Source organism: Thamnophis elegans, chromosome 2 (genome assembly GCF_009769535.1).
Source record: "Thamnophis elegans isolate rThaEle1 chromosome 2, rThaEle1.pri, whole genome shotgun sequence".
NCBI classification, from domain to species: Eukaryota; Metazoa; Chordata; class Lepidosauria; order Squamata; family Colubridae; genus Thamnophis; species Thamnophis elegans.
In genome coordinates, this window is record NC_045542.1 from 81,091,713 (window position 1) to 81,380,070 (window position 288,358).

The 288,358-nt window shown below is 39.0% G+C and overlaps 2 protein-coding genes across 2 annotated transcripts; one reads left to right on the forward strand and one right to left on the reverse strand.

Moving 5' to 3' along the window:
* Window positions 1-4,067: 4,067 nt before the first annotated feature.
* On the reverse strand, window positions 4,068-203,680 carry KCTD16 (potassium channel tetramerization domain containing 16). The gene is made up of 2 exons (XM_032211487.1): window positions 202,849-203,680; window positions 4,068-4,519 (listed from the first exon to the last, which is right to left on the reverse strand). Exons 1-2 carry the CDS (start codon window positions 203,678-203,680, stop codon window positions 4,068-4,070), a joined length of 1,284 nt encoding a protein of 427 aa, XP_032067378.1.
* Window positions 203,681-219,420: 15,740 nt separating this feature from the next.
* On the forward strand, window positions 219,421-226,130 carry YIPF5 (Yip1 domain family member 5). The gene is made up of 6 exons (XM_032212041.1): window positions 219,421-219,563; window positions 220,917-221,032; window positions 222,200-222,372; window positions 223,017-223,162; window positions 224,308-224,489; window positions 225,530-226,130. The coding sequence occupies exons 2-6, from the start codon at window positions 220,923-220,925 to the stop codon at window positions 225,690-225,692; spliced, it is 774 nt and encodes a 257-aa protein (XP_032067932.1). The 5' UTR covers window positions 219,421-219,563; window positions 220,917-220,922; the 3' UTR covers window positions 225,693-226,130.
* Window positions 226,131-288,358: the final 62,228 nt, after the last annotated feature.

A 288,358-nucleotide genomic window follows, 5' to 3' on the forward strand; every position in this document is an offset into this window, starting at 1 on the left:
TGATATAATAACATATAAACTGCATTCTTAAAAAATGAGACCAGGCATGATGTGATCAGTAGTGGGATTATTATTTTTTTTACTACTGATTCTGTGGGCGTGGCTTGATGGGTGTGGTGTGGCTTGGTGGGCGTGGCAGGGGAAAGATACTGCCACTCCAAGGGAAGGTTGCTACAAAATCCCCATTTCCTCCTGATCAGCTGGGACTCGAAAGGCAGAGAATAGATGGATAGAGGGGATATTTACCAGTTCTCTGAACTACTTACAATTTCCACTACTGGTTCTCTAGAACTGGTCAGAACTTGCTGAATACCACCTCTGGTTGTAATGCATTTAGTTTTCCCTATCATATGGATATCATGATAAACATTCCTGGCAAGCCTTTTATTCTAATGTTACTCTATTAGACATGGCCAAAAATTGCTAAACGTTAGTTTAGCTTAACTCCTTCCTTTATTGGGCAGATTCATATAACAGAGTCTCCCAATGGTGCAGATCCCTGAAGCTTGCAGATATCCATGTAAGGACCTTCAATCAAAATTGCACTGATGAAAACAATAAAAACAATAATGAGAACATCATTTCAACAATGGTGAGTGATCCCATGTAGATGGTATAATTTACTGTTGAAGAAGTAGCAATATTGTAGAACTACAGCCCTCAATAGCCCTATCCAGGATAGCTAACAACAGAGAATCCTGAAAACTTTAAATCAGCAACATCTGAGATCAGCAATGTGGCCATCTTTGGATAACAATGTTAGATGATGAGACCCAGATTCAAATCTCCCTTTGCGTGGCCAGTCCTCACCTCCTAACTTACCAAAGGATATAGGGAAATGGAAGAATCATGGATGTTACAAATGATGGGAAATATAGCCTTTACTATAATATTTAGATGTAACTTGGTGGTATTGAATTGTGGTAAGATGTTTCCACTTTGAAACCTTTGTAGGCTCCCAGGAAAAAGCTGTTCAATTTAGCTGCTCTTAAAATCTCTGTCTTTTAGAATTTTACTTGGACAAACATACCACTGAACTCAATGTGATTTAATTTCCAGTAGGTTTGCCACAGTTCATGTATCAACTATAGGAACATAACTGTGTTCTATATGCAGAAAAGCTACTATATTTGAGTGAAAGGCAGGTTTGACCTAGCTAATTATCCTTTCAGACTCTCTCACAATTTTCCCTTCATCAATAATTTACTTGCCAAACTGTGGAAGAAAAATTGTACTTATAAAACGAGGAGACATGGCTTAAGCCCTGCTCAAAATAATTTATAAACCTATATACCGTAATTTAATTTACATTGTAGACATTCCATAGAAAATATTTCTATATGATGGAAGCTGTTGTCCAAAGTATAGATGGTAAATACCTTATAGCTTCCAGACAGATTTGCAGCGAGAAAGAGAGAAAGAGAGGGAGGGAGGGAAGGAGGGAGGGAAAGAGATTTCCAACTAGCCTGGATTTAATTTAATCAAATATCCTCCAGTTAATTAAATCAATATAAATCCAATGTCTCTGGTATGAATAGCTTTGTTAACATGTTGTTAAAGATGCTACTAATGCTAAATATTGTTTAATATGAGTGCTTCCACAAAATTACAAGGAAGGAGAGAGAGGGGGGAGGGAGGGAGTGGGAAGGAAGGAGGGAGGGAGAGAGACTTAGTTTGTGACAGAGCTCAAGAACGGGTTTCCCCAGAATGTGGAAAGTAAATTCAGATTCTCATTAGCCATGAAACTCATTGGTTTACCGCAGAGATAGGGGATTATCATATTTTTACCTCATAGTGTCAGTTTTTTGACAAATGTGGGATAAAATAGCTAATAACAACAATTACCACAACAAACTGAATCTTAAAAATAAATCTATTAAAATCCATGGGAAAATTTGATTGATTTCATTGGTGTAAGCAAAGAATGACTACATATGCATCTAATCCTATCAGTATTATTATTCTAAACTGTATTTGTGTCATAAAATTATAAGCAGACAAAATAACAGTTATCTGCATTCATTTGATATCCTTTAAATTTTCTTGAAAAAGTTGCTACTCTGTGTGGTACTTAGATGAGAGTCAGCTATGTAATATTTGAGCTTTCAACTCTGTTCTCACAGGGGAGTTCCTTCCTAAAATCACACCCACTTCCACAAAAGAAACATAATTACTATCTTCGCCTTCTTCATTAAATGCTCTGGATGCAAAAGATGCTCATTAATGAACTTCGTCCCTTCAAGGGAATTTCTAGAGTGCCAAGCAGGCTGTTTCCATTAGCTGAGTGCATGTGGACTCTTTTCAATTTTTAATTTCATCTTCAGATGCAGGCAGCCAGAGTGCTATGTTGCCTGTCACTGGGACAATCAATTTCCTGCAAACCACAATGCAAAATGCATCTTGTAATGTTAGGCATGTGATTTCTTCTAATGGCATCTATTTTGAAGGGAACTGAGAGCCTGCATTTCCCAGTTTATGGTTGGGGGTTTTTTTCACTGCAAGGCCTGACAAATTTATATAAATCAAAACTTAGCTATTTGATTCTTTCTTTAGAAAGAGAAGCAAACAATCCACACCCTCCTATTCAGTAGTCTGCCTTCTTTTTCATTTTTTAAAAAAATCACCTTTATATATAGAATATATGGGAAGCCTATGTTGAAAGGAAACATAGCTAGCCAAAAGAGCCTAGAGTTTATAGAAATGCTAGCCACTGAAACAAAGCAATAAAGTACAATTATTGGGCACAAGGGTCTTTTATCTTTACCTGACACGCAGATGGGTAGGAGATAAAAGGTCTCCTGCTTAATTTCTGTATGCATATTCACTTTCTGTTATAAATAGGACCACGGCTACCAAAAACCAGTTGGCAAGTCAGAAAACGCACAGATCACATCTATATATATTCTAGAATTCCCACCAATTTCTTTTCAGCCATTGCGCTCCAATGAATCCCGACTGAGTTTTAAACTTCTCTGAATTTTTCAATTTTGATCTGAGCTTGTAGAAAAACAGCTAAAGGCAAAACAGAGAAAAACTCATTACGGTTGCACAAAAATATCCCCTTTCTGCATGCAGGTTTCAACTGAGTGCAGCGGCATCCAGCAGAAGGGCCATAGGGTGGTCTCTTTAAACTTTAATGTTAATTCTGAATGTGAGAAAAAGGGAAATTAGTAAATACTTGAGAAAGGGGACATCATATTAACTAAACATGATTTTACTTAAATATAAAGAAATCCAATTTGGTCTGGTTCTCCCCCTTGCTATTCCAAAAGACCAAAGGCTGAGCATGACCTTCAACAAGGAAATGTAATTGTGATCACCTGCCTGCAGCTGGTTTGCACCTGTGGATTTTCAGATGTTTCTAAGCTGACAGACGCCTGTGCCCAGAGATGTTCATGGTATGCAGACAAAGCAAATTCAGATGTATCCCCAGGTAGCAACAACAGACTGCTCTCAATACAAAAATTAAAATATCCAAAAGAACAATTCAGCCATCACGAAGAAGAAGAGACCAAGATAAATTGGCCACCAAAAGATTGTAGTCAATATTTTTCAGAGAAAGTACAGTAAGAAGGTAAAAACAGTGGTAGAGAGACAGACAAGTATACATAGCCTCTCCTATTGTAAACTGGAACAACAATTTCTTAATTTCAGAATTCTTGGCCTCTGCCTATCCTGGCCATAGATAAATAATGTTTTAAAATGATTTCAGGAATGCATGCAGCTTAAAAAAAAATCACCACCTGCCAGGATTCTGCCTTATTTTACCTCTCTAATAGATTGGTGCTGCCATAAATCATAGTGTAAATGATCTCTAGCATTTGATTTCAATGTGCAGGTGGCACTGCAAGCATTTGATGTATGTTAACAGCCTAACAAATGAATGCATTGTTATTCCTCCCTATTTCATTGTTTACATGGAACTAGAATTGCTTTGGTGAAATAGGCAAATTAGGCAGGACATAGCAATGGGTTCTTTATGTGTGATTTAAGTTATTATTATTATTCTTTCTCCTCATCCTATTTCTAAAGATGCACAGGTGATTTTCCTTGGCAAAACCCCATTCCTATAGATGATATTTTCGTAAAAGTTCAGATTGCCAGGGATGTTTTCGTTCTGGAAACCTGTCTGGGATTTTGATTTTGAGAAAATCCTGGATGCATTTTTCTAATTCTTCCTCAATTGAGAGCTTTTCTTTTGCTGCTTTTTTTTTGCTAGAGTTGGATTCTCTAGAGCCAGAAGTTAGAGTTCGGAGCAAGTCACTTTTTCTCCGGATTTCAGACTGCTGAAGGAGCTGCACAGGACCTTTCTTGATTGGTCGATCCAGAGTCTGTATATTGGATTGGCGAGTGACTGGGCCACAGATGACAGTCTCTTGAGGGGAGCTGGCTTCTGATTGGCTGTCACAGCTAGAGGTGGAGAGTTCATTGCAGGATGTGCCACTTTCGCCTTCTTTATCACCTTTGCCATTTTTGCAACAGCAGTCACAGTGTGATGATGACCATCGTGATGGTTCACCTGGGAGAACAAACAAAGGGAACTTAGACTTGCCAAGAAGCAGGCATGAAATGCACCTTTTCTTCTTTTTTAACCTATTAACATATTTGGATTATATAGCATTGAATTCACCTAGGATTTTGGAAGCAAGATAAATATAAGCAGTGAAATAAATAGTGGGCAATGAAAGTTTAGAAGTGTTGGAAACATGAATAAAGAATTATCTGGAGGGCTAGAGAAATTGGCTCATCCATCTTATTCTGCAATACGGCAGATGGTTTTCAAATTTTACACATGTTAGTATCAGATTAGTACAGGAAGTCAGAAACTTTGGACAATAATCAACCAAAGGTCTTTTTTTTTTCACTGATATCATCCATTGATAACATTTCACTTCATACTAATACTTTCACTAGTAATATTTCTTAATACCTTTGGCGGTGTGTCAGATTTAAGATAAAGACTGCAATACTGCAAGGGAAGTTCTTGGTGTTTTACAAAAAAACTATGTATGCACAAGTTCCATTTCATTTAACAGAGCTTGCACATACGGTAGATAATTGTCTACAGAATCACAGTCAGAAGCCCCAAACAGAACTGTGAGGTTTTGTTAGCAGTGTTAAAAGCAAAGTATAAATAAAAACATCCATTTCCTGAAAAGTCCATAGATTAACAGCATAACTATATTTCCTTCTGGATGAAACGTTAAATTAATTGTGTATTTAAATATCATCAATTGTTAAACAACAAAAATTTGATTTCTCAACATGTGAGGGTCATAAAGTTCACACAGATTAAGCCAAAATTAATTCCAGCTGTTGAATATTGAGGACAATTAGGGCACAGGTTTGATAAATGAAAATGGATGAAGATGCATACATTTTGCATACAAAGGCCATTTCAATCCTTCTGTAATATTCAGTGTGATTTCACCAACAAACAAACTGGAATCAGATATTATGGGAAAAGTGCCTCTTTAACTACTAAAAAGCGAAAAAATGGGTTCAATCTACTCCTTAATATCAATTTTTAATTTTTACATGTAATTTTTTTTACACGGAGGAGAAATATGCTCAGGCTTTATTTGGTAAAGGAACAAATATACTTTTGGTGTTAGAGTTGTATCCATTGTTGCATGTAGTCACAAAAGCTTTGTGTCGGCTCCCAGAGGCCATAAAAAGTTGTTATCAAAATTCAATACATACATACAAACATGCACAGGTATACAATTTTACCCAACCTTTCTAACCATTGGACATTTTTAAACAGCTGAGAGTTAAAAAAAGAAAACATAAGCAATTAAAAACAAATATCATTAGTACAAGTCAAAAGACCTGATCGTTCTGTTTAACCTGAATAACTAATTTATCTCGTCACAGCAATGCAAAATGTAAGCTTAATTTGTATGGATAAGGAACCATCACCATGGTTGTATTATAGAACAGCTTCTATACACCCACAGTGTACGTCCAAAAGGTCCCCCAAGACTTCACAGCAGATGGTAAGAACTTGTAGAAGAAGAAAGTTTGATGATGTAAGTCGAATTTCACTTTTGTGGTATCAAATTCAACTTCGGCCTCTTAAATTAAGAGTGTTAAAAACTTGTCAACACTTAAGAGTTTATCTCTATCTTTTCTAGAGTAAATGCCTTTCATTCGATGAATTTTATTCCATAGTAAGGGAAGTAATACAGGAATGTTCTCCTACAGTGAGATTTTTTGGGGTGGTGATGGTGGATATGCTCAGGGATGTAAAATGTTCCCTTGTTGTCTCTGTATCTGTTTGTATACATTGGATGGAGAAATTTAAAAAGGAAGAATAACTTCATCACTTTCTGTGCTCTGGATGCCATGCTATCTTCCTACTGGTTCCACTCTCTGCTTTTTGCTTAGCTATAAAGTGAGGCATCTATTGACCCAAAGTTTTATGTGGGTGGTTGCATGGAATTGCAAGTAGATGTAAAACACTTTAATCCAGATGACCCATTTTAAATCACTGTGCTTCAATGAGCCAACAGCGTGGTCCTGTTACCATTTTTTTCTCATGCATATATTGTAAATCTGAAGAGGATTTACAATAATTATTTTGAATTATTTAAAAGCGCATGTAAAGCCTTGGCATACAATCAATTCTAAGTATCTTGTTCTACAGAATGAATTAATTATTTCAAGTATCCATATCATTTTCATATTTTGAAGAGATTTTACAGTAGACGCTACTTGCAGGTATTAAGTATATACATTATTTTAAAAAATCAAGTCAGGTTTGTCATTATTCTTTGTCTCTTGATCATGCTTATCCCATCCCTTCTCTTAAAAAGCCAACCATACAGAAGAAAAAGCTGTCTCTTCAACTTTGTGGTCATTTATTTATTAAACTTGCAAACAAACAATCACTCCCTTCCCACTAATACTTTTTCTGGTTCTCTGTGACTGTGACACCTGTTAACAAAATATCCATCATTTACAAAAACAGTTGGAAAACAACTTCTCTTGCTATTCATTTTTTCTTATTTACAATGAAGGAAACTGTCAGTCTGTGAATTGCATTGGTAATTTCATTGATAGACTTGAAACTCCTTCACTATATGGTCTAGGAGAAAAGTCAATAATAGTTAAATTAGATTTTTAATTTTTTAAAAAATAAATCTTCCACCACTGGAAGAGATATTACATAGAGAAGTGTAGTTAAATGTAGACCACAGAAATTTTTGAAAAACATATTTATCAGCCTTATTGATTCACAGACTCTTAGTTCAAAGATGACATTTTTACTTAGTTACAGCAGGAGAAACCTGCCATTATCTAGTTTTTATTTGCAAAAAAGGAACTGATTTAGAACATCAGGTAAGATTTGTTCCAGAAAGCAACCAATAAGAAAGACTTTATTATTTCAGGAGAAAATAATATGAGCTGGATGTGATCAGGTTTTTGGCAGATAAAAAAGATTAAAAAATCTCTGTCTTATGTCCCTGATGCCAGCTTGCCACCTAACCTTGGTTCTTAGATTCCTTGACTACTGTCATCTTTCTTGGCTACTGGATTTTTTGTTGTGGATCAGTGGTGGAATTCAATTTTTTTTACTACTGGTTCAGTGAGTGTGGCTTGGTGGGCATGGCATAGTTTGGTGGACATGGTAGGGGAAGGATACTGTAAAATCTCCATTCCTCCCCACTCCCAGGGAAGGTTACTGCAAAATCCTCATTTCCTGGGACTCGGGAGGCAGAGAGTAGATGGGACAGGGCCAGTCAGAGGTAGTATTTACTGGTTCTCCGAACTACACAAAATTTCTTCTACCGGTTCTCCAGAACTGGTGAGAACCTGCTGAATACCACCTCTGCTGTGGGTACATTTATACTTCTGATCCTGTGCTCTGTTTTGGACTAAACTAACTGAACAGCTCTCCCACAAGGCTTACTGCTTTGTAAGTTTTAAAAAAAGAGCCAAACATTCAAACTGTTTTTGTCCTGTAGCTTGAAATAGTTTGTTGTTCCACCACTCAGTCTCTTCCAACTTTTTATGGCCATAATGGACATAATTTTAACCAGATTATGGCCTAAACCTTTTATAGTATGGAGCCAGATTATCTGAGGAATCATCTCCCTCCAATGTGGTCAGCCCATCTCAACAGTCTGGCAGAAGGGGCATGCTGCAGATCTCATCTCAAAGAATTTCAGTCAGCAGGTCTAGAAGGAGACTCTACCCTTCCATGGCCCCTACTCTATGGCCCCTACTCTATGAAATATTGCCATGACTATGGAATGTTCTGCCACCACCCTTTTGGCCTTCCAAAAGGGCATTAAAACTTGACTCTGCCAATTAGCCTCGGTTAGCTCAGTATGGGAGGTGGTTGGTGAATTAACTGAAAAGGGACTAGCCATTTACTGATCTTGCCTTTTATCTTGCTTTTGTAGTTCAAAGAAAGACTTATATACCACTTCACAGTGCTTTACAGCCCTCTCTAAATGGTTTACAGAGTCAGCATATTGGTCCCAACAATTTGGATCCTCATTTTACCCAACTCGGAAGGATGGAAGGCTGAGTCAACTTTGAGAGAGGATTGAACTACCGAACTGGTGGAAATTGGAGTAAGCCTGCTGCATTCTAACCACTGCGTCACCACGGCTTTTTGATGCTTTTAAATATTTTTTACATTTATGATTTTAATTGGAAGCCACCCAGAGTTGCTTTTCAAAGTGAGATGGGCAGCATTTGTTTGTTTGTTTGTTTGTTTGTTTGTTTGTTTGTTTATCAAATTTTGAAATTTCCCATCTGCCTCACAGTGGATGAAAAATTTAATTAATGAATAATAGATAACCTTTTAATAGAGTAACAAAAATAATGCTAATCTGATATAATTATCTGTTAATATATGTTTATTTGTGTAATTGTATAGTGCTTATGTCATCTGGGATAGTATCTTGCTACATTGCCTTTTGCAAGCCTTTTTTTTAATGGCATACAGTTTTTTTTCTAAGCTTCGCTGTCTTGCCATGCATCTTTAGCTTCATTATTGGTGTTTCAGTGAGAAGTCTGATTTTATTTCACCTAGTATCAAATGATTACCTTCTGATTCTGCTGAATGCAGGGTCTGATTTTGTTCCCAATGATTGTAGCTGTGGTGCAGATAACCATCCTCCTTCCCCAGCACTTCAGTAACTGCTGATTGGCAGTTCTGAGAAAGCATTAGTGCACTTGGAAGTTACTTTCAGCAGAAGAAAAGGAGGTGCTATCCAGCTGATTGGGAGGATGCCAGAGAGCACTATCTTGCTGGAGAAAGAGATCTTTCTCAGCAAGGCAGCACAAATTCCCCAAAGCCTCCAATTAGCTCTCAGGGATGTGAGATTAAGGTACACTCCTCAATAGGAAGCTGCTCCCCAGTGGTGAAGATGCCCAGCAGAAGCAAGGCTGACAGTGTGTCACACTCTTCCAATGTTTTGAGAAAGGGAGTCATGTAAACTTTGCAACAGGGAGGCCTATTAATAAAGACAGCCAATGGTACGAAGGTCTGAATATATGGCAAAATTCACAGGGAGCCAAAGTCTCACAAAACCTCATTGTGCAAGTAGTTTATTCTGGCATTTCTGACATTTGTTTCATTGTTCAGTTTTGTTCTGTTTCTTTTTGGCGAGATAAGCATAATGGTGAAACAGTCTTTTCCTCTTTCACTATCAAATATTTTAGCTGCGTATCATAGATTATAGATTCAACATTGCAGCACATGATTTCCATGTATGTTCTTGTATCACTTCCTTTATCCGACTAGATTCCCACATGCTAAGTTCCATATTTTTATTTAGTTCTCTTTACCAAGCATTGTCAAAGTAGACAAAGACAGTCACATATACAGTAACAGCTTTTTCTATTCAGTGACTAAATCCTTTTAGCTCAAAGATAAACAAAACAATTTGACTAAGATTCTTTTTTGTTTGGGCCAGTGTTGCTGTAGATCTATGAAACTTTCAGATTTCATAAATAATATAAAGAGGGAGCTACACACATCACTGCTTATGTAGGCCAAGTAAGTGATCTATGTATAATCAGAGCATAAGCTCCCACATCACCCAAAAGTGGGAGGGAGGGAAATGATTTCCTACAGCACAACTTTGTGTATAGACTATATAGCAACAGAGCTACGAACACTTGAAAGGGAGCCTTTGATTTGACTAAGCTTTGATCAAATCACCCCATTGATTCATGAACTGAAAGTGGGGGATAGCAAGTTGAATCAGAGCTTTGCAGATTTGATGGCACTCCAACTGCTTCTGGGTTTGTCACTAACACTACAGGATGCTGGTGAATCACCTAGGGGACTGGAGGTGTGGCCGGGTGCTCTGATGCAGACATGAGTAGCCAGCCAATACATTTTAGCACCTCATTAAACTGGCTATCAGGGCAATTTTGGGGTCGCAAGGCTAACACTGTGTTGGGCTTCATTTATTTTCCCAGCTGTCAAAATCTTTAATAGAGCCAGCTATAAAACTCTACATTTGATGTCTTTTGTGCTAATGGAATCTTACACTTCTGAGCTGGTCTTGCAAATAGAACTCAACAGTGCAACTCAACTCTGAACATGGGCTCAAGGTTTCTGCACAATCGAGCAGTTTTCGATCTCTTGACAATCAATGAATGGGTGCCAAACTAATGCTCATCAGCACTGACCTGAATGTGTACTTTTTTTCTGCCAGCTTGTTTCTTTGTGGCTTTGTGTAAGTTTACGCCACCATTTTTCTTCTGCATAATGAGCCACAAACCATGACAAAACTAGAACCTACCCTTCACGTGGGATCATTTCTAGAAGAAGCCAAGTTTTGCCAACCAGCCTGGAAAAAGCCAAAGGATCAGATGCAGGAAAACTAAAATACCACACAAATACAAGCCAATCAACTTCATCAGAAGGGACTGGCTTTTACCAGTGTGTCTTGTTTATTTTTCAGTAAAATCTTCCACTGAATTCAACAGATTTACTCTAAGGTAAATGGGCATTCTATAACTTCCCCTTTTAATTGATTATGGAATTTTTGGGGTTTAAATAGCTACACATCTCAACCTATAGGTGGCTCACAATACCAAAAGCATAAAAATATAGGCTATTACAGAAACAGGTCCTTGAAATCTACTTTCCTGGCAGAGAACTAAGACCAAGATCCCTCACCATTAAAAGTTTCCTGAAGGACTTTCGACCAGTCACCTTTGGTTTAACTTACTTTATAGGCTAAGTGTTGGGGGGGGGCGTGAATGGAGGAATAACAGAGTTGGAAGGAACCTTGGAGGTCTTCTAATCCAATCCCTTGCACTATCAGGAGACTCTATTTTTAGAGAGGGCGAATGGAAGAGTTTCAGCACCAAACAGCTCTTTATTCAACAACTATGTACAATCCAGCAACTTGCCTGTCTGACAGCTTGCGTTTATATAGGGAGTTGTCAGACGGCTCGATCAATAAGCTTAAATGATTTTCCCGCCAGAACAGTGGACCTGAGTGAAGCCTACTTGCTTCACTCTGAATACTTAACACCTATACCATTCCAGACAAGTGGCTTTTGAATCCCAGGAAAATAATGCTACATATATTGCTTCTTGAACCTTTCAAAGAAAGGCAGGATATAAAACATATTACTGAACTAAGCAAACAGGCTTTGATCCACATCGGGATCACTGAACACAGGAAAGGAAAGTTTAATATTTCTCAGTATAGGTGTTTGCCACTTGTAATGCCTCCATAGTTCCATCAGTTCAAAAAGGAGAAAAGAAATCCAAATGAAAGTTAATGGAGGCTTTCCCCCCTCAACAAAACCAAATAAAACTACTGTATCAGGAGTGAAAAGGCCAAGAAGAAGTTTTAATCCAAACTGAAGCCCCTGGATGGACTGCATACATTTGATACATCCTTGATTCTGGCAAAGTGGCTTGATCCTTCAAGTACACAATGAAGAAGGTGCAGAAAGGTTGGGAATAGACTTGGAGAGTGAGCGTTTAAATTCCTGATCAACTAGAGATACTCTAAATTGGCAGCCTTCAAGCTTTTGGGCACCAGGGACTGGTTCTGTAGTTTTCCACAGACTGGAATGGGTGCAGTTTTGTGTGCTGCCTGCATCCCATGGATGGGGCTTTGCTTATTTGCATGGCACAGTTTCTGGCCTGCCATGGACCCGTACCAGTCTACAGACCAGTGTTGGGGACCCCTGCTCTAAATATTAGCTCAATACATAGCTTCCAAAGTTAAGTGGCACCACCTCCATCTGCATGCATTGTCCTCATCACATCTTTAAAATCACATTGAACATCATTCTAAGCAAAAAGCTTTCATAGGCAGAACAAGACAGCCACATATAGTTCATGAGAAGTAAAATAATAACAGAAAAGATAACAAAGAAAGTTTTACGGAACAATGACAATGCAAGCTTTTGGGTTTTTTTTAAAGGTATGTAAAATTCTGAAAATCTGTGATGATCTTGAAAAAGCTGCAACTCTCCACATACTTATTTGAGAGGATAGGAGGGGAAAATCCAACAAACTCAAAGAATACTTTGAGATAAATTTGTATATTTTAGCCCCTTGTTTCTAGATGACTGAATTTTATGTGAGTGATAATTTTTTTCCCTTTCTTGCTACTGTTGCTATGTGAAATTCATCACTTATGCCATGACAACCTCATTATAAGATAACTAAGTGAGTTAACTAGGATCACATATTAAGGAAACTTCAAGGAAGGGAATAAAACAAAAGAAATAATGAATGATAATGTATGAAAAGGGTCAGTTTAACTGCAAATCCCAGAAATTGGAAGTGCAAACAGTAGTTAAGTGAGTAGCACTCTCCCCATTTATCAAAAATTTCCATGATAAAATGTTTCCATGTTAGTAACATGCTGTCAGACCTATTTTTAAATAGCATTCATGCTCTCTACCTCTGTTTTGTCAAATACCTTATTACCATACTGAAAATATAAAAGCAACTATATTCTTTGAAAAAGCCAAACAATAACCTGAAGGGAAATATTTCCACTATAGGCTTCTTTTCATGTGCAAAAACATGAAAACCAGATCATGCTTACAAGGTCTTAATTGGCTTATTATTTATTTAAAGCACTTATGTCCTATTTTTCATTAGGAAGAGCAAGTTACAGGTTAATAGGAACAAACAAAGTGGCAACCTATAACTTAGGCCACACTCAGAAACCATGTCATAGAGGCTGGGCCTGCTTTTATTATAACAGCTTTTATTATAGCAAGTCTTTGTGTGCTTTCCCTGTCCCTCACTATGAACTAGGGAGAGCTTGTTTAAGAAGTTTTCTCAAACTAGTTTCTTGGATCAGGCTCAAGCTTTGCTTATCTGACTTGATAATGATTCTTCCTTCTGTCTGTGAATACCATTTCCCTCTCTGTGTTCTACACAAAACATGCCATTGGACATACAACACTATTTACTGGATAAGGTAAAGGTTTCCCTCACACATTTGTGCTAGTCATTCCTGATTCTAGGGGACGGTGCTCATCTCTGTTTCAAAACTGAAGAGCCAGCGTTGTAGGAAGATGTCTCCATGGTCATGTGGCTGGCATGACTAAATGCTGAAGACACATAGAACACTGTCACCTTCCCACCAAAGGTGGTTCCTATTTTTCTACTTGCATTTTTATATGCTTTCGAACTGCTAGGTTGGCAGAAGCTGGGACAAGTAACGGGACCTCACTCCGTTATGTGGCGCTAGGGCTTCGAACTGCCAAACTGCTGACTTTGCTGGTCGACAAGCTCAGCATCTTAGCCACTGAGCCACTGCATCACTTTTATTTACTGGATATTAGAGTCAAATAAGTAAGAATTCCTAAAATGGGAAAAATTTACTATGAGTAAATGTCTATGAAGATTCTCAGTCATCCAGGTCTTGGTTCCCCAAAATGTGCTTTTTGGATGAGAAGTGAAACATCTTCAAAGAAAAAACAGAAAGTCCAGTTGCCTCTTGAAAAAAGCAGCTTTGGGTTTACTATGGGTAGCTAAAAAAACCAGCTGTTGAAGCAGTTTAATACTGGGGTGAGCTGCTAGTCCCTGAACAATACTTTCAAGAGAAAGAGATAATCTTTCCATATTCAATTGTTACTACCAGTCAAGCTAGGAGAAGGCAATAACTTCATTAACCTTATGTAGATTAGATTTGACGATCAATCAACAGGAATCTCATTGTCCATTAAAGTTGATGATCCAGTAACAAGAGTGGTAAAACAAAACAAAAATTTGATATATTTTAATAGATTTTACTAGTAAAATAGATATCATTTTACTAACTTTCATATACTGAAAAATATCAATTTATCTTCACAGTTCAAAATATTAAATGATACTTTGGGAAAAGCCATATACAAAGTTTAGGTTCATTTCATGTTCCCCTCAAGACTTGAATCAATGAGGATGAAAGAGAGTTCATCCATATCCATACCTCAAATAATCAGTCAGTCTGATATTTAGATTAACATATTGTATTGACGTTTGAAACCCAGTGACCCAGGGCTTTTAGTCTTAAAAGCCTGCAAAAGGACAATAACTGAATCTATTTTTCCACATAATTCATGTTTAGAAAAGAGCATCTTATCTTGACCACACTAAAAGCATGTGAAAATTTATTGTGGTTTTCTGAATTTAATAGGACTTACTTCTTGAAATAAGCTTGAACAGAGTTACAATTATTATTCTAACCTAAAAGGAACCCAAACAGTTTAAGTTTCCCTTAGTTCATTTGCTCTGTATCTTAACCAGTTGCTACGAAGAGATGGGGTGATTGAACTATAATGTACTCAATGTGATTGTATTCACTGTGATTTGTGTAAAGACATTATGACACTGGAAGCTCTCACTACTTTTTCTTATAAACCATAGAATGGGCATTTCCGTCTTCATTGCCATGGCACATTGAATAGTTGTTTTCTTTTCATTATCCACTACAAGTGTATGTTTTCTTGTCTGGGCAGTCACTCTCAGACAGACCCAATTAGCATATATATGAAGTTATTCTGCTATTGTAGTTGCTCTTGTTTCTCATTCAGTCAGTTTCAAGATACCATTCTCAAGGTTTTTGTGTCCTCTTTTATGTTTCTCCATTATGAAAAAAAAAGTATCAGTCCTTGCCTTTGTTCCTTCGATAATCTGATCTTCAGATCATTCAGGGTTAAGTTAACCAAGTTAAAATGTTTAGGTGACCTTTGTATTTATGTAGCTTTCGTCATTTACAGAATGAATGGCCAACCAACAGCAGCAGCAGCAACAAAAGCAATAAAAAATAGCTTTAACCATAAATGAATTGTGATCATTTTTATTAACAAATGTTTAACAAGATTAAAAGACAATACAATTTTTAGAGAAAAAAATTAAGAAAAATGGTGAATAAAGATAAAAATGCAACTTACAAATTTAAAACACACTTTCCAGAAGTTTTAAGTTGGCTCATAAGTATTAATTATATCTACTTGGCACATTGCTACTAGATCATTGTACAATAAAAGAATGGGTATTCATCGCTGCTTCGTTAATTATCTCATCTTCTCCATCAATGAAGTGCTGATCACTGGACTGAAAAGCTGTCATTTGTGCCTTAGCCACGGTGGCACAGTAGTTAGAATGCAGTACTGCAGACTACTTCTGCTGACTGCTGGCTGACTGCAATTTGGCAGATCAAATCTCACCATCTCAGAGTTGACTCAGCCTTCCATCTTTCTGAGGTGGATAAAATGAGGACACAGATGGTTGGGGGCAAGAGGCTGAGTCTGTAAACCATTTAGAGAGGGCTGTAAAAGCACTGTAAAGCGGTATATAAGTCTAAGTGCTATTGCTTAGGTTGACAATAAGCCTATCACTGGCTGATTCCTAATATTTAGGGACAGAATTGTGGAAAAGTCCCTTGAAGATAAAGAGCTGGGCAGCTGACTCATGAGTAACAACTAACCCTGGATTTCAAAGTTGTACTTTATCTGAGAATGCAGAGTCTTTGAAACAAGACATGGAGAATTTTGCAAGTGTGTTCCTTCGGACCCGCAAAGGGCTAAGAAAATCTTTTCCCACACATTATTGCACACTACCCCATGCAACCATCATAAGAGACTGCAAAGAGCAATCCTTCTCCTTCATGAATAAATAACTTCCTCGCTTCATAACACTCTGTACTGCAAAAGGAGCAGTTTTCATTGGGCAATGAACATCAATTAGCAAATGCACTCTGCCCTTCAAGAACATGGAAAGCTATGCTCTCTTAGAGCAAACCTGCACTTTCTGCATGGCCCATCGTCAGGACAGGCCACTCACTAACTTCTGAGGGCAGGAGTGGATGACATTCCTAGCACATTGCAAATGTATCACATTCTTGTGTTTTCTAGCTTCAATTCATACTGTTTTGTTTTGGCCCCATCCATCTTAAGACCTTCAGAATTGTTGGTGTCCAACATTTTATTATATTCCAGCAGCAATTCCATCTACAATGGCTGAACTGCCTGGTACACCTTCTCCCCTCTAGCGCAACCATTTCACACTAGGCTGCTCTCTCTTTTATATTTTTTTAATAATGTTATGGTTGAGCCACTGCTGGGAAAGATTGAGGGCAAAAGAAGTATGGGACGACAGGAAATGAGGTGGCTGGATGGAGTCACCGAAGCAGTAGGTGTGAGCTTAAAGGGACTCCAGAGGATGGAAGAGAACAGGACGGTCTGGAGGAATGTTGTCCATGGGGTTTCGATGGGTTGGACACAACTTCACAACTAGCAACAAACATGGTTGACCCAGCAAAAAATCCTTAAGTCTATGGCTTGTCCTAAACCGATAATCACTGAATTCTTACATCACCCATTTTTCCATAGATTGAATAAAGTACATTCCTCTTACTTTTCAGTTACCTGCCCACAATACTACAAATGTTGCCTTCATTTTAGTAAACACTTTTAAGTTGCAATGCAGACACATTGTTATTCTATTTCTATAAAGCTGAAAAATTCTTCCTCATTTAAAAGCTCCTCCAGATGAACAATAGCAATAGTTAGACTTATATACCGCTTCATAGGGCTTTCAGCCCTCTCTAAGCGGTTTACAGAGTCAGCATATTGCCCCCAACAACAATCCGGGTCCTCATTTTACCCACCTCGGAAGGATGGAAGGCTGAGTCAACCCTGAGCCGGTGATATTTGAACTGCAGAACTGCAGTCAGCTGAAGTAGCCTGCAGTGCTGCACTTAACCACTGCGCCACCTCGGCGCAATGAACAAGAGAACAATCTGTGGGGTCCTTGATACTCTCTGAGTTTGGTTGTCTTCTTGTATACATTTCATTACTAAACTAGGCAACATCATCAGTGCAATATGTTCCCTTTGGTTTGATTATTTGATTATTGAGCTTTGATTATTGTAGCATTGGAACTGTGATGTTTCCACGAGGAAAACAAAGATTAAATCTTCCTTGGTGCCAAGAGAGATAATGTGGGAGGGGGATGAATGCATCCATGTATGCAAACATCTGAAAAAGCATAAAACCTGAAAACATGAGTAAATCTATATGGCATTTGAGCCTACATATAATTGTGGCCGCAAGAATAACCTATGCACAATTTTGGAAATCTACTACCATACCATCGGAAGATGCCATAATTAAAAAGATTTATGAATGTGCAGAAATGGACAGAATGACGGGTTGGCTGAGGGACAAAGGAGAAACAGAACATTATCTTAGCTGGAACCTATGGTGTATGTGGGCGACAAGGAAAACAGCAGGGACTTAAAACAGGGAAAGTTAAATAGCAGTTGTTAACAATGGGAACTAAAATTGAACATGGGTATTGTATTAGATCCCTTAATTTTGTAACAAGAAGATGCTGATTAGAGACTAAACAATGGGGAAGAAAAGAATGTTGGGCTGTGAATGACTGTCACGGGGGGGGGGGTTGTATGTTTAAAGCTGTATTTGTATGTCTTACTAAAAAAAATTTATAACCAATAAAGATTATTTTTTTTAAAAAAGCAAGGGCAAGACTAATGAGGAAGAAGCAACCCTTAGAGAGAAAAAGGCATGGATGGGAAGGTCAAGAAGCAGAAGACTAATCAATAAGGTATTGTAGTAGTTGTAGTCTGAGCACCAGGCCGGTTCCATTTCACCCTCCTAAAATGAACTAGTTCTGAAGTTGACTTAAGAAACACATAGGAATAGCAAAAGAGACAAGCCACTTAAATTGTGGCATGGAATTGTCCTAATTCTCTGTGAAGAGAGAGAAAATGTCCATTTTTGATGGCAGAGAGCAAAGCCAGTTGCTTTAGAAAGAGAGCAGACTAGCAAAGCAGATCTTTCTCTTCCTACCATCTCTCTAAGAGCCCATGAACTGACGCTTCAGGAAGAGTGTTACAATGGGAGAGAATAAAGATTGTTAGCCTGAACTTTGGAAATATTAAATTTGATTTTAGCAACCATGCAAATTCATAACCTGATTCCCTAGCTCAAAGTTTTGGTAACTACAGGTAGTTTCTTGACTTACAACCACAATTGAGCCCAGCATTTCTCTTCCTAGTGAGACCATTGTTAAGTGAGTTTTGACCCATTTTGTAAAGTGAATCTGGCTTCCCCATTGACTTTGCTTGTCAGAAGATTGCAAAAGGTGATCACAGGACCCTGGAACACCACAACTGTCATATATACAAGTCAGTTGCCAAGCATTTGAATTTTGATCACATGACCATGGAGATGCTACAATGGTCATAAGTGTGAAAAATATTCACAAGTCACTTTTTTCAGTATTATTGTAACTTTGAACAGTCCATAAATGGAATGTGAGCCTAGGACTACCTGTTCTGTACTACTTTTATTTCATTTTGGTAGATTTAAGTCAGAGTGGTCCTTTTGTTGGTGCTAGTAGAAATAAGTATGGGTTTCATCTGGCCTTTAAGTGGTGTGCCAGGATCCATACTCCAAAGAACATATGCAGCCAGGACCAAGTAATGGATGGAAACAACTAGGATTAAATTTATTTAATTTAAATGTAATTCATATTTAATTTAATGCAATTTGATATGATTACTCTCTGGGCCTTTCGAAATTTTGTCCTTTTGTTACCTTAAAAGTTGAGTATTAGGCTGGACACATCTGACTTAAGTTCATAGCTATCAAAGAAGTAAGGATGCTGTTTACTGAAATGATTTTAGTTGCTACTTAATGTCGCCTGCGATTAAGGTTAAGGCATTTTGGATAAAAATATGGTGGATTATACAAAATATTCTTTAAAAAAGGATAAAATTTTTGTTAGGTATAATTACTGATTGTACAGTGGTAGAGGTTAATCTGATCTTGCATTTAATAACGGCAGCAAGACGTGTGGTGGCACAATACTGGAAGAAGGAAGATTTGCCTACAATCCAAGAATGGACACTGAAAGTCACAAATTTAGCTGAGATGGCGAAAATATCTGCATATCTTAAAGACCATTCAAATGAGAGATACAAACGAGACTGGAAAAAATGGATCGATTATATACAAAATAAATATGGAACTAAGAAATTCCAGATAGCCTATGCTTAAGACTAGGAATGATTTGAACTGTTTATAGTTAATTTAGCAAGGAGGAGCTAAGTTCAATGTAAAGAGGTTATTAATTTCTTACTTTTATTTTTTATCAATATATCTTAGACTGTGGTTGTTAAATATCTATACCGTGTACGGGTTCTGGGAAGTCGGGGGGGTAGGTTGTGGGGGCTCGGGGGCTCGGGGGGAACTATTCCAGGTTTGATTTTAAAGTAGTATGATTGCACATGTATATTGTCCTCTCTTACAACATGATATTGTCTATGTAATAATATCCATGTGGTTATATGTTATGGAAATGAAAATAAATATTTTAAATCCTTAAAAAAAAAAAAGTCGCCTGTGGATGGGCAACTGGACCAGGCCCACTGAAAGAAAAACAACCCAATGATAATGGGTTGGCATCTCCCCAATTCACTAGGCTATAAGAAAGAGGTGCAATACAGACTTGTAACATTCAGTTATTATAGCCACTTTAAAAGCAAGTACTTTAAGCCTTCCTGCAGAGTTGGTTTCTTGGTTTGGTCCATCCAGTGGGGCTGACATTTTCCCTCAGAGATTTCCCATCCATTTTTCTGTTTAGCTTTTACAAATATATAATCATCCATCCATCCTATATTGGAAAGTGATGGTAGCACAATTTTCAGAAGTCTCAGCTAGCAAGGCCAGTAATGAGTTGTTGGAAATTGTACCTCAGTCACTTGGGGAAAGTTATACCCTCCACCCCCTGCTGTAAAACATGAGCAGTAAAATCTTAATAGCAGCTGAAATAGCTCACCAACATATTTTTCTACCACAATAATCACTGTAGTATGAGTGGTGTATTTATTCTGGCTTTATAGATTGACCAAGTTGCCAGTAGAAAAAAATATCAACTCAAAACAATGGCAAACAAATCACAAGTGTTCATGTTTCCCCCCCCCTCTGGAAAGCACCTAAGGTGAGATGGGTGTCTATATAAATGAAAAAGGAAGTGAGTGAGTGAGTGAGTGAGTGAGTGAGTGAGTGAGTGAGTGAGTGAGGCAGGCAGGCAGGCAGGCAGGCAGGCAGGCAGGCAGGCAGGCAGGCAGGCAGGCTAATAACACACCTGGGTGAAAAAAATCTACAAAGTGGTAATAAGCAGGGTTTTTCCTCTTTATAAATCAAGGTCCCAATTATTTCATCTGCTGTGAAATTATTCATTTGTTAAGTTATTACATTTACATTTATAGATTTCAGTATGGTTGTATACAAGTCATCTATTAGTCTCAGGGTGACCTTGTTTTTTCATCTCACTTTCATCTTTAAGTGCTGCCCATCCTGAGCAGTAAATATACCCTTCTTATTTTTTGTGCAACGTTGTATTTTCCTTTCCCCTTTTATGTTCCACTTTGCAGTTCAGAATTGCTGTACTGTTGGAGTGGAAAGACACATAAGTTATCTGAAAGAAAAAAAATGCAGATGTCCTCAAATGAACTCTTATTCTGTTAGAAAATGCAGACTTCTTTTTTCTCTCATGAGGAGAATAAGACCATTCTGTGGCTCGCTAAGTGTATGGCGCTAACATTTGTTGTTGCCACTGGAGTGAGTTACAAATGTTTATCACTCAGTCAGAGCTTGAGGGTTTGAGATTAAAAAGTGCCAGAATAGCCATTTGTTAAAAGCCATAGAAAGTCGACATTTGGCAAATCGGCTCATAAGACAAGGTGTAGGCATCATAGTAGGGAAATTCTTCCTCACTTTTCAAATCTCTTGATACCTGCCTCCGTTCCTCACAGGTCTATTACTAGATTTGTGATATACAGCACAAAATTCAGGTCAGCCATTTCATCTTGCTAGCATAATGGCAGAGAAAATAAGGCAATTGCCAATTGATATATGGAGACCATCCTGCCTAAGGGTATCTTGGCTGCTGAACATGTCTTTCAGAGTGTTTGGCAATGTCTTGGAAATGTATTAGAGCTGCCAAGGTTGTATAATTACTTAAATACTAGAATCTCCAGTTGGATGGCATGCAGGAATGACTATGTCAGAAGCGGCCTATATCTGTATTTCTAAAGGTAGTTTGTGAAAGAATAATGGGTAGACACAAATGGAAAATAGTAGGTTTAAAGGTTTATCCTGCCTCCCTTTTCCCCAAAAAGGGGGTGCTTTGAATAAACAAAAAATAATCCAGATAAGATGGAGGAATTTAGGATTTGCTGGATATATAATTGGGCTGTGATTTTAAAAACAAAAAGAAAGAGAACATGTGAGTGTCTAGAGAATAAGCTGTAAATTTAGAACAATATGTACATACAAATGTTTACTGATTGTGTATTACTGATATGAAACCCACATATTTTTAATTTGCTATTTTGATGCTTCTGACGCTCCAGTGAATTTATAATTAGGCACTCTTAATCTCCTCATAATTGTCTAGTGTGGAAAAAGAAAAAAACAGCCATTAATATTTCTCTCATATTAGTCAATAGGAGGCATATTATTGACTTCGTGGAAACCTCTGAATCACAACAGTTCCAGTTCAAATTGAAGTGGGTTGTTTTTTTTCAAAACAACAGCCTGAATTTTATTCAATACTCAGATCAGTATTCAGTACTCATATCTACATGTATATCTTTTGGCCACTTATAAATGGATGTAGGATAATGGCAAATTGGGAAAGCATTTAAACTGAAAATACCAAATTTGGTCCTCTATATAAGGTTAGAATATAAAAATTAATATATTAAAGTCAATATAATGGTGATTATATGTGAGTTGTTATGGGGAATGAATTTTTGCCTAAAAAAGCGAAATACCTCTTCCCATTTTGCTTTAAATATAAAAGTGAATGATCCCTAGGACAGAAAGTGATTTGCTAATAAAAATGGAGAATAAACGAAGACTCACCAGAAAAGGTGATATATAAAGAAGGAGTGAATGGATTAGAGGAAGCAGAAATCATTTTTGGATGGTGTTGATGGGTTCCTTAAAACAAGAGCAAAAGAACTCAGAATAGATCTGTTGAACCAAAAATGACTTGCAATGCTAAACAATTATGGAAAATACGGTGATGTTGAGGGACAATGCAGTGGTTCAGTTAAGATGCTTGGCTTGTTGACTGGAAAATTGACAGCTCAGGTTCGAGTCCTAAGCGCCACGTTACTGGGTGAGCTCCCATCCTTGCCCCAGCTACTGCCAATCTAGCAGTTTGAAAGTATGTAAATGCAAGTAGAAAAATATGTACCACTTCAGTAGGGAATAATACGTTTTCTGTGATGCCATGCTAGCCACATGACTGCAGAAATGCCTTCAGACAGAACTGGCTCAATAGATTTGAAAGGGAGATGAGCACTTCTCCCCATAGTTGGCTATGACTAGCAGAGTAAAATCCACTCCCTGACCTTTACCCTTACAGTGATTTTGAAGCAAACTGGATTTAGTTAATTCCCTACCCCCCCCCCCCCAATCTCCTACTTTAATTCCTGTTGCTTATTATTCCTTAGGGTTTTTTCCTTAGCTTTACATGATATCATTTACCCTGAAAAGAAATACTGCGGTGTGTGTGTGTTCTTGAAAATTCCCCATATGATTGTTTATATCCCATCATTAAATGGCAACAAGGACACCTGTTGCAATTGTGAAATAGTTGTATTAAACCAAGCAATGCAGTTTGGTTACCTAATGCAGCTAACTACTCCTCCAGTAGAAAATAAAATATACCATAAAAGGCCCTTAGAACTAATCTAAGTAAAATAATGTTCTGAAATAGCCAAAGCACTAATTATGCCCATTTTGTACAAGATAAATTATGAGGTCTCATAGATAATTTGTAAGAAAAAAGGAAGAAAATTAAAGTTCTTCAATACTGCCCTCACAAGGCCTGTACAGCTTTTATTCTCTTTGTTTTCATCTGATTAAAGATCCATTGTTATTTTAAATTATGCAGGAACTTCTGCCACCACAGCTTTGAGATATTATTTGAGTGTCAAGATTTTCCCACAAAAGTTTTAGTGCAGCAAGAACTCGTTTATTCCAAATACTTTGCACCAATTTCTGAGCCTCCAATTGCTCTTTTAAGAGTGAATATTTTTCAGAATCATCAATAACTTAAGTTCCCTGCAGTGTTGATTTTTTTCAATGGAAGAGAAAGTGAAAGGAACAAAGGAACTGACTAAAGAAAAACACCCATGTTGCATTTGAGTGAAAGCAAGGCGGGTATACATTAAGGCTCACGTTACACATATTGATTTTAACCCAAATCAGAATACTTAATATGGAATTTAAGACTTGGTGATATTTCCATCTGGTTTTGAGTTTTAAAAATTCCAGTCTCTGAAATACAGAGATAGAATTGAAATTTTTGCCTCCAGCCCATCTTACAATCTCACTATATCACAACTATATGTCTGTCCCTGTAGAAGACCTAGGGGAAAAAAGATATACACCCCAAATATATACATATAGAAAGAAATTGCTTTTTTTTGCTATACATAATAAATCAGAGTAGCCAGTATGGATTAATGAATCCAAAGTATGAAAGTATGCCATTATTTTTCATTTTACTATTAAGTCTCAAAGAATAAATGAGAAATATTAGCATGCTTTCAAATAAGCAAATAATAGTATGTCTCTGCTTGGGAACATTCCATTAAAAATTTGACTCAAAGAGAGAGAGAGAACCTCTATCGATGCCCTAGTTTATAATGAGAAAATATTCATATTAGACTACCCATAAATTAGGTTCTGGTCTATGGCATGTCCAAAACAGTTGTTCAAATTTGCATTGCAATACACAGGCCATAATTAAGTTCTTCTCAGCAATAGTTAAGCAACACTTTGCTCCTTCAGTTAAGAAGCAGAGATATTCTGTACTTTACCATATTATTAGAGTTAGTGCAATATTTCAATGGTAAGGATACACTCTAGGGCAGGGGTGTCAAACTCATCTCGTCACGTGGCATATTGTGACTTTATTTCCCCTTTGCTAAGCTGGGCATGGCCAGCGCATGATGCGTCTGGCCTGCGGGCCATAAGTTTAACAGCCCTGCTCTAGGGCAGTGTTTTTCAACCTTTTTTGTGCAAAGGCACACTTTTTTCATGAAAAAAATCACGAGGCACACCACCATTAAAAAATGTTTAAAAAATTTAACTCTGTGCCTATATTGACTATATCTAAAGTGTTTTTCCCACGGCACACCTTACACTATGTCACGGCACACTAGTGTGCCGCGGCACAGTGGTTGAAAAACACTGCTCTAGGGTAATTTTTCTCTGAGCTTTTTCACAATTTCTTGAAAAAACTTTTGGTTATTTCCATACTTTCTTACTTGCGAAGATTTAAAAAAAAGTAGGAAGAAGACTTTTCTTTGAGATAGGAGAGGAAGGACATTAGAAATTAACTTCTTCAGCATATTTTTCCCTGATGAGAGCATGGGATTATAATTTTCATTATGGCCATTCCCACCAGCTTTGTCTCTTTTTCCAGCTTGGTGTTAAAACACCAGTCACTGATGGCTGAGAAACAAATGGCTTTCAAATTTAACATATTGTAGGACTAACAATAGGCAAGGTGGAATATCTATGATTGTAGCCTCCTCCAATGTACTGTTTTCTGCTGTTTTAGCAGAAGGTGCTTAATTCTCTCCTCCTTTATCTTTCCCACATTTCCCACATTCTACTTTTTCTCCCAAAACTGTGTGAGGTAAATAAGAAATATTACATAAGTATTTATAAGTAATTAATAAGTAATCTTCAAGTGTAAAAGCTGAGTGCTTTTATTTAGCGTCAAAACCTGGTACTGTACTGTCAGAGTGACAGTTCACATGATCTTTGCTGCATTATTATCATGTTGATGCTTGGGTGAATCCAATTTTCAGAACGAAGGACTTCCAGGATTAACCATATTTCAGTCTCAAGAGGCTCAGTTTATTTTCAGGCAGAAAACAGCATGCTACATGTTTAATACTCCATAGAAATTGCTGTTTTTGTTTTCCTCATTATGAAGTTTTAACCATATGAGAAGAGGCACAGAGAATTCTCTTCTAAAAGAGAATAGAATGCACCATACCTTAAAATAAAACATAAATAGCAACCTGTTATCTGTGCAAACTCTACAAAGAGAATCAGAAATTCTGCCAGACTCTGAGGGTTTGTTCTCATGGCCCATGAATGTTAGGGGAGACATAATTAAAAAGTGAATTAATTGTCTAAACAAAATAGAAAAGGAGCATGTTGAATGAGCAGATGAAGAAGATATATACTAGAATGACTGCATCATAGAAAGCTTTTACACCCTATTTAAACTTTTGAAAGGTGTTGTCTTGGGAGAAGTAATGATCCTTTACAATCATCTACATGAATTTTGCCTATATTTGTTGTGATAGACTATGATTTTAGAGACAGATTTTATTAATTTAGGTCAGTGAACAATTTAAATGTTGAAAGAAAAATATGGATATTCTCAAAATCATATTAACAGAGATTTGGTAGAAATATCATAGGAATTAATGAAAAACTCAAGTGATGAACACTTTTATGAATTCTTTTTAGTGCACCTATAGCAGTTCAACCCTGGAAAGTAGAAAAAAAATCATCACAAGCATAGCAATGTTGCAAAGAAGCAAAGAAAATGTACTTTATTTATGAATTCTTCATTGATATAAAATAAGGTACCTTTCTGGCTTCCTTGAAAGAGGAAAAAAGAGAGAGAGACTTCATTGAAATCTATAAAAAGTGGCCATTTTCAAAGGTAAAAATAAAAGTTTGCTTAGAGTTCTTTCTCTGTCCAAGGAAGAGCAGGGGGTTGAGATGAGGCTTCTGTGTGGTGGCCTCAAATAATGAAATATGTTACCCTAGATGGCATCTTCCTTCTTGTATTGAGAAAGATCACAAAAAAGCTTCCCATTTCAAAAAGCTTTGACTCTAGCTGATTGGCACAGAGGTGTGCTGTTATGAATGTATAATTTTCTGAAAATTTTGTCTCTTATTTTCTTCATGTGTTACAATATTTTAGGTTTCACTTTGTTGTACACTTCCAGATTTCATAGATTTGAGTGGTTATACTCAGAGCCATAAAACTAGAGTGCTTAACAAATGTAATAAAGAGAAGGAGGAGCCAAGATACTCTGAGACTGCCATTGACACTTTTGCCACTGGACGGTCCATTGAGACCTAAACTGTCCTGCAGAGATGGTGATCAGGAAGACAAAGTCTTGCTGGTCTCAGGGATATCACAAAATCCCTGATAGACCCAAGGGAAGTGCTTCAAGCTGGCGGTAAACAGGCAGCCCCCAGGCTGATGAAATCGGGACGTTCCCAAAGGAAGAAAGTGAAAAGAGAAAGTAACTCCATCTGGTGAGGTATTTTTTCTATTCTGCTAAAGACTGCCCAAAGAAATGTTTCTTTAAAGCCAAATTAGATCCCTAAGTAAAAGAACTGAGTGGCGAAAATAATCCTAATTGGATCACTGTGGAAAGTTTTTTTTTCTCTCTTTAATTATTTTTTGTGGATTGAAGTGTTCGTAATGTTTTTTTTTTCATCTCTCCTCTTAAAGTGAATGGACTGATTTTTTTTCTTCTGCTTTTTGTTGCTTTATTTTTTGGCTTCTAGATTAAAACTTTCCTTCATATTTTAACAATTCTTCCTACTAACTTTGTAGCTGAAGGGTTTGCAACTTGTTTACAGAAACTGATAAGGAACCAAGGGCATGAAATGTTTTTACAGGTGCATCTGAGAATTATTTTGGCAGGGGAAAGAAAGAAAGAAAGAAAGAAAGGGGGAAAAACAGAACCCTTCTCCTTTGAAGAGCATAAAAGAAATTGTGTTCAAGTCAATCTAAAATAAAAAAAGAGGCCTGCAAGGCTAGAGTGGCGGTCGCTATTAGTTTTTTCTTCTTTCTTTCTTTCTTTCTTTTTTTCTTTCTTTCTTCTGTTTTGGAAACAAGGATCAATACTTAGATGAGGAAATCTTAAAATTCCAAAATATATCTGCTGGAATTCAAAATCTATTGGAAGGATATGGGAGAATTGAGAAGAAGTTGGAAAGACTAGTTTTCCTCACAGCAAAAGATGATGGGGTTGGAGTCCCAAAACTTAAAGGGGAGAATGAAGATATAGAAGATAAAGATAAGATAATAGATGAATTTATTAATGGAGCAAATGTGGGTGAAAGTGGAAAGAAGGGAATATGGAAAAGGGAATTTGACGAATTGGAACTCTACCCCGGTCCAGGACACAGAAGAAGAAAAAATACTAATGATGATAGACATAAGAAGAGAATTTTTTTTTTCAGAAGCAATATTGACAACCAAAAACAAACTAATTTTAGTAGCAACTGGTGGGCAACGAGATTATCTGAGAGACCTTCAAGCAACCAAGTGCGGAGATAAGTCTATAAAAACCTTATAAAGGAGATAAAAAGAAGACTGACACCACAATTGGCAAGAGAGATAAGACTGTTTTGTTACTGGAAAGATACAGGTTGACAATGAAAGTTGATAATAAAAAAATGGTTGATTTTGGTGATTAATAAGTAGGCATTTTGTAACTCTTAGATCATTTTAGATTGTTATCAAATGTTTATTTGCTAACAATTAATTAACTATAATAACAATAAGGAAATGATAATGGATACAGCTTAATGATATATACATGTATGGTAATCTAGCAAAAGAAATTTGGATATAAATTGCAAATTGTGACTTGGGAAAAAGACCTATAAAATTGTATTAACAAATTTTTATTTAGATCTTGTTATAAAGATGTAAGGTTTTTCTTTTTCGGGGGGGGGGAGATGGGACATAAATAGTAAATGATTTTTAGCCAATTATAATAATAACAAGGAAATGTTAATGGTCATTGTTTAACAATATATACATGCTTATACTATACTTTTGTATTGGCAAAAGTAACTTGGATATAAATTTTAATCAGTGAGTTGGGGGGCAAAGGGAAGGTAAAGGTTTAGAAACTTTATTAATTGACTTTTACTTAAAAGATGCTGTAAAGGTGTAATGTTATTGGAGGATTTTTTGAAATAGCTAATGAATGCCATTATGTGGTTGTGCATTTAAGTATGAATGATTTGAGGTAAAAGCATGTTCAAATAATTGTAGTCAAATGAGAATTGTGGTACATTGATAGTAAGATATACAAATTTTTGACTTAAAGTGTATAATCTAATATGAACTATACGTAATGACTGTGGAAGAAATGCACGAAAGTTATCTGTAACCAATTGACATGCTTTCTACAAGATGTAATGAAGGATGATTCTTTTTTTGTGTTTTTGTTTAATTAAAATAAAAAAATTCAAAAAAACCCCACAAATGTAGTAAATATATTTAACCTTTTTGATTTGTTGTGTTGCAGAATGATGGTTCTCAACCTGTGGTCTCTGTATCCCTGTGGAGGGAGGGCCTGCAACATCATCACAGGGGTTCCACGAAGGCCTAAATAAATGTTATGATTTAAATCTTAAGTTAAGTGTTGGTATCCATGGACCATGGCCACAAATGGTATTTAAAAGGATCCATGGTGAAGAAAAGATTGAGAACCACTGGTGTAGAATTTTAGGAAGAAAAATGCAGTAGAACACTTAAACTGATTCAAGGGACTTGACTGAAAGATTCACAAAGATTGCCATAAAGTCACAGATTCCCATGTTTGTCACTCTTTCACAATGAACTCTCCTCCTTAATTATGATACTAAATACTAATTATGGTACTAAGTATTTAGTAAATCACTCTAGATTTCAGAAAAAGGTTTAACAGAACTTAGTGGTGAGCTACCTATCTTTTTCTGTCAGATATATTAACATCTGGTTTAGGTTTCACTTTGTCCCTCAGAAAGCTAAGACCCTTCTTCCATCTATCTTCTGCCACATCTGCTGTATGCATAGGTTACCAATTTGTCCTCCAGTTCATTTCCCCTTTGATGAACTCATTCTCAAACATTTTACAGACTCAGTTTCTCTCAGGAACCCATAGGCCAACCTTTCTGGCAACTGGTTTCATGGAAAATATTTTTTCCACAGATCTGGGTGGGAAGTGTTTGTCACACCCTACCTAGATCCTTCGCATGTGTAGATGAAGCTTCACTCACTTGCAGGCTGCTTACAAGGCCCAGTTCCTAACAGGCCACAGACTGTAACTGGTCTGTGGCCCAAGTGCTGGAGACTCCTGCCATAAGCCTTTAGCAGTAGAGAAGCTGCACAATCCACTTTAGGAGTACCAGGTGTCATCTTTCTCTGGATCAGCTGGCCAGGCTTAACAGGTGCTACAGCACTCTACTCATTCGGGTTATATTAGCCCCTTTAGCTCTCTGCTAACCCTTCCATTACTAAGCTGCTTCTTTCAGAATTCCTTCTGTTGTTAACAATGTCATTTGGGGTGTTAAAGCCTCCTTCCTTTCTCCTTGTCCTCCCTCCCTTCTCCTTTTAGTGAGATCCTAATGGTGCAAATCTCTTTTCCCGGGTCTTTAGAAGCAACACAGAGCTCAGAAAGCTTATTTGTGCATCCTCATGAATGCAGGGATATGTGAAGAGCCAGAAAGAAACTATGATGGGGAGCAGTCTCATCAAGGAGAGTGTTGGCTACAGATGAATGCTCTCCCTGAGTCCAGAGCCGGATTAGTGACAATTTCGTTTTTGTGGTTGAAAGCGATTAACTTTCACTGTGCTGGAATGTAGAAAACAATTTCACACATTAGCGGAGCTAGATTGCCCACTGATGATGTTAGCAAAGCAAACCGTAAATCAAGACATAAACATTTGTCCCAGTTTTCAGAGTCTTTAAAATTCAGGGCCAATCATTGCATGAAACAGTGTAGTAGTTACATTGGGGGCAGAAAACATTTAAAACAGAAGCTACACTTAGATGGCCGACTTCATTAATTCTGGACCAGCCTCTGTATAACTCATGGAACTAAACCATGATAAAGACCTTATTAAAAGATTGTATAACAAGTGGTAAAAGTTGTGCAATGAAACAAGGGGAGAATGTTATTTACTGTAGATATGGATTTACATCCATGGGTTTTGTCAAATATAGTTTCAAATGTTACTAAGTCGGCCTTTCAGAGGTCTGTTAAAGAAGCAGGTAACTTTCTGGATGTAAACTCTACCTATGAAAACAAATTTGGCAGGTTGTTGCAACAGAGGGCAATTTGGGGTAGTTGGAAGCTGTTTTATCTATGACTCTCCTCTTGACCAGAACGTATGTGACTATTAAGGAAAAGTTATTTGTAGATTTCATGAAAGTTGCTCTTCTAATTAATAAGATTACGGGTTTACCTTGATCTTTAAATTGTTTTGATAAGAACATAACAGTGGGTTTTTTTTTGTAAATGTAAAAACTCATTGTGAAATTCATGCATCTGTGAGCCAGCTACCCTTTGCCCGAAATAAAACAAAACAAAACAAACTTTTCTCATTGAACCATACAGCCTCATGGGTACTGCTGCTGTCATTGTAGCTGTTATTTTAAAGCTTGTTAGCTCAATTCTTTTTGGATTTCTGAGATACATATTTCCTGTATGTTCTGTATTGCATTAAGAACCAAATAAATATTTATGAAGCATTAAATTTCCATCCATATAAATAAAAAGCTCATTGCACGTTATTGCTGTTATTCCCTCTCTTGCGAGACAATCACAGATGTATGCTGAGAAGAAATATGTATATATTAACCCCAAATCTTGACAGGGTAGAAAATCATTTCGGTTGCAGTATACACATTAAAAACCCTCAAAGATCACCTGATGCTCTTGACTGCAAAAACAGAAGAAGTATTTCCATTTAGAAATAGAGGTACACATTCTGTATTTCCTATGCCTGCCTGAGTGATTTGGCAATTAGGTTGCTGTTGGGTGGTGTGGAGGCAGGGTGGTTAGATGTTACATCTCAGACAGTGTCAATTGGGTAGTGTAAGAATTCAATCTGACAGCTTTGTACACACATTAATGTCACAGAACTTTTTCTGTTCATTTGTATGCTTAGAGATGTTGGAAGAAGCCTTTAAGTCCATTGATCCATCTAGTCCAGTTTTACTAAGTCTGACTGGCAACAATTTTTCAGCCCTCCAAATGATGCCATCTGAGAAATGCTGCACAGAAACCTACGTGTTCCACGACTCTACTGTTTATTTTATGGTGATATGCTAAGCAGCTGATTTTCAGCTAGGCCACCCTAAAACATAGAATTCAGAACTGACAAAATCTTTGAATCAGCCCTAGATCAAGCTGGCTGTATGGAATTTATGGAACATATTCTTTTAATATAGGTTTGGCTATTTAACCTTAACAAAACATCAGCAATTTAGTTTCGAGGATAAGTGCACACTCAAATAAATGCTAGCATCTTAATGAATACTATGAATTCAGCTGTTAAAAAAAACTATTGAAGAAGAATGGAGAATTAAGCCTACTAGTGAGAATAAAACCTTCCAGTCATAATCCTTTTTTCCCCCTTTGTCAGAGCAAGCCACCATTTTTTTCTGGCCTTCTATAATGGCTACTACATAAGATTCATACATTGTACTAACATGTGGTTATTATGGTTTAAACTTAGCTTGTTGTATGGACCCAGCCAATTGTGGATTTAAGCAGCAAAACATGGATAAACAGCCATGTGAGAACCCATCCATAAAAATATGCATGAGAAGTTATACTTTCAAAACTATTCTTCACTTCACTGTATTTGTAAACGATATTCAACTAACATGGTTTTAGCATATTGTCATCAAAAGCATCAATTAACCTCATACTTCTTATATTATTTTAAAACATAGAGATGTTCCTCCCATCTCAAGCTCCTTCACTGGAAGAAAGGCCTTTGGCATTTTCATAGAGAGCAAAAATAGAAATGCAGTAATTTTCAGCCTCTCACTTTCTCTATTCCCTTCCCAGAAGCAATCTACTGAAATTTGATTGGTTGGCTGTCTGGGATCATACAGGGATGGGTAGGATTTATACAGGGCTATACTGGTAGCTTCATTTCTGTCTCACCAATTCCTCAAGAACATTCAAAAAATGATCCATCCTCATATCCATTTCTGCTGGCTTAGAAATACTGAGAACAAGGACTTAATATCATCACCCAGCCCTGAACAAGACCACCAAAAAACCTTTATAAATCTTCTATCTATAAATTACTTAAACCTCCTCATGCAGATGAATGAGAATAAGATTTTACATCTGAGTCAGTGTTATGATTGTGTTTGCAAATATGGTGCAAATATATATTTTTCTTTAAGATCTCCCCTGTTGAATTTTTAATGCTGATTTTTTTTATTGCATTGCCAATTCATACCTTTTAGTAACTAGCTGACAGTAGAGTCCAAAACTTGGAGAAACGAGAATTTATATTACTTTAGCCCCTTGTCTTTCCTGTCTGTGAAATGTAGGGTCAATCTGTTAAAATAACAGATAGGGGCCAACTCAAGTAGCTCAAATCAAAGTTGCTGTGATTCCTTTCTAGAAATGTATCTGTAATAACTTCATACCATGAAGAAGACATCATGCGTATGGTTATTTTCTTTCCCCATTAAAATAATTCTGGAAATGATACTTGCATATTCAGCGATAAGTTCCACAATTGGTAGGTATTGAAAAATCATTCTTTCCTTGGTGCAACAAAATCCCCATTTCAAGGAGCTTCTCTAACAAATAGTTATCCCTCAAAGGAGGCAAAAAGAAGATCTCTACCAGAGAAGAAGCCTTCCATTGAACCAATAGATATGTGAAATTACAAAACCATACTGGGTTTCACATCAACATGATTCAGAGTTATAAATATTATATATTTGGGCAATACAGCTATGTGGGTATATTTCAATTAGAGCAATGTTTCTCCCCCTCAGCAACTTTACAATGGGTGGGCTTCAACATACTGGCTGGTAGAGTTCTTGGAGTTGAACTCCACCCATGTTCAAACTAATGAAGCTGTCAAACATTAAACTAGAATATGAAACTGTACAAGAATAGCTAGTGACAAAAATGGATGTGGGAAGGATCTCTATTGGATCTCTTTAGCATGGAATCCTTCAGGATCATCTGGAAGTACAAGGTTAAAGACAATGTATTTCTGTCATCATCAGACAGATGATTTTTATTTATATTAAACTCAGGAGTGGGTTCTGGCAGGCACTACTACCGCTTCGCTTGTGGGCATGCAGGCACAGTGTAATAAAAATTGTTCTATGCATGCGGTGCAGAAGTGAAAAACAAGATGGTGGTGCCTACAACGCTGCCCGGAGAACCAGTTTGGGGGTGGCATGCCTGGATCACTGCCGGTTCCAGTGACTCAGGCCAACAAACCACTATTGGTTCTGCCGAACTGGTAGGAAGCCACCACTGATTAAACTTTAAAAAGGTACTAAAGTGGCTAAGGCACCAGACTAGAAACCAGGAGATGTTGTAGTTCTAATCCTAGACATGAAAGCTGGCTGGGTCATTTGAGCCAGTCACTCTTTCTTAGTCCAATCTACCTCGCAGAAGTATTATGAAGAAAATAGGAGGAGGAAGGAACATTATGTATGCTTGCCATCTTGAGTTATTTATTAAAAAAACCAATCAAGGTGAGATAAAATAATATTTTAAAAAACTTACAATGTTGTTTTAAGAAGCATTGTTTCCCCCTGCACCTCCCCCCCAGGAAACTTTCTATAATAAACCTGCCAATCTTTAGGGAGGCTGAGCAAAATAAATTGTGCACAATATTCTAAATATAAACATACCAAACATCTTATGACAGCAAGGTTTTATTTTCTGTTGGGTAGTTTGATATCTTTATATGTAAAACATTATATATAATGTAACATTTGGGAAAATGTTAAATGCATTTTCATTTTCAAGTCTATTCTGTTCTGGCATGACATATTATATTGTTTAGCCGTTGATAGGTCCCAGAGTTGCTGAAGACATAATGAAAAAGAAATAGGAGTATTTGCAAAAATGTAAGAGTCATTTTTTTCCTGTATGAGGAAGATGTAAAGCTCTGCCAAAAAAGAGCAAGGCACATAACCAAAAGAGGACAAAAGGACAAACAGATTCATATTTATAGCTACAGATGTCTATAAATAATTATTTGGGTGGTTTTTTTTTTCCAAAGGCAAGAGAGGAACTACGATCAAGTTACATTCTGTGTATTTGTGAAATATAGATGGGCGTCTATTATGTTTTTTTTTACATCTGGATTTTAATAGAACACAACAGTGAATAAAGGACTGTCCTCTGGAAATGGTAACCCTCTTTCCCTATCTAGGAAGGATATTTTCAAAGAGTATGATAAAATGATTATATTCTTACCAAAATCTTTATCAGGATTAAGCAGTATCAAGTCTCCATCCCTTTAGAAGCCATGCTGGCATTACAGGAATTCTTAGGGCCAATTTTCCCCCCATTTTTTTTTAAAATGTTGAGGAGGATTAAGTCCTCTGAGAGGAGTACTTGTCCTCTGTGAGGACTTCACTTAACAAAGCACACAAACACATATGCAATGCGCTCTACATGGGGCAGCCCTTGAAGAGCATTCGGAGACTTCAGCTTGTCCAGAATGCAGCCGTGCGAGCGATTGTGGGTACACCCCGGTACACCCATGTCACACCTATCCTCCGCGAGCGGCACTGGCTGCCTATTGGTCTTCGGATACGCTTCAAGGTGCTAGTCGTCACTTATAAAGCCCTTCATGGTATTGGACCTGGGTACTTGAGAGACCGCCTGCTGCCAATTACCTCCAACAGACCTATTAGATCCCACAGATTAGGCCTCCTCCAAATTCCATCTACTGGCCAATGCCGATTGGCCACCACCCGGAGGAGGGCCTTCTCTGTGGCTGCTCCGGCCCTCTGGAACGAGCTCCCCATGGAGATTCAGACCCTCACCACCCTTCAGGCTTTCCGCAAAGCCCTTAAAACCTGGTTGTTCCGACAGGCCTGGGGCTGACGGATTCCCCACCCCCGCTCAAATTGTGTGGTTGTTGAGTGTTTTTAAATTGTTTGTAGTTGTTTGTCCGTTGTTCCTCTTGTTTGTATCCCCCCCCCCTATTTTGGTTTGTGAGCCACCCTGAGTCCCTCTGGGAATAGGGCAGCATAGAAATCCAATAAATCAAATCAAATCAAATCAAGGGTCACAGGGCCAAAATGGTCAAATTTCATCAGTATTATTTCAAACCATGGGATAGATCGGGGATTAAAATGTTAGCTTCCTAAAAGCACCCTACTTCATTTCTATTATTTTTACAAAGGAACAATATCCATTGGTTTCAAAATATTAAAAATAGTAGATCCAATGCAGCTTAGGATCATGGGTTATATTTCCTGTTCCATATCCATAACTAAAAGCAATGAGCAAAAATCCATTCAACAGTGAAGTACAATAAATCAGAAATAAAGTGGCTAAATGTTCACTTCATATCATTGAAATATTATGCAGTCAGAAAGCCAAAGATTAAAAAAAATAATCTAAATCAGCATTGTAAGTACCTTCAAATTTGCATTTGCTGGATTTTCTGCCAATGTTATATTTTTGTAGGAATCTGCTATGTGTCTTCAGATCTCCAGATGGGAGGAGAAAACAGTGCCTTGGAATGCCAGCAACCAAGTACAACCTGTCATTAACCTTTAAACTAAACATGTCTTTTGCCAAGGCCATCCTGGAATTGTAAAAAGCAGCTGTATGAATGATGCAGCCATTTTAAGCAGTTGAGCAGCAGTCCTGAGCATTCTGAAGTATCTTTTTCCCTTGAATCCAGAGTATTGCATAGCTTAGATATGTATATATTCTCATTTGAATCTAATAACAGAACATGTCTGCTATAAGTGCATATGCTACTCTGCCTTTCTCTTAGATCCCCATAGCAATAGCATTTAGACCACGGGTCGGTTCCCGGCAGTCAGTACTGCTGGTTCGCTAGTGGGTGTGCTGTGCACACAGGCGCTTGATGTGTGCTGCGCGCACATGCACAATACAATAAAAATTGTTCTGTGCATGCACAGAAGCAAAGCCCAAGATGGTGGTGCCTATGGCACCGCCCAGAGAACCAGTTCAGGGGCATGGCAGGCCAAGGTCGCTGCTGGTTCCAAGTCCGAATCGGTAGGAACCCACCACTGATTTAGACATATATACCGATTTGCAGTCTCTCTCTAAGCAGTTTACAGTTTACACAGTCAGCATATTGTCCCCAATTTATCTCCTCATTTTATTCACCTCTGAAGGATGGAAGTCTGAGTCAACCTTGATGAGATTTGAACTGCCAAATTGCAGGCAGCTGGCAAGCAACAGAAGTAGCCTGCAGTACTGCACTCTAACCACTGCACCACCACAGCTCATAACCTGCATGCGTGCTACAGATCCAATCAGTCAAGGAATTTTGGCTGGTGGAGTCCAGCAGAAGAATATTTTCTGCCATGGCTCCTCCTCTTTGGAACATTATGTGCCCAAGATGAGATCCACACCTACCCTTCTGACCTTCCATAAGGATCTGAAGACCTAGTTCTGCCAGTTGGCCTGGGATTCCATGGGGGCGAATCACACTGGAAGTGGTTTATGGATTAAGACAAGACCCTACTTCCTCTCCCAAGTGCATTCTACTCCCTTCCTCCCCATCTTTTAGCAGTAGCACTTAGACTTATATACTGCTTCATAGTGCTTTACAGCCCTCTCTAAGCAATTTACAGCATATTGCCTGCAACAATCTGGATCCCCATTTTACCGACCTCAGAGGAATGGAAGGCTGGAGCCAGTGAGGATCGAACTCCTGGTTATGGGTAGAATTAGCTTGCAATAATGCATTCTAATTACTGTGGCACACAGCTTTTTGTGTATATTATTATTTGTGTATATTATTCTTATTATGATTATTTATTGCTTCAATGTTTCATTGTCTTTTAATGTTTGTTAGCTGTCTAGAATTACCTCTTGTTAAAATGTGCAGCAAACAAGACAAACAAATAAATAAATAAACAAAATCTACCTTAGTAGGGGAGGTTTTTTTTCTTCCAGGTTTGAAAGCTGAAAGACTAAGTCACTTAATAGGATGACAGATTCATATAGTAAATAAAAAATGGATTGCCATTAGGCCTGAAGGTTAGGTAATGCCAGTTTGGTGGCAATTTGATTTAGATCAGTCACTCATGCATACACAATGCTTCAATAGCTTCTTATTTCCACACATGAATTAAACAGCATATGATTGATGGTGGAAGAAGAACTAATTGGTGGTTTAATAAATATACTCTAACTTGATAATATAGCCAGATTTATCAGCAGAAAATGCCCCTGTCTAAGAAAAATTATTAAGGTAAAGCACAGGCACAATGACAAATGCCAAGGAAGTAATTGGCTATAGTATCAGCACTAGCAGTAAATGGGCAGAGAGTAGATTTATTTGCTTCTCAGTACAGGAAACCTGAGTAAAATCTAGAAGACAAATGAAACCAAGAGAGAAAGGACAGACTGTTTTCAATTCTTAAAGGCTGATGCTACAATTGTATTCGTGTATATTTTGCACCTTTTATTGCAGTTCATCTTCCAAGTCTGTACAGCCTTATCTAACTCCACCACATTTTCCTCATTCCAAACCAAAGGATGAACTCTGTTAGTAGTTTCATGTAGATGTTAAAAAGGAGAGGAGAGAGGACCCTTGCAATGGTCCCACTGTACAAATTTCTCAAATCATTGACTGGAACCACATACTAGTACTTAAAGTTGGAAGGGACTTTGGAGGTCTTCTAGTCCAACCCCCCTGCTCAAGCAGGAGGCCCTATACCATTTCAGACAAATGGTTGTCCAGTCTCTTTTTGAAAGCCCCCAGTGATGAAGCACCCACAACTCCTGAAGGCAAGCTAATCATTGGTTTATTGCTCTCACCATTAGGAAATTTCTCCTTAGTTCTAGGTTGCTTCTCTCCTTGGTTAATTTCCAGCCATTGGTTTCTTTATCTTAAATACCTTCTGGTGTTTTGGTACTAATGGAGAATCCATGGTAATATCTGAGCCTGGAGTCCAAAGAACACCAAGAATCCCCCATTTCCACCCTGAACTACAAATATTCTCCTCTATCAGTACCAATTAGTAAACTGAACCACTGCAAAATGGTGCTGTCAAATCCCCACTTTTACAGGCCACCATGATTGATGATACTTAATAGTGCAGAGATGTCTAAAAGGATCTAAATAGCTACTAGATCCCAAATAAAAACCATCTAGGAATCGTCAAGGTATATCAGACCAGGAAACAAGGACTACTGGAATTCTACTGTATTGTTGTATGGGATAATAAGGGAATATTATTGTCAGAATTTCTCTTTGTCCTCTCTTATACCTAGAGAATCAAGGTGGGGTTCTTTTGAGCCTCTTTGTCCTATTCCCTCCTTTCCCAAGGCTAAGATGTCATTTACTATCTGTTGTCTGCTAACAGGTTTTGTATCTTTCCCAACTTTATTCTTATTTCACCAAAGGAACAATGTAGGTCAGTGATGGCTTTTCTGGACTGAGTGCCCAAAGGACCCCCCCCCCAAATGCAATGCATGCATGGCACCTGTGTGCGCGGCCCACCTACAAGTGCCCCACCCCCATGCATGTGCGGCAGAGACCCGAAGACCAGCTGGCCAGTGGGTGGTACACATGCATGTGCAGCAGAGCTGTACTGGGGCAATGGCTTCCGTGCCATCAGAGAGGGTGCTGTATGCCGTGACATAGGTTTGCCATCATGGCTGTTGGTCTTTCCTGGTCTTTCCCAGGAAAGTTTGGATCATTCAAACTGAGCATTAGGTAATGTTTTATCAATGAAATAAGGGTGAAAAATATTTATGCTTTCTACTTATCAGAGTAGGTTTGAATATGATTTCCTGCCTGTGCTCAGTCAGATTCACATTCAATGAATCACATCCTTTCTATCATTTTATTTTCCAGACATCCTCAGGATAATGGCCAGTCAGGGAAAATTGAAGTCCAGTGCTCTGTTGCTTCACATTCCAAAGTTTGACCAGGCTGTCAGAGTAATAATCTGACAGGTTTCTTGGGGAAATCCTTAGGTATTTGCCAGAATTCATGCAGATCTGTAAGATCAAGGGCAGATCATCTTAATTGGCCCTACCCCATTATATCTCTATACATGATGTATCAGGAAATGATGCAAAAGATTAATAACAATGTCCTTTATCTTTTGATCACAAGCTAGCCTCTAGGAGGAAAAAATATATAATGTAAAACTTCCTATATGGATCCACTCAGACATTAGCTAGAACAAGCTATGGATTCCATGAGTTCATGAGTTTCTTTATCCCACTTCACTCTGTGTTACAGAGATTAAAATGCCCAACTCCAGGAGTTGGCAGGATTCCATCACTGGCCGCATAATAAAATCCAGGAGATCAGGAAGGACAAAGCAAGATCTTCAATGTATCTTTCAAGTATAGACACTCACACCCTGTCCCTAATCTCACCTGAGATACTTCATGGTATTATCACCCCACTGCCTCCCCAGCTATGCTGCTGAGACTTAAAACCAAAGAGGGAAATTAACAGAAAAGGAACATGTCCCCATCTTTATGCAGATAGATTTTTTTCCAATACTCTTTATATTAAAAATTAATAAATATTTGAAAACAGTGTAATTTCCTTAGGTCTTGCTGATGCATGCTTTTACATCTTTAACATCAGTTCCTAAGTGCAGACTGTGGGACCTTCCATATATGCCCAGCTATATTGTATTCCCATTATATTGTCCTTCCTGGGCGGCTGAGCCAATTGGAAAAGATGACTTTAATGTGCGACTTCTGTTTTTCTTCTATGTATTTGACATTATGTTTCCCAAATGAAATTCAATCCTTTTCATTCCTTCTCAGAAATTATGTTTTCATCTTTCAACTTTCTCCTTAAAATTACTTTTTCTTTCCCTCCATCTCATATTATTAATTTTCTTAGGGGTTGCCTGTACAGTCTCATTTCCATTGACAGCTGTCACTCAAAATGCCATCGGATATCAGTGGAGAGTGAGACTCCTCAATCTGCCACTTTCTTTCTGCCACTGATTCTCTCTGATTAGCATTCCAGCCTACAATTTTTTTGCTCCACCTTTTTTTCCCATCAATGTTCACTATTTTTTGAGAAAAACAAATGCAGTGAGATATATTATAATCCAACTCTTCTTTTCCATCACTACAAATTTCTGTTTATTTTCTTCTTATCTTTCAGTAACTTCTTTTAGCAGGAAAATGTTAGAGGCAGTTTGAACTTTGCACAAACTAAGGTATTCTATAGCCTGAGGAATAGATTTCATTTTTTTCCCTATAAGATCCACAACATCAAAGTAATTTGGGTATGCAGAATATAAATGCCAAAAAACACAGGCTAAATTATGCACTATCTTGAAAAGTCAAAACATGTACTATGCACACGTGTGCATTTTGATTACATATGGATGCATGCGTACATGCACCCACAAACATGAACATAGGCAAGTATGAGGTGGCATGAGATTAAATCCACACATTTATTCATCAATTTTGAAAATATCTAGTTCTGGTTAATGAGAAGATGAAAAGAGTTCAGTAGAGGATACCATTTCAGGCATCATCTTTATTCATGTTTGCAATTCCAAACACCATTATTGTAAATTATAACTGCAATTTGGAAAGGAAGAATTGGGATTTTATTCCTGTAATTGCACTTACAGTGCAATCCTTTTCAGTTAGAGCAGCATTTGTTTAACTCGGTAGCAGAATGTCAGTTCTTTGGCTTTACCTATAGAGCAGGGGTGTCAAACTCACGATGACACATTGTCATCACGTAACGTATCCCAACTTTCCCCCCCCTTCATTAAATCAGGGGTGGGCGTGGCCAGCGTATGAAGCATCTGGTCCATAGGCTGAGAGTTTGACACCCCTGCTATAGAGTAGTTACTACAACTGCTGTTCTTGCAAATAAAGAAGGGACTCTGTGCTTTTGCTGGGCATTTAGGATCTGCCCCACTGGAACTTCATGGTTTTTAAAAATCAAACAGTAAAATCAAACTGTTTTCCTATAGGGAATTATGTTTCACACTTCTTATGAGGATGACATTACTCTAGAAGTGTTTATACTTCAATAAATCTCTTAGCCTAAAAAATATTGCATGGTTCAAGGTTGCTATATATTTGGACACTCACTTTTCATTTATATAGCATGTGTTGCAGTAAAATTAAAGACAGTTCCATTTTGAGCACAACACTTTTTGACTGACAACAGAATGGAGACAGTTTTCCCATGTCTTTTGGGGAAAAAAAGGTTTATCCAATTTCCTACTTCACAATCTACCCCACAACTCTTGGATTTATTGGTGGTCTCCTTTTCAAGGGCAAACTCAAGTCTAAATTACAACTGCAAACAAATGTTAATGTCAGAGAAGCAAATTTCAATGGAACATTGGAGGACAGACATATTTTAAAAATGGCCAGAGGAGATGGTAAATTCTCTACTGAAATTGTTTAAGTAGTGATTGGATGGCCATTTGTCAGAGAACTAAAGCAGTAGTCCAATATTACTACTACTACTACTAATAATAATAATAATAATAATAATAATAATAATAATAATAATTATTATTATTATTATTATTATTATTATTATTATTATTATTATTTCCTGTTGTAGTCACTAATAGGTTTGGGGGTATATCTTAAGGTGCTAGTTTAATCTAAAAGATCTATAAGTTTTAACCTTATAAGCCACCAAGCATATCTGAATTGTGATGGCATAAAATGCAGAAATTTACAGTGGATTAGAAAGGCAGAAAATAATTAAATAGACAAATGGCATCTCTGTCTAACCCTTACATTCTTTCATTCTGAGTCTACTGAAAATAATAATAAATTTAAATTTATTTCATATACATACTCTCCCACTAAGCATTACCCATTTGAATTAGCCAGTTGTGGCAAATATCTCTTGACTGCTAGAGGAGAAATTAGCTGCATTTGGCAGACCTGAGAAGGCAGGTGTGTCCTTGATCTTCCACAGTAATATGATGTATGTTGCTGTTACCAAAGGAGATGAATTATCCCTTGCACATCTGGAGCATGCTATAGTTTCAGTAGAGAAACTCTAAATAAAACAGAATCTGGTAATAAAAGTCTTCTAAAAATAAATAGAAGAAAAATTCATGATTGGTTTTTCCAGAAGTCTGGTATAAAGTTAAATATGTCTCTAACTTCATATAAACCAGTGATAAATCTATAGGCTGTTTTAGAAATTTTTGTAATAATCTCAGAGCATAGGTCATACTGTACCCACAAGGCAACCAAGTGAAGATCACACATTCTCCTTGGCCCATCATCAAGAATTTCCTGGGTGGAAGAATGGATAGCTTCCTTCTTTTCCTTCACCTTCTCCTAACCCTTTAAAAATGAAGTCCACACCTGTGTTTTCAACTTAAAACTGCTTCTATTTCACCTAAACCATTTCATGCCCTTCAGATCTGATTGTCTCCAGTGTTTCATTCCATTCTAATAGCATTCTTAGCTTTAGTTGGTTGTGGTGTCTGATTAAGGGCCTGGAGACAAGAACATATGAAGAACAGTTGCAGGAATTGGGTAAGGCCAGTCTAGAGAAAAGAAGGACTAGGGGTGACATGATATCAGTATTCCAGAGTTTGAGGGACTGCCACAAAGAAGATGGGTTAACTTATTTTCCAAAGCAACAGAAAGCAAGACAAGAAACAATGGATGGAAACTCTGGAATTAAGGAGAAATTTCCTAACAGTGAGAACAATTAACCAAAGAAGCAGCTTGACTTCAGAAGTTGTGGGTGCTTCATTACTGGAGATTTTTAACAAAAAACTGGACAGCTACCTATCTGAAATGGTATAGGGTCTCCTGCTTCATCAGGGGGTTGGACTAGAAAATCTTCAAGGTCCCTTCCAGCTCTATTCTGATTGATTGATATGTTCTCTCCCCTCTAGTACAAACATTTTATCTGAGGCCATTTCTTTTCTCTATAGTTTTAAACAGGTTTTTTTTGTTAATCCGGCAAGGACCCATGAAGTCAATGAACTCTCCTCAACCCTAAATGCTCATTATCTATTCAACAACTCACATCTTCCACTCGGCATCCTTTCAAGGTCTAATTAGGCTGGGTAAAGCAAGCTTCCTTTTGTTTTTCCCCTTTTCCATAGTGCTGCAAAGGTTCCCTTTCTTTCTCTTTATGTTTAAAATAGCTTTCAGTCATAAGTTAAGGACACTGCTTCTTTGCTAGGCAAGGTTTCCATGGAACTGTAGAGGAAGGCAGGAACCGAACAACAGCCTGTTTTTCTGTTATTTTAATTATTATGGTATCAGAGCTCCAAGAAGGGGAAAGAATTAAATAGAAAAGGTCTGTATTAGTATCAGAGAAGATAACATGGGAAGGACATGTGAAGGCATCCATGGGAAAGCAAAGGAAAGATGTGGAAGATTAGTGAGGAATGAGAAAGACCCTAGAAGGAAAATACAGCTATTGCTAAATTGGTCGACATAGAAGCCATAGTGGGAATCATAGCCATAAACACATTAAAAGAGTACATATAAATGGGACAGTAGGACAGGGATGGTAGGCACGCTGGTGCGCTTATGCATGCCCCCTTAGGGATATCTTAAGAAATGCATACGTTCTTCGATAGACAGTTTAAGGTAAATGGTATAGGGATTAAAGGAACTAACAACAGGATCAGGTAGGATGATTGTGGAATCACATTTACTACTTCTATTGCTGAAATCATTTTTCCTGCAATCAAGATTAGACTGGAATTTCTGACAATGGTTTAAAAACCATTGGAAACAAGCCAGGAGAGAAGTGGCTTAGACTGCAAGGCAAAAATAAAGTTAGTTCCTACTCTAGAGTTACTAGTGTATAGATGAGAAGATGAGTTTATTGTTTCAATTGGGTATTATAGAGCAAAGAACTTTCCAATTCCACTCCCCGCCCCTCCCCAGCCATTCTACACTTCAAAACTCTATCTTTATAATAAAAGGAAATACGGCTTGATGCTCTATTTTAGAAAAAGATGTATATGGGTATTTCTTGGCTTATGACCACAATTGAGCCCAAGCTTTCTGTTGCTAAGTGAGACATTTGTTAAGTGACCTTTGCCCCCATTTTACAATGTTTCTTGCCACAGTTGTTCAGTGAATCACTGCAGCTCTTAAATTACTAATTTGGTTGTTAACTAAATCTGGCTTCCCAATTGACTTTGCTTGTCAGAAGGGTTTTTTTTAAATTGATTTTCTATTAAATACCTTTCTTAGTGCTTAATAAACATCATGTTCTCTGGGTATTTAATTTGCTTAACAATACAAAGTCATAAGGTTTTATGGTGGTTGCAGTATCCCAGGGCCATGGCGAAAAAGGATCACATGACCCCATGACACTGCAACCATCATAAATATGAGTCAGTTATCAAACATCTAAATTTTGATCACACACCCATGAGGATGCTGCAATGGTTGTAAGTGTGGAAAAAAGGTCATAAGTCAATTTCTTCAGTGCCACTGTAACTTCACACAAGCCACTAAATGTACTGTTGAGGACTACCTTTATTTTCAAATTGATAAATAAAATATAAAATGTAATGGCAGTACTAGCATCAGACTATGTAACTGTTTATTTCATTGCCTTTGCCATACTGCATGCAATATGAGAAAAATCACACTAAAACCCCACAATAATAATGATAGTCTCATAAATAGAATCAATTATATAAAACGTTTGTAACATCTTGACTGAACCACAGATGATTTGGGCCGTTTGTGTCTCTCCTTTTTCAATCTCAAATGCTCCTTGAAAGAGCCAAGGACTTACTAAGTTGCCAAATGTCAAGTTCCCAACCTCTTGATCAGGAACTAGAAGCATTAGAGAATAAAATCACAGAGGTTGTTAATGATAAAAATGATAGACTGCTAAAGATCAAGAAAGAAAAGAAAGCATATTGGATGTCAGAACAAGTCATTTCTAAAAAGAAAAGGCAAAGGCAAAAAAAAAAGACAAATATCTAAGAAAGAAGTTCAACAATGAATTTCAGAGAAATGCTAGAAGAGACAAGAACAATGTTATTACACTAATAACCTATAAAAACATTGAAGAAAAACATGGAAAGTCTTCTAAAAGATCTCTGAAATCAGAAGGAGATTCCAAACTTGAAATTGTATGCCAAATGATGCCAATAAATTGATTTAAAAATTCTATACGATAGAGATGTCAGCATCCAAGATAGTTGGGAAGATATTCCCTGCTTGTAACAATCTTTAGTACTAAAAGATAGAGTAGCATTCTGGTCATTAAAAAACCAGAAAGCTACAGGAATTAATGGACTATCTCTATAGAATTATGGCAAGCAGCAGAATAAAAATAAGAAAAGCTTCTAACCAAGCTATAGCAGCAAATCTGGAGAACCACACAATCACCGACAGAGTAAAAGAGTGCATACAAATATGAAAATATGAGTCTTAAGAGAATGTGCATATAATAACCTAAATTTCATATGCCAGAAAATTAATGCTGACAGTCATCCAATGCAGATTAGAGTCCTCCATGGAAAGTGAAATGCCAGATGTTCATGCTGCCTTTAGAAAAGGCTGAGAAATATGAAACATTATTGCTGAAGCATGCTGAATAATTGAGAAAGCCAAAGTATACCAAAAAGAAATCAGCATATGTTTCATTGATTATAAAAAGGCCTTCAGTTATGTTGATCATATCAAGCTTAATGAATGTCCTTAGAGAAATGGGAATTCCAGAACATTTCACTATCCTCAGGGTAAAACCTATATACAAGTCAAGAAATCACAAATGGACAAAACATGGAGAAACAGACCAGCACTAGAGTGGAGAAAGGAGCGATACAAGGTTTACATGCTCCCCTTAATAATTGAGTATATATATATGGAATATGTATTAAGGGAAGATAGATTGAAAGAAGGTGGTTTTAATATAAGAAGAAAAAACATCAATAACCTTTCCTGTGCTGATAACACTACTGGGATAGCTGAAAAATGCAAAGGAACTGCAGGCTCTAGTAATGAAAGTCAAAGAGCATAATGAAAAATTTATAGTAAGATTAAATATTTAAAAAACCAAATTAAAGACAACAGATACAGCAACCAGCCTTAGAACTGACCACAAGGGTATTGAAGTGGCAGATAGTTTCTGCCTTTTAGAATCAACTATCAACAGTAACGGAATCAACAGAGCAGCACTTCATAGATCCACCCATGAAGTCCTAAGAGAGATATTCAGATGTTGGAATGTGTCTATACCTACAAAGATCAGAATTGTGGAGGCAATGGTTCATCCTATGATAATTTATGGAAACAAAATACCTGTCAAGGGTGAAAATTTGACAGCTACTCTACGTGCCTTGTTGTTTTTATTTGATATTAGAGGTAGTGGGGGAGGCTATCTTGGTTATGAATGAGTTAACTAGAGAAGCAAAATTTCTACAGTTTCACTGATGCCTGTGAGAGTCTGGAAACTTTTCAATGACATCTTAGGATGTGTGCAGTTGAGGCAGATGGTTCCTATAACAAAGGAAACTTGTTTACTTGGTCTATGTGGCCTGGGGATTTGGCTGGGAAAATCATGGTTTAATACTATGAATTGGAGCTTAAGGATCTCAGAGTTAGTTTTACCTCAAAATTACTATGCCATGTAGTCAATAAACAGTAAGCTTTTCAGAAACGAAATGGTCCTGGAGGCTGGATGTTTACAATACCACTCTATGGATGGTGGGAAAAACTCATAAGAGTGTAATGGATAGCCAAGAAAATAAACAAACAAATTCAACTCACAATTCTCACTCAAGGCACAAATGACCAGATTCGATTTTGTAAAAATCTAGCTCTCCAAAAAAAGGCTCTAATGCTAGGAAAGGTGAAAAGAAAAAAGGAAAAGAATGACGAGTAGCAAGATGGATGGATTTAATTATAATGGGAATGGGTGGATAGACAGAAAACTAAGCTAAAACAACCTATCTTGCTGGAGAAATTCTATGTGGTCACTACAAGTCAAACTGACCTGAATGCACACAATCATTCAGTCAAAATAACAGGCCCGAGTATGCCTGGCTTATATCTGGAGTTAGAGAATTTTATAGGAGAGAAATCCCCAAAGAAAATGTCCCTCCTGCAAGTAACAACTATTAGGATATATCTTGTGGAGGAAAGCCTAGTGAGGAGAGATTCTAGTTGGAGTAAATGGTCTTGCAAATACTACAGGACACAAGGTATGTCACAAGCACAAGGTTATCACCTGTATCTAGGTGATAACCTGTGCTTGAATTGCCACTGCAAGAAATTGGCAATCAAAGCATTTCCCACAATACAGTATTGAAGTTATATACTTGGTACTACTAGTTAGTAGTTGGCCAGCTAGATTTTGTACCAGCTGCAATTCTGGGTGATCTTCAAGGGCAGTCCCACATATAGCATATTGTCATAGCTAACAAGCAGGGCTAGGTTCCAACTTCTACTACTGCCGGTTCGCTCAGGAACGCACTTCAGGCGTGTGCATGCTTGATGTCATGCTACGTGTGCATGCACAGTAGTGCAAAATGCTTTTGCGCATGCGCAGAAGCAAAAAACAAGAAGGCAGTGCCTATGGTGCCACTGATAGAACCAGCAGGCCGAGTTATTATCTACTCAGCCGAACCGGTCCAAACTGGTAGGAATCCATCTCTACATAGGGCTGACTGCTACTGGTGCTTCCCATCCCAGGAATGATTATAATTGCTGGAACTGCCATTTTGTCTTATGACACGTTGGAAACATGCTTACATTTTTTTGATACAGAAATGACAGTTTGCATTGATATTGACAAAAGTACAACATAAGTAGTCCTGGTTAGTAGGGTTGAGTTAATAGAGTTGTTTTCTTTAAGCTATGATAAGAATGTTTTGCATACATCACTGCATAGCCTCTTCATCAAATTTCACTGCCTTAATGTTTTTTCCTATTCAGGTTTATCTCCCTCACTTCCTATAACATCTCCATGGGCTGCCCTTTCCAAATTTAGAATAGAAAAGAAAAGGAAATATGCATATGCATCTTTCTCACCTTTTACTTTTATATGAACCACTATTTGCAAACTTATGTCCCAGAATGCATATCTTTATTCCACTTTTCAACCTTAATTTGCATTTGGCTAAATTGGCATACAGTTTCTTACTGAGCTACATTACAATATTCTCCCAGGCCATGAACTAGACTCTTGATAGAGCCCTTGAGTCCCTGTAGGATATTATGTTGAGGGAAGATAAATAGACAGACATCTTCTAAACACCTATTATTAATCTCTTTTTTATGTAAGCCACTTAGAGTTTTCAGGAGATGGGCTGCCTTTAAATTGCCTCAAACCTTTTTTAAAAATAGACATACTGTGTGTGTGTGTGTGTGTGTGAGAGAGAGAGAGAGAGAGAGAGAGAGAGAGAGAGAAAGAGAGAGAGAGAGAGAGAGAGAGAGAGAAGACAGAGACAGAGAGACAGAGAGGAGAGAGAGACAGAGAGGAGAGAGAGACAGAGACAGAGAGAGACAGAGAGAGTGGGAGAGTGGGAGAGTGGGAGAGAGAGACGGAGAGAGAGAGAAGTGTGTGAAAACTGTATCCCACTATGAATGTTATATCAAAAAAGGAAAATTAGAATAGTGTATGTTAAAATATTGCTTTAAAAAGTTTGCCTTACTCTTAGCTATACACTTTTTGCTACAAAGACTGCTAGAAGATACCTCACAACATTTAGGACTTGCCATGGATAATTATATATAATTATATATAATGTTGTTTCTCAGTGTAAATTATTGACATGTTATTTCATCTTCATATGTCATAGTATCTATGTGCTGATTAAATATTCTTGTCAAGTAATTATTAGCTAAACATCTTTATGTGATATTTTCGAGTAATTCACATGTTTCCAACCACTCTGAGCTTTACTTACAATGCAAAAGAAGCATCCCTATTCTTCAATTAAAACATTTAAAAAACCACTTTTTGCTTCAATAATTGACTTAAGTTATTTATAAAAACAATAAAGGCAGAATAAATAAATAAATAAATAAATAAATAAATGTGCAAATCAAAGAGAAATATGAACCTACCATTTTGCTAGTTGTAAATCTTTTAGTGTCAATCCACCCCTCTCTCTTTTTGTATAGATTTCCCCTTATAGTACAGTGTACCTTGGTACTCACCATTAACTGATTCCAGGAGGACTACCAAAAATGATGAGTACCAAACATTTTTTCCCCATAAGGAATAAAGTACTGAGTCAAAAGTCAACAAGTTGACAAGTTCCAGCTTATGCATTGTGTACCCAAAAAAAAGAAAAGAAAAGAAAAAAGAAATACCAGAACGAAACTTTTTCATCAAATGAGTTGAGTACCAAATTCAATGAGTTTCAAAGGAGTTGACTACTAAGTTGAGCACTGTAAATATATACATATATATTTACTGTAAATATACATACATATATGCTCACTCACCATCTTCAGGCTGGGTTTTGGGCTTAAAGTGTGATCGGAGCTGCCATCTTTCTATAAATCTTGATGGGGGTGTGTGGAGTGCTGGCTTTGTTTCAGTAAGTGGAATGATTGGTTGTATGGTTGTATCATGATTGGTAGATTGGTGCTGATTGGTACTGGCTGTGTGTCTATTGTTGTTTCGTGTTGTAATGGCCTGGGTGGTGGGTGGGGCTCGTTATTCATGTTGTGGGGATGTTTCTCTATTTCGATAGCTTCCATAATTATTCTCTTGTTGAAGTATTCTGTTTTGGAGATGAACCTGGTTCCTTCAAAATTAATTTTATGTCCTATAGCTTTAAGGTGCTGGAAAAGGGAGGAAGTTTTTTCTTTTTTTCTTACTGTGTTCTTGTGTTCTGTGATGCATGCACTTATTCTCCTGTTCGTTTGTCCTTTGTATGTTGCAGGGCAGATTTTGCATGGTGTTTTGTAGACTCCTTGGTTTTCTAGCTGGATTTTGTCTTTGGGGTTTCTTAAGATGTTGACTATTTTTTGGTCAGTGTTGAAGGCTGTCTTGATATTATGTTTGTGGAGAATTTTGCTGATTTTATCTGTGGTGCCTTTAATGTAAGGGAGGAGGGCGATGCCGTTGTCCTGTTCTGTGTCTTGGTTTTTTGGGGGGGAGTCTCCCTTTGGATTAGGTTGGCAATTATGATGCCAACCTAATGGCATCTTTTTTTGCCATTAGGTTGGCAATTATGATGCCAACCTAATGGCAAAAACAATTAAATTGTTTTTCTTTGGAATCCGTTGGAGATTAATACATTTGTAAGAGTGTGTAATTCAGTTTTCAGGTGGTCTTTGTCGGCTAGGCATTTGGTTCTGGAGATGAGGGTCTTGACTACAGAGTTGATCTATGCAGAGTGGTGATGGGATTGTGCGTTTAAGTAAGCAGTTGGTCTATAGTTGTTTCTTTGGTGTTTTTTTTTGGGGGGGGTATATGGTGTGTCCTAGGGAGCAATAGGGGTTTTTGTAGATTAGGACATCCAGAAAGGGAAGTTGGTTGTTTGCTTCTATTTCCATAGTGAATTATATTTTGGGGTGTAGACTGTTGAGATGTGTGAGGAAGTTATCCAGTTTTTCTTTCCCATGTGACCAGATTACGAAAGGGTCATCTACATATCTAACCCAGAGTTTGTGTTCAGATTTATCTAAAGTACTAGTTTCAAAATGTTCCATGAATAAGTTTGTGATGACGGGTGAGAGGGGTGATCCCATGGCTGCTCCTTCTATCTGTTTGTATCTTTGTCCATTATGGATGAAGTATGTGTCAGTTAGGCAGTGGTTGGTCAGGTCCAGGATGTGCTTAGGGGGGTTGTATTTGTTCTGGATAGCTGTCAAGGCTTTTTTTATAGGCACTTGGGTGAAGAGGGATATGGCATCGAAGCTCGTGAGTAGGTCGCTTAGTTGTAGGTTTTGTTTCTTTATTGTTTCTATGAAGTGAAGTGAGTTTTATATGTGTGAGGTGATGGATTCTGTGTAGGGTTGAAGTTGTTTGGTGAGGAATTTGGCAAGATTCTGTAGAGATGAGCCTAGGGAGCTGACTATGGGTCTGAATGGTGTTTCTTCTTTGTGTATCTTGGGGAGGCCATAGAGCTTGGGGCATCTGGATGATTTCTCTCTGGGGATGATCCTTTGCTGAATCTCTTCACTGATGGGAGAGGCTTTTATTTTGGATTTTGTGGTTTTTTTCCAGGTAGGTGATGGGATCTGTGTTTGGGGGTTTCTAAGCAGGGTCTTGGAATAGGTTGGATAGTTTGGCTTGGTAATCAGACGTGTTCATCACCACTGTGGCGTTACCTTTGTCTGCTGGGAGAATGATTATGTTGTTGTCTTTCCTCAAGTTGGTTACTGCTTTTTGCTCTTCTGTCTGTAAGTTGCTTCTGGGTGGATTGCTGGAGCAGAGGACGTTGGTGTCTTCAAGTCTGATTTTATTGGCTTCATCTGGGTTGATTTTGGTGAGGGTGGCTTCAACCCTACATATGATGTTTTCAGTAGCCAACACCTTAAGAAACCTCAAAGACAAAATCCAGCTAGAAAACCAAGGAGTCATGAAATGCCACGAAATGCCATGCAAAATCTGCCCTGCCACATACATTGGACAAACTAATAGGAGAATAAATGCACACATCGCAGAACACAAGAACGCAGTCTGAAAAAAGAAAAAAACTTCCTCCCTTTTCCAGCACCTTAAAGCAACAGGACATGAAATTGATTTTGAAGGAACCAAATTAATCTCCAAAACTGAACACTTCAAAAAGAAAATAATTATGGAAGCCACTGAAATACAAAAACACCCCCGCAACATGAATAAATGTGATGATATCTCCCACCTACTGGACATCTGGAAACCAGCCCTAGTCAACAAATGAGCCCCACCCACCATCCAGGTCGTTACAACACAAAAGAACAACGGACACACAGCCAGCACCTCAGCCACACAGGATGATACGAAACAGCTGACCAATCTACAAACATTAACTCCATCTACCAATAAGGATGCAAGTACACAGCGAATCAACTGACTTACAGCAACAAAGCCAGCACTCCACACACCCCACCAAGATTTATAGAAAGATGGCAGCTCCAACCACGCTTTACTTGCATAAGCATGAAGCCGAAAACATCAGCCTGAAGATGACGAGTGGGACCTCGCCGAAATGTTACCAAGACAATCTCAATCTTACATGGGAAAAGACCCGACAACAACAAGACCAGCATACCTACACCCGTGAAAATCTACAAACAAACACACACACACACACACACACACACACACACATATATATATATATAAAACATAGGTTGGACTAGATGACCTCAGAGGTACCTTCCAATGCTATTATTCTGTAAAGGTCTCTTGCTTGAGCAGGGGTTGGACTAGATGACCTTCAAGGTGCCTTCCAATGCTATTGTTCTATGATTCTGAATAAAGAAATGTGTATTTTTAGGATGTATTCTTGAACCTTTTTGCCTGAGAGTTATCCCTATGGAATTTAGAAGGATTTATTTCTAAGACGGCAGCTATAAATGTAAGCCACGTTCATTTTTCAAGCATGGGAAAATGGATGCTTTGAGACAACTCGAGTAAGTTAAATGTTAGAGTAAAATAATAAATATATTGGCATTTTTCCTTTATTGCAACCCAAATCAGCAAATCTGAAGGTGCTAGGATTTTTTTTTTATCAGTGAGGTTTGGATAATTAGTCCTATGAGATAGCAATTAAACACAATGTCGAAAAATGCTTAAATGTATCATTCATAAATGTGTTAGATTTATACCAACTTTCCTTTAGAAGCAAAGGGCATACGTAACACTTCGTGTCTAAGTTTCTTCCCAGCAATAACTCAGATTGGCCTCAGAATTCGTCAATAACTGCTCAAGGTCACCCTGTGAGTTTCCATGGCTGAGAGTGGACTTCAAATTTGGATCTCTCCATCCAACATCTTAACCTGGAGACATAAAAATAACTGATCTCAGTGATGGGATTCAATTTCTTTTTGCTACCGGTTTTGTGGGTGTGGCTTGGTGGGCGTGGCATGGCTTGGTGGACATAACATGGTGGGCATGGCAGGGGAAGAATACTGTAAAATCTTCATTCCCACCCCACTCTGGGGGAAGGATACTGCAAAATCCCCATTTCCTCACAATCAGCTGGGACTTGGGAGGCAGAGAATAGATGGGGATGGGGACAGTCAGAGGTGGTATTTACCGGTTCCCTGAAATTTTTTGCTATCGGTTCTCCAGAACTGGTCATAACCTGCTGAATACCACCTCTGGCTGATCTGTATATGGGCAGCAGCATCCCATTTCTAGACCTGCCACCAGCTTAGCAGTATCCCATTATTGCTTGCAACACACACACACACACACACACACACACACACACACACACACACACACACACACAAACTAGGTGCTCCATTGTGTTGATATTAATAACTTACATAGTTTATGGACTAAAGAATTGGAAGATCCAATACTGGGAAATTAACGGTTGCTGATCTTTTTAAAAATGTCCTATTGGCTTCATTGGATTTAAGATGAAAATTGATTTATCACAATATTACATTTTGAACCTACTAAACATCCCCAAGAATGAATTTGAATGGATAGAATCAGATTTTCTTTGTTGGTGATATAAAAATCACCAAATGTCAAGATATTTTACAACCACACTACTACCATTTATTTAGAAACTTTAAAGTATGATTTAATATTGTATGGATGTCATATATGTAATTTGTAAGCCCTTATTATTATTATTATTTCATTTTTTGTTTACTTGTTTTTTTTCTTATTTGTGTGTTTTTCTTTTTTCCATTTTCCTGGTCATTTTTGAAATGTGTTGAAATAAATAAATAAGCAGCCAAAAATAAATAAAACCAACCCAGACACAGTTAGGTTCAACAGGGAATATCATACATTATTCTGAACATCAAATATAACATAACAACTTTGCTAATTATTCTTCAACAGATTCATCCCAATCTGTATAATTCTTAATCACAAAGAAGTGAAAAATTAATACACAAGGGCTAGAAAGACTTCTACATATTTGTGTGCTGATAAAATATTTGAAAAATCCAAAGATTTTAAATTTTTTATTTAGATAGGATAATATCCACAGGGTTTCTTAAACAGTATAGAAGTTTAACTGATTTCTAAAATGTATTGGGTTGGTTGCAAAAGGAAAAAAAAAGTTTCTGTTTAACATATTTGTACTCTGACTTTTTCTATTTAATTACCTGCAAAATGATATACACCTAAACACCCAAACAATGCTATCTTGAGAAAACAGCAAATAAAAACATTAGAACAATGATCCCAAATCACAATGAGTCAGCAACCCGCCTCATTTCCAAATGTGTCAACAGGAGCGTTATTACTCCCAAATAACACGGAAAGTTATAACACCATGATTTTGCCTTTTTGTGAATTCAGTTCACACCAGCCTCCATAAATGAAACATCCAGATGGTGACTCCCGTACACATCTATTCAGTCTCTCGTGCTGAAAAATATAACCGGAGCTACAAGAAATGTCCTAGGGGAGAATATATACCTGGCTTTCTTTCCACCTGTTTGTTTATCTCTTGCTTCCTGCATCAGTGTATATGTGTGGGATGTGCATTAGTGTGTATGTGTATGGAGATATCTGGATATTCTACTATCTCACTCCAGAGAGCCTCTCAGGTGATGTATTGTAAAAAAAAAAAAAAGCAACAGGTATTATTTAACACAAAACATAACAACAAACAGATTAAAGGGAGATATAGATTCAAAGACCTGCAGAGAGAGACAGACAGACAGACAGAGACACAGAGACAAAGACAAAGAGACAGAGAGAGAGACAGAGAGAGACACAGAGAGAGTCAGAGAGCAAGAGAGAGAGAGAGGGAGGGAGGGAGGGAGGGAGGGAGGGAGGGAGGGAGGGAGGGAGAGAGAGATCTTTGAAATACAATAGTCATCTGGGTGACATGTGTTTCAGTCCAACATATTTTGAGACTTCCTGAATCTTATTCTGTAATCTTGTTTAGTCTAATTTCAATTTACCTAAGACAACATCACTACTGATATCCTAAATGATATTCTAAAAGATATCCTGATACCTTTTAAAAAACTAAATACAGGTAGTACTCAACTTACCACAGTTCATTTAATGACCGTTCAAAATTTCAACGGGGCTGACAAAAGTGACTTCACACTTATAGATTTTTCAACATCCCCATGGTCATGTGATCAAAACTCAGCCGCTTGGCAACTGACTCATATTTATGACGATTGCAGTGTCCCAGGGTCATGTGATCACCCTTTGCAATCTTCTGGCAAGCAAAGTATAATGGCAGGTTCACTTAACAACCATGTTAGTAACTTAACAGCTACAGTGATTCACTTCACAACTGTGGCAAGAAACGTTGTAAAATGGGGCAAAGCTTCCTTAACAAATATCTCACGTAGCAACAGAAATTTTGGGCTCAATTGTGGTCATACGTCAAGGACTACCTGTACAAATAAACCACAGCTTTGGTTCAGGTGAACGACAGGCAGGGATATAAAAGAAAGGAATACAATTGTTGCCAAACACCTCCTCCTGAGAACACAAAAGGCGAGGGATGGGAAATACAATATCCAACTTTGCTATGGCCTCTGCTGTTTGAACCATTGTGCCAAGACATGGTGGAATATATTCAAACCATATCAGTGCTAAAAGGCTAGTAGGAGAACAATACATGTAGTCCTCAACCTTCAGCCATTCATTCAGCGGACATTTGAAATTTCAACCTCACAGAAAAAAGTCACTTACAACTGGTCCTTGTATTTACAGCATCCCAAGTGATCAAGTGATCAAAATTTGGATGCTTGGCACCCAGCATGGATTTGCAAGAGTTGCAGCATCTCAGGGTCATCTGATCACCATTGAAAACCTTCCAGCTGACTTCCAACAAGGAAAATCAATTGGGGGGAAGCTCGAGTCACTTAATGGCTGCATGATTCACCTAACGACTGCAGCAATTCACTTAACAACCATGGCAAATAAGGTCACAAAATCAAGCACGATTCACTTAACCCTCACCTGGCTTTGCAACAGGAATTGTCATAAGTTGAGGATTACTTGTATACTCCAACTGGTTGTTGCAGGAATTGCAGTTTAAATTAATAGAAACATTTGAATCTTTTTAGTAGAGATATCACAGCAAGGAAGAGAGAAGGCAGGGGTTTATACAATTCTATATAATATGGAGCATGCAGAAGATGAGAGAGACTCCGAACAGTCAAAATGGGATAGCTATAGGACATAACACATAATTAAGTCATGGACATGGCTTCCCTAAGAGCTGATGATGCCAACTAACTAGATCAGGGCTGTTAAACTTGCTGGCCATGGGCTGCATCATGCGCTGGCCACACCCATGCCTGGTTTAGCAAAGGGAGAAAAAGTCACAATATTTCACATGACAATGCTGTGACATGCGAATTTGACACCCTTGACCTAAATGGTCTTAAAAGAGATAAGAAGGAAAGGTAGAAGATCCATGGTGTTTATCTGAAGTATGTTACTGAAAACACAAGAATATTGTCATCTTGCTTGTGGGTTTGTCACAGGCTTCTGGGTGGAAGTTGTGAAAAGCATAATCTATCGATGCTTCTTATGTTCATATCCTTCCCCTAATTCAGGGATTGTCAAAAGTTCTTACTGGTGTTCCCAGAGGCTCCGCAAGCCTTCTCAAAAATTAAATAAAATGAAATTGCATAAGATATTGGCATCTTGTAAAAGCACATGTGATATTTTCCAAGTATCATAAGAGGCTGCGATCTGAATATTTTAAACCTAGACTACTATGTGGTCATGGAAAAAAAAACCCTATATGCCATTCAAAAGTATGAAAGAATTGGAACCATATTTTCTGCTTGGCTACTATTAGACTAAGCTCAGCCAGGCTCTTTATTCTTTTGTTGTTTTTTCTTCTCAGTTGATGGACAATTAATCTTCAGGGGTGGGAGAGGATAATTCCGTCAAACGTTCCAAATCACTTTTGGAAAGCATCAGAGACCTTGTAAAAGCTGGGGCTTTGCAAAGCTTTGATTCAAACTGATGCTTTAAGCTAAATAAGATACCTTTGGATCTCCATAGATTGTTGCATATGCACAATTTATCAAATTAAATCAACAAGCTGAACTCAATCAGTCTGAATTGGCCAGCTACATTGAACTGATTTGGCTCATCTCACTGAATCAGGACTTGTTAAACTGAATCGATCCTTGCAATTGAGGTTTGGATGAGTTGTGTACATGTGACACAGGTCTGTGAGATTCTTGAAAATTCACAGGTTCTGCAGATGTTCCAAGTGAAACTCTTCTGTCACCCAATCTTGGCAGCAAGCACCCTACCAGTGCAGAAAAGGTTTAATCTCTGCTTATCTTCTGATCATAGAAATCTGGCACTCAGACTTTTTTTTTTAACTTACTCTAGCATTTTACATATCATCCCTTGAAAATCTTACAACGCTCACGACAAGTCTTCAGATTTCAAAGCTGTTGAGGGCAAAATGTCTCATCCTGTATGCATATCAACCTGCCATCATGTCAGATAGAATCCTAAACAATATACAGTTTGTGAATGTTCCCATTTGGAACTCTGCATTCCTTGTGGATGCAGATAATTTGCATAACATTAGCAGTTCAAACAACACTAAAAAAACAGAGGATTCAATGGTAGCATGCCTGTCATAATCATGATACATGAATGACAGAAAAGAGACACTCTGTAAGAAGTTAAAAGTTCCATCTGGCCAAGAATGGCTGTAATCACTCGCACAGTGAAAGGACAGAAAGTTGCAGGTCAGACAGAAAATCAGTTTCCCTTGTTCAACATCTGCAAGAAAGGGCATCTGCCAATCATTCCTTCTAGAGGGAGGCTTGCCCACATTTCCAACCACATGCAAAGCCATGTTTTTGTAAGTTTTTTTTAATCAACATCAAAATGAATCAGCCTGTTATGCAGCTTTAAAAAAAATGTGAGGATGAGAAGCAAGCTGTTGCAAATTGGCACAGGTTCTGCAGAATATTAATATGAAGTGAAATGCAGCAAACTCCAGCAAAATGAAGATGTGCACTCACTCTTCCTCCATCCTAGCACTATGTGTTTGTTTAAACCATTTATGAGATGACTACCCAGTTCATTCTCACCATTCTGAGTGGCTAACGCCCGAGAAATAAACCAGTGGAGCAAAATAGTGCAATGCCCTAGAGCCCACTAAAAATAGCATTTTTTTTTCATTCAAACCACACTGGTCAGGCTCACCTAACATCCCACCCTCAATGTCTGCAGAAAGAGCCAGGTTTTAAGGTCTTCCTAAGGACTATCAGGATTGAGCCATTTGGGTCTTGTGGACAATGCTGTTCCAAAGGGCACACGCCACAACGGAAAATTCATATCCTATTAGATGACCCTGTTTCATAGATTCAACCGGAAGTTCTCCAGCTGGACAGACAAGGGGTATATGAGCTCTGAAGAGTCTCACATGAGCTCTGTCTGACAAACCAATTCTGAGATCCTTTTTGGATCAGAACCCTCCTGGGGGGTGGGTGAAGAAGGGCAGCATCTCATCAGACCCAGAGGGAGTGAAACAGGTCCCTTGTTGGTAGGATATTTGCTCTCTGAATTGGAGTCAGGGCAGTAGCATGAATTGAATTGAATTGAATTGAATTTATTGCACTTATATGCCGCCCTTTTCCCTGAAGGGGACTCAGGGCGGCTCACAGTCCAAGTCAGGGAAGGGGATACAGATAAGGGATAAAATGACGAACAAAACAATACACAATTTAAAAGCACACAACAACCATACCATTCGAGGAGGGGGGAAAAAGCTCTTTAGCCCCAGGCCTGTCAGAACAGCCAGGTTTTAAGGGCTTTGCGGAAGGCCTGGAGGGTGGTGAGGGTTCGAATCTCCACGGGGAGATCATTCCAGAGGGTCGGAGCAGCCACAGAGAAGGCTGTCCTCCGGGTAGTCGCCAGCCGGCATTGGCTGGAGGATGGAATTCAGAGGAGGCCTAATCTGTGGGATCTAATCGGTCTATTGGAGGTGGCAACATGGCTGCATAAGAAGCTGGCTTCCAGCCAAAGCTACTGAGCAGGAGCACGCAGGACGAGATGAAAACCTGGTAAGAAGATCTAATTAACCCACAGTTGTAAACCAGAACTTGGAAAAGGCAAAAAACCTTGAAAGTATAAATAATATTAATAGACAGATCTGGATTTTGGCAAAAAGAAAGAAAGAAGGGGAAAAATGGAGGGTTGAATCACTAGCCCAAAAAGAGCCATTTGCTTCAAACAATTTGGACAGAAAAGGAAAAAGTAGAGAAGCAAAAAACCCACTCAAACACAAAACCTAAATTTGGTTTTGGATTTGAAAATCCAAACAGTTTTTAAAAGAGACTATGAGGTTGAAATGGAAACCAAAACATACCAAGATTTGCTTTCTTCAAATTTCTTCTAACTAATATATCTTAAGCAACTCTAATTAATGAAAGGTGAAATGTAATAAAGCAAAAAAAAAAAAAGAACTATTTTCTCACTGATAACCTAATCTTGCCTATGCGGCAAATGGAATGCAAAACTTGAGCAGTAAGATTTAATTAACCAATTGCTATAAATCAGAACTTTGAAAAGTAGGAGGCGAAGAGAAACATACAAGAGATTTGCTGTATTTTGATTTTGTTCCAATTAATATATTTTGAGCAACTATAAGCAATGAGAGGTAGAAGGCAACAAGGGGAAAAATAATAAAATCAAGAACTGGGAAAATATGAAGATTTTTTTTCTCTGCAAAAGATTAGGATAGCTCCCTCTTCTCTTCCTTTTCACATTAGCTGAACTAGCTAAATTTAAGTGGACCAGAACTCTGAAATAAGAACTATATAACTAACTGTGACTTTGGAACTGGACATTATGGAAAGGTGGGAATTTGAAGAACCACATGAAATTATAAAAAATATGCATAAATCATTAAAATCAAGTCTAAATAGAATTTTGAACTCAGAGAAGCAGGAATTGAAGGAAGTGAAGTGAAGGAAGTGAAGGAAGAAGGGGGAGGGATAATGAAGGGGTAGAAACTGTGGAAAATAAAAAACTTCATTGGGTTTGACAGTGGTATAGGGAAAATTGAAAAGGGGGGATGTGTTCCAACAAAAGGAAATAAAAAGCAGACAAAAGGTCTTACGGAGGCTGACAGTGACATAGAGAAAACTGAAGATAGGGGTTATGCCCCAACAAAGGGAAATACAAAAGATTTCACTGGGTTTGACAGTGGCTTGGGGAAAATTGAAGAGAGTGGACATGTCAAAACAAAGAAAAGGGAGAAGACAGGAATAGAGAATTGTGGGAAAAAGGCTTACTGGGGGGGAATCAGACAATTAGAAATTGTTATAAGGGGAAATATAAAGCTGAGATAGGTGGTTTATTCCTATACATGATAATAAAATTGAGTTGCTAACTAATTGAATATGATAATGGAAAGATAATCAAATAAAGGTTAAAATATGTGGAATATGGACAAACATGAAACTGTTATGGGGAGAATGTAAAGCAGAGGTATGTGACTCACTTCTATACATGATAATTAAGCTGAGTTGCTAATCGATTAAATATGATAATGGAAGGATAATTAAGTATGGGTTAAAATATATGAAACATGGACACATATAGAACTCCTAAAATGGTGAACAAAGTTAAATGTGTACCGCTTGTTATTCTAGATATTAGATTAAGGGAATTATAATGAACATTGAACAGTAAGGATTGTTATTTAAAGACAAGAAAGGGTAATCTAAGCCAAGATATGAAAAAATGGAGAGGGAAAATGAAATATACTTACAATGGGGAATTATTGAGATTATAAAGACAGAATCACAAATTTGGGATGTGTAAGGATGCATAATTATATAAATATAATGTTGAGAATAGCTGGGAATTGTAACTAGGTCCACATCTCAGCCAAAATAGGCTTGGGTGGGAGGAGTTTAAAAATACAATTACTACATATGTATGCTTTTTTTCTCTTTTAAAAAAGAAGGACGAAGATATATGTTAAAATTAAATATGTATATTGAAAAGGAATTATAAATACCATCAACATAAAATGGAGCTCACTCAGAGGCTGAAATACACCAAGTAAATGAGATGAAGAGTATGAAGTAGAGGAGAGTGGTAAGGGAAGAAGAGAGGGATAGGAGAGAGGATGGGGGGAAGTGGAGGAAAGAAAGAAGGAGTAAAAAGAGGAGAGAGGAGAAGGAGAAAGGAAGGGGAAGTAGAAAAGAGAAGGAGGACAGAAGGAAGAAAGGAGGTAGGGAGGAAGAGGAGAGCGGAAGAAAGTGATGGATAAGGTACAAATATGGTGTATGGAGAGCAGAAAAGCTAATAATTGTTTTTGGGAGCTGATGGTAAGACGAATTGATGTAAACATTTAATAATATAATACAATGTTGGTTATGTAATAGTATACATGTGGTTATATGTTATGAAAACAAAAAAAACTTTATATATATATATATATATATATATATATATATATATATATATATATATATATATATATATATATATATATATATATATATATATATATAAGATGACATTGCTTCATAGAGGAAACTCAAGGAATACACTTTATGTAAAATCTAATGGATGAGCAGACACAATCAGGAGTAGACAGTCCCTCAAATATTCTGGTTCTGTGCCAAGGAGGGAGTGCTAACCAGTGCTCTGAATTGTACTTGGAAGCAATTCCTGGATTCCTTGAATGCATACATGGAATAGAGGCTGATTAGAAAAAATTGCATCTAACCCATTATCAATAATCCTTTTGCACATTTTATTCTGTACAGTCATGGCTTGATGATCATTTCCTTGTTTCACAATGGGAAAGTAATTACATCACTCTCATCCCCATTTTATAGAAAAAGAATTAAGAGAGTGTATATGGCTAGACCCATTAAAGCCTTGCTGAGAAGGAATTAATGGGTGAAAATTCATAATTGGTTAGAAATGATAACTGAGCAACATATTGAATTTAAACCAGAAACATGGCTTTTAGGTATATTGTCAAAAGTTATGACAAAGCAACCATATATTTAGTGTTACATGTTTAGTGTTGCAGCAAGAATCATATATGCTAAATATTGGAAAAATGTAAACACCCCATCGGATGACGATATAATTAGGAAAATTTGGGATTGTGCTGAAATGGAAAGATTAACCTTAAAAATCAAAGATAAAGAAGACTCAAAATATTATAGGACATGGAATAAATTTTATGAACGGATAGAGGCAAGAGATAGAAATGAGAGGGAAGTTGATGAATGTCAATAAGTATTAGTATGGAAAATAAAGATGTTATAGAATTATGGATATAATATGTAAAATTAATGGATATAATATGTAAAATTATAAATAGGCTAATGTAAGTAGAAATTTAGTTAAAGCTCGTTTTCTTTTCTCTTTTTTCCTCATTGGTTGTATTATTATAATTACTGTAAATATATTACTGTTATAGTTATTAGCTTATTAAGAATTGCTATTGATTTTTCTTTGGCTTTGCTTTATTTGTAATTGTTACACTGACATGGCGCTGTCTTTTCAATAAAGTATAAAACAATAAAGTCTTGCCTGAGCAGGAATTTGAACCCATCCTTAAACTATTCAAACAAGAAGCTTGACTGCAATTACATGCTTCAATTTAACATGAGATTCATAATTTATACCCAAACATCTAAGTTTGGCATGCAGAGGTTAAAAAACCATGATGTCAAAATCCATGTTAGCCATGAAAGCCAGTTGATTAATCCCAGGCCAGTCATTCCCACTCATCCCAACCCACCTCATGGGTTTGTTGTTGTGGGAAATATAGGAGGAGGAAGGTGTGTTGGATACATTCGCCATTCTGAGGTATTTGTCAAAGTTACAAAAGTGAAAAATAAATAGATAGTAAATAGATAGGTATGACTGTAGTGTTAAATGTATTAATCTATTGTGCTTTTTGCTTAAATGAAAATTAAAAGTGGTCCTTTTTGCCACAGCATGTTTTGCGGTTCTTCTTGAGAAGAGATCTTTTTAGGCTCAAGGCAGGTTCAACTCCTATACTAAGTCTCAATTATTTAGCATCTTCCACAATCATCTGATGCCTTAGTTAGATAGTAGTAGTACCTAACAAAACCTTGATTGCTTTTGGAAGCTAAGCATAGTCACCACTGCACACTGAACTTCAATGATGGTCCACCTGAAATTTACAGGGGTGTTAACTAGATTACAAAATACAAAAATATATTTGGAAAAAAGGCAATGGCAAAATCTTCTATATATATATATATATATATAAATCTCTCTCTCTCTCTCTCTCTCTCTCTCTGTCTGTGTCTCTCTCTCTCTCTCTCTCTCTCTCTGTATGTATGTATGTATGTATGTATGTATGTATGTATGTATGTATGTTCCACCAAAACTCTGGAAAGCCTCGAACAATTTCAACCAAATTTGGTATACAGATGGCTTACTCTCTGGAAACAAATACTGTGGGGTTAAGATACCCCTAGCACCCTCTGTGTGTGTGTTCTGTTACAATACAGCCTGTTGTGCCTTCAAATGGCTTCTACTGTACAGTGCAGTGGAGTTGCCATGATAACAGCTTCACAGTACTCCACAAGAGGGCTCCCTCTGGTAAAGGGTAAAATCCAACATTAGAAATTATATTTGGTCCAGACACCTATAAATAAATACCGGGTTATCAGCTGCTATTATATAATGCTGCAAAGAAAATTGTATGGAAATAATCAGGCGCTGTGCTCAATTCCCAGGAGACTTTATATCTTTCCTGATATGTCTGTGCTGTGCTGCAATATTCCCCAGTTGGGTCTTCTTTGGTTTTCAACCCATAGAATTACTGACAGTGCAGTGTTGGAGAATAATATTGCTGGATGGAATTTCTAGCAGCTGTAAGCCAGCACATCAGTACCAGATTTCGGACCAATACTCTACTCAAAATGAGGTTGCATACTTACTTTTAAGCCTTGACCTATTTCTTAATAAACGTAGATACGACTGGCTGGAAGATTGAAATATAGATAATCTTATTTTGCCTTGCTTCACTTTGTTACATTTAGTCCAATTTCCTTCTCGTCTGTCTTAGTTTTTCCCAGAGGTCTCCCGCTGCGCTTCAGTTTAAATTAGAAAGCCTTTAGAGAGTGAGAGCACTATATTAGTGAGAGAATCATACAGAAGAGAGCCCAGAATGAAGAAGGCATTCATGTATCAAGTTTCCCTTGGGATGTGTTTTGAGGGATCGAAGTCAAAGAAACAGTGGATCATGTGACAAGATGAGCATGCAAACTATCAAATCTGAAACCCTCAGAACTATGAACTCTCTTTTCATCAGCATGACAAAGCAAGTCATTTTAATTTTCATACCAAAGATAACTACGGGGAGGGGGGGGAGAAGCAGTCCAATTACATAGATACCAAAAAGATCATAGAGACATGTGTTGGGTTTCATAGGATTTCTATGACAGAAATGTTCTTTCAACTTAATAGTCATATCAGAGAGTAAAAGAATTATTCAGACTGACTACATTTACTGAGTCTAAAGCACAATGGCATATAATTATTTTAAACAATAAATGATAAAATATTACTTTCCTTGGATCTCCATTTTGTTGGAAAAGTTGGAGCTGGTTCAAATCCCTTTATTTACACATATAAATATATGTAATGAGCACATGTTTACATATATAAATATGTGTACGAAATGAATCACAAGAAGATATCATAATCTGACAAATATTCCTGAAAACAAACTGTAGCTCAGTCATCAATATCCTTTCCCACGATGGATTCTTCAAACTACAATTCCATAACTTCCTGCTGGTTCTGCCAACACAAGACTGGTATTTCTTCATGTCTGGATGATCAAATATCACAGCTAAACACTCTTATTCTTTCAGAATAAGAATCTTTCTATGAGATACGAAGTTTCTGCAAGCCCCTCTATACATATCTTCAGTTATAAGCTATCACCTTTCGAATGACAGAATGGTAACAAGTGCAATGATGCACATTCAAGCATGTATCAACTGCTTGATCTGTTATAAAGGACGTTTGATGAGAAGTCATTTCTTTATCCAGGGAGTTCTTTCAGCTTGTGATCATCTCCGTTCTGCTGTCCAGATTCTTTTCTTGTATTGTCCCAAGTATCTTTGTTGTTCTGAAAGAACCTTTATACTTTGCACCACTAGGTGCCACCAATGTTCACCAATCTATTGCTTCTCCCAGAATTCCTCTATCAAACTGGTTTAACAAATGGGTCAGCTGAATTTGGGTTGCTAAACTTTACTCTTTCCATAAAGCAATTGTAGTGATTAAGTCAAATAAGGGTTTGTTTGCTTTTACTAACTTACCACTCTCATTTCACTCCTGATGTATAATATTTTTAATAATAAGTGTTTAGTGCAACAACTCTCTTAATCTGTTATCTGTTATCTATCTACATCATTTTGCTTTCTCTAAGGAGCTTCAGAAATACATTTCGATAACATTCACAAAATTGTTATGTATGTTCTCATTTTAGGTTTTGCATTGTGAAATAATTTAAATTGATACAGATATCTAGAAACACTTCTCAAATTCCCCATTAATCTAGTCTAGGGTTGTCAAACTCGTGACCCGCAGGCCAGATGTGTCACACGCTGCTCAGGCCCAGTTTAGTGAAGGGGGAAAAGTCATCATACGCCATGTGACAATGCTGTGACAATATGAGTTTGACACCCTTAATCTAGTTTATGTTTATTTTATGGCATAATAGCAGTTAACTTGAAGAGCAGGGCAAAGAAAACCAATACCTGGGAAGAAACTGTTGCTAGCAATTTGATGTGCAATGAACCTGAATATCATTTTTAGCAAAATCAAACAAGTGCTAATAACTATACTTTTTAGTCTGCTGAAGTCTTGGTGTTTACATTTCAATCGATCATAATGTTTGTGCAGTCATGCATTAAATGTATAACTACATCTATATCCTTGAACTTCATGGAATTAAAAAAAAGACAATAGAAGATTTGCTTGAGGCTTTCTGAAGTTCCTTAAGATCCTAACAGTTAATAGATGCTCTCCTATCTCATCTTAATGTTACATCTGGGCCATGGTGAATATATAGCTTAAAAGACATAGTGGGGAGAACATGTCATGCCGTTTTTGTAGTCTTCCAGAGTAGATCTCTGTCTGTGCCTTTTTCTTTTTTTCAGAAAAAAAATATATGGGCCCATTTCCAAACAGAGCATATTGTTGCAGCCACTTTTTATTTTGTAAGAATAGGCCAGAGGCATTGTTTGAAATAAGTATAATGCTGGTAGTTGGCAAATTCCTTTGGAGAATTTGTTTAAAAAAAAATATTTTATTTTTGGCCGTCAAGTCAGTGTTGACTTCTGGCAACTGCTGGCACTAGTCCCTGCTGTTTTCTTGGCAAGATTTTGGAAATGCCTTGCCAGTCCCTTCTTCCTTTGACTTACAGAGAATCACTGGTCCAAGGTCACCTAGTTGCCTAAGATGGAACTAGAACTCACAGTCCTCTAGTTTCTAGACTGATACCCTAATCACACCACCAAACTGTCTCTCTTTGAGTACTGTATATACCAACATTTTTATTTAAAACAAAACAAAGTAAGGAAGAGTCCCTCTCTTCTTGAACCTTCCATGTACAACAAATCTGCTCAAGAAGATTTGTTTTTTTTGGGTTTTTTTTTGAACAGATTAGATGTATTGAGGACTGCATCAAGAAAGAAAAGGAGAGAATGTGAAATTGGGGAAATATGTATAAGAAAGGGATAGGTTCCGTCAGGCACTACTACTGGTTTGCTCGTGGGCATGCTGTGCAGGGCAATAAAAAAAATTATTACACAGTGCAATAAAAATTGTTCTGCGCATGTGCAGAACTCAAAAACAAGATAGTGGCAGCTACCGCACTGCCCGGAGGACTGGTTCAGGGATGTGGAAGGTCTGGGCCGCTGGTTCCAGTGACCCAGGCCGCCAAAACACTACCGGTTCGGCTGAACTGGTCCAAACTGGTAGGAACCCACCATTCGTATAACATAGAATATGACTCAGTGATGTTTTATTCAGATATTGTAAGGATGCATTGATCTGAGCCTACATCTGCTGCACACAGTAGAACTTTTTATTTCTTTCTGATTCAAAATATGGAATCCTGCTACAAATTTTCATCTTTTCCTCAAAGACAATCTGATACTTTCATATCTGAATCAGTGGTAGGATGTGTGGTTACTATTATATCTTCAGGAATGAGACAGAGGCTCGTGTCCGGTAACTCTGTAACCAATTTATTTTAACACAACTTGTAACAGTAACAGGTAACAACCAGGCAGGGTGCTGGTTTAACAATGTAGCAACAGAAGGATGATCTGTGTAGAGAGAGAGGCAGAGAAGCAGCTCCAGCTGGACTGGAGTGTTCGTCTGCTCTGGTGCTGAACAACTGACAGTTTGAACGAGTCTGCCTTTTATAGTTCCTCAGACTCGCCCGGCAACTGACAGGCGCGTCTGATTGGCTAAGACGCGCCTGGCTGCTGCCGAGCTGTCATTCGTAACAGCGAGGACTAACTTTTACTATACAACACTTCTTCCCCCCCAGCTGTGCGCATGCGTGATGTTTGCGCACGCGTAGTCTTGTAAGTATACAGGAGAACGGCGGACATGCCCCGAACGCCGCAATTGCATTGCAGGCGGATCATCGCATTGATGTCTCTGTCTGAGCTCCTCCCCTCGGGGAGTGAAGCTCCAGGTGACGTCTGATGGCAGAGGAACCCTGAATGGATGACTCCCACTGAATGGTAAGCTGGGCGAAGGGGGCGCGGCCGAGGATGTTGACGGCTTATGACTAGGCCGGTAGGCGGCCTCTGGAAGGGGAAGGCTAGGTCTATGTTGGCCTAAACGTAATGGGTTGGGGTTTTCAACTCCAGATTGAGAAGCACTGCTGGGCTGTGATACTGAGCTAGGCTGGCCTGGATTGGAGAAGGCTGGAGAGTTGTGGTTATTTAACTGCGGTTGCGGGTTCAGGTCTGGCTGAGAAACGGTTAAGGCAGGACCTTGCGTGTCGGCTTGAGAATCATTTTCTGATGACCGTCGTTGTCTCAATTGATCCAGGTGTCTTCTCCAGGTTGATCCATCTGAAACTCGAATCCTGTAGGAAACGGGCCCTGTTATTTCGGTTATAATTGCAGGCACCCATCTCGTCTCTCCTCCATAGTTTCTAGCCCAAACCAGGTCCCCAGGCTTAAAAGTGCGGGAGGGGGTTGGAGGCCCCAGGTTGCCAGACTGAATTCCTGAATAGACGGGATGCAATCTATCCAGGGTGGTCTGCAGGCGCCTGCCCATCAACATCTCCGCGGGGCTTTTCTGTGTCAGGGGGCAAGGTGTGGAGTGCTGTGCCAATAAGTAAGCATCCACCCTTGCCTGCCAGTCTCCACGGTTTAGACGGCCCAAAGCCTCCTTGGCAGATCTAACCGCCCTTTCCGCTCGGCCATTGCTAGCCAGGTGGTAAGGGGCAACCAGCGCGTGGCGGACCCCTTGCTCGGCCAGGTATGTTTGGAACGTTGTAGACGTGAATTGCGGGGCCGTTGTCGGACACTACTGTGTCCGGCAACCCGTGGGTTGCGAACAATCGTCGCAAGGCTCGCACAGTACTGTCAGATGTGGTGGAGTGCATGAGCAATACTTCCACCCATCGAGAGTACGCGTCCACAACTATAAGGAAAGTCTGGCCGTGAAAGGGGCCAGCGAAATCTATATGTATTCTAGACCAGGGACCCCGAGGCATCTCCCATTCCCGGGAGGGAGAGGAAGGAGGAGATGGTCGGGACTGCTGGCAGGTTTCGCATTTGGCGACCCAGGCTTCGATCTCTGCATCTAACCCTGGCCACCAAACGAAACTGCGAGCAAGGGCCTTCATTCTGCTTACTCCGGGGTGACTTTCATGGAGACGTTGCAGAATCTGTTGTCGGAGGACCGTTGGGATGACCACATGGTCGCCCCACAGTAGGCAGCCTGAATGTATAGAAAGCTCCCACTGTCTGTTCTTGAAGTGCTTGAACTGAGGTGGTAACTCACCCGCAGGCCAGCCTCTCAGGACCCAGTTCAATAGCTGTGACAGTGTGGGGTCAGACCGAGAGTAGGCGGCCACATCGGTAGAAGTCAATGGCAATTCTAACTGAGCAATTGCCAGAACAGAACGGCAAGGAACCGCTTGATCTTCCGTGTCCGGAAGAGGGCAGCGACTAAGGGCATCTGCATGCCCTATTTGCTTGCCCGGACGGTAGCACAGGGCATAAGAATACGCCGCTAAGAACTCCGTCCAGCGGGTCATCCTTGGGGACAGGATAGGAGGGGTCGGTCTATCACCAGCCAGTAGCCCAAGGAGTGGCTTATGGTCTGTGAATAGGGTGAAGTGCCGCCCGTATAGGTAGTCGTGAAACTTTTTGATTCCAGACACTGCAGCCAGAGCCTCCTTGTCAATCTGGCTGTAGTTCCTCTCAGCCGAGGACAGTGTTCTGGAATAAAAAGCTATGGGGGCTTCTGAGCCGTTGGGCAGGACGTGACTCAGAACAGCCCCCAAACCGACGGGGGAGGCATCACATGCTAGAGTCAGGGGCATCTTGTCGCTATATTGCACTAAGACTACCTCTGACGTCAGCAGGGATTTGACAGCCGCAAATGCATGCGCTTCGCGGCTGCCCCATTGCCAAGGCGCGGATCGGTCGAGCAACCGATGTAGCGGCTCGGCTAGTGATGCCTTGTGAGGGATGAAAGGCGCATAGAAATTTAGAAGCCCCAGGAACGATTGGAGCTGCGCCTTTGTAGTAGGAGTGGGAGCGTTCCTGATAGCTGCCAATTTAGAAGGGGTAGGATGAATTCCCTGGGCATCAATTGTGAAGCCCAGGAAATCCACTTGGGGCACAGCAAAGAAACATTTGCTGTGTTTAAATTTAAGACCCGCGCCCCTGAAACGGTCGAGGACTTTCCTCAGTACTTTGATGAGGTCTGAGCGGCTGTCAGCAGCGATCAGGACGTCATCAAAGTAAGGTACCACTCCAGGGAGCCCATGGAGCAGACGTTCCATGAGGCTCTGGAAAATCCCCGGGGCAACGGAAACGCCGAATTGAAGGCGGCGACAACGGAAAGCCCCCCGGTGGGTGACGATGGTTTGGGCAGCCGCCGCATCGTCATCCACAGGGAGTTGCTGGTAGGCCTGCGCCATATCCAGTTTAGCGAAAATACGGCCCTGCCCCAAGGAATGGAGCAGGTGCTGTACAACAGGGACTGGATAGGGGTTTGCCTGAAGGCCAAGGTTGATGGTCGACTTATAGTCGGCGCAGATCCTAATGGAGCCGTCGGCCTTCACCGCAATCACAATGGGGGTCTCCCAAGGTGAGTGGTCGACGGGCTCCAGTATGCCCTGCGCCACGAGCTTATCGAGCTCAGCTTCAACCTTTGGCCTTAATGCAAAGGGCACCCTGCGGGCCTTCAGTCTGATTGGTGCAACCTGGGGGTCCAAGCTAAGGGATATGGGGCTGCCTTTGTAATGGCCTAGCTGGCCATCAAAGATATCAGCATAGTCTGACAAGACTGCTGCTATGTCTGGGGGCGTGTCCGCAGTAGAATGAATCCCCTGAAGGGAGATACCCAAGGGAGAAAACCATTCTAACCCCAGAATTGCTGGTAAAGGTTTCTGAACAATTAAAGCAGGTAAAACAGCGCAAAACTTGCCATAAGAAACCCTCAAGGCATATGAACCTAGGATAGAGATATGGGAGCCTTGATAGTCTGTTAAAATTGCGTTAAGGGGTGACAAGTGACAACGTTTCACGTGGGGGCACAGCATAGAAAAAGTGTCCCAAGAAAGAAGGGATTTTGATGAGCCGGAGTCCACTTCCATCTGACACGGCTTCCCTTCAATCAGTATTTTAATATTGATTTTGTCCGTACCCTGTGAGGATGAGTTGATGGAGGTGTCATGCAGGGACGAAGAAGCTTGATTGATGTTAAAGCATTCGTCTTGACGCTGAGCAGGTTTCCGCTGCTGCGAGCTCTTCGGCGGGGGTGGAGGAGGACCATATGGAGGAGGTGGCTCGATTGCTGCAGAAGGAGTAGGAAGTGAAGCCTTGCAGACATGGGCTAAATGTCCTTTCTTTCCGCAGCGGCGGCAAACCGCTGCCTTGAAGGGGCAATTAGCCCGGGCGTGCGCTCCGCCACAGCCAATGCAAGCAGAGGAGTTTGAAGGGAAACGGCTGATGGCTTGACTCTGTCGAGGCTGCTGACGGCGGGGTTGTGCTCCAAGTCTATCTACCTGAAGTTGTTGTAGATAGTCAGGCAGGGGGGCTAGCTCATCAATTAGATTTGTAATGTACGTTGGCTGCTGGAGCAGAGGAGGAGTTGGAACGGTTGAGGCTTGAGTGGCAGGTAACCCTCCAGCAACCGTCATCTGCGCGAGGTAGCGTTCTATTTCGTTGGAGGATGAATCTGCCAACTCCGCAGCGCGAGCCTCGTCTATGGCATAAGCTAATGTGACCTTAGGCTTGCCCAAAAGTCTACGCCTGAGAAAAATATCCTTTAGGCCACAGACAAATTGCTCTGCGAGATTTGCCTCAAGATCTGGGAACTCACACTGCGCTGCAGCAACTCTCAAGGCTTGCAAAAATTGATTTACCGTTTCTGCAGGCTTTTGGACTCGCCTGCGGTAAGCGAAGCGTCTGGCTATTTGAGATGGAGTAGGTGCATAGTATGCCTGCAATCCGTCTGTTAGTTCTTGCCAGGTGAGGTCGTACACCGCTCTAGGGGCGGCAAAGGACCTTGCGGTGGCAAACATTTCTGGGCCACAAGCCGTAAGGAAGAACCCACATTTCCTCGCTTGAGACTGACCTTGACGGTTGTTAGCGATTAAAAAGCATTCAAACCGTTCAAGAAATGCCTCCCAGGTTTCACCTCCAACCCCAAAAGGGGCAAACATTGGCATTCCGGCCATAGCAGTTGGTTGGAGAAGTGGCAGTTGGTTCCTTTTTCTTCTGGTTACAGGTCCCCAGTCCTCGTCGCCAGTATTATAACTTCAGGAATGAGACAGAGGCTCGTGTCCGGTAACTCTGTAACCAATTTATTTTAACACAACTTGTAACAGTAACAGGTAACAACCAGGCAGGGTGCTGGTTTAACAATGTAGCAACAGAAGGATGATCTGTGTAGAGAGAGAGGCAGAGAAGCAGCTCCAGCTGGACTGGAGTGTTCGTCTGCTCTGGTGCTGAACAACTGACAGTTTGAACGAGTCTGCCTTTTATAGTTCCTCAGACTCGCCCGGCAACTGACAGGCGCGTCTGATTGGCTAAGACGCGCCTGGCTGCTGCCGAACTGTCATTCGTAACAGCGAGGACTAACTTTTACTATACAACAGTTACCAAACAGCTTGGTTTTATTCATAAGATGGAGATGGTTATAGAAGTATAAAAAAAGGTTCCCCTTGCACATATGTGCTAATTGTTCCTGGCTCTAGGCGGTGGTGTTCATCTCCGTTTTAAAGCTGAAGAGCCAGTGCTGTCCAAAGACATCTCTGTAGTCATGTGGCCAGCGTGACTAAATGCCAAAGGCGTATGGAGCACTGTTACCTTCCCACCAAAGGTGGTTTCTATTTTTCTACTTGCATTTTTACATGCTTTCGAACTGCTAGGTTGGAAGAAGCTGGGACAAATAATGGGAGCTCACTCCATTACACGGCACTAGGGATTCGAATTGCCGACCTTTCTGATTGACAAGCTCAGCATCTTAGTCACTGAGCTAAGGTGTATTATGGTTAAGGCAAACTATTGGCCCATTAAATCATGTACATAGATTTTAGGCAGAAGATTGTTCAGCCCTACTTGGAAATTTCAACTCCAAGTTCTTCTACATGAAAAGCCATATGCTCCAAAGCACAGGAAGTTAACCAAGTTAAGTTAAATGTACATGAAAAATACTGATTCCATTTTGTAGGTATGCCCTTTATGGAAGCAGCACAGAAAGCAGAGAAATTTGAAAACTTAAAATGTTTTAAAAATTAGGAATGTGGTTTTAATAAGGTTTTGCTTCAAAGACAATATAGGGGCCACATTTCCTTACTCCAGAGGAAAACTGTCTGACTTACTAGTAGTGCCAAACTCACTGATTGGGTTAATGATGCAATTCTCTAAGGAGTGCTGGATACAACAGCTTTATACAGCATGTATTCAAGTAACTGTAACTCTACGACCATTATGAAAGAAAGCTGCAATCAGCACAGATGCCCTTGGGAGAGTGTTCAAAAAAAAGTCAAGACAGTGGCTGGGATTGTACAACAGAGCCCCACCCCTTTTACCTGTGTGCATAAAAGGGCATGATTTTATCCTGATTGCTCCACCCTAACCCTCCCAATAACCAGTTAGAAAGCTATTCAGAAAGTCAGTCTTATTTTTGTATCCTTTTTGGTTCACTTACTGTTCTTAATCACTTTGTTTTTCACAAAACTTTATCTACATACCATGAACATATTAGATCATCATCATCATCATCATCATCATCATCATCATCATCATCATCATCATCATCTTTTAACCACCCCATAATCCTTTGTGGGGTGTAGTCTAGGCAACTGAATAGAGCTAGCAGAGTGTTTTAATGGCCCGATGCCCTTCCTGTTGCCAATGCAGAGTTTTGTTCAGCAGATATATTCTCAGTGTGCCCAGAGAGAGAAATATCTGCCTCTCCCTAGTTTTGAGCTCACAGCCTCCTGATTGTGAAGCAAGAGCTCCACCTCTAGGTCCCCACACCACTCCACCATGAATATATTAGATGTGGTAGAATATATTGTTCAGGAAGTCCCAATACTGGCTGCTGACCAATAATTAGGATCTTTGGAAAGGAAGTTTCATAAAACTTTCCTTAAGTGTTTCTGAAGAAGGCATGGAATAGCTAACCACAAACAATGACGCAAAAGGAGAAGAAAACCAAATGATGAACTTCGGCTGAGTTGAAAATTTTGAAAATCCTAAACTGGTTTGTAATTCTTTTTAAGTCAATGTTCTGAAAATACTAAATTGGAACTCTACACCCCAAATAGCAAATTTTGTTCAGAGCTTCCAAGATCTTTTCTTTGATAGATTAGTGTCAAAGTCAATTTTAAAAAGCAGGGAAAAAAAGGACTGAAAATGGTTCATTAATAGTTGTTTTCATTTAACAGGGCAAGGCTGGCTTTAAATATATAAATATCTCCTTTCTCAGCTCTAAACAGGGGTGGAATGCTGGGGGTTCACACAGGTTCAGGCGATCCTCTAGCTAGGATTCTGCCCGGTTCGGCGAACTGGAAATGTGCCTCTTGTGGCCTCCGGAGGGGTTCGGGGAGCCCAGGGGAAGCAGTTTTTGCCCTCTCGGAGGCTCAGAGGAAACCTCCGGAATCTGGGGAGGGCAAAAAATGCCCAACCCCCACCCTGGTACAGGAAGCTGACTAGGCCACGCCTACCATGGGCACGCCCACCCAGCAACGGGGCAGTGAACCCATTACTGGAACTTTTGAAGCCCACCCCTGGCCCTAAATGGGTGAAATTTAAGCATTTCTGAATGCACTTACAAAGTTCTGAATGGTTGGGAAGAAGAAAAGGCAGATGCAAGAGCTCTACAGCTAAATGAATGGACGGTTGCTACTTGAGTGGAGAAAAGAAAGCAAAACTCTCTTCTCAAGGGAGGAGATGCAGCCATAGCAAGCAATTTTGAAAATTTCTTCCTTAGCAATTAAGACGGTCCTTAGATGACTCTTTCCCCCTCCCCCTGGACATGGAACTTCATAAGGTTGCTAGGTATTAATGAACCTGGGAATACTATTTGCCAAGAAGCAATGCTTACTTTCTCCATTTATTAAAAAAAAAAAATCTAAAAATAACTTTTAAGAAGCTCACTAATTTCACTGTAGTATATGTTTATATTTGTGGGTTGGCAGAGAGTTGAATGGTTTTATATTCTCATTAATAACAGTTATATGGAGAAGAAAAATTCACCTCTATATATCTTTGCTAAAGCTAAAATTCATAAATAAAGCTTAATCAATCATATAAAGTCTGTTTAAATAATATTAAAATATTCCAGCAATTTATACTTTACACTTCAATATGCTGTAATATAAAAAATACAGAACAAACACAATAACCGATGCTATCTTTCTAATTGTGATTTCCTGAGCTTATGATAGTTAGGAATATCACATATCACACAATATAACCAGTTGGTAACTATGAGTTCTATAACTGCTTTCGGCCAAATGTTTCACAAATTCTCATCAAACTGTGTTGGAGTGGCTAAAACAGAGACAGCTCATATTTCTGTCTTCTTTGGATGTAGCTTTCAGCAAAAGTAGATGATACGTAAAGAGATTGAGCATGTTGTATGTTGATAATATGATTGCAACTGGAACTGGGTATCATGATTTACTGTAGAATAAATCAAATGTTTGTGTGTGTGTGTGTATGTTAATTCACCCCAACATCCCAAAGTGATTCTTCTAATCACAAGCAGCCTTCTATAAATGTTAACTTTAGAGATGACAGGAGTTAAACAGGCTGTTATCATGTGATAACACAATGTCACAATGATGGAGTTACAGTGGGAAAAAGTGATCACAGAAAATATTCCTGGAGGAAATAATGACTGGCTGTCATTAAGAACATAACAGCTGTCACCAGCTCTACTGGGTAATTGCAGACAAGCACAAGATGGGATTTCAAATTAATCTGGGCCATTCAGATGCGGATCCTCCTTAATACTTCAAAATAGCACAAAAGCAAATATCCTTGGATGAGTTGGATGAAGGTCAATTACAGCTCTGAATTTAAGATTATTTCCATTTCCAAAGCACTTATAGGAACATCTAGTAATGAATATTAACAACACTCAAGCCAAAACTGCATTATCCTGCTCTTCCGAAGGCTGAAAGAACCTGGGTAGAATTGCATTCTGAGAAATGTTGATCAATCTGTAGCACAGTCAAGGCAAGGGCTGATCATGCACCTGAAGATAAATAGGATGGGTTTGCTTTTGCAGCTGTATGTGAAGCTGAATTCAAAAATAGCAACCTGTCAGCAACATTGCCAACAATTCAGCCGAGGATAATTATTAGAATTCATAGAGAATCACCATGATTTCACACTGCCGTGAGACCAATAATTTTGTGGCAAAGGAAGGAATGGAAGTGTTGCATAAATGTTGCATGTCCTCCACCTGCACACATTAATCTACAAGTAAACTTGATTTTTCTCCTCCCCTTTAATCCCAAGTAATCATGAAGCAGTAGATTAGTTGTAGTGGGGGAAAGGGGACATTTTCCCAAAGATATCTGAGACAATATGGTCTTTTCAAAAGAAAGCATGTTCTAACATTCATTTGAGGCTGTTAAAGGGGAAAAAATAGAATTTTGAACAAACAGACATGTTATAGGAAATTCAAGCATAACTAAAATGCTTCTGTTCATTTTTAAAGCCATGCATGACTTAAGGTTGAAGGGTATGAAGGATCTGTTGCTTCTATGCCCAACCTACATGTCCATTAATATACATCTTTTACTGTCCCCTCTGGTGGTTTTCAGTCTCTCTGCAGCCTTTTCTACATTCAGTTAGATCTTCAGAGGAGATATTGTGAAGAAAATATTAAAAGTACTGTAGTCCTCAACGTATGACCACAATTGAGCCCCTAATGTATGTTGTTCTGTGAGAAATTTGTTGAGTCTTGCCCCATTTTACTTTTACTTTTTTTGCCACACTTGTTAAGTGAATCACTTGTTAATTTAGTAACACAGTTGTTAAGTGAATCTGGCTTCCCCGTTGACTTTGCTTGTCAGAAAGGTTGCAAAAAGTGATCATATGACTTTAGGACACAGCAACTGTCATAAATAGGAAGCATCCAAATGTAAATCATGTGACCATGGAGATTCCGCAATGGTCATAAGTGTGAAAAATGGTCATAAGTAACTTTTTTCAATGTTGTTGTAACTTCAAACAGTCACTAAGTGAACTGTTAATAGTAGAGGACTAAAACCAAAGTATCAATCCAGAGCTATCTGGGTGATTCGTGAGCAAGATTTGTAAGGCTATTTCTTAATCTATCCTTGAATAAAAATCTATATAGGAGGAAAATCTATGTGGTCAGTAGGAGTTGAAAAAGACTTGATGGCATACATCAATCAATTCTTGAATATATCCTCCTATTTCTTCAATAGCTCATATAGTATTATCAGATTTCTATCCCTACTCAATATAGCACACATACTGATTGCTACATCCAATTTTCTCCACAACACCAACAACCCAGTGAGGGAAGATGTTCTGAGACAGAAAGAGACTGGCCCAAAATCATCCCATGAAATACTTGAGTTATGCAATTACCTGGATTCAAAGAGGAACAGGTAAATTGGAAGGTTCATGTCCATGCACATCACACCAAGCAACACTTGCTGAAACCAAACTACCATCTCCCTTCCTCTTTGAATCTACATAGCCCTAATAGGAACCACCTTCATGACAGATGCACAAGTTATTGCTTTTTCTGATGGTTTCTTCACTGCAGCAAAGCCCCCATATCAAGTGTGGCAGTAGTGGGATTCAAAAAAATTTTCTACCGGTTCTGTGGGCGTGGCTTGGTGGGCATAGCAGGGGAAGGTTACTGCAAAATCCCCATTCCCTCCCGGTCAGCTGGGACTTGGGAGGCAGTGAAATTCAGCAGGTTCTGACAGGTTCTGGAGAACCAGTAGTGGAAATTTTGAGTAATTTGGAGAACCATCAAATACCACCTCTGGCTGGCCCCAGAGTGGGGTGGGAATGGAGATTTTGCAGTATCCTTCCCCTGCTACACCCACCAAGCCACGTCCACAGAACTGGCAGTAAAAAAATTGTGTTTCACCACTGCTCAAGGAGGCAGAGCATAAATGTTGGGGGGGGCAGTCAGAGGTGGTATTTACTGGTTCTCTGAAACTACTCAAAATTTCCACTACTGGTTCTCCAGAACTAGTCAGAACCTGCTGAATACCACCTCTGAAGTGTGGGCTTTGCCAATGCTAAAGATGCATCCCTTATCCTAATACCACCCGCCTTGAAGAATTTTTTCCAGTTTCCAGTTCTAGAAGACTCAAAAGGCATTTTACACAAAGGTCAAAGTGCATAAGCTGGACTTCTTAGATAATATCCATCAAAGAATCAATACTTTATGTCAGGTCTTCACATTTCTGGAAGGAAATCTAGTAGCCATTACAGGAGATCGGTCTCTTCACACCAAATATTTAATTAATCAACTGAAATCCCATTTCATGGATGCTTGCATTGCTGCTATGATAAGTGTTAAACTGATGGCCAATACATTATCCAAAGCTGCCTAAGACAAAGCAATCATTTGTCTCCATCGTAGTCAAGCATACTGAGTAGCTAAGAATGATTTCTGCACAGACTCATAACATTTGATGCATTGCTCTTTCCCCACCCAACCTAAATAATTTATGACCACAAGATCCATTCTTTATCCAAAAAGCCAGAAAAGTTTGGATTTGATCCAATATAACAGAATAACAGAGTTGGAAGAGATCTTGAAGGTTTTCTAGTCCAACTTCCTGCTCAAGCAGGAGATCCTATACCATTTCAGATAAATGGTTGTCCAATTTCTTCTTAAGAATCCTTCCAATATTGGAACATCCACCAACTTCTGGAGGCAAGCAATTCCGCTGATTAATTGTTCTAACTGTCCTCACTGAAATGTCCTCACTGAAATATATCACTGAAATACTGTGTCTCAAAACATAAAATCTTCACTGTGCTTTTTTTAATTTCCATTTCAAATATTGAGGCAAAAGACTCCTATTTATTGAAAGTTGTCTGAGGAATGCTTCACAAAGGAATGCTTCTATCTTCCTCTATTTAAAAAAAAGAAAAACATACCTGAATCTAAGATTTTTTTAAAAGCTGCATTTGATTCAAGATGGATTCGTAACTGGCTGACCAACCGCACTCAACATGCAGTCCTCAATGGAACTGCATCTACATGGAGGGAAGTATGCAGTGGAGTACCCCAAGGCTCTGTTTTAGGCCCAGTATTCTTCAACATCTTCATCAATGATTTGGATCAGGCAATAAATGGGTAACTCATCAAATTTGCAGGTGACACCAAGCTGGCAGGAATAGCCAATACTCCAGAAGATAGGCTTAAGATACAGAAGAATCTTGACAAACTTGAACATTGGGCACTATCTAATAAAATGAAATTCAATGGTGAAAAGAGTAAGGTTCTACATTTAGACAAGAAAAACGAAATGCACAGGTACAATATAGGTGTTACCTTGCTCAATAGTAGTAACTGTGAGAGGGATCTTGGAGTCCTAGTGGACAACCATTTAAATATGAGTCAGCAGTGTGCAGCAGCTGCCAAAAAAGCCAGCGCATTTCTAGGCTGCATAAATAGAAGGATAGAATCAAGGTCACGTGAAGTGTTAATACCACTTTATAATGCCTTGGTAAGGCCACACTTGGAATACTGCATTCAGTTTTGGTTGCCACAATGTAGAAAAGATGTGAAGACTCTAGAAAGAGTGCAGAGAAGAGCAACAAAGATGATTAGGGGACTGGAGACTAAAACATATGAAGAACGGTTGCAGGAACTGGGTATGTCTAGTTTAATGAAAAGAAGGACTAGGGGAGAGATGATAGCAGTGTTCCAATATCTCAGGGTGGGAGTCAAACTATTCTCCAAGGCACCTGAGTGTAAAACAAGAAGCAATGGATGGAAACTAATCAAGAAGAGAAGCAACTTAGAACTGAGGAGAAATTTCCTGACAGTTAGAACAATTAGTGGAACAGCTTGCCTCCAGAAGTTGTGAATGTCCCAACACTGAAAGTCTTTAAGAACTGTTGGATAGCCATTTGTCTGAAATGGTATAGGGTTTCCTTCCTAGGCAGGGGGTTGGACTAGAAGACCTCCAAGATCCCTTCCAACTCTGCTATTGTATTGTATTGTATTGTATTGTATTGTATTGCATTGCATTGCATTGCATTGCATTGCATTGCATTGCATTGCATTGCATTGCATTGCATTGCATTGCATTGCATTGCATTGCATTGTATTCCCATTTAAATTACTGGCATTGAGTTAAGAACTTTTTGCAGTGTTTCCTCCTTGATTTGATAGGATCTACTTTCAATTAACATAGTGTAGACTGAGGTCCATGTCTTGATCTCATCTTTTCTATACACTGTGGGTAATATATTTGGAGGGGGAGGAGGGGTCATATACACTTGAAATTCATTTGAACACCACTGTTTAAAATAGTTGCTGTGACCTTAGCCCAGAAACAGTAGAGCTAAAATGCATGCAATTATTTACTTCTGATCCATAAGGTTGCTGAAATTGGTAAATTAATCTGTCAAAACATTTTGAACAGTTCTACACTGCTTTATAAATGCCAAAAATCTGTATGGCTAGAAATACAATTTTATATGTGGGCTATGGCATTTGTTTCATCTGATTATGTGTATAATCATCTTTTTGTTCTTTGATTTTTATTTGATGTATGCTGTCTGGAGTGGTGATTATGCACACATAATTTTTTCTAAATGAATACTCTTCCAAGTGAGTAATTATTCAAAAATCCATGACAATATGTAATAATGATCAGTTCATTATTCCAGATCAATTCCAAGGCATTTAGTCAATCAGCATAAATTCAACCAATAATTTCCTGCATGTAAAATTGAGAAGCAGATCCCATGTATGGAAGACATGTTTTAGTGGACCACAGCATTAACTGTCTCTGTCTATGTAAAGCTCTGTACATACTTCACACATTTCATGGTTGGCCAACAAGAATGCCCATTCTTCATTCTGTTTGAATTAAGAGAGATCGGCCATCATCACCCATAAAATCTGAAGTGAAAAGGGATTACATTGCTATAGCAAAATCCATGCATACATCAGTGGTGGGTTCCGATCCCATTCCAACTGTTACGGTTGCAACAGAGCCAGGCATCCTCCACATGAATGTGCACAGCGCATGCACACACACAGCGCACGCATGCATCTTATCCTCCAGCAAGCCTCCGCAAGGCTGTAGCTGCTTGGCAGAGCATCGCACAGGTGCTATACACGCCGTGCGTGTGCGCAGAAGCGCCAAAGAGTTTAAAGACAGGTAAGGACAATGGGCGGGCCCTACGGAGCATCATACTGGAACGGTACCTGGTGCTCCAGGCAGGCTCTGGTACGCCCATACCGGGGCGTACCACCTGCAACCCACCACTGCCGTACATGTAGATTATAGGTACTCTTTGACTTGTGAGCAAAATTAGGACCAGAATTTTGATTGCTACACAAGTCATCCTCTGACTAGACCCAATTCTATGACAATTTTTATCATGTTTGTTAACTGTATCACTGCGGTTGTTAAGTGAATAATGTAGTCATTAAGTGAATCACATAATTGTTAAGCAAATATGGCTTCCCCATTGTTTTTGTTTTCAGAAGCCATCTGGGAAAGTCAATTATCATGATCACAGGGGTTGTACAATGGTAATAAGTTCACTTTTTTCAGTGTTATGATAACTTTAAACTATAGTTAAACCAATGTTCATAAATCAAGGATTACCTGCCAGCAATGTCAGAGCTGAAGTAGGTCTAATTAGTGAACTCTATGGTTAGCCGAAGCATCAGCAGATGGTCTATCAATGGCAATCATTTTGAAAGAACAAGTCTTCTTTCTGTGTCTTCTTGACTCTTTCACATATATGTATTCCTGATTTGATGATCCCACTGTAAAATGACTTAGGTTTTACACCTGTATGGTTCACATTACCAAACATTCATAGTTCCCCTAAATTTTAAATTTTTCTCAATGCATGTTTTCACCATTTACCTTCAAACTAGGAACTAGGGGATTTTGTTATGTTTGTAGCTCATTTTGTGATTGCTGAAGCATCATTTTTATACCTGGTGTATCTCTGTGTGAGGCATTGGGGAAAGGAGCTGCAGTCAAGCAAAAATGCTTCTCATCCCACTTCCCCAAGGCTGAGCACAGTTTATGTTGTTTCTCAAAACATTGTAAAAGTTTAAGTCCCAGAAACTCAAAGGTTCATTCATTTACTCCCAAGTATCCATTCTAGGCCTTCTAGCTAATTGAGCCAAACTCAAACGGAGCTGGAGGACAGCAGCCAACCTGACCCTTGGCGAACTGGTTGTTAAATTATTTGAATCCCACCACTGTGCAAACCCAACATGCTGATTGGTTGATTTGACTTCCTGTTTTGTGCTGAGGCATAAAGGCCAAAACAGCATCTCATCCCAACTAGTGCAAGTCTGGAAAATGGCAAAGGTTTTATGCTACTTTTTAGGCTTTGAGACTTTTGTTTGAACTGAATATTAAAAGGCTAAGTAATTAAAGACATATAGGTGGTCCTTGACTTAAAACTGTTCATCTAGTGACTGTTCAAAGTTACAACAGCACTGAAAAATGTACGTTATGACCATTTTTCATAGTTACAACCTTAGCAGCATCCCCATGGTCATGTGATCAAAATTCAGATGCTTGCTAACTGGTTCATACTTATGACCTTTGCTTTGTCCCAAGATCATGTGATCCCCTTTTGCAACCTTATCCCAAGCAAATTGGGAAGCCAGATGGGGAAGCCAGATTCACTTAACAACTGGATTACTAACTTATCAACTACAGTGTTTTCTCTTAAAAACTGTGGCAAAAAAGATCATAAAATGAGGCAAAACTCACTTGACAAATGTCTCACTTAGCAACAGAACTTTGGGGCTCAATTGTGGTCATAAGTGGAGACTACCTATATTTATATGGCAGCATCAACTTGCAAAGCCTAGTACAGGAAGATGGAGATGATCCAGGACTGTCTCTGGATGTCAGTACATCCTTGAAAACACTCATTTGCTCAGAATCAAAACTTTTGAGTGAATGTATGAATGCACAAGGGTAGTGTGGGGCAAGCAGCTTTTCTGCCTGGCTGCAAAGTATCTAAAGCACAGGCAGCAATCTGAACTTCAATCCCTCATATTCTAACTAATAAAATCATTTTTATATTTAATGTGATGATTTTTACTCATACGTGTCCCTGTATAATTTCCCACAAATTTTTTAAAACAGTACCACATGTTGGCCCCAATTTGGCCCCTTTGTACTATTGAGTCAACATCTGACTCAATAATATATTGTGATAGACATTCTGGAAAACATTCTATTAAAAACTGAATATCCTGGAGGGTCTTCAGTGATTGATACCATTTCATTTGAGTTGGCCTATTTCTAATTGTGTGATTTTCTTTTCTGCTTTTATGTGTGATGGGTAACATGATATTGATTGCTAAATTAAATTATGGTGCTGGTATTGTTTGTTCTTTCTGTGGATATTGTAATATTGTACTGTTAATCTTTAAAATTGTAAGTCTGTGTGGAATTGATACCATATAAAAAGTAAATAATCTTTGAACCTGTGATCCCTTCCCAGTACCTCACTATAGGCATTTTCTTTGGCTACAAATTAAACCTTAAATAAAGATTAATATAATCCCATCAACATTAGTCATAGAGGAATAGTCTGTATCCTATCCTGTATCCTGAAAACTTCTTCAGTTATTGCAACCAAGTCATTATTCCTAATCTGCTCTTTGTCCTTTTCCATTTCATCTCCCGCAACTAATCAATATTATAGATAAAGAATCCTTTGCCATGTATTTGGTTTTCATTTGGGTTTCTTTTACCAGGCAAGAGAGGATTTACCACTCGAGGCTATATATTGGAGTCTTATGTCACCTTCTCCTACCAAAAGAGCTTAGGCGGTAATTCAACAGAGCAGATGCAACAAACTGCTAATTAGTTTTAGCAAATAACACTAAGACATTTTATAGGGGGCTGGGAAAGCTCCCTTAGCTCTCTCCACTCATTTTCATTAAGGCTTTGAAAAGTACATTTTAAAAAGGAGAGTGAGAAAGTAAGTATTTATCTACTTGGGAAAACCCATGACATGATTTATCATTTATTTGATGAAAATGCAACATGGCAATTCTAAAACAGAATCGAAGCAATGCCTGTGAGTTCATGCTAATAGTAAAATATTTGATGCTGAAGGTTATTGGGACACCAAACGGTGTTCTCTGATTATGCTAATGCAATAGATCACTATTTGGGCAATCATCCCAGAAGGACTCCTTTTCGATGCTTATATCAAAGATATTCACCACTGAAAGTTTGTTGCTGAGTGCTGCCGGTGCAAGTGGAAAGACTCCCTTGTGATAAATCTGTTCTGATTAAACAGAGAAGAAATGCTCAAGTATGTACTACTTTTCCATTTGATTGCATCTAGTAGCAATAGCATTTAGACTTATATACCACTTCACAGTGCTTTTAGAGCACTCTCTAAGTGGTTTACAAAGTCAGCATATTGCCCCCAACAATCTGGGTCTTCATTTTGCCAATCTTGGAAAGATGGAACCTGAGTCAACCTTCAGCCTGGTGAAATTCGATCTGCCAAATTGCAGTCAGCCGGCAGTCAGCAGAAGTAACCTGCAGTACTGCATTCTAACCATAATGCCAACGTGGCTCATAGTATTTGTTGGTTGGTTGGTTGGTTGGTTGTTAAATTTGTTGGTTAAAATTATTTGCCATCTATCTTGCTAGGCAGATTACAATAATAAAAAGAAAGAAAAATGAGTGCAAACAGAAGCAAAATAACAGAAAAATAAAATAAACAATGACAAAGGAAAACAACGAGAATAAATACATCAATATGGTAACCCTGAACTACAGGTGGGTGGAGAGGAGAGAGTAATGGTTCGGGGAGGGGGACTGCCATCCATCTAGCAGTCACCTCCAGTATGCAACTCCCCCATTTGGTCCTCAAACCAACCAGCAGAGTCAGGTTCTCATGCTCTTGTGAAAATATAAGCATCATGTGATTATTCCCACAAAATCTTATGTTGCCTTGTTCCAACTGTTTGGCACCCAAGGAGCACAGGAGTATGAAAATATGCTACATAGAAACCAAAGTCTTCAGCCTGAGTGAGAGTGAAGCACTCCAGAAAGGTCACTGGGCTTCCAAGAGATGGAGAGATCTATACAGCTGCTACTTAAATGATGATGATGAACAAAGCACTGTGGGTAGCCTTGTGCTTTGGCCTTAGTTTAGGAGCACTTCTGAAGAGAACTAATGGGTATTTGGATGAAACAATACTGGAAAAGATCCAGAGCATTTCCAAATCCAAAGAAATCCAAAGCCACAAATATGGGAACTTAACTTCCCAATGTCCTATATTGGAATCCCAGAAACATATTTATCTGAATCTTGCTCAATATGCAATAATGTGAATGGGTGGGAAATCTGTGTACTTGTTCTCTCCTATTCTGTATGTTTTTGGCAAAAAGTCTGAAGGGAGCCTACAAGGCTACAGCTAATAAATATATGCATAAGTTGTTCCATTTCTTGCAATTGGAGGCCTTTTTTTTCTTTTTGGTTCAGCTAAAGGTCAGCATGTATCCTTCTACATTCAGGATGCATTCACTATATCCCACCTAAAAAACCAGGAATATCACCCAAAAAGAAATAAATATTGCTCTGCAGGGTTAAGTGGAGACTTTCTGCACATTTAGAGCTCATATACCTCTTTGACATACAAATTATATACCCATATAATTCTCTACACAATATATTGATATTGATAATAGTCATGGTAACGCTTTACAAGTTGACAATATTGATGTACAGATCCAACCATCTGTCTTTCGCCTCTGCCTTATTCAATATCAGTTTTCAGCTTCAGTTTTCTCCTTTTCCTGAACAAGAAGTTGATAGCTTAAAAGATTTCTGGGCATGCAGGTGTACCTAGGATTCAAAGATCACAGCTCCTCACTAAGCTGGCTGTGAGCCTATTAGCCAAGTACAAAATTCTCCATTCATTTTGATGCAGCAAGATGTAATTTCAGGACCATTGCCAGATTTGCATCAATTAGACAAGAAATCAAGTCACTATTCACAGGCTGATCTCTTAAGTTATTGTTCCTTTATCTATCACCTTTATGCGGCTGCCCATCTCACAAGATAGCAATAGCATTTAGACTTATATACCGCTTCATAGGGCTTTCAGCCCTCTCTAAGCGATTTACAGAGTCAGCATATTGCCCCCAACAACAATCCGGGTCCTCATTTTACCCACCTCGGAAGGATGGAAGGCTGAGTCAATCCTGAGCCAGTGAGATTTGAACAGCCGAACTGCAGAACTGCAGTCAGCTGAAGTAGCCTGCAGTGCTGCATTTAGCCACTGTGCCGCCAGTGCAATAATGGGCAGAATATAACACTCAGTAAAGCAACAATGTAAAAACCATACTGTAAAAATGCAAAAAGTGATTAAAAATGAAAACACTGTAAAAAAATTAAAATATACAAACCATATGAAGAGTCTAAAAAGATCAAACACAATGGAGCCATCAAAGAATTTATTTGGTTCCCTGAATGTGACCAGATCACAGGGAATTTCTGAAGTGATGATAGGAATAGAGCTAATGTGACTTCAGGGAGGGGGAGAATGTTCCATAGAGCAAATAAGGCCTGCCTCATGGGACCCACCAAATATAGGTCCCTGGCAGATGGTACCTGCAAGATGCCTTCTCTACCTGATCTAATAGAATGGGCTGATGTAATCAGGGAGAGATATTCCATGCTATGAAGATTGAAACCACCATCCTAGGATTAGACCTAGTAGCAGAAAGCCAACGTGGATAAAAGATATAATATGTGCTCTCTTGGAGCACAAATAGGAATATTTGCATTCTACATTCTACACGAGATACTCTTCAAGGATAGCCCCCCTACAATAGTCTAATATGAAAGTGACTAGGAGAGGAGTGATTGGAGTTTTTCAGTTCAAGAAAGGACACAACTGGTACACAATGTGAGCTGTGCAAAAGCCCTTCTAGCCTTGAGTAGCAGTTGTTATCTAGGAGGCCCCAGATGGTGCATCAGTTCTGCATGGGGCAGTGCCAATCCATTCAACACTGAACATAGTTTTATAGTTCTAGAACCAGTAGAACATAAAACCGAAAGCCATTCCATCCTGCCAAGGTTCAGTTCAGATGCTGAGAAGCATCTACCTCCACAGAAATTGTGAGTGTTGGTTTTGTTTTTAATATGTTGTCTTTGTCTTGTTCCCCCCTTTCCCTTGTCTTTTGTAAGCCGCCCGGAGTCCTTCGGGAGTGGGCAGCATACAAGACAAATAAATAAATTAATAATAATAATAATAATAATAATAATAATAATAATAATAATAATAACTCCGCCATTGCCGGTCCCAAGCCCGGATGAGAAAGGAGGAAGGTTGGGATCAGGTTGGCATCTGGTCCCGTAAAAAAACCCCCGCCAACCCATACAATATGGTGAAAAAAACAAATAAGAATTCCATACCGCATCGGTCGTCGCGCGGGTTAACAAGGGCCGCGGCGGATGTTGGGGTCCCTGGACATCCGTCGACAAGTGGGCTACAAGTGGACCAGCCAACAAAACGACAAAAATATAGTGCAGATGAAAACCGTGCCATAATGGCCTGTTACTACAACTCAGAGCCAGAAAAAAGAGGCTATTTAAAGCGAATGTATGAATTATGGAAACAACAATATCCAGATTCAAATGTTAGTGAACAACGACTAGCAGATCAAAGGCGATTTATTATACGGAATAAAGTGTTTAGTGAAGTTGAACATGAGGAAATTCAGGCAAATTGCAAAACCCAAAAAACAATATCACAAGCAGAAATAACTGATATTCAAGACACAACTAAAGACATTATAGTAGAACTCCCAGAAGAAGCTCTTGGGGAGGAAATAATATCACCACCACTAGAACCAGTTATCACTGAACCAACTGATGAACTAACTCAAAAACAAAAAGAATTGAAGGATAAGATCATGGAGCATTTTCTGCTTAATGAGGAAAGGCAACGTTTACCATCACTAAAAACTGTGCCAAAGAAAATTTTGGCCCCTATCATGAAAATGGTTAATGCAGTGTTTTCAACAATTGAACCAGGATCCATCTTGGAAACAAACCAGTTAATGTACAGCGCAGCTGTAATAGTCACTAATGAACTAGGCATTAAAATTAAAGTACCTAGTCATACAACAGAAAAAGCATCAAAGCCAAAGTGGAAAATCCGTTTAGAACAAAAAATAAAAAAATTAAGGGCAGATGCTAGTAACTTAAAGAACATGCATGAGCAACGGCTTAAAAACAACAAAATCATAGATCGGCTAATCAGGAGATATAGATTGGATACAAGAAACATCAATGAAGCTGTAGAGATTGTAAAACAGCAGATAACAGCAACAGCTAGAAAAATTGAAAGATATGAGGCACGAATCATCCAATATAAACAAAATCAGCAATTTCGATCAGACCAACGGCGTTTTTATCAAAGTCTTAATGTAAATGGTGACACCAAAAGTGAAAAACCAGAAAAACAGGCCACAGTTGAATTCTGGAAAGAATTGTGGGAAAATGCAAAGGACTACAACAAGGAAGCAAAGTGGATACATGACTTTGAGAAAAGCATTGGCAACAAACAAATGCAAGTATTAGAAATAACAACTGAGATGGTCAAAAATTGAGTTAAAAAGGTAAAGAATTGGACATCACCTGGAAAGGACCAATTACATGGTTTCTGGCTCAAATATCTGACCAGTTTACATGCAATATTGGCCAGGCAACTGAATGAAATTTTACAAAAGGGCCAAATTGATGAATGGTTGACAACTGGAAAAACATACTTGATTCAGAAAGATCCAACTAAAGGAACAACACCTGAAAACTATAGACCAATAACATGCTTGCCAACAACCTTCAAATTACTCACAGGCATTATTGCAGATAACATGATGGATTATTTGGAAACAAACAACATCTTGCCAGTAGAGCAAAAAGGCAACAAAAGAAGGAGCAGGGGCACGAAAGATCAGCTTCTAATTAATAAAATGATATTAGAAAATTGTAAGAACAGAAAAACGAACTTGAATATGGTCTGGATTGATTACAAAAAGGCATTTGACTCACTGCCACATAGTTGGATCATAAAATGCTTAGAAACAACTGGCATTAGCAAAAATATTACATCCTTTACTGAAAAGGCAATGAAACAATGGAGAACTGAGTTGGCAGTAGGGAATGAGAGCTACGGAATGGTTAATATCAAGCGAGGAATTTTCCAGGGTGATTCACTTTCACCTCTTCTCTTCATCATCGCAATGATCCCACTATCAGTAATCTTAAAAAAAATGAAATTAAGCTACCAAACAGCCAAAAAAGCTGAAAAAATTTCACATTTACTATATATGGATGATTTGAAACTCTATGGAAAGTCAGAAATAGAAATCCAATCATTGACAAATACAGTCCGAGTATTCAGCACCGATATTTCAATGCAGTTTGGCATGGAAAAATGCGCCACTGTATCCATAAAAAGGGGCAAAATCACTTTGGGGTTTTAGGTTCCGTGAGCTGTTTGTATTACTTGGCGGTGGGAGGAGTAACATCACGCCGGCTGCAACGGTGGTGGCTTTTTGCCTCCCTGCCTGGCTTCTCTACCTGGCTTATCGAACTTTTTCTACCAGGCTTACTGAACTGCCTCATTGGCGCTGTGTGAGATCATCATCGTCTTGGAGGGAGAGAGAACGCATCGGAGCAGTGGGGGGACTGAGCAGAGTGGATGGGTGGTCTCCCCCGACGCTGCACCAGTCCCTCCAGATGGCCCCTTTTTCCATCCAGCCTTACTTCCCTCCCAGCATTGCCTCCTCCCTCCTTTATCCCTGCCCAGTCAGGTGGCTCCCTGGACGCATTTTATTTCCTGCCTCCCTTTGCTTCGGTGAGGCTCGGCCTTGTGTCTTCCACGTACCATCTGGCGCCCCCTTATGGTGGGTACTTAACCTCCAGCCACATCTGATTGTGGTGTTTGGTTACCCAGACTTGCTAGCTAAGTTCCATCTGCCTTTGGTCCTGCTATCTCAGTTTCATCTGGTTCCAGACCTGCTAGCTCAGCTTTATTTGACTTTGAATACCATCAGCAACGTTACCTACCACTATTATTCTGGGAACTCTATTTGGAGCAGCACTGGTGGAAGACGACCTCCTATCCCCTTTATTTATTCCGGACTCTTTGGACTTATCCAGACCAATAGAAGAGGGGAATACGATTTACTCCCCCGTATACCTTCTCCGGACTATAACTGGACGCTAATCATACCACCTATTTTAATTATTTTAATTATGGAGAGCCATTTGGCTCTATCTGGACTCGCTTTTTAACAACTTAATAAGTGCGCAATTCTATTTTTTTTCTTTCTTTTTTTATTTTTCTATCTTTTTTTTCTTACTGTGTTTGGGATATGTTAGGAGTATGTATGAGATTGAATGAATGATCCCACTTTTTATCATTATTACTGTTGTATTTTTGTGTTTTAATTATCACGTGGGGATTGTTTGAGTGAGTGAATGAGTATGTATGATTCGGAGGACCTGGTGGGATTTGCGGGGGCCACCGGGGTGGTTGGGGGAACTACATCCACGGGAGAGGGTCAGAGCATTGCGGTCATAACAGGGAGAGGCAGATACGGCGGGGACTTTAGGGCTGGCCATTACCGGGGAAGGAGGGTTCGCTATATTACAGAGATCCCTCCTTCCGGCCCTACGAGTCCCACTCCAAGGTCAGATGGCGCGAGCAGTCAGGACCCTGGTCTCAGGCTGCTGTCGCTAAATGCCAGGTCTGTTGTTCACAAGGCTCCCCTCGTCCGGGACTTGATAACAGACGAGGGCGCAGACCTGGCATGTATTACTGAAACCTGGCTGGGCACAGAAGGAGGAGTCCCCCTCATAGAGATGTGCCCAGACGGATTTCAGGTGCTTCATCAGCCGAGAGCCCAGGGAAGGGGTGGCGGTGTGGCTATTGTAATCCGGGAGTCCTTAGCACCTCGTAGGATCCCTGCTCCGGAGCTTGTCGGGTGTGAGTCCCTACTGGTGACGCTGGACCTCAAGGGTCAAGTGGGTCTGCTGCTTACGTACCTGCCTCCCAACTGCGTTGCAGCAGCCCTCCCCTCGCTCCTCGAGTCAGTAGCCGAGCTGGCAGTTGAGTTCCCTAGGCTTATGGTTCTGGGGGACTTCAATTTGCCTTCGCTCGGTGAACACTCTGATGGAGCGCAGGAGTTCATGGCTTCCATGACAGCCATGGGCTTGACCCAAGTAATTCGAGGCCCAACCCACTCAGCGGGTCACACGCTCGACCTCGTATTCCTCTCGGAGCAGTGGAGTTATGATCTTGGTCTGAGGGGAAATGAGATCATTCCCCTGTCGTGGTCAGACCACTGCCTACTGAGGCTAGACTTCCGGAGGCCAAACCCCCACCGTAGGGAGGAGGAACTGACCAGGTGGTTCCGCCCCAGGCGACTTATGGACCCAGTAAAGTTCCAGACGGAGCTTGGGGTTATTCCAGATGCTCTCGCCCACAGTTCGGCGGAGACTCTTGCTGCTGCCTGGCACTCGGCAGCATCGGAGTCTCTAAACCGGATTGCGCCACTACGGCCCCTCCGGGTCAGCAGCCCACGGAGGCCTCCTTGGTTCACCGAGGAGCTCCGTGAGATAAAGCGCCGGAGGAGACGCCTAGAGCACCTGTGGAGGTCTGATAGGTCCGAGTCGAGCCGGGCACTGTTGACAGCTTGCACCAAGGAGTATATTCGGGCTCTAAGAACAGCCAAAAGATCACACATTGCCTCCTTGGTAGCGTCCGCCGAGTCCCGCCCAGCCGCCCTGTTTAGGATAACCTGCTCCCTCCTGAATAGGAGGGAGATGGAGAACCCCTTACAGGGTAAGGCTGAGGAGTATGTACAGTTCTTGGCGGACAAAGTTGCTCGGTTTCGATCGGACCTGGACTCCACTCTTGCAGATCCAGCCGAGACACAGGGGAATGATCTGGCAGACCATCTCTGGGTTGAGTTTCAGGATGTTGCCTCCGGGGATGTGGACAAGGCTATGCGAGCTGTGAGCGCCTCCACCTGTATTCTGGACCCGTGTCCCTCCTGGCTGGTTGCCAGCAGCAGTGAGGTGACACGAGGCTGGATCCAGGCGGTTGTTACCACCTCTCTTCGGGAGGGGCATCTCCCCACCGCGCTGAAGGCGGCGGTGGTGAGACCCCTCCTGAAGAAACCGTCCTTGGACCCAGCAATTCTTAACAACTACCGTCCAGTCTCCAACCTCCCCTTTGTGGGGAAGGTTGTTGAGAAGGTGGTGGCTCTCCAGCTTCAGCGTACCTTGGAGGAAGCTAACTATCTTGACCCCTTCCAGTCTGGCTTCAGGCCCGGTTACAGCACAGAAACCGCTTTGGTCGCATTGACCGATGATCTCTGGAGAGCCAGAGATGGAGGCCATGCGTCCATCCTGGTTCTCCTTGACCTCTCAGCGGCTTTCGATACCATCGACCATGGTATCCTTCTGCGACGACTGCGGGAGGTGGGGGTGGGCGGCACTGTTCTGCAGTGGTTCTCCTCCTACCTCTCGGACAGGTCGCAGTCGGTGTTGGTGGGGGGGCAGAGATCGTCCCCGAGGCCCCTTACTTGTGGGGTGCCGCAGGGTTCGGTCTTATCCCCCCTACTATTTAACATATACATGAAACCGCTGGGCGAGATCATTCGGAGGCACGGGATAAAATACCACCAATATGCGGACGATACACAGTTGTATCTGTCCGCCCCATGCCAACTCAATGAAGCGGTGGAAGTGATGAACCGAGGCCTTGAGGCTGTCAAAGACTGGATGAGAGCTAACAAACTGGTGCTCAACCCGGAAAAGACCGAGTGGCTGTTGTGTTTTCCTCCCAATAATTTGGCTAATGTTCCATCAATCAGGCTGGGGGGACAAAATTTATACCCCTCAGACAGGGTCCGCAACTTGGGAGTCCTCCTGGACCCACAGCTGAGTTTCGACCATCATTTGTCAGCTGTGACCAGGGGGGCATTTGCTCAGGTTCGCCTGATGCGCCAGTTGCGGCCCTACCTGAACAGGGAGGCCCTCACAACAGTCACTCGAGCCCTTGTGATCTCTAGGCTGGAATACTGCAACGTGCTCTACATGGGGCTGCCCTTGAAGAGCATCCGGCGACTTCAGCTAGTCCAGAATGCGGCCGCGCGAGTGATCGTGGGCGCACCACGGTTCGCCCACATAACACCGATCCTCCGTGAGCTGCGCTGGCTACCTGTTGGTCTCCGGGTGCACTTCAAGGTCCTACTTACCACTCACAAAGCGCTCCATGGTAGTGGATCTGGCTATTTGAGAGACCGCCTTCTGCCAATTACCTCCCTGCGTCCCATCAGATCGCACAGGGTAGGCCTCCTCCGAATTCCATCCGCCAGTCAGTGCCGACTGGCGACTACGCGGAGGAGAGCCTTCTCAGTTGCAGCTCCGACGCTATGGAACAATCTCCCCGTGGAGATCCGCACCCTCACCACCGCCCAGGCCTTCCGCACGGCCCTTAAGATCTGGCCTGGGGATAAAAATCTTAGTTCGTCCCCTCCCGAATGATGAATGAATGTTGTGCTCTATTTTTTAATATTATGTACTGTCTTATGCTTTTTGTCTTTGTACCCCCCTTTCCCGTGTTTTTGTGAGCCACCCTGAGTCCCCTCAGGGAAAAGGGCGGCCTATAAATTATAATAAATCTACAAATCTACAAATCTACTGCATCTGAGGGAATTGAAATGCCCAATGGCCAACTAATTAAATGCAAAGAAAATGAAGCCTACAAATACTTAGGCATTCTGCAGTTGGATAACATCAAGCATGGAGAAGTAAAAACTATTGTCAGACGAGAGTACACCAACAGAGTTAGGAAAATTTTGAAATCTAAATTGAATGGTGGAAATACAATCAAGGCCATAAATACCTGGGCAATACCAGTTATAAGATACACAGCTGGCATAGTTAACTGGACACAAGCTGATTTGGACCTTTTGGACCGAAAAACCAGGAAACTAATGACAATGCACTACAGTTTACATCCACGTGGTGATACTGATAGACTATACCTGCCACGAAAATCAGGTGGCAGAGGATTATTACAAGTGAAGCAAACAGTTGAAGAAGAAAAACATGCACTGGCTGATTATTTAAAAGAAAGTCAAGAACATCTATTAATCGAAGTAAAGAACAAAAATCTACTGAAGGCCCAACAGACAAAACAAGAATACAGAAAAGATGTGATAAAATCAAGAATGGAGAGTTGGCAGAACAAAGCACTGCATGGTCAATTTCTGGAAAAAATAAAAGATAAAGTGGACAGGGAACAAACTTGGTTATGGTTAAAAACAGGTACATTAAAGAAAGAAACAGAGTCACTAATCCTGGCTGCGCAAGAACAAGCTATCCGCACAAATGCCATTAAGGCCAAAATCGAAAAATCCTCTGATGATGCCAAATGCAGACTTTGCAAAGAAGCTGACGAAACTGTTGATCACATACTCAGCTGCTGTAAAAAAATCGCGCAGACTGATTATAAATTGCGGCACAATTCAGTAGCACAAATGATCCATTGGAATTTGTGCAAAAATTATAATATTAAAACAGCAACAAACTGGTGGGAACATCAGCCTGAAAGAGTCACAGAAAATCAGATGGTCAAGATCTTGTGGGATTTCCGTATACAAACCGACAAAATACTGGCGCATAATACACCAGACATCACACTGGTTGAGAAAAATAGGGTCACAATCATAGACATCGCAATACCAGGTGATAGCAGGGTCGCCGAGAAGGAACATGAAAAAATCGTAAGATACCAGGACTTAAAAATCGAAATTCAACGACTATGGCACAAACCAGCAGTGGTAATTCCAGTGGTAATTGGCACACTGGGTGCTATTCCAAAAGCACTGGAATTACATTTAAAACAGTTAAAAATTGACAAAATCACCATCAGTCAAATGCAAAAAGCCGCACTGCTTGGATCTGCACGCATATTGCGAAAATACGTTACGACGTCCTAGGCCCCTGGGTGGGGCCCGACTAGTAACCAATGCCAAATCCGGCGAAACAACTGGCCGCTGTGATACAATTGTATAATAATAATAATTTAAGTTTGTTGTCCCTGCCCCACGCAGAATAAGATATTCATGTTATTGCTTAATTCACCAAGGGTAGAGATGGGTATTTGGATGATATAGTTGGATATCATCAGCATACTGATGATGTCCCAGCCCATGACAGAGGAGATTATCAGTAGCCTCATGTAGATGTTAAACAGGAGAGGGGAGTCACCAAACCCTGCAGCACCCCAAATAGGTGGGGCCAAAGGTAGGACCTTTCCTTCCTAATCATCACCAACTGAAACCAACCTTGAAAAAAAGAGGCAAAGCAGCACAGCACTGTGCAACCCACCTCCAATCCTCTGGAACCAATCTAGAATGAGATTGGTCAATGGAAGACATCAAGAAGCCAAGAACAACAAGAATAGATGAACAACCTCTATCCTGCCCACCTAACAAATCATCCAAAAGTGAGACGAATGCTGTTTCCATCCTATAACCGGGTCTGGATCCTGACTGAAAAGGATCCAGATAATCCACTTCATCCAAGGTTCACTGAAGCTGTTGTGTCATTTCCTTCTCAATCTTCAAAAATTGGAGATTACGTAGATACTAGATGAAAGTTGTTCAATGTGGTGGGGTTCAGTAATGGCTTCTTGAGAAGTGGGTGAACCATGACCTCTTAAAAAAAAGATAAAATAATTCACATTTCCTTTGGCTTTTGTTTGTAATGTAAGTCCTAACCCTGTACCTTAAGATAGTCTGTTTAATATCATTCCTCTTCCAAGTTTTGATGCACAGTTTAATACTGTTTTGGCTAGAGGGAGAGAGGGAGAGATAATCCATTATTTTCCATTTTTCTTCTGTAACTTTCAATGGAAGCAGTATAAATCAAGACACCTTCAAACTGAACTGGTGATAGCATCCATCAAGTTTCCTTGTCAATATTATGGAAGTATGTAGTTTGCCACTGCCTTTCTTCTCAGAAATGCACATACATATATGCAAAATGTGTGCACTTCCCAGTCTAACTTACAGCTTTGCAACTCCCAAGGAGTCCTCTCTTAAATACTTTTCCAAGTTGACTCTGCTTATCTTTTTAAATCAACCAAGATTAGTTAAGTGCTGCCACCTGTTGATGCTAAATAGCCCACTATATGCCATTTGACTGAGATTACTATCATTCTCCCTTTCAGGAAAAAGTATTGTATAATGAACAATGGTTTTTATCTCTCTAGCGTGATTTGAAAGTTTTCTGAGATTTCCGACTTCTAACAAATACTAGATTGTTACCAATATCATCAGTAGGATATTCATACTGGTTTGGTAAATTTGAAATGGAGAAATCACTAGACAGATGGATAATAATGTTACTGGAAGCTGGTGCAGATAAGCCATCATAACAGCAAGCATCCAGAAGGAGATACAAATGATGAAATGTTCCCCATTAACATGATATGCATACTTCATCCCTTTTGTATTTGCATCACAACATTGCAGACAAGTATATAATAGCCGTGGTGAAATTCAGCCAGTTCTGACAGGTTCTGGAGAACTGGTAGCGGAAATTTTGAGTAGTTTGGAGAACCGGCAAATACCACCTCTGGCTGGTCCCAGAGTGAGGTGGGAATGGAGATTTTGCAATATCCTTCCCCATGGAGTGGGGAGGGAATGGAGATTTTGCAGTATCCTTCTCCCAGGAGTAGGGTGGGAATGGAGATTTTGCAATATCCTTCCCCCAGGAATGGGGAAGTAATAGAGATTTTGCAGTATCCTTCCCCCAGGAGTGGGGTGGGAATGGAGATTTTGCAGTATCCTTCTCCCAGGAGTGGGGAAGGAATGGAGATTTTGCAGTATCCTTCCCCCAGGAGTGGGGAAGGAATGGGGATTTTGCAGTATCCTTCCCATGCCATGCCCACCAAGCCACACCCACAGAACCGGTAGTAAAAATGTTTGAATTTCACCACTGTGTAATAGGCACAACTTGCATCGTGATGACACAAAATGTGAGTTTTATCATTTTTTACAAGACCTCAGCCTGCTGTGGATACTCCTGATCATAACATCTGTTATTGAAGCGTCCACAAAAGAAAACTCTAACCAGGGAAATGGGCATCTAAGACGCAGTATAGATTTAAGGCACTCATCTGATGATAGTGAAAGTGTCCTTAGGCTCAGAGAAAGTTATTTGTGTTACCTTGAGATATATCATGGATAACCTTCTAAAATATGAAACCACTAAATGTGTTCTCTTTGGAAGTCGTGATCGTTAATCCTAATGATCCAGAGATAGAAGCTCCGATATAATGGATTGATGCAAGTAGCACCAATCAGCGTTGATGAAGGACTCCATCTAGATAACACAATTCCTGTGCTTATATCTAGTTGCTTTTGCAGAAAGAAGTCTTTTCTGCAAATAATTATAAAGTAATTTCTTGCTGGTTTTCATTTTACTGGGTTTTTACTCAAGGCGTGCCAATTATAGTCTAATTATAAGGCATGGTTTTTTGAGCATTCCAAACTGTTCCAACAAGTGATAAATTATAGAGCTGCTCTTACCCCAATTATGTAATCAGACAAGCAGAAATATGCACTGCAAGTTTAATTACATATTAATAAAGGCAATAATACTTGCCATTAAAAAGAAAGGGGGGTACCACCAAATTTTCTTCATTGTGAAGCATATTTATGTGCCGAAGAGAAAGCTCCTCTCCTTCTCATTCGTTGGATTTTTTGGGCAGGAAAAGTCATCCTGTGTAGGAATTCTTGGAGTTGAAATCCATCGTATTTGAATACCATAAGATTGCGGAAGAGTAATCTTTGGGAAATGCAACAGCTTCCAGGATCCTCAAAGAAGCTCTGATTGGGTTATGAGAAAATAAATGTTCTATATTCTGTGGATAAAAATTGCTTTGCAGCTTTTTTGCATGACATCTATTTTTCATTTCCACAAATCCAGCAGCTGGGTCTTTCATTCAAGCCTTGCAGGTGCACTCAGAGTAGGTCAAATTTCTCTCTTATGCAATTTCCATCCTATTTCTCTATAAAAATTAATTGTCTAGCTTCCAAAAGAAGCAATCAAAATGGATTATTAATTTCTGATGCACATTCAAGTAGAATTTCCCTGTAAAGTGTTAAAATGGTGCTGAGTCAACCTTTTTTTCTTAACAAAAGAAAGGCACTAGGAACAATTTTTGAGGAAAGGGGCAACATTAAAAGTGACTTAAAGGTACAGGTCAGGTATTCTAGATTGCATTCAGATTGCCCAATAAATTCTAAATCCTATTGAAATCAGCAAAAGCAATTCTGAGTAACTCAGTCTCCCTAGCATTGTAAGTAAGTTCCAAACATTTTGATTTTACAAAGAATGAAATCATTTCCGGACAAGAATTCTTAGGGCATGTAACTATAAACTAATGGGTATCTACAACATACAGAGCTAAGGATCAGCCTCAAGATGCCAATCCCTTTTGATATGCCCTTGCCCTAATTCAAATTCATGGCCTGCGGGCCAAATGCATCACGCATAGGCCACACCCACACCCAGTTTAGCAAATGGAGAAAAAGTCCCGATAAGTCACATGATGCCAACATGGTGACATGAGTTTGACAGTCCTGCTTTTTGCACAAAGCACATTGAAATTAGCCAATAACAGCTGTTAGGGTGGGGAAAGGCCATGTAAGTAAATGCTCCTTCACTGGATAAACAATCCACAATAATTTGCCTTAGTAAAGGGTCAGATCTAGGCTTTGCTCATAATTTCTTAGTGCAACCCTATAGGACTAGTTGAGCTTAGTTCATTTATTGCTTTTTGACAGTAGAGTTGGTCATTTTGTCTCTCCGAATCAGGAGTTTAGAAACCATCCTTTTTGTTGTGTTCACTTTTGTTCAGCCTTTGACCTATAGCTGATTCTGCTTCCCTCCATTCTACCTTCTTTCTTAGCCTCCACGGTTCACATCTAAATCAGGACTCTTAGACGATGCCTCCCAGGCAGGAATGGGTGAATCTGTCCAGTTTGATTTTATTCATTTTCTCATGTTTCATTTTTCAAACATGAAGTGTATGCCATTCCTTTTCTGCTTCAATAAATCAATTTGAGGATTTCTTTCTCTCTCCTTTTTTTTTTTAACCATCAGAAAAATTCATATACCTTTTTATGTGTACTTCTCTTGTTATGTAAAATGGGTATAATCTTTGCACACACACACACCCTATTTACATTTTCATGGGTTTTGTGCACATGTTCCCCAATGTATGTCTATATTTATACAGACCTTTCTCCCAGAAACATTTGTATTTATTTGTAAATTAATTGTAAATTGTACAGAACAATTTACAGTAGGCCATTGCACAGTCAAAAAGATACAGCCAAAGTCATTGACAATTGGTGGTGTTTGGAAAAATTAAATGGGAGATTGCAGCAGGAGGCCTCTGAGGGCCGTATCCTTCTAACCCTCTCCTTTGAATTCTCTTGACAGCAATATTATCATTCTGACACAAAAAGCATACTAGCATGATTTTGAAGGCTTTTTTTTTCCACATTTGAAGGAAATGTCTAACCCTGACACATATGTTTGGGAAATATGAACTGAGTAAAAATGCATTTTAAAATGTATAGAGGGAGCCATTTTGCATTGAACTTCTGTCTGGGAAATCGTAAAGCACGGTCTACTCAGAGTCTAACAACTAGTCAATTTATAAATTGTCTAGAGAACAGCCCTTCACATTGTTCATCTTCAAATGGTGGAAAAATGAAAATATGTAGAACTCAGTTTGATGTTACTCACCATTATTACATTATTGGTATGAAACTAACTGGTTTTTACATTGTTTTGAACTGGAAATACAGACAATTAAGAGCCAGTTTGGTCTCGTGGTTAAGGCACCAGGCTAGAAAGCAGGAGACTATGATTTCTAGCCCTGCCTTAAGAATGAAAGCTGATTGGGTGACTTTGGGCCAGTCACTCTTTCTCAGCACAACTCACCTCCCTGGTCTGTTGTTATGGGGAAAAATAAGTTTCTTTGTTGTGCTGCCTGCCTTCTGAAACAATTTCCCACCATAAATTCTACAGCTGCCACCCTGATCATGTTCAGAAAAACCTCGAAAACACAATTATTCTCCTAGTCCTTAGGAAAAGGTGGGCCATATTCCTGGCCATGAAATGTTTTTCATTTGTTAATCATCTGTCTTCTTCCAGGCAGCCATGATTTTAGCTTTGTATCAGTGCTGGTCTGCTTTTAAACTGCTCAGAGTCTTGTATAAACAAACAAACACATTTTCACCATAGTCCTGGATGAAAAGACAACAACGTGCATTCAAGCATATAATTAAAATTCCATATACTGTAGGTGGCACAACTGAGCCATACTAATGTTTTCAATGGGTCATAATTATGAGGAGTTTTATTATAATGATCTCTTTTTTAAAAAAAAGAAATCGGTAATGGTCTAGATATGTACAAGAATTACATTTTTGGTGGAAGAATTTTTTTTACCAGTTAATTTATCCATAAATATTCAGCTGCCTGTTAGCAAGATGAAAACCAGCATGATTCCTTATTTGTTTATAGCTTCTGTATTTAAAACTGTTTTACATTGTCTGCAGCACAGTTTTTAAAACAATATAAATATCAACGATATTATGTTTATTTAATGTTGGGGGGGGTTGTATCTGCTTTCCAGGAAGTGAAGTTGATTTATGATTAAGTCCTTCCTCCAAACGTGAACCCTACAAGATCTCTATGAAGTAGGCTGAGATAATGGTTCTTCAGAGAACTTGCCTTTTTAGGTTTATGGTTTATTCAACTTGCATGCCGCCCTATTCCCGAGAGACTCAGGGCGGTAGGATTCTGCTGATCCCAGTCAATACTCTCATACTCTGTGGCCACTGTATACATAAGATATACTTTGCACCTACATGTGTCCTCCAAATCAATAAAAATTATATTGAAGCATCTACCTTTGGGTCAAAAACAAAAATTATAAAAATTACTATAAAAATTAACAGGAAGACTCCAATTGTTTTTCTAAATCACTAACTTTGTCCAATTCAAAAAGAGAAGAAATAAAAAGGAAATTCCCAATCTGGCTATTATATGAGAGTCAAGCAATCTGCTACTGTCCAAAGAACTTCAAGACCAAGTAGTCTTGGGAAGCATAAGTAATGGCCAAGAACAATATGGGTACTGTAGCGGAGCCAATAAAAAATCCTAGCAGTTAGCAATAGCAATAGCAATAGCAGTTAAACTTATATACCGCTTCATAGGGCTTTTAGCCCTCTCTAAGCGGTTTACAGAGTCAGAGTCATATTGCCCCCAACAATCTGGGTCCTCATTTTATCCACCTTGGAAGGATGGAAGGCTGAGTCAACCTTGAGCCGGTGAGATTTGAACCGCAAAACTGCAGCTTAGCAGTCAGCTGAAGTGGCTGCAGTACTGCACTCTAACCACTGCGCCACCTCCTATCTATCTATCTATCTATCTATCTATCTATCTATCTATCTATCTATCTCTATCTCTATCTCTATCTCTATCTCTATCTCTATCTCTATCTCTATCTCTATCTCTATCTATATCTATATCTATATCTATATCTATATCTATATCTATCTATATCATCTCTATCTCTATCTCTATCTCTATCTCTATCTCTATCTCTATCTCTATCTCTATCTCTATCTATCTATCTATCTATCTATCTATCTATCTATCTATCTATCTATATCTATATCTATCTCTCTCTCTCTCTCTCTCTCTCTCTCTCTCTCTCTCTATATATATATATATATATATATATATATATATATATATATATATATATATATATATATATATATATATATATATATATATATATCATGTTGTTTCTTACATATTTGGAAAAAATGCATATATATATATCATGTTGTTTCTTACACATTTGGAAGAAATGCACCGTGATTTCAACAGGAATGATCGTATATGCTAACAAGCCAAGGTAATTAAGAAAAACTTCTTTTGGGAATAAAACATATGGTACTTACTGAGAGAAGTAGAAGTCCAACATTCTTGAAGCAATTGCTCCAATGTATGTATGAAAGAGTCAGAATGAAAGTACCCATAGCCTAGAACCATGCTGGTGAATCTATGGCATGCATGTCACAGGTGGCATTCCTCTCTGTGGGCATGTGAGCCGTCACCCAGCTCAGCTCCACTGCACATGTGCCTACCGCCAGCCAGCTGATTTTTGGATCGCTGCCATGCTCCTCCAAAACTTCAGGGAGTCCCATTTTTCTCCCTTCCCAGGCTCCAGGCTCCGGAAGCTTTCCTCGAGCCTCCAGAAGAGCGGAAACAGCCTCCCCCGGGCTCCAGAGGCCCTCCGGAGGACAGAAACAAGTATGTTTCTGGACTTCTGGAACTTTCAGGGGTCCCATATTTTGTCCTCCCCAGGCTCGGGAGGATTTCCTTGAGCCTCCAGGAGGACAAAAACATCTTCCCTGGGCTCTGGAAGCCCTCTGGAGGCAGGAAACAGGCCCATTTCTAGACTTCAGAACTTACAGGAGGCTCGTTTTTTTGGGGGGGGCAAGCTCAGAGGCTTTCCTTGAGTCTCTTTAAGGTTGAAAACAGCATGCCCCGGGCTCTGGACGCCCTCTCTGAAGTCTCCTGGCACAAAAAAACAGAGTATAGGGGGCACACTGTGTCCCCTTCGCACTGCCCCTGTCCCTGGCTCATGTGTGTGTCTCCCACATGCATGACAGAGGGCCTCTGGAGCCCAGGGGAGACCGTTTTCACCCCCAAAGGCTCAAGAAATGCCTCTTGAGCCTGGGGAGGGCAAAAACCCCACCACCACCACCATGGAGGGTTTTTTCACACACACATGCATGGGGGTCTCATGTGTGCATGGATGAGGGGGTCACACTCCCACGTGAGCACATGATTTCGGTATGCAAGGACAAAAGCCACCAGTAGCCTAGGACAATGTCCACTCTAATAATCTAAACTTGTTCCATGCTTTATTCCATTTTGAATCACCAAATTTCTCTGGGATCACTCCTTTGATTTGGGAAAAAAAGAAAGAAATTCAAGGCTGCACAAAAATGTGTCCTGAAATATGATTTGACTTGCCCACAACAGCCAGGTGATATCCCCCTTTCAACTTCATGGTTTCAGATTTTTATACTACCCTGTTCCCCGAAAATAAATCCTCCCTGGATAATAAGCCCTCCCTGAAAATATTGCAACACAGCAGCAGCCATGAGGTGACCATGCTTGCCGCCTGCACCTCAAAAATAATAAGACCTCCCCCAAAATAAGGCCACACACTTATTTCAGGGGTCAAAAGAAAATAAACCAATTTGAAAGAGATTAAGTTCTGTTCAGAGATGGTCTTGAATCCTTGCCTTAACTATGAGGTGTTGTTATTGCTTTAAAAAAAAAGCTCTGTCCCACAGAAATATGCTGTTCAGTTCTTGGCCGACTCAGGGAAAAATACAACAAAGATATGGCCAAAAACATCCCATTTATCTTTGTAGTTCCTGGCAAAGATAACATCCACATCCAATAGCAGGAAACATAGCTTCCCATTCCTGCTATTGAGTGAGACCAACAATGGAGGCAAAACAATGTCTGCTATTCAGAATGTATTTTTTGCTACATCCTAAATCTGTTTACTAACTTGCAATAAAATGCAAAGTTAAAGATGAAGAATATCCATGATGGATCCATTGCCTGAAGTAGAAGAACATTTTCTCTTGTGCATATGTCCTTAATGTCACAACTTATTTGTGAGATTCATTCAGTCACATTCAAACTTGTGGGATTTGATGTCAGCCTCTCTGAGATAAGTCAGACTTGGATACCAAAATTATTGCTACTAAAACTACTTTTATTAAAGAGTTACAGTAAGAAAAACTTGCAATTCTGAATGTGCCTCTTTACTCTCTGCCTATATCCAAAAAATTGGGAAGGTCAAATCTGAGGCAGTTTCTCAAATTACATTTCTGCTTCAGACTCAAATTTCTCTTATCTAACTATTGTCTTGGCTGTAGCTTTTATTCAAGGTTGTTCTCACAGCCCATTGCAAAGCACAGCTCATTACAAAGGCTAGGAAAATCCTTCTTCTTTACTGTGCATCTGACTTCAAAATTAAACTTTGAAACACTAAAGTACTTTATGATGCTAATTGCTCTGATCCTTGAGAAATTAACTCACCTGCCTGCCTGTAAAGCAATACTTATTTAAAAACAGAGTGTTTATTCTACAAGTAATCTTGGGTTTACAATGGCAATTGGCATTGGAATTTCCATCACTAAGTGATGTGATCATGAAGCAGGATGTCACATGACAACATCAGTTTTAGCAGTGGCAATCCTGACAGTTGTCTGGTTGCCATCCTAACCCAGGACTGTATGGGTTGTCAAGTGAGGATCGCAATATGGGAAGAGGCAAGAGTCCCAGGCAAGCAAGCTGGCAGGTGAAGCCTCCACTTGAGAGCTACGGGCGAATGGGCACGTGTAATGGGCAGGCACTGCAGAGTGCAGACTAGTGGGTAGGTGCCACAGGCAAGCATTACAAAGTTCAAGTGGGTGTGTAGGTAAAAAAAAGTGGCGGGAGGAGGAGCAACTTGTCACTTCCTGCTGACATCCTTGTTGACTTTGTGGAATCCAGGAGAGAACATCACAAATGGCAATCCTGTAACCTTTGTAACTGCAATCTGACTTCCAAGTGCCTGAATCATGATCATATGACCTGCAATGGCACAGGTTTGAAGACATGTCATAACACACACACACACACACACATCCTGTCATCCTCTGTTTTTCTGCTTGCTTTTCGGCTGCCATTGAAACGGGGAGGGAGGGCATGGTATTTGGGTGAGGGAAATAATCTGTACAGGAGGACTGTTAATTAGGAGTTGTTCTCACTATCGTCTGCGCATGTGGCAAGGAGGGGAGTTTCCCGCCAAGGCCAACTGTCCGGCATACCAACCTGATGATGATTTTTGAAGACGTCTCCCTCCTGACAGCTGTGGAGGTATTGGATTGGACTATGGACTGGGGCTACCAAGGGGAGGGGAATGGGTCATGTATTGATATCTAATGCTTTCACGCGCTTTTGCTCAGATCCAGCTTTGCCTAGCTTCTATTTACTTATAATCAGTAAAAGTACTCTTAATTCTGCAAAATGGAGTTGAGTGGTTTCTTTCTTGGTTATTAAGTGAAGCAGCATCTGACACATCCCTAGTTTAGCACCATCATAACTTTGAACTGTCACTAAATGAATAATCATAATCTGAGGACTACCCGTATAAAGCAGCTCCTTCCATACATCTACTAAATTTCTTAGAGTTAATCAAGGGCATTGATTACATTTAGCTGGCACTATCATGTGTCTAGCCACTCACTGATTTTTTTTTCTTGAATCTTCTTTACATCTTTTTCCGCTCAGGTCAAATTAACATGAACCCTCAAATTTGATCCCTAAGCGCACAGTTAGTGCTGTTTCTAAACCCCATTGGAACTTGCAGATCTTCAACAGGCAAAGCTGCCTAAATCTGGCTTGGGTCACCTCCCTTTTTCTTTCCAAAATCCCAACTCCAATTATTTTACCTGCCCATTCCTTGTACTTCCTTTCTCACCCTCGCTCAGTGTGAATGCTTTATCAACTCCTTGTTATTTTCCCAGGCTGAATTTATCCCCTTCCAAGTATAGTTTGTGCATCTAGGTTCCCCTCGTACATATATGCTAGTCATTCCCGACTCTAGGGGGTGGTGCTCATCTCCATTTCAAAGCCGAAGAGCCAGCACTGTCCAAAGACATCTCCATGGTTATGTGACCGGCATGACTAAATGCCAAAGGCGCACGGAACACTGTTACCTTTCCACCAAGGTGGTTCCTATTTTTCTACTTGCATTTATACATGCTTTCGAAATGCTAGGTTGGCAGAAGCTGGAACAAGTAACTGGAGCTCACTCCGTTATTTGGCGCTAGGGATTCAAACCAGCAAACTGCCGACCTTTCTGATCGACAAGCCCAGTGTCTTAGCCACTGAACCACCGTGTCCCTGATTGTGTATCTGGAAGATCACAAGGCAAGATGCCATATAGTGTTTCAGGCAGCACCATTCCGTCACACTCAAAAACCACAATACTATTGATCACCCTTATCAGCTACCCAAGTGTTGAATATATAATGACACATTGTGAGGTAAATCTGACAATTCCCATGCTCCCTTTAAAAGTTTCATCTTCAGAGACATAGGATGAGTCAGGGGAAGAATCCAAACTACCGTAATAAATTCACAAGCCTGGGTTTAAATCATCAGGTATTCTGAACACTTTGGCTCTCATTTGGATTGGAGAGCAAACTGGATAAAATTACTTTATGTTATCTTATGATGATATGGGCAGCGAATAAAATTAATTAAGAAATTAAAATTATTAAAATCAAAATTGAAATTAAATAGTTTTGAATTATGGGGGTTGGGGGACTTCTTAACTATTCTGAAAGGACTTTTATCATGCCAGGAGGGAATATTCTCCCTCTAAAGATATCAGATATGCATGTTTGCCATGTCATTGGCAGGATTGGTGGTTAGGATTGCCTATTCCCATCTGCAAATGATTTGTCAGCTTCATGGACTGGCTACCATTCTCTCAGGAAGGCTTGTCTCTCATTTAAGCTATCACGGTGGCCCCTGATGAGAATCCCTTGAAGGAGATCAGGAAATGGCAGCCAACACAGAATGTTAAAGTTGGGAGTCTGTGATATCCCATGGCAAATCATGCAAGCTAAGTTGCTTGGCTCCCAATTGTTAACTAACGGCATTATAACCTTAACTATAATGTTAACTATTAATTCAAAGTTAATATTAACATACATAAACATCAGCTAATTACAAGTTAATGTAGTGCTAAGTATTACATGTAGACAGTGGTGAAATTCAATTTTTTTTTACTGTTGGTTCTGTGGGCGTGGCTTAGTGGGAGTGGCAGGGGAAGGATACTGCAAAATCCCCATTCCCACCCCATTCTGGGGGCCAGCCAAAGGTAGTATTTGCCAGTTCTCCAAACTACTCCAAATTTCTACTATCAGTTCTCCAGAACCTGCTGAATTTCACCCCTGCATGTACAGCTTAAACCCCTCCTGCTGGAAAGAATGGCTTCTTCCAAATGTAGTTTCCTGGGATCTACACACTGCAAACAGAGACTTTTCAAGTTTGCTACCTAGGAAAGGATCAAACAGCATTAAGGCATTTGTGTTTTTTTATGGCCATGCCAATCCTCACCAATTCCCTCCTCAAAACATCCATGCAGCCTCTTCTTTCTCATGCTCCAAAGGGAAAAAAACCGACATATTTTTCCTCTCATGTTTTCCGTTGTAGTAGCCACATTTAGCTTCCTGCCATATTTTAATTGCCAATGCCCTTTTAAATGATTTTTTAAATTGATTTGGGTGTGCTTTTGTCGTGATGTTTGCCTATGATTTTTAAATAGCTGGAGATGTGTTTATATGTCTAACTTTGTTTTTTTTTTTACTTGAATTTTAATCAGCAGCATTCACATGTGTGATGTCTGACAAAAACAGAGTTGTGTATCACAATCATCCCTTTTCTGTGTGCCTCATAATATTATACACTTTTTTAGAAGTGGCATATCATACTGTTTTTTTATTTTATATTATTTTCAGTACAGCATCCAGAGCTTATCTTAATTGTTGTTTACTGATTTTATTGTTCACCACTGAAATTTGACTTGCAGGATAAAAGCCCATTCTGTGTCTGTATGTGTGTCTGTGTGTGTGTCTGTGTGTGTGTGTGTGCAACACATATAGACCACAAAAGAAATGTCTTAAATACTCTCTTAAATAGTAATTTCACTTCATAGTCTAATTGTAGGGCTATCTTCATTAAGATAGTATTTATTTATTATTTTATTTATTTTATTTATTTATTTTATTTATTATTTTATTTATTTTATTTATTTTATTTATTTTATTTATTTATTTTATTTATTTATTTATTTTATTTTATTTATTTTATTTATTTATTTTATTTATTTTATTTATTTATTTTATTTATTTATTTATTTATTTTATTTATTTTATTTATTTTATTTATTTTAGTTATTTTAGTTATTTTAGTTATTTTATTTATTTATTTTATTTATTTTATTTATTTTATTTATTTTATTTATTTTATTTATTTTATTTTTATTATTTTATTATTTTATTTATTTTATTTATTTTATTTATTTTATTTATTTTATTTATTTTAGTTATTTTAGTTATTTTAGTTATTTTAGTTATTTTAGTTATTTTATTTATTTTAGTTATTTTATTTATTTTAGTTATTTTATTTATTTTAGTTATTTTATTATTTGTTTGTCAAACATATATAACTGGTGTAAGTATAAACATGGACATCAGCACATGAAATGAGTACAAATAAATGGGGATAGTAGGACAGGGATGGTAGGTATGCTGGTGCGCTTATGCAAGCCCCCTTACAGATCTCTTAGGAATGATGTGAGGTCCACAGTAGACAGTTTAAGGTTGAAGCTATAGGGGGTTTGAGGAAGTAACAATGGAGTCAGGTAGAGCATTCCAGGCATTGACCACTCTATCGCTGAAGTCATATTTTCTGCAATCGAGTTTGGAGTGGTTTACCTTGAGTTTGAATCTATTGTTTGCCCATGTATTATTGTGGTTGAAGCTGAAGTAGTTATTGACAGGTAGGACATTGTAGCAGACAATTTTGTGTACTATGCTTAGGTCAGACTGTAGGCGGCGTAATTCAAAGTTGTCCAAGCCCAAAATTTCAGGCCTGGTGGCATAAGGTATTCTATTGTGGGTAGAGGAATGGAGTAGTAGAGCAGGGTGTAGTGGAGCAGGAGAGGAGGAGTGGAGTAGTAGAGCAGGGGTGTCAAACTGGCAGCTTGCGAGCCAGTTGCATCATGCACAAGCCACCCCCACCCCAGCTCCACGAAAGGAAAAACATCATGATACATCACATGACGTCAATGTGATGCGGCGAATTTGACACCTGTGTAGTGGAGTATACAAGGTCTGTCTCAGCCTCACCATACAGAATCTCAGATCCAAAGAAAACAGGAGCAGGTGATAGGAACAAAAATCCTGCTCGCCTGACGCGGCTGCCAGTTAGAAGAGATAAAATTGGTCAAGGCAGACAAATTGCTTCACCTGCTATGAAACTGCTTCCCATGTAGCAAGAGGGAAATGTTCTTTATGCAACTTTGATTTGATTAGCCATCTTGGCTAAGCAAACAGAAAGACAGAATATATATTTCTTGGCCAAATAAATAAAGTGTGATCATTGGAAATGGGAATGAAATGGCTTTGAAACTACTACAAGGTGTTCAGAAAGCTTGATGTGGAATCTGCATCTATTTCATCTAGCAACAGATTGTTTGCTAATTCACAGAATGTAAGTGCAGATGCTACCCTTGGCCTGCCACCAATTTTGTGTACTCTGTGTTCTGTTGGAAAAGGCTGAGATACAACACAATTTCTGTCGAAAGAAAAACAGCGCTTCCGGTCTTCCTTTCAGCTTTTATTTCCCATTTCCCCAGAAAGTGGGGAACTCCATAGCATTGCTAAAAGTTAGTTACACATGAGTTATCAAATCAAGGCTTTATTATGGTTTTGGGGCCAAAAAGCACAACAATAAAATACGTAGATCTGGAACTATTGATAAAACGTTAAAAAGCAATGAAATGTCATAAAATACATTATTATAGTAACTGTACTACAAAATCACCAAAATTCTAAAATGTCAACCTAAATGTCTAAATGTCAACCCTAGATAGGACCGATATGACAAATGATAATACAAAATCTGGCAAGCTGGAAAGATATGCTGGGGCTTTTAGTCAAAGAGAAGCAGAGACAGATACACATGTATCTGCCAGGGTAGTTCTTTAAAATAAGATAAATATATCTCTTCCATGATTCTCTATAGAGAGAACCACAAAAGAACATATGGCTTAGGGATTCTACAGAGCCATCTCCACATAGGCATAAGCATGGCTGAAAATGAATTTATTGTTATTATTATTTCATGCCCAGAGAACTGAAAAAGGTAGTGTAGCCAACCAGGGCAAGGTGGAAGCATTACAAAATTTCAGAATGGGAATGGATGAGAGGTAAGATGAGGGGATGTGCCCATTTGAGAAGAATCCATAAACAGTAGAGTTGGATACTAGGCTTCAACTGGTTTGAAAATCAATATCCCAGATACATTGTTTAAGATGATGTCTGGCATTTCCAAGCCTTAATGGACAGAGACTTTCCAAAGACAGTCCAAAATATTGGAATCTGCTATTAGCTTTTGTTAGCCAATTTAAAATGGTGTCCGAGGACCCAAACTCACAGAAGAAAAATTCAATTTAATCCGAAATTAAGGCAATAGAGAGATTCCAGACTGTGGCACATGCAAAAACCAAATCTGTTTGTAACCATAAAACAGCATTCTTGATACCTCTTGGAACTGGAAGTATTCCTTTTTTTTAAGTTTGGTGTGGACACATTTAGTTACACATGAGAATCACTTTACTTTAAAACAAAAACTTCATGAATTCTATAATGATTTTTCCAAGTTATTTGGTACTTAAATCAAAGAGTTACCGTTGACACACAATGCCAGTTATTATCACTGGCCTATAAAATTTACCACACGACACGACAAATCTTTTTCCTCTCAATGTTCCCTTAGTCAACATAGTGAACTCTACTCAAATTACTGCAAAGTTTTCTGGCAGGTTGTGCTAGTTAAGTCAAACTCTGTATGGCCTGCTATTCATTATGGAACAGAAGTTGCATTTTACCTGTGTATGAATTTATATTTGGATCTAGAAAGAGTAGTGGGAGCTTCTGTGCTTTGTAAGTTGGCATTGCCTAGCCAAACAACTCACAGCTTGTATTCAAATCTTGGAACCAGATAGCTGGCAGAGATTCCAGTGCTTCTTGTGTAGATTTGGGATGATTGCTACTTTCTCTATAATTATAAACATGAGCATAAGCCATGCGTAACATGTCAAAATTCAACTTCCATTTACACTTTGGCTAAAAACAGGTGCATGTAGCATTCTGCATATAGACATCTCACCTGGAAAAAATCCATGCCCAGGCTATTAATTTTGTTTTAGATTATAATGATTAATATAAAAACAATCAAATAGAAATACTGCAAAGCAAAGAATCACCCTGTACCATCTCACTCACATAGACCCCTTAGACATATAGTTTATATATAATTTAGAGGCTTTGTTGGAAAATGCTCATCTACTTATGAATAATGATGAAAATAAAAGAGAAAATAGATGCAAAAATTGAGGTGATAGAGAAAAAAACCCGGGTCACTAAAAAGAGAGGAAGATAGCTTTCTGGTAAATAAGTAATTTTAAAACTAAATATATTACTTTGTGGACAGGATTGCATCCACTCCTAGCAAAAACTATTTTATAAGAGTACCCTCAAAATTCTAGATAAATCCCCTGTTCCCAGTCTTAACTTTATACTTATTAATTCTGATAGTTACAATTCCCAGATTATTTTGTTTTAAAATTAATGTAATGATGCTATGTTTTTGCTCTGAGGGTCTCCCTTGTTCTCTCTCTCTCTCTCAAAAAAAGATAATTTGCCATACATCATATAAGTGTCCGCACAATCTCATTCCCATGCGTTTATGCAATAATTCCTATCTCAAAACTGAGATTCTTTTGAAGAACAATCTGAAACACCAGAGACAGCTCCTTCACTTTCCCTGCATTTCATGTAAATTAAATTCTCTCAAAAGAGTGCTAAGAAGCTGATTGAAACATCTGTCTGCTGGTGCTGGAGCTAGTGGACACAAGACAATTCAACTAAGCAATCTTGGAGTATTCTGAAGGTGAAGGTTAAATGGTTTCCGCCTTAGTCCCAGAGAAACTTGGAAAGTATAAATTTATGAAAGCTTTTGCACTAAGCTCAGAACCATTATGCAGAAAAGAGAAGTTTTATATGATTAGCTACAAAGTTTTTTTTTTTTTTTTTGCTAAATTGGTCACTCAGCAGAGAGGCAGCCTTATCATTTCATGATATATTAACAATTATGGAATCAGAAAAGACCTTGAAAATCATTGCAGTCAATTATGTTAAATGCAGGATTGAGCTGCCAGGAATGAGAAGCCGTTGTTTCCAGAAGTAGCCTGTTTATTCTTTAATAACTCCTACCTCTAAGAAGCATTTCCTAAATATTTAACCAAAAGTTGCTTCCCTGAAATTGGAATGATTCTAATTTTGATTCCTGATGCTTATTAAGAATGAGCCTGCTATATGGTATACATGGCAGTTCTCATATCTCCTTACAATATTCACACCTTCATATTGCATACAATCATTTATTTCAAATGTTTTTATAGAATGAAATAGTATTTTTCTTTCCATCCTGATTATTTTTTTGCCACTTTCCATCATCAATGTCTTCTTAAAATCTATTAGAATGGTATATGTAGTCCATTTTCCTTTAGGCTTTCACAGCAGAAATATATATAGATGTTACATTATGTCATACTCTCACATATGTTCCTCCCCCCCCCATAACATTCATATTTTCTTCTATGTTTCCAGAGTGCTAAGTTTCAGAACCTGGATAGCTCCTAAAACTATTGCATTGTATATGCAGTAGTTACCTAAAGTGCAAACGTCCATGAGTTGAATTCCCAGTAGAGCAGGGGTGTCAAACTCGCATCTTCATGTGTTGTCACATGAATAGTAGGACTTTTTTCCCCTTTGCTAAATCATGCGTTGGTGTGTGGCCAGTGCATGACCCATCTGGACCACGGGCTGCGAGTTACATAGCCCTGCAGTAGAGTGCTTGATCACCATAGAATGATAATTGTCTATGTACATCTGAAGATTCCTAATAAAGATAAAACTGGTCACATTCTGCTTCCTGGTGGTCACTGTAACTCTAAACAGGATATATGTTGTGTAATATATAGAGAAAAAAAGCGTGGTAGAAGTCATGGAAATCTTTTGCATGGGAGTGAAATACAGGCAGTGTTCAAGTTACAACAGTTCCTTTGTTCAACAGTTCAAATGGCATTGAAAAGTTACTTATGACCATATTTCATATTTATGACCATTCCAGCATCCCCAAGCTACCTGATTTACATTTGGATCTTGACAACTGGTTCATATTTATGACTGTTGCAGTGTCCTGAAGTCATGTAATCAACTTGTGTGACCTTTTGATAAGCAAAGACAATGGGGAAGCCAGATTCACATAACAAATGTGTTACTAATTTAACAACTTCAGTGATTCACTTAACAAATGTGGCAAGAAAAGTCGTAAAATGGGGGAAAGCCCATTTAACAAATTTCTCACTTAATAACATAAATTTTGGGTTCAATTGTGGTGGTAAGTTGAGAACTGCTTGTAGTGCAACATTTATTTACCGTTTCCACAAAACTAAGACAGGGTCTTATTTTCTTTTCACCCCCAAAATAAGCACTTGACCATATTTTCAGGGAGGTCTTAATATTTTTGAGGTGCAGGAGGCGGCAAGCATGGTCACCTCATGGCTGCTGCTGTGTTGCAATATTTTCAGGGAAGGCTTATTTTGGGGAGGGCTTATTTTAGTGCATGCATTCAAAAGCCCGATTGGGCTTATTATCCAGAGAGGTCTTACTTTTAGGGAAATGGGATATTTATTTTAAATTTATATGGCTACATATCTTATCATGACTCTGGGTGGCTAACAACAATTAAAAACACAGCATAAAAACAATCAACAATCAACAAATTCATAATCAGCGGCTGAGATAAAGTTCCAAGCAACCATCAACCTAACATTTCAGGGGTTGTGCCATGCCTAGAGACACAGGCACATCTTCAAGGCTTTACTAAAGGCCAACAGGATGAGAGTTACTCTAACCTAATCTAACTAATCTAAATATGTTGGCCATCAGCTTTAAAGGCCTTGATGGCATAGTCCAGGGTATCTGAGGAATTGCCTTATCTCTATAGGACTAACCCACCTCACTTATTACAGTGAAAAGGGATCCCATCAGATCCTGTCAGGCAAAAAATTGTTTGGTTCCATGTTACGAATGGAGATGGCACAGTGGTTAGATTGCAATACTGCAGGCTACTTCAGATGACTACTAGCTGCAGTTCGGCAGTTCAAATCTCACCAGCTCAAGGTGGACTCAGCCTTCCATCCTTCCGAGGTGGTTAAAATGAGGACCCAGATTGTTGGGGGCAACATGCTGACCCTGTAAACCACTTAGAGAGGGCTGTAAAAGCAATATGAAGTGGTATCAGGGGTGGTATTCAGCAGGTTCTGACCAGTTCTGGAGAACCGGTAGCAGAAATTATGAGTAGTTCAGAGAACCGGTAAATGCAACCTCTGACTGGCCCCGCCTCCAACTATTCTCTGCTTCCCAAGTCCCAGCTGATCGGGAAGGAATGGAAATTTTATAGTGTCCTTCCCCTGCCGTGCCCACCAAGCCACCACACCCACCATGCCCACCAAGCCACACCCACAGAACTGGTAGTAAAAAAAAATTGAATCCCACCATTGAGTGGTATATAAGTCTAAGTGCTATTGTTATTGCTATATTCCAGACCAACAAAATCATTCTGAATTTTGATTCCATCTCTCATGATGTTAGCTATCCTTTCCATATTTATGTCATTTGTACATTGCGTAAATATCCACTCTATGCCAACACTCAAAATACCTTATAAAAATATTAAATAACTTGGATTCTAGGGCTGAGCCTTCCAACACTTATCTGAGAACCAAGATGAGCAATAACTGGTATGCTTTGTATCTTTGAAGTAATCCAGTTTCTTTTTATGCATCAAGCAGATTGTCAGTTTTAATTGTCTGGCCTGTCTTTTAAATATGTTGCACAGCTATCTTTTAGAATGAGGAAAATGGTCCCATAAGTAGAAATGCTCATGCTGAATGCAATACTTTTTCCTGGGAGATTTCCCTGAGTTCTTCAATTATTTCGGCCCCATATCAAAAGAAAAGTCAACACTGAAAACTTTGCACTATATAAACAATTGCTGAGGTGTGCATATTAAAGTTCTTCCCTTGAAAATTAATTTCATAATAATTCTTAGCTTGAAGAAATCTGCTGTATTTTGCAAATAGAAAATATATGTGGCTATGATTAATCATTGATTTCCTCATACATGAAATTATTTAGATCCAGTAGTGAATTCTGCTTTCATGTAGTTTCCAAAAATGTTACAAAATAAGGCACTACTTCTAAATGAACTTATGTCTACCATTGTTATAATTGTGACCATCTCTCTTTAGGTTTCCATATTTTTTAAAAGTCTCATTGAAATCAATGAACACAAGTCAAGTATCTATAGTAAGCATGATTTAATTATATTCTCAGGTTTAGCATTTACTTACATGTGATAGAGCTATGGCTATAATTCTATATTCAATGGAGAAGAATGAGACCTGAGAATGAGAAAGGGATAGGAATGTCATTGTTTTCCACAGCCTTGGATAAAATCTAGGGGTCTCCACAGAGTAAGAAAAGTTCAAAAAGGAAGTAGAATATTTTGCTTTAGGAAACTCCAATTTTTGTGGAAATAAATAAATAGGCATAGACAGGAATTTGGTTTTTAATTTTTGTTTTTATGCATGGTGCTAAAGTCTCCCAGTCTACAATACCACCCAGGTGCAGCTCAAGTTGCTGTTTATTATCTACAAAGCCCTGAATGATATGAGGCCACGTTATCTGCAGGACCACATCTCCCTTAGTGTATCTGCCCATTCCATCAGATTGGAAAAGGTGGCCATGCTTCAGAATCTATTAAATCTATTAAACCAATATCATATGGTGGGACTTCCGAGGCATATCTTTTCCAGAGGGATGTCCCTCCTATGGAACAGGTTCCTGTCTGACATCCAGAGGGTCCCTACCTTCCTACCCTTCTAAAGATCCATGAGGAACTGGCTCTTCCTCCAAACAGAAGAAAAAGCTTCCTTTGTCTTGTGTTTTGTTTTTAAGGTTCTTCTGAGAAAGTAACCAGTCTATATCTGGATTTTGTTGACATAATTGTTGCTAGCCTCATTATCAGTGTGAAAATCCTCTTGAATAAATCATGCTTTGTTATGGATGTTTTAGTTTCCATTCTTGCAGTCAGGAATCGTTGGAAGAGTTGATGATGTAAATTGTATTCATGTCAATTCTAATACAGAAATGTAATTTAATTGATTCCCTGATTCTATGAACCTTGTGTCTTTCAGGTAGTCCCAGTCATTATGTTCATTTGTAAGGGATTCTGGAAATTTTTCTGCAAAACTTCAGAAACATATCACCTTCTCTGCAGTGGTACTATATTTAAATACCTGCAATTTTTAAAAAAGAGGGGGGATAACACAGTGATTAAAGATGCTGAGTTTGTCAACTGGAAAGCTGACAGTGTGGGTTCGAGACCCAAACGCCCTGCAATGGGATGAGCTCCCATTCCTGCTTCAGCTCCTGCCCATCTAGCAGTTCGAAAGCATGCAAATGTGAGTAGATTAATAGATACCACTTTGGTGGCAAGGTAACTGCATTTTGTGCACCTTTTGCACATAGCCATGGAAATTGTCTTCAGACAATGCTGGCTCCCTTGGCCAAGAATTTGAAATGAACACTGTATCCTAGAGTTGGACAAAACTGGACAGGGAAGCCTTTACTGTTTATAAAAGATTATTAAAGATTATTCACCTTTAGTGCATTTCTGATTTTTTTGAAATAATTCTTCTAAATAACAAAGTTCGATCTGAGATGGAACCAGTAGTTACTATCTGCAACAGGAATTCTATGAATGGTCATCTGTTAATTTGTACATGGTACCGGTACAGAGCCTTCTTCTGCAAAAATTTCTGCAGCTTTTGGAGTTTTTTGATGAAGTATGATGTCATGAAATATAGTTCCCATAGAGTCCTCACACCTTCAATTCCTAAGACAGCAGATTGAAAGTAACAGTGAAAACATCTGAGACCAAGTACAGTAAGAAGGTGTGAATTCAAAGAATTGATAACTACTAAATAGCAATAACACTTAGACTTATACACTATTTCACAGTGCTTTACAGCCCTAAGTGGTTTACAGATTCAACATATCGCCCCCAACAATCTGGGTCCTCATTTTACTGACCTCAGAAGGATGGAAGGCTGAGTCAACCTTGAGATAACTCCTGTTACAGATGGACAATCTGTGATTCATCTCTTTGGTGAGTCACACACTTCTAAGTGCCTTTAACTGGTAGTATTCCAGTGAGTCTTAGGCCCATAGATCATCTGTTTAAGGATGATCATAGTTTGTTAAGTACCATTATTATTAGATTGTGTTACTGTTATTGTATTGATTTTCAGCTGTTGTACATCGCCCACAGTCTGCATGGCATTTATGGCCTAAAATACTGTTAAATAAATAACATAAGCTCTACTAGGGAGATACATTGAAGGAAGATTGCAATCATGGAAGCTAGCCAAGTAACTGGCATTTGCAGGCTTCTTTGTGTTTGGTTCCCTTGAGGCAAATGTTATAATTTTGGGTGGGTTTTCCTTGGAATGAGAGATATGCCTTCCTTCTTTACACACTATATTCCCAAACACAACATCAAAATGTACAGAGAGGGAGAGAGAAAAACTTTGTACAGATAGTCCTTGACTTATGACCACAATTGAACCCAAAGTTTCTGTTGCCAAGCGAGACAGTTGTAAAGTGAATTCTGCACCATTTTACAACCACAGTTGTTAAGTGAATCACTGCAGTTGTTATGTTGGTCACATGGCTGTTAAGTGACTCTAGTTTCCCCATTGATTTTGCTTGTTATACGGTCACAAAAGGTTATCACATGACCCCAGGGCAAAGCAACCATCATAAATATGAGACAGTTGCCGAAAGTCAGAATCTTGATCACGTGAGCACAATTGTAAGTGTAAAAAAATGGTCATAAGTCACTATTTTCAGTACCATTATAACTTTTAACAATCACTAAATGAATTGGCTACTTTTAGTATTTCATCATTTAAATTGGGTCTTATAGAAATGACAAATTATTGGTTAAAAACTGTAACTGAGTTCTCATATGACATTAAGCTAAGTTGGATGAGTGCTAAGCTATCAACTATAATATGTGGTTTATTGAATACTGCTTCATCATCTGACCCTCCATCAATGTCTTTTGTGGCAGCTAAAACACTTTAAGAGTCTCTCCTGCTCTCCACAAAATAAGTGTGGTCTGCTACTGATGTCATGTGGAGTTTTTTTGTGGTGTTTTTTTAAGGGTTTAATGTACATTTGTACACCACAGAGCTTTTCTCATACCTGCTGCTTTCAATTTGTTATCCAGATTTTTTCCTATATAGCTCAAGAATTTCAAGATTATTGTGTGCCATAGATGAAGAAGTCTCATACAGATCTTCTTTGTAAAGATCAAAGATCAGTATTTGAAGAGGAGAGAGGAGAGAAGAGGAGAGGGGAAGGGAGGGGAAGGGAAGAGAAGAGAGAAGATACAAGAAGAGAAGACAAGAGAAGAGAAGAGAAGAGAAGAGAAGAGAAGAGAAGAGAAGAGAAGAGAAGAGGAAAGAAGTGCCAGGTGTCAAGCCAGACATGATGGAAATAGTAAAAAATATGTTAATTTTTTAACATAAAATATATATTAAAATAAGGCATGAAATGCTTATTAATGAGTTAGAAAAAAGAGAATTATCACCCCATAAGAGAATAAAACAGAAACCCATTTGGCACACATCCTAGAGAGGCAAGTTTAGCTTTTTCAGATAAAAGGAGAAAAGGGATTAAACTGCTGTTCCCATATGATATTCTCAAGTATTCCCATTTACAGAATGTTTAGCAATGCTTACAAGTCTACTTTATGACTATCACCGAGGCAAAGAAGAGTGGGTTATGTCTATCCGTGAGGGGCCTAACAGCTATAAGCCTAAAAGCTGGATGTCTACAACAGGAGAAAACAACTCTATGGATTTTTGAAGAAGGGCTGAGAGAATTTAAATAAACTTTAATGAGAAAAAAAAAGCAGAGTAAAGAATTTCAGTAAAAGAGAACAAACAGCTCAAGGACAAATTTGCTAACACAAAACAAACTCAAGAGCTTTTGGCGGGGATTTGTGAGCTGAGTTATAGGCAGTTTGGTACTGGGCTCAACGTAGATGGATAGCCCCTAGGTGGGACTCACAGCAACCATGATGAAAAAGTCTTTTTCCTTTCTCTTTTGATTCAATAGCATCTCATACTTTGAGCCACCTGGTGTCTTTCATAGCTTTTATTTTCTACTTTGATTTACCTAATGTTTTTATTTATTTTGTTTTGCCAAGCGTGTATAAGATATTAGATATAAGTAGATACAAGATTATGAATACATGAAATGGATACGAATAAATGGGGTTGTTAGGACAGGGACCGTAGACATGCTGGTGCGCTTATGCACGCCCCTTGCAGACCTCTTAGGAATGGGGTGAGGTCAACAGTAGACAATTTAAGGTTAAAGTTGTGGGAGTTTTGGGAAGAAACCACTAAGTCAGGTAACACATTCCAGGCATTGACCACTCTGTTGCTGAAGTCATATTTTCTGCAATCGAACCTACTCTGTGGGTGTGGCCTCCTTTGTGGGAGTGGCTTGCTGTCCATGTGACTGGATGGGAGTGGCTTGCCACCCATGTGACCGGATATGAAGATGCTGACGACACTTGTCAGAACCACCTTAAATTACCTCACACACAGCACTGGCATGCATAAGAATATGATGTAAACTTGTTTTTTAAAAGGCATCTTTGGTTTGCGTTAAAACAACTTCAACACACGCAATGTTCTGATTGCACCACAAACGCAGTAGTCATCCTTACCTTCACAGAGGCACTGAGTTTTATAAATATGAGCATGATAGTGTAGAATAATCATATCCAAGGACCAGTGGTGAGTTTCAAAAAATTTTGGAACCTCTTATGTAGGTGTGGCCTGCTTTCCGGGTTCACTGGTGGAACCTCTTCTAACCGGTTCAGTAGATTTGACGAACCGGTTCTACTGAATAGGTGCGAACTGGTAGGAACCCACCTCTGATATGTGTGGAGTTCATCCTTGTCCTGGCCATTTAAAACCTGCATCTGTGGCTTGATTATCCAGAATTTACAGCAGCAAAACAAGACACATGAAATATGTGTCTAAGAAATATAAATAAGTAAATCAATGGGGCAACATAAAAAAATGTTTAGCAATTTTCTATGGTAGTGATGTTTTAATCAATCATAAATTTTATTGGCACTCATGAGACTTTCTGAGAAGAAAATGCAAAATAACGATGATTTTCAGACAACGGCAGCAACAACGTATAAAATGCACATTTTTTAAAGTAAAATGTCTATCATTAATCACTAACATAACTTTCTGAAGCATCCAGTGGGATCTAATAAATATGGCTGTGTTATAGAAAAAATATAGCTAGTGGGAAAAAGACATGATTAATTTTTCCTCCTAGTAGGAAGTTCTGGGGAAAATGGCATTGCCGTGAAGAACATCTTCATTTTCTTAACAACATCCAAAATATTTTTTTAAAGCTTGATAGCTATCATGCTATTCCCAGTCTATTCCCAGTCTTGATTTACAAATACAGAGAACAGAGCTAAAATTTTACAAATAAGTATTTTTAGAATGCTGCAAAGGTTACAAATTATCTTCATGCCTTATAAGTGGATGCTTACATCTATTTACTTAGTAAGGACAAAGCACTCTTTGTGACCTTAGCATAGATGGAGCAAGGGAAAATTAGTAAATTTTAGCACCAGATTTTGGAGGCCAAGTCAGCCCATCAACTCTATAGCAGTCATAGTTGGCATAGTTGGCAGAGTTTCAGGATGGAGATTTTTCCATCCGTCTGAAAATACCAGGGACTGAAGAGGATTCCCATTGAAAGATGATGGCTTATTAATGGGATATGGTCCTTCATTTTTTCAAAGCAAAGGTTTAATTCATATCAGGATCCAACATGTTTGAGAAAAATTAACAAAATGTTATCTTTGAAGGCTGTCAACAGTTACTTCTGTGTCTTGTCAACAGAATTCAAACTTCATCACACTCTCAACTCTACCTCTTAGGGCATCTTTCCATTCCAAAAATTGCCCAGGATATGAAACCAAAACCAGTGTTGATATTCGACTGCCCACAACTCTGATTTGATTTCAGCCGCCTACTTTTGTTCTGAAAGCTGAGCAAGAGAAAAGTCCTTGAAGAGCTGATGGTAGAAGGCTTTGTTTGCACGTCTAAATTAAAAGCACCAAATAAGATGCTACTTCTTCTAAAGCCACTAAAGAAAATCTTTTCCCACTATTATATAAAAGAACCAGTGGTGGGTTCCTACCTGTTCAGACTGGTTCGGGAGTGGTTTGGGAGCCTGGGTCTCTGGAAATGGCAGTGACCCTGGACTGCCACGCCCCTGAACTAGTTCTCCGGGTGGCACCATAGGTATCACCATCTTATTTTTTGATTCTGCACATGCACAGAGCAAATTGTATTGCACAATGTGCATTAAATGTGCGCACCTATGAGCAAACTGGCAGTTGGGACTGCTGGAACCCACTCCTGAAAAGGACCTTAATTTCTAAAATTAAAATCATCTTCTGACTTTGTAGGCTTATCTTCATCAAACTGTATTGAATTTCTCAGTGATTCAAAATCAATTCATCTCAAAGGAAACTGAATTCATTTTGATTCAAAGAATTATGATCACTTAGTAATTGATTAAAGTCAATACCTGGAACCTAATTTGTGGTTTATTGTAATATGAGAGTGTGAATAAATAATTTATCTTTCAATATACATTACTAGAATCGCCTACTAAGAAAGTGTGTATAGAAGTCATGGGAAGCATCATTAAAGATTTGAATTTATTGACTTTTTGAATTTTTATCTCACTTTCCATCCAACAGGATGGTTAAGTTGTTCTTCAGCATCTTCTCATGAGGTCTACAAAATCACTTCATATTAGATGAAGAAACTTAAGAGGGAAATGGTAAGGAGCACAGTCTCTCTTTACTTGTTCTGAAGGAAGGATTCAGATAAACAACTCCCAAAACTAGTAGTTAGTTAAGCTAAAATGTGAATAATTCTATAGAAAACACTGTATTTATGTTGCTCAACTAAGCATGGAATTCAGCCAAGGTTTATTTTCCTCACCCAAAACTGAATAGCAAATGGCACATTAACCCACTTCCCAGTATTATAGAAAACTTTAATAATTTTCATTTTTCATACTTTGTTTAAGTAGCTTATGTACAGCATTGCATAAAGATTTAATTATATCCAGCTAATGAAACCATTTTAGGTTAATAAACACCCAGAAGGAGTGCATACAGATGCAAGGAGGCATATAAATGAAATGCAGACAATGCATGTACTCTAGATACAAAAAATGTGAATGCCTTTTAAAATAAATTCATAATATTAATTAAGTCCTATTCAAACAATTATTAAAAGGCTTCCATTTTTTCCTAAGCCCAGGGGTTGCTCTTAGAATTATATTATCTGAATGTATTATTTTTCCACTCCTTTCTGCACCATAAAGCACAGATTTTTCTAAGCACACAACCTTTTTAAGGAACAGACTGTTGCGGTTCTTTTTTTTAAACTATCACATAGATAGACAAATTTTCACAAAGAGCGGCAAACTTCCTTGAAGTCAGAACAGTATTGCCATCACTCAATCTGGACAGGGCTTTTCTGAATATATTTCCGAATGTTCATTGCTCAAGACATCATGCACACTTATACATCCACATCTCATATCTTTTAGGATAAGCAAGATTGGCAAAGTGCAAAAACAAAATGAGCAACATTATAAAAATTTAAAGGAAAAGATATGCACTGAGCATCCTCCAAACTGTAAGGGGGACAGAGCAAAACAGACAGCTGAGACTGACAAAGCTCGTTATGTCAGCTATGTATGTGAAAGGTGCAGCTGCACATGCTATGCTCAAAATTCTTCAGAAGAAAATGGAAGAATTAAGAATCACTTTACATGGGCAGTGGGTTGAAAAACTCAACGTAGACAGGGTGCTGAATGAAATCCTGGTCTAATTAGGCTATTAACAGCCTGAAATTAAATCGGCAGATAGAGTAAGATGGCTGCAGTTGATGGAAATCAAAATGGAATCAAGAAGAAGAAAAAAATCAAGTTTTAAACAACATTTTAAAAAAGTTTTTATATCACAAATTGACAAGTATGTAGCAGAGGTGGGTTCCTACCAGTTCAGCCGGGTTCGGTGGTATGTAGTGGTAGTGGTATGCCGACCAGGATCACAGAACCGGAAGTGACCCAGGCTGGCCACACCCTCAAATCGGTGTCCCGATCACCATCGCTGCCATCTTTTTTGGGAGTTCTGCGCATGCACAGAACATTTTCCATTGAACTGTGTGTGCGCATGCAAAGTGTGCACATGAGCAAACCAGCAGTAATGCTGGCTAGAACCCACCCAATAGGTAGGATATGATATAATCTGAAACATACATTTGAATGTTTGCTATGTATGGCTTAAGGAAATGCTGTAATGTTTTAGAGTAAGGTAATGTTATTCTGTAATGATACTAGAAAGCCCAAAAGGATTGAAAATAATGCAGGGAAACAATCAAAGAGCTGGAATCATATGTAAAAAACAAGGTATATTTGCTACAACACACACACACACACACACACACACACACATACCAATAGCTGATAGAGGCAAATATTATAGCCTCCTATTCTATTCCCGTGGCCCCTTTCTTCCTAGATGCCATCAGGAAGAATATCAGTAATAATGAGTTTTTAAGAAACCCGTCTGAACACTCTACTGTTATATCCCATAACATGTCTGAGCTATCAGAGATTAAGCAGAGGGGGAAGAACAGCTGGTGAAATTTAATCAATTAATTGCTTACAATGTAATCAGCATTTGAACTGCTTCATGTGCAGAAAGAATTAAGCAAAAGAAGAGTGATCTGCCTGCCAGAATTACAGCCAGATCTCAGTATCCTCTAAATGCCTTGCTATGACTAATGGAGGGCTGAGTGCAATGTTCTTGGTTCTCGGGCCACCTCCCATAACACATAGGCAATAACATAGTTCCCTCTTTCAGTCCTGGAGGTCAAACCCCACCCCCAGTCTCAGTGTGGTGCCACATATAGGCCAAATAGCATTCATACATTTTTTTCAAGGACAGCTACAATTGTTTTGCCCACATCAGATGCTTTACTGCACCTTCTAGATGTTAAATGAAGGGTTCCAAATTACCAGATGTAAACAACAAAGGGAGCTGGGTACTTTTGTTGCAGAGATGTGAATGAAAACTTCAGCTGGTTTTTCTCAGCAGCTTTCTGTAATTATTTAAAAAAACCTATGCCAGTTCAGAGTAGACTAGTATACTATCTATAGTATACCAGTTTCTGATGTGTTTTGAAGGAATCTTCTGTGGAGTGTGGGGCGAGCTGGTGTTTCCCTGAATTTCTTCAAAGTGCAAGTCAGCTAGCTAAAAGACATATCTTATTCCTTAAAAACAAGTTCCTGATATCCCACCAAAAACTGTGTATAGATAAGATGTAAGGAACAAAGCAGCAGTCAAGACTGCAGTTTGCTCTAAACTGTATTATTCTCAGATTGAGACACTCAGGCTGGGGGGTGAAATTTTACGCCCCTCAGACAGGGTCCGCAATTTGGGAGTCCTCTTGGACCCACAGCTGACCTTAGAACATCATTTGTCGGCTGTGACCAGGGGAGCATTTGCCCAGGTTCACCTGGTGCACCAATTGCGTCCCTACCTGAACCGGGAGGCACTCGCAACAGTCACTCATGCCCTCGTGACCTCAAGACTGGACTACTGCAATGCGCTCTACATGGGGCAGCCCTTGAAGAGCATTCGGAGACTTCAGCTCGCCCAGAATGCAGCCGCGCGAGCGATTGTGGGTGCACCTCGGTACACCCACGTTACACCTATCCTCCGCGAGCTGCACTGGTTACTGATTGGTCTCCGGATACGCTTCAAGGTGCTAGTCGTCACTTATAAAGCCCTTCATGGTATTGGACCTGGGTACTTGAGAGACCGCCTGCTGCCAATTACCTCCCAAAGACCCATTAGATCACACAGAGTAGGCCTCCTCCGGGTTCCGTCTACCAGCCAATGTCATCTGACTACTACCCAGGGGAGGGCCTTCTCTGTGGCAGCTCCGGCCCTTTGGAACGAACTCCCCGCAGAGATTCGGACCCTCACCTCTCTCCAGGCCTTCCGAAAAGCCGTTAAAACCTGGCTGTGTCGGCAGGCCTGGGGTTGATGAGTTCCCTTCCCCTCTCGAATTGTGTGGCTGTTGGTTGTTTTTTAAATGCTCTGTACTTTTGTAGTTTTTGTGTTTTTCCCTTCCCCTCCTTCGGGTTTGTGCGCCGCCCTGAGTCCCGTAGGGAATAGGGCGGCATATAAATAAAATGAAACTCAAACTCAAACACAGCAGTGTTTTTCAACCTTTTTTGTGCAAAGGCACACTTTTTTCACGAAAAAAATCCCGAGGCACACCACCATTAGAAAATGTTAAAAATATTTAACTCTGTGCCTATATTGACTATATCTTCTCAATTTACAATTATCTCAATTTGCAATTGTCTTTTGTGAAGTATAAATCAATTTATCAATTTAAAATCCACTCTCTTGAGATTATACTTCCTAGAATGCTAGCATCCATCCAAGGGTATGAGGTAGGTATTACCTAGTTCCTCACTCATTATTCCAAAACTGAAAGCTAACAACAGCATCATTGAAGTATAGGAACAGTATTGGGAGAGGACCAATTGAGGGCATTCAAAATCTTGGAACTGTTTTGCATGAGTATAGCCTGTGCTTTAGCTTCGGAGCCATCCTACAGGAGCGAGTCCAGTGAATTTGACACGGGGGAGCAAAGCTGCTCCCTGAGGCGCCGCAGAGGTGGGTGATCGCGGGAAAAACTGCGCTTGGGGCGGCGGGGCTTGGGCTCCCTTTCTGAGGCAGCGCAGGGAAGAGAGCAGCATCTGCGCTGCTTTTGCTGGAGGTGGGGGAGCGCATGGGAGTCCTGCGGTCTTCTGCCTTTCAGGGTTCATGGCGAGGCTCGTGCGCGGAGTTGCCCCTTTGGGCTCGTGTTCATCGCGGAAGGTCTCCTGTTCCAGCTTTGCGATTTCCCCCTTCCCAAGTTTGCCTTGAACCTTGCCCCTTCCTCCCTTCCTCCCTTCCCGGGACGAGAAGAGCCCCGTCGGCTTGTCTGGGCCAAAATCTGCCTGCGGGAAGGTGACGGGAACGGGGAGGAGGAGGAGACATTGCTAGGAAAGCGGGGGTGCTGGCTTCATTCCTCTTGCTTTGCATTCAATCTCCTTGTCCTGATTTCTCTGCCCGGAGGAGCCAGGTGCAAGTCAGAGGGCATTTGCGTGGTGCCGTGAACGCGATCCCGGAATCCCCGGCTGGGGTTGTCAAGCAGACCAATCTGCAGCGCTCCCGAAATGGCGGGCTTATTGGGGGAAGCAGTGGTTTTTTTTGGAAGTGAATGGCCTCAAAACCTGCGGAATTCAACAAGTCTTGTTTTGAAGAGCTCCGCTGAAAACACCCGGCGGGTGTTTTTCCCACGGCACACCTTACACTATGTCACGGCACACTAGTGTGCCGCGGCACAGTGGTTGAAAAACACTGCTTTACAGTACTTTACAGCCCTCTCTAAATGATTTACAGAGTCCGCATATTGCCCTCAGCAATATGGGTCCTCATTTTACTGACCACAAAAGGATGGAAGGTTGAGTCAACCTTGAGTCTGGTGAGATTCAAACTGCCAAATTGCAGGCAGCTGGCAGTCAGCAGAAGTAGCTGTATACTGCATTCTAACCACTGCGCCACTATGGCTGAGTATAAAGTGGAGTTATTATTAGATTTAGATTAGATTTTTTTCCTGCCTTTGTTACTTTTATAAGTAACTCAAGGCATTGAACATATTTAATATTTCTTTCTCCTTCTATTGTTCCTACAACAAGAACACTGTGAGGTGTGTTGGACTGAGAGAGAATGACTGATTTTCATGTTTTCATCCCTAAGGCAGGACTAGAACTCACTATCACCTGGTTTCTAGGCTAAAGCCTTAACCACTACAACAAATGAGTCTATTATTATCTATTGTTCTCTATCACCCCACAACACAAGAACTTCCTGATTATAGAAGCTGGTAGTCAACATCAGAAAAGTTACCATGTGTAGTGATGAATTATCAGATGAAATTAACAATTCATAAACACTTGACCCATATTATAAACTTGATAAATTTTAAAAGGTACTAGTAGACTCTTCTGCTTGTTAGTTATCGAAGACTAAGGGCTTTTTCCTCCAACAGTGTTTACCATATGAAACATGAAGAGAATTTTACTACTGGCACATAAATATAATTTCAGTTCAAAAGCAAAGAGAGTAAGAAAAGTTATAATCATATATAAAATTAGTGCAGTAATACTGCCATGCAAATTCTGATTATCACGCTAGACTTAACAGGATTAAAACCTTACAAAAGCAAGATTCAGGAATTTTTTTCAGTGTTCGTACCAGGAAATTTCTCTCTGTGGTGGCATTTACCATCTATTAAGATTTACAAAGCAGATGCTGGTTCAGGAAATTGGGAAGCTCCTTAAGAAGAAATTATTTCCATGTTAATTAGCAGCATATGTAATTACTAATATGGAAAGCTTCCGTAAGAGATGGAAACTTTTAGCCAAGAATGTAAATGATATGAGAAAGGGTGTGTTTCGTTTATCTGTTTAAAATTCTGACATAAAACTTTGTTTTTTGGTATATAATTTTTATTAAAACTTTTAGACAAGAAGATAAATCTAATACAAGCTAATATAAAATAAGGAAGAAAAAAGAAAAAGAACTCAAAGAAAAAGAAAAAAGTTGAAGAAAGGAAAGAAAGAGAAAAAAAGATATCAAGAAATGGCTTCTTTCTCCACAGCATTATAAGTACAAATATATTTTGATTTCTCTAAATTTACATCGTATTACTCTTCTTTCTATAATCTATCCTAAGACACAAATCACAAATTCTTTATTTTTACACAATAAGTCTATAAGAGACTTCCAGTCACCAATAAATGTAGATTATGTATTTTCTCTAATCAAAGAAGTCCATTTATCCATTTCAGCAAAATCTGTAAATTTCACTAGCCGTTCCTTCATAGCGAGTAGTATCAAATCTTTCCATCTCAGTGCATATGTTAATATCACCACAGTTATATATTGTAATAATCTTCCACTGCTTTTTTTCTAACTGTAAAACTGCATCATGCATTTCAGCTGCAAATTTGATTTTTTTAAAAGCATCTCTGAGAAGGATTGACATTTTATATATTAGAATACCAGTTGGTTGAAGAAAGATCAAATGCCATAAATTCTGTCTGAATTACCAAGTCTCTTTTGAATCATTCCTTCCCTCTGAAATCATTCTATCTATTCAAAATAAAAAGACGCCAAAATAATTAATTACATAAGACTTCCACAGTATTGATGGGCCTTCCTTGAGGAATACATGATGTAAATATTACACGGGGTTTTTTTCTGCCTGTTACTTTGAAAATAAATTGTATAGCTTGGGGGGCTTTGTGTGGAAACATAAACAAGCTGATTTAAAAGAAAAATATATTGTATGTTACATTGTTAATCAGTATGCATTAAATATGATTATATTTCCTGGCAATGGAAATAGTAAAAAAGAAAATCTGTGACTTCTATGTCATATCATTTTCAGAGAAGCAATTTGGAGGTGAGGAGGGTAGTAAAGGTAAGTGCTTGACTGAAAATTGTACCATTCTTTAGTCTTTAAAGAAAAGAAAGAAATTATGAAAGTTAAAAATGAGAAGCAGAAGATTCCCTCACGAATGAAGGTGAATATATGTGTCCCAGGATAATCTTGCAGGATCCAGTCTGGGTCAGTCATCAGGACCAGAGGTTTAGTCTTCTGAGCTTTTGGACTTGTGCCCATCCTCAGGAACTTTTCTCTAGCAGAATTCCTCTAGCAGAAGATTCTTTACTGTGGATCTATATTTATTTATTTAAGGAACTAATATGTCCACCTATCTCCTATAATTGCCGCAATTGACAGAAGCAGCTTCAAACCATAACACCCATCTGAGATGACATAGTAACAGATTGCCTTAAAATGACATCTGGGTCCTAACCCTCAGGCAAAATTTTTAGATTGATTCCCAAGAATGACATGCCATAAATCTCCTGTGTCTGTTTTCCTAGTTGCTCACCTACCTATCTCCAGCAAATCAGTTATCTCAATATTGAGCTTCAAGCAGTTTCCAATCATTCAGGTGCAAGCATCAGCTCTGCACTGAAACAACATGGACACAATGCTATCCAAATCTGAACCCATGGAATACAAAGTTGGATGTCACCGATTACCACAACCCCTGAAATTTAACAAGATTTTCCAGTAGTTGCTCTTACTATTAAATATGAAAGGAATGAACTCCATTGAATATTGCAGGGACAAGGCCAGGGAAGTGTTCATCTTTATTAACCAGATCTACTCTTCCAACATGAAAGGAATTGGGCAAGAGTTAGAGTTAGAGTTAGAGTTAGAGTTTTATTGATTTGTATGCCGCCCACTCCCAAAGGACTCCGGGCGGCTTACAATAAAACAGGGAGGGATAATACACAAGCAACATATTAAAATATACAACAGTCACAATTTCCGAGGGGCTGGATATTTCGAGAGCCCCCCGGCCTGCTGGAGCAGCCAGGACTTAACAGCTTTGCGGAAGGCCGGGAGGGTAGTAAGGGTCCGGATCTCCACGGGGAGATCGTTCCAGAGGGCTGGAGCTGCAACAGAGAAGGCTCTCCCCCGGGGAGTCACCAGCCGACATTGGCTGGCAGATGGAATCCGGAGGAGACCTAACCTGTGTGATCTAATCGGCCTATGGGAGGTGATCAGCAGGAGGTGGTCTTTCAGGTACCCAGGTCCGATGCCATGAAGGGCTTTATAGATAACGACCAGCGCCTTGAAGCGGATCCGGAGACTAATGGGTAACCAGTGCAGCTCGCGGAGGATAGGTGTAACGTGGGTGTACCTGGGTGCACCCATGATCGCTCACGCGGCTGCATTCTGGACCAGCTGGAGTCTTCAAACACTCTTCAAGGGCAGCCCCATGTAGAGCGTGTTACAGTAATTTGGCAAAAATTTGGCCAACCAATGGTCAATAGTATTGAATGCCATCAGTGGATCTGACAGATGGCCTTTGCTCACTGACAAAAGGAAGTTACTGGGTTGTAATCCCAGATCGATGTTGATTGAAAAATCCAATTCAGATAGATCTCAGCACCTCAAGCACCATGTTTGCATTTAACTTCCCCAAAAATAGAGTAGAGGCGGGGCAAACATTTGCTGATGAACTTGAGCATACAGAAGAATCAATATGTGTTTTCTTGCTCAGCAACTTTACACTTGCAATTTCAAACCAGAGAGAGGGACTATCCATCCTTAAAGAAGGCATTAATCTCTATCCTCATGAATAGATCAATCACCTGTCAGGTAGACTGAAGCAGCCAAGTTCAACTGAAATACTTCAGAATCCCATCTACTTCTATTAATCAGTCTTCCTGAAACAGCCCAGAGAAGGTCCAATTCTGCTGTTTTTCAGATATAAATCTGTAATGAGAGCTAGAAGAAAGCAAGTTCTAATCTGATCATAACAGCACAGGAGGAGGAAAATTCTCCAAGCACTGAATGGGTAACTCTGTTTGGGTTTTTTAACAGATTGAATTTAGTAGACTGTGCAGAACTCTAAAGAAGTCTTCTAAATGATTCTTTGTCATGTTTATAAGAAAAGCTTCTTTACCATCACAAGAACCCTAACATATTGCAAGCAAAATGCAATAAGGCATGCACAATAAGCATAGGAGCAAATAAATCACCAGAACAATTCAGTCTTTATTGCTTCTGTTTCATTTTTCAGAGGTCATCCAACTAGAAGGGTGAATTATGAGAATATCCCTGAGTAAGAAACTATTTGGGAACCAGTCAGCTATGCTGTTATAAGTAGAATACTGGCCAAAAGGCTGGGATTCTTGAAGGCTCATTGAGTAAGGTTAAAATTGCCACATCTCACTTGCTTCTTGGGTAAAGCTAACGGAGGAAGTTTTGCTTAAATCAGGCATTGCAGTAGATAATGATTGGTCCTTGAGAAAAATATCATTCTGCACTCAATAATTAAGAAATTTATTGACAAACCACATCTAAATCACCCCAAATACAAATATTTTTTTATACTCTGTAAGAACTGTAAAGAAAATATAGTCTCCCAAAAATATATATTACAGATTATAACTGTCAATAGTATTCATAGTAAAAGTATCCAGGACCAATAACTCTGGGGGCTTCAGATGAAGGTGTAATAACATTTTGTTTAGTTCAGAGATAACTGTCAAGGTTCTGACTGATGAACTCAACCAAGCAAGCACTCTTGAGACGATCCAATCTCTTTATGCAAAACTTTATTGGGTACATCATTTTGGCACAGAATTAAAGCAAAACCAGCTCTGGCTAATTCCCATGCAATTCAATATAATTAAAGTATAGAATACTCTCTCTCTCTACTATTAGTGCAGGTCACATTGTCCAATTGAGTGTCACAATATTGTTGTGAGAAAATAACTTGAAAATCTGGCAAACACCTGCTGATGTGACCTTGGTTCCCGTGGCTTGACTGCTTGATGTTTAAAATCCAAATTCCAATTCTCCCTCCCCTCCCCCCATAGTTTGTTGGCAAGCTGAGAAGCAGCAAAAGTGAAAGCAGAGTGAATACATGTCAACGTTTGACATGAATAATATGTTGAGTATAGAAATATTCAAGTGAGAGATGACATAACATTGTATTGTTCTGGCAGGACACTATGAGCGTCAAAGAATTTTGAATCTGATTTAGAAACCAATCTGCAATGCAAAGTATGCGGTTTCATTGGAGCACCAACTATCTGTTTGAAATAAGATGAGCCAACGTTAATCTAATAAGTCTCACTGATGACAAGTACATTCATAATCAAATAATGGATAGTAGTAGTTTTATGACTATTCACCTAACATTAACTACAATCAAAGAGAGACAGAAAAGTCTTTACAAATTACTGTTTGGGCATCATAAACTTCTCTGAGTTTGAAATTGGATATTGCCAGCCTATAACAAGGAAGCCAATGGGCACTCAGCCACTTGATGCAGTTTCTATAATGAATGAGTTTGATTCAGCAAAGGTGGGGGACAGTGGTGGGATTCAAAAATTGTTACTACCAGTTCTTTGGGTGTGGTTTGGTGGGCATGGCTTGATGGGTGTGGCAGGGGAAGGATACTGTAAAATCTCCATTCCCTCCCCATTCCAGGGGAAGATTACTGCACAATCCCCATTTCCTCCCAATCAGCTGGGACTTGGAAGCAGGTGTGAAATTCAGCAGGTTCTGACAGGTTCTGGAGAACCAGTAGTGGAATTTTTGAGTAATTTAGAGAACCATCAAATACCACTCCTGGCTGGCCCCAGAGTGGGGTGGAAATGGAGATTTTGCAGTATCCTTCCCCTGCTACACCCACCAAGTCACGTCCATAGCAATAGCAATAGCAATAGCAGTTAGACTTATATACCGCTTCATAGGGCTTTCAGCCCTCTCTAAGTGGTTTACAGAGTCAGCATATCACCCCCACAATCTGGGTCCTCATTTTACCCACCTCGAAAGGATGGAAGGCTGAGTCAACCCTGAGCTGGTGAGATTTGAACCGCTGAACTGCAGATAACAGTCAGCTGAAGTGGGCTGCAGTACTGCACTCTACCCACTGCGCCACCTCGGCTCATAGAACCAGTAGTAAAAAAAAATTGCATTTCACCACTGCTCAGGTGGCAGAGAATAGATGTGGGAGGGAACAGTCAGAGGTGGTATTTACTGGTTCTCTGAATTACTCAAAATTTCTGCTACTGGTTCTCCAAAACTGGTCAGAACCAGTAGTAAAAAAAAATTGCATTTCACCACTGCTCAGGTGGCAGAGAATAGATGTGGGAGGGGCCAGTCAGAGGTGGTATTTACTGGTTCTCTGAATTACTCAAAATTTCTGCTACTGGTTCTCCAGAACTGGTCAGAACCTGCTGAATACCAGCTCTGGTGAGGGAGGGATGGATTCAAACTTTGGCCAAGTGCCTAGCCCTGAAACAAGAGGGCAGTTAAAATGAGCCATATGATCCAAATCCTTGAAGACAATTGTGTCAACTCCTTTAATCAAACAAGGCCAGGGAATCTTGCTATAAGATGACATTTCTGAGACTTTCTTCCTTGTTGGAAACAGTTGCCTCCCTTTCAACTTGCTTTCTGCTGACTTAAAGTTTCTAGTTCTTTCTGACTCCTTTTCCTGTGGATTGATAACCAGCTTTGGACCATGGGATTCAGTTCCATAAGCTTCTCTGGCTCTGAATGCTGCAATTACCAGCTAATGGCTTAGGTTTTATCTCCTTCAGCTACTTCTATGGATTCTCTTATTCTTTGCTCCAGATTATAGACAAGAACTCCATGGCAAACTCTCTCACTGCATGTAAGTATTTGCCTTATTAATAACCTTAAATCTATACATTGAATTGTTGTAATAGTTCAGCTAATAAAGAAACTGGAACCAATAGGTAAATTTTCCCTCCCTGCCTTTTCACAGCTCAGAATGGAACCAGATTGCGGCCGAAGGCAGTGCAGCAAGACTAAAAATCTCTGCTTCTGCTCTTGCTTGTTTTACCTCCTGGCAAAATGACTCATCCTTCTTCCCATAAATGACACAATTGGTTGCTGATAGCCAAGATGCAACAACGTTAGCCAGTTTATATGGTTTGCATAATACTAGGCCTATCAAATGACTGACACCCAACCTATCTTTGGGGTGGATGCTTGTTGCTGTAAAAAGCATGGCTATTGAAGATCTCCTTTTTGGGCAGAAGAGCTGGGATGTTGCCACTGAATCAGAGAAACAATTGACTAGACAACTTTCATCAGCAGTGTAGTTGTGATGGCAGTAGTGGGGGTTGCAGTAGTAGAAGTAACAATAGTTTAACATTTATAACTTTGAACAGTAGGAAATAAAATATCACATCAAGAGATTAATACAACAACATTTTAGTTTTGAATCACAGCTAAAAGATAGCACCTCAGCAATTTGAACATATTATATGTTTTAGAGCAAGAATTAGAACATCTGTCTGAATAAACATGCATTTTTGTATAAAGCATTACTGCTTAAACCAGCTCCACAAAAAACTATAGAGTGGAAATGTTTTAGCACCTTTTAAAATATTGGCAATTGATGCCAGAGGACAGGCACTAGATAGGAAAAAGCTCTCAAATGTGCTATGACTCAGTGAGCCTTTTGTAAATAACTGGCTCCAGTTAACCTCAGCAACATACTATAAACTGATCCTTTTCATAGTTCAGGATTGGCATTACAGGGGGTAAGGATGATTTGGATCTAGGGCAAAGCAAGGCTTTGGTAATCCAAGCCGATTTCTGTGAAATTGGGGGAAACTGACCCTGAATCTTTCTGTAAAGGTTTTGTCTTTGATATTTCAGATTTCCAATTCATGGTTGCAATGCCTCATTTAACAGACCTGTGTTTTGAGGCATGTTGGGGGGGGGGGGCATTCATGTCCATTGGGACAGGACAAAAAACAATGTCATCTGATGAGAAGTAGCTCCTTTTTTTAGACAGATCTAAGAAGGAGAGACATGACTCAAAGTTTGCACCTTCTGATTTTGTCAAATTAAACCAAAAGATAAATGAATATTTAATTCAAGAGTAGTATTTTTGCCACCTTTTCCCCAACAGCATTTTTAAAATTTGTAACAAGAAAAAGGAGAGAGACATTGGAAAGGCATAGATGTTTAAAAACTTGTGACTGTCTTTGGTATTGCTTCTTTTTTAATATCAGACTTTGTAAATGAAACAAAATTTATTCCTGTCATCTACTATAAGAAAAATGTTAATGACTGCAGATTATTTAACTATTAGTCATTTTTGGGAAAATACAATAATCCTCTAATAATGTATCAACTGCTCAAGGTAGCATGGTTGAAAGCCAGTTCAGTTTTAATTACACATACGTGATTTTTCTATCATCTGAAATGTAATCTTTTGCTTCTGCAAAATATAAATCTGCTAAGATTATTCCTATATTTAATGAGATGCAACAACACAGCAGTTTATTTTTCCTGCTGTAATATTGCTATATGGGAGTCAACGTTGCATACTACTTGATTTAAAATAGCTTGTTAAAATGTTTGGATTGAAGATAGAGCAAAAGATCTATCAAAAGATCATACAGAGATCAACCAAATGTCAATTGGAAGCTAACACATCTAATTTTTGCATTTGACCTTATGGCCTCATCATGCCATGATCATATAGAAAAATATTTCTTCTTTCCTTCCTCCTTCCTTCCTTCTTTCCTTCCTTCCTTCCTTCCTTCCTTCCTTCCTTCCTTCATTCATTCATTCATTCATTCATTCATTCAGTTAATTTGCTGCCCATCTCATGGCAAAGAAATGGTTTTTTTTTGCATATCTAGCATTGCTGCCCTAAAATGTCAAGATTCTTGGTGGATCCTATACAACTTTAATAAGAATTTATTCGAAACTGCTGTAGTTGCAATATCATTATTACTACAGCAAAATGTGGCAATAACACTCTGGCTTGCAGTAGATGAGGGGTCTTTTTATTTGTTTGTTTGTTTGTTAATTGTATGAAAAGTCCAAATGAGAAGTTACAACATAATTTGCTGTGTCTGCTACCTTCACTACATCTCCAAGCAAGCTAATCCCTGGCTTTTCAGCTGTTATCTTGAGAGCATTACCACTTATTCCAAGCTGGAATGCAAATGTAAACTGCATTGTTGAATAACTGCAAAAATACATTCAACCAAATACACTGTAGCTTCTTTTCATACCAGTTTTCCAACATTTTAGGCAGATGCTTTTATCCCTTAATCTACTTTCGTTGCACAATTTCTGACACTTTTCCCCAAGCATGCTTCGTAATCATTCTCCCTAGAGTTTAAAAAGTCAAATTAGTGGCTGTTGCTAAGTACTGAATGATGTTCTTAAAATATGCTAAAAATGTATTTGTCCATTATTATTATTATATAGGTCACAATGATTAAACAGGTTGATTTTTGTAAACTGAATTGTTTTAATACTTCAATATGGATATTCCTCAAAAGAAATAAGGTAATAGCCACATTCTTTTTTAAAAAACAGCCATCTAGAAATAATTGTTATGTTCTGGTTGGTAGAAAAGTGTGTTTGTGTGTGAGTGTGTGTGTGTAAGGAGTTTTGAATTACTAATCAGTAAAGCAGAAAGAAAACAGATAATTGCATCCAAATTTTCCCTAAACAAAAGCTAGAACTCAGGTGCAGTAGAAGAGAATATTTGTAGTACAAGTACATGGCTGAACTGTAGATTCCTTGGTGCTCTCTGAACATGGTTGTTTTTATAAAGATGTTTCATTAGTGTTGGAAGGGAGTCAGTGGTGGGTTTCAAAAATTGTTCGAACCTACTCTGTGGATGTGGCCTCCTTTGTGGGAGTGGCTTGCCAACCATGTGACTGGATGGGAGTGGCTTGCCGCCCATGTGACCGGATATGAAGATGCTGACAACACTTGTCAGAACCACCTTCAATTACCTCACACACAGCACTGGCATGCATAAGAATATGATGTAAACTTGTTTTTTAAAAGGCATCTTTGGTTTGCGTTAAAACAACTTCAACACACGCAATATTCTGATTGCACCACAAACTCAGCAGTCATCCTTACCTTTCACAGAGGCACTGAGTTTTATAAATATGAGCATGATAGTGTAGAATAATCATATCCAAGGACCAGTGGTGGGTTTCAAAAAATTTTGGAACCTCTTCTGTAGGTGTGGCCTGCTTTCCGGGTCCACTGGTGGAACCTCTTCTAACCGGTTCGGTAGATTTGACGAACCGGTTCTACCGAATAAGTGGGAACTGGTAGGAAGCCACCTCTGAAGGGAGTGTAGTTTGCTCTCCGTTATATACACTAGCTCCTCCTATCAGTGTTAATGGAGATGGTCTTTTCTCCTAGGTAGTTCCTTGACTGGGCTATTGTTTATTGCTTGATTGCTTCTCTGGTATTAATCCTGGTATTAATCTCTGCTTGTCAGGATGTTGATTGCTTGCCAGGAAGTGTTCCGGTCTTTTGGTTTCCTTTTTAGCATTTTTATTGTACTGTTTTGAAATGTATGTAAATATTGCTTATCTCTATATGCCTATTAATGACTGATTTGTCTCATTGCCAAGCTTCCAGGAATTCCCTACCATTGTTAAATATAGCTTGGTCTAATTTTCTGACTATCCTACATAGTGGCTGTTATAATCCTTATAGTGTATGTTGTGGATGACTCCTGCTTTTTCTACTTGGGCTAGTGGATCTTTTGGTTTACTTAAGATATTTCGGAGGTCTTTAGTTAGTTTGTGTGCTGTGGAGATGCCTTGTGTTGAGACAGACAGTAGGTGATTTTTGAATGTAAGGAGTGTTATCTTTTCACAGCTTGTTTTGGTTATGCTATAATAGTTGTGTGGTTAGATACTTTTTGATAAAGTTCTGTGTGTATCTATTTTGTTGGAAAATGATATATAGGCAGTCTGTTTCTTCTTTCTGGTTTTTGGCTTGCTACACTGTGTTTGTGCTCATTGAATAATGTCCTTGTACACATCCTTTTGTGGGAGGTTGGGTTGTTACTTTGGTAGTGGAGCAATTGGTGAATGTGGGTGTTTTTCGATAGACTTGTGTTTGTAATTTGTCCTTATTTCTTCTGCTGATGAGGATATCCAGAAAGACTAATATGTTACTGTTTTCTCCAACTGTTATGAATTATATCCCTTTGAAGGTGTTGTTCATAGTTTCACATGTCTTCTTTTTTATTAATATCTACATACCAGATTCATACTTTTGATTGTATGTGTAGGAGTGCTATATTTTCTAGACATTGTATTAGTGTCTCTGCTGAGTCCTGAAAGTGGTGATCCCATGTTATTTTTTTTTTAAAAAAATGTGTTGGCATATTTGTCCATCAAACTGAAAGTAGGTAGTGAGACAGAAGTTGATGAGGTCCATGATTCTGGATATTTTGCTTTTAGCGTATTTAGTGAAATTAGGTGTGTTGTATAGTGCCATGGATTCTTTTGCTAGTTTTGGCACAATAAAGAGTGCCATGACTTTGGACAAAACCATAGTCTAAACTTCCTCTATTATTCCTAAGGTAGTCAAGATATGCATATTATTTGCTGGGGAGATTTTATATACACACACCACAAACACACACACAAACACACACACACACACACACAAATAATTATCATTCATAAGAAGTGTTATAAGATATTGATAAGGTCTATATCAAAATATTCAGAGTCCAGATTTCAGCAGATTTTGAAGAGCCTGCAAGTCCATTGTCTTTATGTACTCATGACACGCTGGGTGGGAATTCTGAGCCAAGTATCTTACCATAAGTTAAGAAACCAATTTGAGTAAGTCTAAATTAATTCACCCATTAGACCATTCTTGTTTGCTATCTTGAAAACTTCATGTGAAAAGGCCCTCCCCACTTCAGTTCCTCCATGCCACCACTATTCTCTCTCTCTCTCTTTTCTTCCATTGCTCCTCACACATGCAAGAGAAATCCAGAGAAAAAAATCTTCTCTTTTCCCATGTGGAGCTAGGCATATATAAGGAGCTTTGGTGGCAATGGTTAAGTGCAGTATTGCAGGAAAACTCTCCCCATAGCCTGGAGATTTCATCCTGATCAGCTCACGGTTGATTCACCCTTCCAGCCTTCCAAGTGAGTAAAATAAGGACCCAGATTGTTGGGAGCAATGTGCAAATAATGCTTATATTGTTAGCCACCCAGAGAATGATGTAAAGCACTACAGATAAGTATATAAGTCTAAATGCTATTGCTACTGGTGTATGATGATATATATAGCCAATTCAAGGGTATGAACATTTTATGTACCTTTCAATTTTTAGATTATATAAAAATGTTGAGATGGAGGTTAGGAACATTTCTTTACAACTGATTTTAAAAATGTATTGCAGTTCCATTTGCCGCATTTCCCTTCTTGAACTATATTTTTGCCCAGCAAATGATTCTGAAGTATAAAACCAGACATTACGGCATTATTCATAAAGGTTATCCATGGGTAGAAATGGTGGTTTTTCTCTGAATAATACACATAAAGTGACTTCATACCTTCAAGGTCACTGTGTGTATATAATTTCTGTTTTGAAAGGAGCAATTTACACACCTGGTAGCCTGTTGTAAATCATAGCTTGCAGATACACATTGCATTGGGATGCCAATTCTTCAATTCTAAACTTACTGGAAGAAGTAAAGCCTCAAGTTTATGATGCTGTTGAGATGCAACCTCAACACAGGACATCTTGACTGCACATTACCTTATTGTAGCTAGAAAAAAGAAATAGAACAACCATTATTACTAATATCCCTTAGACCAGGGGTGTCAAGCTTGTGGCCTGTGGGCCAGATGCATCATGCGCTGGCCATGCCCACCCCATTTTAGCAAAGGGGGGGAAAGTCATCATATGTCACATGATGATGTGACAATGTGAGTTTAACACCCCTACCTTAGACATTCTCAAACGTTTAATTCAAACAGAAGTTTCCAAATTCTGTTGATATTATTTAGACAAAATTCATTTCCAATAATACTTTTCATCTTTCAGAAGTTTGGAAATGAACCAGGGGCCACATGAAAGAGGGTATTTTGCATAGCTCCACCTTTTCATTCACCCTATAGATTGCAAGGATTAAAACTCCCAGTGCCCTCCCCACCCAGATAAACATTTAAGATTCCAAACAGTTTGTAAAGTTAAGTTTAAGCTGTGAATTGAAACATACATGATTCAGATAAATTCTGGACCATGTTGGTCTGAAAATACTACCTACGGAACGCAGTTAAACCACTTCAAAGAACTAGCACTGCTATTGGAAAGCAGCACTTGTGTGCCTCAGCTTCCTAAAAGTAAGGATTCCTTGGTTGCTTTTCCCAATTCAAGCTAGTAAGCACAATCCTAAAAATGGATTGTACTATCAAGGGATTTGCACAACAGCACATCAGTTCAAACCCAAGTAATGGGTTTGTTGCTTCAGGGACAGTGCTTCACCATCAACAGGCACTGGAGCAGGCAGAATCCCAGTGAACAAACAATAATTATGCCTTGCTAGGCATAATCCAATTTTAGCTTGCTCTCACAAATCCAGACCTTTATAACCACCAAACACCAAGACATTACCAGCCAAAAGCAGAACTGATGTTGTAAAACTGACTATCATCATGACACTAATGGTACTGCATTTTGAACTGATGGATAATCTCACCCAGGGATTCTGTGTAAATACCAAGCAGTAGGGGAAACAGGATTGTCCCCTGTAGCCCCCACAAGAGAGCATTGGGTAAATTTAATCCCTCCTGTCATCAACCACTGCAACTGATCTACAAGGGTGTCGGAATAAAATCATTGTAAAACAGTTCTTGAAGTCAGATCAGAAGTATTCTATGGTCAATTTTATTAAAAGCCACTGAGAAATCTTAGAGAACCAAGACAAGAATGTATCCAGATCCTGACAAAGATTATCCATTAGTGTGACCAAAGTTGATTGTATCTGTCATGGAATAACATATACAATCAACTTTTGGTCACACTCATGGATAATCTTTGTCAGGATCTGGATGGGGGTAGTTTCCCTGTCTTAGTTCTGTTAGATTTCTCAGTGGCTTTGAAAAAAAGAGAATTGCCACTCTTTGTTGCTTCTTTGTTTACCCTATTTTACTTTTACCATAAGTAAAAGTTTTACATAAGTGGTCATGGTATATCCAATTTATTTCTTGATTAGGAATAGATTAGATGAGGTTAAGTACAGGGGATGTCTGATTATCTTCTTGATATAGTTCAGTTAATCTAGTAGAAACGTCTCTATCCATCCTTCTTTCTTTTTCCAGTCCTGGATGGGAAATAATTAATCTGCCAAATAGACTGAAAAGTTCAACTCATTCCAAGAAGACAATATTTTGTAACAGAAATTCAGATCAGTTTTTTAAAAATAAGTTTGAAAACGTCAATCAAAACTGCACTAACAATTCTAAAACTTCCTATAAACAAAATGCTTCAAAGAAAAGTAGGCACTTCGGCATTCTTCAAGTTCATCCTCCACAGAAACAGATTGCATGTCAGGAAAAAATAATCAGCCAGTGAATGTTTTAATACCTGAGAAAATGTATGGCAAGAAACTGCTTAAAGGACCTGTCTACCATAGACAGAAGTTTTCAAAGTGAAATGAATCAAAGAAATTTGTAGACAGATTCCATTCCTGTCATAAGAGGCATATTCAGCTTCATGAATAGGGCAAATAAATTAACCATATTGATTCTTTTATTCCTGCAAAGGAGTTAAGAGATAATTGTTCTCATTAATATATGGTATTTTTTCAACACTTAGCTCATTAAAATTAGCTTTTCTGGGATTGTTAGAAGTAAACCTCATTGGCTTGCAATTTCTTTACTGAAAATCTTTTTGGCTTCCAGTATCCAATATGTTTGGTTAGGCTTACTCAAATGCACTAAACTAGAACTGAACAAAGTACGACTAAATACACCCATTTAGAAAGAAGCTCCATTTAGTTCAGTGACTAACTCCAAATGCTATTTTTCTGACCATGAATTTATCTGGATAAGACCACATAGTTTATAGAATCACAGGCTTGTTTTGAAGATAAATCCTCAAAGATATATTTATTTACTGAAATTCAAGGACTCTCTCCCTGCTGTTAAGAAATAAGGGTGGAAAATTTATTCCATGCGGATAAAAAACATTATGTCTAAAAATAAGGACATCTCTACATATTTGGGAAAAAAGAGTATAGATACTTTGATATACTAAATATGATACAGGGATAGGGAGAATAAATACCTCCCTTGTGCCTGACTTTTTCTGACACCGGAAAGATCAATTGCATAAAAAAAGGTTTTTTTTTAAAGAATCTCATATACATATTGTAAAAATGGAAAAAATTGTGCTTGTTTTCAATTTCCTAGCTTTTCCCTCTTTAAGTTACAGAACCTATATTAAGAATTACATTCAAGGGCACATAAAAGGCACTTCTTTTCAGAACTCAGTATCTTTGGGTAATAATACTGATTCTCTAGACTGACAAAAGGAACAGAGAGATCTAATGGAATAATTAACTTTTAGCCACATTCCATGCATCCAGATCACAATACATGAATCACACAAGCAGTTGTAGTAGTTGCATAATTCCCTGTTTGCTTTCATTCCAGGTTGCAACCCTGGCTAACTGCCCATAAATGGAAAGTTGTGGGCCAAAGCTCGTTAAAGAGAGATCCAACTTAGCAGTAAGAAGAAATTTTCTGATAGTAAGAACAATTAATCAGGAAGAGCTTGCCTCCTGGAGTTGTAGATGCTCTGTCACTGGAAGTTTTCAGAAACAGACTGAACAACCATTTGACTGTGATGGTATAAGATCTCCTCCTTGAGTAAGGGATTGGACTATAAGACCTTTGAGATCCCTTCTAGTCCTATGATTCTATGTTTTATGAATCTGCTCACAGAATGAAATTTGAATAGAATGAATATGTTCTGTGTCATTCAGCCTTCAGACATCCTTGCACTATGCAGTTGGGACCTGATGGAGTCACTGGAAGATAATTAGCCATGCAAAAAGCTGCTAGTCAAAGATAGTGTGATTCATAACTTCCAGTGTAAAGCATGTAAAGGGCTTTCATACACTTGGGTATTTAAAGTCATGGTTTCCACTCCTACCCTTGGGAATAAGCAGATATTTGGTATCGTAATTAGTAGCTTAAAGGTGGGGAGTTGTTGTCAATTCATATAACTACCATATCTGACAGGGAAATCCCTGGTTCCTATCTTGTCTTTAAAAAAACCGAGATGGCACAGTGGTTAAATGCAGCACTGCAGGCTACTTCAGTTGACTGCAGTTCTGCAGTTCAGCTGTTCAAATCTCACCGGCTCAGGGTTGACTCAGCCTTCCATCCTTCCGAGGTGGGTAAAATGAGGACCCGGATTGTTGTTGGGGGCAATATGCTGACTCTGTAAACCACTTAGAGAGGGCTGAAAGCCCTATGAAGCGGTATATAAGTCTAACTGCTATTGCTATTGCTATTGTCCTTGCAGCTCAATAATCCTAAATCAGGCCTGACTGTGATCATCGTGTTGCAGATAATTTATCCTCATCTGCATTTACTTACCCATGTACACAGAGGCATTTAAGAACTTTAACCAACTTTACCAAAACCCATCATATTCTATAAGAATTATTCCTATAGAAATTGTATGGCAAGCAATATAGACCTACATTAAAATGATCAAAGGGTATATTGAAGACAAATTGATTTTCATGAGGTATATGGGCCATTATAAGAAGTGATAGTAATAATGACACAAGAATGAGAAATAAAAATAATTTAATTAGTACAACTAGCCAAAGATTGGTGTGCAAATACTGTATGTGTTGTAGAATCTGGTTCAAAAGAGTTCAGAGCTCTTTATGAAGTAGTCCCAATCATGATTTGGGATGATGTAGCCAGCCTTGGATTATTAGACACATTTTTCCTAACTTTAGCCATTTTTTTTTGCTTATTAAAAATCTCCTTTTTTAAACTAAGTTGTGCCAGTCAAGAATAAAATTGCTTTTAGAACTTTTGTTGTTCAGTGAGCTAAACAACAGATTGTGCTTATAGTCAGGGCAGGTGAGATGTTAGCTGGTTTTGTTAAAGCAAAATGTGCAGCTGTATTGCACATTATTAAGAAGAGTAAGCAATAAGGTAATGTTATTATCCTGCTTAACCAATACCTCAACTCAGAGCAAAATGAGTTTTTCTGTATTTCAAACAGGTGGTCCATTTTGACAGTTACAATTTTTGACCTAGCCGATTTATCCAACTGATGTAGAAAATAGCTCTGCCTGCACTATTATACACAGAGAGACACCAAGGCTTTGGCTAGGTGCAAAGGTTGAGGAAGTCTCAAGGTAAGATTCTCTTTCTGTTCCTTTTGTGCCAAATAACTTTTGTAAAGCAAGTACAAGAGAATGCCTTTTTTCATAACAAGGATCAATACAAACCACTTTCTAATTAAGCAGCCACCTTACTAGAGGTGGGTTGCTTCCGGTTCAGCCTGGTTCGACTGAACCAGTAGTGGAATTCAGGCCTAGATCTCAGAACCGGCAGTGACCCAGGTTTGTCACAGCCCGCGAATCGGTTCCCTCGCCACTGCTGGGCCGCCATCATTTTGTTTTTTAGTGGCTTCGTGTGCGCATTTCACTGTAAATTGTTCTGTGCATGTGCAAAGAACAATTTACATTGAACAGTGCACGCACGCAGAGCGTGTGTTGCACATGGGTTGCGAACTGGTAGTAAAACCAGCAGTAACCCACCCCTGCATCTTACCCAACTGGAAGACTATGCTCAAGCGCTACAGCATACAAGGGATCAAGAGGCTAGACCAGGGGTCTCAAACCCATATAGTCATGTGATGTATCATGACTTTTTTCCCCTTCGCTAAACCGTGTGTGGCCAGCGTGTGATGCATCCAGCTCACGGGTCGTGTGTTTGACATCCCTGGGCTAGACAATCACAGCAGATCACACTATAACTGTAGAATCAGCCAATATTTAAGAGCAAACTATCAAATCCATGGCTCACCTAAATTTCATTCTGGTTTCAAAGCAGTCCTGCTAGCAATATAAATGGCAAAGCGGGGGCAAAAATCAGCATGTTCTGACAGGTTCTGCAGAACCAGTAGCAGAAAGTTTGAGTGGTTTGGAGAACTGGCAAATACCACCTCTAGTTGGCCACAGAGTGGGGTGGGAATGGAGATTTTGCAGTATCCCTCCCCTGCCACACTCACCAAGCCATGCCCACAGAACCAGTAGTTAAAAAAAATGAAAAAAATGAATTTCACCATTGTGGCAGAGCAACATGAGTACCCAAAATCCATATCAAAGCATTTTCCATAATGCTTTGATAAGCTAGTCTTTCTGTTGCCAGCTGTTTGGTATTTGTGTCTCCAGAGAGGAAGCCTTTGGGCAAGTAACTTCCAGGGGTGCTGCACGATCATAGTTCCATTTTGCAAGAAAGGTTCTGTATACAGAGTTGCAAATATCTGCACTCTGTACATAGATATGCAGATAGACACTAACTGACACACACTAATTTAGCTTCCAACAGACCTGTGATGGATTGGCTGAGTCACCTAGTCTCAATTCAACTGACTGCACAAGTATGTTTTGAAAACCACATTAGATTGCTTACATGAATTACTGTCCTGAGACTCTTAAAGGAAGATGAGATATCAATGTGACAATAACTGTGAAATAGACCTTGAAGCTTCAGCTCCAGATAGCTCTAAAGTTATGTGCTCTAATAATTGTTCTTTTAAGCCAAAGACATCAGGAATTCTGCCAATGACAACACTGTTTTGACCTATCTCTCCTCTTCACTTTTCACCCACAGTGACTGGCACCTCCATGGTGCTACTGGTGGAGCAGATACCACAGTATATTGCCATCAAAATCTAGCATAAACAGTAATGTCATGATATGACACTGCTGCATTCTGCTCCATTGTAATACCAAGCAACTTACATGGCTCCACACATCCTTAATTGCCTTGCCACAAAGATAGGAAGCATTTTCTCCTTTTTTAGAAGTATCTGTTTTCTTCCAACAGTGGAAAAGTGCAGGGGCTCCAAAGTCCTCCAAAGCTTTTGAAGACTTTTGCCTCCAAAAGTCAAGGCAAGTTAAGCATCCTCTTTGCAGAGAATGGCATTACAATGGAGATTGGTATGGGATACAGGATTCTGGCTGCCAAAATTATCTCTGGATTAAGGAGAGATCTTTGAGATAGCCCTTGTGACTCCTTACAGCAGCTTCTCATGAGTATCACCATTTTGTGGTTTGCTTGTGAGTTGAGCAGCTGGGAGTCAAGGAAGGGACCATCTATGCTCACAGTCATTAACATAGTCTTTTTAAGGACATTAAGGAAGATGAACCTCAGTTATGAATCCCTTTGGATTTGTGGATTTTTTCCCTGTTTTCTTTAGAACAACAAGTTATACTGTATTCACCAGGTGAGTTGATTTCTCTATAGAGAAAGGATTTTTAAATGCAGTTTAAAAAGCTTTTGAAAAATAATACTTTGGGGGTTAAATAGCAAAAGGCTTGCTTAGAAATATGTTCAGTAATAGATTAAAGGCATATATCTCTATATCTATCTATCATCTATCTATCTATAAGAGAGTGACATTGTTTATACTTTCACTAACCAAAACAAGATGGGATAATGAGACTTTAAAAAACTGGGCACAAGAGTTGGACCCAAGAGGCAGCTAGAAGTTAAAAAAATGTAAGGAAATCTAAGAGTGGACTTTTTGATGTAATACTAATAGCAATAGCAGTTAGCAATAGCAGTTAGACTTATATACTGCTTCATAGGGCTTTCAGCCCTCTCTAAGTGGTTTACAGAGTCAGCATATTGCCCCCAACAATCCGGGTCCTCATTTTACCCACCTCGGAAGGATGGAAGACTGAGTCAACCTTGAGCCGGTGAGATTTGAACAGCTGAACTGCTGAACTGCAGTCAGCTGAAGTAGCCTGCAGTGCTGCACTCTAACCACTGCGCCACCTCGGCTCACATGAAAAAAATTATGAAGATTTTTGTCAAATGAAACTCAGAAATGATTGATAAATGGACAGTTAAGGATGCAATGGAAAAAGAACAAGATACCTCGGAGAAGCTTGAAATTAATCTGAATACGGATATAAATATGGCAAGCAAAGCAAAAGATGCAGAAAAAGAATGCATTGGACATTCAGATGAAACCGGATGATGCTTCAATACAACTTGAAACCAGAAAAGAGATATTTTTGACAGCATGCACAAAAGCGATCTGTTAAAGTTTTGAAGGACTTTCTGAGGAGTTACACCCCCCCCCCAAAAAAAAAGGGAAGAAATTTCTTTCATTGGATTTACAAAACAGACTTGCTAAAGGGCTGAAAGATCTTTTGAGGAGATGACAAAAAGTCAAGGTGTAGGGTTTTGTTTGAAGTGGGGGTCAAGAATTGAGATTGTTAAAAGGATAGGTAGGGAATACAAGAATGGCTTATTTGGTGCAGGTTAAGATAAGTAATTACTTACATCTTATTCAACTTTTGCTGATAAGGAATGCATGATGAGAACTTAGATTCTGTTTTTAGTTAAGACATGAAATCTGGGATGAAGAGACTATAGGTTGCAATTTAAGAGATGGTGATAAATTTACCTAAATTATGTGTATTTGTTGGGAAAACAGGAAAAGTTACTTCTTTTTCACACTATTTTATATTCTTGTATAGATTTTGTTTTATTATGATTTCTAATAAAATTATTTGGAAAAGGAAAAAGAAAACTGCAAGGGATTCCTTGGTTTTCTTCTCTGCTGCCCAAAATATTTAGGGCATCCAAGGGAAGGTGAAAAAACAATGTTTGAAAGTAATGATGAGATTGAAAGTATGGGTTTTTCTAGCTCTTGTAGAGAAACCATCACAGCTGTGGGTTGTAGGAAATAAAAGTTCTTGTATAATGTGAAACTAGTTCTTAAACTGCGAAGAAACTCAAATTAAGCATTATAATCTCAGCTAGATGATTTGCAGAATGGAGATCTCTCACTATTCTGTAGCCAGTTTAATCAATGACTGAATAATAACTCAGAGAACCTGGGAATAGCTTCCAAATGATTGCATTTTTCACTTTTAAAGTGTCTGTCAAATTATCCTTCGTGTATCCTAATATTTCTCATTATTAGTTTAAAAATTCCAATATTCAGCTCAAATCCCTCTGTATAAAACTCTGTTGCAAAGAGGTGCTGATGTCTGAGGGGAAACTGTGTTATCAGCTCTCCTTAAGAAGAGCATCTTTTTAATTAACTGAAAGATTCATAGTTCTCCAGCCAGATAATTCAAGGGCAGTGGCTCTCAGTATTTAAGTTCTATTTTGAAGAATCAGTTGGAATTCAAATACGTTTTCCAAACTCTATATTATAAAAGTTTAATATTCTGAATTTTCTATTTTATACATTCTGACATTTCAGCTTTGCATATATTGCTAATCCTTAAGCATGACAATTAGCTCCAGCATAGGATAATACAATGGTAAACTTGATGGTATAAATGCCATATATTGGTGGGGTTTGTCTGGGGATTCATATTACCAGGATATAAATCAATCAGCAATCACGAGAGAGACCAGTCAGCAGAACATCAACTTTGCTGCCTTAGATCGGCTTTGTCTAGCAACAAGCTGCATTAGGTAATCTACATCAGGGCTGCAGGCCAGATGTGTCACATGCTGGCCATGCCTATGCCCGATTTAGCAAAGGGGGGAAGTCACAATACATCAAATGATGACATTGTGACGATGCAACTTTGACACCCCGATCTACATGGAACATGCAGCTTATGATTGATGATTATTCATCAATTTCCTTTGTTGTCAAATAGTCACCAAGACCAAGTGATCTTTATAAAAAGTCCAGAGTTTCTGCTATCATCTCAAAACTTCTCTCCCCATCCTAGGATGGCCAAGATGGGAGAAAAGGACTTTCATCTTTGATGTGAAACAACATACCACTTTGCTCATGTAGAGTGTTAGCTTACATAAAACTCTTCAGAATCCTTGATGCTCTTTGTGGTTGGTTATTCACTTGCTGACATTATTCAACTCGGTAACATCATCAGTGCTAATGAGTATAGGGCTTGCTCTCTGTTTATATACAGTAGCTTTACATAGGGAACAAACCTCACACTAACACTGATGATGTCACCTAGTCAGGTAATGAAATGTCTACAAGCAAACAACGAAACTCAAGAGAGCACCCAGGATTCAACCCTGAGCTACAAATATTCTCTTTTATTGGAACTTAAACTCTTCCTCAGCTGGCATTCTCCAGCTGTATCAGAGCATTGTGCCCAACAAAAAGAGTTATGCTATAAAAAGTCCAGAGTTTCTGCTATCATCTCAAAACTGCTCTCCCCATTCTAGGATGGCCAAGATAGGAGAAAAGGACTTTCATCTTTGATGTGAAACAACCAGAGAAAATGAAAGGGATAATAATATTTGCCAGGAAACAAAAGGCTGTGGAGCATCTCAGGTTCTACCCAAAAGCAAACCATATGCCAACTTCCATTTTTACCAATATAGACTTTTTAGCATATAAGAATATATTTTCATTTTCAGTTCACAGTTATTAACAGAATAACAGAGTTGGAAAGGATCTTGTAGGTCAACTAGTCCAACTCCCTGCTATAGCAGGAGATCCTATACCATTTCTGACAACTGGCTGTCCAATCTCTTCTTGAAAGCCTCCAGTGATGAAGTATCCCCAACTTCTGATGGCAGGCTCTTTCATTGTCCTCAGAAGTTGTGGGTGCTTCATCACTGATAATAATAATAATAATAATAATAATAATAATAATAATAATAATAATAATAATAATAATAATATTTGACAGGAGACAATGGACTGTGGAACATCTTAGGTTGTGCCCAGTAACAAACCATTTGCCAACTTCCATTTTTAACAATACAGACCTTTTGGCATATAAGAATACATTTTCATTATCAGTTTACTTCCTATTGAGTAACCAGGGAACAAATGCAAGACACTTGCTAACCCTTTTCTCGCACACTTTCAAGTTGTTTGCTGATCTTCTGAAAAGTAGAATGCTTCTCTATTTTAATTTTCAATATGTGGTTTGATTTTTAATACCAAGTCTACATTTCATCAATTTGCATATAAATGCATTGTCAGGGAACTTAAAGAAATCTTTAATAAAACCACCAATTTGCATTTTAATGTATACCTTAACAATTTTTTGAGAACATATTTTAATAGAAATACCAAAGTATCATCAAAAATTGAAATTGTTGATCCTGAAGGAAAATATGGCAAACAAAATTAAGTTTTCTCAGATACCAAGCTTTATTGGATTGTGTTGAAAAACTCAAATATTGAGAAGAAAATACATCATATATTTATTAAAGTTTTTATGCACTCATCCTGAGGATTTAGAATGATAACAAAACTTTGCAGGAAAATCCAATAAAATAGAAATAATTTGTATCTTAAAGTTAAAATTAAAAATATGTTTGGTGGTTAGTGGTTAAAGTACCAGGCTAGAAAGCAAGAAACAGTGAGTTCTAGTCCTGAATTAGCCTTGAAAGACAGCTTGGTGACCCTGAGCCAGTCACTCTCTCTCAGCCCAACTCACCTCACAAGGTTGCTATTGTGAAGAAAATATGAGGAGGAAGGCATTCTACGGATACTGTAAACTAGGAATATACATGTCATGAGTCCCAAGAAAAATGCATTTTCTCCTGCAATGCACACCTTAAGGGGCTTCCTTTCCCCCTGATATTAGATGAGCTTCTTCCCTTTTGTCATTTCTCAAGGCCAGCAAAATCTGGTTATGTTATCAGACGTGGGGTACTCAGAGAACCAGAGATTTGCTAGAGGACGCCATTGTTGTGGTGGCCCTTTTTATCCTCTTTTTGCCTAGGGATTTGCATATTTGTTTTCTTATACCATGTATTTCTTAAAGTAGACTCCTATATTTTTTATATCTGTTGCTTTTATGTTAGTGATTTTTATCCAAATATTGTTGCTTGCTGTTTGATGAAGTGGGCAGCTACCATATATAGATTTGATGAATAAATCAGTAAAATATTTCTCCTGCCTTATCCCTAACTTCAAATTGGGTTGATTCAAAATACAAAATATGATCTTTAACTTTTCCAAAAATGGCCTGTTTCTGGAATGCAAATATCTTAACTATAAAATAATCAAGAAGGATATATCTTTGTACATGCTTCTTATAAAAATTACATCCAAGGTTATATAGGATCAGGATGATCTTCCTAGTTTATATCAATGTTGTGCAATTAAATAACTGTATTGTATTATTTCTGTGGTGGTAAAAGAAAAGGTTGGGCACCTCAAGTAGCATGAAGTCAGAACCATCTTCTTGAAGTTGCTTGATCATCCTCAAAAATGTTAAACATTTAACATTCAAATTTATATACCACTGGACCACACTGCCATTTAATTACTGTTGAAAATGGGTTCCAAATAGTGATACTTCCCACTCCATTTCTGAGACTATAATTGAGAAGGATGACAAAAAGTGGGAGAATCTGTAGACCAGTTGAATTATACTAGCATGAAAAAGGGACAATGTCATTGCTTTCTTCAAAGGTCTATTAGGATGACTGAAGTAAATTTGTTTCCTATTGATTTATAGGGTAGGACCCAAGTCAAAGAGAACTGCAGTCAGCCTTGATGCTGCAAATGTTTGATCATGGGATCGATGGATAAAGGACCAATCTACAGCCTAATTCAGAGGAAGAGGAAGCCAATTTTTCAGGACTAATAAGCACCTCAAAAGCCATTTTTATAACATGATTTCCATCCGAGGAAATTCTACATTTGCAGAAAGTTACCATAGGGATCTGGTCAGTCACAAAGCAACCATCCACCAAAAGCAAACAGGGTAGGACAAGAAGCAATGGGTGAAAACTAATCAAGGAGAGAAACAACTTAGAACTGAGGAGAAATTTCCTGACAGTTAGAAGAATTAATCAGTGGAACAACTTGCCCCCAGAATAGCAATAGCAATAGCAATAGCAGTTGACTTATATACCGCTTCATAGGCCTTTCAGGCCTCTCTAAGCGGTTTACAGAGAGTCAGCATATTGCCCCCAACAATCTGGGTCCTCATTTTACCCACCTCGGAAGGATGGAAGGCTGAGTCAACCCTGAGCCGGTGAGATTTGAACCGCTGACCTGCTGATCTAGCAGTAGCCTGCAGTGCTGCATTTAACCACTGCGCCACCTTGTGAATGCTCCAACACTGGAAGTTTTTAAGACGATGTTGGATAACCATTTGTCTGAAGTGGTGCAGGATTTCCTGACTAAGCAGGGAGTTGGACTAGAAGACCGCCAAGGTCCCTTCCAACTCTGTTATTCTATTCTATTCTATTCTATTCTATTCTATTCTATTCTATTCTAGGTAAAATGATTCCTTGCCCCTCTGTATGGAGACACAGGATGCTCCACTCCATTCTAGGTTATTTTTAATCTTTTTTTTAGGCACCCTTTCAAACAAAGCACTAGACTGTACCCATCCATCATTTTTATTTCTTGGGAATGTGTTATGTGCAGCTCAGAGGCATTCTTGGAAATAAAGAAGACAAATGTTCTTTGCTTTGCAACTTGCCAGCTTCCCATTTTATCTTCGGATGGGTCAAAAAGCCGGGTAAGTGCCAAGGGAAATGTCTACGGTTATATAGATACTCAAAAGTACCGTGTTCTATCACCTCCTCCACCTGGCCTCCTTTTGAAAATTGCCTTCATGACAGTGAGGTGTTTATAAATGATTCTATATTACATGCATATGTAAGGCTCAATTCTATTTCGGATAGCACTCATAAGACCTCTTGATATTTTGGTAGAACCTTTAAAACTTCTAATAAAATGAGGGGCAGCATTTTGTCTCAGCAGGGACATCGGGAAATAAACTGCTTAAAACTTTTCTTCTTTCTCAGTTTCCCCAATTCAAATATTGATATTTGTCACTTCTCTCTCCAAATAGTTGCCCAGCTAATTATTATTTTCTTCCTTAAAAGTGTTATATGTGTATCTATTCATTAAATATATATGAGCCATGGTGGCACAGTGGTTAGTATGTAGTACTGCAGGCTATTTCTGCTGGCTGGCAGCTGCCTGCAATTTGACAGTTCAAATCTCACCAGGCTCAAGGTTGACTCAGCCTTTCATCCTTCTGAAGTGGGTAAAATGAGGACCCAGATTGTTGAGGGCAATATGCTGACTCTGTAAACCGCTTAGAGAGGGCTGTAAAGCACTGTAAAGCAGTATATATGTCTAAGTGCTATTGCTATTGCTATTGCTTCTCAAATGCATGCTCAGGGCAGCTAATAATTAAAAACAATAAACAAAACCAAAGATAACATAAAATAACAGCCAAGTGACACATAGCAAACATCCACAATCGAAGCAAGCTTGCCCACATTACTAGACCATAGACTTGGGGGGGGGGGGGAGAATCAAACCTTTCACTGCCTTGTGAAAAACGCTGGTGTAGATTCAGCCTGGATTTTAAATTTGGTAAAAGAAAGCTTGAAAAGAAGTGATTAAATGTCATCTGTTCGCCAAACTACTGCTTGCACTACATTTTCCCCCCAGCTGGTTTTCCTTTTATTTTTTTCTGAATAACTACAATCTGATAACACTTTTTTTTGCATAATGTATCCTTTGGTCAATTAATTATCTGAATAAGAAATAAGGAAAAGGAAAGGTTTCAGCTCTTCTGTCAGAGCAATGCAGCTGCCCAGTAGATGTAAATTTATTAACGCATACAATAGAGTCTAAAACTCACTATCCACAGTCTCGTCCTTTTGAGGCAGCACAAAACTTTAGTATCCCATTCTTATTGCCCACTAATGACAATTACGCACTCTCCTTAAATAAAGTAAAGCATGATTTCTCTTTGTTATCAGCTAGACTTTTCCCTCTACAGCTGGTTTTGCAAGAAAATACAAAAGTTGCAGTTACAACTGATCTAAAATTTTGTTCCAGGAGAATTCAGATTGGAGGGGGAAAGTAATATGAAATTATTGGGGTGCCCTCCATGACAGCTGCTTAGGATCTTTGAATCTTTTGTGCAAAGGATTTGCTAACAAAGCTTATCTGCAAAATATAATTTTCCATTATAGTAGAATAGTGCATAATAATTTCTTTTTCCTAGTTAACCTATTTCAACACTTAATCTCTAAAGAACATCAGTTGTCACAAGAATGCCGGATTAACATAGAATGGCTTCCTTCTTCCATAGACAATAAGTTTCTTTTATTGTGAAATGGGATTTCTATTGAAACATTTTAGAACAGTTTTCCCAAACCTGAGCTATTCCAGATACATTGGAATTTAAGACTATGCTGAAGAGGAATTATGGAGATTAAAATAAGGGTTTTAAAACATACCACTTTGCTCACGTAGAGTGTTAGCTTACATAAAACTCTTCAGAATCCTTGATGCTCTTTGAGGTTAGTTATTCACTTGCTGACATTATTCAACTCGGTAACATCATCAGTGCTAACGAGTGTAGGGCTTGCTCTCTGTTTATATACAGGAGCTTTACATAGGGAACAAACCTCATACTAACACTGATGATGTTACCTAGTCAGGTAATGAAATGTCTACAAGCAAACAACGAAACTCAGAGAGCACCCAGGATTCAATCCTGAGCTACAAATATTCTCTTTTATTAGAATTTAAACTCTTCCTCAGCTGGCATTCTCCAGCTGTATCAGACCATTGTGCCCAACAAAAAGAGTTATGCTAGGTCAGGATTATAAGAAATGGAGGTTGTGAAGCTATGTAAACATATTAATCTACAATTAAAAATTGTGAAAGGATTTGGATAATAATTGGGATGAAATGCAGCTGTTCTCTTCTTTCTGTCAGCAGATTCATTAATGTCCATGTTCATTACATTAATGTTCATTAATGTCCATTAATGAATCCACGAAGTTAATCTTTATTTTCCCTCCACAATAAGCTTGTTCCTGAGCACCAGAAAGCCTGGAAAGAAGCCAAAATTGTGTATTATGTTTGGTTGACTGCTGCAACTCTCACAACATCAAATATCATAAAGTTGTTTTCCCAAAGTCTTGCTAGGAAGTAAAACAGAAATGAAATTTATCTTCCTCTCCATCCCAGCCATTAAATTTTGACTGCAGCTTTTTGAATTAAGAGGCAGAAGTATATCTCATAATATTTTAGAAGCATAAGGGTGAGTGACATGTCTGTGATTCCTTTTGTAACTGATTGGGTGCTTATATATCCTGCAATATTGACAATAGTCCTCTTTTGAATTGAGCATGTTTTAAGTTAAGCAAGTAGAAAAAGGAATCACATAAAACTCCTTTTCAGCAGGCTGATTGCAATAGGAAGAGGGAGGGATATCTGGTCACAATGTCTGCATCCCATTTCAGTTCCAGCAGTGGCTCCCAAGTTTTCATTTTAAATATAAATTAGCTATATAAATTAGCATACATAAATTTCAGGCAAATTGATGTTCCCTTCTGTCTTGGTTTGTGGTGTGTTTTAGAATTCTCTTTCCCCCTTTTTCTTTTTTGATCATCATGCAAGATACTGTCTAAAAGCAGTTTGATCATTAGAAGCAATCATTTGTCTAATTATTCTTGTAAAATACAGGATTTATTTTTCTTGAAATGAAACGTCTTATGTTATGTAGGCTGTGAAAGATAAAAATATAGTTCTATAAAATGGAAATGAAAAAGGGAAGAAAGAGAGACTATCACCAAAAGCACGGCTGTCATTGGAATGAGATCAATTCTTGGAGACTTTAAGGAGTTACTTGAAAGACAATGCCGGTGGGATATATGGCACAGGATGAATGTTTATCCGACAAATGTGAGACAAAGCTGAAGCATTTATCAAAAATAAATGATGAGAGGAAACTAAGGTGCTTATTTTTAGAAAACAAGTCCTTCCTCAACAATGTTCCTTTTCTCCCAGATTATATAATTTCTATCAGATGATTGGTGTGTTGAATTCACAGCTAATTCTCACATAGACTATATATTTCTAGAATAATCTCTTCTAGAATAAACTTTGAAGTATGTCAAATGTTGACTCCCATATTCTCAAATGGGTTGGCTGGGGACAATTTGAATTGTAGATTCAATAGATTTCTGATGCATCTGGCCAAATTGGGTAATTGAAATGATGAGAAACATGGATATCAAAACACAAGCATAAACCTTTTTTATTTATAAAACCCTTCATTAGAAATTGATCAGCTAGGTTTATATATTTTCAGGCAATCAGCTGGGTTTCTTTTTCTTTTGCCCCCAAAGTACAAATTTCAGCTAGGGGTTTCAGGTGTGATTTGTACACAATGAATATATAATCAGCAATTAAATAACCCAGATACAAAATTACTTTCGGCAAACCACATTTCTCTGGAATTTTCAGTCATACATCTTTGATATATTGAATATGTTATCTAATAAGGCCTCCCTTGGCAAGCCAACCTCCAACAGATTATTTCAAGCAGTCTTTAGGTCTCTACCTGCTTGTTCTGAAAGGTAGTTAAAGCAATATATTTGGAGTATTATTACTTATTATTTTGCCTAAATGAACTAAATTATTAAATATAAGAGTTATTTCTCTAGCTGGTATTGTCTTCAAACTTTCTGTTAAAAAATTAGAGTGTTGCAATTTTGCCTTTCTTTGTGAAAAAGCCTGCATCATACTGTATATCTGACACATGCTTGCACTGTATTATTTCAAACTAAAATTTACTCAAAATGGATAAACATAACTACTACCAATGGAAAACACATCCCTGTTATTCACCTTCTATTTTTTATCATGAAGCTCATCTGATCAGGAAAAGAACCAGGGCCGTTTAGACCCAATATAGAGACCTAGTAGCTCTCCCTTTGAGTCTCATTACTGAGAATCACATTTCTTTAGATTGTTATGTTTTGTTTATTTCAGCTTCTTTAACTGTATTTTATATGGCAATGTTGTCTGAAATAATAATTTCAATTCTTTAAGATACTCCGTAAGACATTCCAAAGGTGCTTTTTCAAGAGGCAACTGGACTTTCTTGTTTTTCTTTGAAGACGTTTCACTTCTCATCCAAGAAGCTTCTTCAGCTAAATACCTACATTTATGTAGCTACGGTAGACTGTATGTTGTTGTCTGTACATAATTAGATGTGACCCCAAAAAAGTTCAAAATGGTGCTTAAGCTATCCACTATTCCAATGCTAGAATGAAATAAACCCATGCAAACCACCTGTAGGAGTATAAAATGCTAGTTGTATGGAAATATCTACCTGGGTAATGTTTTAATTTTCAGCACAGCACAGTTCCAAAATCAATCCTGGGGTTTAAATCAAAATGACTTGCATTCAAATGTTAGAAATTGGTCTGCCCCTGGCCTGAATTCAAAGACATGCTGCTTCTTGCGTGATCTCACCAATGGGATGCCAAGTTCTTATTTGACTGGTAATATTTTGTAGAAATTATGTTGAAGAAGATTTGCAGTTTCTTAACTCAATGCACAATATGCTTGTTTTGTGTTTGGGAAAAAAACTGATTCTAACGAACAGAATCTTTCAAAAGAATGAAATACTATATAATCCCACTGTAAATTAGTTTTAAAATAGTCTCGCATCTGCCCCAGAGTTATTCTACTATTTCTAATCTAATTTGTAAATCACATTTGAAAAATAAGTTTATAATCTCCGATATCACCATATATCTCTTAGCTGTAGTTCCAGCATCGAAATAAAATATTATTAATCCTGTGAAGAAATTTCCCTTTTTATTGTTTGTTGAATAATACCTTAGAAATAATTCTAGCGTAAGTCAAAAAAGTAATCATGATATCCCAATGCCCTCTTTCCATTGACTAGTTTCATTTTAAATTGTATGAGGGGAGGGAAATGTACTTTTTTTCAGGCTTGGAGAGTTCTTAAATCTCATATGGAGTGGAAATTTATTCTGGATATCAAGAGCCAAGGTGGTGCAGTACTGCAGGCCACTTCAGCTGACTGCTATCTGCAGTTCAGAGGTTCAAATCTCACCGGCTCAAGGTTGACTCAGCCTTCCATCCTTCAGAGGTGGGTGAAATGAGGACACAGACTGTGGGGGCAATATGCTGACTCTGTAAACCGCTTAGAGAGGGCTGAAAGCCCTATGAAGCGGTATATAAGTCTAACTGCTATTGCTATTGCTATTTTCAAGGAAAAAATTGACCTGGAAAGAATTCGGGGAGACCAAAATGGATATATGGCAAATTTTGAAAGAAAAAAAATCTGAAACAGAGAGGAGATAAAATAAATGTCAATAGATAGGAGAGAGATGATAAAGAAAGAAATAGTGCAAAATCACTTTTTTTAACACATCAGAGTTTGAAGCCAATACTTACAGTTGTTTTTTTGGATCCTGAATCATTAAAGAGCCACAGTTCAAATTCAGAGGCAGCTATGAGGCTTTTTATGGTTGGTAGTTTTCTAATTACTGTTAAGGGATGTGGTGGCACACAGGCTTAATGATGCTGGAACTATCAGCCAGAAATGTTTTGCATTCCAGTGGTTGGAGCCTGACTCCATGAGATGGGGTGAAATCCCATTGCTTGCTCCCTGGCTCCTGCCCACACAGCAGTTTGAAAGCAACCCACATTATACGTAAATAAATGGTTATCACTTTGGTGGGAAAACCTAGCTGCATTCATGTATGAAGAGAGCGGAAGCCAGTGCTGGACCTGGCTGGACGTAGGGCAATGCAACACAAGGCGAGGCAAGACCAGCAGAGGAGCTTGGAAAAGCAAGCAACCTGAAGCCATTAGTCAGCTGCCATAAGCTAGTTCGCACTCTGTGGCGCACCAAGGATAAGCATACAAGTGCTGAAGAGAATGAATTAGCAATTTAGACAGTCAGGACTGCATTGCATCTATCATTTGATCAGTGCTAATCAGCAATATTAATCTCCCCTGTTCAGATAATGTCACCAGAGAATCAAATAACCAATATTTAGTATTTTGTTGCAGTTAAATAATGAAGTAAATAATGACTGTTTTCAATTTAAGTTATCTTGGCTGACTAAGAGAGCCAGTTTGGCATAGTGATCAGGTGCTGGTATAGAAACTGGGAAATGGTGAGTTCTAGTTCTCATTTAAGGTATGAGTACACTGCTCAGTCACTATGTGAGGGAGATGGGTATCTCTAGATTTGGTAGATAGGTAGATGATGGATAGATCGATAGACAGACAGACTACTTTGGGCATATCACTCTCTCTAAGCCCACTTCACAAGGTTGTTTCATGGAAAAAATAGCAATGTATATATATGTGTGTGTGTGTGTGTGTGTGTGTGTACATATGTAATATGTACATATATTAGGCAGACGTCTCCCTAATATGTACATATACATATTAGGCAGACATCTTAGCCTAATGGCTAAGACGTCTGCCTAATATGTAATATAGCCCAGGTTCAAATCCCAGTAAGGGTATGGCTAGCTGATGAGAGCTAAATAGCTTGAAATAGATCTATACTAGTCTCCCTTTATTTATTTATCAGCACAAATACAACATATATATATATGTATGTATGTATGTATGTATGTATGTATGTATGTATGTTTGTGTATGTGTGTGTATGTATGTATGTATGTGTATGTATATGTATGTATGTATGTATGTATATATATATATATATATATATATATATATATATATATATATATATATATATATATATATATTCCTTTGTGTTGTATAAGTGAAAGGCAGACTATAAAATTTAACAATAAAAAAACTTTACATAAAATACTTCAGATAAACAAAATATTTACTACAAGATTCTTATATGATACATGTGCTGAGGTGAGCTAATCCATATGAATGGGCTTGTTAGTAAAGGTCATTACGATTTAGCACTATATGAGAATAAAATATTGTACATTTTTCAATAAGACAAAAGTCAAAACAAATCCCAACTTGATGTTATGAGTCAATCAAACCATTGTTTTTACCAATAATGAAGTTTTATCTGCTCAGTAAGAATAAGAAAGGTGTGTGTGTGTGTATGTGTGTGTGTGTGTGCGTGCATAGCTAGGATTGCCACTGAAAGTTTGGGAGTGAAAAATCTTGGTAAAAAGATCAAAGGAAATACTCATGTATGAAAATGGTGACTTATATTAAAATCAATATCAGGATCATTTCCCATTTTATTTCTCTCCAATTTTTGTATAACTTTTTAACACTTACTACGGTTGCACATTTAGCTGAAAGAAATTCTCCAATGACTAATTAAGGCCATATTTTTTTTATTTTAAAAATCTTCATATTTTATAGGCTTTCTGCTGAATTGATGTAAGGAAGTGATTAAAAAAGGCAAGGTAATGTGAAGTGCCTCAAGTCAGATGAACTCTAATTTAACAAGTGAATAATGAGGAAATTTAAAAGTCACATTGAGATGTTTTTGACACTGACCCGCTGGGAAAGGTAACAGCTGTCCAGGCAGGAGAAATGCAGGAATACTTTCCCACAGGAATTCAGATTTGTCATCTGTTCAGAGAAGTCTCCAGAGAACTTCCACAAGCTTCTGATTCTATTACTGGCCACATGATTTATTTTATAGAAGATCTCAGGTGGAAAACAAAATAAAAAAAATTAAAATGTTGATATTGAAAAAGCAAAGCAGCACCATTTGTAGCACAAGCTTTCAAACTGGATATCATGTCTGTGATGAGCTATTATATCACTTATATTGGTGCCAGAAGAGCCCACCTGAACACAGTTCATGGCCAGAGCAGGGCAGTTATCAAAAGCAATGGAGTTCAGACCTATAATCTACTGAGAAATCTGCCAAACATAACCTCCGTTAAAATAAATTGAGGTGGCATATGAGCAGAAACCCTGCTCTGTGCAGCTCTCATTCAACTAATCGAGGCCTGCTGAACCATTACATTGATCTATGCTTCATCCATGTCTATGCATATTTAGTGAATAACGCTGACTATAAAACACATTTACTGCACATTGCTGGAAGTTCAATTGCTACCATAAGAGCAACCCCAAACACCTGCTGTTTTATTTGGGTGTTATTTTCCTCAATCTTCTCAGAGATATTTCCCTCAGCTGCCAACTTTTAAGTGTCACTTTTCTGCAGTGAGGAATGGGAGGTGAGATGAGAACACCATATAAGAGCTCATCTGAGAAACAAAGCCACTTCATTAGAGTAATAGTCCTTTTGTGGAGTTGTCTTTCAAACTGATCGGCATAAAAGCATTTAGAACAAGGACTCAAGTTTGTGTCTTTCTCTTCGCTCCCCATTTTGGGGAAACAGCAGTAACTCTCATTGATCCGGTAGTCTCTTCAACTAAAGAATACTAAAAATGTAATGGAACATTTATGCCACATCTGAAGTGATATTTGAGACAGGATCAATTATAGACTTATTAAAAAATGAATTGCTCTCATATAAAGTTTATTGAGGGGATTTTTGGAGGGGAGAGAAGTACCAATTTTATGAGTCCACAACTGATTGCTCATTCCTTTCCCATTACAGCATCTCTGGTAAGCAGAAAATGCTTCCTTATGCTGAGCATCAATAAGGAGTGAACATGGGGAATTTAAACTCTGTTTATACTGGCTTTTTAATAATTTAACTAATCATAGTTTATTCTAGTGAACCTTGGAAACTGTAACTGTGATGAGAATTCTATCACAGATTGCCACAAAGGGGTTGCCACAAAGAAGAGGGAGTCAAACTATTTTCCAAGGCACCTAAGGGTAGAACAAGAAGCAATGGGTGGAAACTAATCAAGGAGAGAAGCAACTTAGAACTGAGGAGAAATTTCCTGACAGTTAGAACAATTAATCAGTGGAACAGCTTGCCTCCAGAAGTTGTGAATGCCCCAACACTGGAAGTCTTTAAGAAGATGTTGGATAGCCATTTGTCTGAAACGGTATAGGGTTTCCTGCCTAGGCAGGGGGTTGGACTAGAAGACCTCCAAGGTCCCTTCCAACTCTGCTATTGTATTGTATAGATCTCTAACCCTGAATTCTGAATTATCTTTTAGTTTTAGATAACATAATAGAAAAGAGACTTTCAATTTTTAGTTGCTGGGTTCCTCTTTAATTGTACATGAAATTCACCATCTCAAAACGCATACATGCCTGCACAGGTACCTATACACACAGATAGATGCATATAGGCCTTCAGGGATGTCTGTACAATTACTTCCTTTGCAATTAAGTGGGTTATTGCAGAGATAAAATCTGTAGCATCCCAGCTATGACAAACATTCCTGCACCTTTAATTGGGTCACAATAGAAAAGATTTGCGCATATGGCATTTGCCATGCAGAGGAAAAACCAAATCAGTGATTCCCCGCCCCTTTTTTTGCGTGTATAATTACTGCCTGTACAGAAATTCCACTTTGATTCACACACACCTTCTGGTTTTTTTTCCTCCCTTCTTTAAAGAAAAGTTGAAGTCCGTGCACCTTAATGTCACCGAGGTTGAGGAACACTGCATTAAGCCCTTTATGGGTAACTGTAACTCTCCCGCCAACAGTGCAGAAACTACACAAAGAAAATAGAACCTGCCAGTGTACTACTATTGGTGCTGCTGAAGTCCAGGGCACAAAATAAACTATTTTTATTTCAGAGAGGAAGTTTTTAGCTGGGGAATAAGCATAGGTTGTTGTTTTTTTAGCAGCAGTATAATCTATTTCAATCTACTTTAGGCATCTTTTAAAATGGCAGTAAGTCACCCTCCCCCCCGGGGTCCAAGACTTAAGACAGGCTTACAATCAAACTCCAATCGATATATGACATATTAAAGTTTGAACGGGAGGTGAGTTTTGAAGCGATGCATAGATGAAGCTGCAGCCATCACTTCCAACTGTAGGTTCCAACTGATTGCATCTCCCACAGAACTGAGAAATAAATCACTCTGGTGCCAGAAGCCCTTTATGTTAACATTTTACCATTGGATTATTATTGGACATACACGGTTTAGTATTTATAGAAGGGTTTTCATCACTGCCTATTGATTCCTTGTCTTCCAAAGGAACAGGCAATTAAAATACAGGGGTTTTCTCACACAAAAAAGCCAGAATAATTTAACACAGATTTTCATATGTAAAAAAAATCTGCTTTATCAGTTTAGAATATTGCAGAAGATGGTCTTAACTAAAAATGTGTTATCTCTCCTAGTTATATAAATGGGTACCATTTTTGTTCTTCTCTACAGAAAAACTTAGTAAGTACTATATATTAGCTTCCTCGGGACTGACAGTTTGACTCCCCTGTTTATAGCTGTAAAGGGTATTTTGCCATTGTCTTCCCTTAGGAGTCTTTTTCTTTTACTTCTTGGTCCTTTCCATTCTCCTGATATTCCCCAAGGATCTCTCACACAAGCATGAACAATATCTGATCTTGTTTATTTTTTTACAAATCAGTCAAAGTCAAGATGAACTTGATCATCTTGTAGTGAAGGAAAGGCACATCACTGTTCTACCTCTGATATATGTCAGATGGACAAACGTACTCTTAAATAATTACCATCAGTGATGGGTTCCTACCAGTTCAGCCCCGTCCGGCCAAACTGGTAGTGGTTTGACAGCCTGGGTCACTGGAACCGGCAGTGACCCAGGCCTGCCACACCCTTGAACCGGTCCCCCAGCAGTGATGGGTTCCTACCAGTTCAGCCCCGTCCAGCCAAACTGGTAGTGGTTTGGCAGCCTGGGTCACTGGAACCGGCAGTGACCCAGGCCTGCCACACCCTTGAACCGGTCCCCCAGCAGTGCCATAGGAGCCGCCATCTTTGTTTTAATAGTACTGTGCATGCGCGCACTGCACGCATCAAGTGCGTGCATGCACTGCGCAACCATGAGTGAACTGGCAGTAGCGGCTTCTGGAACCCACCCCTGATTGACCTCCAAATATCTTGGAAACAAGCAAATTGGCATGTGGCAGCTGCTCTTATTTGGTGTCACGTATGAAGGAGGTAAACTTTTAAGCCCGCATGGTATTTTCACAAAAGCATTGCTGTTTTCATTTTGCAGGTGTCCTCAATTCAATCTACTGCCAAACATAAAAGATTATACATTTTTGCACCTCACTTTATAAGCTACACACCATTGTCATGTTCCTAAGAGACAACAGAATTGACCCAGAAGGTGAAATTTATTATTATACTATAATGAAAATAAAATGATTTCCTGACAACTTTGATAAGTTAACAAGCGGGGCCTTGTGATTTTCCAGAAGAATACAGAATCTTAAAACAGCTTATTTTGTAAAAGGTGGCAAAGGAAATCTGGGAGAGCAGCAGCTTCAAAAGTAGCAACCAGCAGAGCAATTAACCTGTAAAGATAACACAGTATGTGGTAGGGAATGCAATTAGTTTCTCTTATCTGTTTATACAAACTCACAGACTTGTGGTACTTGCTGTCTCACATAAGGTTGACTCTCCTGACAGGGGCATTTTACCATTGTCTTCTTTTAAGAGTCTTCCTTTTATTTCTCACATGATACGGTGTGTTGTCTCACATAATAAGGATGATTATTATCTCACATAATGATTGTCTCACAAAATAAGGACCAGGACTTTTATTTGAGAAAACAAGCTATTGATGATGAGAAGGGAAAGGTTGCATTATTAACATCACATTGTTTGGGAGTTTTTAATGTATGATACGGAACACAATGAGAATTAATCCACAACCTCACCCAGCCATATATCAATAGCTGCCCCTTTCTATTTCATCAGGTAACAGCAGAGGAAAAGGACCAATCACATTGATGTTGCTATCTCCATTCCAGCAGTCATTTTCAGAATTAGAAATGGTGGACACTTATGTCAGGTTTGGAAAAAAATCAAGAAAGAAGAGCTTTTCCTTCATCTAAACTCCCACCAGGTTACTTCAGTCAGGATGGAGGAAGAGAAAAGAGATCAGTTTTGTGGAGATTTTTGTCCAACATGATTTTTAAATTTCCCCCTCTGAAAGCAATAGGGAGAATTCAATGAGGCTCAAATCAGACTACTGTGGATCTAATATGGGGAAGTGAGGAGATTCCATGGATCTTAGTGGGTTCTAACTTGCCCTCCTTACAATCTGTCTCCAAAATATTCAGAACTTGAAGCAGAGGTGGCACCACAGATAGCAATAGCACAGAGTGCTTTACCACACTCTCTAAATGGTTTACAGAGTCAGCATATTGCCCCAATAATCTGGATCCTCATTTTTCCAGCCTCTGAAGGATGGAAAGCTAAATCAACCTTGAGACAGTCAGAATTGAACTCCTAACAATGAGCAGTGAGTTAGCCTGCAATACTGCATTCTAACCACTACGCCATGACGGCTCAAAGATCATTTTTGTTTTCCTGACCTTCAAGAACTGAGCTGTTGAGACAACCCATTTTCACTCCATTCTATTCTAATCAGCATGGACTTTTCCAAATAGGTGCCAGAGAATGCTAGGTTTTCCCTTTCCTTTCTCATCCCATTATTCTTTTGTGCCAGGTCTATTGCTTTCATCGCTCATACTTTAGATGCAGTTGAAGCCTTTCTGGATGAATGGGCTTTTAATAAATTCATATTTTAAAATAATAATTTTGAGATTGTGATCTTACACATGGGATTGTCTGCTGCTGAAATCATAAGAGGCATGTTGGTACATATATAGCTTGGGTTGCCTAAAATGTTGAAGGCAGGCATATAAATTTAAAAAGAACTTGATGGCCTGATCATTTGAAAGACAAAGTATTCACAAATGATTCTTTCCAAATGTTATAGATCGTTCTACATTATTTAGAGCAAAAAAGGAAAGTGGAAGGTAAATGTACCACCTGGTCACTTTGAAGCATTTCAAAACAATGGAAATTGCCTTCTGGGACATGTGCTTTCTAAGCCTTTCCCTTCTTCTCCCTAGATGTTGCTGTAGCTGCTTCTATTCTGTCTCTCTCTTGATTTTATGTTATACAGCTTTGCGTCACCCCATTTTTGTTCACCTGGTCCCAGGGACCCTCCTGCTTTGTTTTACACCGCCTGTCACTGTAAAGGGGAATTTTATTTCCAGTCATGGTTCTTTTCAATCTCATATCTCATTAGTTGGAAGCACTGAGGGCATCAAATAGAAAGAAGAGATGAATGAACCTTTCACTTCCTGCAGCCGGATGGAAACGATTGATAGAAAACTCTATCTATGAAAAATGAGCAAGTATTGACGAGGTGTTCTGGCTCATTATAAATCCACTTTAGGGTCAAATAATCAACCAGGTTGTACAGCAGTCAGCAAACTGTTGGCTTCTACATATATCTTTTGGCTGGAACATTTTATTTAGCTAGAACATACACCGTATAAATAAATAACAAAATGTACAAAGCATTCCTAATAGGAACACTGGTAGGTTTTAAGTCATCTGCAATCTAAGCTCTTTAGAGCTAACTAGGCAAGCCATAAAATAATTAAAACTAAGCATAAGCATTCCTGTAGCTTCCTTTCTTTGCTGCCACATAGGCATGCATGCATGATCGTGGTATGAAAGGGTGAAGCAAAAATGAAATCTAGCAGCCTCTTTCTAATAATAAAGCTAGTCATATTTTATAAAACTCATCATATTTTATAATGCCCCAAAATGTGCTTTGGAGGGTCTCTCTAAGCTCTTTGGAATAGAAGGGAAGAGATGAGAAAATATTAATGGGATGGGGAAAAATCCATCTGCATAAGGTCAAATTTCATTCCTATTCTTAGTTGTGTTATTGACATCAGTAGGATTCTTTTTTGAATGAAGGTGGTCCAGCTAATACATGGAAAAGAAAAAAAAATACCCAAGGAATACATGATCACCAGAATATTCTGAGTTCAACCATTTGAAACTCAGCAGCTCATGCCTTTGCTTTCTTCTAACCAGGGGTGGGTTTCAAAAATTGTTCGAACCACCTCTGTGGGCGTGGCCTCCTTTGTGGGAGTGGCTTGCCGCCCATGTGACCGGATGGGAGTGGCTTGCCGCCCATGTGACCGGATGGGAGTGGCCTGCCACCCATGTGACCTGGTGGGAGTGGCCAAGACGATGTTATTACTAGATATTACTAATTACTAGATATTATTAATATTACTAGATCATTATTAATGCATAGATAACTGTGGGACATTACACACCACCCACACCCACAAACTATGACAGTGCTAGGAAAACACCAAAAAAATAAAAATCCCCCCCCCCCAAAAAAAAAAGAAAGACTGCCAATGAAACCAGTTTTTTTTTCTTAAGCCTAAGAACAGGAAAGACTAAGTCACTGGAATAAAAACCATCAAGGCAATGTGGAAAATTATAAAGGACAGGCACTCACAGAACCATCAACCACCTCAGAATTACCTAAACAAGTAAGGTGACCAGATTTTCAGATTGGTAAAGAGGGACACCATTGACCGGGGGGGGGAGCTAGGCCACGGCAGTTACTGCCAGCCTGCGACCTTGCTAGGTACGTCTGGTCACCTTAATTATATACATCCTCTCTCTCTCTATCCATCCATCCGTCTGTCTGTCTATCTGACTGCCTATCTAGTTATGGTATCCCTCTCCCTCTTTCCCCCCTCTCTTTCTCCATCCATCTATCTGCTTGCCTACCTATCTCTCTCTCTTTCTCTCTATCCATCCGTCTATCTGCCTGCCTAACTGTCTATCTAGTTATGGTCTCTCTCTCTCTCTCCCTCTCCCTCCCTCATTATCATCTATCTCAGTGTTTCTCCACCTTTTTATAAAAATATTTTTTTTATTTTTTTTGTTACATAGACAACACATACCCACAACAATAAAAACAAAACAAAACAAAAAGAAAAAAACCCATCATCACATATAGCATGTCGTTTGGTTACAAGTGTTTTAACATTTATCATTCTTATACATTTATTATTTCATTTAATAGGTTATAATATACAGTTTGGGTTGCTTTGTTTACCATCCCTTCCTCCTGTTATAACACCACCTTATTTTCCCTTTCTTTTCTCCCTTCCTCCATTCTCTACTTTCTTCCTTCCTGCTCTCCTTTCCCTTCCTTCTTCCTGTACCTTTCTCCTACTCCTACTCTTCCTCATCCCCTTCCTACCCTCTCTCCTCCTCTTTCTCTCCTTTCCATCCTCCTCTCCTTACCTCTTTCTTTTCACCCTCCCTCCCTTCTCTACTTTCCTCCTTCTTCCTCTCCTTCCCCTTCCTTCTTCCCTTCCCTTTCTCTTACTCCTGCTCTTCCTCTTCCCCTTTCTACCCTCTCTCCCCCTCTTTCTCTCCTTTCCATCCTCCTCTCCTTACCTCTTTCTTCTTTCCCCCATCTTCCTTTCATTCTCTCCTCCTTTCTCCCTTTCTCCCAACTCCCTTTCTGGGAGTTGAAGTCCACACACTTTCAAGTCTCCAAGGTGGAGAAAGATTGATCTATCTAATTAATATAATTATTTCTCCCTCTCTTTTTCACTCTCTTTCCAGCGCACACCCGCAAATGCATAGGGCAGCCCACCTCACACACAGGTAACTCCGGGCGGCTTACGGGAAGAGGACAGCCGACCACTCACCCACGCGGGGGGGGGGGCAGGATTTCGCCAAGAAAAGTTAACTTTCCTGCGAAAGGGGCCGGCAGCCTCTCAGCTCTTCCCGGCCGGGAAGACCTCCCCCCACTTCCACTCCTGCTGCGACCCTCCTCCCGCCTCCTCGGAGCTTCAAGCAAGCTAACTGGGAAGGCTGGGGAAGAAGAAGAAACGGAGGCGCGAGGTCAGCGGTCCTTGGGGGCGTGGCGGAAGCGCTGCAAAAGCGCCCCTTTCCCAGCTCGGCTGCCGTTGCTGCTGCTCATGGCAGAAGGGGAAGAGGAGGAGGAGGAAGAGAAAGCGACGGGGCGGTCCCTGCAGCCGCCGACGTGGGAAAGGTGCGCTTTGACAGGGCTCCCACAGCCCTGCCAAAGCGCCCCTTTCCCAGCTCGGCTGCCGTTGTTGCTGCTCATGGCAGAAGGGGAAGAAGAGGAGGAGGAAGAGAAAGCGATGGGGCGGTCCCTGCAGCCGCCGATGCGGGAAAGGTGCGCTTTGACAGGGCTCCCACAGCCCTGCCAAAGGGCCCCTTTCCCAGCTCGGCTGCCGTTGCTGCTGCTCATGGCAGAAGGGGAAGAGGAGGAGGAGGAAGAGAAAGCGGCGGGGCGGTCCCTGCAGCCGCCGACGCGGGAAAGGTGCGCTTTGACAGGGCTCCCACAGCCCTGCTAAAGCGCCCCTTTCCCAGCTCAGCTGCCGTTGCTGCTGCTCATGGCAGAAGGGGAAGAGGAGGAGGAGGAAGAGAAAGCGGCGGGGCGGTCCCTGCAGCCGCCAACGCGGGAAAGGTGCGCTTTGACAGGGCTCCCACAGCCCTGCCAAAGCGCCCCTTTCCCAGCTCGGCTGCCGTTGTTGCTGCTCATGGCAGAAGGGGAAGAGGAGGAGGAGGAAGAGAAAGCGGCGGGGCGGTCCCTGCAGCCGCTGATGCGGGAAAGGTGCGCTTTGACAGGGCTCCCACAGCCCTGCCAAAGCGCCCCTTTCCCAGCTCGGCTGCCGTTGTTGCTGCTCATGGCAGAAGGGCAAGAGGAGGAGGAAGAGAAAGCGGCGGGGCGGTCCCTGCAGCCGCTGATGCGGGAAAGGTGCGCTTTGACAGGGCTCCCACAGCCCTGCCAAAGCGCCCCTTTCCCAGCTCGGCTGCCGTTGCTGCTGCTCATGGCAGAAGGGGAAGAGGAGGAGGAGGAAGAGAAAGCGGCGGGGCGGTCCCTGCAGCCGCTGATGCGGGAAAGGTGCGCTTTGACAGGGCTCCCACAGCCCTGCCAAAGCGCCCCTTTCCCAGCTCGGCTGCCGTTGCTGCTGCTCATGGCAGAAGGGGAAGAGGAGGAGGAGGAAGAGAAAGCGCCGGGGCGGTCCCTGCAGCCGCTGATGCCGGAAAGGTGCGCTTTGACAGGGCTCCCACAGCCCTGCCAAAGCACCCCTTTCCCAGCTCGGCTGCCGTTGCTGCTGCTGTGGGCGGAAGGGGAGGAGGAGGAGGAGGAGGAAGATAAAGCAGCGGGGTGGTCCCTGCAGCCGCTGATGCCGGAAAGGTGCGCTTTGACAGGGCTCCCACAGCCCTGCCAAAGCACCCCTTTCCCAGCTCGGCTGCCGTTGCTGCTGCTGTGGGCGGAAGGGGAGGAGGAGGAGGAGGAAGAGAAAGCGGCGGGGCGGTCCCTGCAGCCGCTGATGCGGGAAAGGTGCGCTTTGACAGGGCTCCCACAGCCCTGCCAAAGCGCCCCTTTCCCAGCTCGGCTGCCGTTGTTGCTGCTCATGGCAGAAGGGCAAGAGGAGGAGGAAGAGAAAGCGGCGGGGCGGTCCCTGCAGCCGCTGATGCGGGAAAGGTGCGCTTTGACAGGGCTCCCACAGCCCTGCCAAAGCGCCCCTTTCCCAGCTCGGCTGCCGTTGCTGCTGCTCATGGCAGAAGGGGAAGAGGAGGAGGAGGAAGAGAAAGCGGCGGGGCGGTCCCTGCAGCCGCTGATGCGGGAAAGGTGCGCTTTGACAGGGCTCCCACAGCCCTGCCAAAGCGCCCCTTTCCCAGCTCGGCTGCCGTTGCTGCTGCTCATGGCAGAAGGGGAAGAGGAGGAGGAGGAAGAGAAAGCGCCGGGGCGGTCCCTGCAGCCGCTGATGCCGGAAAGGTGCGCTTTGACAGGGCTCCCACAGCCCTGCCAAAGCACCCCTTTCCCAGCTCGGCTGCCGTTGCTGCTGCTGTGGGCGGAAGGGGAGGAGGAGGAGGAGGAAGATAAAGCAGCGGGGTGGTCCCTGCAGCCGCTGATGCCGGAAAGGTGCGCTTTGACAGGGCTCCCACAGCCCTGCCAAAGCACCCCTTTCCCAGCTCGGCTGCCGTTGCTGCTGCTGTGGGCGGAAGGGGAGGAGGAGGAGGAGGAAGAGAAAGCGGCAGGGCGGTCCCTGCAGCCGCTGATGCGGGAAAGGTGCGCTTTGACAGGGCTCCCACAGCCCTGCCAAAGCGCCCCTTTCCCAGCTCGGCTGCCGTTGTTGCTGCTCATGGCAGAAGGGCAAGAGGAGGAGGAAGAGAAAGCGGCGGGGCGGTCCCTGCAGCCGCTGATGCGGGAAAGGTGCGCTTTGACAGGGCTCCCACAGCCCTGCCAAAGCGCCCCTTTCCCAGCTCGGCTGCCGTTGCTGCTGCTCATGGCAGAAGGGGAAGAGGAGGAGGAGGAAGAGAAAGCGGCGGGGCGGTCCCTGCAGCCGCTGATGCGGGAAAGGTGCGCTTTGACAGGGCTCCCACAGCCCTGCCAAAGCGCCCCTTTCCCAGCTCGGCTGCCGTTGCTGCTGCTCATGGCAGAAGGGGAAGAGGAGGAGGAGGAAGAGAAAGCGCCGGGGCGGTCCCTGCAGCCGCTGATGCCGGAAAGGTGCGCTTTGACAGGGCTCCCACAGCCCTGCCAAAGCACCCCTTTCCCAGCTCGGCTGCCGTTGCTGCTGCTGTGGGCGGAAGGGGAGGAGGAGGAGGAGGAAGATAAAGCAGCGGGGTGGTCCCTGCAGCCGCTGAGGCAGGAAAGGTGCGCTTTGACAGGGCTTCCTCTCCGGAGAGGTGTTTTTTAAAAAGAAAAACCCTGCAGGCACCCAGCGACAGGGGCTAGGAACCCGGAAGTTAATTACTTCCGGGTTCACTGACGAACCGGATCGCAAGAACCGGTGCGAACCGGGAGGAACCCACCCCTGCTTCTAACAGAAAATGAAACCATCTGTTCCTTGTCAATGATAAGCACATACTTGATTCCATGCTTAGTAAAATGAAACTCTGCTCACTCCAAAGTCAAAACAATGAGTTTCCATTGATTGGTGTTATATTTATAGCACCTAAGCACCTCCCATCCCTAAATGGAGTCTTTTAAATAAGGACAAACTTGGTTTTAACAAGCAAATTTGACAATGGATTCAATTGTCCCTTATTAGTGCAACAGCAGAAGTCAGCAATGGATTGACACTGTGCTCTCTTTCTAAATGCCTTCCAGTCTTTAATCTAGAGCCATCAGATCTGGAAAGATGGTATTTTCAGGGTCTCCAGCAGAGATCCATGGGAATTAACATATCATAGACTTCCTAGACTTTTCCTATTACAAGCAATCAGAAAGGGCATCCAGAAAAATGTCCTCCTATTACTGCCATCCTAAACATTTGATTCACATGAAACACATTGATTAGAATTATGAAAACCTCAGGAAATAATGACATCACTTCCCCGTTTATCATCAACTGCATACATCTATCAGATTATGAAATACATTTCAAGGAATTAGGAATATTTAGTTTTGAGAAAGACTAAAAGAAAGACTTGAGAAAGAAAGATGGAGCTGGAAGTGGGGGAATAATACTACTCTTAAAATACTGTAACTGAAAGGACGTGAAATGGAAAACCTGTTTTCTGTCTTTCCAGAGTGCAGGACATGGAATGCAGTAACAGAATTAAACTGCAAGATCTTAGATTCTTTACTAAGAGTAAGAGAAGTTCAACAGGAGAGCCAGTTTTCATGAAGTGGGTGATAAATGCCCTTTCACTGGAAATATGCTAGACTATCACATTTTGGAAATATTTTGATTTGGATTCCTGCACTGCGATTGGATCCACCAGCCTAAATTGACCCTTTCAACTCTATGATTGTATAAGTTGTCCTGGAATCCTTTATCTTTTTCAATGTTCTCTTTCAAAAAGCCCAGAACAGGCAGAAATAGAATATCATATGTCCCAACATGCTTACATAACATTAAACCTTATCCTCTCTGAATTTGTCTCCTTGTTTCTAAAGGCTAAATTAAATCACTGCCTAGGGAATTAGAGTTCTCTTAATAGCTATTGAGCTGTACTACAAAATTTGCAGCAATATTGCAAAGTATATTAAATACATTTCAAGATTTGTTAGGAAAAGCCACATTCCACTAATTTGGGGGTGTTTATTTATTTGGCTTAAATAAATAGTTGATTCTGCTGTGCCTATAGTTTCCTCTGGAATTTAGCGAGATGCACATTATAGACATATTTTTTTAATGTGAAACCAACCATTTGAAAGGATATTTTTCCTATTTCACAGAACTTTGAACAGAACAGAAACTTGGTTTCTGTTAATTTCTTTCTATACTAAAAGAAAACATTTGAAATTAATATTTCATAACTATTTAATACAGTGGTTCAGAAACAGAATTTTAGAATTTCAAACATCCAGTGCAAAATTGTGGCACATTGAATTCGGTATATAATTTGTTATTCCCTCCAGGTAAGATAACAACTAGAAAGGGTTTACAGAGGAAGTGAGAGAGAGAGATTCATATGTGTGTACATAATAAACAACCAATGTTTATAATGCCCCATTTTTCTTATTAGGATCTGAAAGCATCAATAGTACTATACAAATGTATACAGGTGTTAAGTTGTACTCTTTTGGATAAAAATATATCCATCAGACTAATTTATCCAAAGAACAAATGTTAATCAATTAATCACATTAAATACAGAATAACAACTGGTTTGTTTTCAAATAACAGAATAAGAGAGTTGGAAGGGGACTTCTAGTCCAACCCCCTGCTCAAGCAGGGGACCCTATACCATTCCAGATGAATGGTTGTGCAATGTCTTCTTAAAAACCTCCAGTATTGGAAATATGATAGAAATAAAAGAATTGCCTATTGGGTCCAGCAAAAGAACCAAGATAAAATTTCTAATAGTTAGGGCCCCAGGCTAGAAACCAGACTATAACTTCTGGTCCCTCCTGAGGCATGAAAGTCTGTTGCGTGACTTTGGACTTGGTTGAGTTGGGCAGCTACAGGAATTGAATACACACAAAAATAAAGAACCAAAAATATCTGACTCTAGGGAGCGGTGCTGATCTCCATTTCAAATCCAAAGAGACAGCACTATCTGAAGACGTTTCCATGGTCATGTGGCTGGCATGACTAAATGCTGACGGTGCATGGAAAGCTGTTACCTTCCCATCAAAGTGGTTCCTATTTTTCTACTTGCATTTTTACAAGCTTTCGAACTGCTAGGTTGAGAGAAGCTGGGACAAGTAACGGGAGCTCACTCCATTATGCACTGCTAGGGATTCGAGACACCAAACTGCCAACCTTTCTGATTGACAAGCTCAGTGTCTTAGCCACTGAGCCACCATGTCCCACTCTCTCTACAGTTGGAAGCATTGTAATATATTTGAAATTACTGTGCATCTTTTGATTTTGCTAGCCTGACCGAAGACTGTAAGAAAGATGTTAAATACAGACAAATATGAATGACAATAAAACTCCAAGCCCATGTACCAAGCACTTCTAGTTCTGAGTAAGATTCTCCCCTAACTCTGAGAGTTTTACAGCTCCTTTTCAACCAATGATCATAACAATAGAGTCTACTTTATAACTAGAGTCTACTCTATAACTAGTTGAAAAGGCTGTCCCCTCAACTCTGTTCTCCATCCAAAGTTATCTTGAGGCTAGATGGGCAGCAATACATTTTATAAATAAATAAACAAACAAAAAAATAAGGCATTATAGCCAAAATATCAAGTGGTCTGGGAATAACTATTATTCTGATATATTTGTCCCTGAAACATTTATTTGGGTTTGAACTCCCAAAAGTGCTTCAGCATGCATAGGAATGTGTATGTAACACCCATTAGTTCCACTTTAAAGTGGATATATCTTTTTCCAGAGTATGTTGTATAGCACAGGTAAAGGGGAAGGGGGAAGGTTCTCCTGCACATGCATGCTAGTCATTTCTGGCTTTAGTGATGGTGCTCATCTCTGTTTCTAAGCTGAAGAGCCAGCGTTGTCTGAAGACATGTCCATGGCCAGGAAGCCAGTATGACTAAATGCTGAAGGCACATGGAGCATTGTTACCTTCCCACCAAAGTGATCCCTGATTTTTCTATTTACATTTTTTTAACATGCTTTCGAACTGCTAGGTTAGCAGAAGCTGGGACAAGTAATGGGAGCTCACTCCATTATGTGGCACTAGGGTTTCAAACTACTGAACTACTGACCTTTTGATCGACAAGTGCAGTGTCTTTGTCACTGAGCCACTGTGTCCCGTTGTATAGCATACAACATAATAAAACTCACACCCTATGTGTTTATAATTTTGAGGGAATCAAATCCAAAGCATTGTACAACCTGTCTATACATACATTTGCTGTGTTGATTCTATACAATGCTTCCAGATTGCCATTATTTTCATCAATTACAGTGTTATGGCTCTGTTAAAAATCGTCTTCTGACAACCATTACAGTATGAATAAGTATTCAGCAGCTGTGACTCAGAAACTGCTGGAACAGTAAGAAACACTAATTACCAATTGTGTCAAATGAATTTCTTACAAAGCTGAAGGTTTTAAAATCTAAGAAAGTAGCAAATTCTGATTAGCATTTAAAGAGAATCTTCAAAAGGGCATTTAGAAATATTAATTATTCAATTGGCCTTAACAGCCCATTAGCTGTGCAGATTCTTATCAAAGGAAATTTAAAGAACTTGATTTTTAACCCAATGAATACTGTGGTACCGATCAACTGCTTGAAGTTGTATGACCCAAGGAAGAAATCAGATAGTAATACAAGATTTTTAAAAAATGAGTGAAGCTCATGTTAAATTGATGGGCTATAAATTTCTGATGCTTTAAGATTGCTAGACTTGGTGGCGGGCGGGGGGGGGGAGCCCTCTTTTGTAAAAGTGCCAGGATATTACCTCCACATTGGAATCTGGGTTTCCTATACACCCCAAATCTCTCATGAAACAAATGTTATTACCTACTACATCTGAATGGACGGACTCAGTGGTAATGGGAACACCATTGGAAAAACCAAGTTAGGGATTGATCATCATGGAGAAAATCTCTCTACGCAGTCACCAAGAGTCAATACCAATTTGATGGCAAATAATCAATCAAACATTTGTCTCTTCAGACCATAGACTCTGATTTACTATTTAATTATGTTATTCTGCTGCATAAAAGTTAAGTCTGATTAACTGTTGATAGGAGAAGAAGGCCTTTCAATGGTTATGTCTGATCTTGGAGAAGCTCACTTGGTATCCACTGTGGCAACATTTAAACAGAAAACGACAACAAAATGATTAGGGCGCTGGAGGTTAAAATATATGAAGAATGGTTGCAGGAATTGGGTATGTCTAATCTGGTGAAAAGAAGGACTAGGAGTGACATGATAGTTTCAATATTTGAAGGGCTGCTGCAAAGAAGGGTGGGTGTCAACCTATTTTCCAAAGCACCATAAAACAATGTGTGGAAACTAAGTAAAGCCAATACAGAGAGAAGCAACCTAGAACTAAGGAGGAATTTTCTAACAGTGAGAACAATCAACCAATAAAATGGTTTGCCTTCAGAAATTGTGGGTGCTTCATCACTGGATGTTTTTAAAAAGAGACCAGATAGCCACTTGTCTAAAATAGAATAGGGTGTCCTGCTTGAGCAGGGCATTAGACTGGAAGACCTCCAAGGTCTCTTCCAATTCTGTTGTTTTGTTGAAGATTTTCCTACTCAAATACATACACATATAAGCCAATAGATATTGCTAGGAATGATCTTGCCTTGGTGTATGAGTTCTAAATGTCAGTCCCTTTAAAATGTGCAGTAGCTACAATTAAGCGCTATACCAAGTGGAAACTCTTAATGAGGAATGGTGTGTATTCTCTATGCTGGGGATTACAGGACTCCAGTTAAATTAAGCTTAAATAAATGAAGCTGACTCGTTATATGTGCACTGAATGTTTATACTATAAGCTAGCACTTGGTAGTATCACTTGAAATTTAGTTTTTTTCAATTTTTGAATGATGTTTTTTTTTTAAAAAGAATAGAGCTATAGACTGTCTGTATTCACATAATAACAGAACACTGCTATAACTTTTGTCTCCCTGCCACCTCAGTTCAAACTAAATCAACTGCAGCTCATTATTGTATCACTGCTGGATGTTACTTTCTACAGTTTTTCCTGGATACTTGAGCACAAATGATTCAGGAGCCTATTACTGTCCTTCTGCTGCAAGTAGTACAGGAGAATATCTTTTTGAAAAGCCAAATCCTTCATTCTCCCTTTGGGTTGTAAAAGAATATAGGATAGCAATTGTTCTTTCTTGCACTTGTAGAGGGAAAGTGTGAACTGAAATAGCTGTACGGCCAATAAAGAAACATGGCCCTTTGCTCAAGATCTTACACAGTGAAGTAGCTTACCGTTACTAACTTACTGATGCAGAGATTAGTATCATAGTTGAATTCCCCAAAACTTTTTATATCTGATTTTAAATTTGTGAAATGGGCATGCTCTGGAGAAAAGAGGATGCCGTGCATGGGTCTCCAACCTTGGCAACTTTAAGCCTGGAAGACTTCAACTGAAAGCTGGCTGGTAAATTCTGGGAGTTGAGGTCTGCAAGGCTTAAAGTTGCCAAGGTTGGAGACCCCTGCACTAGAGCTATGCAAAAGATTTCAAATTCAAAACAGTAGCTTCAAATTCAAAATAACAATCCCAACTGGTAGAAATGGTTTAATCCAGGCACAGAGAAACCCTTGGAGTGAGACATTTGATTTTAGAGCCATTTGAAATGTGTGCACCTCAATTCTCATTTTATATTTGCTCTGCTTTCCAGCTGAAGACCACCTCCCTACACAGGAGGAACTCATTTCATTTTTATCCCACGGTCAAAAGAAACATATCAGAAAAAGGCTTGTTTACATCTGTCTTTCCAGCATTCGGCTTTTTTCTTCAGTTGCAGCACCCGGAAAGTATTTCAGGAAGCCTGCCAGGAAATTTGTTTTTCTTGACAATAAAGTATGCTTTTTTCCCCCTCAGAAGATTGAAATAAATTACAACGTGAGAATTATCCCACTTCAAATGTCATAGGCAGCTTCTCCTCTGCAGGGGATTCAAACCATCCAGTAACACAAATGGACTGAAATGGCAAGTTTTCTATTGAACAATAAATTGAGGGAGGTTAAGTCGGTGGAAGAGGTGAAAAAAAGTGTGTGTGTGTGTTTGTGTGTGTGTGTTTTTGTGTGTGTGTGTGTGAATTATAGAGAGGGGAGCTATAAGACTAGATCTGATGAATTGAACAAAGTCCCATCTTAGTACATAATTTTGTTTCTTACATATCTGGAGTACTCAAAAACAAGAGATGGAAATATGTCCATTTTTCTCACTTGCAATTGGTGTTTGGAAGCATAGAGCCTTACTATCGAGGGGTAACACAGAGATTTAATGACTAACAATTCTTGATACTCACTATCAAAATTACCCAACTTAAAATCCTCCAAAATATTGACCATTACCTTGCCTAATGGTAATAAATTCCATTAATTGGTGATTTATTTATTTAGTTTTATAGGCCACTTTACTGGCAAAGTACCCTAAACATTATAAACTCTGATGTAGCACAAAGATTAAAACAACAAATCTAATACAGTACAAAAGCAATAGTAGTGATCATCTTCAGCTCCATCATACCAAAAAATATGACATCACTCTCTATAGCATAACAATCATATAACACAATGAAGGAACTTAATGATAATATCTGTGGAAACATTATGAAATATTAATTTCTTATTTGTTTATGTTTATTGACCACTCCACTCTAGTAGAAAGGATAAATCTAGGAAAAAAAACATTAAAACAGTTAAAAATATTAAACCAAAGCAACAACCTAAAACGATCTAATAAAAAAATCAACAATAATCTAATAAATACAAGGAACAAAATAGGGAACATTAAATAAGTAATAAATGCTAAATGCTACATCTTAGCAGCTGTTTAAAACACTGACAGGGATGATGCTGTTCTAATTTTTGAGGAGAATACTTTTTCAAAGGAGAGAGTCAGTAACAGAAGATATCCAGCCCTATAGACTCTGCTAACAGTTTTACAGATATGGGGCACAAAGAGTTCTCTGGTTAGCTGTCTGGATGCCCAAGACCACAGAGAAAGCTAGTTTGGTGCAGTGGTTACTTTAGGCATGAAGACAGATTTTTTCCTTGAAAATAGCAATAGCAATAGCAGTTAGACTTATATACCACTTCATAGGGCTTTCAGCCCTCTCTAAGCGGTTTACAGAGTCAGCATATTGCCCCCACAGTCTGGGTCTTCATTTCACCCACCTCGGAAGGATGGAAGGCTGAGTGAACCTTGAGCTGGTGAGATTTGAACCACTGAACTGTAGGTAGCAGTCAGCTGAAGTGGCCTGCAGTACTGCACTCTAACCACTGTCCCACCCCGGCTCTTCTTAAAGATGACTTTAGGGTAGTCATCCATAGTCTAGGAAGGAAACAGTGGCAAACCACTTGCCAAGAAAATTTCATGGACCTGTGCGGGTAGCAGCCCAGGAGTCAAAAATTACTTTGAATGGCACCCCCCAAAAATATGTAATGTAGTATTCTGTTACTATAACTTTACAATAAAAAAGTATTAGCTTATGTGTCTTTTATTTCCAGTTTTGGTCTACCTTAGAAGGCTGATATCAGTCTTGCCAGCCTGAATTTACTTCCCTCCCCTCCATTTATCTTCATGAGAACTTTAGAAGTCATATCTGAGATGCTTTATCCCACTACATTTTTGCTCTGGACTCCGATTTCTTTTATGTGACTGTTGTCTTGGTTGAAACTCTTCCTTCTGTTCCTACTAGGAGTTATTCCTTCTGCCTAATACGCATCATGGCTGCTTTCTGAACTCATGTTGATTTACTGGATCTAAACTTGAGTTTGTTCTTCCTGTTCTAAACTCTCACAGCCTCCAGACACACCGGGATTATGTATTGTCCTTTTATCGGTGTAAATCTTCCTCCAATCAATTGCTTTGGATGATTCCTTGTCCCAGTACTTTGGCTGATGAGTAAAACAACCCCCTCCCCACTTTTCTTTGTCCCATATAATTTTTAGAGAGACAAAAATCAGAAAATCATATACTATCTATCATTTGACACCAGGTTTCAAAGAAAAGGAATAAATTATGAATGTCATAGATTGGCAAGGACCACAGTAATGAGTGTAACCATTAACTAATTTATACCTAACCTGCTTGAAGTAAAAATAACAAGAACATAAGTTCAGCACCTGGGTTAACTACATCTCCTAAGTGTTTAGTGAAATCCTAACACCATCTGTTCAGCTGAGATTTCCATGCAGTAACCCATATGTCAAATCACAGTTATGTTACTAAGGATAGCAGCCTCCTCATTTGCAAAATAACTTGCTACACTGTTTGAATGAAATGAGGTGCCAAGGGTGGCTAACTTGGAGCACAACCGCTTGGTGAGCTTATGGCCTATACAGAGGTGGAATAAACATGGCACAGAGTTCTAATGGAACCCAAAGTATCTCTCACTTTCACTGCGCACATGAAAAAAGGTCAACTGGGTTAAGCAAGATATGAAAACGATCTAGCAAAATAAAGGACTCTTTCATTGAATTTAGGATCATTATGTCCATGCCAAATGTTCACATAACTGGTGGAAGGTGAGCAAGGAACACATTTTCTTCCAAAGGAGAATAGTGTCTTTCTTCTTTAAACAACATTGGTATGGAGGAGAGACCCACTTATTAAGCAGAGTAATACAGCACCACAAAGAGATACAAGCTTGTCAATCAGAAAGTTCGACGGTTCGGCGGTTCAAATCCCTAGTACAGGTCTCCTGTGTGAGCAGGGGGTTGGACTACATGACCTCCAAGGTGCCTTCCAACTCTGTTCCTGTTTACTGTTTTTTACGAGGGATAAGGAAAGAGCAACAAACCATGTGTTATTTCATTAGATACTACTTTATTTTTACTACCTGAGACAGAAAGAGGTGCTTGTGAGATTTTCTGCTTCATTGGAGAAAGATAACTTTAGTCACAGTGCTCCTTAACAAGGACAAGGAAGGGAAAAAAAATTGTCCTGTTCAACCTCAGTCAGGAAAATATGTTGGAGACAGACCTTCTCACACATCCCTGCGACAAGAAACAATACCAGAAGCGAGTTTGATTGGCAACTACAAAGTTCCATCTGTGCACTGTGTCAGACAGATCACAAGCTACAAGACCTCTGCTCCCTCAAAAAGGAAGGAAGATCAAAACTGTCAAACAGGCAGCACGAGAGGAAAGAGCAAAGAAGTCAACTGACACTGCTAAGAAGTCAGTGAAGAGAAGGTAGAAAGGTGGGAAGAGGATACAGGTAGGATTTCTTCTTCTTCTTCTTCTTCTTCTTCTTCTTCTTCTTCTTCTTCTTCTTCTATTTCTTCTTCCTTCTTCTTCCTTCTTCTTCCTTCTTCTTTCTTCTTCTTCTTCCTCCCTCCCCCCCTCTCTCTCTGACCCTCTGTCTATGTCTGTGTCTCTCTCTGTCTGTCTCTCTCTCTGTTTCCCTCCCTCCTTCTCTCCCTCCTTCCCTCCCTTCCTCATATTATTTTTGCTTCAAATGTTTTTAATTACATTTAATGGATAGTATGAAGTACCCATTGGTACAATAGAATTACCTGCCAGGCTAGTATTATTGCACAAGAGCCTACTTATTTGAACTCCCTGTCATAATCTCTTTGTCAATCATGTAAAGCAATTCGTGTGGTCATCACTATTTGGTTAAGCCCATTTATGATCTCCCTAATTAATAGTAATTTTCAGTGACTATCACCATTGAAAGAAGTGCTGAGACTTCTCTCTTCCACAGTATCCATGGGGATTCTCAGTCATCCAGGTTGTCTTAAAGGTACTTCTTTTCAAGAGGCAACTGGACTTTCTTGTTTTTCTTTGAAGACTTTTCACTTCTCATCCAAGAAGCTTCTTCAGCTCTAACTGGATAGTGGGAATGAAATAATTTATATTCCTTGCAGACAGCTGGTCATTTGCATTCTTTCAGAGAGTTCATTGAGGCCACCTGGAGATCTATATGTGTCCCCAGGGACGCCTGCATAGTGCAAAATAGGTGTGTTGCCTTCTTGTAACTACTCTTAATTTCACTTCCACAGTATTGCAAACAGTGGTGTTTCTGGGGCCAGTTCATATATTTTGTTTATTTGTGTGTTTCAATAAAATAATGATTTCACCTCAATATAAATGTAAATAGCAACCAGGTCAAAGAAAAAGTTTGCAAGCCTGAATCCTAACTTGAGAGAGACCAGATAATCTGCTTCCTCCAAGGTTCTTTGGAAAAGCCATGAACTACCTTCTCAACCCCCTTCCCTAAATGGTAAATGATATTTGATGGTTTCCAATCTTCCAAGGCCCACCCTAAAGTATTCTCAAACAAATCAGTGAAGCTCTGGGCTGAGGTTTTAATTCAACTAGTGTTTTGGGTATAAGCAAACACAATTCCACATGATCTGACATCAACCAGAAAACAAGGCCCTCTTATTATACTGCTACTTTTTGAAATACCCATCCCCAAAACAATAACTGCATTGACTTCATTAGTGTTAAAATACTAAAAGAGTTCTATTCACTTCATATTCAATTTTTCAAACACATTAAATGTGCCACTGATTACATTAGCTATAATGTAATAACATTTCCGGTACTTAACATTATATTTAATGTGCATTTGACATTCTAAATGATTAAACAAACAGGAATACACACTTTTTTTTAGCTTTTAAGCCAGTTTTATTTAGTGGTTAGGGCAACAGATTAGAAACCAGGAAAATATAAGTTCTAATACTGCCATAGGCTGTAAATCTGGCTGGGTATCTTTGGGCCAGTCTCTCTCAGCCCAACTCACTCCACAGGGCTGTTGTGGGGAAAAAAGAGGAGAAAAAAAGTATTAGATATGTTGACTATCTGGGTTATTTTAAAAAATACAGGCAGGATTTAAAAAATTAAATTATTTTCTCTAAATTATATTACTAGCAATATTTCCCCAGAAAAAAAAGAGCATTGTTTTATTTTCCAAAAGAATTCTGAAAATTACACTTTTTGGAATTTTTAAAAAGGGGGGATTTGTGGTTGATTCAGGATATTTCTGTGAACTGTCTTTCCCAGACATAGATGCAATTTTCCCTTTCATCTATATCTCTTCAAATCCTACTGCTTCTTCTTTTTCCTCCTCTGCCCTTTTGGTTAAAAACCAAAGCATCATTTACCTTTTAATTGTTGGCACTACGAGTTTCCCTCGAGTGGAAAATACAATAGTGCTTTCAGTAGTACTTAGCACTGCTAATTTAGTATAAGTTATTTTATATTCCTTATTTATTTCCAATGAGAAAACAATCATTACATAAAGCAATAATACAATCAAGCATCCATTTTGACTTTTATTTTCATCTGACCAGCAAGTGGAGAGGGGGAAAAGAGATACATTCAAGCAGGCACACTTCTTATTTGTAGCCGTGTAATGAGATGCTCTTCAGAACTACTGAGAAATAATTCCCACCCTGTTCAGTGGGACTAGTTTCCAAGTAAGGGTGCATACCTTACAATTTGTCTTTCCAGTGGGAAATATTTGTGCTAAATCCAATCAAATAGAGTTACTCAGTTTTCGTCCACTGGGCACTACACAGATATGTCAGACCTTTTTGCCATAACTCCCCATCTGACATAGCCAACCAAGGACAGAAAATTAATTGATGTCAGATTGAAGACCCTGAAGCTGAGGCCTACCACATGAAGAATAATTGTCAAAGTAAAATGTCCTGCAAAGCATTAATATAAATTTCCCCAACCCAGGAGTTTCCAGAGTTTTCATGCCCATTGAATATTCTGGGCATTGTAATTCCACAGACTTGGAAAGCCACCCAAGTCCTGAAAACATTAATAGTTACCAGACCTCCAGCTAAAGGAGATGTCCTCCATTTTGTCCTCATGCCCCCATCTGGCTGACATAGCTTTATAATGAAATATTGTCCAGATTTCTGAGTGTCTCTTTAAAAAGACAATTGATGGTTTCCACAACGGCCTTTCAAATGTTTGTGTCTTGTGATCTTGTAGATTGTCTTCGTCTTTCTTTCTTTGGTCCATCAGCAGACTCAACAGCCTAGATTTATGTTAATTTCAGCAATCGGCTTCAATCCAATTCCTTTCAATTTATGCTCAATATAGTCTGTAGTTCATATGCCCCTTCATATGTTTCTATGGTGAAATTGGAAAAGCACATCATCATTGATTCTATATTATCACAGGCATATGTTCTTGAAAATAAAGATTTGTTGGAAAAATATTGCAATTGAAAAACCAGTCTTTTTGATGCTGAAAAAAGTAATTTAATATACCTGTAGGCCTGGATATACTTTCTGCTATAATCTTTGTCACTGATGCCAAGAATGTTACAAAGTTAGTATGTCTTTCTTTTTGCCACATTGTTTTCTTTTCCAACATTCTGTATAGTCCTTTGCCTATTCACATATCTAGTAGCCCTATATATATCACTTAATGATACAATTATCACTTAATAAGATATAGTTTTCCTATGTTCATTATTTACCTTATAATGACTGAAAGAAAGGAAAAAGGCTTTTTCATAGCCACTTACAACCTGATGTATTTGCTACTATGATAAACTTGACCCTCTTTATGATAACATTCATAGCACCATGCAGCTTCCTAAACTAAGGAAGTTTTATTTTGTGGCTGAAGAGAGTATAAGTGGATCCAGCTCTTGGGTCTGGAGGGTTAATCGTTAGCAAATGTTTCATTTAAGGAAGGACTAAAGTACCCAGAGAAGAGAAATCAGTGAGACTGGGATAAATTTATGTGTTTGGCGGGGGGTGGGGAGAGAAAGAACAAGTGTGGGAGAGAAAGAATATCTATGCATAGGATATACATTTTTTCTATTTTATTGACCCTGTAACTCCTTGCATCACGGTGGAGCTGGGGCATGACTAAACAGAACTCAAACATTTACTGGCTGGGTGCCCTTCCTGACGCCTATGTGGAGTTCACAACAATAACTCATTGCCCCCAGAGAGAGAAATATCTGGCATTACCTAGGACCAAACTCAGCCTCCTGGTTAAAAAGTGAGATCTCCACCTTTAGGCCCCTGCGCTGGTCCGTATAGGCTATACCACTGTGATAGCGAACCTATGGCACACGTGCCACAGGTGGCACATGGAGCCATTTATGAGGGCACGCGAGACATTGCCCTGTCAGCTTCGGCGTGCATGTGCATGCTGGCCAGCTGATTTTTGGCCTTGATTTTTGGCTGGTTTTCCCCCTCCGGAAGCTTCCCTGGAGGGCAAAAAAAAACAGCCCAACGTGCAAACCGGAAGTTCAGGAATGGCACAGCGGAGGCATTAAATTATGAGGGAGGGCACATAAGTGCGCGTGATAGTGCACACGTGCATGCTTTTGGCACCCAAGGCAAAAAAGGTTCACCATCACTGCTATACCATATACTGTAGGATATATAATATTTTGTATTTGCTTAGTGGCAATTCTAAACTGAACTCCCCTTTAAATACTGTAAAGTCCAAAAATCAATTTGTAAGTGAGCATTTCCTGTGTGTGTCTGCTGATCCCACCAAGTTTTGTGGTCCCTTTCTTACAATTATTGCTTTTAAAGTCGAAGAAGTAGCGTTAAGTGCTTTCTCTTCAGGAGTGGGGCAAATTCAACTCCACCCTCACCACCTGAAGCTCACAGCTTCAGACTGTTACAAAAACCTTTCAGGTGCCTGGAGGGAACTAAAGCACAGTCATGACATCTGTAGAGAAGATAGCTAGCCAGCAAGCCTACAAAACTGATGCCTCCTACCAGCAACTTTAAACAAGCGGTAAAAGTTCTTTTTTAAAAACAAAACCTATTATGTACCCACTTTTACTTTTATATGATTAAAAAGAAACTGCCAGTGTTAATCAATAAGCATCTGAAATGATTTGTTCTGCAAATTCAACAGAAGTGGGAAAGGTGGAAGAATGAAAGGGTTACAAAGTTTTATGAGTTAGATACTTGCACTGACACTGAGATGCAAGTACCAAAGGTTGGTATTTGTGTTACAAAGTCCCAATTAATTTCATCTTCAGGTATGTGTGCATCACTTTGTGTTATACCAAACGCCTAAGGAAATATATATATTTTTAAATTGGGATCCATTTGGGCATGGATGAAATCTGTCATTTTTCCTTGCTATAATATTTACAGGTCATATATCTGAAAGGGTTTTTTTAAAGTCTTCATAAACTTTTTTATACATTTTTGTATATAATTGTCTAAGTGAATATGTGTTGCATCATTTGTTTTTAATTGGGGAACAGCAGCACAGCATTTGGAGAATGTTAAAACAGATGATTATAAAGTGGTTCACATAGAAGTCAGGGAAATATAAATAATTGGATTGCACAGAAGTGTTAAATCAAATCTAACTTGTCTTTATTCCGGGTTGTTATTTAGTTCTTTCTTCATTAAAAATATTTAATGTAGTTTGCATTCAAAGTAATCCCAATACAAAATAAATTATCAGCATACATGTTAGTCTTTTGCCCTAAGAGCTGCTTACCCTTTCCCTTTATTGGTATTCTCCATCAGACATCCAAAGGGTTCTCTTGAATATGGCTGTGGAAACCCCCCCCCCCCTTGCCCCACAGGATGACTGATTCCCTTCCCATATGCATGTCAATGGCTCAGTAGAGAAGTCATCCTCCCTATCTATTCTGCAATACTCAAACACTAAAATACTAAAATATTGCCTTGAGTTCCAGGCATTGCATGAGAGGAAGGACATTGATAAACTGGTAGCTGTCCAGTGGAAAGCAACTAAGATGATAAGGGAGGGATTTTTATGAGGAATAATTGGAAGTGTTGTGGAAGTTCATTGTGGAGAAAAGAAAAGTCATGACAACTGCCTCCCAGTTATTTAAGCGAGTTTGTAGAAAATGGAGAGAACTGTTCACAGTTGTTCCAGGAGAGAGGGCAAGAAACAATGGGCTTCAGATATAAAGAAGGAAATTTCAATAGGGTATCAGGGAAAATTCCTAACACTAAAAGCTGTTCAGAGAGTGAGAGGCAATGCTGTTCTTCACTGGATGGGTAAACTGGATTGAATAACCCTGTGTTGAGAACGCTGCAGAGTTAATTCCTGCACTAGGTATGAGTTAGGCTAGATAATCGCCAAAAATCTTTGGAATCATTATATTCGATAACTGAATGCTTCCAGCAGCAGTTCCACTGCCAATCAAGATGGTGTCTGTCATGAGGAAGAATCCACTCAAGTTAACACCATAGCTAATAGAGCATGGCTTTTGGCAGCCCACCACTTTAAATAAAGACAAGCGATGTGTCACTCTCCAAGAATCTGGAATTGCAGAGTAACACAATTTTTAGCTGCTATAGTGCATGTCCAAAGAACGAACAGGGTATTTTTTTTGTCCTTAGGGAAATAGGCAAAATGACAGGTTAAGCCTCTCTCTTATTTTCTTTACAAAGAGCAAGAAATACATAGGACCCCCTGTGTTGCAAATTGATATAAAATAACTTGACAAGTATTTGTTCATTTGCAGCTTTCTTGGTTTAAAAAAAAAAACCTTTACGAATGACTCACTGAAATGTGGCATCACAGAATCCAGTGTTATTGTCTCCTGCTAGAATCACAGTCTGTTCAATTTGATAGACATGTGACTACTTTTCTTCTTGGCTGCCAATCAAGCAATCTTATTTCTACAACGAAAATACTTCATGACATGCCTGTTGTTGTGAAACGAATCTCTGTCTGTCTGTCTGTCTGTCTGTCTGTCTGTCTATCTATCTATCTATCTATCTATCATCTATCTATCATCTATCTATCTCTATCTCATCTATCTACACACACCCATATACAGTATACATACATAACTAATAGTTTTCAAACATTATTTGTAGAATTGTAATGCCGACTATGGCATCATTTCAAGTTAAGCTCAAAGTACCTTAATTGTCAAAAAATAATAATAAACAGACTTCAAATCAGTGCAAAAACAATTAAAAGTATAGTGTAATATATGCGGCTAATCCATGTGTGAAATCATTTTGTTTTTAAATGAAAGCACAGTAAAAATGACAGGCATCTGGCTGAAGCTTGTATAGTCTGAAACTTTCCTAAATGCTTCTTTCTTCCTGATCAACTTTTTCTCTCTTAAATCATCATTTAACAATGTGTAATTTAGCAAAAGTGGGGGAGGAGTTCTTGTTTTAGGGGAGGTAACAGGTCTATAAAGATACATCAGGTGGCAATAAGGCTAAACATACAAATGCTAGACTTGCCAAGAAAATCTGCTTGTTGATCATTAATCTTCAGGATTTTAGTGGATCTGGTTCTACAGTATATGGAAACCTTGCAGTTGAAGAGAACATATGGTGTCTAGTATTATTTATTTCCCTCCCCAATCATAATCATATATCTCATTTAACTCATCAGAGCCTTTTCAGAAAAAGATACTCAATAAGCTTCAGAAGAAATTGAAAGTAGGTTATATTCAACAGATTATCCATCACACCATCATAACTTTCTTCTTAGAGTCATGGAATCAAAAAGCTATAGAATCTATTCCTATAGATATGCCATGTGATCCAGTTGTATGGATAGAGATGAATCATACATTTGGTGCAGTGGTGGGTTTCAAAAATTTTTTAGAACCTCTTCTGTAGGTGTGGCCTGCTTTATGGGAGTGGCTTGCCAGCCATGTGACCGGGTGGGAGTGGCTTGCCGGCCGTGTGACTGGGTGTGCGTGACCAACTTGTAAAATGTGATGAAACTCACTTAACAACACTCTTGCTTAGCAACCAAAATGTTGGCTCAGGAACTCTGGCATTGGAGTGTGCAAGTCTTAAAACTGTCAAGTTACAAGACCCTTGCACCCCTAACCTTTTAGGAAAAAAACCCAGGGGTGTTCAAACTTGACAGCTTTAAGACTTGTGGACTTCAACTTCCAGAATTCCTCCTCTCGCTCTTCATCTTGATGATGTGCAGACCAGCAGGGGGAGGGAGCTGGAACTGGTTCTAAACAGCACTGTAGATTTGTGGAACCTCTTCTATAGAAGAGGTTAGAACTGGCAGGAACCCACCCCTGATTTGGTGGAACTTTTTATTCAACCACAAGCTCTTCTGTCTTCTATCTGTCACCCCACTTACTTCTCTTTCTAGAACAGATCCTTTAGATCCTTGTGGCAGGCTATGAATTTCTGAATACCCCATGTCTACCCCATAATAGGAGGATTGAATTGCATGCCAATCCTTCTTTCTTCCATTCCCTTCAATCTAGGACATGCAATATATTAAACATAGCATCAATAGCATCTATTATTGGGCTATCTTTTCTACTAACTATATGATAATTTAGAATATTTTTTTCACAATCAAACAATTCCAGTCCAGAAAACTACCAGTGCTTAATTTCAATTGACTCAGGAAACATAAGCTGCAAAACTCCAAGGAAGTAACATAAATGTTCTTATTTAATATTTCTCTCAAGCCCTGAATATTGCTATGAATTAAGATCATTTCCACTTCCATTTAGGGAAATCCTACCCTGTATCAAGGGATGGTGTTTTGGTTCCCTCAATTCTCATCCTGTGCACAATCTGTCTTGCACTCTGGCACTGTATAAATCCAACAGCATTTGAACTTCCTTCCTCCCACACTTCCTCTCGTACACTCTGAGTACTTTGGAACTCTGGCTCTCATGAGAAATCATTACATTTTAGAACAATCAGCAGTTTGTGTCATCTACTGCACAGCGCAATAACTTCAAAATGTGCTTTGCTTTTAGATAATAACTGGACCTATTAAAAAGGCAGTTGGAGATCTCAAGATGCTTCTAACTAAAAATGTAACTGCCACCTTCATATTAAAGAAGTCCACTTAAGAAACAGTCAAAAATCTTCAGAGTGGCCTCCTGTCCCAACTCTCCCCTACTTCGGCTACCATATCCTAATTAATTACTATCATATGTTATAATAATTAGCGCCAGTGTTTTTACATCTTTTAATGTGGAGGATAGATAGCAAATGGTTATTTTTCAGGTGGAGTCAACCATGAATTTGAGACTGGGTTTTTAGGAGTTTGGGGACAGGTTGTTTGTTTTATTTTTGTTTTAGGGACTGTACTATGATGGGAAACAGTCAATTCAGTTTTCAGAGGAGGATTCTTAAAGCAACATAAAAGTAGATAAGGCCTGCTAGATGCCCACCTCTTGTCTAAAGCAAGCAGAACACTATTCCAGGCACAAACTATTCCAGGAGCATCTTCCCAGTCATCTTCCTATGGCATAAGAGATTCTGCACATTTCCTTCTTCATTGTGCAGCAGTGTCAAGGCTGCCAACTGCTTATAGCATATCTAGAAAATAATACCCATGTCTGTATATTTAGACACAGAGTTAAGTAAGTAATTCTGCAATCAGTGATATATTAAAAAAAAAAAGAATGAAACTTTGCTCAGCAGTCTCACTTAGAAAATAAGATGACTCACTCTAAACTTTGTTTTACATTTTTGAATCGTCATGAGATAAATAAATGATGGAGTACATAAATCCCAATGGTCAATATAGGCAATTTCAAATCCTGCCAAGCCGAGAGTGCACATAGGTAATGAATCATTCACCCGTATCTCACATAAAACTGCACATTACGGAGATCACAGGGGCTGAATTACATTGCAATCCTCTCTGAATATGCAAGTTTGAGAATGTTTGACAAGTAGATTATGTTCTTTTCTGAAGAACACAATCTCTTCTTTTTCTGTTCTTGAACCTTTGCAATAGAACTGCACTAGGTAAGCATGCCTATGGAAAGGAACATGGGTTGTTATTATTACGAAGTTATTAAAGAAAATACCAAAAAAGTTTCTGGAACAATGTACTGCAGGCAGGACTTCATATTCCTTCCAAACCTCGACTTCACAGCGAAGTTTGAATTAGTGGAAGTCCATTCTTTAACTCAGCGGCATACAAACCTTGGTAAAGCATGCGTGCTTCTCTGCCATTATTCATAAGACCTTTTCTTTAGTTTGTGAAAGTTTTAAAACTTGACCGCCTACATACCTGAACCCTGCAGCTCCATCTGGATATATCAGTAGGAATAAAATGTGCTTAATGGATTCAAAGCTCCATGGCGAACCTTTTAGACATCGAGTGGCCAAACTGCATATGTGCACAGGCCCAAGTTGAAAGGTGTGCGTGCACACGCAAACAATTGCATGCACAAACATGCACAAATGTGCACATGTGTGGACATGCATGCGCAGCAGAGACCCCAAGACCAGCTGGCCGGCAGGGGGCAGGGCATCCCAACACCAGCAGTGCGACAAGAGGTAAGGTCTTTTTTCTTTTGTGAGCTTCTGTTTCATCATTTGCAGGGGCAATAGCGCGCGTGCCAGCAGAGAGGGCTCTGTGTGCCATCTTTGGCAGACGTGCAATAGGTTCCCCATCACAGCTCTATATTATCTCATCCATTTTCACTACTGTTTAGCCATACTTTTTAAGTTTGTTCCTCTGTGTGAATGGGATATGTTTGTCTAGGCACGTATACTCACTCACACACAGTACTTTCCGAGCTTTTTGATAAGGTGATGAACTGACTTGCAGTCTACAAAAGCAAACAACAATCAAATGCCACAATCAAAGTAGCAAGCCAGGTAGACTATGTCATTTCTTTTAAAGATCATGATATGATGTTGACATTCCAACCATGCTGAGAGAAGGCTCTAAAAGGCAAATCTGCCTCCACAAGCATTTGAGATGGTGGCTCATGTCGTCGTCACGTTACGATTCTCCTTAAGCAGAGAATTCATTTTCACTGGAACCTCTGCACCTTTGATGAGTATACCGTAACTATTCCTTCGTATTCTCAGCAGATTTGAGCAGCAGAATGAATGAGCCAAATGCGCTTTGTTGAAAAGTAAGGTGAAAAATGGGGCCATCTCCTTAGGGGTTGAATAACAAAGTAGCTAGTCATTTTAAGGCTTGGAAAGCCTGTTAATTAATTTACACCTCACAGCCATGGATGTCCTGGAGTTTTGGGGTTTTTTTTAAACCAAACAATTACACAGAATCTTTATAGATGTGGTCATGAAGCTAAGACAAGCCTGAAATAATACCCATCATTTTTTTTCAAAAAAGAGGAGCTTCTATACACTTCAAAAAGTGTCCCCAGGTATTATGGATAAATTTATGTACAGGTGTGTCTGGGCTCATTAGGTGAGTGGCAGAGTATGAATGTGAAGAACAGAAAAAACAAATCCATTTATTCCTGCATTCCTTTTCTCACAAAGGCTAACCATGTACATTCTAAACTTCTTCACACATTTTTGGACCTGTTTTTGAAACTAGCATTCACAGGGGAGGTTCATTTATCTTGGAACTAGGATACCTTTGTCACCTCTAATCATTGACAGCAGTGGTGGGATTAAAAAAAAATACTACCAGTGCTGTGGGCTTGTGGAGGCGTGGCTTGGTGGCCATGGCAGGGGAAGGTTACTGCAAAATCTCCATTCTCTCTCAATCAGCTGGGACTCGGGAGGCAAAGAATAGATGGAGGTGGGGCCAATCAGAGGTGGTATTTACCGGTTCTCAGAACTACTCAAAATTTCTGCTGCTGGTTCTCCAGAACTGGTCAGAACCTGCTGAATACCACCTCTGATTGGCAGTCTTAATTTTCCCTTTGCCTTATTCCCTTTTAAAAGAGCATATTGGGGGGCCATCATAAGGTTTTATGAAGATGGATTCCACTATGGTCATTTGGTTAAGCCTCATCAAATTTCTTTTAAAGTAAAAGGTGAAGATTTCCCTGTCCAGTTGTGTCTAATTCTAGGGTGTGGTGTTCATCTCCATTTCTTGGCTGAGGAAGCCAGTGTTGTCTAAAGAAATTTCCCTTGAGAATGTGGCTCTGCGCTAAAGGCACCCAGAACTCTTGTTATCTTTCCACCAAACTGGTACCTATTAACCTACTCACATTTGCATGTTTTCAAACTGCTAGGTGAACAGGAGCTAAAACAGGAACAGGAGTTCACCCCATTGTGTGGCGCTCGGATATCAAACCTAGGCAGTCAGCTCTTTCCAGCTGAAAAGTTCAGGGTCTTTAACCATTGAACCATCACAACCCCCTCCCCTTTAAAGTATTACATTGTTTTAGCTTCTCTTTGTACTGTTTCATTTCCCCTTTCCTAAGTGATGGAAAATGTAGAAGAAGATAAAGAAAGGGAACTCATTTTTGATCTGGAGCACATGTCTTGATTTATGAGTCTGCTTCACCCATTTCCTATATTATTCTGCATTTTTAATACTTTGGGGATGTTCCACAGATCCTTGTAAAGCTCTTGCTGAAAAACCTTTTGGACTCCACTTTTTCCAGCCCAGAACTTTAAGAGCTGCCCCAGTCACTTGAATACGTCACAATAGTATCAGCTTGGCATCATGCCAAGGCATTGTTGCAAATCAAAATCAAAGTTAGTCTGTGCTGCTCAGAGCATCACTACTAAGGCTGCTGGTGCAGCAGTCTACCTGCACCAGGAAGAATAGAGCTTGTAAAATCAACTGATAGGGAGAGACCTCCATACAGAACTTTTCCAGAATTCATTCACATTTGGAATGGTGATATTCTCACTCACATCATCAACTAACCTGCATCTTCATGATGCCACAATTCTGTACATTGAGAGCAGATTTTAGAGAAAGTATAGAGAACCAACTGGCATGTTGAACACTGAAAAGGGGGAAAGAAGCTAAATGCACTTCTTCTCATGAAAAAAGAGCAACAGAAAAGGGAAAAGAAGATAAAATGAAGAGCAAAACTGGAGGGGGAGGCACCATAAAGAATTAATAGGGAAACCACTCAATCCATAGAAAGCTGGACCAGTGGCTCATTCAACAGGAAGCACAAAATCCTGTTTCAACTTTATTGTACAAAGAGATTGTAATCCACAGGTCTATTCAACGTACACAAGCGTGCCCGCACCCACACACACAGCCACAATCTTCTACCAGCCTAGTTTAAAACTGGAACACAGCCCAGCTGCCCTGAACATGCAGAATGAGTTTGCTTTTGCTTCCTACCATCTACTTTATCTCTGTTCACCCAGCAAAGCAGAAATAGTTTTGCTGTGCTGGCTGCCTTTAGTGGCATCTGAGGTGGCGCAGTGGTTAAATGCAGCACTGCAGGCTACTGCTAGATCAGCAGGTCAGCGGTTCAAATCTCACCGGCTCAGGGTTGACTCAGCCTTCCATCCTTCCGAGGTGGGTAAAATGAGGACCCAGATTGTTGGGGGCAATATGCTGACTCTCTGTAAACCGCTTAGAGAGGCCTGAAAGGCCTATGAAGCGGTATATAAGTCTACTGCTATTGCATCTGCAAGTACAAGCAAATGCAAGTCCCACGCAGGAATTGGGGGCATTTGCTGTCTCCTCCAGGAAGAGAAATGGGATCTCTCCCTCTCTCTCTCTCTCTTTTGCTGCTCCCCAGACATCTGCACAGTCGCGTAATTGATAGCTTTTCTTAATCCATCCAAATATTGGCAATGCGGGATGCAGTATTTCTGCCTTCAAAGAAGCAAAAAATTCACAAAAAGAGGATTTTATATAATAAAATGGTTTCTCTCTTCTCTTTTGAAAAGTAAGAATTCTTTCAATCAGATGTTTATCTTCCCTGTGCATCTGGATAGGAGGTTCCTAAATTGATAGGAAAGAATGTCTTTGCTAACTAGTTGCTTTAGAAATACCTCCCACTGTTTCAGGCCATTAACCTAAACTCAACAGCTTGATGAATTAATGCTTATAGAGGCACAGTTGGCAGCTCTAATTAAATAATTATGGATATGCAGCTGTAAAGAAGCTGGAATGTCCCATTAGAAAACCAGATGTCAGTTTTATTGGTCCTCGGAGTTTTTGAAATTTGATGTTAAGGGGCTTTCACCATTCTATACATTTTCAAAACAAAATTTTAGGATGTCCAAGAGGGGATTAAAAAATATTCATATCAAAGATGCATCTCAGCAAAAATCAAATATTATGCAGCAGTGTGTATGATGTATCCAGGTACAATTGCTTGAACAAATGTACCACTTCCTAGTGTTGCTTTGGATGCATTGGCAAGATGCGCGCACAACAAAAGCGCGCCGACAAAACCGCGGCAAGAAAACAGTGACCACGAAATCGCGCCCACAACAGCGTGCCCACAACAGCGCGCCGATAAAAGCGCAATTAGGTTAAGGTAAGGGTTAGAGTTAGGGTTAGGTTCAGGATTAGGTTTAGGGTTAGGTTTAGGGTTAGGTTTAGGGTTAGGTTTAGGGTTAGGGTTATTACCTTGTTTTCACATTGTTTGTTGATGGCGCCCTTTTGTCGGCACGCTGTTGGCCCAATTTTGAGGGCGCGGTTTTCTCGCCGTGGTTCATAGCATCCTTCTGGATTGTCTCCAAGGGTTTGAGGTTAATGGCACTGTTCTACAATAGCAATAGCAGTTAGACTTATATACCGCTTCATAGGGCTTTCAGCCCTCTCTAAGCAGTTTACAGAGAGTCAGCATATTGCCCCCAACAATCTGGGTCCTCATTTTACCCACCTCGGAAGGATGGAAGACTGAGTCAACCCTGAGCAGGTGAGATTTGAACTGCCGAGCTGCAGAACTAGCAGTCAGCTGAAGTGGCTGCAGTACTGCATCCTAACCACTGCACCACCTCGGCTCTAATGATCCTGCTCCTTCTTAAGTAGAGTAGGCAGTTCTAGTCTGGACTAATAGGGGACAACAGATTGATCCCTTAGATGCTCCCTTGTGAGATACCATGTTATACAGTATATCTTATGGGTACTGTTCAGTTCAAAATAAGACTACAAGAATAGTATAGAAAATAAAAGAAAATATAGGAAATATTATCAGTTGAGTTAAAAGGTACATTAAGATAGGGGTACCCAACCCCCAGTTCATGGACTGGTATCAGTCCATGGACCGCTGAGAACTAGGCTACCCAAGCAGTTGAAGAATGCTGAAATCTCGATTTTCACCTGTGCATGTTTAGGTTGCATGCTGGAAACCTAATCATGCACAGCTCCCATTGCCCGGCTCCCACTGCCACTGCCACCACTGTCAGTGGTGAGAAAGGGATACAGTGATTAATATATAAAATGGCCAACATGAATCTGTCTTATGTTTAAGAAGTATGAAGTACTAAGACAGCACTTAAACCAGAATGTCAATGTTCAACCCACCCTGAAAATTGGAATGGCCCTATCCTCATATTAAGATTATACATAAATATGTGTGTATAGTGTCCAACCACAATTTCTCAATAAATAAAGCATGATAAGAGCGTTTAACTCCTCAGTCCTGACTCAAACATTGAGTTCATTTGGAATTGGAATGCTGAGTCAGCAAACCTTTGCACCACAAACAGAATTATTGGTACACAGAAACTGATCTGAGGCTCACAATGTTTTAATCCTTCTTAACAAATAAACAAGCAGCAGCCCCTTATATTCCACTCTGATCTACCAGGATGAGCAGCCTACAGCACTTTTTATGACCCTCAAATCCCATTCCGGTTATTAATTTACTGACAGTTTGATAAATGTGACGTATGGGCCACTCAACTCAAAGAAACTCTGGGTGACATATGAGATATAAAAAGAATATAAAACAATAGAAATAAGGGAAATGGATAACTAGGCAAGTAACACATTAATAAAATTGTTGCATTAATAAAATTGGCACAAGTTGCCTGGCATCTGGGGGAACAGCTAAGTCTTCCAAAACAGCAAGGGCTGGGGCAACTCAAACTTTTTCAGGGATAGTATTCCAGAAGGGAGATCAGATAGAATACAGATGTGCCACCTAAATTCTATCAGATGACACTGATTTAAAGATGGAACCTGGAGCATGTGCACTTTGTCAGTTCTTATTGGATGGGCAGAATGAATGGAAGACTGGTTGTCCCTCAGATAAGTAGGTCCTATGCCAAGAAGGGTTTTATAGATCACAACCAGCTCCTTTAATTGCACTTGGCAGCTGACTAGGAAGCGATTGCCCACATGGATAATAGTTCTGCCCACACCAATGTTCCCTCTAATTTTTTTTCAGTGTGTGCGGAAAAGTATAGTGTTTGAGCGGCACATTTTCATGCCTGAGCATCTGAATTTTTTTCACAAATGTTTCACAGAGCAATTGATTTATAGTATCCAGTATGGAGAAAAATGGTTTTGTGCATGTGTGTGTGTGTGTGTGTGTGTGTGTGTGTTTGAGTGAGCAAGGGATCCGTAAGGGAACTGAGCCTATTTAGAAAAGAAAGTAAATTATTGCAAACATGATCAGTCGAAGATAAGTATGGGGACAGGTTGGGCGGTAGAGGGGAAGAGGGAGAGAGAGAAAGTAATAAAAGAGTGGGAGAGAGGAGGAGAGGAAGAAAAAAGAGGGAAGAGAGACAGAAAGAGCTAGAGGAAAGGATAAGTGACAGAAGAGTGGGAAAGAAAGAGAGAGAAAGAGAGACAAGGAGAAAGAGGGTGAGAGAGACAAGGAGGAGAGAGAAGGGAGAAGGGGAAAGAAAGTATCAGAAGAATGGAGAAGGAGAGAGAAAGAGAAGAGAGACAAAGAGAAAGAGGACGAGAGAGACAGAGAGAGAAGAGAGGAAGAGGAAAGAGTAAGAGAGAACATCTCATTTCAACCCTGAGATGCAAATATTCTCTTTGATTGGTAATTTTATTTGTCCATTTACTATCCAATACTCTCATTTCTCCTTAAAGAAGAATTCCCTTCTTTTCATTGAATTTATCACAATACTTTGAGAACAACCTTTTCAGCACAGCTTTTCAGCTATTTAAATATATAGTAATTTAGGTCAGGTTTTCAGAACATTAGTCTGCTATTTATGTCACTAAGTGCAAAGAAACAGAATTCAAAAAGTTGGCTTCCCTTTTTGTAATTGCCTATTGCCTGCTTAATTTTCTACCTACATTTTTGATAACTGATATTCACTGTTGACCCAAGAAGCCCATCATAGAAAGAAACCCTCCCTGTGAACTTTATTGGGTTTCCATGGAATGAAGTTTGATCTTTTTCTCAACCATACAGTAGCATATTCTTTCTAAGGAGGATATAATCAAGATAGTCCATAATTGCCTATCAATCTAACAGTATGGCGATTGACAATCTCTTTATATTCCAACTCTAACTCTTTCAGTTTTAAAGGTTTGGTGAGGATAAATCCAAAAATTCTTTTAAATAGGAAAAAATGCTTGCACAATTGCACCCATTGAGACATGTATATATACACAACACACAGAGAAACTAACTTAACAAAGTGCTAAGTCTGCCCACCAATACACTCTGTCTCTCCTCTCTCTCTCATGAGAGTGAGCATGTGTATCCCTCCTTCCTTCAGCCCAACACTCTTGCTGGCGTCCAGGCAAGGCAAGAGGGACTGCAGAGGGTCTCCTCGAGTCATTCAATGGGAAAGTTGCCTCTCAGAAGGAATGACCCAGCTTGGCTCCTACTTTCGATCTGCCACCCAACGACTGAATGGGGAAGCGAAGAGGCAGGAGAGATGAGTTCTCATGGCAAATCCGAGCAGCCGCTGCTGGGAGCCCATCCCATGCCTTCTCCCAACCCCCGCACCCCTTCTCTCATCTACTTTCTGCCTCGTGGACCTAGAACTGATTGGATCACTGCTGTCTGCAGACTGGCTCTCCTTTCTTATTATCGTGGAAGGCGTCTCCCAAAAACCACTGCACGACAGTTGGAAACTGCTGTGCAATGTTTTGTTGCCATGTGCACGGCTGTGCAGCCACGCAGCTTAGAGGGAACATTGGCCCATGCCACTGTTCTGAATCAGCTGTAGCTTCCAAATGGCATCCTAACATTGCACATTGCAATAATCCACATAAGATTGACAAGATGTGAGTGACCATTGGATTGTATTCCCAGTCCAGGGAAGGATGTAGTTGTCACACCAAGAGTATTTCAGCAGTCCCTACTCCACCCCAGCAACAGCACTTACCTGCTCTTTAAGTAGGGGGTTTGAGTCTAGAACAATCTCAAATTCCATACGGTATCTGAAGGGGCACCACCCCATTTAGAATTAAAAATAGTAAAGGATTAATATAGAGAACACAAAACATAAAGTGACTTGGTCTTTCCAGGGTGGAGTTTAAATCTGCTTCTTCTCATCCAGATCCAAAAGCAATAGCACCCCAAGGAACAGGATATTGATAGCATATTGATGATATAAACCACAAGTCTTATGGCACCCACACATAAGAGGCCTCAATTGCAACATTCCTGCCAGTCAATGCCAACATCAACTAGAACCAGCTGTGAAAAAAGAAGAAAACCAATACTGTGCCTCCTACTCCTGATCTCCATATTATGTCCAAAAGGATACCATGATTAATAGTATTCAAAGTTGTGAAAGCTAAAGGAGAACCACCACTATATCGCAGTTCTCATAGAAGTCATCAATAAACATGATCAATATTGGTTCTATACTATGACCCAAGTCTGAGATCTCACTGAAAAGTTTCCCAACAATTATGAATGTTATAAAATGTTCCTTGTCCAATGGATGATTGAGTGCTTAGAGAATTAGGCTGGGATTAGGGAGACCCAGATTTACCATGGAACCCTATGAACTACTAAAACTTAGTCCCTATATCTCAACCAACCTTATAGTACATATTATTATTGTACAGATAAATTGTGAGGTCATCCCATACCATATATGCTACCTTAAGAGCTGTAGAGGAAAAGAGGGATATAAGAGCAAGGAAAAAGAAAAACGAAGAAAAGCCTTAAATCCAAGTATGACTACGTCCTTGCATTGATGACTTGGAGGGAGATAGATCAGTCAGAGAAAGCCCATCCATTCATGACACCAAGTGACAAGTTGCAACACTAGCACCATCAATCATCAAGAATGATGTGAATTATAGCACCAAACATCTAAAAGTGCATGCCTATACCATGCTTGTCTGTGTGAGAGAGCAGTGCAGAAACTGATCGAAACAATTATTTGTTCTACAAATCACATATTTCAAAGAATGGGGAAAGAGAAGAACTACTTTTAACACAAAAAGGTCATTATGAAATTTACTAGTAAGTAAATCTTATTTATATAAGTATTGTTCTTTATCTCAGGGAAGCTTTTGTTTTTGTATAAAACAAAACAAACTCATTTTTGTTTTATACAAAAACATAAATATAATCTATAGAAATATGCCTGGGTGACATGCTATGAATAAAATATTTCCTTTAAGAGAGTTCCATAAATGAAGTGCTACTACAGTATCTACTCCCCACCACTAGACTTTTGGATCACAAGCAGCTGTCTCTTAGTTGATGTACTGGTATTGGAAGAAGTGATCTTTCAGATATTTGGGTTCTGAGCCATTTTAGGATTTGGAGTCAACATTTGAAACTCACCTGCAACCAATGTACTATCGCTATGGATGCCTTAACTGAAATGGTCATCTCTTGTGCCCATGTATAATACGATATACATACTTAACAACCCCGCAGCTAATGCCACCATCACTACCATGCTATGAGAGGATTCCCCTGATATGAGTTCCTAAACTGTTAAAACCCTTATATATCATTAAAATCTTGAAATCTTTTTTTAAAATAATGTTACTGAGTTTTAATGTCGCTCTACCAGTTTAGCATCAAAATGTTCTAGTCAAAGAGTGTTCCACATAAGAGCATCAGCTGCAACTTTGCAATCATTTTCTAGGACCCATTGCATGCAGATCCCTTGATGTATTGTGAGTAACCTAAATGGAAAATTACCAAAATATGGATCATTGGGGACACTTCTATTCAGGATTCAGGGAAATCAGAGCTGACCAAATGGACTTTGGGCCACTGATGCTATTCTGCATGACAGAGATGAATCCAATGGTGCATCAAAGCTAGGGGACTGTTTGCTTTTGTTTTTGAGGGACAGGAGTATACATCATCCAGAGTCATAGATCTATGCAAATCATGCACCTATGGGCCAGCAGTGCAATCTATTTCCATTTAATAGGATTCCATGTTAATTGGCATTGAGACATTGTTTCGACACCAATACTTCATCTTCTGAATCTGATGATAAGATTTAGAGTCATCACCATACTTAGAGGCCCCTGATGACCAGTGTTTCATATAGATAATAAAACCTCGAGATTAAAAAAAATAAGAAAATACTAAAATTTAAACAATCCAAAAGGAAAATGAGAAGCTAATTAACAGCATGAATATAATTGATTTTAACTACAACATTGGCAATCTCTAATGTTTTCTCATTTTCCCAATACAAGTACAAAGAAGAAATCCAGCTCTTCTCAAACAAGCAAAATCACCAACAATCAACCATGTACAATCATATGTAGCCAACATTCTGTTTTTGCCCTTGTACAATCATATATAGTTAACATTGTTTTTGGTTCATTACTTTCAAAAACAGGGTGGATCAGAAGATTTTAGCAAAAAGAGTGTTTAAAATAAATTAAGCACATTAAGTATTTTAATATAAAACATGCCATAAAGTTTCCTAACATAAGCATCCCTATAAATTACATTTCCAATTAAGTCACTAATTCAAGTATTAGCATTTGTTACTGAACCATAATAAGAGCAACATTGCAATGTCTGCATTACTTTTCAAAATTACCATAAGCACTCATTTACATGCAGAGTAACAGGGAAAAGCAATTCAATTTCATATTGGTGTCCACAGAAACTCAAAATCTGATTTTGATGAGGATCAAATCTATGCAAGTACTTGTACAGGAGTTGAATACAACTATATTGTTGTCAGAAAAAAATAGCAGAATGTTCAGAGATAGCAAAACATTATATCAGATACTAAAACTGATGAGACTCCTTAAAAAGTCAGCAAATATCAGAATTATTACTGGAATGTCATTCTTCAGCAACCAGTTACTATTTTAAAATGTTTATTTTTTTTTTTAAAAAAAGGATCCCACTGGAAAAGGGATGGAATGAGTAGATTTCACTTCCTTCCTCTGCATGAAAGCGAGTTAAATTGTTGACAGATGATTTTGCTGACTGGATGTGATTATTCCAAACACCCACATTAAATCACATTTGACAATTTGCTGTAATTAAATCAGCAGTCCCTTTTTGTGAGCCATGATGGTACTAAGTGAATCCTCAGACATCAGACAATCCAATTAATAGTTAACATAAAAGAGATAGTAGTGTCTCTGTATTTGTCTTTGAATGTGTGCTGGACATAAGGAGGATCCAGAAATTCTGGCAGTCTTTGCTGCCACCTAGCCAAGACCATACCCCTGAATGTACAGTCAATCTGTGCTAAAAAGACTTGTTCTAAACTTATCCCCCTCAGACCCTGTTTTCCTAGAATGAAACTCAAATTAAAAGCACAGACGGTGAGTCTCGTATGAACTAGAAAGGGGGGCCCTCAAAAGAAACAGACTTCAAGCAAACTGGATCAATATCAGACATCGTTTGTACTTACGATAAAAGACATATTCTGTGTAGCTGGACCACACTTTATCATCAGTGTACTGATTGACAAAAGAAGCCGTCACAGAGGAATTGCAGGTTACCATGTGGAAGCCACATTCTGACAACATATCAAAAGCCCGTTCCAGGTGCCTGAACTTCAGGTAGAACCTAGAAGTGTATCTATCGGGAGCTCGATCTGGGTCTCTGCTTTCATTCAAACTTTCTCCAAAAACTTCTTTGACTAGAGCAATCCTGCCACAAACCAAAATCCTCGGGACTCTTCTGAATTTGGCATCTGCTTGGGTCTCTCTGCCCATGGGGCATGAACCTCTGTAGCCAATGGTAATGAAGCCCCACTTTCTATCCGAGGCCATGAGAGATGAAGGGGCGCATATTCTTGGGTCACTGCTTTGGGAAACCTCCTCATAGTCACTATGGCAATAATCGTCAGGGCTTTGCTTGATCTCATCGGGCGTCAGAAGTTTGACCAAATCTGGGAGCTGAAAGTACTCGGCTTCCCTCTTGAGCCTTCCTCGCTCTGGAAAATGGTCGGGCAGGACCACCTGCTTGTCCCTGAGATAGTCCAGAATGTAACGGAATAGGAAGCCATCGCGATCAATGAAAATCCTTCCTTTGGAATCTTTGGCCAGGTCATTGGCTGTTTCTTTTTTGGAGGTGAACATTTTCCAAAGCAGGGATTGAGGAAGGCCTGTTAACGTGGAGAGACGAGTGAAGTAAACCTGGCCCCCCACATTCAGTTCTATCACCTCTGGGAAAGGATGTGCAGCAGTTGCTTGTTCTCTAGGAGGGAGGTAAGTCCTGCAGTTTCCACTCAAGGCCATGGTACTTTCAAACCAAACAACCGAAAGTTATAGCAGAGCTCCCACTGACACCCAAGGTCTCAACAAGGCGTCGAGATCCGTTCCCCCAAGGATCTCCTAACATTTAAGGAGCCTGGGATCTGTGGGATGGGAGGGAGGGAAAAATGGAAAGGAAGATGTGGAAGTGGAGTGGTTGTTTTTTTCCCAGTTTTTCTAGAAAGGATGGTCATAAAAAACTGGTGGATGAAGAAAGTTCAGGTCACAAGATGCAATCAAATAATCTTCCACTAAAGCCCAAAACAGTATGATCAACCCAAGATCCCTGTTATTCACAAGCCTGTTGAATAAGAAGAAAAATAGAAAATCATTATCCCCCTAGGCATGGAGAAAAAGATTGAGAGAACAAAACAAAAAAAAAGCATTTGAGTTACAAAAGCTCCACAAGTCACCCCTTTAAGGGAACATTTGCTTATTTCATCCTCTCTTTTTTTCCTCCCCCTTTTGGATTTCTTTGCCTGTCAGAAAAGGCATTAACCGATTCCCTGCACATTTCGCGTTGCCCACGATTCTCATTTAAAGGAGATGAGACTCTCCTTACCTTGGTCACGCTGCTGCATGCAGTTCTTCTGAGAGGAAGCAACAACATTTTCTAAGCAGCTCCAGGAGCAACATCATGGTTGTGGTAGGTTGCAACTCGAGAAGCAGCAAATCCAAAGAGGGAAAAGGCTCAGAGAAGATAAGCTGAGTCCGTTTGGCAAGATCCAGGCAGAAGTTAAGAGTTAAACCCACACATGCAAAAGTTAACCAGGAATAGGCACGGAAGAGAAATAGAGCCGTGTAGCAGGAGACGAGGCAGAACAGGCAAAACAACATAAATCCCAAAGTCAGGATCCTTTAGGAGGGGAGGGGATTTGGTTTTGATGACTTGCAGAAAGCCCAGATGCTGAGGAGTCCCCAGGCATCTTTCAGGAGCTCCATCCCAGAGCAGTCCCTTTCTCCATCACTCTCCACAGAGAGCCTCTCATGTCCTCAGCTAGGCTGAGAGTGCAAACCTGCAGCAGGTTTGAAAAAGCTGCCCAGGGAAGCTGCTCCTGGTGCTTTCACTACCTAAGCTGCTGCTCTAGTTGCTGAGCTGGGTGGTTCCACAGTTCCCAGTGCAGTTCAGATGCTGTTGTTTCAGCAGTGCAGGGAAGAAACCATCCAGGGAAATGGCTATTACATCATCTTAAAGGAATATGGCTTTGAGAAAGCAGACCTAGAGTGGGTGGGACTCATTCGTTCGCTTCTCCCTTCTCCGTTTTTTTTAACCGGCTGCAGAAGGAGAAGTACAGCAGCACGAGAGTGCCTCAGACAGCTCTCCCTCAACCAACAGCGATTCCCCAGGAAAGCTTACACTGCTCGATCTTCTGGATGAAAAATCTTCAAACTCTGCAGCTCGTCAGTGGCAGCAGCAGTTGCTGGCTGTGGCCATTCATTTAACTTTTGTCCTTGTCCTAAACCCGGAATTTGTTTGACTAACTTGCTAAAGGCTGCCTATCTGACAAGTTTGCTATTGTCCTTAAGAGCAATGCAGAATAAAACTGAGCTAAGGTGAAGACGAGTTTTGTTTTACACACACACACACACACACACACACAGAGAGAGAGAGAGAGAGAGAGAGAGAGAGAGAGAGAGAGAGAGAGAGACTGGGGGAGCAGGGAGAGGGAATGCTAGCCTTTACAGATAGAACTTTGTGATCTGTCAAAGCAATGTAGGATGGGGGGAAAGAATGTGAGAGTAAAGAAAAGAGTCATTTTATTGTGAAGTCAAAAAAGGAGCCAAATTATGCCTTTGCAGTAAAATATCCCATTCATGTTTACTGCAAAGAAACCTATACACAGCACAATTTTGCCCAGGACTACAGTGAACCCCATTGAGTTCAGGGAGGCTTACTCCCAGGAAAGAGCATTGAAGACTGAGTAATATAAAAACAGTTAATTAGTGCTACTACTCAACCCAGATTTTTCACTCGAGGCACAAATAACCAGGCTCAAATTATACGACTTCAGACACATTATGCAAAAACCCCAGCTCTCTGGAGAAGACTCTAATGCTGGGAAAGATGAAAGGCAAGAGACAGAGGACCAGGTTGGGGACTTGATGGCATATAACCAATCAGGGCAATTTAACAGATGGAGAAAATCCAGCAATAACAATAATCTGCAGCATGTCATATGATGCGTTGTTCCATGATAATATCACTGATACATGCATTATAGGTGATAAAGTTGCAAGGATTAAATGATGCTGATGGTTAATAGTTTCATGTCTCCGTTATAATCAGGATTAACTAAGACAATCCCCTCCCTCACCCCATCACAAGCATTCTTGATGAGCTATGACTGCTATCCTCATGATCTCCACACAATTGGGCTGTGCATATGGGAAAAGCTGAGCTAAGGCTTACTTAGGAGTTTGTCATTTTAAATTCTTCATTGCACAGTGTCAAGTGCAATCATATTTAATTGCTGCTCAGAGGATTTTTATAGGCATTGCAGAAAGGAGAGGGGGAGGCAGAGAACTTGCAATAGTTCCAATTTAATGTATTTTGAATTTGCCAGCCTGGAATCCAGGGATGTTGGCTCAGATTTCACGTTTGCGCTGTCTCAACTGAATCCTTGGAGATAAAAATGTTTAAATAGCTGGCCTACTGAATATAGGTAATAATTTATTTATTTGTATTAATTTTATTTGTTATCTAAACTGCCATAGACCAAAGAGTACACAATATACTTTTCATTTTGATAAATGTATAAAATAATAAACTTAGATTGCATTGAATTCTGGTCCTATTTTAGCTTAAATAGCTGTGGTCTGAATAATTGTGCTCCGATACATAAAAAGGTAGATAAACCAAGTTGTAGGCAGTCTTCTCTTATATGTTTATAGTACCACCTAATGGCTGAAAAATAGTATTGCATTGATTTAAAAGTTTTCTTTCACAGTGTTTCAAAATATGACTACAATAATAAGTTAATTTAGTCTGTTGGATTTGAATATAATGGAAAAAGTAGATATTAAAATCAGTCTTTTATTTGAGGGGGGGATACCAAAGAGACTTAAATCTTAGTGTTTTGTTCACTAATTTTCTCAGAAAAATAGCTAATTTTTCTGAGGAAATTGCTAAAGACTGACTTGCAAAAATATATATTTAGGGATCTTGTTTTTCTATAACTGTAAACTGTAAACAAGTGTAAAGACCTCCTAAGTACTGTGGCGTGTTTTTTTATGCTATCTTGAATTCACTTTATTAGTGAATTCACTTTGTTTTATTTCATTATTGAATTCATTCAAGAAACTTCTTGGCTGGGTATTTTTATTATGGTTGGCCATACAGTCAACTGAAAGTTTAGACTGCATCTGGCATTTTTATCCTACCTATCAAGCCCTTCCCAAGGACTTGGAAGAAGCAGATACTGGGTTTTGATGGTGTTAGAGGTATTGTTGCAGTATGTAACTTGTTATAAATAAAACTGCCTTTTGCAATTGACTGACAGTGGTTTTGTCAATGCCGATAGTGTTCAAGTGATGCTCATGATGTTTTGGGATTGTAACCAAGGCACTTATTACTATTGTATTTGTTTCCTTTTGCCACAGTCATTTTACTATTGGTATTTGCAGGTCTTAGTATTTTTCCTATTCTCTCCAGTTCTTTTCCTTCTACCCTGCTGACTCTAGGTACCACATTCATTATTCATACCTTTTCTTTCTTTCTTACCAACAATGTATTACTACTGTTGTGTCGCACAGTCAGCCAAATCTTTACACTGTATTTGGCATCTTATCCTTCTGCTGAATCCTTCTCAAAGACCTGGGATAAGCAGATGTCATTTGATGGTATAAAAGTGTTGTTGCAAGATGGAAGCTGTTCCAAGTAAATCTACTTTTTGCAATTGACGGGCAATGTCAATGCCAATGGTGTTCAAGTGGTGTTCTAAATGTTTTGAGGTTGTATCTAAGGCACCTATCACTGTTGGTTCTATCTTTGCTTTCTTTCAACACACTCATTTTACTTCTGTTTGTAGGCCTTAGTATTTTGTGATTGTCTCCAGTTCTTTCTCTTCTCTTCTGCTATCTCTATACACTACAACATCCATTAACCAGACTTTTTTGTCCTCCTTATTGACAAGTTGAGATTAAGGTAATACATGAAAGATTCCTGTCTGTCTGAATTTTAAGATCCCAGTGCACTTTAGCTAATTTTTTTTTTAAAAAAATGTCTATTTTATGTTCTCACCAGTTTTTGCTTGTAGACAAATGGTATTTCTTGCAGATCTTTCAATGCACTATTGTTGCTACTCTGTTTGTAGTTCATCTATGTAGATATCCATCATTCAAATACAAATACCTATTACTTTGCAATACAAGACTGCACTGTAAAAGAGTTTCCCATTTGTCTTTACAGTAGTGTTTCTCAACCTTGGCAACTTTAAGATGCGTTGACTTCAACTCCCAGAACTCCCCAGCTAGTGCTATATGCACCTTAGAGTTGCCAAGATTGAGAAAAACTGCTTTAGACTGAATCCAACAGCTAATACTTTCCTAATAGTTTGTGATGTATTCATTATTTTAAAATGTGCTAACTGAATTTTTGCAGAAATAGCAAAGTGGCATACAATATACCCGTGATGGCGAACCTATGACACGTGTGCCACAGGTGGCACGTGGAGCCATTTGTCAGGGAGCACGAGGCGTTGTCCTGTCAGCTGGCCAGCGCGCATGCCTGTGCTGGCCAGCTGACTTTGGCCTTCTTTTGAGGCCATTTTTCGCCCTCCAAAGGGTTCCCTGAAGCCTCCAAAGTGTGAAAAGCTGGCCCTACGGGCAAACCGGAAATTCAGGAATGGACTTCCAGTTTGTCCGTAGGGCCATTTTTCTCCCTCTGGAGCCTTCAGGGAAGCCTCCTGAAGGCCCCTGAAGGCTCCGGAGGTCAAAAATTGGCCCTATGGATAAACCAGAAGTCACCATTCCTGAACTTCCAGGTTCCCCGTAGGCCCGTTTTTCGCCCTTCGGAAGCTTCAGGGAAGCTCCTGAGGCCTCCAGAGGGCGACCGGGGGGTGGGTGGGTCAGGAGAGGCTGTTTTTGCCCTCCCCAGAGTCCTAGAAAGCCTCTGGAGCTTGGGGAAGGTGAAAAAGCCACAGCAAAGTGGGGGGGGGGGTTGTTGCTGATTGCACGCATGCATGCGTGCTTGGGAGAGATCACCGCATAGCATTATGGGTGTGGCATGCCAGTGCATGACCCCCTTGTGCTACCCCTATGTTTGGCACGGCAGCCAAAAAATGCTTGCCATCACTGCAATATACAATACCTTGGTAAGACCACATTTGGGATATTGCATCCAATTTTGGTCACCACAATATAAAAAGTTGTTGAGATTCTGGTAAGTGTGCAGAGAAGAGCAACAAAGAGGATTAGGGGATTGGAGGCTAAAACATCAAAATGTTGCAGGAACTGGGTATTCGTAGCCTAACAAAAAGAAGGGCTAGGGGGTGACATGATAGTAGTCTTCCAAGGGGCAGCCACAAAGAAGATAAGGTCAACCTATTCTCCAAAGTATCTGAAGGCAGGACAAGAAGCAATGGATGGAAACTCATTAAGGAGAGATCCAACCTAGAAATAAGGAGAAATTGCCTGATACAGCAATCAATCACTGGAACAGCTTGCCTTCAGAAGTTGTGGGTGCTCCATCACTAGATGATTTTAAGAAGAGATTGGATAGCCATATGTCTGAAATGGTATAGGGTCTCCTGCTTGAGCAGGGTGTTGGATTTGAAGACTTCCAAGGTCCCTTCCAACTCTGTTATTCTAGTCTAGTCTAATTCAGACCAGTCCAGTCTAGTATATAAAGGTAGTCCTCTACTAATGACTAGTCACTAAACTAACCTATAGCTACTTACAACTCATTTTCACAATTATAACAGATGTATACAAGCCCTTGGTCACATGATCGCATTGGTAGCCAGCTCACCTTTACAGTCATTGACATCATCCTGCAGTTATATGACCTTGGTTTACTTTTTTTTTTTTGCTAGTTCCCAGTTTTTACTTCCAGCAAAAATCAGCCTTTGGGGCAGTCACCATATCCACTTACCAACCCTTGTTAAAATAGTTGTAACGTTGAAGGTGGTCTTGTAATGCCCTGGCATATGACTGTAATGACTTACAACCATAACTCCAAGGTCCACTACAGTTGTAAGTCAAAGACTACCTGTATGCTATATGACTTGTGTGTATGATCAAGCAATTCTTTTCCAGTGTCTTCTGATTCCTTCTTGTAAATCCCTCTTACAATCATCCCCCATTGTTTTGGCAACCAAAACCTTGGGAAAAGATATTTACCAATAGAATCGCTTATCTATCCTTCATAAAATTAGGAAGAATGGGCTTCTGATTTGATGGACCAAAGCTTTTTAGAGCTCCAGAAGTAATAACTGTAAATGATTCTAATAAATAATGATCAGCAATGGCCTGAACAGGCAATGAAAATTAATAGGGAACCGCAAAGGCTGAACAAGCATGATTTATCTAAGGTATTTATAGTCTTGCTTGTCTAGTGCATAAATCAGCTTGCAAATCAGTGTATATTAGGGATGGTTTTTTTTTAAAAAAAAAAAAAACCCTCATCTTTTGGATTGGATATTCTGGAGAACTCTAAAACATTCAATTCACCCTCTAGATAAGCCATGTATTTTTGTACATACAATGGATACATACAAACATTTATATCAACATTATATGCTACCCCCACTCATTATTCAAAGTCATCCCTATACATTGCTATGAAACCAACTGCTGTCAATTGTCCAACTAGTGCACCCAAAACAAGAAAACACTCTCAGAAGTTTTGAATTTCCAAAAGTAAAACTTTATTGGATACACCATTTTGGTACTGAATAATCAAAACCAGCTCTGGTTTTCCCTGGCAAATGCTTGATTAGTTAAACAATAGCTTCCCTTTCTCCCCCTGGGTGATCACATTGTCCAAACCAACCAGAAATAGCTAATGGTGTCCTAGGGACGATCCAGGTTGTGTTTCATCCAGAAGAAATCAAATGTAGTAGAAAGCCATGGTTTCTCATTTACTCTAAGCCATATAAAATACTCATACTACCAACAAGACTAATAACCATTGATCCCCGTGTCTTCCATGAATTGGTCCAACCCTGTTTTGAATCCAGCTATGCTGATTGTCAGCACCAGATCTCTTAACTACTGAATTCCAAGTTTAATTACACATTGTATGAAAAATGTTTTTCTCTGTCCTGATTCTTTCAAGTTTCAATTTCATTGCGTAAACCTTGGTTCTAGGATTTTATATGCATTATCATGCATAATTTTCCCCATTCCAATCCTCTCATTCATTCTGACAGAGCTTTGGAAATAGAGAACTCAGACCATGTAACATGAACATCTATGAAGTTTGGATGTACATGGATAAAGTGATATGACTTATAAGAGGTGATAAATGTTCTTAGATGTTGCAGTGCATATAAATGGAAAATCCTAAGAATTGTCAGGAAATAAAAGAAGTCAAACAACAACTTTATAATTGTATCCATAATGGTTTTGAAATCATTTATATCAATAACAAAAAATTAGAAGTCAAAATATAAGTCCAATAATGGAGTTGGAAATGAAAAAAATGAAAGTTTTATCTGCATATGGCAGTTTTAATATTAAGAAAATCTAGTGTATTCATTTAATAAGAGTTTACTCAGTATTTTATCATTCTGTTTAAAATATGTAACAAATAGAATTCCTCTGAATGTTTATTATCAATATTGGAGTTACATTCATTTTATCAACATTTATTCTTCTCCATAAACTCATCAGGCTTGTTAACCATCAATTTATATCACTATTGATTCAAGGTAAACCATTTGAAATGTTTACCTTTATAAAATGAAAAATTCAATGAATTCAAACAATATGTAATGCTTCATTTTTTAACAAACAGATCCAATAGTGAGAACATTAAATATGCTGATTATTTAAATGATAACCAGATAATAGACAAAAATCGTGTGCTACAGTTATACTGTACATTTGGTTAAAAATGTAATTGTCAATAAGCCATGAAATATCATCAGCATAATACAACAATTTGCATTCCACTCTGGCCATCTTAGTAACCAGAATACCTTCATATTGTTTGATGAAACAGTGATTTCAGTAACAATGATTTCAAAGTCAAATTAAATATAAAAAGAGAAAGTAGGCATTGTTTTACAAGTTCCATGCAACATCCTGTTCAGCAAATAAATGATGCCATTTGTGACAAATCTAGTAATAGGTTAGAATATTTTTCTTACAGAGAACAATATTTAGCAACATCCACCCTAAAAATTTAAAATGAACCATATCAATGGCCTTCTCAGCATCCAATGAAATAACCATCACAAAATCTAATTTATCTGATTGGACACCAACTACGTTTATTAATCATCTCACATTATCCAAGCTGATGCCCCTTTCTTAAGACTGCATAACATAAACTATTGAAGGCAATATTACAGACTGATATCTTGAGTGCAAAATCACTTTAACAACTTTAGCATCAATGTTTAACTTCAAGCCCTTTGTAGGATCAATGTTACAAGGCTTCATGCAGGTGTCTTTGTAAACCCCATTCCTTTGCCATTCCGAAGGTAAATATTCAGTATACAGGACACATTTTACAGGAAAAGGTGAATTATACAGCTATAATACCACATGACAAGAAAATAAATTAATTGAGGAGGGCTGGAACTTTTGCTAAGCCATCTTGAAAAAAGAAGTCAAGGCAATAAAAGATACTATGTTTTCCAGCGTATAAGATGACTTTTTAGCCTATAAAAATCATTCAAAAAATCAGGGGTTGTCTTATACGCCAGGTATACCAGTTCCAAACCGGTCTGAAGCACAGTGGAAGAACGGACTGCACCACTTCAGGACACGGATGGGAAAGTGCACACTTTTTAATGCTCTCACTGCCAAAAGCAACTCTCCACAGACTCCCTGCATGCAGAAGACTAACCCAACAAGGAGAGAAAATGAGGGGTGGGAGGCTGGGAGAGTTAGGGTAACCCTTGATTTCCAGCTGCAGCGATGCTAGACTTGCAGGGTGCTTCTTTGCATTGGTTTTCAAAACAAAAGCAAGCCAGCATCCTCAACCTACATGCTTGCACCATATAGTGCGGTTCTCTCTCCCCTTCCACCATCCCGCTCTGCCTAAAACTAGTGCAAATCAACCTAGGAAGACCCAAATCTTTCCAAAGGGTGGAAAGACACGCATACATTGACCAGGGAAAGCCCCAAACCAACTTCACACTGCCCCCCACCCCAAAAAAGGGTGCATCCCACGATCCAAAAAAGCCTCTCGAGCTCAGGAATCACGTGGCTGGTGGAGCAAAGCAAAGCAAAGCGAGCCATTGTTTCCCATTGATTCTCCAGCCCAGGATTGTCACCACTGGCTTCCATCTCTCTTTTTTCTCCCTGCCTGGGACTCAGTGCTGTTGCTGCTCCCCTCGAGGCTGATAATAAAGGGGATCAAATTGAAGGCCGCATTCTGTTTCTTTCCATCTTTGGACGGAACAGGAAAACGTGGTCACATCTTGCATCGCCTCCCTTTGAATGGTGCTCGCCAAGCCACTCTAGGAGCCTGGCTGCGGCATGTATTTTTTCTTAACTCTTTCATGTTTGCAACAGTAATTGTTAGATATTCACTCTATCTACCGTGGTTTCCACCAAGGTCCTCTGTTCCGGCAGGAACAGAAGTTTAATCCTATTGGTCGAAGGGTCTGACAGCTCCCTATAAAAGGGCTGCTGTCAGACTCAACCTTCGCTGGATTGTTCTCACTTGTTGTATTCAATACAGAGCTGTTGTTACCGTTAAGCCTGTGTGTGCCTATCCATTACCCAATCTCACTTGTTGTATTCAATACAGAGCTGTTGTTACCGTTAAGCCTGTGTGTGCCTATCCATTACCCAATCTAACAGTAATGTTTTTCAAACTGGGCCGTGTTAAGATGTGTGGACTTCAACTCCCAAAATTCCCCAGCCAGCCAGCCATGAACCATTCCCTATGCTGGCAGAGGAATTCTGGGAGTTGAAGTCCACACATCTTTACGCGGCCCAGTTTGAAAAAAAAAACACTAGTGTAAACCTTCAGGTAGTGTGTGGCCAAAGTAACCAAGGTTTTCGTGAGTCAGTAACTTAAATGATTTAGGAAACTTATGACTGCACAAGTGATATGCTCCCTATCTGATGCCTTCGGATTCAGCCGGACTGTAACACCCAGCCTGAAGGATTTCAATGGGTATCAGGGGATGGTGGTAAGGAGTTCTTTAAAAAAATAAGATAATTTTATTAAACATTGGCATTAAAATTTACAAATGAATGCTAAGTAAAAAGAATGGAAAGAAAAATAAAAGTGAAAGAAAATAAAACAAAAATATATAAAGAAATGACTTATCGGTTCATAAAAGTATATGCATTTTAGTAATATATCAATTTCTCTTAAAATACAACTAATAATATCTTCTTCCCATATCTCATCTTTTATTTGTAAGCAAGTGTAAAGGAGGCCATTTGATCCCAGTTAATAAAAGTCCATTAAGGGTAACCAGAGATAATATACTAATTTAACCTTGATCAAATAAAGCATTTTTATATTCAAATAGAATAGAATAGAATAGAATAACAGAGTTGGAAGGGACCTTGGAAGTCTACTTGTCGACCCCAGTGCCTAGGCAGGAAACCCTACACCACTTCAGACAAATTGTTATCTAATCTCTTCTTTAAAAACTTCCAGTGTTGGAGTGTTCACAACTTCTGCAGGCAAATTGTTTTATTGATTACCGTATTTTCTGGCGTATAAGATGACTTTTTAGCCTATAAAAATCATTCCAAAAATCAGGGGTCGTCTTATATGGCGAGTATAGCCCAAACCCTATATTTTAACAGGAAAAGTAGGGGGTCATGTTATATACCCAGTCGCCTAATACGCCGGAAAATACGTTAAACAAATCTTCTTTGGAATAACTTTAAGGTAGAAAAAATGCTTCTCTTTACATTATGACCAGAGAAAAAGAAAAGCATAACTTCATATGTAAGATCAGCCAGCCAGAAATTACCTAAAGCCCTCTCCATTATTATTATTATTTTAATAATATCTCCATAGTAATTTCCAGTTGCTTTTTATGAACAGTATTTCCACTCCACAGTCAGTCACAATAGATGGTGTGAGTTGCAGAGAAGTTATTGTAGGTGACGTGATCTAAAGCATCCTCAGAATCACTAACGGCCTGAACCGAAGTAAATAACAGTGATGAAACAGTGCCAGTGTTACAAGTTATTTTCAAAGCAGGTTAGTAACTACGCATGCCTAATGAAATGTCTTGGGATTAAAGCTTAGCAACAGAAAGGAATAGCATAGTGGAGTGCCAGCATCTAAGAACCAATGGAAAAACAAGCAGCTGAGATGGAATTAACTGAGGGCAATTCTCCATCAAGGGCCAGCCTCACTTATTTATTTACATATAACATGAATTCCCATTCAGGGGAGAAATCCTGAGAAACATACAGTGAAACAGACTTAAAATGGCCGAAAGCTGTAGTACCAATGACTCACAAAAATCCTTTTTTTGCACATGAAATCTCACTGGCCAACTGGGGAATCAGCTACTCAACCTATTAAATGTAAATCATTTATAAATAAGGGTAATTATATATATATATATATATATATATATCTTGGTATGCACTCCCAAGACAAATGAGGATAGTTTTTCCTTATTCTGCTCTGGATAGACAAAAAACAAGATTTGATGGCATTGAGGTTTAAATGAAGTTAGCATTAAAGCTTAATGACATTCACAATTCAGGGACAGGGTAGTATTTGATCCTATCTTTGTTGGATGTATGGTAAGGAGCATTTTATTGGATGTTAATTAGAATCTGGTGGGCAGAAAGAAAGCTTTATAAAGGACATAAAATGGCTTCTAACAATGTTTGCTCTCCCACTAACTGGTCATCAGTGGTACAATGAACATATCAAGAAAGCAGTCCCCAAAACATGTTTCTTTTAGTGTAAAATATAAAAATATATGCCAAGTTTACTTTTCCCATACAATATAGACAGACTTTGATTTATAATATAGTTTAAAGGGAAGGGAACAGCACTTTCATTATCATTTGATGATTTCTCCAAATGGATTTGAGAGAATTTTGTCATTAAAAAAATCCAAGAAGAGTTAATGTTTTTATCTTGCAAGAGAGTTTCCTATGACTAAGATAAGAATTCGTATATCATGGAGAACATTGTTTTATTTTAAATAATACAAATATATAGAATTTGTGAAATAGTGTCATTGTTCTTGAAGGCGAAGATCACTTGAGCTTAGGAAGATTTGATTGCCCTTTTGAAGCATCCTGGAACTTTTGTCTATTTTTCCATAAAATCAGTACTTGTTCATTGCCAGTGATAAAATTCATTGTTCAATATTTCATTTTTTTAATTCCTTAAAAAACAGGTGTAAAAACATAAAACATTTTTGAGACACATATATGAATATGTTCTAATCCACATCTAATTATTTGCGGATATCTGAGTAGCAACACAAAGATAGAAAACAGATGTTTGAAAATGGTTCAACATCTTTAAGTGATTACTGCTCAATCCATGGGTGACTCATGAATAACTTTTAGAAATGACTTATTATGGATCTAGAAATGTATGATATAAGAGGTGATTTCAGTCCCAGTAGAAAAATGACATCTGAAAATTAAATTCTAATTAAGAGGGCATAAAGTCAAGAGCTTAACTTGACTATAAAACATCTTTGATAAATTACTGATCCAAATAATAGTCTTGATTGTTGACTGTGCACTCAAGATATGTGACAAATATATTCAGTATGGCATACCTGTACACCTCTTATTCATCCCTGTTGCAATAGCAGTCTGAGATTAATAGTAATCTAAGAATAGCAAATAGAAAGTTATTTCTGCTAATTGAAGTTTGTCCCTACTGATAGTGATGTGTTACATTTATATCCTACCTTTTGTACAGCACTCAAGGCATTTATAGTGTTCTCTCTTTCATGCACACACTCTTTATAAGATCAACTGTGCTTATAGAGAATGACTGGTACCACTAAACTTCTGCAACTGAGGGTAGACTAGTATCGGATTCTTCCCTGTTCGGTTTAATACCCTAACCGCTACACTATACTGAGTCCTTAGATAGGTCAGATGAACAGAGAAAGGGGCAATAATAGGGATTAGAGGGGAAGAGGGATCTGGGAGTACTCTTAATTTTCTCCCTCCCTTTCTTCCTTCCTAGAACAGTTTCAGGCCATTTGAAGAAGTTTAGGGATTAAGAGAGAGGTTGGGAATAGCTGTTTCCCAAGGCCTCCCTTTTCTATTTGTAGACAAATTAAGCTGATTTCTGCTACTCAAGTCTTAGACTACTAACCATTGCCACAGACAGACACAGAAGCTGTTTTAAGGGGTAACTTCTTGCCCCAAAGATTTTCTTGCTGACAAAATAATAGTCACTTAAATATCATGAGACATCACCCCAAAGCAGCACTAATAGTAGGCATGATGCTAAAAATTTTAATAGAACCATATTTTTAATTGATCATCAGGTGTTTCATTTCCTTTTCTTGAGAGGTAATATTAATATTTTCTTCAAATGTTTGCTGTTATTATTTTCAAGAGTATCTCACATATCAACAGCCTCAACATACCCTGCTGAAATCCAGAGTAAAATAATCATGAAAATAACAGATTTGGTTACAGATAAAATGCATTATAATTATTGACATAATGAAGGATAAAAGACAAGACTGCTATGATTATGTATGATACATAAAATATGGCAATTTTGAACCCAAAATTTATCTTCTGACGGACAATGGAAGATTGAATAATGTATTAAGAACTGAGCAAACCAGATTACTCATGGGATGTTAAAGGCAAAATTAAAAATACCCATTATATTTTGTTACTCCAGCAAATTGTACAAACTCAAGTTCTCTAGTAACACAGGCCCTGAAGAAATTTTTAAATAACAATTCCAATTATTTCTGATCATCTGCTAGAATTAATAAATGGTAGGATTCAGCAACTAGAAGGAATTACCCGCTCTGCCTTATAGACATTTTATTTAAAGTCTTGGAACTCTCATAAACGAAAGATAAATAATTCTTCTATCTCCCACAAAACCTGCCCACTGTTATGCAAATATTGTTAAAGTGTAATTCTGCATCCAATCAGCCTTATAAGGTTTCTGTTTCCTTGATTGTCCTTTTGACCTCACTGTACTTCTGACTGATTGCATTTCTAACCTCCATAAATTGTACCTATAACCAGAATTGATACTAGCGGCAGGGAATATCCAGCTCATTGGGTTTTCTTTTTCTTCCTTGTAATTTCTTTCTACATGCAGAAAGCTCATTGTAGTGTATATTTATTTCTAGTAATAAATATAAAGCACTGAAAACATCAGATTTGTGTTTGAATATCTTATCAGAAGCGATATTATAAACTAAATGAAGTGATAATCCCAATTATCCCAATAATTATAAGTCACAGAGTGGATATTTTCACTTTTGGAGGGTTACTGGGCATATTTGGACATTTTGAGTACATATTGTGGGCACTCACACAAATGGTCTGTAAAACATTTTCTCATTCATACAACAGCCATGGGAAATATTTCCCAGTGCTGTCAGTTCCAGTAATTGCGCCCTTCTGCATGATCTGGGATAACCTTTTAGTGTTCGTTTCTGGTTATTTATTTATAACCATTTTATTCGGGGCAGGTGGATCTATTTTCAAACAAAGCATTGAACACTGACAAAAATAAGGATGAGTCCGGAGGCTGCCAACTTGCTTTACAGCATGCCAACTTCCCTTCTGCAAAAATGAAAGTAACTTCTGAAAAAGTCTAAGTCAAGGATCAGAAGCCTTCAAGTGCCATTGTTAACACTTTAGCATCCTGCAATATGGAAATGTAATGCAGAAAGAGAGCAACAGGCACAATTATACGGGGCCATAAAAACAAATGTATCGTGTCTTTTTATGTACACTGACAGCATAAGCACCAAAAAACAAATTTCTTGTGCGTTCAATCACACTCTATTCATTCTATTCCTATTTATTCCTATGCCTATTCCTATTCTATTGAATTCTATTCTATACCACAGCCTAAAACTACCAAATATAAGATTGCAAAAATTAGGGTCTTCTTTTTCTTCTTGTTCTTTTTACCATTTCTGGTGTTGGGGAGGGGGGGGGCATCAGGGGCATCGCTAGAGATCAACAAAAGTTTTTCTACATATTTGACTGCCCTCCAGATCTCAGCTTATAGCTACCAAAGCTGCGTAAAATATTTGCATAAAAAGATAAATGTATATGTGTATAAAATAAATTTGTATACACATTTTTATAGTTGTATAAAAGATCCCCTTTTTCCCTTAACATATTCGGATACCCTCGGCTTGTATATTCATATATACATATAAGCGGATCCACAAGGATATGCAAAGTTGTAGGGAAGAGGCTGAAGTCCTTATTATGCATATTGAATCAGTCCCGCCGCTCGTGTTTGGCATTCTCATCCCGATTGGAAGGTTTGACCATGGAGATGCGGGGAGATAGAGATAGAGAGAGAGAGACTGGCTTCCGCTAGGAAACGTCTGTTGCGTTCAGCCGCTTCACTTCCGCAACCCGGAAGTTGTTGCTCTTGGGTCCTGACACGTAGCTTCCCAGAGAGCGGGATAAAGCGGGTAGGAGGAAGAAGGGGTCGCTCCCAACGGCGCCAGGAGGGCAGGTTGAGGGGGAATCGTTGCCTCGCCGGGGAAGGAGGCTTCCAAGGAAGGTGAGCTTCGGGAAATGGGGAGCAGGGTGGTGTCCGAGCTTGTTAAGAGAGCTGACGCTCCTTCAGGGCGATGTATATCAGGCGGCGAGAGTCGTTCCAGGAGCATCTTCCTTCGCTTCTTTTCGCTTCCCCCCCCCCCCCCGGCTGCAAGGACGGGATTTTGGAGTGCGTGGCTGAGATGCCCTAATACTGCTAGTGGTCTCTCGAGACCCAATGAGTTTTTCTCTTTCCCGTTCTCTGGATCCTGTGTTATCCATCGTCATCGTGTTCTGTGCCGCCCCGAAGGTCTAATAGCAATAGCGCTTAGACTTATATACCGCTTCACAGTGCTTTACTGCCTTCTCTAAGCGGTTTACAGAGTCAGCATATTTTGCCCCAACGATCTGGGTCCTCGTTTTATCCATCTCGGAAGGATGGAAGGCTGAGTCAACCGTGAGCCTGGTGGGATTAGAACTGCCAAATTGCATGGCACCAACACTTTGATTGTTTTTTTAAAAAATTATTTATTTGTCAACATTTTTGCCTGAGATTGGTACAAACAGTTGGATATAAATAAGTATAATATGGCCATGAACACATAAAATGAGTACATATCAATGGGGACAGTAGGACAGGAACGGTAGGCACGTTGGTGCGCTTATGTACCCTCCCTTAGGGATGATAGAAAACATTGAAAAATATATAGATCTTAATATAATAGCTGTAGGTTCTGTTGGAGATTGTACAAGGTGGTCCTCGAGTTACAACAGTTTGTTAAATGACTGAAGTTACATCACTGAAAAAAGTGACTTATGACTGTTTTGCACACTTAACAACGTTACAGCATCTCCATGGAAACATGATCAAAATTCAGATGCTTGGCAACAGACTCATATTTATGACAGTTGCAGTGTGCCCTTTTGTGACTTTCTGACAAGCAAAGTCAATGGGGAAGCCAGATTCATTTAACAACTGTGTTACTAACTTATCAAGTGCCGTGATTCCACTTAACAACTTTGACAAGAAAGGTAGTAAATGGGACAGAACTTACTTAACAAATGTCTCGCTTAGCAACCAACATTTTGGGCTCAGTTGTGGTTGTAAGTTGAGGACTACTTGTACTTTCCTTATGCAATTTGAGGAAAATCAGATGCTAGATTATAAAATGTTATGGTCCTTTACTCCTTTTGGGTAAACCACTTGGATGCACAACAGTGCAAGTATCTAGTAATTTAGTGTTTGACTGCATGCATTATTTTTTCCCCAAAAGATTGTGTAATTTACTTTTGATGATTGATAGATAAAGATATTCATAGAAGAGCCATACTTTGGGTGATGTTTTTGAAAATAGTAACATAAATATTTATTTTACAGATAGCAATGTCTGGATTTGATAATTTAAATACGGAGTTCTATCAGACAAGTTACAGTATTGATGATCAAGCACAACAATATGGAGCAGATGCTGGAGGAGGAGGAGCGTATAGCAAGTAATTTGATTTTTTAAAAATTTTCTAAATAACCAATATATTATTGTCTGATATTTGTATTGGATTGAAGTGTTTGATTTTATTTAATTTCTGATGGTCATGCCACTTTTATATCTGAAGGGTTTTGTTTATTTAAAAATAGATTAACAGAGTTCGAAGGGACTTTATAAGTCATCTAGTCCAGCCCCCCCTCTCCCCCGTTCAAGCGGGAGATCCTATACCATTTCTCGAATAGCAGCATTTACTGATGCTCAACCAAGATTACTTATAAGCTGTTGACTGTTATAAATGCAGTTGGTTAGGCTAATACTAATCGGATGTTATGTTAGTGCATATTGAATTCTTCTTTTATACAGTATGAACTGCCATAGTACTTCTTAGTATGTGGCACACTTACCAGATAATGTACCTATTACTAGTTTATTGATTCAAATAAGGATTAATCATTCTTCAGTATAAAATTTCTCTTTAAGTATACATTATTGGTTACTTGCAATAAAGTTTTCTGAAAATACTGACACTGAAACTTCTCTTCCTTAAGTCTGGCAGTGTCCCTATATGTCACAATAGATTCATGGTGACCTATATGTCACAAAACCCAAAGTATGCTAGTATCAATTATTTTATATAGCAGCAGATGGGAAAGCAAAGTAATGGCCTACATTATGTTGAAAGAAGGACTATATTATAATATCTGCGGATATGAAGGAATATATTATAATATTGTTTTACTTAGTAATAATTTGAGAAAAATGTTAGATAAGTTGGTATCTTTCTTTAACAAATTTAAAGTGAGAAATTGTATTTTGTCATATTAGAAAGTAAAGTCAAATAAATGCATGTAATTTTAATCAAAGTATCCTGTAAATAATTTTGATATGTTTCAAACATTGATGTATCTGTTTTCTTTATATAAATAATGTTTATATAAATATATTCCATTAATTTTCTTGTGATGAGCTGGGCGGCAAACAAATTTAATAAAAATGTTTTCTTCAGGGACTATATAGAATATTTACAGTTTGTATCAATGTGATTATCAGTGTACAATGATGCCTTTGTTACGGAATGGGTACTTTGTGGCTTAGCTAATATTGTAAACTTGCCTCTGTGACAAAGAAAGATTCTGTTTTCATATGATAAACGTTTAAGTTCTGTTTTCTGCAGGCAATATGGTGGCTATGAGTATTCTCAGCAAGGTGGATATGTCCCTCCAGAGATGATCCCGCCTCAACAGCCATATACTGGTCAAATTTTTCAGCCAACACCAGCATATACTCCATCTTCACCACAATCGTTCTATGGAAACAATTTTGAGGATGAACCTCCGTTACTAGAAGGTTTGATTTTTATTCCTTGCAGAATTTCCATGCCAGCCAAAATACATCATCCAATAAACAAAGGCGTAATCATAGCTGATGATGAAGTTTGTGTGCATGTATGTATGTTAATGTAAATAGCAGTTTTAAACATTTAATTTCACTTCATCTTTGGCATTTTATTTCACTTCAATTACTTAAGTGGCATGATCTCTTAAAATCAAGATTTTAAGATCTTTAGCTTAAACCAAAAGGAAAAAACCATACGAAATTGAAATAAAATGATCTTTTATAAAGTAAGATGACTAGTGCAGCTAGTTATATACTTGGTCTCTGACCTTTGGTGATCTAAGTGGATCTCCAATTTAGTACAGAAGTGTGGACCCACTTCTATAATCCAAGGCTTCTGCAAAACCCTGAAGATCTCTCTTGTTTCAGCAGGTGGAGGGGCAGAATGGATTATAAGCCTTTTTTCTAATACACTTTATGTTTCCGTAAGTGGTTTAGTAGTTTTTTCCTTATCTGGGTGATTGGTCATTTTCTGTTGTCAGTTATTGTTAGTTGAACGTTCTACATTTTGTAATCCACAAGGGATGCAATTATAATTGAGAAGGACTCTTACATTTATTAATCCATTAAATCTGTGTTCTTAATTTGATCTGCAGAACTAGGAATAAATTTTGACCATATCTGGCAGAAGACTTTAACAGTACTACACCCATTAAAAGCTGCAGATGGCAACATTATGAATGAAACTGATCTGGCAGGACCTATGGTCTTCTGCCTAGCCTTTGGAGCTACCTTATTGTTGGTAAGATTTCATTACTATAGATATAGTCCTGTCAGTTTGAAAGTTACAAGTTTAAAGCAAACAGAATCAAGACTTGTTTATTTAAACATCAGTAATTTATAAAAACTGATACACAGGGTTGAATATAATTTCTATTGAAGAATGTGAATTACAGTCTTATGGTTATTATTTGGAACCTTGCCCATGATCCACAAGGTGAGAAAGACAAGAACTGTTGATGGATATTCCCATTTACTACACTCAGAATAATTTAGAACAGGGGTCCCCAACCCCCGGTTAATGGCTGGGTAATATGTAAATTATCATAAAAATATAAATTCTTCAAAATTCGGTAGGGAATTACAGTTCCCTCTCCCTTCCCTTTTTTCCCCTTTTTCTTTTTTAATGGATATAGTATTTTTATATAGACTTGGGCATTAATGATACATCTCTGGGATTACTTTTATGAACAATGCTCCTTAAAAATACTTAAGTGGTGCTTCATCTGTTGCATTAAAAGTCTCTATAAAACTAGCTTGTAGGGATGCGTAGCTATCCAAAGAGGAGAGGATGCTTTGGAAGAGATGGGGCATACTTACTCCATCTATTGGTCCTTAATTATGGCATACCTCATTAAAAATAAAGCATTTTGGAGACGGCAACAGGGTTTACTAACTTTTTTGTACTTCACTGTGGTTCTTTGTTATTTTCCTGAAATCATGGTGGCCACTGTGAGCAAGCACAGGAAACAGCACCGCGTTATTAAAGAGCACACCCAGGCGCCTGCCAAAATACCTCTTCTACTCTGGATCCAAACAGCTGTACTTCACTTCTAAGTTGGTTCACTAGACAGATGTTTGTATTGCTGGTATTTCCCTCTAAACTTGGTTGAGTTATATAAAGCAGTGGAATGGTGGCACTACTTTTATGTGGGAAACCTATTTTTTAAACCAATGTAAAAAAACGTTTGAAACATAGATGTGAAATAATACAAAGATAATCTTAGGTTCTAAGGTTTCAGAAATGTTCATTGTTACCAAAAAATGTATCTGGTACTCGCTTGATTTTATTTTGTATGCTTTATTTATCTCTTTGCAAAATCTCTTCCTAAAATACATCCAGAATGTTAATGTATTTTCCCCTCTCCCCCCACCTTTTTTTTTTAGGCTGGAAAAATTCAGTTCGGCTACGTATATGGAATTAGTGCAATAGGGTGTCTAGGAATGTTCTGTCTCCTGAATCTGATGAGTATGACAGGTGTCTCATTTGGTTGTGTTGCAAGTGTCCTAGGATATTGTCTTCTTCCTATGATCATACTTTCAAGCTTTGGAATTGTATTTTCCCTACAGTACGTAATACCAAAGACCATTACATTTGCATTTAATAATACTGTAATAATACTGTATAATATTGCTCACCATAAAAATGTACTCAAATGAATGTGAATTTATGTAGAATTTAAAAAAATACTTTACAATTTATAATCAAACTGAATTTGATTTTTGCATTTTTTTAAAATTAATAGAGTGTTTGTATTTTTGGTCCTATTTGACTGGAAAGGAACATTTTTAAATCAAATCTGGGAAAATTATTTGAATTTTTGCTCTTTTTTTCAATCTATTATCTCGTTTTTTTTAAGCATTCTTTAAAATTCTACCTACCAATCTAAATAACAAAATGTAGCCAGTAAAAAAAGTAGGTGATACTGTAGCACTTCCAAAATGCAAGTACCACAAACATTTTAGTTTAAAACTATAGAATAGTAGCTTCTCAGCACAATATTTTGTGTTGGATCTTTTAGTCCAGAAGTGGGCAGTCTGGTCCTGCGGATGTGTTCTTTTCCATTAACAAGGTTCCCTGTCCCCTCTCATTTTCTTATTTTCAAAATCATTTTAATTATAAGTAAATAAGAAACAAATGCTATAATACAAAGTACAAGCTTTTATCATTTTTTATCTTTGAAACAATTCCATAACATTTTACATTAGTCAGGAAAAATTATTCAGAGTAACCTTCTAAAGTGGGTAAATTTCTGAAGCTTATTAAAAGGAAATACTATCTGACTTCAGAACAAGATCATAGTTACGTAATTTAACATTAAAGTGTTACATAAAGCTCAATGACATCCAAGTGTGTATACATTTTCCAAATTTACTGAGATCCATATAAGTACTAATTCAATGGAAAGATTTTGTATTGATAGTTGGAGGCTTATGAACATTTGAATTAGGAATGTTAACTACAGTTTTGGCCAGAAAATAATTTAGTGCGTAAAATCTGTATAATTGGATAGCACACTTGGCATGTCTCTAATGTAAAACTATTCTGATATATACAGAGTTATGTGATATTATTAGTGCTTGATTCCTTTCCTGTTGTTGTTTTCAGGGGCATGATGGGAATTATTCTTGCTGCTGGAATTATTGGATGGTGTAGTTTTTCGGCCTCCAAGCTCTTCATCTCAGCATTAGCAATGGAAGGACAACAACTTCTAGTAGCATATCCCTGTGCTTTATTATATGGAGTCTTCGCCCTCATTTCTGTGTTTTGAGCTGACTGTCTTAATTATTGGACTTAAATGAGCCGAACTGAAAGCTTTTACTTGGGATCCTTAAACTGGGACCAGAAATCAACTGTTGGCTGCTATCTTTCAAGATTAATATTTGAATTATTGTCTGGAGCAACAATAACAAAGTTTTCCTTTTGTGTTTCTTTTTATAGGACTCTTAAATACATTTTTACATTGACCTATAAAAGCTTCAGCTTTCAAACAAGCTAATTATGCTGTTTAAAATGTAAAACTCTTTTCAGTCCTATAACTTGCAAAATGTTATTTTTGAAAAATTTTGTAATTCAAAAATTTTTATTGACAAAAGAAAATGAAATCATTAACATGTTTTCCCATAGTAATATATAGCAACAAATTTAAATGACAAACATTTCCCATTTTATCAACTTAGCAAAATAGAAAATTTCTCATAATAACTAATCTGAAAGCAAACACAAAATGGATCCCATATATAATTTTTCAGCCTTTTTATAATCCTCCAATTCTTTTTCTTTACTATCCAAATGTCTTTCCAGGCTCAAAGTTATTGTGTTTATTTCATTTTATATATACTTTGTAAATAGTTCTGTCATCTTATATACATGTGGGAAAGTGCTTTTTATTGCAAAATTGAAAATTCCAGTAGTTCACCAAAAGCTTGTTTTAGAAAACAGCTTTGACAAATATCAGTAATGCAGTCTAGTATAAAACACACAGATTGAATTTTCTCAAAATGTTCTTACGTTTTTCCTTTTAGTAATTTCCTTTACTGTAATATTGTCCACTACAGAATTGCTTAGCTATTTATTTGAATAAAAATTTATTCCCACTGAGCAAACATTGTTTAAATTATGATGTAGTAGAATCCATTTCATATTTAAGCAGTTTAAACAACTACAGTGTCATGGTCATCAAGAAATATTGAGTTCAGATTCTAGCCATAATGACAAAAACAATGATTTAATTGGAAACCATGTACACCATTAAAAAAATGCAGTAATGACTTACTTTAATGTTATGGAATAACGAAATGAAATGGCTAACATGTTCTTTACAAGCTTATTACAAAAGTAGACATTTTTAAGTATCTTGTTGAGCAATACTGGTGAACAATGTAGCAATTCTTTTTGTACTTCCAGCCCCCCTCCCAAAAAAAAACTTCCTGAGTTACTGCAGAGCTCTTCATACATTGTTTGAATTTACCTATTAAATTTCTTACAGTGTAAGAAGTTCAGACTTCTTTACACATACAAATTTCTGATATTTGTATTATAAACTACATTCCAGATTTAGGCATCCCCCCCCCCCCAATGATGCTTAATTGATGTGATTTCACATGCAAATGAACTATCCTGATGCCCCAAATGATGGATATTTTGTACCATTAGAAACAGCTTTTTTGGGCTTTGCTACATAAAGGTAATGTTGGCAAATAATGTAGTTTCTCTTTATTGCTGCCTCTACATACTTAGAATTCATTTGTAGCAGAACAACAGGATAGAGATAGTTTGGTGTAATGGTTAAGGCAACATGCTAGAAACCAGGAGAATGAGTTTTAGTCCTACCTTAGGCATGAAAGCAAGCTGGGTGACTTCGGCCCAGTTACCTTCAGACCAGTCCACCTCACACCTGCCTGTTGTGGGAAAAATAGAAGTATTAGGTATGTTCACCATCTTGAACAGCGGGTTGGACTAGAGGACACCCCCCCCCCAAGATTTCCTCTGATTCTGTTAATTCTGTTAAATAAAATGAACTCAAAACAGAAAACCAGGTTCTGCAACACTCTTAATTATATAAAATCTACCCTCAATGTTGTGATAGACATTTGAACCAGTACCTTTTGTGAATGGCCTTGGACTTTTAAAAATGTAAGATGTTTCAAAAAATGAGAATGTTGAATTTAATAGTGGTATATTTTTTTAAATGGCAAAAGTTCTAGATTTAAATGTCATGCCTACTGAATCTTATAGGATAATTCTATTTTGTATCATGTTGCTTTTGAGGTCTTTGTAATAATAACTGCAGCATTCAGTACTTCTGCTTGTCACTGCAAAGTGTTATTTATGATAGGACAACCAGAAGAGAAAATGGAGGACCTTATCAGGCAAATGGGATTCTAGCAAAAACATATAGCATATCTCCAAGATTGGATGCTCTTATCATTCAATAGGCAATGCAATTATTTTTTTAAAGGAAGAGCCCGATGGGATTTAAGATAATAGATGTATTAGCATAATTTGTCTGGGCAAATTCGTATGAAGCTTTATTAGATTTCATATTAAAGCACGTTGAAGTGCCTGCTTTTCTGAAGGAATTAGAACTGGTTTTACAAAGGGAAATCTCAGTACCTATTTTAGAGTTTTCAGATGTCAAGCATGCCAATAAGGTCAAGCAGATAAAATTGACTTAATTTAGATTCATTTCTTCATGAACTCAATAAAAATTTCCAGGACTAGCAATCATTCAATAAATGAAATAGTATTGATAATGGGTGATTGGTTAGAGGTCAGAGGAAAAAAACTCTGTGATTCTTATTATTTAAAAAAAAAATACCTAAAGACTAGGATCCTTTTTCTTCAGGAATCCCAAGTTTTCATATTGTCGCATATGTTTTTTTAACTTGCTTATAAATTTGACTCTGCAAAGCTGTGAAGGTGGGCTGTGCCCCTTGAAGTTGGTACATGAAATAAAATAGCCCCACTTCTGAGTGTAAAGTGAATCAGCCCTACTGTTCTGGATTGCACCCCTTTGTGTTCCTTCCTAGCCACCTCCTACAGTACAATGCCAAAGTTGGAAAACCAAAGTCACCCAACCTGAAGATGGCTGAGAAATCAAAAGCAGGCTGTGAGGTAATGTGAATTACTTGGTTGAAGGGTTGCATTCTTTGTAACTTTGCACAGATAATATAGAATTAGGGATGAACAGATAGGTGACCAGAGAAGCTGCACTGTGAAGCTTTGGGAGATAAAAAGCAGGGTTGTAGGGAGGGAAGCTGGAAAACCGATCTGAGAAAAATAGGCAATTTATTCATTATTTTGACTAATTTCAGAGGGACGGAAGCATCAAGACATCTGAAAAGATAGCAAGGACAAAATTTCACAAGATGTACATTGTACCTTCTCTGGTGCTGCACAGATTGGAGGAGCATGTACATTTGCTGCCAATGACACCATCCATCAAAAGCTACATCATTGCTGTGCAGTAGCCTGCCTTCTCCATCGCACTTTAGCTCTGAAAGCCCCACTGCAAGATACCGCTCTTAAAATTATGGGATTCTCATGGAGTCTTTCTGGGACTATCAAGCTATAGAGTCTCAATTACAAACTTAATAAAACAACTGGTTTTCTCATAACTGGGAAATTTATAGGAACATGGGAAGTAAACAAAATCCGATTCGAGTTTGAGGGCTGAGATGGCACATCTCAGATGAATAATTTAATTCAATGTTTTGATTCAAGGTTCAAAGGAAACAAAATTCAATTCAACCCCCTTTGAATAAAAAAAATCAAAAGCAAAAAAAAAAAAAACCCACCCCAAAATGATGCAGGTTGCAGCTGCATCATTTTTTGACAATCTGGGATTTAAGAAAGCACGATTGATCATGGAACATAGAATCATAGGGTTGGAAGGGACCTCAAAGGTCTTCTAGTCTAACCCCCTGCTCAAGGGAAGAGACTTTATACTATCCCAGTCAAATGGCTATCCAATCTACTTTTGAAAACCTGCAGTGATGAAGCATCCACAACTCAAGTTCTATTGATTAATAGTACAACTTCTTGTAAGAGAAAATGTCTCCTTACTTCTAAATTGTATCTTTCTTTAACAAATTAACCTTGTCGGATTCCATTCAGATACTTTCAAAGAATCCTCTGCAATAAATGTTGGATACATTCTTCTAAACCTCTCTTTAGGCAAGGATAAATACAGAATATAGCAGCAACCTCCCAATCAAACCTATATGGATATTGTGCTGAACCAAAGCAGACTGTCTCCTCCAATATAGAAATAAAAATTTCCAAAAGTTATCTAAAATGGTAAACATTATAAATTTGCTTTTCTAGGCTAGTAGTATTAGGCTTGCTGGCATGGCTCTTTGGCAGGGTTAACCTTTTCTGGATATGAGGTAATATGGACTGCTTTGAAAGATTTTTTTTAAAAAAAAATAGGAAATGTGTATGTGTTAGCACTATTAAATATATAATATATTGTGATTTTTTAAAAAAAATAGAGGTCCTAATTCTCCCATCTCTGAAATAAATAGTCAACAGAAGGCCTACCCAAAACAATGAAAATAATTCAGTATTTAGAGAGAATTGGACAAATTAGCAAAGTGTAATATTTATTCATGGAAAGAGTGGAAATGAGAAGGCAGAATGAAAAAGCAGGAAAACCAAGATTAACATTAGACCAACAATCAAGAGGCAAACAATACCCCAATCAAGGAATTGCCAAACAAGCTAACAGTAAACAACAGACCAACCAAAAAACAACCAAGACAACTCCTATGTACACGGACAGGGCAAGGCACTAGAACTGTGATGGTGTACCTATGGCACATGTGCCACAGGTGACATGTGTAGCCATTTCTGAGGGGATGCAAGGTGTTGCCCTGTCAGTTCCAGCACGCATGTGTGTGCTGGCCAGCTTATTTTTGGCCTTGATCTTCAGCCGTTTTTCGGGAATTGACATCCGGTTTGGCTGTTGGGCTGTTTTTCGCCCTTCCCAGGCTCCTAGAAAGCCTCTGGAGCCTGAGGAGGATGAAAAACAGACCTACTGGGCCCACTGAAGTCAGAAAAAGGCCATTTCCAGCCTCCAGAGGGCCTCCTGGGGGGGGGGGCAGGGAAAGGCTGTTTTCGTCCTCCCCAGGCTCCAAGAAAGCCATGCAAGCATCCGCGGGGCAGCGGGGTGGAAGGCCACGTGTGCATGCGCAGGAGGCACGGCACGGGGGCATTAAATTATGGGGGTGGGCATGCAAGCAGAATAGCACACATGCGTGTGCTTTTGGCATCTGAGGTGAAAAAGGTTCGCCATTACTGCGCTAGAATATAAGATGAGCACAAAGGCCGCTCCCGACCAGCACTGATTATGTTACCTAGTTTGAGTAATGAAATATCTGCAAGAAATCAACCAAGCTCACAGAGCACAAAGAACCCTGCAGGAAAACTTCTAGTACATTTGCCGTGGTAAAAAGTCACAACCCCCCACCTCAACATATGCCAGCTGCATTCATTTCCAAGCCTATGAGATGCCCCTCCACCACCTATGCCAGTGATGGCTAACGATTTTTTTTGGGGGGGGGGGTGCCAAAATGTGCTGGTGCGCGATGGTGCATGTGTGTGCTGGCACCCACATGCGCATAGATGCACAACTCTCTCCCTACACTTCCCCCCCATGCGCACCGCACTGCTCGCCTCCAAGCTGAGCTTGGTATTTCCTCTGGGGGGCTGGGGAAAGGCCATTTTCACGCTCCCCAGGCTCCAGGGAAGCCTCCAGAGCCTGGGAGGGCAAAAACGGCTTCTCCCAGCCCTCCAGAAGGCCAAAAATCAACTGGCCCTCACGCACATGCATGCTGGAGCTGACAACTCACGTGCCAGCAGATATGGCTCCATGTGCCACGTGTGGCACATGTGCCATAGGTTCACCATCACGAATCTATGCCAATCGCTTTAAGTGACCTTGTAAGAAATCATTCACAGCAAGCTGAATGTGGTCGTAGGGAGAAGAATCAGTCACAAACCTGTGTCCCAATAAACCAGATTTTTTATATGCACTGAACATATCTCAAAAAATCGTACAGCTAGCATGCCAACCTAGTAGAAAGGAATAAATAATAAGAAACATTTCAAAAACATTCCAATGTCATGCTGCAAGTTCCATTGGATATTCCTTTTTCTTTGCCTTTCCTTTGCAATATAAAGTCAGCCAAAGGTATAAATAAGCTGTGATTCTGCCTTTGCTAAGGGCTACCCAACAGAGTTGCCAATGCTTTGCTAGGAGCCGAGATTATTATTATTTGTATGCCTAATAACATTATGTTGTATTTTAAAACCATATGGTTGAATTTAGGCGAGGTAGGTTTTACCAATGGTGGTAATCATAAACAATATGTCATCTCTTCAGATGGAAGAAGCAACTTGGATAAGCAGTAAAATGTTTTGAACGTTTTGAATCAACAAGAAAAGAAGTTTAGTTCCCATGACTCAACTTGCAGACAACTCTAGATGACAGAGAATCTTCACCAAAAGCACCTTTGTCCTTTCATTGGCCAAGTGAGTTTTGTTAAGGTAGAGACTTCATCTTGAATTAAGAAACAATGAGCCATTGCTTGAATGAGCCATTATATAACATTCCCTTTCCCTCTCAATATAACTGGCAGTGTTTAGCAATTGGTATAATGTTGCATAGGCAGCATTTCAAGCCTGTTATAATGCAAAGGGAGGTGGCTTAGAAACAATTATAGCAATTCTATTTGTCCTTAGGAATACAGGAGCCCAGTACTAGAAGATCCATTGCATTAGATCTCAGTCCTGAGGCTCTGTAAGTGTGCTAGTTATTTATATCCATTGAAATGCATTATATGTATACCTTACCTACTTATCAAAATTATTCTGTAATAATTCCCCCCCCCCCCCAATTTACAAGACATGAGCATCAAGCTACTTTGGAAACATTAATTTTCATGTTTGTGTTTCCCAAGAGGTGAAGTTTTTTTTCTTTTCACTTGCATTTTGATCTCTAAGGCTACCAGCCTATGAACTAAGCTGGGATTTAGTAGGAATTAATTTTGAATAGGTATGTATAGGATGATGTTCTTGATCTACCGTAAATATAATTGCAAAGAGTATTTTAAAATAATACATTGCATTCTGATTATTGTGATGTATCTGCCCCAAAGTACAAAGTTATTTATTGTTTTAATGATGAACATTATCTGCTCAGGGATCACAGTGTTCTGTGTTTGTGCAACTAAATTATAGTGGTTACTTTTTCAAATGAGAACTAATCATATTCCAAACTGTTCTAATAGATATGAAAGCTCAAATTCTTTCCTGAGCACATCTGCTTCTCATCCTAAAATGTTATGCTGTTATGAGATATACTAATCATCTCATCTTCACCTTAACTTTGGACTTTCAGCGACTGAATTAAAGAATAATTTTGTGGCCAGCTTGCAGAATGGCTAATTTAAAGCCTCTTATTTTGGATTTTTTGTTTGTACTAATAGAAATGTTTGAAAAAAATGCTTGTATAAAATATGACACAAATGTCATCTGATCTCAGCTCTTATTTGATAGTAGGTTCTTAAAATAAGAATAGGGGCTTGTTTTTTTAAAAAATCAGTCTTGCTATTATTTTCCTCTTGAGAAGTGGTTCTCTCCAGTTTTTACTTGAACAGATCTAGCAAAGAGGAACCTACTTAGCTAATTGGTTCTGCTACTGAATTGCTCCTACTGTTAGGAAGGTGGGAGGAGGCCTTGGGGTGGCTTCCCTAACATTCTTCTAGAACCTTCCTTTCTATATCTTAAATCCATTATTTCTGTTTCCGTTTCAGATGTTCAACTGCATGTTTTTATGTGACATCCTTTTAGATTTTTGGGGAGTGTTATCCCATCCTTTGCTATTCTTCTCCAGGCTAAGCAGATCAGAACCTCCCATCACTCTTTATCAGACTTGGTTTCTAGGTCTGATAATCCATATTCCACTTCTCAGATCATGCTCCAATTCCCTTAAAACTTCTGGTACCCATATTGCAAGTGGGCTCAAATCATTACAGAATAAAGCACAATTACCTGCTGTGATTTACTAACTATACTATCGATTATGCATTCTATAAATTTATAGAATACATTTATGCACACATTATTCATATTTAATTTGTAATTAGCACCTCTTCCAAGCCCCCCACCCCACAAGTATTAATGTTATGCCAAATAATATTCCATTCTTTACTTAAGTACTGATTTTTGTTTCCTAACTGGAAAAAAAATGAAATTTATTAAACTTCACATTGTTGTTTCCAGTAACCTACAGCATCATGATAATTCCATTTTTTTTCTTTTTCTTGAATATTAGCTCTCCAATCCAATTTTTTATCAGCTGCAAAAGAAATCTTTTCTTCCCTCATCCAAGATATTAACCAAATATTCTAGGTATAGGTTTCAAGACTTAACTTTGTACAATCCCTTTTGATGTTTCTCTTCAATTTGATGAGGAATTAGTAATTAACTCTTTTTGAGCATGATTTAATTATATCATCTGGCCTATAGTTTTTTGGCTTACTAATCAGAATGTCATGAAGTCTTTTGATGAATGTTTTGCTAAAATCAATGTACTGTTTTTACAATCTATTAATGAAGCAAACGTTATAAAAATTATATTAATATGGCAAAAATTGTTTTTCTTTTGCAAATCTGTTCTGATTTTTAATAATCCCTGCATTGTTAGATCTGTTAGAACTCTTAGTATTCACAGATCTGTTCTAGAATGTTAGCAGTGTTTAGTGTCAAACTGACTGATTGGGGATCCCCTCCCCACCATTAGGAGAAAACATTTGTTGTCTATTCATTCTCTAGCACTTCATGTCTTCTCTAGGATTTCTCAGATAATAAGCAGAAGTTCAGCCAGACTGTTTTCTGAGATGATCTGGCCATGGAGATTTGTAGATATTCTGTGGATCTGCATCAAACACAAAGTGACAGTTTCAGCCTGGACTTCACAACAAAGGAGTAACACATATTTTCTTTTCAGAAAAGAATGAAATAAAATAGGAGTTGAAGAGCTGAATTTCTTATCTTTTGCTCTCCTAACTGAAGTCACAATATGCTGATTCTCCTTTTCTTTGTTTGAACCTATCTGAAGAATAGCAGATAGCAGATTTGCTTTTAGCATTTTTCTTTATTGGTCACAAATTATTGATTTGATATATTTGATGCCATCCTGGTCATATATCTCTGGGCAGCTAAAAAAAAAGTTAAAAAATAGCTGATGCCTTCGTGTTTTGCAAATGTTGTCTTCTCACATATGTTAGGGTTTTTAACTCCCATTCTCTTACTACTTCTTTAATGCAAAACAATGCAATTTATGTTTAAAAACATCATCTACTTTTCTTCTTGGCTGATTGGAAAGTAGTATACATTAGCAGCAGTGCTGTTTTATTCCACCCTCCATTAATTTTAACCAGAATGTTCTCATTAAGACCACCAAGTTCATTCCTTTGGATTTTCGGTACAGATGTTAGTATTTTTTTTAACAAACAATGCAACTCTTTCTCTTCCTTTGGTTCTCTTCCCTTTGAACAAATTGTATCCTTCAATTTCTGTATTCCAATCATGAAAATCATCCTACCAAGTCTCAATTATTGTCTACAATTATTTTCATGATTGGAAGTTTTAGATTATTGTTTGCTTTCATGTAATAAGAATTCAAGGTCATCTTGTTTACTTCCCATCTGCTTCAGTTAATACCGAGACAACAAAGGACCTGATTGTTATGAGTCAATGTTCTTCCTGATCTTTCAATGAGTAATTTAATAGAGTCCTGTTTGCTTACTCTTTCACTTATACTTGAAGCATTTATACTTATCTGAAATTCCTACTTCTGCATTTTCACATTCAACCCTAAAGTATTTAATTTAAAGCCTTTCTAGTCAAGTGTAATATTTTGTCCAAACACAAGAGTTATCAAGTTCAACCTTTTTCTTTCAGAAATTTATTATTTAGGTAAAACAGATTGTAATTCCAGGAATCAACTGTTTCCCATTAACTCTATTAATGAACCTAAACTTTCCCTGCAGTATTCTTAATTCCATTTCATGTTTTCTTCTATGGATCAAGAAGGATGATGACTATACCACCTGAGCCTCAAGGTTCTCCAGCTTCTTTCTTTGAACTCCAGAAACGAAATTGAGACATTTCTAGCACCCTCATTTACCCCCCAAATATAGAAGCCAAAAAGATAACCTCTGCAGACTTTGTAAGTCTTGACGGCTGTTTCATAAAATCCCTGATCTACACCCCTGTATTGGAAAGCAATAGTCCCAAATGGGAAGAGGGCTCAAGCAGGAAATTAACCTGGATCCACTGAATAAATACAAGAGGACAAGGTCTGTCCCCTAAATGCCCCTAGCCTTATTTAGTCTTTCCTAGACAAAAGATGCCAGTCTGGCAAGATTCCTACTTTGAACTCTACACATGTGGATCTGGTTATTGGCACCTTAGACCTTGAGAGATAGCACACTTCACAAGTCAATGGGTCCAATATGACAAATTCATTTCTAATCCGTATAACAGAAAGTTTATATTTCCTATAACTCTTCTCATTAAAGTCTGTCAATGCACCTTTTCTCAGTCCCCACTTTGGAAGGATGACTGATGACGAGTATTTGAGGGATAAATCCCACAGCAGACAATTCTGCTTCAGGGTTGAAGCTTTCTGTGGGAAGCTTCAAGTAAGGTTTGTTAATTTGCAGTTAGATTTACTAGGGAAGTTTGGGGGAAAGGCTGTACAGTTACATACACAAAAAGCTGGACAATATTTGATTTTAAGGCTATGCTTGCCAGACAGAGGACATGGCATCCTTTTGCAGATGTCTAGTAAGTCTACTCAATTTCAGAAACCAAATAGTTTGTTATTCATTTAGCACAGAGCTGAAGTTGATGCAGAAATACACAAATGTCAATCATCATAAAACAGTAATGGCTCCTCATACACACATTCCCCCCTAGCTGCTATTATTGTTGTTGTTGTTGTTATTGTTGCTCCTGTTTTGAGGCTTTATTGCTCCTGAAGGGCCTACCATGTCAGCAAATGTCATCTAATTCTGTTAAAAAATGAAACATAATATTAAAGGAAGTTATCATCTAAACCTCCAAATCCTTTTTAAAAAAAAATTCATAGCAGGTGGCAGACTTCACCTGCTCAGCAAGTTCTAACGTGCTCACAAATCCAGTTAGATTAAAAGGGGGCATTTTAAAGATTTTTCATGACATAAAGAAAGAAGAAGTGAACTTTCTGGCTTAGGAACCTTGCTTCAAAATCAGCCAGCACTAGAAGTCAACGACTTCCAACACTGCCTGCATTAAACCGTTTCTTAACAACCAAATTGAAGATTTGAATGGAATCTTTTTTCTATTCTATGATCCTGGGGTGGGTGGGGATCAATTCCCTAGACATTTTACTTTCCGTGGCATAATGATCAACAACAAGATTAAGCATGAAATTCCATAACATTCCATTCCTTTCCCCTTTGTGACTTCTGGAGCTGAAAAATTCAATAGAAGCTCTCATAAAACAATAGAAAGAGATTTTTCCATGAATTCCCTATTCTCCCAACTATCCCTAGCACCACTTTCAGTTGCTTTCCATAAGATTCTTTGGAGTGTAGGAATGAGGAACATTCTCCAAGTAATAGCAGTAGACTTATATACCGCTTCATAGGCCTTTCAGGCCTCTCTAAGCGGTTTACAGAGAGTCAGCATATTGCCCCCAACAATCTGGGTCCTCATTTTACCCACCTCGGAAGGATGGAAGGCTGAGTCAACCCTGAGCCGGTGAGATTTGAACCGCTGACCTGCTGATCTAGCAGTAGCCTGCAGTGCTGCATTTTAACCACTGCGCCACCTTGGCTCTTGTTGTATGTTGAAGATCACTTCATGTCACTACTGGCTTTTTTTATTTTGAGGGTCTATGTCTGGGTCAATACCCCCTAACCAAGATAGATAGATAGATAGATAGATAGATAGATAGATAGATAGATAGATAGATAGATAGATGGATGGATGGATGGATGGATGGATGGATGGATGGATGGATGGATAGATAGATAGATAGATAGATAGATAGATAGATAGATAGATAGAGATAGAGATAGATAGAGATAGATAGATAGATAGATAGATAGATAGAGATAGATGATAAATGATAGATAGATAGATGATAGATAGATAGATAGATAGATAGATAGATAGATAGATAGATAGATATCTTAACAATATAAATATGTTTCTCCTCTCCAAAATCTGATACAGATCAACCATTATTCCATTTATTCTTCTAATTCTGTATGAAGGTACGAAAAGCTGATGTATAAACCTGAAAGAATAGTATCTACGTGACGCGAAAGAAAGCTACAGCAATCCATTTAAATTGCTATATGCTAGTTCCCCACTGGGTGGACCTACAGCATATCTAATTGAATCTGCTTTACAATTTATTCATTCACAAATGAAACCCCAAACTATCACAGCTGATACCAGAAAAATATTTATGTTCTTTTTCCATCCAAAATTCATCAAGAGGAATCAGTAACGGAGCTAAAATTCACAGCTTCAGCAATCCAGGCCCCTGTTTCCTGCAGAACACAAGGGGGTTGTTTTAATCATGGTCTTTCAAATTAGTACAGATACAATCACAAGCCTGAATGAATTGGGTAACCCTGGTGATGGGTAAAAAAACAAAAAAAGAAAGCTGCTTCATGGTATGTGTGTCTTTAATGTTTCAGTTTTACAATGTAAGCCAATCTTCCTACGTCTTACAAAACCATTTCAATGTTATTTTTTTTTCTCATGTGATTTGAATTCAAGACATTTTTTTTATTTAGACATGGCTAGATGAATATATATATATATATATATATATATATATATATATATATATATATATATACACACATACATACATACATACATACATACATACATACATACATACATACATACATACACATATATATATATATATATATATATATATATATATATTCCCCTTTCATAAGATACTCCCCAATTCAGGGGTGAAATGCTACTGGTTTGGACCAGTTCACCCGAACTGGTAGTTTAAAAATGTTAAAAAAAAGTTTTTTAAAAAGTTCCGATGATCACGCGGCACAGCTGATTGTCGCACAACTGATTGTTGGCACTCCCTTCCCCCTTCACTGTTCTACTTAACTTTGCAGACTCAGAAAAGGCTTCTTAGTGCCTGCGGTGCAAAGCGAAGCGGTAGCAGATTTCAGAGCGTTTCACCCTTGCCCCAATTCACAAAGAGTAAATAAGAACAGGAATATCTTCGATCCATCCTGTGAAATAGGCATTAACAATTAAGCCAAACGTATTTCTTACATTACTAAAAGAGAATGAGGGAGAGATACAAGAATTACCATTGCACAACATCTTGAAAATAAGCTGAATTTCAAATCCTACAGCTCCTGATACAAGTTAATGAAAAAGTCTTTGAATGTTAGTTCGAATTATCGCAGGGGTTGGTATCAGCATATCAACCCCTGCAAAAGTACTTTTTTTTCCAAACTGCCTTTTTGGCATCACAGCAGGAGGGCTTTTGTGAATGAAGACAGAAAATTAAATTCTTTTCAAAGCTTCTTAGGTGTTGGGGAACTCCTCATTCGATTGATGGACCGAAGAGCAGTGCAATTTGCCGAGAAAATATAATAAAATGCTCTTGTCTTTGCAAAATCCATAGACTGAAATGATCCATAGACTGAAATGACTGAAATGGCACTTAAAGAAGACAAAACATATTTTTCTATTTATTGGTCTATGTGAATCAGACTTACCCAGTTGATTTTTGTAATTCAGGATTTGAAGTACAAAATAATTCAATTTGTTATCCAGATTAGAAAAAAAGTTTGTCTATTACAGTGATGGAGACCCTTCTGAGCTCAGCATGTCAAACATTTTAAAATTGCCTCACTGGACTGTTGGTGTGTCACCCCATCCCCAAGGAAAAGAGAAGCAACGAGGCTTTTGAACTATGGTGCTGGAGAAGAGTCCTGTGAGTCCCTTGGGCTGCAAGGCGATCAAACCAGTCAGTCCTAGAGGAGATCAACCCTGACTGCTTTTTAGAAGGCCAGATCCTGAAGATGAAACTCAAATACTTTGGCCACCTAATGAGAAGGAAGGACTCACTGGAGAAGAGCCTAATGCTGGGAATGATTGAGGGCAAAACAAGAAGGGGATGACAGAGAATGAGGTGGCTGGAGCAGTCAGCATGAGCTTAAATGGACTCCAGGAGATAGTAGAGGACAGGCAGGCCTGGAGGAACATTGTCCATGGGGTTGCAATGGGTCGGACACTACTTCACGATTAACAACAAGAAGAAGATGGCTCACAAAGATTCAGCCAGATATTTTCAAGGGTTTTACCACAATGCAACGTTCTCTTCTGTACCTCTTTTAAGGGAAATGAGAAAGCTGCTTCTCCCACTGATAAAAGGGATGTCAGTTCTCAAAGCATAGTAACTTCTTTGTGACAGAATAAAGTTTCAGCATACTCCAGAACCACTTGAGGCCTGCTAACCTCTGGTTAAATGAGACCACCATTTATTTAAAAGCTTGGTCCCGGTAAACGGGGATCCCCTGTTCTGCTGTGGCAAAAGAGGAGGGACTGCTCCCTTCAAGAACAAGAAGAAGCAGTTTAACAGCCTACCTCTGGTGAAATGCTTTTTTTTTTAAGGAAAGGGGTGGAGAGTTGGTAAACTATATTATGTGTTTGCAACACTCCCTGCTTTAAACTCTGAATTGGTTAGGTGACCTTTGTAGCTTGCTGGTATTTAGTAGAAGAAGAAAGGCAGGCTGACACAATAAGATCTATACGAAGCTGGCACATTACACATACATACACACCCATTTCACTTCATCCAAGTTGTAAATATTTGGATCAGTGCCTCGGATTTAGTCTGGTATATATTCATTCATTGTGAAGAAGTTTAAATCTGCCCCAGCTATATAGATTTTTAAAAGTATGATATCACCTATAGTAAGAATAAATATACCGGGCTGGTCAGCTTTGAGTGCCCTGTTGTAGCCAGCTGAATTCCTATTATGTTGTCAGAATTATTAAAGAAGTAAAACTTTCCACTAGATTAAAAGGAGGGAAGAATTAAATTAAGGCACCTGATGGGCAACGTTCAAGATTCTAAGTGCTGAAAAAGTGAATAAAGCAGAGAGCAATTTTTAACTAACCCAGTGTTTCTCAACTTTAAGATATATGGATTTTAATTCCCAGAATTCTCCCAACCATGATCTCCCAGCCATGGAATTCTCCTATCCACGCACATGGAATACTGGGAATTGAAGTCCACCCATTTTAAAATCTCTAAGGTTGAGAAACACTGAGCGAACCTTATTAAGGCCCACAACCCTAAACACAAACCCATTAGCAAATGACTATACTTTTCTTGTAGATAATGGCACATTTGCAGCCTGATCTCTACTTCATACAATTTGGGGGAAAGTTGTTGTTAGGTTTGTAGCTAAATGTCTATGGAGATTCTCAAGTCATCCAGGTCATGGTTATTTATTTGTTTGTTTGTTTGTTTGTTTGTTTGTTTGTTTGTCTTGTATGCCGCCCACTCCCGAAGGACTCCAGGTGGCTCACAATAGACAAGGGAAGGGGGAATAAATAGACAAAGACAACACTTAAAAAAAACCCGCAACATTCACAGTTTCTGTGGGGCTGGATGTTTCACAAGACCCCCGGCCTGCTGGAGCAGCCAGGACTTGGTGGCTTTGCGGAAGGCCGGGAGGGTAGTAAGGGTCCGGATGTCCACGGGGAGGTCATTCCAGAGGGCTGGAGCTGCAACAGAGAAGGCTCTCCCCCAGGGAGTCGCTAGCCGACAGTGGCTGGCGGATGGAATCGGAGGAGACCTAGCCTGTGAGATCTAATCGGTCTATGGGAGGTAATTGGCAGGAGGCGGTGCTTTTTCAAAAGGCAACTGGACTTCCTTGTTATTCTTTGAAGACGTTTCACTTCTCATCCCAGAAGCTTCTTCAGCTCTGACAGGATAGTGGGCAATGGAAAGATTTATGCTCCTTGCAGACATCTATGCATAAATCCTTCCATTCCCTGCTATCTTGTCAGAGCTGAAGAAGCTTCTTGGATGAGAAGCGAAACGACTTCAAGAAACAAAATAGTCCAGTTGCCTCTTGAAAAAGCACTTTGGGGATTGTTGTTAGGTTATGTGTCTGTCTATTCAATCTTTGGAGATTAAAACCTCTCCTAGGCCAATGTCCTAAATCCAGGAGTGTCAACTATGGGATCAGTAACTTCTGAGTACAGTAGGCATCTTTGTATGATTCCTCAGAAGCACCAGGTATGTCTCTTTCAAGCTTTCTGAAAATGATCCAGAAAAATGTTCAATGATAAATTTGAATTTGATGTAAACTAAACACAAAGGGCTACAGCTTGCTGACTATAATATAAGAATTGCAGGGTTAAATTCTGGCTCAGATTTCTTGACAGGTGGACAAGTTTTTGTGAAGCAGACAGTATGGCACAAAAATGAATACTCTTACTCTCTGAGTCACTTACTCTCAATGAGAAGACAAGCAGCAGAGGTAGGTATAGAAAGTGTCATTCTCTGAGTTGAGAATCTGTATCAGGAAGGCAGCAAACAAACAGGGCCAGTGGAGTTGGCAGAAATGAGTGATTGTCACCAGAAGAGAAAATATCAAGTTAGCAGATTTGGTAAATCATACCAACACAGTAGGAAGGCTGATTATAGAAGCAGGCAGTGGTGTAGCAGGAAGCAATACATCCACACACTTTTATTTTAGTTGTGATCAACAGCCAACTCGGTTTTCATATAACAATGGGCACGCAGGAAGATGAGCTAAGAGTGGGAGGGAGGCATTCAGAAAATATTGTATGTTCAGATTTCAAAGACTGTGCCAAAAAGCAGAGCAGGCAGATATGTTGGAAGTTATTGGAAGATAATTAGCAGGCAGTTGGGAAAACCTAATCTCCAAGGCATCTGAAAGCAGGACAAGAAGGAATGGATGAAAACTAATCGTAAAGAAATTCAATTTAGAAATGAGAAGTTTCTTGACAGTTAGAATTAGCAGAATGGCTTGCCTTCAGAAGTTGTGGGTACTCTATTACGGGAGGTTTTTAAGAAGAGAATGGACAGCCATTTGTCTGAAATGATATAGAGTCTCATGCTTGAGCAGGGGCTTAGACTAGAAATCTCCAAGATCTCCAATCTTCCAACTCTGCTATTCCATTCCATTTCATTCAGAATTTAAAAACTGCCAAGTGGTGTGACCAGCTAAGTTACAATAGCATACTGGGAGAGAAACAGTGACGTGCAGTCAGGGGAGGCAGAGCCTCACCACTGTCATCATGAAAAGAAAAAAAAATGTAAAAGGAAAAAGTCAAGAACTGAGGTCAGGCTGAGCTAGTTGCTGCCAGAGTCACTGTGGATGACTCTGCTTAGTGCTTAACTGGGAGTTGAAGTCCACAAGTCTAAAAAAAATTGTGTCAGTGCCTCACCAGCCATAAACCTCACCGCACAGCACTGGAGAGAAAGGTAAATTGGGAGTGGTAACAAAGTAATTGTACTTGATGGCCTGACATAATGTGAGTCAAGGTACCTCATTCCTAGAAGAAGTAAACATCTGCCTTCTTAAAAGTAAGACATCAGCTTGACAAGAATCATTAGTGGATCTTTTCCCTAAACATTTTCTCAATTCTAATTTATCAATCTGGGTTGAAAGCCTGCTGTTAAGATTAAGCCCAATTTTATCCCTCTTGGGAATAGGTAGATGGGCAGGATGTTAATTCTGGTCTTGTAACACATTTGAAGAGACAACAATCATTACTTTATCCTGGGAAAAGAAAATCAAGTACTACCATAGCAGGATCTGTTAGGTTGCTTCCCCCGCAATGCAAACATAGGGCTAACCCATTCACTAAGAAGAGGTTGATATCTGATCAAGAAAAGTCTCTCTTTTCTATCTCGGTAACTTTTATAAAGCTCATAGCTACGGTAACTTCACTAAGTTTCTTCCAAGGCAGAGAATCATCAAAGATAGTGCTTATATAACAGACCTGGATTAATATCCTTCCCACACACTTACCTATTCCCAGGAGGAATAAAATTTGGACCTAAGCTTAATGATAGCTTTCCCTCCCAGATTAATAAATTAGAGTTGAGAAAATGTTTGAAGTGTTGTAGCCTAATTAAAAGGATCAAAGTTGCAGGAGAGCCCCTTGCTTCAAGCCAGTGTGCAGCCTATAGTCAGGTTGCAACACTTAAATTAAATGTATTAAGCAGCGATAATAATTGCACACAGTGGAGTAAGGGTGGGGTACCCAAGAAATAGGAAGATCACTTGAGGAACAACAGATGTTCTACCAATTGTAATTGTAATTTCCAACAACATGTTAAACCAGATTCAACTCCCTGAGCAGCTTGAATGCCCTCTTGCATGACAGTAGTTGTGTGCATAGATAGCCACATTTTCTGAATTTGGTTTTGGGCTACTCCAGACTTCAACAGTTTCTGGATAACTTCTTCATTTTCTCAAACAAGTGGGTAGCAATCTTTATATTATCTGCTTTTCTTGACCGAGCACGCAAATAATATCCCTTTCTTTCAGGACACAGGGAAAATTCATTGGCTAATGCTGCTAAAGAGCACTGTGTATCCTTGACTGAGGAGGGTGGCTAAGAATTTAATATCAGGACTGTTTCCTTTCCACCATTACGAGCCATGAATTTTCCATCTTCTGGAAAACTCATCCCTCCACTGTTGGGACATGTTGATTCCACAGAGCAGGGGTGTCAAACTCACATTGTCACAGTGATGCCATGTGGCATATCAGGACATTTTTCTCCTTTGCTAAACTGGGCGTGGGCGTGGTCAGGGCATGACGCATCCAGCCAAAAGGCCAGGAGTTTGATAGCCCTGCTGTAGAGAAGCCCCATTATGAAGTATATAGAATTTCTCCATGACCACTAGGATTTTTTCCTTTGGTTTCCTTGCCAGATACACACAGAGGAGGACAGTGATTTCCTCAACACTGCAACCTTGAACACAAGGATATTTTCAGTTCACTGCCAGAGAGACTTCATAAATAAAAATACCAAACTTTTCTACTAGTGCATTATTTACATGATTAATGACCTCAAGAAATACCTTAAATACCAGCATGATCCAATGGACTATGTCCACACTTATCTGTTGAATAAGCACATTGTCACTTCTCCTAGGAGGATGCTGAGGCATCTGAGAAAGAAAGTCACAACCTGCTTTAGTGGTGCTTCAATCAAACTTTCAAAAAATTGAATACATCAGGGGTGTCAAACTCATGATGACAGGTAGTCATCATGTGATGTATCACAACTTTTTCCCCATTCGCTAAGCTGTGGGTGGACATGGCTAGCGCGTGATGTATCCAATCCATGGGCCTTGAGTTTGGACACCCCTGGAATACATTATAGATCTGCCCAGAACTACTATCAATGGATCATATTTTTCAGTGTTCAGGTTAGCTTTAAATTTCCTTGTCATCCTGACTGTTTTTACAGACAAGCATATATTCTGAAAACCAGTGAATTTGCATTCTTTTGCTTCAAATACATTTCAAAAAGCATTAGTGGCAGAAACCACCAAACTAACAGCAAGGGATTATCTCTGAAATTCACATTTTGTTATACAAACAATATGTGGGGCCTGCAGAAAAAGTTGCCAAATCATTTTACCACACAAGATATGAATAATATTTTGAGAGCATCCACATAGTCTCTGGCAATCGTACATATTAACAGAGGACTCTCCTTGCACCAGCACAAAGATTTTCTCCTCAGGGGGTATATAATGTGTGCATATGTGTTCATCTAAAAAAAGTCCATTCTCATTTCAGATAACAAAATATAGCAATAATATATTCAGTAATATATTTAATGGTGTATTTTATTAAATAGATTTACTGTATGTAGTCATCCAATTCACATACAGCATTTTACTTAGTATTGTAGCTGTGGTTGCACTTAAAATTCAAGGAAGATAGCAAGTGATACAGTTTGGACAGAATTGCAAAGTATATGTTATGACTGTGCATAATGAGCACAACACACACACAAATACACCGGGACTGGGAATTCAGCAGATTTTTTTTTAAAAAAAAACTCATGCAAAATGTCAAAGCTTTTCCTTGGAATTTTTGTATGTTTCATACCTGAAGATGGTAAGATAGGCTTCTGCCATTTTTCTTTTCCTTTCTGCAGTTGTAATGATAGGAAGGTCGTAAGTTGGCCTTTGATTATCTAAACCTATTCAAATTAAGCTTAACTGTTTATGTTCAAAGTCAGTAACTTCCAAGAGGTCCTTCAGAATATGGAAACATAGTGCCATTGACCAGCAAAGATTACCTCTCACTGGGTCTCTTCATTAAAGGGGTGGTATCTATAAAAAGATCTCTTCTCTTTGAATCTTTCAGAAAGGCCTTCAGAGTAATATTGAAAGCAGGTGGGCAGGACCAGGAGCTGGGGAAGAATGAAAAGTCCATTGATGGCACAATATTGGACATCATACTAGACATATGATACTTTTTGCATTAGCACACCTTCCATAATTAACTTCAGGTGAATAATTTCAGGTAATTCAAGCAATTGCTTGGTTGTGTTATTGATTTAAAGGTAAATGTAAAGGTTCTCCTCGTACATATGTGTCAGTCGTTCCCGACTCTAGGGGAGGCGGTGCTCATTTCCATTTCAAAGCTGAAGAGCCAGTGCTGTCTGAAGACGTCTCCATTGTCATATGGCCAGCATGAATAAACACCAAAGGCACATGGAACACTGTTATCTTCCCACCAAGGTGGTCCCTATTTTTCTACCTGCATTTTTACATGCTTTCGAACTGCTAGGTTGGCAGAAGCTGGGACAAGTAACAGGCGCTCGTTCCATTACGCGGCACTAGGGATTCGAACCACCGAACTGCCGACCTTTCTGATCGACAAGCTCAGGTCTTAGTCACTGAGCCACCACATATTGATTTAGTAAACATTACATGCTGACCAATCCATTTCAGCAATGAGAGCAAGACCTCCAGGCATTTGCTAGCTAGATAAAAAGCTAAAAGTAAGGGAGGATGGGGCAAATTCTCCCTATTTCCCTTAGACTTCCATGTATGCATCTGAGAGGTCTGCCAGGAAGCTTTTCATATTTGCAAGACACTAAAGTGTGTTGGCAAGGATGGACTGTAAGACCTGGTTTTAATTAACAGTAAACCACAGAAATAATGCTAACAATATTTGGATGGTACATGAGGACTTTAAGAAATTGGTGTATTTTGCTTTTTTAATTTTGGCTTGATTAAAGTGAGCCTGTTAGTCGAGTTCCCCCACCCAGCCCTAGCTTCAGATGTTACTTGTCAACAAGAAAGGATAAGCCAACATTTGGCAATGCAATATGGCTACTGTGGCAGCCTTACTGGGCCACAGTTAGAAACATTTGTATTCAGTATAATTTTCTTGTTCTGAGGCTATTTGCCTTAATTAGAAACTTTTGGTTCAGACAAGGTTATGAGATGAGCAATAGACAGTATCCACAGTTAGCCACAGTCAGTGACAGATGTCACATTTTCCCTTTACACATCCTTGTGGCTCTTTTCCCAGATTAATTTTACAACATTTAGGCAAGCAATTAATTTGATTTCTGTTTATGAGAGTCCCAAACTGGCCCTTAAAGGTTCTAGTCATTTATATATCCCTCATGGGTGGGTAGTGAAACTAAATAGGACAGCCATCCCTTTGTCCTTAGTCATCTTATAAATTAAAATTTTATTCTGGTACAGAGCATGGGAAAGAAAATGGAAAAGAAAATGCAGATACAGTTTCAAATAATTTGATGTTTAAATTTATTAGCATTTAACCCAACACTCCTATTCACATGGAACTGATCTCTCTATGTGCACACACCCTACTTGTGACTTTTTTTCCCAACTTGAAAATGAAACAAGGTGTCTTAATAGAAATATACCCAGCAACCTCCACCCTCCCCACCCCACAAAAAAAAATCTTAGCAAAACAAATTATAGTCTCTATTCTTGTAGTTACAACTATGCAAAACTTCATGGTGGAAGAAATGTTTGGTGCAATATCTTTACTTTTTCCAGGTGGCTGCCTCACTTTATGCCTTTATACTATGCTAGGAGTATTAATTTCCAAAATCTTCAATCCATTGGCTAAGCATCTGGAAATTTGATCTAACAGCAATCCAAACTTGATCATGATTCTCCTGAACGTGACACTCTTCTGATGATGCAGCTCCGGACTGTATTTCCATGCCTGCCTGCCTGCCTGCCTGCCTGCCTGCCTGCCTGCCTGCCTGCCCGCCCGCCTGCCCTCCCGCCCATCCATCCATCCATCCATCCATCCATCCATCCTTCCACCCATAAAGCAAGTGATGAGGGATTTATCTTTAGTGCAAATACCCTGTGGGAAGAGAGAAAACCCCATTCTGCCAGTCTGAGAGATTGCCAGCCAGCAAATTAAGGTCCTTACTTTAATTCTAAGTAAGGAGAGTTGTTGAAAAAGGCACCTAATAAGAAGAAAGGCTTTCCTAGATGCAGGCAGTTTTAGTTTTCCAGGAAAGAAAGTTAAATTAGTTTTGCGTGACCAAGTTGACATAGATTCGGTTCACTATGTAGTATTACTGCTATGTATCAAAAAGAACGGAGAAAACTCCAGCAGAGAGTTGTAATTACCTTGGGAAATGCCATCTAAAAGAATCTAACTGATGAAAGAACTTTGATCAACTTGCTTATTCTGAAATGAAAGAAAAAACAATCATAAGAAGGATTTTTGGTATGCTGTACGTCATGATGAGTCATCTCCTTTCAGCCCACATAGTTCTGAACTATAATCTGAACTGATCACTTCTCCAATGTTTTGTTGAAGCCAAGGTATGCCATGTCCAATTTCCCCCCAAATTCTGATGTATTGGTCTCTTCCCTGTGACAGAATGTTGCATTTTATACACTCAAGCAAATTATAAACCCGCAGCTATACAGTCAAGATAACATTCCAAAATGTTTACCAACATTTGTTTTTTTATTCCAAATAATTTAAAAACACATTCTAATTTTAATGTTAAAGTATATTCTAATTTTGACAACAGAAAAACTTTCTGTTCAGTTGACAATAGAGAGAATTTAGGAATTCTAAGAAACATAATAAGAAAATAGTGGTTATAGTAAAGGTAACACTTCTATATGGACTTCAGGAACAGTGGAGGCAGAAAAGCTGTATTGGATGATGGAGAAAGATCTATTGCTGTACTCTATCATCCATGTAAAGTAAATAAGAATAGGACTCCCTGCAGATTTTACTCATCTAGTCATTGCTGATTATAGGGGGCAGTGCTCATCTCCATTTCAATGTAGCCAGTGCTGTTTGAAGACATTTCTGTAGTCATGTGGCCAGCATGATGTCACAGATGTTACCTTCTCATTAAATGCTGCCTATTTATCTACTCACGATTGCATGCTTTCGAACTGCTAGGTATGCAGGAGTTGCGGTAAGGATGGGAGCTCACCCCATTGTATGATATTTGGGTCTCAAACCCGAGCTGCTGACTTTCCAGCCAACAGGTCCAGCATCTTAACTGCTCACCCACCATGCTACCACCTGTGGGACAATGCTACAAATATTTAATATAAACAAGTATTTTAAATAAATAAATGCATTTATTTAAATAAATAAATTTTCTGATTTGCTAGTGATCGTTTCATTTAATTGGTGTTAAGGTTCCTTATTTATAGGCTAGATGAAACAGATATATGCCTATATTTTTATGCAGTTATATTGATGTAAAAAAAAGAAAAATAGTTCAATGAATGGGTGCTTAGACGGGATTTTGGATGCTGTATACCAGGGGTGTCAAACTTGATTTCTTTGAGGGCTGCATCAGGGTTGTGTTTGACCTTGGGTGGGTGGGTAAAGGGAATTGCCAGGGTGGGCGTGGCTAGCTTGATGTCACTCATCAAGACTCCATTTTTGGCCGTGATGGCCTCCTGCAGCCCTCTGCCTTCTGAAAACAGAGCTCAGGGAGCCGTGTGCGACCCGCCCAGGCTCCATTTTCTCTGGCAGAGGGCTGCAGGAGGCTGCTATGACCAAAAATGGAGCCCAGGAGGGCCACATGTGGCCCTCCCGAGCTCCATTTTCTCTGGCAGAGGCACTATGGGCCAGGCCAGTCCTTCACTGTTTCCACGGGCCCGATTTAAGCTCCTCATGGGCCGGATCTGACCCCCAGACCTTGAATTTGACACCTTTGCTGTATACAGATGGATGAATGCTTCAATAAATTATAGAGTTTTGATTTATTTTATCTTTTCAATGAAATCCATCTCAGTTTTAAATTTGTCTATGTTTTCAGTGGCCACTAACTTTCTGGTCTTAAAAGTGAACTGTCTTGCTATACTATACTCTTTTTGAAAATTGTTCACCTCTCACCCAGTTAATAACATTTTTAAAGCCCTTGGTTTTTCATGGTATGTATAAAATAACAGTTTGCACATGTGCTTTTCCTGTACTGAACATTACTTGTCCATACTGATTTTCATATGGAATTTTTAGTGGAAAGGGACCATAGAAATGGTTCCAATTTTATAATGAAGTAAACAGCATTTCATAGTGTTGTGTCAATAGTAAACTGAAGAAGAAAGAAGGAAAGAAAAATAACTCCAGTATGTTGTCTGGATCAGATTTCTACTGTTTAGCCAAAATACACATTTTAGAAGGGAATATATATTTCCTTGGTTTTCCTACACACATAAATTATTGTACTATAGAGAAAGAACTATTGAATTCATTTTTTGGGAGAGAGGGGGAGAACATTATTATGTCTCATTATTGTATGGAGAAAGACGTTTATTCCTTTTCATTGAAACATAATTGTGACATACATTTAAATATTACATGTGAAAATATACATATAATTGCTAGCTTTCAATATCTGAAAATTATAGTTAAATTGTGTGAAATTCTAGGAAATTGGCATGTCTTTGTATTTTTTTAAAAATTGCAATACTTTGGCATTATCGTCATCATTCCCTCGTGAGGACAGAATTACTTTAAGAACAAGAATAATCCCTACTCAAGAAGATCTCTATTTCTGGCCCAAACATAGCAAACAAACTAATAACTCTAAAGGATCTTCCAGCTTTTCCCTATCATGATGAAATCCAGATCCTTTTTTCTCTCATGATCCTCCAGTTTTTCTTTATCACTGATAAAAGTCTAAATCTTAGAATGAGATAACTACTCTGTTAATACCCTACTTCACATTTTATTAGATACAAGGACGGTTTTCATATGCTTCAAACATTACACATGGTAGATAATGTGAAAGATAGATCAATGAATGGATTAAAATGTGCCAATCTTCACTTCTGGAACAGTAATGTCTGCCTGAGGGCCAAGTTAGATTAAATGAAATTATGAAGGAGGAGATTAAATCAGATGGCATCAATCCTTTCCCTTTTGTCCAGAAAGAGGCATCAAATGATTATCTGAATACAAGCTGTTTGTTTTTGGACCAGTTATGGAGATGAAGAGCCACATATGAAAATGCTGCCCATCCTTTCAACTTCTAAATATCTCAGAATGGCACAAAGCTATCCCACAATGAAAATGCTCATCTAAACTCTTTTTGGGGGAAATTCCATTCCTATTTGCAGAGATATAATAAACTGCCTTAACTGGGATGGCTGTGATTCTAAAGCACCAATAGGGATGGCTGTGATTTCCAAAGTACCAAAAAGCAAGACGAGAAGCAATGGATGGAAGCTAACCAAGGAGGGAAGCAACCTAGAACTAAGGAGAAATTTCCTAACAGTGAGAGCAATCAACCAATGGAACAATTTGCCCTCAGAAGTTGTGGATGTTCCATTACTAGAGACTTTCAAAAGAGACTAGACAATCATTTATCTAAAATGGTATGGGGTTCTCCTGCTTGAGCAGGGGGTTGAACTAGAAGACCTCCAAGGTCCCTTCCAACTCTATTATTATATGTTCTATGATTCCCCATCCTGAAAAGAATTCATGAGGATGATTTGCTCAATGTTGGCAGTTCACCTGCTGATTTTTCAGAATCAAAAGAAGATTTCGTGGAGCCAGTCCAGGATTTTTAGGTCCTGGGTTTTCTATGCAGTATTTTTTTCCAAACAAAACATCTGATATAATGGTTTAACTGTTGCATTTATTTGTTAGTTTTGTTTATTTTTAATGCATTAACATTGCTTTGTGTTTTATTTTTGTTAGAGTCCCAATGTGGTTTTTAGTTGATCAGAGGGACAAAAATATATATTTTTTACAAAATAAACATCCTTCCTGTTGCATTTGTCCTTCCTCATTCTATTCTTACAAATGGTTTATTTTCTGCTGAGTGAGTAACAAGGGCAAAATAGGAAGAAGAAAGAATCCTGAATAATTTGGTATAGCAAGAAAAGTGAAGTGCTGACAAAAGTTTATCAGTTAGTTGTACTTAATGTCACCCTGATGTAGCAGTAGAAAGTAAGTTTTAGGAGAATATTTTCCATGGAAACAACCTAGTTCTGCCTGTAGTTCCTTCCATTACAATGTATACAGTCTTCATGTTTGAATAGCAAACAAGTGTGTCAGTGTGGTTGCTATGATCATATTTTCTGTTTTCTTCCCATTTTTTGATTCAAACAAGGCTGGTAAAAACAAAACAGGCAAAAGGAAATTCAGAATCTGAAACCGTCACTCCAAATATTCTAGCCAGCAGGCTGAAAGCAGGCAGGAATATTTTGCACAGTTTTGATAGCTTTGATAGTTACCGCATTAAAATCTACACTGAGATTCTGTTTGAGTAAAACATTTTACAGCTGATTTCTGAAATGTTGCCACTTGTTTTCCACCCCATTTAAATCTCCCTAATTCTATCCAAAGACCTTTGTTATAAGATTCTAAATCCATCCAAGTACTCTGACTTTCTAAGTTTGCTTGCAGGTACACCACTCACAATTCTGCTCTCCGGAAAAAAAACATTACAATAAGTGAAGCTTTTCAGCATTGTGAGAGTAGTCCTATGTTGCACAAAAGGGCCTTTCTTTCCTTTTCTTTCTGGGAAGTCCATATGTCCCCCCACATTTGATTGGGAGACTCCCTCAATCTTCTGGATTTACAAAGCATGCAGAAGAAAAATCCATCCATTCTCACCACTATATTGGTTTCCAACTGTGATTCAAATAGCAGTCCCCAAATTTCTGAGAAATCTCTCACATTTTAAAATGAAAAAAAAAATGGGTAACTAGAAACGTTAATCCACAAAGCACTCATTGGATAACCAATCTCCAACCCAATCACTTGTGAGAGAAGAATAGATGGAGAGAACACAGAGAAGCTCCCTGAGAATGGGCTCCAGCATGAGTCCGAAAGCTGAGAAGGCAAAATGTCTGATCTTGGTGAATGGCTTAGATTGGACCCTGTAACATTTCTGGGACACATGCTTGCCTTCATTCGTGAGAAGTGATTGAAAGAAATGTCCTTCTGGGTTCGGCTCCAAGTGGGGAAAAAGACACTGGAGACATGGAGGCTGCTTGGAAAGATGGTTTATTGGTGGACAGGACCGCATTGCTTGAGTCCTGAACAGAAATGCTTCAATGTTGGTGGAGAAGAAGAGAAGGGCTGAGGGAGGGGCTTACTAGGTTTTTTATAACCTGTTCAGTCCCACCTCTCTGTTTCCTGTTCCTGTGTAGGAAATGTATTCTGATTGGTTGCAGACTTCCATTGGGCCATGCAGGGGCAACTCTCTAGGCTGTGTTTTGAATCCAGGTTTGGTTGAGTTCTCAGATGCCATGTGGTGAGTTGGGGCTAATATTATCATGCTTTAATCCCAACTCCCTGTAGCTGAAAGAGCTCAAGGTCGACTCAGCCTTCCATCCTTCCGAGGTGGGTGAAATGAGGACCCAGACTGTGGGGGCAAGTTGCTGACTCAATTTGCTAAAAAAAAAATTTGTAAACCGCTTAGAGAGGGCTGAAAGCCCTATGAAGCAGTATATAAGTCTAATTAACAAATAAATAAGTGGAGAAATCTTTATTATGTAAAGTGGACTAGCTTGGCCTTCTTAATGGCCCATTGACAAAGTGGGGATGGGCAGGAAGCTACAGGCAGATATTCTGTCTTTTAAACATGTTTCCTTCTTTTCACATCCAGAGAAATATTCTGCCTTTTCAATATTTCCTAGGATATTTCATTTTCTGGGAGAGGGCTGGGTGATAACTTCCTACAGAAGAACAGATGAGTTAATTTTGTCACAAATGGAAATGATTCACTCTGTCACAAAAACTGCCGGAAATGACATTGGGCCCCAATTTATAATTAATAAGCAATGAATTAGGAAAAAAAATCCTTAATTCAGGCACAAATGTTTGTAATAGCAAAGGAACCAGGAACAACCGAAGACATTTGGCTTTGGAGTCCTATCGCAACAGCTTCTCCCTGTGTAGAGATAGAGTTGAACATTTAATTTCAGCCCCTCACGGAGGTGTAAGAAATATGAATCAAGGGGGAAAAAAGAATCAAACCACACAAGTACACGTCACTGTTCCTAGCTCATTTTAATGCAATGATTTTCTTTAATTGATATTTCTCCCAACTAGAAAAATAAATCATGTTTTAAAAATCATGTTTTGAATGGTAAATGGCAGTAGAATTACTATTTGCACAAAGATAACCCCACAGTGGAAGATTGGATAATAAAATTGTTTGAGCTTGTGCAGATGACAAATTGACCTGTTTGGTCAGGAGAGGGGAAAAAAGGATACAGACTTTTTGAAACTCTGGAAACCTTACATGGATTTTTGTTGAAAGAATAAATGACTAAATTGATGAAAAAAAGGAAGGGAAATATGGCAACTACTCAACTGCTTAGTAGAAAGAATGGCTGAAGTCATAATTGTATATATATTTTTCTTCAATAGTTTTTACTTTTATTGCATTTAAAAATTATGATAAAGCAGTTCTAAGCAAGAATGTTTGAAAAGAAATCTTAACACATATAACTCCTACGTTCAATCTCAGTACCTGTTGGTAACCAAAACAGAGTTAAAACGGGTCTCAGACCAGCCACAATTTATTTCCACAATAATTTCAAAGCTGATGTAAAATTACATTGCTACGTCACCTTGAGCTCCTGAGTGAAACATGGAATCTAAATTAGAAAATAAAACATGTGTTTTAAATACGCATTCAACTGTTCTAGAGGTGCTTTTAAATCAAAGTAGGCTGAAAATTAGTACTAACTGATAAGTGACTTACTAGGTGGAAATTGTTGACTCTAATTGTGTCACGATTTGGGTTACAGCTGTGTTCTTCTCATATACTATTAAATACTCATGGTTGCAGCCTTGTCATGAAAGCAACAGTTTAAAAAAGCCTCCAGGCAAAATCTCTTTGCTTATGGTCTACTAATACCTAAGGGAAATGGTTTCAATGCAAAGGCATTCAGCAGTCATCCATTCAGCTTAGTTAAAATGAACAGAAATGTTTGCTTCCCACATTATGGTTCTAAAAATGATTTCAAAATTTAACCGTGCTAGTTTTCCTAGTATGTAGCCCGATTCTTTCTGTTTGCTCAACCTTCCTGCTGAGTTTGATGAAATTTGTGAGTAAAGGAAGGAAGCTTAATACATTGAACAACCAAAGCTTTGTTAATGAATCAGTGAAGCTGACCTTAATTAAGGAGGGTCAGTTCTAATTAGGAGGCTGAATAGTACAGATAACCTCTATTTGCATGTTACTTTCTTCACTTAAAAAGCAGCTGAGGATCAAGGAAAAATGTTTATTCAGAAAGAATATAGATTAATTAAGATTGATACCATATGTAATCTAATCAGTCACAGAATTTTTTCCTTCTATACGGCAGCTTGATTAAAAAATCAGGATGGCAGGCATGGTGGCACAGTGGTTAGAATGCAGGACTACAGGCAAACACTGCCCATAGCCTGGAGTTTGATCTTTATCAGTTCAAGATTGACTCAGCCTTCCATTCTTCTGAGGTCAGTAAAATGAGAAACCAGATTTCAGGGGCAATATGCTGACATTTGTAAACTGCCCGAGAGTGCAGTAAAGTACCTTGGGGTGGTATATAAGCCTAAGTGCTGTTGCTATAGTCATGCAATTGAAGCCCTACTCCTTCATATGTACATGCCACGTACATGCCATGTGTTGCATGCATGAAGAGCAGGCTTCAATTGCACAACTGTGTCTGCCATCTTGACATTTTGACTTCCTTCATGTGGATGCCTTTCTCCCATCCTAGTGCCCATTCCCCAGGGGTGGGTTTCTTGCCCCGTTCCAACCGGTTCGGTTCGAACGGGGCCGGCGGCGTCCTCGTGCACGCGTGCAGTGCACGCATGCGTACTAGCGTCTGTGCGATGCTCCAGCTGCTCCTGGAGGATCGCGCAGGTGCTGTATGCGTCCTGCGCATGCGTGGAAATGCAGAACTTGTCAAAAACGGGTAAGGAGCGCGGGTGGGTGGTGGGCCCTTCGCCGTTCCCGGAAATTACTTACTTCCGGGTTCGCCAACCAACGGTTCGCGGGGACTGCCGCGAACCGGTTGAAACCCACCCCTGCCATTCCCATTCTACTGCCCTTCTGTGGGGGAGCCAAAAAAATGCACTTGGACAAACCATGCGGCAACTGTTACAAACTGCATACTTTAAGTCTGAGAAAGAATGGCAACTTTGGAAATTCAAGTTGCCTCCAACTTACCTCCCTGGGATATTAGAGGGAAGGCAGGGAAAACAGTCAGGCTTTCAAGCTTCTGTTATTATAACCTATAACAATCAAGTAGAATTCAGGTCATTCTTACTGAGCCTGTCTTCCGATCTGGTCTACTGAAAGGACTGACATCTTTAAAATGGAATATGCCTCAATTATATCAATCACATCTTCTCTTTGTGAAAATAAAAGAAAATGTAAAATGTATTTAACTAACATCAGCAGAGTAGAATCTGTTTGTCAACATCCAGCTTGAGTATCCAAATAAAAGTCAGGATCATGTCTTTTCTGAAAAGCTTACTGTTTATAGAAAAACAAATGGCATGGTAATGGCGAGGTAAAACTAACACTGGTTTTCTCAGACAACAGTTCATAGTATTAAACAATTACTTTCCCAGCCCAACCCCCAGAAATCTACATAGTTCATGTAAGCAAGTTCTCTTTGCTACAGGAACTATCTGCCTTCTTCTTCACACCTGTTGATAAGTCCTTGAAAAGTTTCCAGACTCTCATGAGTTTCAGTGAACTGCAGAAGTTTCATTTCTCCAAGTAACCCATTCATAATCAACACCTCCCCCCTACTCTAATGACAAGCAGAAATGAAGAGGCAAGGGAGACTAGTATAGATCTATTTCAAGCTGTTTAGCTAGCCATACCCTTACTGGGATTCAAAATTGGTCTGTTCTTAGGCAGTTATATTAACCTCTAAACCACAATCTCTCCTCCCTTATCAGCTGACCCAGAGGAATGATTAAGTGGTTTGTCAAAGCATCTGGTATGCCCAAGGATATAGGCACCACCATCTTGTTTTTTGGTTCTGCGCATGCACAGAAGCAATTTTTTAGTACTGTGCATGTGTATGTACAGTAGCAGCAGTATTAAATGTGACTTGAATACACCTTCATAGCAACAACATAGCTGACATGGGTTTCAGGCCAGCACTTGATAATCACATAATAACTTCAGCTCATCCTTGATTTGCTACAAGTTCCTGTCTGCAATAGAAAGGAACTGAACAATCATAATAGAGTGGGTGAGGTTGGCTCACTCTACATGGGAGGCAATATAACTCATGAGAATACATCTGCTATGAACATCGATTTACCTTGAGTGTAGAGAAACAAATCAGATTTTTACAGCTTGAACACCATTCTTGAAATTAAATTCATTCAAAGGTTTGTCAAAACTTTGATCGCTGGTTTATGGTATGTTTCCCCATGCACTTCATGTCAGTATACTGTAATCCCTTAAACACATAATCAATATTCTGTTTCAGGCTTGGTCTGTAAGGATGAGGTGTTTCTGGACTCCCTGGAACATTAACCTTTAACACAGAAGAAATTTTTAATTTTATTTTTTGTTGAAGATCACAATTCTTTCTGCAGTACAATGCAGTGCTATTCAGGCTTTTTTAAAAAAAAAATCAAGAATGTCTCAAAGAGGTGTTTTTAATGGCCAGGGTAACTTTAAAAAAATGTTTAGGTAAATTAATTAGTCCCAGAAGTCGTTGCCCATTTTTCTTAGGCATATCCATACTGCACTCTTAAGCTATTCCTGTCCTGTCCTCAGGTTGCCTTGACTCTAAGCCAGTTTAAGAAATCCCGTCTGGACAGAGATATTTTGGCAAGAGTTGCAAGCTATTTAGTTCAAACTGCAGGCCTGTTCCTATGTCCTTCAATCAGACATTTCTCCTGCAGCAATATCCTTTCATCTTTCCATATCAGAAAACCAAGGCCAATCATTTTCCTTCCTTTTATGCTTTTCTATGAAGGCTCACACATGGGGTACAATAGATTCAAATGATTAAAACGATAAGGATAATAACAAAAAAAATAAATGCCAGTTATGTAGAGGCATATAAAGTTAAATTAAACATGCAAAACTAAAGCTAAAATTACACATGCAAAGCTAAAGCAAAAAATGTGCATGTGTGCAGGACAACAGCCAGCTTTAAAATAAAATATGACTCCTTGTATTTTCCCAACTCTTCCAGAATGAAGTCTGTTGCAGCCTCTGATACATCCTATATTGTTCAAGATAGCATATGGATTATGACACTTGGTGACATGCAAGATGTCTCCAATTCACAACCTAGAAGAAATTGTAGAAATGTAAGTATTGCAAACTACAACTGAGCCCAAAATTTATTTGCTAAGTGAGACAATTATTAAGTTGTTTTACCCATTTATGACTTTTGTTGCTACAGTGAATCATTGCAGTTATTAAATTAGTAGCCTGGTTGTTAAGTTAACATCTGGCTTCTCCATTGACTTTGCTTGTAAAGAGGTCGCAAAGAGCCCCTGGAACCACTGCATCTGTCATAAATATGAGTCAGTTACCAAACATCTGAATTTTGATCATATGACCATGGGGTGGTGGTGGTGGCTGTAACAGTCATAAGTGTGAAAAACAGTCATAAATGACTTTTTTCAGTGCCATTGTAACTTTGGACAGTCAAAAATTGGTCCTTTCTTTTAGTCGAGGACTTCCTGTATACATGGTATAATCTTTCCCTTTTCTTAGCTACCTATCTTTTTACCACAGTTTTTAAAAATAACTCTACTTGTCTTTTCAATCATTTCATTGTCATTTTTACAATCCCTCAAGTGATTGGAAATGTAAGTATCTCCAGGAGAGAAAAGCAGGAAGAAAAAGAAGCGAGGAAAAAAGCCTTCCTTCCCGTTTTCAAACTGGGAATATTCTGTACATCAGGCAAGTATTGTAACTGCTGTGCTGGTGAAAAAGCTCTGCTGGAGCAGAAGTTGTTGCAGACTTTTTCAGAAAAAACCTGGGGAATGGTGAGGGCCCATTCCAGCATCTGAAAGTAGCCAATCCAAGTGCCAGAGGAAAAAGTAAAGCATGACAGTTGCACCTGATTTGACAGAAAGAATAAACGGATGATTGACTGACTGATTGATGATGTGCCATCACGTAGTTGTGCCTAACTCTTAGCAACCTCATCGATAGACTTTCTTCATGACAATCTGTTGTGGCTCGGCAGGAGCCTTGGGAGCTGCTATCAGACTCTGACAGGCAGGGGCCCAATGAGTCAGCCTGGATGAGGCGGAGGGCCCTGGACACGGTTTCTGACTCCGAGCAGGGCTCAGAGAGACTAGTTGGTCCCCAGGTAATGACTGAGCCTTGGATTAGTGAGAGAGGCTGACACAGAAAACCTCCTGTGAGTTGTTTCGGGATGCAGGCAGGAGAAGGGCTGACCAATGTAAGGAACAATTGAGGACTCACAGGAGATGATACGAGCACTGTGGCTTGTTAAGATCTCCTCCTTGCGGATAAAAGAATGATGTGCCATGCCCCTGTTGCAGAAGTCAACGTTCCATTTCTGTTCTAGTCAACGTCTCCGTTCGTGTGTAACCATCGAGAAAAGCACTTGGATAAGTGACGTGATTTGTATAATCCTGTTTTGTGCATTTATGAGTTAGGACTTTTGCCAGAGCATTTATCTGTGTTTATTTTGGGCTCGCAGCCAGCAAGAGCCGGGACTGATAAAAACATTCCGTTGAACGTTCTGTTTGGCTTTCGTTTTGAACGGACAAGGTGGGGGTCAGAACAACAATCTATCTAGTCCTTTCAGGTTTGCGATGATGCCTCCATCCCCACTGGTAACAGCACTAGCTGTACCTTGCTATTAGTCATTGTCTTTTTCCTTCCACATTTCCCAGCATAACATGAACCTGGTTGTTTGTGCTTGAGTGAGAACTCTGGGTTGATTTGTTTGACAAACCATCCATTTGTTTTGTTGGTATGCTCAGAGTCTTCTCCCATATCTACGTTCAAAGGTGTCCATATTTTTCTTATCTTACTTCTTCAAAATCTAACTTTGCTTCCATGCTATGTTGCAGGGAATATTGTAGCTTGAGCAATTATCAGAACAGAACAATAACCCCAGAAATTGTATTTGTGGGAAGTGTTTACAGGCAACATTCCTGCCCTCCAAAATGGTTGCTGGCCTCTGCTGTTCACAGCAGAACTTGATCGTTATGATGCACTTTGGATGGAGGTCCCAATTTTCTTCTCCCCAAGTTAGCTTTCATTAACAATGACATAACTCAGGGAGGTAAGGTTCTGCATCCCCCTCATATGTCTCTCTAAATTTAACTTTAAATTGGTACCATTATCCTACAAGATTTCTGATGTCTTTCCCCCCAGGATGGTCCCCATACCAGGTTTTTTTTTAAAGTGAGTGTCAGCACTTTATGTACTAAACAACAAGCAATTCCACATGGAAACTGGAGAAAACTGTAAAGACCAAATAAAGGATTGAAAAAAAAAAAAAAAAAACAATTTAGAATTCTGAATTTCAGATGCCCAAAACTGAGTGACACATTTTACGAGAGAAAAAGAAGGTGCCATGATTTCTTCTCTAGTGAGGATTTGAAATGCTTTATTTGATAGCCTTGTTAAGCTTAAAGAAACTACATATTCACTACTTTGCTATCAGGTTTATGCAAAATGATAAAAATTTCCACTTCTGCCGTAGGTTCTTGAGCTTTCATACACTTTCACGTTTCTAGCTTTCTCATCTCTTCCTTAAGCTGATCATATGTCAGAGACATTTTTCCTCTGAAAGAACCAGAGGCCAGGAGAATGCATTTCTCTACCTGTAAGTGAGGTTTTCCTTGGCAGATTGCCTAGTCCTATAAAGACATGTGATATATGAAAGAAGAGATTTGTATTCTTGACCAACTACAAAAACAGGTTGGATCAGGTTTAAGTTTTGTACAAGCAGCCACACCTGTGATAATCCATATATGTTTAGGTGCTACATGAAACGTCAATTTAAATAATGTTTGCAATTTACTGCCACATAACTGATATCTGTGGGTTAAATAGGCTTCTGTAAGATTCATTCAAGTGGGAAGAAATTTTAAGGGCTTAATGCTGATACTGGGAAAAAATGTTGAGATCAACCAAGATTACTGATCTTGAATCAGTTTAAACAAGGTGTTTGTGCCCCCATGTGCCTTGTACTGCTGATATATCTTCTATTCTGAATTTTCAGAGGCCGCAACTTCTGTATAAAATTTCCTGTAAATAGGATTGAACCATTTGAACAATGCATACATTCTGCACCAGTGTTTCTTCTGGCATAATAAAAGTTTTTAATACATTGTCCTTATTATGGATACCTGCTAAAATTCCCACATTTTTGTGCTGTGTTCTTTTTCAGAGGTCATGAATACAATCAGCCACATAGATCAGAGAGGAAATATGGTCAGATAACCTAACTCTACTTTATTGTAAAGCTTACATTAACAGAATCTTGCAAATCTTTAACCACAGTTCTCCTCCTGGAACAACCTAGGGAGGATCCCTCCCAAGTCTCTTGCTCTAATCCACTATGCAGCTGTGAGCTATGCTTCCTTTTATCTGATGGTTCCCTAGGTAGCATCTCTTCACCAGGTCTCCCGAGGTCATTCCCACATACCATGACACATAGATCCCAAGTACAGTAAGCTGTTATTTCAAACTCTTTATTAGGTAATAGTTTTATCCATTCCACTGTAATTGTTCCCCATTTTGTTTCATCGCCACTCCACTTCTAAGTCTTCTAAGTCTTTTTCTTCCTGTCTGTTGCAATGTCTCTTATTTTGTTATTTTTTGGAAGAAACCTTTTTATTTGGCTGTTTCAACTTCCAGCTCACTTTTCCTCTTTTCCTTTTTTCACTTTAACTTGTGACCAACTTCCTTATGAATTCTTTAATTCTTCCTTGGGCATTTCTTCTTTTTGTAGATTTACAAAGCCTTTCCAAGATATCTGTTTTCTGCAGTAATGTTTTCAGCCTAAATTATCTCAAATTCTCAAATATCTCTAATGATTCTACTTAGCCTTCAAAACTAAAGCCTCCTTTAAGAATTCTTACTTGATATGTTGCTTTATAGTTTAATCTACTTTTGTATGCATATGAAAAATCAGTTACTTTCAAATGTTTCTATTGCTTGGCTGTGATACCATACTCTAAATTTGTCTTTCTTCCACTAAATGTCTGAGGGTAATAATTTTCATCTGCCAATTGAATAATATTATGAGCCTCAAGTGTTTATATTCTCAAATACACAACAGAAAAAAATAATGATTTAATGTTATCATTGTTAAATCAACTGCTACTGTGGAAAAATGTTGCTTGAAAGGTTGCCTGAATTCCTCCAGACGTTCTACAATATTCCTAAGATCATTGGAGAGGAATCTGCAAAATGCTCCTAACAGGAATTCTGGGAGTTATCATGGTTGACAAATGTTGCCCTAGCAGAGTTGGACAGTGAGAAGGTTGAAAAGTAACATGGGCCAGTCCTGGAGGGTGGGGAAGGCTCGGACAAGGGTGCTGCATTGGAGGCAGAGATGGGGCTAAGGCTGTCTTGGCTGCTTTCAGAGCTAGAAAAGCAGTGAGGCAGAGGAACAGCTGGAGCCTGTTTCCAGTGTGCACATGCACAGAGCTGACAGAAAAAAAAAGAACAACTAAGAAATCAGGGAGTAAAGCCACAGGTGGACAGTGATTGGCCCCTCCCATAGGAAATAAAAGAGAAGTGAAAGGGGAGTGGGCTTTTACAGGAAACAATTCATTCGGTCTGTCTTAAGTTCATTTTAGGAGTGTGAAGATCTGTCCATGAATCTCAGAGACTCTGTGTCAAGTCTTTGTTTGCACAGCACTATGTGTGGAAAATATTTACACCGCAGCTTTCCAAGCTAGATAAGGTCTGTGAGCATAACTTCACCTTTGAAAGACTGTTTACCAGGCCTTTGCTGAATGTGAATGAGAGGAATTCACATTCATTTAATAAAAGGGGTTTTGTCAGGACCAGAAATCGGCTTCTTGCTTTTTGGGGAAGCCTAGGTCCAGAACATATAGCATTAAAATCTGCCTTTATTTATGTGTATCTAGAAACTCTTTCTGTAACTGTGATATCCCTTCCATAATATCTCCATCGCTATGCCAGGATAGATAATGCTATTTTAGTATTGATGAAATCTAGGTACTGGAGCAAACCATGGGTATGTCTCATGTCATGCCCCTGAAGTATCCAACTCCATTCGGGATAAAATAGCATCACATGAAGAATGGTGAGCAACTATGATTGAATGATTGATTCACTTTGTGTAGCCACCCTATCTTAACAAGTGAACAATATAACCATTAAAATGCCAGGTTGAATTGATCTAGTGGTTAAGGCACCAGGCTAGAAACCAGGAAACTAAGGAGCCCCATCTTAGGCATGAAAGCTGGCTGAATGACTTTGAGGCCAATGACTCTTTCAGTCCAACTCACCCCACAGGGTTTCATTATGGGGAAAGTGGGAAGACAAAGGAGTATTAAGTATGTTCACTGCCTTAAATTAATTATAAAAATAATAAAGATGGGTCATAAGTAAACAGTTACAACCATAAATACAACAATTAAAATGCATGAAATGCGATAATGAAGGATTTGAGGGCAAGATTAAATGTTCTACCAATTTTTATATTGTCTTAGAATTTTCTAGGGCTATTGTAGGAAATAAAGGAGTTACGAAAGCCTTAAATGTTCTCTACCTAAGTGCCCTTTAAAAAAAATTATTAAATGTTTACTTCTCATATATACATTCACAATTATATGATGCTCATAACTGTTGTTAATAATATGTATTTGTAACAATTTTTCTCCCCTACCGTTGACAATATAATTGAAATTGCTTTCTTACCATCCCATAAACCCATCTTATTTACAACAATCCTACTTCTTCTTCCTTCCTTCCCTCCTTCCTTCCCTCCTTCCTTCTTTCCTCCTTCCTTCCCTCCTTCCTTCCCTCCCCTCCTTCTCTCCCTCCTTCTCTCTCCTTCCCTCCTCCTTCCTTCCCTCCTTCCTTCCCCCTCCTTCCTTCCCTCCTTTCTTCTTTCCTTCTCTCCTTCCTTCCTTTCTTCCTTCCTTCCCTCCTTCCTTCCCCCTTCCTTCTCTCCTTCATTCCCTCCTTCCTTCCCCCTTTCTTCCTCCTTCATTCCCTCCTTCATTCCCTCCTTTCTTCTCTCCTTCTCTTCTCTCCTTCCTTCCCTCCTTCCTTCCCTCCCTCCTTCCCCCTTCCCTCCCTCCTTTCTTCTCTCCTTCTCTCCTCCTCCTCCTTCCCCTCTTCTTCCTCCTCTCCTTCCTTCCCTCCCTCCTTCCCCCTTCCCTCCCTCCTTTCTTCTCTCCTTCTCTCCTTCCCCCTTCCTTCCCTCCTTCCTTCCCTCCTTCCTTCCCTCCTTTCTTCCTTCCTTCCCTCCTTCCTTCCCCCCTTCCTTCTCTCCTTCATTCCCTCCTTCCCCCTCCTTTCTTCTCTTCTTCTCTCCTTCCTTCCCTCCTTTCTTCCCTCCTTTCTTCTCTCCTTTTCTCCTTCCTTCCCTCCTTCCTTCCTTCCCTCCCTCCTTCCTTCCCTCCTTCTTTCCCCCCTTTCTTCCCTTTCTTCCTAAGTGCCCTTTTTATTGCAAATGAGTTTCCAGAAGGCAAATGGTGCAGGGGTGGGTTGCTGCCGGCATTACTGTCGGTTCAGTGTGCGCAATGATGAGAGAGCAAGTTTAGTTTAATGATTAAGGCACCAACCTAGAACCCAAAAGACTGAGTTCCAATCCTAGGATAGACACAAAGGCAGCTGAGTATCTTTGGGCTAGCCCCTCTCTCTCAGCTCTAGAAAGCACCCTGTTTATTTATTAACTTTTATCCCATTCCATTGCTTTATAAATAACTCAAGGAGGCAATGGCCAACCACATCCACAATTGCACCAAGAAAATAGCCAGGAGTTGCAAGAAGTCAAGACTTGAAGGTGTAACAAAACAACAAAACAACAACCAAACAAATCAAAGTCCTATTGTTTTCAAGGGTTTGCTCCTGTAGGTATGATTAAGTCTGTATCTGAGAGCATGCATTTTTTTCCATAAATATACAACATGCCTGGCAGCCTATTTCTCAATTTTTGTATCCACTTCTTGAGGACAAGAGGGGGGGGGGATTTTATTATTTCAGTTTAATGGAACACTTATTCTCAAGAGCACCCACAGATCATTCATCTGTTCTTTTGATGTGATAATTCACGTAGGATTTTTTTTTTCCAAAAATTAAGGTTAGATGATGGTAACTCTGCAGCTGCCCCTGTCACCAAGTTTGGTCAAAACAAGCAGACATATAGCAAAGAGTTCAGTATCACTTTTTTTTTTTCGGTTCAAAAATTTTATTTCTTTTAAACAAACATTTCATCATTCCTCAATCCGTAAGACATCGAAGTACAATTTTTGTGTGTCAAAATAATTCTAGTTTACCACCAAATTCTTGTCTAGCCTAATATATACCCCTCCCTCCCTCCCCTCCACCCTCCCCCCAACCCCCTCCTCCTTCCCCCCCCTGACTTCCCAGAACCGTACACGGTATGGATTTTTAACAAACACAGTCTAAATCTATTGAGAAAAAGAAATAGCAATAGCAGTAGACTTATATACCGCTTCATAGGGCTTTCAGCCCTCTCTAAGCGGTTTACAGAGAGTCAGCATATTGCCCCCAACAATCTGGGTCCTCATTTTACCCACCTCGGAAGGATGGAAGGCTGAGTCAACCCTGAGCCTGTGAGATTGAACCGCTGAACTGCTGATCTAGCAGTAGCCTGCAGTGCTGCATTTAACCACTGCGCCACCTTGGCTCTATAAATAAAGAAATAAGAAATTATGACATTCTACATTGACCTTAGCTTCTTCTTGCTGAACTATCTTTAAACAATTTAAATCATTTCTGATCTGAAGCATAAGCTAACTGGAATTTCTTGGACCCGTATTTATTTTGTATATAGTCAATCCATTTTTTCCAGTATCATTTATATCTCTCATTGAGTGGTCCTTTAAGATATGCCGATATTTTAGCCATCTCGGCTAAGTTTGTAACTTTCAATGTCCATTCTTGAGTTGTAGGCAAGTCTTCCTTCTTCCAGTATTGTGCCACCAACAGTCTTGCTGCCGTTATAGGTGCAGAATCAAGTTAGTCTCTACCACTGTAAAGTCAGTACATATACCTAGTAAGAATACTGAGGAGTAAACTTTATCCTTCTTTTAAAGATATTTTGCATATTTTGAGTTCAGTATCACTTGATGAGTCAGGCATCATACAAGTTTAATAAACTATTGCTCGATTATTAGAATCTTCATTACGTGCTTCCTTGCAGTGGTGGCAAGCTTAAAGTCTAACACTGTCTAATAAACACACACCTATTTTGTAATGATTTTCTTTCTGGCAGGCAGCAGTCCCTATTTTAGGTCTGCTCTTTAAACCGTAACCATAACACCAGCCATAGCTGTCCCTTTATAATGGATCACAGCTCTTCCCGGACAACAGGTGTTTGCTTTCTAACTAATCTCTCACCTCCATTATCCACTCCATTTAATTCATCTGAGAGCTGTTCTGCATAAACTAGGTCTTGACATAAGGATTACATTTAATTTTTATATTAGCAACAGCCTAAGGCACCTTGATAATAATTTCAATCCATCCCACTACTAAGCTTTGAAATGATTACACGGTAGAATGCAACAAGGGCTGAAAATGGGAAGCACATGTTCCAGAGGGTTTTGATTATTATTATTATTATTCATGCAGTGATGTGCCAGTGAAGAGGAAAGCAAAGGAGAACGAAAAGTTGTGTGCAGGCCAATCTTTTGGCAGGCAGTTTCCCCAGCTGTCTGCTAAAAACGTTGCCCCAAATGGATGGGGGGGGGACGCTCACCACTGGAAATAGTAGAGGGCATAAGAAGACCTCATCTCCATCCTGTCCATCTCTTAGTTCTGCTTTCACTATAGTTTGCAAACTCTTAATATGTGAAGTTTGGGTATTTAAATTAATTTTTCTACTTGTTTTATAATTTGAATGCTGCCCAGAATCACCTTAAGGGAAGATAGGCAGCATAAAAATAAATAAACATAAGGCTACATTCCCCTTTAAAAGTAATCACATGTATTTTTTGCTTCCTTGTAATACTTTAACAGTGAGATGTTAAATACAGCTTTGGAGGGCTCCTGTTGCTCCATGCCCAATCAAACAAGATACAACACCAGTCCCCCACCCCCATGCCATCACTCTGCTAAACATGTAATTCCCACAGCATTGTCTTATACTTAACCACGGAGTAAGACTGTATTACTATTATCTTTCTCATCTTTCCTATAACCTTCTCCTTCAGTATTTTTGACAATCACTTTGTTGGTTGTATCTTGATTTATGATTGTATCTTATGATTTATGATTTATCACTTTGCTGCTGAGAGCGTATGTACTGGAGACAAATTTCTTGAGTGTGCAATCACACTTGGCCAATAAAGAATTCTACTCTACTCTACTCTACTCTACTCTACTCTACTCTACTCTACTCTACTCTATTCTATTCTATTCTATTCTATTCTATTCTATTCTATTCTATTCTAGAGCCATGGTGGTGCAGTGGTTAGAATACAGTACTGCAGGCTACTTCTGCTGACTACCAGCTGCCAGCAGTTCAGCAGTTCAGCTTCTCACTCGAATCTCACTGGCTCAAGGTTCACTCAGCCTTTCATCCTTCTGAGATTGTTAAATGAGGATCCAGATTGTTGGGTCTGTGAACCGCTTAGAGAGGCCTGTAAAGAACAGTGAAGTGGTATATATTGATAAGTGCTTATTCTATTCTGTTCTGTTCTGCCACTGAGCTGTTGGAAAATAAAAGTGTCTAAAATTTATGTCTTCCAGGGGAAGTTATTATTGCAGTTCTAACTGGCAATACTATTCATTCATGAATTGCTCGAGAGAATGGGTTTAATGGATTTCTTGATGCCAATTGTTTTGTTTGCATCCTTAGATCCTGACTCACATGCAGAAATCTCTCTTCTTTGCAATGATTTGCTGGCGTGATATAATACTTTATGCTTGTATTTCTTTACATAGGTATTATCACCAGAATTAGAACCAGAATTTTGATTGCTAAACTATATGATCATTAAGCAAGTCATAATGAAATGAGACTAATTTTACAACCATTTTATCTTGGTCATTAAGCAAATCACATGGTCATTAAATGAACCACATGCTCCTAATGCTTCCCCAATTGACTTTGCTTCTCAGAGACTGACTGCGAAGGTCACATATCGCAATCACGTGAGTGCAAAATGCTGCAAGCATTGTAAAGGTGAGTTGATTGCCAAGCAACCAAATTGCTATCATGTGTCTGCAAGGATGGTGTAATAATAATAAGTTTGAAGATGTGTCATGTCACTTTTTCTAAGGCTCTCGTAACTTTAAACCATGGTTAAATGAATGCTCATAAGCCAAGTACTACCTGTAACTCCACAAATATTTTTCCTGAGATCATTTCTTATTTCTACAAAATTTTCCAAAAAAGAAAGAAAAAATGTTATTGAGGTTTATAATGATGATTATAATGATAATGATGATGATGCAATAAAGTATATGGTCAAGCATGTTACCTGGGTGTGACATTTCACATAACTAGCATAAATCCCCGTTGTTAAAAAAAAAGAGGATCTAACAACTCTTGAAAGTTGAAGCTTCAAAATGGTAAACAACCATTTCCTTTTTTATATATATTGCAAAATGGATAAATGTATTTGTATCTGCTGTTGCTGGTGCGAATGGAAATTACAGAAAATAAGGTGTGATTTTCTTTTGTCTCATCGCATGTGATGTCAGCAGAACATAAGCTTTCTTCTGCCAAGTTGTATATGTTCATTTATGATTCCACACTGATGCCTTAAGCTATGTTTTATCTTTTCTTGTCTTTATATTCTTGTTAGAGCAGAAAAGCATCTTGGAAGCAATATCTTATTCTAGCAGTGAAGAAGCTTTTCTCACAGATGCATCAGGGACCAAAGTTGGATGTTTCCCTGCAAGTTGATCCATGTGTCAGACTTTTCCCAGACTGATGTTAGAACGAAAAAGCTTGCCAAAGAACATTCAAGGACACAGGTCTGATAAGATTCAGAACTTTTACTTGCACATATTAAAGAAGGCTTAATGTCAAAGGAAACCAACTTAGGCAGGCTCTGGGATTCAAGCAGTCCCAAAATTCAAATCTCTATCTATCTCTTTTCTCTCTCTCTCTCTTCCTTATGCCAAAATGAACTTAGAACCTCTCTCTTTGTTCAGACTGAAAAGTGCTGGCACTTTTGCAGTATTATTGCAACAGACAAGTCTGCTCTCAGGCACGTTGCTTTCAACCTGGCCAACTCTGGTGGGATGAGACCTGGCTAGAACAAAGTCTGGCTAGCATTCATCTCATTCTGAAAAAAAAAATCCACAGGGAAGGTGAACTGCAAGGTGGCCAAGGAGTTACTTTTAATCCTTCTTCAACTTTACGAAGCTCACTGCATTCACAGCAGTTCCAAAATCTTGGGACAGCAACGGCTTCTGAATATCCGTGTGGTTTTAGGTATGTAAGCCAGTGTCTATCAGTTTAGTGCTCCCTCATCAGATAGTGTGTAGTCCAGTGGCACTGAGTTCTAGAGCCAAATCCAGGTCCAGTTCATCAAGTTAATAGGATTAAGCAAGAGGAGACAACAGATGGTCTGGTGGGACAGCAGCCAGGAAGGTCCAGGAATGCCTTCTTTCTGAATCCCATCCAAAGATACAGGGTGGACAGTCCCATCCCGTCTGTCTCCCCCACCTCGCCGGCAAACATTTCAGTTATGGAAGCAACTGTTTATACTGCATATGGAAAGCTGAGTCATTTTCCCCATTGACATTGCTGGAGGTGATTTATAATAGCCCTGTTTTTAGCAGGGATACAATCTCAGTAACCAGCATTTAGGAGACATCTTTCTTGTCTAAGGGGAAGGGGGGCTTCTCTGTTCACTATCAGCTGTTATAATGTCTTTCTAGAAATAAAGATCTCTCTAGAAATCCAAGTAGTTCATGAATCTGCTTGCCCCAAAGAGTTTAAATACCTCCCTAAGCAATTCTTCTCCCCAATTATATGGGGTGAAATTAAGATGAGTTTACTGAAACGCTTCTCATGTTTCTCCTGTCCCTCGGACTCAAGAATCTTTCTGCAATAGTTCTGTTTCCTCTTTTAATTGTCTTGTTGCTTGCTCTGTGTTCCCAAGGTCTATTGGATATTTTATTGTAGTATTTTTGTAGTACGTAGAATTATATATCATTTCACAGTGCTTTACTGCCCACTCTAAGTGGTTTACATAGTCATCTTATTGCCCTCAACAATCTTTACAAATCACAATAGAATGCACACATATATGCAATATCTCACAGATAGTTAGATAGATCCTTCAAAAAAATAATAATGGGGGGGGGGGAGACTATTCTCTACCAAACATTGTGCTCAAGGCATTAAAACCATAATTAAGCAACTGTTACCCATCTAGTGTCTTATGCACGCTGTTGTGTGTATTAGGGCTGGATTGAAACTTAGAATGAGCCATTTGATTAAACGACCCTTTCATCACATCAGCCATTGTAGCAGATTCGTGACTCAAAACAGGCCTCTGTTTCAAAGAAGCAATTCAAATGTGGTAGCTCTGGATCCCAGGGCAACTTTTATTCCATGTGCAGGGAACAGGGAGTATGTAAGAGACTGACTAGACATGAGCAATCACCCAATGTGATTTATAGCTCTTTAGGACAAAAAAATGAACACTGTCACACTCAGCTCTCATTTCCTTTCATGCGGTCAACCACATGTGGTCTGCTCTCTCTTGTACTGCAGGTAGTCTTCAACTTACAACAATGTGTTTAGTGACCATTCAAAGTTACAATAGCATTGAAAAAGTGACTAATGGACATTTTTCATAGTTAACAACCATTGCAGCATCCCCATGGTCATGTGATTAAAATTCAGCTGCTTGGCAACTGACTTATATTTATGAGGATTGCCATGTCCTGGGATCATGGGATCACCTTTTCAGAAGTGGTATTCAGTAGTTTGGAGAACCGGCAAATAGACTGGCCCTGCTCCTGCTGCCTCCCAGCTGATCTTTTTTTGCTGCCTTGAACGGAGCTGGAAAGGAGATTAGTGGGGTGGGGAAGGAGTGTGGATTTTGCAGGAACCTTCCCCCAGGAATGGGGAGGGAATGGGGATTTTGCAGGAACCTTCCCCCAGGAGTAGGGAGGGAATGGGGATTTTGCAGGAACCTTCCCCCAGGAGTAGGGAGGGAATGGGGACTTTGCAGGAATCTTCCCCCAGGAGTGGGGAGGGAATGTGGATTTTGCAGGAACCTTCCCTCAGGAATGGGAAGGAAATGGGGATTTTGCAGGAACCTTCCCCCAGGAGTAGGGAGGTAATGGGGACTTTGCAGGAACCTTCCCCCAGGAGTGGGGAGGGAATGGGGATTTTGCAGGAACCTTCCCCCAGGAGTAGGGAGGGAATGGGGACTTTGCAGGAACCTTCCCCCAGGAGTGGGGAGGGAATGGGGATTTTGCAGTACCCTTCCCCTGCCACGTCCACAAAGCCACACCCACAAAGCCACACCACACCCACAAAGTCACACCCATAGAACTGGTAGTAAAAAAAATTGAATCCCACCACTGCACCTTTTACAATCTTTTGACAAGTGAAGTCAATGGGAAAGCCAGATTCACTTAACAGCCCTGTTACTAACTCAACAACTGCAGCGATACACTTAACAACTGTGGCAAGAAAGGTCATAAAATGAGGCAAAACTCTTTTAAAAACTGTCTCACTTAGCAAAAGAGATTTTGGGCTCATTTGTGGTCAAAAGTCGATGACTACCTGCAATGGAATGTCCCATTTCCAGGCTGCTTCTCCCGATCTTATCAGGAAGTCAGCCCAGCTCTTAGCAATCTAAATAGGGACTTAAAGCTGTCATTTTGAAAATCCTTCAGGCTAAAGGCAGAACTGATAATGAGTGAGCTGCCTCCTATTTCGACTGCTCTAAACACAGGGACAAGATGATGAAATGTCATTTCACCTAAGCTGGCCTCTCTCTCTGGGGCTTGCCAATCTACCTCATTATACTATCCTACTTCCTACCTCCTAGATCACACTAAGAAGTCTGAGCTGTGAGATTCCTGCTGGTGGTGAGTGGCTCCTTTCCTGGGGGTGGTAATTACTGAACCGTTATGCCAATCCTCCTTGCTCCCAAACCAGCCATTGGGCAGAGGCAGAAAACTCTTTCATCCCAGAAGTGCAAATCCTTTACTGTGCCTCCACGTCTTGCTCAGAAGAATTCGAGTTTTGAGAGTATGCCAGCTAACATCCCCTGAAACTAATAATGAAGACATCATCCGAGAAAATCCACTCAGGTAATAAAGCACAAGGTTATGTCAACCTAGAAAAACCAGCAGAAAAGACAGGCCTCATTTTCAATGCAATTTTGAACATTGGTTGAAGACAAACAAAATCATCTTCTATTACAAATTGTAGAACATTCGTGCATCCCTTCCACAGTCATCACCTCTGATTCATATCAAATTATATATTTTACATCACATATATATAAAATGTTGCTATCATCATACCTCATTCTTCATATGACTATAGTTGTTTTAACATCCCTTTATAACAAACGTTCCAAAATTTAAAACAAAACCACATAATGGCATTCCCTTATCTATTTTCAATATCATCCAGCCACATTATATCTTTATAACACATTCAAAATAAAAATTATGTTTAATAGCAAAATTTTAGACCTTTTTTCTTAATCGTTGTTTACAATTTATATCCAATTTTCCCTTTTATCCTGTCAATACAAATTATTACATTATTATAATTACCAGTCATTTATTTAATGATACTTTGACTAAGTTTAACTTACTTTTTCCCCTTTTTTCACCATTTAAATTTTTTACCAAATTTCCTCTTATCAAACCAACACACACACACACACACACACACACACAAACACACACACACACACAGTTAGCATTATCAATTATTTATCTAACTTTATCCATTAATACTACATTTTTAACATAATGCTCTAGTTTTAACAAAATTTTTAGACCTCTTTTCTTAATCAGTGTTTACAATTTATATCCAATTTTCCCTCCTCATCTCTATTATTGTTACCTGTAAGTGGGTGGGGATTGTTTCAAAACAGTGATTAGTCCCATTAGGGTATGCAACTGACATTTGGCATCCAGTTGTACCAAAACAAGAAGCATCTTCAAATGTTTTCAACTTCTCTCATTAGAGTGAAATCCAGCAGGTTCTGACAGGTTCTGGAGAACTGGTAGCGAAAATTTTGAGTAGTTCGGACAACTAGCAAATACCATCTCTGACAGGCCCCAGGGTGGGATGGGAATGGTACTAAATTTATACTAAATAACAGTATTTAGTAACCGACAAACATTACCCTTAACCCAGAAAAATTGTGGATTTCCTTATCACTCTACGCGTTTGAAGCACCGATGGAGGTTGTTTGAACAACTTTATAAGTATATCAAGATTCTTGGGGAGATTAAAGAAAGGAAACAAAACAAAACTCAAAACTGAAATGACCCCTACGCCCATTCTTGTTCAATATTGGTTGTCAGGCTGATTATCTAAAACTGAATGTGACATAATTGAGTACTCAGCTGATGACAGATAATATTCTGCATAGTGTATGTATTATAGAAGGCAAATAAATATAGCCTCTCTGCTAATGTGGCAATTTGTACTGCATACATATAATTCTGACAGGACAATTACAGGGAGGACCATTTTGTTTTAGAAATTAAATATGGGTGGCAACCCTGAAGCTTCCAAAATGCCCTCAGCCAGGTTCACTGCGGAGTTGAGAATTGGACAACAAAATAGCAAGTTTGTGTTAAATAGTACTTTGCATAGGTATAGCTGCAAGGTACAATGTTTACTTGTTTGTTTATTTTTGAAAGCCAGGAGTGCAATTAACCTGAGGCTTTGAAGGTGCTCTCTGCAGTAAGCAGTCCTTAGTACTCTCTAGTATCTAGTATCTGGCACTGATGATGTTACCTAGTTTGGTTTATGAAACATCTGCAAGAAAGAAACCAAGCTCAGAGAGCACCAAGGACCCCTCATTTCAACCCTGAGCTACAAGTATTCTTCTTTATTGGTGCTCTGTGTAGAGCTGTTGTCCCCAATTCGGGTCTGAGCCTGGTGCCGAAGCCAATGATGGACGCCAGACACAAGGTGAAGGTTTTCTGATTGCGTTTTATTGGAGTACTCCAAGGAAAACGGTTCCTGGTCAAAAGGCCAAGAACCAAGAACAAAGGATTAAGAAAACGTTATACATTTTCACTAAAGGAGAAGTGGGACAAGGTAAAATAATAAGAAATATCCTCTAATAAACATTTTAGCAATAATTCTACAATTTGTTCTATTGGTCTATAGCTGTCCCATTTCTAAGCCTTGGCTAATGAATGCTTCAGGAGTTATCTAATAGACATTTAATTTGCTCCTGGCCATTTCCATTCCTAACTTTTAGCTGAGGTCTGCAAGTTATCTAATTCTTGTTACCTTTATCAACAACTTTCAAGTCTGTGCCATGACCTTGCTTTAGCAGCCAGCCCATCAGTGTTATGTAATAGAGAGAATGATGACAACTCTCAGCTGATTCACAAGCAAGGGGTGAAAGGTGAACAAGACACTATCATTTGAATGGTTACAGAATCAATTGCTAATTTACCAGTAGGTATCAGCTGTTAAACTTGGGGTGGAGCTTAATGTTTGTAATGTCAGCGTTCCAAGTATCATGTAGAATTAAATCAGAGTCCAAGGCAAAACAATCCTTAAAGTTCCAATTTAATAAAGCAGACATCTTAGCACATCTGTGTTAATCCCAATTCTGGAAATTACATCAGAATTCCACCCAGTTAAAAGTTCATGATCTTGTCCCCACACCCACAATCCATCACAAGGTCCAATCTTCTTCTTCCACGCTGGCGTCTCCTACCAGCTGCTTCCGGTCAGGTGTAAAAGTGCGGAGACAAAAGATGACCTTGGTCTTCTAGAAAAGAATGATAGCAATACATTCCACAATCCTACTCCTGTCTATTCCCTCCTCTCATCAACTATACTAATGGAACAGAACAATGAAATAAGAGAAAGTGTGGCAGGCCAAAATTCTAAAAGGACTATAATTGCAGGCCTGACATGTAAATCACTATGACTTATGGACATAAAAGCTTATGAGTAGATGGAATGGCCAAAAACCATCAGACAGGAGGGGAGACCGTGTGACATTTATTTGGGGAAATAAAGTGATAAAGAGAGTAATTTGAGGAATCTATGAACGTTATAGTAATGGCTAAGGGTGGATTGCCTTAAGGTCCACAGCTAATGTTAGGGTGAAAGCCATTCAGACTTGAGGTACCTTAAAGTTCATTGTTAAGACACATGGGATTTATTAAAGTGTAATGCAATTCACGTTTGAGGATTTTGTGCAGAAGGATGTTTGATTCTAGGCAGTTGTTGATGTCCTACAAGGCACCTTTGAGCATATTTTCACATAGTCCCCCCCAAGAAAAAAACTTTTTTCAGTATTCAAAATGTATTAAATGTATGCAAAAGCTTGTTGAGTCACCAGTATGGCTTCCATCAGCAGTCTCAGTGGCCAAGTGCAAATGAGCAAAACCATTGAGTCTGTACTGTTGCTGTTGTTTCTCTTATTTTATTTTCAACTGGCACCCTCCCCTTCATGTGGTGTTCTGAGGTGGCATCCAATGGGCATACTGGGTTACCATGGCCTTATCTTCATGACTTTCTCTCACTGATTTTTTCCAGTGTGTCTAACCTGTCAAAACAACAGGAGGATTACTACATTGGAAGGTTAGCTTAACCTGTCTTGGCTGGGTCTTCACCCAGTGTTATTCTATATTTTATTCTAGTCAATTAACTATAATGTCAGATTCAATAATAGTGGAGTAATTCAGTCATCATGATGTTCTGTGTGGTGGCTTCTTGACACTTTCTCACTGAATTCTATTATTTATGGATGTTTTTTTTTTAATGCCAGTAGCTCAAGTCAAAAAGGGTAATGCTAGATCTAAAAATGATATATATGTATGAGTTTTCAGTAAGTTGGAAAGGCTTTTCACAGAATATATTATTTCTCATTTAAAGGGAGAAAGATTTTGCAGAAGTAAAAAAAGATATTTCCTCAGAAATGAGTCTTACTGAATTCCATGGTAGATATTTCTTATTACACCCATGTTGAGTCTGCTCAGAAGTTCAAATTTACCCAACCTTGCTCATTATTTTCTATGAGTCACTGCTTTGTCTTCTTAATTTCTATATCCCCAAATATCTAATATAACTATTTGGGAAAAGATACAATTTGAAACTTATCCATTGCAGGAGATATGAGCTTCTTACCAGAGCAGGGCACAGTATAGGTGTTTCCAGCATTCTGACATAAAGCCTAATTATAGAATGTTTCCAAGCACATTCATTATATCAAACATATGCTCTATACATCTTTTAAATACATTTATGTTCTTTCCTAGATCATAAAGAGACAGGACTGCATCCAACAGTGTGTAAACCTGTCAGGGTTTCACAATGTTAAAACAGTTGTGTCTTTTTACCATTTTGCACAGCTGCCTTGGAAGCTGCTGCCAGCTGTTTTGTGGGGGGGGTCTCCCCTTCTGTTGAAGCAAGGTACTGTAGCTATGCATGAGGTACAAAGACAAACAGGAGCAGATTCTGATGAAATCATGAATCCTTGGGAAAACATCTGGCTGCTATAACAATCCAAAAAGAGGCGTTTTCCATGCATTCTGAAACACTCATTGGACAAAAGCTGAAAATCCTGAAACATATTTCTGCCAATGCAGCAGGATCTCCTCTTTCTTTTCTTTTCTTTTCTTTTCTCTTGGGTACCTTCAAGAGGTGGATTCCTACCAGTTCACACCAGTTCGGTAGAACCGGTTCATCAAATCTACTGAACCGGTTAGAAGAGGTTCCACCAGTGGACCCGGAAAGCAGGCCACACCTACAGAAGAGGTTCCAAAACTTTTTGAAACCCACCACTGACACACACACACACACACACACACACACATACACACACACAGACTCACACAGAGAGAGAAAGAGAAAGAGAAAGAAAGGAAGAAAGGAAGAAAGAAAGAAATTAAAAAAGAAAGAAAAAATGAAAGAGAGATGAAAGAAAAAGGAAAAAGGGACAGAGAGACAAAAGGAAGGAAAGAGAAAGAGAGAGAGAGAGAGAGAGAGAGAGAGAGAGAGAGGGAAAGAAAGAAAACACATGGCCGGCAAGCCACTCCCACCAGGTCACATGGCCAGCAAGCCACTCCCACAAAGGTGGCCACACCCACAGAGTAGGTTCGAAAAGTTTTTGAAACCCACCACTGGTACCTTCATATCTCAAAATTTGGTCCATAATATCCTGTGGAGTATATGTGAGCATGGATAAGTTTCTGTATGAAAAAGAAGAATCTATTTTACCAGTACTGTAATACATTTGTATATAGGCACAATTGGACACAGATATCTAAAGATTTTGGTGTTGGAATCAATTGAACACATCCATTTCACAGCTCGATCTTTCAGGGAACAGTGAGTTTTGATATAAAACCTGAGATCAAAGTCTTTTACAGAGAGAGAGACAATGAAACAAATCCATTACTTGGGAGAAATGGGATTACCATGTGAAAAAAGAAAAAGAAAATAGAGCTATTTCAAACCTTTCAGTAGTTTTTCAGCAGCTTTATAGTACAAAGTAATAGATCTCAATTTTCAGTAGATTCGCTGCTAGGAAATGAATAATTATAGAAAAATGGTATAAATTCTATGCTTGTTTTTCTTCTTCTTTATATGTCCAGCGTCACATAATGCTTGGAACACACCTTTAAAGCTCCTATGAGGAAAATGGGGTGATATGTAGAATCAAGCATCTTCAACAAACCTGCCCACTTATTCCTAACATACCTACTACAAGTTACACCAGCACTAATGAGGCACACTCAAAAGCCATTTGGGGATGTAATCATTTAAAACAACCAAACAAAAAATTGCTTCTGCACTGGGTTTACTTATGGGGCAGAAAGACACAGTGGAATTTTCACCAGAGTGCTGCCCAAACACACCTTTCTAATTCCATTCTTCTGTTGCTCTTCCTTCAAATTAGAGGTTTAATTGTCAGAAAATGGGCTGGAGAGCTGAGTTTCAACACAGTCTCCACTATTCCTTATTGCTCATTTATTTATATTAACCTCTAAGATGTGTTAACAGCATCAATCTCACACAATTCAAGTTTCATAGAGAATACATGCACTCCCTTTTGTGTAACAGTCTGTAACACAGAAATGCCCAAGCCCCAGGACATAAATCAGTACTGGTCTGTGGCCTTGGTAGGAAGCAGGCTGTACAAGTGGGAAGTGAATGAGTGAAGCTTCATCTGTGTACGTGGTGGATCTAGTTGCACATGAAACCATCCCTTTCCAGGTCCATGGAAAAATTGTCTTCCACAAAACCTGTCCCTGGTGCCAGAAAAGTTGGGGACAGCTGCTATAAGATATATGAAAGCATAGAAAGCATGTGTCTCTTTTGTAAACTAAACATACCCAGATCTTGTAACTATATGAACCATTCTTTCAAGGGGCCGGAAAAATGACAAAACACATGATCAAGACAATAGTTCTTATGTACTTTCATCACAATGCCCCATATAAGAATATAAATTATAGCATTTTGTCCGATCAAGTCATTGGCTCTAGATGCCTCTGCTTTGAACCACACAGTTTTTCTCCTAATATTTACATATACCTTGAACAAACAATGGACTTCTCTATGTTCCTTAGTGTCCACTTCACATCAAAATTGTGTTGTCAGTCAGCAAAATAGTTTAATGTTGATTAAAAATGGGAGTACATTTTGTACATGCAAGTTCTTCCTCTGGTAATCTTTCAGCAAAGCACATTTACTTGCATATTCATCGTCACTTGGAATTCAAAATGATGCTATGAACTCAATAAATAATAACCTCTAAAAAAAACCTACCATCTTAATTGAAATTTTAACATTTTTACACCATAATCATAAAAAGTGTTTTAAAAAAAAGAATCCAAGTGCAAAAGTTATGTTTGTGTAGTCATTTGAGAAGGCTTAATCAAAGAGTACTTGCAGGTTTCTTAATTCCTATTCCTAAATTGTCAAAAGAGATATGAACCAACCTACAATTGTATTAGCTGATCCCAAATACAGTAAACTAAGAACATATAGCAATAGCAATAGCAATAGCAGTAGACTTATATACCGCTTCATAGGCCTTTCAGGCCTCTCTAAGCGGTTTACAGAGAGTCAGCATATTGCCCCCAACAATCTGGGTCCTCATTTTACCCACCTCGGAAGGATGGAAGGCTGAGTCAACCCTGAGCCGGTGAGATTTGAACCGCTGACCTGCTGATCTAGCAGTAGCCTGCAGTGCTGCATTTAACCACTGCGCCACCAATCATCATTAGTCTGTACCCACTAGGGTCCTCTTGTTCCATACACCCTCATCTATGAGTGAGAGGGCATCTTTGTAGCTTACTGGACCTTTAAAGTTTTTCTCAAAAATATTTTCAGAAAAGCTGAGCCCTTGGGGGAAGCATGACTTGTAAGTTCCTGTTTTGTGGGGACATTGTGGGAGGAAAAGGCAAGAAGTAACTGAAGGCTCCAGAGAAATAAACTGCAGCTAAGCATATACACAGCAGCTGTACCAGAGAGGGAAAAATCAATGATGGATGTGGAAGATGTTGAAGGGGTTTGCTTATTATCACCAATAGTTAGAGAAGCCAGTGCAAAAATATCAGCAGCTCCCTTAACTATGATATACCTGATAGTAGAACACCTGTGTCAAATGGAAAGGGTAGATACCAAGTTACCATGTCACAGCAGTAAATTCCAAGCAAGAAGAAATCAATTGTGCAGAGGTTGTAGCCATCGCACAACCAGCCCAGTCATCCACCCAGCTAGAGCTATCGGGATACCTAGTTTTGGTAAAGAATGTGTCAGGCATAAAGAATCAGAACCACATGCTGTATTGCTCATGCCTATAAGAATATAGTAAACTAATGGCCATCACTAAACTGGTGCTAGACAAGAGTTAATAGAATTCAAGGGGGCTGGACTTGGATCATTTGTGGGAACATAATGACTCCAGGCTAATCCCTCTCTTAATTCTGCCTTCTCCTCCTCCTAACAAGGGGAAGAAAGAGAGCTCTTTTCCTTTACTTTGGTTCTGGCACTACTCACAAAGCTAACTTATAAACAATAGGTCAGAAGAGAAATCTAACATCCCAGATATCCAGGTCCAAACTAGGGAGGGGATATAAATGCCAACTGCAAAGAACAGATTGGGCAATGGGGAGGCTGTGAATAAAAGCATCAAGTTACTAGAGTGATATGGGTTTTCTCTCCAAAATTATTACTTGCAGCTGAAAAATTATCTCCAACCACTCTCCCTAATGTGAGGCAAGTGCTATGTACGAATGCACTTAAAATGGCAAGTTGGCTGCTCGTCAAGTTGCTGGTTTCTGGGTGATCAGCCAAACCATTTCTGAATATGGATGAAAGTGCTGCCTCGAAAACCAAACTTGCGAGATCCCAGATACAGAGTGCATGGAAAAGTAGCATCAGGAGATGCTCCCCTCATACACCTGTTTTCTACACTTGCAACTTGTTGGCTATCTTTAAACATGGATTTAGAGCTCTTTCAGAAATGTTCTGGACATTTATTTAGAAATAATCCAACTGAAAGATCGCAAATGGGAACAGCATCAAAACATTTCTCCCTCCTAGCAGTAGCACTTAGACATATACCTCTCCACAGCACTCTCTCGCCAGCTTACAAAGTCAACATATTGCCCCCAACAATCTGGGTCCTTATTTTACCAACCTCAGAAGGATGGAAGGCTGAGTCAACCTTGAGCCGGACAGGATCAAACTGCCAATGGGCAGAGTTAGCCTGCAATACTGCATTCTAACCACTCCACCAACACGGCACTAGACCCATTCTTTTTAAAATATACTAATTCCATGTTGAAAAGAAACCTTATATAAAACTAGAATAATTAAATAAATTTTAAGTTGCTTCAGATAAAGCATGGCATAAGGGCAACAGCATGAGGACAATAAGTGACAAGCAGAATATTTTCATTTTATGAAAAAGAGCTTCTGACGATAGCATGATAAAATATCTTCTCATTCCTTTTCTGAAGAAGAAATATCTTTGCAATAAGCAAAAATACACTTTCTCCTGGATGCTTTATGTTGCCTTGTCTTTTGTTCAGAAATGTTTTTTTTGTCTTGGGACAGAAAGAGGAATTTTGAAGGGTGAGAAGACAATCCTGATCAGAGCAAACTTGAGGATGAATTTAGTTTGGTGTTAGAGTTAGAGGTTAACTATTTTCTATAAATAAAGTGGTATTCAAATAAAGTCAAACTGTTTTTTTATTTTTAAAAAAGTCATTTCTTACATTTGAATTTCTATTTGAACTTCAAAGTTCAAGAGTTAGTGTTAAGATTTCTATTAGATTTTCAAATTAGTGCTGTATGTCTAGGAAGGAAAGCTAGTAAACTTAATTTCTGCATTTAAAATAGGGAAAATAGAAAGGACAGAAATATTGTATATCTTCAGTGCTAAAAATGAATGATTAAAACCATACAGATTATGTCTTCAATTTCAATCCTATTGACTAGTCTAGTTTAGAATAATCCAGAATAGTTTATAGCTAATAAAGAAAAGTATTTGGCACAAGGTTCCAACAATTCTACAGTGAGCCCATGATGTCTAACCCAGGCTGTTTGACAAGCAACAAAGTATTTTTTTTTATTTTTTTTAAAAGAAAAAAGAAATTGAAAAGAAAACTTAGTTAATAGCTTTTCCTCTTAGAGGAGAGTTTAGACAGGGACAGATGGTTCTTAGAGGCTATTGCATATCAATGTCACCTCAGATAATCCTTCTAACAGATTCCAGATACTTCCAAAATGTCCTTTTGCCAATTTCATCTGCTAATGCAGAGATTAAATTCAAGTTCAGCAAGAACAATTTTGACAGGGGGAAAAAATCAATGGTCTTTGTAATTTCTTTAAGCTAACAAACAGCACTGGAAGGCTACCCAAGGTTAGGTGGTTATTAAAAATGAATATTTAAATTGACTTGGGGGGAATATGATATTACATTCCTGTGGCCCAGAACAAAAGACATTGTCTGAAAAAGGCAGGCACAGGTCTTTTCACCATGGCAATTTGTGAACACGTTCTTTAGTTCCTGCATTTTTCTCTTAAATTGTAGCTCTCCATATAGTGCTTTTATTCATGTATGTCATCTTGGTAGAATCTTCCTAAAATAGTGTAATGTAAGAATGAATGGATCTTTTACACTTCTAAGTGGGTTTATGTGAATTTTTATTTTTTGCTGTAGAACAATGGAACCATCTTGAAGAATAATTGGGCAGAAGCTTTTCCAGTTTGTTTTCCTGGGGACTATGTTAACTATGATAGATAGCATCAGTATGATGGACTGTTATGGAGAGGTTATAAGAAGTTTTCAAGATAGAACAACCTTATTTAATGGTTTGCCTAATACGGAAGAAAAGCTTTTTATTCCCTGATAGACTTGGTAGTTTCTTCTTCTTCTTCTTCTTCTTCTTCTTCTTCTTCTTCTTCTTCTTCTTCTTCTTCTTCTTCTTCTTCTTCTTCTTCTTTTCTTCTTCTTCTCCTCCTCCTCCTCCTCCTCCTTCTCCTCTTCTCCTCCTCCTCTCCTCCTCCTCCTCCTCCCTTCTTCCTTCTTCCTTCTTCCTTCTTCCTTCTTCCTTCTCCTGGCTTCAGTATAAAAAAACTGAGAAAGCTGGATATACTCTTGCTGGTAAACAATCTCTTCAATTAATCAAATTCAACAGAAAAGATAACTCAGTATCCATATAAATGACTGCAGATCATTTTTTCATGCATTTCTCTTGACAAGCCTTCCACTGCTATATATCAGATTTATGAAACAAGTTTATGAGTAAAACAATTCAAATTACGGAAGTCTTTGTCCTATTGCTACACTGAGCTCTTATTTGCACAAATAAGGAAAAAAAATCTGGTTTAAAGAAAATCTGATTTCTTTGACAATGGAAAAAGAAGATTGCATATCAAAGAGCTTTAGATCCCCAAAATAGTGTATTCATAAATTATTCTTGGAAAATTAAGCATAATATGTTAGTTGCCTCAGTGAATTCAATGTTTCCTCTGCAATGTAATATTTACGTTTCTTATTTTTAGCATCCCAATTTTCTGCAGAAAACAATAGTCTCAGTATGTAATTATACTACACTCTATGAGTGTGGTTGGTTGGGATTTACAGAAAGAAACAGTGAACATAATTAATCCCCATCAGAATGATTTCCGTTCTTTTGTTTATTATAAAATTAACCCATATTGCTGGCATCATTATTGACCATAAAGAGAAGAAGAAAAAGTGCATTATTAATTGCAAGTGTAAAATATATGTTGTATCAATGTCATTATATTACTAAATATTATTCCTAATTTTTAAGCCTATGTTTGTCAAATCCAATCCAATTACTTGTATCAGTTATGCAAATATTATATTGCAAAGAAATCTCTGCCATAATATGTTTGGAATCATATGGATTATAATGTGAATTATAAACTGGATTATGATGCAATATATTCAAATCCCTACATATTTGATCTTCTTATCAGTAGCCTATCCATTATTTTTTTCAAATTCACATTCTATTTTCCAAACATTCCACATTATCAATATTGTACACATACAACAGTTTTAACTCCTGGTAACCTAACTTTAAATAGATGAGAAAAAAATTATACTTTCAGAAAAGTAGTTTCTCCTTCCCTTCAAGAAAATGATATTCTTAAGGAGAGGTTTATATTTTTTAATGAATACTCATGAACAGGTAATTCACCCTGTACATAGCAAATGTGTTCTCTCTATTTGAAATGTGAAAGAAACGGTCTCTTTTGCAGCCCCTTCATACCTAGCTGCTTTTTATTTTATAAGTGTAGTTAACAAATCATTTTTTTAAAAAAGTCACTTAAATGTTTAGGGTTTAAACATATATACTAACTAGGATGTTTGAATGTGGGATGATTCTAAAGATGCAATAAGAATGTTTGCAAAGTCCATCTTGGATTTCTGTATATGGGATACATTTGTATGGTGTTTCCAGACTGAATGCAAGTTTACGTAGGACAGAGAACTGGATCTCTGTCAGAGAACTGCAGAGCAACAAAGATGATTAGGGGACTAGGGCTAAAACATATGAAGAACAGTTGCAGGAACTGGGTATTTCTAGTTTAATGAAAAGAAGGACTAGGGGAGACATGATAGCATTTTTTGCAATATCTCAGGGGCTGCCCCAAAGAAGAGAGAGTCAAGCTATTCTCCAAAGCACCTGAGGGTAGAACAAGAAGCAATGGGTGGAAACTAATCAAGGAGAGAAGCAACTTAGAACTGAGGAGAAATTTCCTGACAGTTAGAACAATTAATCAGTGAAACAGTTTGCCTCCAGAAGTTGTGAATGCTCCAACACTGGAAGATTTTAAGATGTTGGATAGCCATTTGTCTGAAACGGTATAGGGTTTCCTGTCTAAGCAGGGTGGGGGGTTGACTAGAAGACTTCCAAGGTCCCTTCCAACTCTGTTATTCTAGTCTATCTATGCAAAGACTGTGCATTATGAGTAAACAAAGGTCCCACCGCTCCTCCCCAAGTATTCTTTGCTTTTGGCCCTTGACCCTTTGATATCTTCCAAAAGTCTAAATTTATAGTGACAATCCCAAATATCCAAGGAAGTACCGAATAAAGGGTAATATCTTAATTCAAAGCATATCTTATTTAATTGCCTGGAACTAATTATAAGCAATTAGTTTTAGATTCTGATTGTGCAACTTAGAAAATGTAAGAATGCACGACACTGTTCTGTTGAGCATTATTATTATTTGGGTATTCTTGTCAAATATAAATATCCATGACAGATCTTTAATACTGGAAGCAAAATACACATTTTAATTTCTGTCAATGCCATTACAGCAAATTGAATGATATAATCAGAGTCAAACCAACTGTTGCAGTAAAAATTACCAGAAGCTCAGTCTCTGGTCTGATTACTTACCAAAGAAAAAACTGAAATGATTTGTTTTATGATGTGAACAGTATTGAGGGGAAAATGAAAGTAAGTCTTCCTTACCATTACAAATAGTCGTCGACTTAACAACAGTTCATTTAGTCACCATTCAAAGTTACAACTGCTTTGAAAAAAAAGTATACTTATGAGCCTTTTTCACACTTAGCACCACTACAGCATCCCGTGGTCATATGATCAAAATTCAGATGCTTGGCATCTAATTCATATTTATGATGGCTGCTGCAGTGTCATGTGATCAACTTTTGTGAACATCTGGCAAGCAAACTCAATGGGGATGGGTTGTCAATTAACTTAACAACTCTATCTCTAATTAAGCAACTGCAGTGAATCATTTAGCAACTGTGGCAAGAAAGGTCATAAACTGGGACAAAACTCACTTAACAACTGTCTTGCTTAGCATCAAAAATGTTGGCCTCAGTTGTGGTCATACGTCAAGGACTCTCTGTACTTTGTTTTTCAGATGACACATTAGAACCAACAGGTGTCTGATTCATTGATTGACTGATTGATTGATTCCAATGATGTCAAAAATGTTAAAGAGAAGCCAGCTTCTCATAGAAGCTGGCTTCTATGTATCCGAATGTACAGCCTAAATGTTGGAGATGTGGTTCTCTCGATGCTACATATTTTCATATATGGTGGACCTGTGAAAAGGTTAAGGCATTTTGGATAAAAATGTGGTGGATTATGCAAAATATCTTTAAAAGAAGGATAAAGTTTACTCCTCAGTTATTCTTACTAGGTATATGTACTGACTTTACAGCGGTAGAGACTAATTTGGTTCTGCACCTAATAACGGCAGCAAGACTGTTGGTGGCGCAATACTGGAAGAAGGAAGACTTGCCTACAACTCAAGAATGGACATTGAAAGTTACAAACCTAGCCGAGATGGCTAAAATATCGGCATATCTTAAAGATCATTCAAATGAGAGATATAAACAAGACTGGAAAAAATGGATTGACTATATACAAAACAAATACGGGACTAAGAAATTCCAGATAGCCTATGTTTAAGATTAGGAATAATCTAAACTGCTCAAAGTTAGTGCAACAGGAAGAAGCTTAGTTCAATGCAGAGACGTTATTAACTTCTTTTTTTTATTTCCTTTGTCTTAATATATTTTAGACTGTGTTTGTTAAAAATCTATACCGTGTACGGGCTCTGGGAAGTTGGGGGGGGGGGAAGGGAGGTGGGGTGTTAGGGGGGAGGGGGGAGGGGGATACATAGTATGTGTTAGATTTCAAGGTAACACGATTGCACATGTATACTGTTGCTCTTTAATTTCACTGTAAAAATAGGACAAGCTAAATATATTAACATATAGTAGAAATACACCGAAGGGAGGAGTAGAGGGATAGAAGAAAGAGGGGTAGAGAGGGTGGGAGAGAGGATTGGAGGGAGGGTGAGAAGGAAGAGAGGGAGTGTACTGGGAGAGAGGAGTGGTAGAGGGGGAGGGAAAGTAGGGTAGAGGGGAATGATGGAGGGAAGATGGAAAGTTGGAGGGGGGCGAAAGAAAGGGTGTATGGAGGGTCGAAGAGGTATATTGGGTTTCTATTTTGGGGGGTATTGTTGACAAGAGGAATGGCTGTGTTTATTGTTTAATGTTATATGGCCCCGGTTATGCACAATATATATGTGACTGTATGAAAATGAAAATGTAAATAAAATAAAAACACATTAAAAAAAATATGTTAAAGAGAGAGAGAAAGAAGTTAGTAGAGTTAATAGCTGAAAAATCTTCATACAGGAAATGAGAATGAAATTATTCATTTAGGTACTTTTGAGGTGATTATCCTGCCCTAAGCAGGGATTAGCAAAGACTTCTTAGAGGATCCCTCCTCACATTCAACAATATTACTTTTCTGTTTTATGTTTCAGAATTAGTAAAGGATTATTATTTCAACATTGCTTTTCAGAATTGCAATATACATCACATAAATTATTTCCTAGCCTTTTAGACATTGTGTATATTAGAGAAGTTACTTACCACTCATAAATATGTTCACCCTCTTTGTCATCAAAATAAAAGAATATATCAGTGAGGGGTAGGAAGAGGTCAGCCAACCCCCCTAACAGTGCAAAGCCACTTTGAAGAATTTATTATGGTAAAAGTGCAGAGACAGATTCTATGCTAGAAATGCACCATGGAAAATTTGCAAATGAATGGAAATCGGGTGTCACATAATTCATCTAGAAACACTTTGAATATTTGGCCCTGTCACCCATTGTCATTGGGGCACTTGGTACCATGTCCAAGAATTTTATAAGATACATCAGCAAATTGCAGCTTCCTGTAATAACAACAGCGGAACTGCAAAAAACTGCACTACTCGAAACATTTATATTTTAAGAAAGTACTTGGTTGATACCTAGAATGCTGGCAGCAACCTGTATCAACCATTAGCACCAGTCACTGGTATTTGTGATGCATTTTTGAATGTTCAGTTGACTGAGTTTCATGTTTAATGAATAAAGTATAATAATAATAATAACAATAATAATGGAACAAACATTATTTTCTCAGAAGAGATCATTCCATATATCAAAGAGATACTACCATGAATGATTTTATTTGTGTCCTGACAGCATTGGATGCTGCCATCATATAGGATGGGTAGTGCAATAAAGCATATAGTAAATTGCTTCCAACAAACTTCAACAGAAACTTCTAAGGCTGAGATGGACTTATGTAGAAACCAGAACGTACATGATGCATTTGTATGTTCATGATGATCCATCTTGTCCACAATGGGGATCAGAGAAAGATGCAAGCAATGGAGATAGGCAGTGGTGGGCGGCTGCCGGTTCAGACTTGTTCAGGTGAACCGGTAGTTGCGACCTGCGGGTTAGAGTTACCCAGGTTGCCCGCATTGCCCAGGCGCAATATCATCCTATATCACTGTGTTTTTGATGCCGCACATATGCGCAAAAGGCACAAGAAAGTGAATTGCCATGTGCTTTAACACGCACACATGTGCGGATGGTACATATGCACATTTCTGGTGCTGGGCAAACCAGTTGT

Bases quoted from the DNA above. Each gene is read 5' to 3' on its own strand.
- YIPF5 (XM_032212041.1), top strand. From the start codon at position 220,923: ATGTCTGGATTTGATAATTTAAATACGGAGTTCTATCAGACAAGTTAC. The intron at 221,033-222,199 runs GTAATTTGATTT...TGTTTTCTGCAG, and splicing joins GGAGGAGGAGCGTATAGCAA to GCAATATGGTGGCTATGAGT. The intron at 224,490-225,529 runs GTACGTAATACC...TGTTGTTTTCAG, and splicing joins GGAATTGTATTTTCCCTACA to GGGCATGATGGGAATTATTC.
- KCTD16 (XM_032211487.1), bottom strand. From the start codon at position 203,680: ATGGCCTTGAGTGGAAACTGCAGGACTTACCTCCCTCCTAGAGAACAA. The intron at 4,520-202,848 runs GTAAGTACAAAC...TTGTTCTCCCAG, and splicing joins CACAGAATATGTCTTTTATC to GTGAACCATCACGATGGTCA.